The 274,926-nt window shown below is 38.6% G+C and overlaps 2 protein-coding genes across 10 annotated transcripts; both read right to left on the bottom strand.

Annotated features, from left to right (window-relative positions):
* Nucleotides 1-45,299: 45,299 nt before the first annotated feature.
* ZNF385B (zinc finger protein 385B) lies at nt 45,300-220,694 on the bottom strand. Of its 7 annotated transcripts, none has more exons than XM_049812949.1 (9): nt 220,604-220,694; nt 187,998-188,300; nt 105,206-105,336; nt 84,841-84,951; nt 71,065-71,227; nt 50,836-51,081; nt 49,617-49,795; nt 48,406-48,507; nt 45,300-46,778 (listed from the first exon to the last, which is right to left on the bottom strand). In XM_049812949.1, exons 2-9 carry the CDS (start codon nt 188,296-188,298, stop codon nt 46,560-46,562), a joined length of 1,452 nt encoding a protein of 483 aa, XP_049668906.1. In that variant the 5' UTR covers nt 188,299-188,300; nt 220,604-220,694; the 3' UTR covers nt 45,300-46,559. The 7 variants fall into 7 exon arrangements, with proteins under 7 accessions (XP_049668906.1, XP_049668891.1, XP_049668899.1 ...); XM_049812934.1 differs by lacking the exon at nt 220,604-220,694 and adding an exon at nt 219,797-219,956; XM_049812942.1 differs by lacking the exon at nt 220,604-220,694 and adding an exon at nt 219,045-219,265.
* A 21,598-nt stretch (nt 220,695-242,292) lies between these two features.
* Nucleotides 242,293-274,558, bottom strand: CWC22 (CWC22 spliceosome associated protein homolog). 3 transcript variants are annotated; one of them, XM_049800878.1, is made up of 20 exons: nt 274,395-274,558; nt 273,696-273,807; nt 270,692-270,759; nt 269,730-269,846; nt 269,365-269,619; nt 268,763-268,891; nt 266,270-266,438; nt 265,864-265,917; nt 264,805-264,940; nt 264,511-264,717; nt 264,328-264,390; nt 263,888-263,983; nt 262,562-262,643; nt 261,210-261,270; nt 250,192-250,269; nt 248,911-249,063; nt 247,854-247,981; nt 246,799-246,900; nt 246,491-246,687; nt 242,293-243,130 (listed from the first exon to the last, which is right to left on the bottom strand). In XM_049800878.1, the coding sequence occupies exons 2-20, from the start codon at nt 273,720-273,722 to the stop codon at nt 242,544-242,546; spliced, it is 2,709 nt and encodes a 902-aa protein (XP_049656835.1). In that variant the 5' UTR covers nt 273,723-273,807; nt 274,395-274,558; the 3' UTR covers nt 242,293-242,543. The 3 variants fall into 3 exon arrangements, with proteins under 3 accessions (XP_049656835.1, XP_049656827.1, XP_049656816.1); XM_049800870.1 differs by having other exon boundaries at nt 269,365-269,622; nt 274,391-274,556; XM_049800859.1 differs by having other exon boundaries at nt 269,365-269,622; nt 274,395-274,556.
* Nucleotides 274,559-274,926: the final 368 nt, after the last annotated feature.

Below are 274,926 nucleotides of genomic sequence, written 5' to 3'. Positions count from 1 at the left end.
CCTATACAATAAATGAAAGTACATCTACTTATGACAAGACGGTGCACTTTTGGTGCTTTTCATCTGGCTTGTGGATCTCAAACTCTTCAATGCGCATGAACTAAAATTCAATACGCATCCTACTAAAATTTCTCACAGTTACTTTTGAGAAAAGAGAAAAGAAATTTAGGCCAAAATGACATAGACCCAACCTCTCCTCCGTTTTCCTGGTCACAACTGGAGTCTCTTCTCAATGACTGAACAAGGCTGCTCCTCCTGCGGAGAGGAGGGGCAGAAGTATTGCAGAGGCTTCCAGTGCTCTGAGACGAGAGTAACCCAAAAGTCACTCTCGCTTGTCCTCTGGCTGAAGCTATGCTAGTTTGAGCATCAAGATGTTGTAACAGGTTTTCTGACTTTCCTTTTCCATGTATACTCTGCTGAGTGATTTGCCAGGACAGAATCTGAGATGATTAATTTTGTTTAAGGTCATACAGGCAGTTCAGAGTTGTAGTTAATTGCCTTTGCCATTGCAAACTGCCAGTAGGAAGAAACCACAGTACATTTTTGTATCAAGGATCCATTTGATTAAAACGGGCCTTAATATATGCTATTATTCTCCAGCAGCCATGCCAGATTTACTCAAATATGAATAAAAGTAAATAGGCTGAAAACATCCTGAGCTTTGGGCACTGTTGCTGCATGCCAACAGAACAGAGCCTTTGTTACAGGCAGAGCAGTGCTCTCACAATAGAGGCACTGCTTCCAGCGTCAGTTGCTGCACTTCCAGAAAAATCAGCCTTCAAAGAAAAACGAGCCAAACCCACACACGCTTCTGGTGGACACCAGCTCATCAACATGACACTGGTCCCAGGTCCCATCAGGTGTGACAGTGGCCATCCTGTGTAGCACCCCGTGGACCCGCTACGCACCTTCGCTCTTGCTCCGCTTGCACTGGGCGCCGGGAGATGCTGCTGGGCACAGCCTTGCACCGGGCAGGCTGGAAACCCTCCACCTGGAGTGATTTACTCTGCTGCCTTGTTTGTTATTTGCTTCCACATCTCTGTGTAACCGATAGACAATTGGTTTTACCTGTAGCACAAAAATGAATGTGAGTCGTTAAATTAGTGTAAGCTAGCACTATCCAGCGTAAGTGGCTGGAGATTTAACTTGCAGACCACCGCAATTCATAAATGGTACGTACTGTAAATAAGCAGATAACTATATACAGTGGGATTAGTGTAGGCTGGCAGCAATGAATTGTAAATAAAAACTGGAGAATGTTTTTGTATGTGGAGCTTTATGATCACAAGAAGATGGTATCATCATATTGACATGTAAGCAGCAGAGACATCTACTACTTTAAAGCCCTATGTATTTGTCATACAGCCAGATTCATGTTGGCAAAACAGTGGGAAAAGTCCCGTCTATGTTGATAAACAGTATCAGGAGGTTTGGGAAGTGGAAGTGACAGAAAAATAAAAGGACTCAGTGCACACTCAAAAAATCACAGAAACGAACAAAAGATCTGCTACAGTCTTAGTATGTGAACTACCATTCACTGGCTTCTGAAGGTAGCCACGTTTACCTGCTATTGGCATAAAAATTTGAAATATCCTTTTAAACACAAATACTAATTTTTAATCCTGAACTGGGGAGTGATTGTTTCTTCTGAAACAATTAGAAACAAAGCCTTAAATTGTGCTTTTAATAGAATCTGAAACTCAAGTCCCAAAAAGCCCAAACCCACGAGACTCCATTTTCTGATTAGCACAAGCTGAAAGCCTGGCACTCTGCAGAGGCAGCGCCTAGCAGGTTTTGAAGGATCTATGTTTTATTATATTCATACTTATCAAAGGGTGTATAAAACAATCTTTTAAATAGCTATCTCATGTTGGCAATAATTTTGAAGTTCTTCAGTTAAATTATGAAAAAAAGAAGTCTTTGTTTTATAAAGGTCTTTGCATGAGTGACATGTCTGTAATGAGAGACAGCAGTATGAATCTTTGCAAGATTCTGAAGAAACTGGGGGGAGAGGGGGGTGTGTGCCTTTTTTTCATATGCTTCTTAGTGCTCAGGTAGAAACAATAAAGCATACCCTGATCTCATCATATCCTTCCAAGTACTAGAGGCTGTTGGATTGTATGTCCTGCAGCAAATGCTGCAGTGACTTTTATTACTTTGTTTAATTACTTTTTATTTTCTATAAAAATATAATCTTCATAGCTTGTCGTTTCCTTCCTACTGAGGAAATAAGGGCTTTCTTGTAAAAAATAAAATAAAATAGAAGCCTAAGGCTGCATCGCCTTAGTGGCTACCTGAGAAATGTTTAATGGGAAGCAAAGCTATCTGCGGTCAGTATCTCACTGCCCAGGTTTCTTAAACACGAACATAGTTTCCTCACAAATTTATTTTATCTTGTGAAGGAGAAATGGTTTCTGGCTGGCAGTAGAACCCTGAGCCTCCATAATATGGGGGAATGCCTTCCTTTCTACACAGGAAATCAGTCCACGGGGTCTGGCCCAAGTCTCATGTGCAATAGCAAGGGTATGGATCTTGACCCCGTCTCTGTAGCTACAGTCAGAAGGTACACAACAGCAGAATGGAGATGGGCATGTCTTAGGTCATGTTTGTGGCTGCAGGCGGAGGAGATGAGAACCAACTTACCTGTCATGTTAGGTGCTTGTGCCATACCACTGAGCAGGTTTGGTGGGATGTCTACAGCATACTCTGTTGCCGGATGGCTCAACCTGATCAGGGATTACTGCTGAGGTGCTTGCTGAAGAAAAGGAACAACTATACTTACCATACTAGTTAACACATGAGGCATAACAGCTCTGAAAAAAACATGACAGAAATGCTAACAATAGAAGTACCAGAGAGAGTGCTGATAGTCAATGACCTTTTGAATGACTCCTGTACAAAGCACCTAATGTTCTGCTGGAACCAGCTCCATGTTGCTTTCTTCTGCTTGCAGAAAAAAAAGAACGAGCAGGGATTTTTCTAATGAGACTTGATTACTTACTGTCTCCCTGCAATTTGCTCGCTCTTTGGCCATGGGGTTTATTAACCACCACCACCATTTTTGCTTACATTAGATTTACATTTCATTTCCAGCTTCAGAATGAACTATTAGCAAAATGTTAACAGCATAGAGAAGGTTAGATGGTAATGTACATCAGAGATCAAGAAATGGGTGTCCTGTACTGTAGCTGTTACTTCATGTGGTCTTAGAAAAGGGGAAGACAAAGGATGGCTTTACACTTTTTGTGTGCATTCCCCTTATTGGGTGATTCTAGATTCTAGCACAGTTCTGACCAGGAGGTGTCAACGAGCATGTTCTTGAGAAAAAACTTCTGTAGTTTTCTTCTGGGGGTCAGAACGGGCACCATTTGGAGAGAGAATAAACTGAAAGGAGTTTCCCAGTAACTTTTTTTTCTGTATGTGTAAATAGCAAATCTTTCTGTGTTAACGAGAAGTGGTCAGTTATGGATTTTACATTCTCTGTATAGGTTCCTCTTTGTAGGGCTTGGATTTCTAACTTTACAAACACCAGCTGGCATTCAGGGTATATACTAACACTAATCACAATCATCGTTAGCGACAGTGAATTGAAAGAGGAAATTGAAATATGAGCTATTTTTCGAGGCAGTAAGCCAGAGCTCTTCACTCTCAGAGAAAAGCCGTTTTTAGGAGTAAGTGGCTGAGCCGGTTAAAATTCATCACTGTGTCTGCTAGTCTGTGGGTGACCTTAAATCTTCCTGATTTTATAGTTTACTGTTTATTAAGCATTTAGGACCTTTAAATTGTAACCTTTGGTGTAGAAGAGTGCTTATTTTATAGAGATTCGGTGTTACTCAGTGTTCAGTTACTCAGTAGTCAGTGTTCACCCTGCATGTCAGAAATCCTCATCAAGGAAGAGAGAATGTCGTGGTTAAAACCCCATTTTACCAAAAAAAGGAATTACATCTGTAATTATAATTAAAAAGTAAAACATTTTGAAATGTGTGAAGGTAATTGCTTTATCAAAACTGTTGTGTACAAACTTTAACGCATTTTGAAAGAGTAGTTTCAAATATAATTGTGTTTATCCTTAAATATTTCTGAAATCTTAGAATGGCTAGGATTTTCAAACACATCCAAAAGCTCTAAGAGCCTAATCATGCGACATGTTTCTAATCCACAGAGGTGTTTTAAAATTCCACTCATTGGTCCTTGTTTTGTTGTTGTTTTGCATAGTTCAGAATTAGTTTGTAAACCTCTTCCTATATCACTTTTCTGCACACTTACATCAGAAGTCATGGCCAATCAGGCTGCAACACTGATCTTATTCATGGAGGTCACACACTTTACAAATAGGTTGTTAAAGTCATTCAGGACACCTTGAGAATAAGGTACTATTTAAATGGACTATGAAAAGGTACTACTTAAATGGAATATGAATAATACTGTCTAATCTAAAGTGCTGATAATTTTCTAGTCTGAGGACAGGATTTCTTGAGCTTTTCATCTTTACAGTATTTGGTGTTATACAACAACTGAAATTTGGATGTAAGTGTTCAGTACTAAATTAGGTACTTGGCACTTTGTCTTCTAGTACATGAACATAATTTCAGAACAGCTCATACTGAGAGACAGGAAAAATAGGGAAGAGATGAACGAAATCATGCAACAATTTTTACTTAATAAGGTAATACTGAAAAACTTCCATAAAAACAAATATTGTTGAAGAATGTTATTATGCACTGAGTTACTGTATGTAACAAAATTTTACAAAACATTAAAATTTACATTTCGGGGGGGGGAGGGGGGGGGGGAGATAAAAACCCTTCCGTTACAGACTCATAGCAAATTTTACTTCAGCAAATGATCCTTTCTAAATAAAAGATCATTAAAACTCCTCATATTCTTCCCATAAGCCAGTGAGCAGATTGAAAACCCAATGTACTTTGAATTAAACTTTCAGTACTGCAAACTGTAAGGAAACTTAGCAGATGCACACAGATGAAAGGAAAGGAGTCTCGGGGAGCACAGTCAGAGGCAGCTCAAGTACATGTGTGCAACTCCACTTTTAGGGCATGGCAGGGGGAGAAAACCTTTCTGTACTTGCATTAGATAAGAAATTTAAAATTAGTAATTTTGATTGTATACAATACAATTCTTGTACTGTAACAAATATTGATGAATACCTTATTGCTTCAATAGTATCTTTCTTGTAATGGTAATAAAGGTGTTTAAATCTACTTCATTTCTCAGCATTAAGAGCTAAAGTTTAGTTAGTTCTTAGTCTTAACTGGTTTAGCTTCAGAGAGGCAGGAGTTGGGTAGACTCTTTCCCGCAGTCCGGTGCAGGGTATGCAGCAGCTGACTCCCTACTATCACAACAGCCTGTCCACACCTACCCATCAAATCCGGCCAGGCAATCTGAGTGGTTTGTAGATCCTTTTACGGTGAGCTATTCAAGCTGCTATGTTTGTTCTCAGACTCTACAGAAAAGGAACAGCTATTTGCAACATCATACGCTTGCATCTTTCAGAAAAACTGTAGCAGTTCTACTCCTTTTCCGGTTTTGCAAAATTGTGTTCTGAGCTGGAGGAGGAAGCAGAATTTGTACCTAATGAAATGGGCATCTGGAGCTAGGGCTTTCAAGTTCTGTGCTTCTTTAGTGGATTATTGCTCCCTAAGAGTTTGATACTGACTTCTATTGCTTATTTCTACACAGGCTCACATTTCAGGATTTTTGAAATGTTTGGTTTAACTGAATCGGAAGTATATTTGGAATGTCAACATATTTGGAGTCTGTTAGTTTCACATGATTTTATGAAATAATTGGTTTTCATTCATTCTTCTCCTGAACCCTTTTTCATAACTGACTGTGGCTATCTTTCATACTTTAACCATAAGTAAAACATGTGTGTCCTCTAGTTATAATCAGCAACTAGAACCAGACTGCTGTTTGCCTTTTTATCCTAAAAGCAAGTATTTTGCTTAGAATTTGCTGCCCTGTATTTATGAATGCCTATATGATAGGAACCTGGAATAAAAAAAAAGGGGAAAAACCCTATAGAAATTTAGAACTCTTAGGACTGGCAAGAAACATTTGAGTTTTCCATACCTTGACATTGCAGCAAATTGTTCTAATGAATCTTCCTGCTTAAAATTCATAAGCATACTAAGTGCATGCAGTCAGAAGCAGCATCCTTTTAAACCTTCCTTAGGATAAACAGGCCCCATCTGTTTTCATTGGCTTCTGTACCAGCTAGGCCATCTATTACCCCTTCGCAGAAACGTGTCCTTACGCCTGTCGGTTGTTGTCACCAGCGCTACTGCCAACTCTTCCCCTCCAGCTTCCTCAACATCCTCACTAGCTCAAGTGAAGTCCTTTCCTGAACTCCAGACTGGCTGTCCTGTTTAGTGCCTGGAGTTTATCCCTTCATTGCTGTGCCATAAGGGAAGTAAACAGCCTTCTCAGCTTTGCCTTCAGCCAACAGTAGAAACTTTGTTACGCGTTTCTCTGTTTTGGTTTCCTCCCTGCTCTAAGCAGGTTTTGGGTTTAGCTCAGAATTCTCTCACTGCACCCACACTGCCTGTCTACCTGTGCCCCTGTCACCTGGAAGATGGCACGTGTCTCCATCCTCTGACCCGCAGCCAGGCTCTTCTCCGTGGCTGGTCATCTCAGGCCAGAGTTTGATAAAGCCCTGACTGACTTCATTCGCACCTGCCCCTCTTGCCGCTGCCTTTTCATGGTGCATTTTAATTTGTGCAGCTACACAGTGAGCCAGGCTGGAGAACTGACTAAGATAAAAACCAGCTTCTTTCCCTCCCTGCAAAGCTGATTCGGCCAGCACTTCCACTGAAGGAAGTATTCATCAAACTCTACCTCAAGTTAAAAAGTAAATCCCTCCTGTTAAGTCACACGTGCCCTCTGAGTACTCGGTCAGTCCTTTGTGCCTTTCCTGCTGTCAACCCCTGACTTCACTAGTCTTATCTTCAAACATTTTGCTTTGTCCAACAAAGTTGACTAGCCAGGGTTTTCTAAGTTGCTGCTGTGCCATTCTTCAAGTGGCTTCCACTTGAGTGCAACCAGCAAAGTTCAGGGGCCCCCCAACATTTCAGTTCTTGAATGTCTGTCAATCTCTGGCATCATGCAGCAGGTTACACATATGCTGTGATATTTAGGAATACAGAAATGTTTTGAGATCAGTCAGAATTTGTAAGCTGTGCAGAGATTCCCCAGGCAGTTATGTATGACTTCTTCCTTCATTCTTTTTAGTTTTCAACCCAATGTAAGAAATTAAACAATTTTTGGTAGAATGGGCAGAAAAGCCTTTCCAGGTGACCGCTCAGGTATATGCAGTTGCTTGTTTCAGTAAATTATCTGTGGAATTAGATGTATTTTTTGCACAGGAGTGCAAATCTTTTTGGATCTGTAGAGGTAGCCACTACCGACAAGAAGCCCTGTTCATTTCAACCATTTCTGTAGCTCTACTGGCAGGACTGTGGTCTGGACTTTAGATCACCTATAAACCATATGAGTATATGAGCAGTACAAAAGATTTAAAACCAGATTTCTAATTACCAGAAGTCTTTTGGAACAGCACAATGAGCTTTCAGCTGCATGAAAGATGGGTCAAACTGACAAACCTGTCTTTGGCTATCTGTGCTCTGTAACGCAGATGTTAGAGGCGAGACCCAAGTTGCTCTTAACAAAGGCAGTTTACCTCCCAGAGCCAGAGTGTACGAGATACATCCCAGATCATAACTGAAAATGCACAGCATTTCTTCTCTTCTCACAGGGAGCGGGACACAGATACGCAGTTTTAAACGTTTGCAGCAGCTAATCAGCAGCAAAGCAAAACAGAAAGCAAACAAAACCCTAAAGTCTTTCTGTTATTGTAGTTAGTAAACAAAACATTGTATTTGGGTTTAATCTAGATTGTACCTCAAAATTTTCACCCTTGAATAGATTTCAAGTTTTCTATTCTGCCTATTCATTAATATCCTTATTTTTATCAGTGGCCACCATGCATTTTGTTCAATTACATTTTTAGGCTTCCCTGGCAGAGCATGCCTTCAAAAGTCATTAATAAACTATAGTATCCTGAGTGCTGAGCCACTATACAATCTTCTAAAAATATAATCTGTGTTTCTAATTTCAGGTTTAAATGCAAAAGGAAAGATTTTTCTCTTTGTTCAGCAAAAATCTCTTTAAGAGTCTCTCTCAAAAATAATCAGAAATAAATTTTCTAAAAATGTGCAAAATATTTACTGTTTGTTGCAGTAAAAGGATATTAACAATAAACACCAGCAATAATAAATTTTACATATATAGTAGTTAGGTGTAACAAGGTTACATCCAATCATAAGGAAACTAAACAACCTAATAAAAGCATGATTATTTTTACATAGTTAAATCAATAAATAAGCTCTGCTTATTGGTAATGGAAACAGGTTGCATGCAATTATTTTCCAAACAATGATAATATAGGAATCGTACTTCCTTTTTTTATTCTATTTACGCATAACAAAACAGAACATGCACTTGCTTGCCAACAAATTTCACATCTATTTTACTGAGGAGGGAAACTATTTTACAGTGGTTTTGAAAGCTTAGATGTCTGTAAGCCATTCCAGTGAAAATTTACTTTTGTTTTATTGATCTAGAGGTTTTTAGTTGTTCAGAAAAAGCAGGAGGCTGCAAAAATGTTAGCATAGGAGGAAAGCAGTTTTGGTCACATTATTTGTGAACTGCATAATAAAATAAGCCTGATGTTGGCTCAACTTTCATTTTGGCACTTCTTAGAAGTAGCTATAAATGACAGTACTGCAGAAGCATCGTGTAGGGTTTGGTTGGTTGGTTTGGGGTTTTTTTTTAAGAAGAATAAAAAATAAGTAGCATTACAGTAGGAGAGCTGCAGTGGTGGAGGAGAGAGGAAGACGTGCTAATCAGCTTCATGTTGTATGCTCGGATCCCTGATAGACCAGCAAAGTGATAATCCTTTCCTGTGCAGCACAGGAAGATATCACTTTCAATCTGGACCTCAATGTGAGAAGTATAATGACAATCCAGAGCCTGGCGCTGATAATTAGGAAGCTAGAGGGACTGATTTATAAGGAAATGGCATTGATTAAAATTTGCATTTAGAGCACTTTCTCACAGAGGATCATGACTGCTGTATTAGTGTTAGACCAGCATTTTCAAAAGCAAGCATTAATGGGCTGCTGTACTCCCATGGCCTCCAGTAGTCAGCAGATTTTCTGAGCAGGTGTTTAACAAAGCCAAAGCCTGCTGAACACCCTTGTGCTAAATACTCCACGAGGAAGTGGTGGGGATATAGCTGAAGCAATAGACACATTACATTTATTTGTGAAAACACTCAGACAGCCACTTCCTTTTGTTTCCAGCCAGGTGCCCCTGATTTAAACAGTTCAAAGGCATAAATAAAGTGACAGGAGTGAAGGGTCATTAGGATTGTATAGACACTACTGGTAATTCAGCACATTACGTACCTTGGAACCTCTAACAGAAAACCAGAACAAAACAAGCTCTCTACCACTACTTTCCCCAAAACCTCAGCCAAAAAAATGAAATAAACTTTGACTGCATATGAATTGCACAGCAATAGATGAAAGCATGCAGAAAGAAAGAAGTGGCTATTGAGAGGTTTGAGTGAAACGGAAGGGAATTGCAATTCAAAGGGTAGTCGCATCAGCCACTGGCTGCAGAATCACATCCACCACTAAAGGTACATGATGCAATGGAACAGAAGAATATTGTGGAAAGGGGAGATGTAGGTATGTGATTAGATATATCCACACCCTCAAAATGGGGAGTAAAAGCCACAGGGAACTTTCCATGATTTTACCAAAAACTATTGGGAAGACAAATTTATCTACAAAAAGAATGAACTTGAGAAGGACCTGAAGAGAGACATGATTTGGGAGTCCTAATAGTGTCACCATTAACACTGTGTACACTAATTAACCACCAGAACTTAATTAAAAAAGAAAAAGAAAAAGAAAAAAGAAAAAAAAAAGAAAAAGGGAAGAATAATTCATTTAGGGAGCAGCCAGGCTTCTGACAGATTTTTGCTGTACATTTCATGCTCCCATGGTTTCTGCTACCCTTGGCTCTCCTTCCCCCACCAATAAATACCTCCAGTTCCTCCCGGTGTTCCTACCCTTGTTATGCAGAGTTGTAGTAGAAATGTTAAGATTGGGGTGAGTGGAGAATGACTGGGAGTGCCTGGAACAAAGGGCAGGAGGACAGAAGGGCCCAGGTCTTGATGGCACCTAGATTAGCGGGTCGTCAGGATCCCAGGGGATCTGTGTGCAGCTTCTAAGCATACCCAAGTTAGGAGACAGAGGAGAGTGAGTAAATCCCTATGACTCATAGAGATGGGACTGGATGGAGACGCTGACGACTGTCAGCTCCTAAAGGGTGTATAAAAGGCATATCCAAATTCAGCACATGGACCTCATTGAGAAGAGTGGAGAAGCTGCAGAAAAATGCAGCATGCTGATCTGCTCAGCTAACAGAAGCAAGGAAATACTCACTATCTGCTACAAAAATGGAAAGGGATTATAGAACTTTTACATTGTTTTCCACCACTAATTCTGTATTAGTGGAACTGAAGATATTGCAAAGCATTATGAAGTAACCTTGGAGAAGTAGATTCAGCCGCAGCACACAAGTAGTTCCTTGCAGTGAGGTGGGTCTTTATGCCTTGACGTAGGACCAGGTGCAGCTGTAAATGACTAAGGCATAAGCACATATATCAGATCTAGCACATATAAAGAATTTGTGCTGCTACTCCTGGTGAATATACATTGCTTTTATTTTGAAACAGATTCATATAGGCCACTGCTCCGGTGAAATACATACTTCAGTAATAATTTTCAAATCTCTCAGGTTCTCATCATTTAACCATTGTTAATTATTTAGCAATTATGCTGATGAAAGGTTAAAAATGATCGCAGAGGCATTTCTTCAGTCAGGGGAAGGAGAAATGATTTAAAATTAAATCCTTGCAGTTGATGCTTAATGGTAATGACATGCTATTTTTATATTATTTGAAGTAACAGATGATTATTTAGAAACTTCAACACTGGAAAATGGGCTAGAAAAATATGGTGATCTAAATAACAGACATGCATTCTCTTCTGTGAGATGAGTACATGGTAGAGGTCTTCACAGAAATACAGGTTTAAAAACTAGTATCTTGATGACCACTGAAAACCAAGCGAGGTTTATATGTCAGGATCCAAAAGTAAAGTAAGCAGAGATTACAGATAGGAGTGTCAAGAGAAACGTTGCCTTTCTAAGAAAGAACAAGGTATATTTTCACGTATTACTAATACAGTAAGTCATGCATATTTAAATGAAAAATAGAAGTAAGTTAAGCCAATAGTGGGTGCAGTATCTTTTAAAAATCACACCTGAACTACCAGTAACTTCTGTTAAGTTGCAAATTTTTTACTCCTATTTTTTGAAATTTAGCATAGTTTAAAGACCTTAACTATCACATCTGAATGTCCCATCAGCCATTTCAGACCGTAAAAATGAAAATACAATCTATTTAATTTCTCCGACAAGCAATAGCTGGTATCCAGGGTAGACACAGGAGCCTATATTTCATGCTTTCTTCCCCTCTTTAAAGGAAAGTTGGAACAAATGAGCCGAGTCTTATGCCTCAAAATGAGTAACTCCAGACCATTTCAGAGCAAGAGCAAGAAAGCATCTCAAAGCTGTCAGGGGTCCCTGTGAAGAATATCCTGCCAAGCACCCACACTTGGATTGAGGAAGGCATATTATAAACACCTCTACCAATTGCATCCCTGACCCCACAGGGAGGGAGGGAGGAGGAATGCAGCTTGCTCACACAAATTGATCTCAGGTTGCCAATCACTTGGTGTCTTTCTTGTGCCTCATTCTAGATGGTGTAAAGTCTTCACTGAAAGACAAGCCACTCTTTTGAGTATGGCAGAAGCATTTAACATAACGCTGGGTGCTGTAAAAAACTGCAAGGCAGTTATTGACCCTATATTTGTTAGAAATAGCTAAAGCATACATTCAAGCTGTAATAAGAAGAGAAGTATTGGCACATATAACTTTGAAGATTCAACAATGCCCTGCAGTATATGGAAGTACATGGCAGCATATGGAACTTCTCACACTTTTCTGAATATTTTTTTAGGGCTAAATGTTCAAATGTTAAATGCAAAATATTTTAGGAAATACCATATTTATGAAGATGGGGGAATACAACTCTTTTGTCAGGCTTTTACTGACAGCAAAAAGGGCTGGGTTCAAACTTCAGGAGTTTCTAATAAACACCAGCTTAAATATATACCCTGAAACTTGGAAATATAAAACTGAGCTAATTATTCCCACTTGTAAATAACAGATGAACTCAAATATTAGAACAGTATTTCACTGAAGGGGAGAGGAGGGGGAAGCGCTAACAGGGAGACAGTGTAGTATATAATACATAACCAGTCCTTTCCAAAAGTGCAAGTATATAACATATAGTCCTTCTCTTTCATCTCTTGTGCTGGGTCCTGTGGCTGTTTTTCTCATCCTATAGTACCACCTCAGTCTTGCAGGTTATGGCTGTCAGCCTGGGGGGATGAGTTGCCTATGTTGCTGAGGTGCAAGGCCTCCCACTCCTGAAGCTCCACAGTTCCAAAGCTGATCATTTGCTGTCTCTGCTGGTGCCTCCACCCATTTGCCTCAGCTGCCCTGTTGCTCCAAAGGGCCTTTGCAACTCCAGGCTCACGTAAGCAATCACTGCAGCTCTGCTAACTGGCACCTGCTCCTCAGTTCCCTCTGCTCTCCAGCAAGAGTTCCTGTAACACACATGATTGCCCAGGGGTCTTTGCTATTCAAAGGAGACTTATTAAATAGCCTTCCTATCTCACCTTTTCAGTCTACAACTTTTGCACCCCAAATCACATTTATGTGAGCCCATTTGGCCAGACGTACGCTGAGTATTGCAACTACACAATTTAACTCGCATTACGATGTGTCTGCTTATTACAAAAAGAAATATCTCACCTATGACACTGGCAGGAAACTGTGTCTCAGAGCCCACCCTTTGTTCCTCTCCTGTCACCAGATGTCAACAGATCCTCCTCCTCTTCTGGTGGGAGGGCAGCTCTTCCCTTCAGGCCACAGCCATCAAGACTGCATTTGTCTAAAATGAGAGAAAATTGTAGTCTATCTTCCTGGTTCTTTCTTGAAACAGCAACAGAGGAGATAAAATAAATCGCTTGACTGAAACCTTATGTGAACATAAATTGTGGTGTAGATTAAGAAGTCAATTTGGTCTTAACAGTACGCAGAGCTTATCATTACATTTCATTTCTTTTAATGGACACTTTCTGCTGCATTTATATGAACAAGGCCATTCCTTTTAAGCTGAATTGTGTGTGTGTATTCCTCTGTCATTTAGAACATCCAGGGCTTCAGGGCATAGATATCTGAACTGCACCATACCCTTTCCTTTTCTGTTTTGGCTTTTTTTACTGCTACACTGACCAAACTGTGATTTGTCACTGGTTCCAAGGCGATTATACCATGTCTTCTCACTTTAAGAGGACAAGTATTGTAGACACCACAAAGTTCCTCAAAGCTCTGATAGATATTTTTTAAGTTCTTCTCTGCTTCTTTGCACAGTGTTCATCAACTGTGAACACATCCCTCATTCTCACCAACACTCAATAAACTGCTGTCCATTTTCACTTTAGAAACCATTCCCACTTGTGGGTTTTTTTTACTTTTCCTGGCATGGTTTGTTTGGTTTTACTGAGATATGACATCTCGAGAATGGGAGCAATTACCCATTATCTGCGAGATGTTATTCATAATAGCACTGTTCTGGGATCATCTAAAGCACATACATGTGCACGCAGCAGTTTCTAGTGAGGTTTTTACATTATTGAATTTATCTGTGTAAACCTGTGGTAGAAGTCATCTTCCAAACAACAAACCAGCAGTTCCTGCTGAGAGGCTTCAAGGGTGAGATAACATACCTAAAATTAACCCCATTTATACAAGCATAGAAATGAATGAGCCTATAATTCAGGGAAAATTAACCTTGTCGAGTCAAGTCACCCCTTTTTTGGAGCTCTGTTATCTTAAACTTGGTATCTATGTGTCTCCGAAGTTCCCCAAGCCTCCCAGATTAGCACTGCTGGAAAGCAGGAGAGCCATCAAGGCAGTCAGTAACAAAGTCCTCTTCCCCACACCCTCACACTCCTCACAGCAAGGTCGGAGCAGATCTGAAAATGTCCTTTCAGCCCCAAATTACTGTCTAAACACAAACTGCTAGTCAGCACTTTGCAAAAGGTGCTATGTGCTGAGAGCGGCTTTTAATCTGTTTCTCTCTCCCGGCACACTATATTCAAACATTTTCTACTTGTCTCATAACACATAAAGCTTGGCAGTCTTCATGGTATAGAGTGGGGCTGAACTATTTCAAATGCCCACAGGACTTCAATTATTCTCCTTGCGCTTCTGCAATGATTAATGCTTTTGAAAACAGAATCACACTGGTATGGCTGGAGCAGGCATGCAGGTATCTGTGTATCTGTAGACAGGTATAACTGAAGGCAGGAGCAGAATCACCAAAGTTCTGCTGACCACAGTGCCCAATCAATAATCCATGGCAAAAGTATCACAAGCTTCCATGGCAAAAGCATCACAAGCTATACAATATATCATGGGGTTTGACAGCTGGCAAGTGGTATTTCTAGCAGTGGGATGCCTCAACACAAATCCAATTTTGCAGAATTTGGAATATTTGGAGTTTTATTATTCAAAGCACCTATTCGGTATCCACAGAATAGAAATTTGAAAGAGAATTTGTTGGATGCAGTCATTTGTATTGCTTCATCTCCATAAAACTGTGTTTTTCCCAAAAGGAGAAACTGTGGAAATTAAATGATCTCTAGTTGAAAATAAACATTGACATATATTTCAACGCCATTAAAAGGATTAAAAATATATGTAAGATTTTCCTACAACCTACAAGGAGTAAAATCATACATGCCAGAAGACTTGTTAAACTGTACCTGCTAAATAAAAGCATGAATTAACAGAGATGTAGTAATTCTGTAAGGGTCCTTCAGACTCATGCATTTGTCACAAATCTGCCAAAGACAGATGGAAGAGAGAGAGAAATGCTTTTGGGGGCATCTAAAAAGTAGCTTTGCACCCTCAAGCTGCATTTGGGGATCACAACGTGGCAACACACCTGCTTGTAGGCAAAGCACCTGCTTGTAGGCAAAGTGTTTTGCAGTTTGGTTGCATGCAGCCTCATCTTACAAAGATCCACATCCCTGTGCATCAATGGCCCATCAAGGCTTCATGGTTTCTGATAATATAGTTTCATCAGAAAGACTAAGACAAATAGTATGAAACATTCACTGAACAGTGTTAGGTATGGCTTTTATTCATTCTACAATTCTAGTTGTTAATTTGTTCTTACTTTCTCATTTTCAAGTTTTTCTTTTATTTTAGTCTCTTTCCTCATACCATTCTCTATTTGTCCTCTGCATAACTATTTCTGTCCCTCTATGAACCAAACTTTTCCTATGTTGCACAATCCTTCTTTCCTTCTCTCCTATTCCTCTTTCTTTCTACATCTTTTCTCAAATTTCTTCCTTTATTGTTTCCACATCTCTTCTTCACTCACCCTATGCTTTTTATCCTTTGTTTGATTTTTTTTTCCTGCTTACTAAGTCTCATAGAGTTGTACGTCTACTTCTTGAGTCCCTTTAAAAATAATTCCTTCTTTGCCAGCTACCTTTCTGCATTGGCCTCACCTACGTCTCATTGCTTAGATGGTAATTCATTCTTAGGTTGTAGAGAGGTCAAGCACACTGGTAAGTTGAACTCACATAAACAAAGAAAACTCCAATTAGATTCTTTAGCTGTAACCGATAAATTAACACCACACTGATTAGGTTTTAAGGACAGACTCTTGATAAGTACAAGGAGTCCACCTGGACATCTCTTCTATCAGTTACCATTTGCTTGTAGTCTCCCTACAGTGCTCACAATTTTTTCTGGTATGTGCATCATCTCTCTGAAACTACTGGCATTTCTACAAATACATTTGCTCACAGAATGACAGCCGCAAGCAATTCAGATAACACTCAATTAGCAGGAGACTGCAAATAATGTGCTTGTCAGACACCTCCCAGTCCCACTGCCTTTCTCTGTATGTTCAGGCCAGGGAATATATTTTTTTTCCTCCTCTACTTTTCTGTGATTTGCATTTTCATTTGCTAAGTGTATTACAATGTCCTATTTATCTTGGACTGCAGCATCAAGATCTTTGTGTTTCTTATTTCCTCCAGGAATTTCCCAGGCAAGTATTTCCCCGCTACACCTATTTGTTAAACAAAGACAAAAGATTTGTCTAATGCAAAAAAGTAGAGACTGTCCTCAGAGAAAGCCAAAATCCTTCTGAAGAATAATTAATTTTCTGGATACAGTTCAACGGAATGTCGTTGTGTGTGTGAACATGTGTTACCAAGAAATAAAAGCTTCAAATTGTATAAGCTTTCTCCTAGCTGATTGGAATAATCGGAAAAAAACCCAGTTCAATGTATTTTGGGGTTCTCACATACCTTTAGTTCAAGCCCTCACCAGAATTTCTGGAACCACTAAATATATTCCTGGAGACCCCTTAAAAATTCTTTCCCACTTCCAAGCACTGGATTCTTGGGGGTGGGAAGAGAGATATTACCATTATTAGAGAAACACAGCTTCAACGTGAACACTGCCCCCAGCAACGTGTTTATGATGATACGTAACATATTCCCTTAAGTTAGTGTTAGAAATAGTTAATTATTTTCATTCCTCACTCACTGGAAAGAGCATGCAGCAGGCGTATATGCTTTTAGCCACCACTTCTCTGGCTGGTGTGTGGTCTTCATTATGTAGTACCGTCCAAGAGGGCTTGCAGAGAGGCTTCAGCCCCGTGGGAACACTGTCTGACCCTGTCCTTCCATTCAGCAAACGGTGTTTCAGCTCTGTTTAGCTCTGTGAAAAAGGAGGCCATCATGGAGCTAATCCAAAATTGCTAACACTCTCTTCAGCTTCTGGAAGAAGCTTCACTCTATTTCAAGAGTCCTTCTGGAGAAGGACTCCAAACTGAACTCTACCTTAAGTTCAGCTTTGCTATCCAAACCAGTTTTTAATTTGCTTCCTGTTGTGATGGCTCAAAAGCATCAGTTGGGAAGTGCCGAGTTGAAAGTTGATGCAAATGAAGCTTTCTGAGGGCTGACTTTTCCCTGTGTGCCAATAACTAAGAGCAGAGAGCACTTTATTCTCTGTGGTTTTACCCCATCAGGAGTTCTGGGTAAATAGTTTATGCAGATGGGTTAGCTCTCTGCCCATTATTCTCCCTTTCACCAAGAGATGAGAGTCCTGAAGATTTGGGGCATAGGGCTTAAATGAGGTTTTATGAGATAATATTTTTCTATTTTAGAATACGATCCGTCAGAAAGAAAAACAAACAAAAAATATTACAGGAGTTAAGATTCCCACAGCTGCATGCAAGCATTTTCTAAAATCTCATTTTCCCTCCAGACTTACCACAATGTTGACGATACTGTGCAGAGGTGCAAAGTTCTTCAGCTGAATCACTCTGTTATCAGATGCTATGTGCTCTTTGAAAACAAAGAAGTTTCTGTTGATTCAAGGTCAGGCAAGTTCCATCGATACTTATCTCTTACTGACTAGTCCAGAAAGTGCCTCCAAGATTTAAGCTGGTCTACTACAGTTACATTTGAGTGCATTCTCTCTAATTTCCTCAAACATATGTATGTTCTTACTTCCCTTCCTTCACTTCAGCATCCCCATGAGACATGAACCTGCATCCTCGGCATCCTCCCTACCTTGGTCTGTATCACCACCTACAATGTCAAGAAGCAGGATCAGTTGGGGCGTCATGGGCTGACAAAACATACTCTTATTCCCACATTGCTTTGCACCTTTTAGTGGCATGCCTGTGAATAGTAGTCTCCACATTTCTTTGGGGAAAAAATATGGTGATTCTGATTATTATCCTTCTGCGCCATATGATTCTTTTTAGGTCCTTTCCACCCTTATTTTTTTTTCAATCCAGTTTTGACTCTGTGGCTTCTTCCTTCAACATAAGGCATGAATGAGCTTTTAGTTGCAAGTGTTTCTTAAGCCCACTCATTCTAGGAATTTTCTACCAGGGCACCAAGTCTTTTTTTCAGCTGTTACACTGCATACATTCTCTTTCCCAATTTACAAAAATACTGAGATTACTAGCTGCTTTGTCTAATCTTCCAATGCATTAACTCTGTAATCAAAGGTATTTGAGAAACAACTGAATGGAGTCCAGAAGCAGGGTATATTTGATTAGGGCCGGCACTACGCAAATATAGCTGTACTCATTCTGGACCAGATTCAGATTGAGTCTTGTGGATTTACAGGCTCAGTTCAGCCTGGTGATGTTTGTACAATATTGTCTTGCACAATATATGGACATATCCTCCTTCAGCTAGGCAGTACTGCAGCTATAGCTGTGCATAGGAGCCCTTTACTTGGACAATATCTTCTCCCTGCTCCACTTTCAGAGTTGCTTTTCTGTTGTTGTCTTAATACGGTAGCCATCTTCATTTTTCTGTACTTTTAAAATTTGGACTGACTGCTAGCTGTATATCTGGGAGCATTTCCTTCAGGCAACTCCTAGCCCAGGTTTCTGGTCTTCGCTCCCTTCCTGCACAGGACGAGTGCTGCACAGCGTGGGACAGTTTGTGCCTTTTCCAAATGCAGCTGTGTAGCTCCTGCTGGGCTCCCTGACTGCCACCTGGTTCTTACTCTACTGTCAGTAATAGGGGATGATTTTTTAGAAATATTCTTTGCTGAATTTATTAAAAATGTCGACTACCACTAGCTATTAGTCATGGCAGAAAGATGTACCTACACAGTAATCTGAGCCATAGGAATTAATGGGAATATGAGTCCCCTGCTTAGCAGATTTATCATAATGGGAGCAATTTTAATCCCTCTTGAGCAAAACTGGATTTAAGCCAGTTTAACCAATACACAAAAGACTCTGTAGCTAATTAGCAGGTCTTTGTAGTATCCGGACCCCAATAAATATTAATGTGATGTCCTAAAGAATGAGCTTTATGTTCCTGAATCATACATTTATTAAGTCAAGATTTGACCTTTTTGGAGATTACACGGGCAAACTCCTTCACTCTCTGCAAACACAGGCAAAAATCAATCTCCTGCAAGCATACCCTTCAAGAATTCAAATGCCACATCCTACACTTAATGGACGCACTTGATTAAACTGAATACAAAACCCCCAAATAAATGGAACCCTCCTAACATGGCTACAATAAATTAAATATTAACACAATATCTACATCTTTAAAATGCCATGTATGAGTTTTGAATAATGTCAACAATTACAACTCTTCTGTTCTTCCCACACAAAGAGGAGAGTCTATCTATACTTAATTACTGCTAAAAATACACATTAAAATCCTGCTGCAGGTACAAAGTCAAACACACCCAAATTAGTAAATGCTAAAATGAAATCTATCAGTAGAGCAATCATTCACTGTCACATATGCATTCTGCTATTTTCCTCCCAAATTACTGATCGATAGGATTTTAACTGTTACAATTCACGCCCAACAGCACAGTTCTCTTACACAGAGGAATGTCTGATAACAGAGATAGCTTTTAGCCCTCACATGGACCAGTCAGTAAACAACTGCATGTCACCCTGTCTGCCAAGGGATGATACAAAACGGGTGAGATCTTGCTTGGTGTGGGGATTCCTGACTTCCAAGAGACCAAGGAGGTCTGCAGTGCTCAAGGAAATGGATTCAGAAAGGACAACTGCAACACTTGAATAACATACACACTACCTGCAAGGAGCCATGCAAATGAGTCAAGAGATTTCATTTTGCCCTGATAGCCACCCACATTACGTTCCCATAAAACTTTGGCTAAAGCTCTGGAGTAAGTACTGTACTAACAAAAGCAAAGGGGGACTTGCCAGCCTCCACCGGCAGAAATATTAGATCTTGGCCACTGATAAGACTCATGATCTACTTAGAAATGTCTACAGAAACTGATAAAAATCAGAGTCTATGATCTTGCAACTTCTGGCCTACCCTGTTTTGGCATGAGTGTGCTGTGAAGAAAGTCTCTCCCACCTCAGCTGCAGCCAGGTGTGACAAAACTGCCTGTATATCTGATGTGTGTATAAATCTGTGGGGAGAGGTGGTCCTATGGTGGTTGATGCTACTAAAATAAGCCATTCAAGGATAATCCACTACTCCCAAAACCTTTCTACTATCAGCTGATATAATGTATATATGGCTGCAAACACTTGGGATAATAAAAAGCATCTTTTATCAGGCCATCATTACTTTCAATATCATGTTTATTTTACTTAAAGATACTTTTTTATTTAAAAAATAAAGACCACCATAGTAATCAGATATGCCTATTGCACATCTGCAGCAATACTTCTACAGTTACTTAGCAACCAGTAAGATTTTTCTTTCCTGACAATTAAAAAAAAAAATCATGTAAAGGAATAGAAAAATTGGAAGCAATTGAGTTGAATAAAAAAAAGCAAATGCCATATTAACATTCAATATGCGTAATAACATGGAGATGTCTTTGCTGTATGCACCAGCAACCATTGCACAACATTAAGTCAGCTTCTGCTACTAAAATCAAAGGTCAATCTAACTTAAATTTTCCTACCATTAAGATGTGTTACATACCATCTTATGACTATAACCTCTTCTCTATTTCATATTACAGGCAGAAAGAGGCAACAAAGGGAAAAATTATTATGTTGACTTAAAGCTTCTGCAGGTGAGTACCATCCCTTGCACTCAGCTGGAAGGATTTACAGGGAGCAAAATTCTGCTTCTTGTATTCAGTTAGAATAACCCCAAATGTTCATGGGCCTTCTGCAGAACCAGAAACTTGGCTGCTGCAGGAAAAAGCAGAGAGACACATACATCTGTGCTCCCTGCCTTAGATGGCCAGTGGGTTTCATGCACACTGCTAAAATCTGCTCAGACGGATGGATGGATGCATCCCCCTCTTCTCTCTTGACTGGATCACTCTCACTCCTCACTGCTGCCTACCAGCTCAGGCAGGATATAGAAGTTTCTTTGATTCACTTTGAAAGGTGAAGATTTAATGTACATGCTGGCATGGAGCAAACAAAATGAAATTTCTATATGTTGACCAATCAAATAGGAATTTTTGGCCTGACTTTTATGATTTAGGAAGGAATGAATCATATTCTGAAGGAAATTACAGACTTAATTACTAAAAGTAATGATGCTATGAATAAGGACTTAGATTCTCAGCGGGAGGTAATTACGTTTATGGTAGTTTGGAAAATTTAGCACTGTGGCTTTCTGTATAAAACAGCAGTGTTTCACCAGGATATCATAATATGTATTACCTTCCAAGGCAGTAAGAATCGTAAGTATAAAATACCAGAGACCAACATTCACTTCTGTACTTAATTATTACATTATTTTTTATGTTACATTTCAGCAAAGGTACTGGCAGTTACAATTTATTGAGCATTTTCTGTGGAATCAAGTGAATCAAAATTAAAAAAAATAGTATTTTACTTCATGTTTTCCACTGAAATACTCTTTTGCCAATGAAACCTGCAAACTTATTGGGCTTTGTTTTCCTATTTGTTTGCAGGTAAAAGCACTTCAGGACAAAACATCCCTCAAAAATTTTTTATTATTAAAAAATTTTTTCAGAATCTTGGAACAAAAATCCAAAGGGCTCTCCCACAGTGTTTGATGTGATGCAGGTCTGCCACCATCGTATTCTGCATTTCTATAAACCAAGTTTTTCTCATCAAATGCAAGAGAGAAATAAAAGGGTCTTTCTCATGTATCAAAGAGATAGAAAGGTAAAGTAAAAAAAGTGGTTGTGAGCTGGAGTTCTGTTGATCTGAAATTTCAGTTAAGCATCAGCCATTTTAAAGGGAAGCATGTCCCCACAGAAAAGCCACAGTGGCTGGTGGCATCAGGAACATGATTGCTCTGCCTTGTTACGGAAGCCTGTTTTCCCCTAATTTCTTGTGTGTGATATCCCATTGCTTGTAGAGCAAATGTTTCATTGTACTTTTTTTGTGTGTGTGTGTGGTGTTTGAAGTTTCTCAAGGGGATGAATTCCCTTTAAAACACAGTTAGACGCAGTTATTGTTAGTGTAAGTACTGGTTTTAGGAGACCCATAAAGACTGTAGGCTTTGTGAAGGGCATGGGGGCATCATTAGGAGAGGATGAAGTACTGGGGCTGTGTCTTTGCCCCAACCGCTAAATGAGGCAACTGATCTGAAGGGCACTTATTCTACAGGGTATGATTTCTCTTTCTCTTGTTTCCAAGTGTTCCAAAGTAAGGAAATATTTTATTTTGGGTGATGCTGAATAGTGTAAGAGCTGGCCTCATCTCAGCTCTGTGCGACCAGTCCAATCTGCATGTTTGTTTGCACTTGGCAGAAGGAACTCTCTCCACTAAGCATACCCAGCACCAATGTCTGCTTGCCACTCTTATTCCAGTGTGTCACTGCCAAAAGAGGTGCTCATTGCCTTTGGACTTCAAAATGACAGATTCCTCCACAGTTTGCTCTGGAGAGCAGGGAATGCCATACAAACTTTCAGTGAGGTGGAAAGTTCTGATTTACAGTAAGCAGAGGAGTGGAACAGGACTGCAAAAGCTTACATGAAGATATAGCATTTTCAGAGGCTCAAATGAGGAGTATCAATGCATAACCATCTCTTTATTCAGTCTTTTGAACACTGCAAGAATTGCCACTGTGGCAGTGTAGGTCTGAAAGGCTGCCTGCATGTTCTCTATAGCAATGGCAAACATGAAAGTATTACCGTCAGACTGAACAGGGCAGGTCGAGTCCTTCACAATAAGCACAGCAGCTGACAGATTGACTTTCAGTGATGATCTTAGTCCCATAGACCTCTAGCCACTTGAGAGACAGATCTTTCTTATGACTGCATCTTTATTCATATCACACATTTGCTATCCTTCCTACATAATCATATGAAAATTTTTTACAGAATTTCTATTTTCCCTTTTTTTCTTGCAGCTGGACTAATGTTTTATATGAATCCTGAAAGGCCTGAAATTCAATTGTATGTAATTCCAAGAAAATAGAAATAGGCCTCCATATAAACAGGTGAATAAAGTACCAGCATCCTAGTGGGAACCAGGTGCTCTCCCTGGACTACTGAATCACAGAGGATGGTTTGAGTTCCAGACTGGTACCCTGCCAGTCATGTTTAAAGCCAAGACTACCCACAGCTGGTTTTTCTCCACACCTTTAAAGAGAGAAGTTCATTACCTCTTGTTTGCATCTACACACCTCACTGCAAACCTTTAATTAAGGGAAGGATACAATAGAATGTTAAACTTCCCTGCTTTAGACTTGCATCTTCCCTTTCAGTGATTCACCATGTTAGTGAGACTTGCTTATAGAACACATAACTCAGTGAGCAGCTTTTCTGTGCAATTAGCTAAGGAGACTGACCTCTGTCATCAGGAAGGCATGAAAAAGACCTTTGAAATAGCAGGCCAGATTCATAGTTACTTATGGCTGTGCGGAGGTGGCTACACCACACAGCAGGGAATATGGGACAAAGTGTGGGTCCTCCTTTGCTGAACTGGGCAGGCGGAGGACCATCTGTACTAACTCCTGCTTGGTAGGAAACTTGTTGCCTGTGAACCTGGCAACCTCTGATGGTGCTCAGAATTGCAGGATGGCAAGAAAGCAGACTGAACAGTGAAACCTCTACTGACTTATTTGGGGCCCTCTGCAAAAAAGTCCCTATGGTGCCCTCAGGAGGAAGACAACCCTTCAAGCCTATTATCTAGACAAACATCTGTAGGCAAGTAGCAGTCAAAGCTAATTTCTAGACTGGCGCCAAAAGTCTCCCTCAGTCAAGCCATTCTATTTTTGTGCTATTTGTTTCTGAAGCCAAAAAAGGCAAGATAAGCAAATATTACAGCCTGGTAAGTAAGTGTTAGTTACCAACTAAACATATAAAAATTCAGTAGAGCTTTGCTACCCAGGAAGCATATATATTCAACAACAATTTCAGCTTCATTAAATCAAGAAAAGAGAAATTGCATGTGAATTATCACAATGAGAGATGTGTCCAAACAGCTTGACTTGGACCAAAAACTGGACAATAACTGAAGTGAGACTACTTCCCAAAGAACCAGTGTAAGGACATGTAAGCAGTATTATCAGATGGCTTGTTTTATTCCTAACCAGCCCTGACTACACTTCAAGCCAGAAGAGTCTACAGGAACGGACCTTTCCTATGGCATAGAGGCTCAAGCAGGGGTCCATCCACAGAAATGCTCATTTTAAGTTTTAGTTAGCAAAAATTCTTTAGGACAAGAATCACTTCTTTCACTTTATATTTAGCTGACACCAAACCAAACAAGTCAATACTGATAAAGGAATAACAAGTCAATAAAGTCCTGCTTTTTAACCCTCTGTTCAAATGATTGTAGTAAATATTGTTGCTACTTCTGTGCATTTTCATTCTGATCACGGTCAGAGTGAATTATACTCTCAAAGATGAAATGACAGCACCAGGGTTATTTTCTTCTCCTCAGGCCTGACTGATTACTGCTTTCCTACAGCAATGCCATGAGATAAAAAACACAAAAAGCAAACTGACAACATACCACTACTGTCTATGAAAGACACTACCCTGATCAAACCATTATTCTGCCAGAGGCAATGTGCCTGGGTGAAATGTTAAGAGTTCTCATGTCAGTTTAATGCAAAGAAGCACAACTCATTCAACTGCTCATTAAATATGCATCATACAAATGGGGATGCTCTACCTTACTTAGTAAAGATCCATCTTTAGAGGTAATAATGTTCTTGATGGAAAGCTATTCCACTCTGGTACCTGTAAATGAAGTCTCCTACCTGTAAGTGAAGGGCCATTTGAAGAGATGGCAAGGGAACAGCAGAGGATCTGGTCTTCATAAAATCAATTATTGAGATCAATCTGATTTTGAAGCCTAATTCTAGTCTTGAAAGGTGAAAGAGCCTCTTCAGAACTGAAAAATAAAGAAAATGGTAAATGTTACAAATGGTTCACAGGTTCAGAGCAAGGAAGGCGCATCTTGGGACAAGTGAGTGAGGATTCAGGAGCAGGTCATGACATTGGAGGTATAATTCTTTATTATTTTGTATCTTATAAAGCACAATGCTAGAAAGCCTGATGATCAGGTTTTGTAAGCAAGTGAGCGTAAGGTGCTAGGTCAGACAAAAAATCTACCCAGGCTGAGGACCAGCAGGAGTGGTGTGTATTAAAGTAACCTGAACAATGCTGAAAAAAGACCAAGAATGAATGACAACTAAGAGCAAGAGGCACCAATTTCAACTAACAGAAAACGATGATAGGATTTGATTACTTCAGAAGCCATGGGAAGGACACTTATCCCCAAAAGCTGGATGGGCAAAAGCAGGCAGGTCTTTCTGTGGAAGAAAGATACAGTCATGGTACAGTAATTACATGGAATGCCATTTCTGTTATTATTTAGTATCCTCTATTCTTTTGTCCAATTTATTTCCCTCCAGAGACCCCAAAGTAGTTTCTTACATCAGTTTATTTGTCATATGCCTAAGCTGTAGACTTTCTGAGGCAAGATCATCTTTTTTGCATGCAAGCAGTAACGAGCACAGTGGAAGCCTGATTGTGGACTAAGACCACTTGAACTACAAATACTAGTAAGAAATACTGGAGGGGGAGATTGAGGAGTGATCTAGCCTAGCGTATAAAAGCTGATAATGGATGCTTGAGCCTCACACAGAAGTTTTGCTTTCTCAACACTGTACATTAAAAGCAAGAAAGCTTGCTAGGTTGGCATCTAAACTATTTTCAACCATTTTCTTATGTTGTTTGTGTTTAACTTAAGACACTACATTTCTTGTCTGCTTAAGACTGGTTCATGTGAGTAGATCTGAAGTAGCAGTCTTTTGACCTTGGAGGAGAGGCTGAAATGCCTTGTTACAGAGAGCCATCTTCTTACCTGAAGGCATTTTACCTGCAATCATTGCCCATGAAGAGGAGAGCTGATGAGCTGGAGACTTCATAAGGTTAGGTTCTGATGACCAGATAGGAATATTTCTCTTCAAAGTTAAACTGCATGAAAAATACACACCTGGGGTTTGAAAAAAGTGGTCAGGCAGAGGATGTTTTTCGTTGACTGCCAACTCCTCTTGCCTAGTGCAACAACTTTAACTCTATCTGTGATAGACACCGCATTTTGCAAAGTGCTAGTGACTTTTGGAAACCCTTTGGTATACAGCTAGGTAGGGATTGCTGCTGAACCCCATTGTCTTCTTAGAAATATGTCAACTCCAGTAGCTACTCTTCTAGTGTCAGTCATTCTAAGCTTTGCTGTTGGTGTTCAAGGGATGGTTTGTAAGTCCCCTGTGTTCAAGATAGCCTTTTTTGGTCAATGCAAAAACTGTAACATAAATTTCTTTTCTTTGCAAGACTGACACTTACAAGGACTTCACGATTTAGTTCAGAACCATTCTATTTAGTGGACTGGTGATTTAAGCCTTCCATAGCAGATGAATCATAAATGCTGAAACCTAGCTCAGTTTTAGTTTTACTGTTGTGATAGACATCTGCACTGAACAATCTATAAATAAAAGAATTGGAGTGACTATACATCATAAATATTTATTTCCCAATTTATGTTTCCCTATCCATCAGACGACCTGGGACTGAGGCTGAAAAATGTATTTGTGACAAACCCTTCTAGCAGCTGCAAAATGAGCAATGGGGACATCTTAGGGTCTTTATTAATTTAGAGGTAGTGGGAAAGTGGGACTGAATTTCTTAAAACTGTGCCCCAGTGGCTTTCCTGACACATTTCACAACATGAGCTAGACAGCTGTTCTCATCTTTTCTGGAGACAAAATAAAGATGACTTTTGATATTAGTGTAACTTCTTTTTCAGTTAACAAGCTGTCCGTCTAAGTCAAGAGCTGCCCTCAGTGGTCACTGTAACCCCACATCAATTCTGCGCTACCAGGTATGTGGCAGGAAAAGGAACAGAAAGGCTGCAAGTGTTTGGTGGCCCTGCCAGACTGCTAGTCTGGGGAAAGCACTTCACAGCTTTTAGTATTGACTCTGGTACTCTGAAGTCTTAAATTACTAGAATTTTCCAGGAAAAAGTGAATCCTTGATGGAAATACCTCGATCTAACAGGAAGGCCACAAGCCCCTGTTGTTATGTGAGCAGTTGATACAGTATAATCTTTCACGCTGGAGCCTTCTGGGGAAAAAGCAGCAAATGTTTCACTCATCGCTCTCACTTTCTACTTTTTGCTGCAGTGTACATTTAACAGCTTTAATTATTGTTTGGCACTTGTACTTGAAGTGTTCTCTATGAGTCAGGCTAAAAGTTAGCACACACTAAATAATAATACAGAAGCCGTCAATTAGTAAAAATGCATCAAAGCACTGTGTAATGCAACCGTACTAGCAGCTGATATAGGACTTTTGATGTAATTACTGGGGCTAAGATGTCAAATGATTGAACAAACCAGAAAATCAATGAACTGTGCATACACAGACTATTAAAATCTACAGTGCCAAGGGATCTTAAGGCATCAGTCAACACATTACTCTGCAGTGAGTCATTTTTGGCAAAAGTTTGCTGAGAGGTTGTGAAATCTCCTCTGTTGTAGGTTTTAAGAACAAAGCCTAGGCGAACTATGCCAATGCTTACTCACCCAAATCATGAGAATTTTTTCCTAACATCTAATTTAAATCTTCCTTCCTCAAATTTAAGCTCATTGCCTCTTCTCTAGCCTCAGTCAACAAGAACAGGTTGTTTCATTCTTTTCTGCAGCAGCCTTTCACAGGCTTGACATACAAGCAGATGTTGTGTAGGGTCTGATGAGGGCTGCACCCTTCCCTTATGACATACTGTGCAAACCACCGGTCTTACAGCTAGTCCAGTGAGGGGCAGCAGGTCTGACTCGGGGGGGCTGCACCACTTCCAGGGATGTCAATAGCTAGTTCAACCCTGAGGGCCAATGTATTTTTGCATATCCTATCTCTGCTATCTAAGCCAAGACAGGGGCTCTCATTTATCTCACAGAAGAGGACACTAAAGTCCAGGATTGCTGTCACTGAGTCTTGATAAGGTATTGGCCTTATATATAACTTCTTTAAGTTGGAAATACATACTTAATTCTCTCAGTTGTAAGCACAGATAACTAACCCTTGCTTTAGCTAGAGCTTGGATACAGACTTCACTTGCATATTGTGAGAATATTGATATTTTATTTCTTCTTCTCCATTTATTTTTGTTTGACCTATTTAAATCATATAATTAGAAAAAAACACATAAGCAAGACCGATATGTTATTCAACCTTGGGAAAAAATTTAAATGAGGCAAAAAAGCCCATAACTGGGCTTTTAAAGTTTGGGCTATAGTCCCAACAGTAGAAAAATCACTGAGAGGTTGTTGGAGGAGGGAAGTTTTGGGCAGTTGCCTGCCTGCTTTCTTTTCTAGCTTAGAGTCCTGAAACTGAAGTACTTGCTGACCTTTAACTGTGATATTACAAAGTGAAAATGAGGACATTCCGATAGGAAAATGGAGCTGTGTGTGTCATTGTGTGCAAATCATTAATACTGATGCCCTCAGATAATTGGCTAGTCATGAAATTTTCAGAGATTTAAAACAAAGAGAAAACCAACTATTTAATTTCTCTGCTTCTCTGCGAAGTATAAGTTATTACATTTTTAAAATGAATGTTCAGTTGACTGAGGAATCTCAAACTGGTAATTCAGTTGTGCCCTCGGCAATAACTGTAGCAGGCTGAATGCAGCCCCAGAGCGTCCATTATGTGGCACACAGCAGGAGATGAGGAGGATAATATGAACAGCAGGATTACAACAGCCTCCTTTTCTGTGTACACATCTCCCTATCTATACCATCTATTAGCAGACATCACATGGGAACTAGAAGCTAAACTGAAGCTTCTTAGGTGATTTCAGGGCTGATTCCATAAAGCAAACAGAAGATATCACACGATTCCATAAAGCGAACAGAAGATATCACACAAACATGTGACACAGAACAGCTAAAAAGCACGGTGCTGAAAACCTCCAGAGTGAAAGAAATTGTTGTGTCAGGGAGGGTAGAGACCTGGAGTACTTTGCAGATCTGTAACAGTGTTGGCAGACTACTCTCAGGAACTCATCTGCAAGGTACAGGAGGAGTATGTCTGAAGAATGAAGCCAAACAAAAAGCATTAAACCCTTTCTTTAGTGAAAGGGCTTTCTCAGGGCTCATAACTGAGAACAGAGATGCTGGCATTTCACTTTAATAGCCTCACAGATCCAGCTTGGCAAGAAAAGAAATAAATGGGTAACAGCCTCAAAGAGCCTACCCGCAGCTGACCGAAGCTACCTGCGGAGACTTGTGGCTTCTTCCCCTGTTGCTGCGGCAGGTCCCAGACAGTGCTGGCTGGAGACTGCTGCCCTGGGCAGGCTCCCTCCTCTGCCCCCTTCCCCTTGCCCACTGCAAGGTGTTTAAAGGCAAAACTCAAAGCTTCTGCTCTGAAAAGAGGTTTTTCTATGTCAAATTCACTTGACAAACGTTCATCTGGAACATTACGTTTATTATCCCAAAGCTCGTATTCCCAGTTATTTCACGTGAACAATGGTGGAAGTCACTTGAATGGTATCCAAGGAGACAACTTTACTGAACTAAACTAATTAATCTTATCTTATTGCTGTTTACAGTTGTTTTTAAATAGACAGTAACTGATCCCGTAGAGCCCATTATAGCTCCTTTGTATGGAACACTTTATAAAGATATGCAATACATTTATCAGAGCTGGTTTTGCTTCTTAAAATAATGTTGTTAAGCTTCTTCACTTCATTCATAACATATTATTTTCCACTTCTTGCTCTCAGCCTCTATTTCACATCATGCTCCCCTTGGATCTGTTTTTCCTTTAGTTTCAGTAACTGATTTCACCCATATGTGCCTTCTATTTGTGGCGCATTATTCCAAATTTGCCACTAGGTGTCATAGAAGGCACCCCATCACCCCAGCTCTCCCTGAAAGATTTGGGAATTTCGGAGGGGAGAAGATAAATTCTCATTAGCTGCCAATAAATCGACATAGTAGTAAGAGGCCACACTTCTGATTTCCCCGTGCCTTTCTGTGTTTAGCTAGACTTTTGCAGTACAGCAACAAGATGCAAAGAGCACGCTCCAAACGTTTGCACTGCAGGTGGTTGACATCAGCTTACCTTTGGTTTTGTTACGAGTTATTCTAAAGTCTGCCCGGATTTACAGTGCTCATCAGCACGCCTGGAAAAAGTATTTCTCCTTGAGACAGGCCTTCCTGGCTTTTCACCCATCGGAGCTCCCAATTACACAACTTCTACAAGATGAAAAAAAGCATGAATTGATGCGGCATCAGAGAGGACATACATACACATTTATTCCCAGGTTTCACTTAAAAAGCATGTGATGTTCCTCCCACCCTGTTCTGGTAGATTGTGAATCAGTTTCTTTTTCAAAGTAAATGTAACTCTTTGTCTTTGCCCTCCATCTCTCCCTCCTCCAATTTTTACTTTTTAAACAAAAAACATTAAATGCTGTTTCTACCTATCACAGTCTAAACTGCTCATTTCTGTATGCTGTCACTTGTTCAGCTCTCCATTTCTACATGCATTTACTGCATAGGGGATTTTTTTTTTTTTTTTAAATCATCTGGGTCGGAAGCTTGAGTAAATTACAGGCATTCACCAGGGCTGTTAATCAGATCCCTGATACAAAAAACATTATCTGTCAAATGCAGAAATAAACCTGCCCTGAAATTGCACAGAGGGCCAGGCACTGTAGGATTTGGGGTGTGCATGGGGGCAAAGTCAACCCAGCCAAAGGTGTGCCAAGGCGGTACAACAAGCGGCTGCCAGACACGGCCGGCAGAGCCTGCAGGTCGGCCGCCGTGGTGGACCCATGGGTTGCGTTGTGCTGGCAGAGCCCTTCAGCTGGTCGCTGCCGGCTCTGCCCAGATGGTTTCAGTTTGTCTGGCACCAGCCAGGTGACTCACAAGAGCCAAACACAGGGAGAGATTCACCCCTTCATTTTCTTAAATATCATCTATTAGCAAATTACAGAGAGCACATTGCAGTGAAAAAGACCAGTGTCACCAAAGCTTCCAGTATCTTTCAGAAAAGCAAATCAGCTCCAATACACAAATAAATTACATATTTTCAAGTTTGTTATTTTGTTTCATCTCACACAAGCCAAAACATTTGCACTTATCTATCATTCCTGCAAGGCCTAGTTTTTGGATTTTTACCTTTCGAGGTGGTTTACCTGGACTGGATCCTACCCAACGGCCTTTTAGTTCAGCCAGCTTCTGACTGGGTCTGCACAGGATCCTGCTTCCTTGTGGGATCCGAGGGAAACAACCCTATGTCTTTACTTCAGTTATTCTTATGTGAGACAGAGACCAAAGCCTCCTTCACTTCCTTTCTGTGAGGGTAGAAAGAAAACTGATTAAACAAGGATAAGGAGAATCTCAGTCTAGAAACCCTCTACTGCTTTCTGCACCCGTGATGCCCAGAATCGGTACAGATGAGGGAAGCACACCAGGGAGGAAGAGTCCTGGGTCAGTTTCGAGTATGTATAGAAGTCTGGGAAACTCTGGCCTATGCCTTTGTCTTGTGTGAGATGGCTACTTAAATGAAACTCAGGCTTCAAAGAATTCCACAAACTGAATTTACTGTTAAATATAACCCCACACAGGATGGGTTATTATTAATATCCCATCTATTTGACCTAGATTCAGTAGACTGCAAAGTTCCATGTTTAAATTTAACTTCTAAAGAAAAAATAATTAAATTGAAAAATCAATCACTGGGCAATTTCACATTCAGTTCATTTAAGGTCAGATTGTTGCTGACTCAGAACACAAGTTATACTAATTTAAGTTTTCTTAATGGACCAAGTTCAGAAGTGATGTGAAATTAGTTGTAATTACATACTGGCTAATGAGTAAATTGGCATATAGCATATGTACTGAGAGGTATGTACCCATTTACATCCTCTTTGACTCACTTATTAGTTGGGCCCAAGAAGGCAAGGGGCAGGAATTGCCTAGGGGTAACCCCAAGGGTTCTGGATCATTCAAAAGGTTGTAGCTGAAATGGACAAGTACCTGCTTCCTTCCTGCACAGGCAGGCACTCAAGGTCAGGACTTGACAGGGGGATCATAGGTTGCTTCCCAAGGGTACTTCTGCTGCCACACAGGAGTTGCTGTGTTAGATGTGATCTGCTGTGGGTGACTGACCTTTGCAATCCATGTGGTACCATTTCAACTGGTCTGCACCTTTCTAGTATGCTGGCTCTAGGGAAAACTCCAATCCAGGGTGAAACTCAAAATGTTCAACTTGCTTCAAATTTTAGTCCTCTTCAATCATCAACTCTGAGTTATGTTTTGAATTTCTGTAGAAAATCTATAATAATCCAGTTAGAGAGGTTCTTTGGCCTTTTGGTTCTCCAGCTGGAGGTGCTTTGGGCTTCCATCAATTTTTTTCAAACTGCAATAATTTCATTTAGCAGAACATTTTCAACAGAATTTTGTAGTACTATGAAGTATAAAGATTTTCTAACTGCATCATGGTATATGCATCTCCGTTGTTCAGGGATCTTAGCCCAGTGTAGTTTGGTTCTAGATTAAGATCTATAATTCCAGATTTAAGGATTTGCATCTTTGGCTTTGGGCTTTTTTTTTCTTTTTAGTTTATGGGTTCTGACTAATTAAGTATAAAAGTATTTGCCTGTAAAAAAGGATCACTAGTATTTTTATTATAGCATGATAAATGTCAGCTAATATTAAGTTTTTAATGTTTCTCTACAAGAAGTAAAATTTTATTGTATACTGTATTTTTAAAATGTCTTGTTAGGTTCTGTGGCGAACAATTTTATTGACTTGTAACAGTAAACTCTGAAGTAATCTAATTACTTTAGGAAAGTAATTTGGAAAGTACTTTAGAAAAGTATCTTTTTTCTTTTAATGGTATATTTCTGATTAATCTGTGGTTTTAGGGAAGCAATGTTGGTACAGCTGGTTCTCCTAAGAAAACCATTCTTTGAGGGTGAAGCATATGCGATATACTTTAAACAGGGCCTTGGTAGACTCAGTTTTACAGACATGCAGAACCTCTGCAACTTAAAGCTGTAGTTCTTAAAAGAAAAAAGAAAGCTATTTGCAAGTTCAACTGTACTCATCTTAGAATAACAGCAGCTGGCCAAAAGAAAATCCATCTATCTGCATTACTTCCTTTACTCTGAGATGCAGCATAAATCAAATATCCCTAGTGCCAACTCAACTGGTAGCCAAGAGAATTACACTTTTCTTCCTGAAGTTTTGCATTTCAAGGTAGCATGAAGCATCAGAAAGAATCACAGACTGTTAGTCTTCATCTGCATATCAAGTCAGAATTTCTAATGTAAAGATCCTTGTTTTTCTTTCCAACAGGCATGCCTATGGGAGGAGCACAGCTGGTGAGACAGCTGCAGTGGGGTTGACTTCATGGAGGTTCCTGCAAGGATACTGCTCAACAGAGACTTACAGATTTTAGGGGAGCAGTTCTTTCCTGTTTCCTTTGTTCCTGGGTTAGTGAAGGAAAGAAAGGAAATTCCTTAGATGAAACTCTTTTATGCAGAAATTCTGTGACACTTTTGTCTGCTCTATTTTTCCTTCAATGGGAGACCAAGCAAAGGAGGACAGGGGCCACGTCAGAGCGTGGAACCGAGCTGTGTACCTCAGTCACTAGGCTTCTTGTCGCAGCCAAGGCTGTGTCTCCAAGAGCAGGCATTGTGCAGATCAACAAACGTATGGGAGGAATCTTTGAAAATACAATTAATTACAAATTCAAGTTCTAGCTAATTAAAACTCTTTAAGATTTCTTCTAATTTAGCTGCATCTTGAGAATACTAAAGATTATTTTCAGTACATTAAAATACATTTTAAAAAAAAAAAAAAAAAGGAAAACCAACACGCATATGATCAATGTGAAGCTCTCAGGCTCTCAGTAAATCATCTCTTTTTTTCCTTTTCTTTCTTCTTTTTTTAAAAATCAGTCTGAAAGCTTCTTAGCAGACTGAACTATTCCTATTATAAACCTATATTCAGCTGTTCCAGGTGTGACAAGCTTTTCTTGGGGTCTGTTGTTGTCCTCCTGCCATGAAGACTCTGTGGGAACTTCAGATATACTTGGCATCAGCTCTCAATTCCTTTACAATGCCTACAGAGAGATTTCATTGGAGGTATATATTTAACCTCTCTACTTTCAGTCAGTGCCAAGAAGAAATGCATTTCTGCTAGGGAGTGGTGGTGGTAATTTTTTGGCTTCTTTACCCTCTAAAGAGACTCTGGTCAGAGTCTGCTTATTCCAAGATTTAACTCTGAAAATACAGAGTTCCGATACAGTAGAAGCATTTTGTTTGTTTATTTATTTTAATGCTGCTAGAAATAAGAAGATCCTTCCCAGCAAAAGGCGGGGGGGGGGGGGGGGGGTATCCCTCCACCAGTAGTATATGCAGACCAAATATCATACCTTCTTAACTGGACACATGAATAAGAAAATGAGTCAGACTGGTCTACTGCTATTAGATATGTCAGATACAAATAACTTTGAAAACTGGATTTTTCTCTTTACAATACCTGTACATACTTCCTAGAGATCAGCTTATACATGGCTCCAGGTCCCCTACAATGACAAGGCAGCCCTGTCCATGGGCTGGCTGCAGAGTCACAAGCTGCAGAATAAGTGCCAGAGATCAGAGAAGCCAAGCATTCAAGATTTTAAAAAAATATGGCCAGGGCACTCGGCTGGTTGAAATGGTGTCACCCCTTCCTCCTTGCCGTTATAAGGCAAAGAAAAGAACTGCAGTGTGATGTCCATTTTTCTTTCTTAGTTCTTCCTTTTAATAACAGATAATGGGCGAGAGGCTAATTTCCCTGTTTCACAGGCTGCTTTGATTCAGTCCTGGTAGAACTGCCCGTGTTTTCCCCTTTTCAAAGAATCACTAGCTGTTTTTAAGGTCCTGGTGTTTCTTTTCATCAGCAGGCAATATAAAAAACTCTCTTTGTCTCAACTGTGTGTGAAAAAGACACTCACAGAATTGAAAATTTTCTTATTTTAAATGAAACTAGAAAGCAAGTGGGTGATCTGTTGAAATGCATCGTTGTGTGAACTGCTTGTTGAAAGCATGCAGCCAAGCTTTGACAAAAGGTGGGAACAGTCACTGCTATCAGTCTTCCAAATACTAAGCAAAAAAATTTTGATGATTTTTATCTTCTCTATCTGTCATGATGAGAAAAGACAATTCTTTTGACAATGTAGTAGAATATATTTCTAAAATTAAAAAGGATGATTGCAAATTTTTGATTCATATCTTCTTAAAAGAAACCCTATTTGCTCTCTGGAGTCCATTTCTATTGACCTTATTCTCTGAAAACCTCTACATGTATTTTGGAAGAATCAGATACTTTAAGATGTGATCAAGGCAGGAATAAATTTTCCACATGGGATGTTTTAAAGGATGTCTGGTCATGCTGATATAGTCTTGGGAGCATTACTGTTTGTAAAGCAGATATACTGTATTTAAATTCTGTGTTGTAACCACTTAAATGTTATTCCTATTTGATACATTGAAGAATATGACCAGTCACCCCATTCAAACTTAATCAGTGCTCTTGGTATTTGCATTAGCAGTGGAAGACAGCATCCAAACAACATCATGTAATTTAAGCCTCATGAACAGGTTTCAAAATCAGACTAAGAACATGAGGCAAAAAAGCAAAGGTATTTCTTCTTTATACCCATACTAATATGTTGAGAAGGCAACATTTTGCCAGTGATCTCAAGTTCCCTATCACTGCCTCCTGAGGAACAGGATGCAATAGCATTTTGTGTTTCTTCCTTATGCCAAGGCCAAACAATGCCAATGAATCAGGATGAGAGACTTCCTTTCTCTCTCATGCCAGGAAGAAAATTTCTTTTGGTGTTCAACAGCATTTTTACTGAAATATTGGAAATATCTGATAAGTTTTACTAAAGTTGTACCTTAATTATCAATGTTCTACATCATTACAGGAGTATGGAGCTGAATGTCTACTTTAGTGTAAACACATGCAATGAGCATATGAATAGAAAGAAATAACCATCACCATCCAAGTTTCTTCATTGCTTTCTGGTAACTTCTTGACTTGGAACATTTGCCAACTCTAGAGACATTGACAGTAAATGTAAATGTACCTTGTGGAAAATGAATAGAACTTCTGAACTTATTGCACATCAGAGCTTTTTCAAATCACAGAATAAAATTTGGCAGTTAAAATTGTAGCCCTAGGGAAAAAAAAATGAAAAAAGTTTTAAGGCTTTTACTGTGCAAATATATTTTGTAGGTGGTCAAGCCATGGTGCACAGAAAGAGAGATACCAGTAGAATGGGTTAGAGTAGCCAGGTGAAATTCCTGGCACTGAGTAGAATCCTCTCCTTAATGGCCCACTTAATAAGATCTATCAAGCATCTATCAAAAAGCTTTTTAGTTTAAGTCTTTAGTTATATACTCTTTAAGTGACAACACAGAAGTGCACTTCAAACCAGAACTGAATTCTTGCTCACTCACAATGTAAAATGAAAACTGATAGTCTGAAAACATGACATTCATAAACATGTTTTCCTCCTTAAATGCCTGTGAGTGCGTTGTATCTCTTAGTAGCTCACACACAATCCTGGTGCAGTGAGAGCTCCCTTTCCTCTTGCGGGCCATCTCGCCCACTCTCATCTTGCTGCCTCCTCACTGTATCAGTGGAGCTTCATCCTGGCACACGGCAAGCAGTCACTACAGGATGCAAATTTAAATATAAAATTTCTCATGTTTCCATTAATTCCCTTTAAAAATAGATGTAAATAATGGCAGGCAACATATGTAAGGAGTTAAGTATTTTCAGGAAGAGGCTAAAACTTTTTAATGCTTTTTTTCCCATGACAGGGGACTGCAGAGCAGGCCAGGTCTGATGATTTAGAAGGCACCAGCACATTCCCAGCATTCAGTCCCAGAGAGGGAACAGCAAGTCATAACTTCAAAAATTAACTTTTGCATTTGAAAATGTGGATGTAATTCATATCACCCTCCACATTTGAACAGTTCTGGTGCCTTTGCTACCACTAATCAGTATCTCCTGCACTAAATCATTTACAGAGAGCAACCACTGAAGCTGATTTACGAGACTGGTGCCAGGTCTGGCACCACAAAGGGCTCAGGTGGTAGAAAGTATCTGTGCTTGCATGGTCCCCCCACTCCTTATGTATTCCAAAGATGGGTAGAAGAGATGAGGGAGACTATAACTGGAGTCTGTTTAGCATCAGCAATGGCACTGGAATCTGGGATTTATGGTTTGGTAGCTGTCACAGGTGAAAAGCATTCACTAATGAAGTCCAAACTAGTGTCAGATAGACATTGTGTTCCTGTCCCCTTCTCCCTTTTCTTGGGGGCTGAATAATTCACCAGCAAACACCTGTGGAAGTCACAGGTAAATCTCATACTGGAGGGTTTTTCTCCATGAACTTTGATTGCCTCTCCAGTGGGGGAGGGAGACAGGAAGCTGAGATGCAGGAAACGCATCTCTGTCCCAGGGAAGGAGCGAGGCACTTCAGAGGATTAATGTTTCAAGATATGGAAGGCTATTACTGTAGCCCTGGACTCAGGGGCAGATAGACAACAGGAGACAGATCTCTTGTCCCTCTGATGCATGTCAGATATTCAGCAGGAAAGGAAATTAAAATCCAGCACGCATTATAAGCATACTGAGGCTACGCTGCAAACAGCGCTGTTTTGTGGGGTGGGTGGACTGTGTTCAGAACAGGAGCACACCTCTATCTGGTCCCATCAGGAGTTACACAGACAAGAAAAAGCAAGGATGGAGCCAGTGTATTTGCTCTTACACAAACCAAACCCCCACTATGTCCTTTGCCCTGTTTGGTGATGGGTAGACTCAAGCTATTTGACCATGAGAGCCTCAGAGCACCTCCAGTGAAGTCAGGCAGTGAAGATCCATTTTTCATTGCAGAAAATGTTAGAGAACATTTTAAAATTCAAATTGCATGTGAAAACCTGATTTGGCACAGTTGAACATGAAAATTAGTTTTGAATGAAGCTACCACCTGCCTTCCTGAGGAGATAATATATCCCGAAAAAGAAGGGTTTGCAGGCATCACTGACCCTTCTAAGGCAAGCGTCAGATCTGCCAGAAAATGTGCTTAGCACAGTCAAGGCTGACAGAGCTTAGACAGATAAAATGAAAGGGGTCATGGTTACGTTGTCCCCTATTCTTAGCTCTTCTTATGTGCTAAAATCTGACATCACAAAATCTCCTGCCAGTTTTACTCTCCCTGCAGGTGTTGTGGTGGTGGTTCTTTTGGGGGGGAGAGTTGGGAGGTGGGTTTTTGCTGCTGTAAGTGAGCTTTAGGGAAGATATTGAAGGTGGACTGTTAGGTGACTTTATAATTCAGGGAGCTGCTTTCAAGTTCAAGGGCAGAATAGATAAATCTCACTGGCACTTGCTGGAAAATGAAGACAGACCACTCAGGAGATGGAGGAGGGAGGTGACATCTTGACAGGCTATGAGAACTGATACTTAAGAGGCTGATAGAGGGCTAGAGAAACAAGTGGCATGTCTGATGTGACCAAGAAAGGAGCTAGAGAGAGGATCAAACAGTCAGCTGATATAATCAGAGGCCAAGGCAGGATGATGCTGTGATAGGTTCAGACATGGAATGGCAAGAGCTTGGCTGGCAGAAATCAATCCTTGAGCAGTGGGAAAAACCTCCCTCTTACAGCTGGAGGAGAGGAAGTGTCTAAGTGGAAAAGTAACTTGGGTGGATGGCTCTGGGGAGAAGGCTTAACCAAAAATCATATCTTTTTATGAGCGAGAGGCCTCCTGAAGGAAACACAAAATCCTGGGGAAACAAAATGGAAATTTCCCTTGGTGGACAAGAGCCGTGTTTGGGTCTGGAGCACCAGAGAGGGTGCTCATTGCCTGAAGTATCTTGAAAGCTGTGGCTGAGATTTAGTACTCTGGCAGTACTAACTGGCTGCTGCGCATGTTGGGCATTTAAATCTGCTGCAATTACATCATATATCTAAAGTGTAAACTGCAGTCTTTGAAAAAGATGCCTGTGTGCTGTTGCTGCTCCTAGCCTCGGAAAATAGCTCACAGTTGCTAACACCTCCCGTGGTTTTCAGCATGACTACAGTCAAATGCTTTCATGTAAGACTGACCTAAACATGTCAGTCCCTTTCCTGATGCAACCTGCTTCACGGGGCTAGACATGGCCATCCTGGCACTTGTGCTGCCTGTATTTCATGGTTGCAAGTCTGGCTATGTCTGTTCCTCTCCTCAGTCCATCTGATGGGAAAGGCACCCCTTTCCTCCAGGGTGCCTTAGGTCTTCCATGCAAGAGAAAGCCGTCTCCTCTTTCTAAGTGGTTCCTGAACTAACAAAAGCACTGCAGACGCCTACACCTACACCTACCCAGTCTCCTGGAAAGGGACTGACCTGATTCTGTCCCTTCACACAACACATTACAATGTTTTATGCTGATGGAACATGTTTTACTACTGTTTCTTCAGTTCCACCTAAGTCCTCAACATCCCTTTCTCTTTACATCTCATGGAATTGAGAAAAATAGTAGAGGCACTCAAATACTTTTTAACAGTCAGTGAAAAATTGTTGCCATGGTGCGAACACCACCTTTCAGTTTTGTTCCGTTTTCATTTGACTTGCACAATAAAATCACAATACTTTGCCTACCTTTATTTCAAGGGGGGGGGGGGGGGGGGAGGGAAGGAGTAATTCTTGTTTGTATGGTTGTATAGATCTGAATTTGTTTTCAGAGTGAAAAATTTTATGTAGTGGATTTATGTCTGATAGCACATCTATGTTCTGTGGATTTTGCTGGCCAGTTCTCCAGACACAGAAATCTGTCTCCACCTTACCTAATCCTGCTTCTGAGATAGCAGGTGCCCTTTTTTCAGTCAGCATCTTACCTGCATAAACCAGTGGATGTTCATCAGAATCAGGTAGCAGTAGCGTTACTGTCTGTTGCACAGAATATTTTTTTCCTATTACCATCCACCCTCTTGCTGCTGCCTTACTGTATCACCAACATTTCCCTTAAACAGTCCATGCTACTTGTCTAAAAAATATGACCAATTGTTGTATTGATCTTTCCTTTTTAAGTCTGATAGGGTGCAGAAAAAATATGCAATTCAAACCCCAAACAGTCCATCGCTCCAAAACACATGTACCCAGAGACCAATGCAGAACAGGTATCGGCTGTGGTCCTTGATGCACTAATAGAAGTTGCTTGGCTGTGAACACAGGATGTGAGCAAGATTGGCAAGAAGTTTTTCAGCCATTGAACTGGTCAAAAGGTTTCAGATAATCTAAACAATTAACTTTGTGAGAACTTGCTTGTTTTTGCAAAACTCACCAAAGCCTGGAACACATCACATTCCAATTACCGCAAAGTCCTTTTTTGGCCTGAAAAATACAACCTCAGCCCCTCCCAAATCCATTCCCAATATTGCAGTACAAATAATTTCTCCTTCCTGTGACTTTGACTCTCTCACCTTTCCAGGTACATCCTCCTTTTAGTTCCCTTTCTTCAGCCTATTACAGGTAAGATGCTTGTCTTCATTTTTTTCAGGCTTTCATAGCAGGTGCCCACCATGTTGTGAATGATCAGTCAGTATTTAGTGCTGCAAAGTTTCCTTCATCTTCTAAATGCCCTGTAACACAATGGTTAATTTTGATTTTTCAGCAGAAAACCTTTTTATCTTTTAGAATTACTGACTCATTTAAGATGGCAGGTCTTCTGGAGGTCACCTAGTCCAGCCTCCTGCTCACAGCATTCGGAGTTGGATCAGGTTGCTCATTTGGTGGCATACGAGAGCTTTCCCAAGGGTGCATATCGCAATAACAGCTCGGGGGCTCACCCACTTTTACTGCAAAACCTTTCTTACGTGTAGTCAGAATGTTCTTTCCTGCAGCTTCCTGCTGTCTCCTCTCATCCTCTCCTGGGGATTCTCTGAGGAACGTCCACCTCCGTTCCCTGTGACCACACGTCAGACCCTTGAGGACAGTGGCCAGAACTGCCACAGCCTTCTCCAGGGTCAACAAACCCATCGCACTTTCCCGAACACAACACGCTCATTTCCTAACCACCTTTGGGGCCTTCTCTCCGGCTAGCTCCAATTTCTCAAAATCTCTCCCTGGTACCGGAGGCCCCAGGCTGGACACTTTTACTCCAGGTGCAGCTTCAAAAGCGCCGAAGAGAGGGCTTTTCACCGCGTCCCTTAACCCGCGGGCCACGGTTCGGCTAACGCAGCACAGTATTCAGTTAGGCCCAGCTGCCACAAGGGCGCACTGCAGACTTGTGTTCAACCTGTCCTCCACAAACTGTGGGTGTCCCCCGGCTCCCCCGGGCCCCTTCCTGCAAAGCTGCTTTCTGGTGAGTGGGCCCGGGCTGCAGTACCTCACGGGGTGGCTCCTTCCCGATGCAGGGCCTGGCCTTCGGCTGAACCCCACCAGGTCCCTGCCGAGCCACGTCTCAGCCTTGCCCCCCCGGCATAGCGCCTGGAAAAGCAGGCCCCCTTACTCGGTGTTAAAACCCGCACGCTTGCCAAGCGCTCTCCATCCCACGGCACGGGTCACCGGCGAGGACGTTACCCGTCCCCGACCCGAGGAACGGCCCGCAACTGACTGCCGCAGACTGCCAATGGCTGCCCGAGGCTTGGAGCTTGGTGGCCCAGCCACCCACCCCGTCCACGCTGCCCCCCGTTTGCCTGCCGGGGCCCTACGAGGGAGAGACGGTGTCAAAAGCCCTCCTGACGTCAAGGTAAGGGCACCCGTTGCTCCCCCTTGTCTGCACAGGCAGCCATCTCATCACAGGCACCTCTCAGGCTGCTCAGGCACGATTTCGCCATTTGTAAACCCGTGCTGGCCAATCCCAATCACCTACTTGTTTGCATGGGCCTGGACCCTCTTTCTTGCCATTTTTGAAGACAGGCATAAAATCGTCCTTTTTACAGTCCCTGGAGACCTCCCTCAACGGCAGCCTTTCAAAGGCAACAGGCTTGATTTGGCCTCCTCCCCTTCTGGTGCTTGGCAGGAGTTGGCTCTTGGCATTCAGCATCTAGCACAGTGTTCTACCAATACAAATAAATACAAATAGGAAGCTAAACCAAATAGAAACATTTCTAAATCAACGTTACTTTAATCCAAAACCGTCATCATATCTAAGAATTCTAGATACTCAAATATATATATATATATATAAAAAATAGTTTTACCTGAAATGCTGGTCATTCCAATAAATACTTGAGGATGCTTAGGTTGTCACTTGAAACAAGAATGTTAAGAAGAAAATGGTTAAAAAAATATACTAGCCATAGTAAGAAAATCATCATGACCACTGTGGTCAGAAGGTGACAGCTGTGGAGATTTACTGTCCAACCAAGCATGAATAAATGGTACAGTACCTCACTTATTCAAAGTGACATGTTCAAAAGATATACAGTGAGGCTCACTAGATTACTGCCAGATGCATAAAGGTAGTGAAATACTTCCTGCAGAGCTTAAGACAACCATGTTCTCTTTTTTTTTCAGACAAATGTGACAAATTCTTTCACAAAACTTTTCTGAGCATAAAATCCATAGTCCAAGATCACAGAGTAAGGCAGTAAAATAAGGTAACTTATTCTTTAATGAAATAATCTTTCTTACAGGAAACATTTATTAGTTTATAGTAGATGGACTCTAATTCCCAGTGTAACATTGTCGTAAGAGTTCAAGTGGTGATATGGAAAGGGCAATGCGTGTGTGCCAGCTTGTCTTCTTCCTTTTCCTATCTTACCAAAATCAGAGGGAAAGCTTTTATCATTTTGACCTGCAGAAATTCCGAGGCACACATACTCGTATCCTGCAGTGGTCATAGAAGATCCTATTTCTATCATTTTTCTTAAAAGTATGTATCTGTATAGACTACTGGACCATGTCCTCTGTTTGATACCCTTTGTGGGAATCTTTTGCAGTACAGGGACCATGATCCAGCCACACGTGCCAGCAGAAAGCTCCTGCTGATGTGTCTGTGTCCAGTCTCTGGATCCTTTTTCTTCTGCTACAGAAAGATAGCAGTCCAGCTGACAATCCCTGACCCACGCAGTGCCCCTTATGACTTTTGACTTCTTGTACAGGAACAACTTGCAGCTCAGTGCAGTGTACAGACCTAGAATAATAGACCATTTGAGAGGATGTGATCCTATTACTTTAACCTTGTTACCTTCATGGCTTGCACATTCAATATATTCAAAATGGTAACTGCATTGCAAATATTATATTTCAGTAGTAGTTCTTTGTTATAAAAAATCCATTAATTTCATAGCCAGCTGTCTGTACTGCTAGTACACCTCAGAAGAAAACATCCTAATGTATCAAAAAAGCAGCTGATAGCCTTTGTGCAAATATGATACAAATTTTCCTTCTCATGTAGATCTTGTTTCTAAAATGCGAGATCCCAGCAGGCATAATGAGGTTTACCATTTATCAAGTAATTATCATCTCAAATGTTCAGTCCTGCATGTCATGGACAAAACTTTGGTGGCAAGCTGAGTTACAGTACATAAAATGTAAGTCAAGACAGCAAAGAGTACAAAGGGTGTTGAATATGAATCTGAACACGAGTGTTCCTTGGTTTACCATCATAGTGTTTTAGTTCCTTGTGTTTCACAGCTTAAGTAATTCTTCTCATTGCTGAAGAATTGTGAATGACATGACACATTCTTTCACTCTTAGAGACCTAAATATTTCTCCAGTGTTAAGATGCTCGTTGAAATAATCAGCTGTCCAATAAATCTACACACCCCTGGCTAGTCCTCTCCTTAGTACAGGTTTTCTGTATTTTATATGGGAACATTTTCAATTGCAGAAACTTGCAATTGTTTTAAATTTCTCATCACCAACAGCAGGTTACGAGAACAGGTAAAACAGTGTTCTAATACATAGACAACCCCTGTTTCCTGAAGAACCAATTAAAATACACAGTTCTGTAAACCTATATCATGTTGGACAGAAACAGGCTCCTCACGCAGGTAACTCCTCTGAAAGTATCTGAGCAGTTAAACCTGACTCCCTACAAGCACGAATTACAAAATCGGACACAAACAGATGCACATGGAAGAGTGCCTACCCGTACTACCTTGTAATTCTCACAGCCCACAGGATTAATACAACTGTACCTGCTTCCCCAGAGGATGCTAAAAGCCTGGACTCCCTTACCCACACCTTTATAGGTGATTCTCCAGTGAATTATCCTCTCACAGCAGAGTTGACTGCTCCACTGAATAATGGAAATTGGGCAGAATTACACTTGCAGAAAATGGTCTCTCATATGTTGCAATTATGAGGTGTATGTTGGTCTGCAAATTCTCTATTATAAAGTTCCTGAAATTTTTATTCCTTGGCCTTTGTGGATTTGTAATGGTCCTGATGGCTTTGTATTAGCCTTAACAGCCTTACAGTTCAGAGTCCTTTTACTGTTGTACTCTTTACTTTTCACTTTGTATTAACAAAGAAAAGATTTTTACAGAACAGATCAAGCTTTGCAGCAGGGAAAAAGAGAATTTCAAAGCTTCCCCAAACACCTGCCTTCAAACGCCTTCTGTGTCAAGCAGCTGCCTACTTTGCCCATGCTTCAGAGCAAGTCCTGGCTCCAAAGTGACCTGCTTCCAGTCTCTGGTATGCCCAGGCTGGTTTTAAAGTTAATCCTCAATCTCCACCAGAGATGGCATAACCATGCTGTAGCATTTTGGTGGTGCAATAATAAAACCATAATCACCCACCTGGCTCTACTGCTTCTTCCTCTGAATCTCCAATGTAGTGAATGTTTACAGTCTTACTGCAAAAAAAGCCATAGTAAAGGCTGTAACAGGATGTAGTGAGGAAAAGATTTAAAACACAAGGGAAGTAAACACAGGTTCTGTAATTATACTTTATTGCAACTCTAATGCTTTGTCTGTTCCGAAAGACTCCTCTAGCTAAATTTGTTTGTTCCACACTTTTTTTTCTGTACCAATTAATAAACAGAAGAAGCATGTATATTTTTCTTATTATTTTATTGAAAAGGTACATTTAAAAAAATACACAGACATTTTACTATTATGGATTGCAGATAAAGATGCTCTAAAAGTTAATTCCATTTTTTTTCCTTTCTTCCACCTGTTGTCCCCATTATCACATAATGACTTCAGTCTGAGTACTGCATATTGATATCACCTTTATAAAAGGGTTGGGGAGGTAATAAGATAGGTGGGGCATTACTGCAATATATTCAGTAAACAGAGAATACAGTCAATTATAAATATTTTATGTTCTGTACATTATTGCATTAGGGAGCCACAATGTTATGCAGCATCGTTACAAACAAAACTAGTTAGAAATGAAGAAAAAAGGATATTTACGTACAATACGTGGATCCATTGTCTTCTTGAACAATGCATGTGAGCTGTGGTAATGTGCAATTGAAAAGCTTTTTTTTCTCTTTAAACATTGCTTAGCAACACCAGTGAGGAAACAACAAAAATAAGTTAAATGAAAGTAGCAAACAAGTAGTAATCTTAACTATATGTTATATGGCTTTCTATTTTTTATTTCCCTAAATAAAGTGTGACACAAAATAAGTAATTAAAAGCTTCAGCGCTGCATTTTTTTCAAACATTTGCACAGAAACTAAAAATATTAAAATCAGACATGTGATACATCTTTAGTACTACACAAGATACACCAGTACTGGGGCCTAGGACAGTACACAATCCCTGTCAACAAGAGCACACTGAAAAAAAAAAAAGGACGCAATTAATTTTTGAGATGTTATCCACAATCAAGCATTTGGTTCATCTACCTTTTTCTCCACAATAGATTATACCCCATTGGTTTTCAGCAAAGTATTTACAGAAGTGTGAGCGAGGAAGACCCTAGTTTTCAAGTCTGTCAGGAAAATATTTTATGTTCCTTGATTCCAAGGTGCATCATACACATTGAAAAAAAAAACAAAACCCCCAAAAAACCCCTAATAGATGCATGACTCTTTAATGGTATAAGTTTTATGAGCCATTAAGTTTTTAGTAAATCACTCTATTTGGATTAAAGAAAGAAAGACAGAGAGAGACTGAGAAAGAGAGTTGTCTAGACTCCAAAATGCAGTACTGTCAATGACGACTTTTATGGTGTGGTTGGTTGAGGTGTCACGCTGGATGGCATTTCAGAAGAGAAAGACATTTTAAAACGTTGACCCCTTTCCTGCTTTTCTTTTACCCTTTCTACTGGCCATAGTTATACCTTTTTTTACATCAATAAATTAGTATGGTGCAAAAAGTATGGAGGCGGGTGTTGCCCGGATGGGACCATGGCCTGGCCTGAGGAGAGCGGGTGGTATTGCAGGCGCCTGGAACAAGGAGGCAGAGGGACGGGGAGGAAGGGACAGAGCTGATGATACAGCCGCAGCCGCAGCAAGAGGAGATGAAAGGAAAGCAGGTGCCAGCGGCTTAATCATGTCCTTCTGGAAAGCGAGTTTTGCCTGGAATAAAACACACAAAAAAGCAATGTAGATACAGTTCTCCCCACGCCCACTTTTACATGAGGGAAAAAAATGAACCCTGACCAAGGGCACGCCATGGTTTCTCACAGAAGCCTCACGTCAGCTGCTGAGAAATTTTACCCACACTGTCTTCTTACTCCCAGGGCAATTAAAGCAACCAAATCATATATTTAAAGTTACATAAATGTCTTGAGTGTAGGGGCAGTCACACTGACGTTTAGGAGGAGGCATAATTGCAAGTGAACAACATTAAATTACATAAATCATAACTGCAAGAAATATTAAAAAACCGTGATTAAGACTTCACTGTCAAAAGTCAAATTTTCCACTTGCAAAAATGAATTGTAGAAAAGTAGAGTGGTCAAGATGGGAAGCTAGTATTAGTCTAGTCAGCTTTTTACCTGCCAATGCAGAGTTGCTCTTTTCAAAATATAAATATTTTTTAAGATCAATACCATAAAGAATTCTTTCTGAAAGAATTGTTACTCAGTTTATGATCTAAAATTGTTGCTGGTGCTTGTGGTGAAAAAGCTAACCAGAAATACGTACACTACAGTCTCACTGAAAGTGGTTTGCACCATAATCACAGATTTGTGGGGGCAAAGATACTCGCACGCTTCCTTTATTAGTGGAGGTCTCTCCTTATGCAATAGATTATAAAATGATGTATCACACAAGTGAAGATTAGTGTGTGCAGAACCTATCGAATGGGGAGACTCAGAGAAAGCCTGCAGCATTTTCATTTGCCTCTATACAATTACAAAGACATATTAATATTTCAGCTTTTAAAGGCTTTTCACACGCTTACTCTTGCACACAGACATTTGCATCTCTCTCTTTCCAACCTATACATTGTTTTTGTGCCATAGGTGGCATGCACTTTTCCCTAATGAATAAAATACAGGCTGAGTCATGAGCAAATAAACATACAATCTGTGCTGTGCTAGAGCCAGCCTGAACTCCAGCTGCAGCTGACTGGCAGAACCAGCTTGGGGAATTCCTGGAAGTGCAGGTGGGTGTGAAAGAGGAACCCTGGGGGCACAAAGGCAGGAGAGGTGTTTTGATAGCCAGTGACAGGCAGAGCCCGAGCATGCAGATAGGCAATCAATTCTCCTAAACCCCCGGTAACTCTTTTGCACCAACATAACACATCCACGCAGCACTCTGTTTTGCTGTATGCAGAGAATGAGCATTAGTATTTTTATATCTTAACATCTTGCATCCTTTTCCCTGACTGCATCCGTCATAATTGAAAGTTATCGCAGGTGCCCAGAGAGATAGAGTATATACATTGCAGCCTTCAAGGAGAAGTGCACTAGCCCAGCAGAGCCAATACCTTTCCACAGGGCACATGGTTCATTTCCCATTCCGTGGATTATTCCCTTCTTCCTAGCAGTAAATTAACACTCACAGCGCTGTCTGCGTGCCTTTGACTGGGCAGATGGAATACATAACTATCTTCAAATCTGATCCCCGTGCAGACTCAGCCTTCAGGGGGCAGAAACGCTGTGGAAGCGTCAGGTCTGTCATGTTCCTGTCTCTGTGTGGTGGGAGTCCCCAAGGCCACAGATTCACATAGACAGTGATAAGAAATAAAAATACTTACTGCTAAAATACTTGGGCTGCGCTGCAGTTTGTTGTAAGGACTATATTTAGGTTTCATAGGCTTTCCTGCAACTCTGTCCTTATGCCTTCGGCTGGAAATGTGCTGAAATAAATATCCTCACATTTAATTAGCTGTTTAAACATTTCTCAGTTTTGAGTTTGAAATTGATTTATCAGCAGGATATGCCTAAGCCCCTGTTTGTAAGATAAAGTAGGTTCTTTGGAGAGAGCAAAGATGAGTTTTGCTAAATTAAGCATAACAATTTGGAGCACATCAAATAGAGAATCAGAAACTAATCAAATACAGCGAATTCTGTGATCCGAGACAGGCTCCTCAAATTATGGATATTTTGGTTAGTATTTCCTTTTTTCCACTTGAGGATCTTTGAACCAGGCAGAGCTGTAATCACTAGGTCATAGGGATATTCAGAAGGAGGAGGTAAATTTCAGTCTTGCTGATGCTGTTCAGTTGTATAAATAATTCAATATTAGCTGAAGGAAGAACCAGTACCCAGGGATATGTCTACACCATGCAATTTAATACTATCTTACAGATAACTGAAATAACAGGAAATAAGAGGGCACATCCACGCAGCACAGCACCGTCCAGTTAGAGATGCCCGTTTGGGTATCAGAAACAACGTATTTGTATTGGCACAGCTCTGAACCCAGGGCTAATTGGCTTGGACAGAGCAGAGCTGCACGTTCATACAGCTACGCTGTTAATGATAACGTTGCTCTACACCATTAAGACATATCTACAGTATTACCCTCCTGCTGATTTTCCTAAACTAATAGATTCAAGTCAAATTCTCCTTCTCACATAGTATTAAAAAGCATCCCAGCAGATTAAAAAGCACCAAAAGAGGAATACAGGGAACCTCAACCCAGAATTTCTTCCATTTGGGAGACCAAAGTTCAAATCCCTTTCTTGAGCCACAGCAAACTTTTAAACTAATCTGCTATGTTACTCATTGATACTGACAGCTTGTCCATCTCTGCTTTACGACTCTCAAGCCCATTCTTTCCCAGCTGAAACAATTAGGTGTGAACTTGACCTATGGTGAACGATTTAGAAATAGTTGTGGGATGAGAGAAGAGAAATACTAAGTTTGCTTTTTGCTAAAACATATTCACACAGACCTACATCCCACCTACAATACTGCAATGCAACTGAAAACAACGAAGGACCCCCAGATATATGCAAGCTACCTGTTTAAGTTGAATTTCTGAATTAACATGGACATCACAGATTTCACAATGAAACGTCTTGTTCTGCAGTCCTGAGCCTTTACTGCCGTTCTGCACCTTCAGCCGGGATCCAGGTCTAGGGTAAGACTTGATGGGACCAGCACCGTTCCGAGCCTCGACCATGGTCTTGTGCTTGGAGCCTGATGGGCAAGGAGGCAGAGGTGAGTTAATGATCAGCAACATACAAACACGTCCATTAGCCTTGGGACTTTTTGTAACAATTTTATCTTCAAGACAGAATGGTTGAAGTTGCCACAGACCAGGATTTCATTAATCTGGCTTTGGTCAGTGTAGTTCCCACTTCCTCGGTCCAAAGGGAAGGCAGACAATGGAAGAAGGGTTTGGGACAAAAAGGGAACGGGCACGCTGAACCACTGCGTCTCTGTTTGGGGGCAGCGTGTGACTGTACGGCCAAGGTGTTTGTTGCTTATTCTTCCGCCAAAACCCATATAGCTGGTGAATGACGAAAAAGGGCATTAGGCAGGAGTGGGAGAGGAACCACAGCAATCACTCAAAATCTGCCTAGGAACAGTAATACTTCAATAAGTATCCTCTGAATTGGAAGAAATGGCTGCTGTGGCCATTTCAAGAATGGATTACAGCTGTAAAACCAGCTTCAGTGGTTTGTTAACAAGCTTTACCTCACCAGCACATCACAGAGCAGCCAGAGCACATTAGGGATTGCTGCTTGTGGCCTTTTATAGGAAGCATATCTAATCTGCAAAAGTCAAAAGATTCTAGGACATCTAGGAATTCTAATGAGCCCACCCTAAAATTATCAAATAACAAAAATTACTGTAAGTTGTACCAGCAAAAAAACAGACACCAGAGATAGCGAGATGAAATATCAAAGAGAGAGAGAACTGACATTTTAGAAACCTTAAGTATTACAGAAACCACGATGATCATACCATGGTCCTCACTACAGAGGTATGATGGAATCTGATTAGGTAACATGAACTGTAGGGATTTTATCAACTAAAAGCTTATATAGCACATGAAGGACAGTTCCAAAAAATTTAGAGAGAGCTTTAATAAAATATCTAACACCACACATGAAATTGTCATTAACAGAAATGTTTTTGTAACTTGCCATTGTAAGTTTTAACTAAAAGACTCTTGATACACTGAATTTTAAAAATAGTAACACACAACTGACTTGCACTGTATGCATACTCACCTGTATTGTGGGCTTCTAGTTGTGACAGGGAATTCACAGCCACTTTGCATAATGAACAATAAAGTAATTTTTTGGCTTTTTCTTCTTCTGACTCAGAAACTGTGTTAGGAGCTCCATTTGTGCTCTTGGAGGACGAGGCAGGTGTTACAGGTGCCACTGCTGCCACTTCAGGTTTGGGAAGAAAAGGACCCACTTCTGTACTGGGCTGCTGACTTGCACTATTGGTCTTTGCTTTCCCTTTATCTTCTAAAAGAAGCAAAATACATATGTCATCATTTGCTGCACACACACAAAAAAATCATACAGTAATAGTCCTGTGGTTTTAGTGAACCTAACACAACAGGGGCCTAATTCATCCCATTTTATACAGGACAGAAGCATCCCTGAAATCTTGTTAAAATCCTACCATGAAATGTGTGTAATTTGACAAAAGGGGTGATTTTCCTGGTTTTTAGGTTACCAGTGAATACCAATGACTTCATGCCAGCTGTTGTTGCTGTATGCTGCAGGTTTGGCCAGCTGAAAGGAGCCCAAGAAAGCCCAAAGGCACCCAGGGTAAAGGACTGGAGAGCACTCAGAAACGTGCAAGCCTTTGCACTGGGGATTACAAAAATATTTCTGAAAAGCAGTTTGTTTTGCCTTTGGAAGTGCTCAAGTTTCTCAAAGTCACTGGGAGGACACTGAAAGGCCCCAGAACCATCTTGACATACGAGATCCCTCATCTCAGTTACAGGAGTTGATTATGGTACTACACTACACACATGAACACAGCTGGTAATATTTTTAGTTTTTTCCAAGAATAATTCCCCCTGTATCTGGAGATCAGATGGCTCCGATGTGCATTCAGCGCATTCCCGTATCACTTCACAAGCACGACTCAATCATCTGTGCTCCTATGAGACAGGTAGGCAGGTATTACTTCATTTTACAGATGGTAATCACAAGGCGAGAGATTAAATGTCCCAACTGTGCCTAAAGAGGAATTTTGTGCCAGAGCCAGTATTCAAATGTTCCTTGCCTGCATGTTGCCTACAAGAGCTCATTGCATTTTAAGCTATTCAGCTGCAGTCCTTGTGACCACAAGCCATACTAGTTGCCAGCAGTAAAACAAGCTCACCTATAAAGAACACGGGATGGGAGGGGGACAGTGCAGTGGTGCTGGTATGAGAAACCCCGACAAAATGGATGTAAGAAATGATTGTGTAAGTGACCTGATGTCGCTCTGAACAACAGGAATCAAATTTTATCATCTAAGCAAGTACATCATCTACATAACAGCAACCTCTCAAAAACTACTTATAACCCACTTGAAACCTATGGCACAGTTTTAAATAGCGTTGAACTAATTTGAAAAACTAGGTTCTGTTTTAAGCACGTGGTTATTTTTAAATACGGGCCCTTGTACTTTATGTTTACAGCTACCAGACTCTGTCTTAACATCACTCTGTGTATCAGGCCAATGCTGTGCTACCAAGAATTCTGAAAACAGAATCGTACCCCCTACAACAATCACTTCAGAGTGCGTATGAACTATGAACAAGCATCCTGAAACTAAAACCCACAGCTCCTTGGCATATTTCCCAGAAGTGCATTGCAGTACATCAATTTTAGATTGTTAAAAACCAGGAGAAAGAAAATTCTAATAAAAGAATTATTGTTTTTTAAAATAGCAATAAAAATACTTTGAAATTACACTATATGAACTGTATTAAACATTGAAAATCATCAAGTACAATGACTACTATTCGGACCAAATGAATGATAAAACCAGATTCTGAAGGTATCTTGATTGATGAAGTATGACAAAAGAAAGTGATGTTAAATCATAGACTATTCAATTTTAATGTCTCTATAGTAGTAAGTTACATCTGCAAAAATCAGGAACACATATTACTTGTAAGTCTTCATAAAATACACAGTTTTAATAAATAGCATTTGCTAACATTCTAAATTAAAGAGTTTTCAATACGGAAAGTACTCAGAGGTGCCAATATCTACAAAGGAAACACGCTGAACTGCTGCCATTTGTGAAGTCAAACTACAGGAAAATAGACTTGTTGTTGCTGCTGTTGTTCTAGGCAGTATTTTGCCAGACTGCAAAAGGCGTAACACCAGGATATATGGGAACCTGAGTGCAATAAGGGAAGGTTCCTCAGTATTTTGCATTTCAGGCCTTAGAAGAGTAATACACCTGCAGAACCGCAAGCTCTTTGTTAATATATAGAGACTACACTTGTGGCTTGGCTTTTTTTATGTTGTTTCCCCGGTATTTTTGTAATGCAAGCATGAAGATTTGGTGCTTTTGAAACACTCTGTGGAGACAGAAGTCACCTTCTCCTGTGAGTGGAGTGAGAGAGGAGGAGGGGGCCAGCAGGAAGGCCGGCGGATGGGCGCTGGGGTGGACCCCCGGCCCCAGAGGCTGCCTTGGGCGGCACCTGCACCGCTCGCGCTCCGGCCCACAGCCCCTGACCTCCCTGTTCAAACCACCTGCGACAAGAGGGAGCAGATTTTTACTTCTTCCCTTTGCCATCAAGCAAGCGCCTGTGGAGTGAGATCCTGAGCAACGGAGTAAGATCCATTTTACACAGGCCACCAATTACCATCGCAGAGTGATGGCTTTCCATCGCCGAATTTAACAGCTGATTGAAAAATGACAGATTTCATTTCCCACTTCTCACTCAGCCGGCCACCAGCTGATGTAGTACGTCAATTTTTAAAATATTCCCTAGATTTACGGTGTTTTCACTGTTCATAATACAAAGCAATTCTAGAGTATATAATGCGTAACAAGCTAACAAGAAAACTTCTAGAAAACTAGAAAGAAGTTACCAGCATCCAGCTGGGCTCAATTCTGCCAGTATCGCAGCTTTTGGGAAGAACTGCAGTTCACATAATAATTCCATCATTTGGAAAGCTTCCTGACACAAATAAGCTCTTCATCCATGGGGATGTATAAGGAGAGACATACGCCCCTCTATGAATTAATGTTTCCTTCCACCATTCTAAATGCTTAATGCAGAACATCTTCAAAGATCATAATTGTAAGGCTATTATGCAGTTTAACTCCCACAGAAAGTACACGGAGCTAAGTGCATATTTGTCACTGCAGAGGGGCCAGAATTGGGTTTTCCTGGCTTCTAAAATCAGAAAATTGCACTTCTCCAAATGGGCTTTTGATAACAGCTTATTGTTTTCAATCCACAGAATTCAAAACACCATTACTTACAGTTTTATGTTTGAGACAGAAATGCCAAGTATTCAACTGTGCAAAGCACAGGAAATGCAAATCGCATGTATATACAAAGCACAAAGAAGACAACTCTTTTATTTGTACTTACAGCACAGAGCTAACAAATAATATCTCCATGCAGAAATCAGAAATTTAACTGTTAATGCCTGCACGCATATACTTACTTCCAAACCGTAATCACTGTATAAAATACATGTGGTCCGTTAGATGCAGCTGTAGGATTATAGTCCTCTCGCTACTTCTGAAGGAAGTATTGTTGAGAATTGGCTCAATTTTGCTCTGATTTCCACCTGGGCCAAGGCCACGGAGCCTAACAGAGCCAGCCAGAGGCCGAACAAGTCCATGAGTGAGTCCGTCCTGCCCAGGACCAGGGATGCGACGGCTTCTGCTGCACAGCTCAGCAGAGCACGGCTGGAAGCAGGAGACCATGGCGGTACCAACCTCCTCCCAGAAAACTGTAGCTGTGGTTCAAGCTAAGTCAGGGTGTATTGGCTTTGTGTGGCAAGGTTTTGCTGGGGGGGGGGGCGTTACAGGGGTGGCTTCTGTAAGAAGACTGAAATGCTCACATTGTAACTCACATGCAAGAGGTTCATTTAAAATCCAGCCTGTACTGTTGCACTGTATCTATCTTCTTTTTCTACATAGAAAGGCCATATTTCATCTGTGTTAAATTCCTGTCTTTAAATTAAGTCTCCCCTTTTCCTCAAGACTCCAGAGAAGTAAATCAATGGTTGATTTCGTGTTCTTACTGAAGCCTGAATTTATTTTGAAATAGAGCCCGAGGAAAAAATAAAGCAAGCTAATTAAGTATTGCTTTGGGCTCAGGAATATCAATGCTCTTGTTGCCTACTTACATTGTTTCAATTCTGCTTTGAAGTTGTTTTCACATATTTCTGGTTGTTTGCCTTATGTTTGTCTCAGTACCATGTTAAAATTCAAGACTTATTTGTCTAATTAGCACTGCCTCATTTCAGCTGTATGTACCAAAGTCAGGACACAATGCAGGATAACATCTGACAGGTTCAAATCTAACAGGTTCTAGCTTCCAGTGCAAGACCAGCTGAAGTGATTTACTGACCTTTGCAGGTCATGCGACACTCACTACAGCTGCAACGGCATAATCTATATAGGACCTACCCATTAATGCTGAAATCCTAGTCCAGCTAAGCGAATGGGTTTTGCCATAGCTCAAAAAGGGGGAAAAAATGTTACCATAAAACTTCTTCCCTCTGACTATCAACCTGCATCTCTTCGGTGATTTTCTTTCCCGGTAAACAACTGAATGTGAACACTCTGTCCCAGCTCATAGTTCAGTGACAATACAGTCCATGCAGAAAGCAAAAAGAATATTATTTTTTTTATCCCCCTAACCATGCCATTACGCAGTTCGGTTTATAAGGCACCTTTAGGAGACTTCACTTGGCTTACTTTGTGATTTGTGTGAGGTGTTTACAATTTTATAACACATATATATTTGCACATTATAAATTTGTATTTTAAAATGATTTCTTACCACACTAAAATGTGCCTATAGGTATTGCTTTCTATAGCTAAGAAATAACTTCTTACTTTCTGAGAGTGATGATTTTGGTGCATGTTAGGCGAAGTTCTAATTTGGACTTCGTGATGAAAATATACATGCTATTTTCAATAGAAAAGTAAATTAAAATTCAGATCCTTAATTCAGAATTGAGATTCTTAATAAAAATAAAACCAAGGAGAATTCTAAAACTCATTGTCGTGGTTTAACCCCAGCCAGCAACTAAGCACCACAGGGCTGCTCGCTCACTCCCCCCAGTCAGTGGGATGGGGGAGAGAATAAATAAAAAAAAAAACAACTCATGGGTTGAGATAAACACAGCTTAATAGGACAGAAAATGAAGAAGAAAATAATAACAATGGCAATAATAATAATTTTAAAATGACAATAATAATAATAATGAAAGAATTAGAATATACAAAAGAAGCAAGGCACAATGCAATTGCTCACCACGTGCCAAACAATGCCCAGTCAGTCCCCGAGCAGCGATCCACCCTCCCCCAGCCAACTCCACGCAGTTTATATACGGGGCATGATGTCCCATGGCATGGAATACCCCTTTGGCCAGTTTGGGTCAGGTGCCCTGGCTGTGTCCCCTCCCAACTTCTTGTGCCCCTCCAAGCCTTCTTGCTGGCTGGGCATGAGAAGCTGAAAAATCCTTGACTATAATCTAAACACTACTTAGCAACAACTGAAAACATCAATGTGTTATTGACATTCTTCTCATACTGAATCCAAGACATAACACTATACCAGCTACTAGGAAGAAAATTAACTCTATCCCAGCCAAAATCAGGACACTCATGTATAAGTCTAGAAATTCAAATAATAAAGGTTTTCTGTATTGATAATACTCATTGCTACTTACACCCCACAACATGCCTATCCGCCCAGTTCTTGTCACTGAAGACACACGAAACATAACCTTGCAATAAAATTCTGTTCCGCAACAGCTCGTTCAAATAGCAAATGAAACTGAAAGATTATCCACGATAAAGATGATACTTGTGATACTCTTGCAGGAGTGCTTTCCAACACGTATGCGAAAAGCTTTTAGATACTGAGTTCTGCTACGATCCTAATGACCCTTGTGAAACCGTCACATTCTTTTCCTGCCTGTTTGTAATAAATAAATAAACCTGCTCTTACTGAGACAGTAACAGAAGCAATAATATTTCGATTACTGCAAATATATATTTTCTCTCTGTGTGAGTGTGATAAGAAGTATAGCTTTACACCTGCCTGCCTCTCCGCCAGAAGCTGGGACCATTACCCATGACTTGTCCCGAAGGCTGAGCAGACGGACAGACAAGGACCCCGGGACAGAGGACAGCCTCCCAGAGCGGCGCTGGCTGCCACGGAGGCAGCTCCCCCCTGGGAAGAGACCGTGCCATGTTTATAACCACCCACTGCCAGGCTTCAGCTTCACACCTTTCCTTGTGCCAGGTCCTTCACTGCATCCCCCAGCTGCAGGCACTGAACAGCAGCTATACACAAAGTACCCACAACAGAAGGGCAGCGCAGACATTGCAAAGTGGCCACCGCTGCTCTACACAACCCTACACCGAAGCTCTTTTGAGAGATTTGCTCATTTCCTGTCCTAGAAATAGAGATTAGTTTTTATAATTCTTCCACCTGCCCGCACAACCGAACATATTGCCAGCTTAGAAAAGAGCATAATGGAAAAACTATTTTCAGCAGTCTAGGTATTTATTATTCTCCTTCGTAAAGGTAAGAAAATTGTAAATACATGTGCTCCTTTTCCTCTTGAAAAACCTGAAGGAAAGAGCCACGCCATTTCCAGCCTAAAGCAGCTACATTAGGAGAAACACAGCAACAAAATAATTTACTGTATAACTCGATCACTGCACGGTTATCAAGGCTATGCAGCTGGCGAGCAGAAGTGATGCACGGTTAGGTACAAATCCTTTGTGGTGGTATGTTACAATACCACATCACTACTGAAAGAATGACTTTTTAAAACATGGACAGCTTGATGACCCTGAACACCTTCAATTAATTTCTGACTATGCCACTTCCTATGGTAACTAAAACCAAAAGTGATTTCTGAAAGGAAGGGTTTATGGGGTTTTTATGGGTTACTAGAAATGTGCTGGATTGTCTTATGATAGCCTTGAATTCACATAAGTTGTGTTACAGGGAACTGGTATTAGTTTTAACTGTTGATTTTGGAGAGTAATTGAGACTTCGAGGTAAAGTGAGCATATCTCCCAAACCAGCAGAGCTCTACTGAGGGAAACAGATTTTCAGGTTCTCCCTATAATTTCAACAGCTCCAAATACGCCTATGAATATTGGGCTGCATTAACCAATCTTTGAGGCATACAGTGATTACAGAATGAGAAGAGGAAATCAATCAGATTGTCAGACTATTGTATAAATGCTCTTTCCCTCATCAAAGGTAAAATCAGTTGCATTAATTACAGCTGTATACAATCCAAGAAGTTTTGCTGGCAAGCTTATCAGTGTAACTAAATTGGCATCAATAAACACAAAGTTAAAAGGTGTTCATTGAAAAATAAGATTCTCAGTTAAAATCTGACATGTTAGATGCTTGGCACATCTGACATAAAACTAAAAATTGACACTTATTTCCCACTACATTTTTTCTTCCGACACTTCTTTATAAAATATGCCCATTGACAATGCTGAAGAGAGGCAGGTTACTTGATATTACTAAAATCTATCATTTGACCTTGCTGTTCTAAGCTTTCTGCACACAGAACAGTAAGGTGGTCCCCAGATGAAGCGATTTTCAGTGTAAGAGCAGAGATCGCAGCTGCAGACAGACAGGTATGAAATCACAAAAGAGACAGAACAACCAGTCACCAGCATAGGCACCAGTGTGGCAGCCAAACTTCTCATGAGCTTTTTTCTGTTTTTCAATCCATCACAGAGAAAGAGAAATTTTCTGAGGTGAGAGCAACAGAAGTTAAGTTTGGCAGCTGTTTGCAGGGAGCATTTTACAAATCGGACCAGGAAAAGTGGCAAGCTGGTTTCAACGTCTGATGGGTGGTAGGTGCAGGTCAGCATCTTGAAAGTACATTACAAAAGACATACAAAGGTATGGAGAGCTTTGAAAGTGAAGGACATGAAGAATCTGGAGAGAGAAAAATCAGTAGCTTTAGCTATACCACAGAAATATTGTAACAAAATTTGCAGGATTTAAAACAAAAATGTGAAAGTAGAGAGATCACAGTTGAAGAGGTTACAAGCCTGGCTCTAAGTAATTAACGGAGATGTTAAGAAACCATGACAAAATAAAATCAAGGTGAGGAAAACTTATTTAGCCACCCCGTGCTTGAAGGACTGCCTAAACAAACCTTAGGATCTACCCTGGGACACACGTCTGGGGCAGAGAGAGAGGACCCACAAGTCATCATATTGGAAAAAATAGTTGCTGTACATCTCTTTGCCCTGAAATAAGATATGGAGGGAGAAGATGATTGGTGACTGAGTTAACAGAAGGACAAGAAGGGCCTCCTTCAATATATTAGAAGAAAGGCTACTAAATAGGAAGACAGACAAATAGCTCCAGTAAGAAAAGCAGGTTTCAAAACATTGTTCTTCACAGAAAGTCTTATCTTCTGCTGGCCCACACTGCTATAAAGGAATAAAGCATGCACTTACACAATTAATTATCTTTTTTTTTATGAAGAAAAAGATGAACACTATGAGTAATATATACCATACAGGCAATAGCAGGAAAGCAATTAAGTCACTAGTGGTCACAACCTTTACAGCATTTGTAAGCACTCTGTTCTGCATCTCAGCATCACTCAAAAAAACCAACAAAGAGCCTTAGATTATTTCTTGACACTCATTAAGACAGAGTTAGCTAACTTTGATAAGGGATTTCAAAATCTTTTTTGTTTTATCTCCACATTTGCTGAATAATGAGACTCTAATGGCTGTCAGACAAAATACCTACTTTCTCACCAGTTGTGCAGTCTACTGAGAAATGAGGCTGAAAAACCCGTAGGGCTCTGTTCTAGAAAAATTCCACTGCAAACCTACATGCAAATCAGACAGCACAGTGCATCTATTAACCCTTTGGTTACCTTTAGTTTTTGTAAAATGTTTTTTTCTTGTACTTCAGGCCTGTCTGAAAAACAGCTACGTTTATTATAATGAAAGGTTGTTACATGAAATAAATCTGTTTGACACATTCTAAAGAAAACCAATTTTGCTTCCATACAAAGATGAGAAACAAATGGAAGCTATAAATATAAAGCTTTTCATCTCAAACACAAATATGCGCTGAAATAAGCTACAACATATTTTCTCAAGATACTGAAGCTACACTAGGAAACGTCTGGATGGCTCTGCAATATTGAGTGAACTCTGTAGCTAGACTGATTATTTGATTAACTGCATCACTACTCTCCAACGGGCTGAGCCAAAGTATCTTTTTTATTTCAGAAATATTGTTTGTTTGGCTATGGCATAACAGTGTTGTTGATACTTAATTTCTTAGATATTTTATTTCTGATTTGGCATACCAAAGACTCCAGGGAATTTTCTTACAAAGGAACCTGTTGTTTTTTCAGAGTACAAAACTATTTGCAACTGATCAGATTAAAGATGTAATGTTACAAAGGTTTGGTTTTGAAATTTTGGATGGGTTTAATTTTTATGAAAGCAGACTGATAAGAATTAGAAAATATTCAGAAGTATACACGGTTCTGCAATGGTAAATTTGTGCCCTGCAAAATCTATTTCTGTACCTATTTGTACACCTTCCTGACCAGAGAGCGCCTGCTGCTCTGACTGCTGGGGTGTCTGAGATGACCCCACTGTATCACCAACAATTTTTAGTCAATCCCTTGCATAGTTGGGGATTCTTGAGGAATTGTTTTCGGTTGGTTGGCTGGTGTTTTAGATCTGTTTTACTGACCAAGATCAAGAAAAATCTGGATGGACTCACCAAGCAGAAAAGATACAAGAAAAAAGTCACTCACATTTCATAAGTCTCTTAATGTTTCAACACAATGCAATTTGTCTGTGCAAAAGCAAGAGGAACAAGAAGGGTTGATTCTGCCCTTTTAGCCAAAATGCAGAAGTGTACGTACTAGGTCTGGAGCAAACTAACTTCTAACGCTTACTTGAAGCAACTTGCGCTGTGCAACCATTTCACCTGCTCATCTTCAATTCTGCTTTTTTACAGAATGCAGGTTATATCAGACTTTTCTTTTCCTCATTTGAAAAGAGACTAATACAATTCCCCCCCCTTTTACAATATTTAGACTGAATAGGGTGAACAGCTAACTATGGTAAATGCAGTGTGTTAGTTCTGGAGAAACCAGCTTGTCTACAAACAAACACATCGCAACCCTGGTATAGTAGGTTGGGAAAACTTTCTCTGGAAGTTTGTTCATAAAACTCAGCAAGATCAGTAGCACTATGCTGCCAGAAGTTGAAAACAAAGTGGTTCTAAGCAAGGGACACATAACAACACACAGCTAGGAAGGGTGAACATTAATTTAACAACTATTCATAAAGTAAGACCATCCAACAGCTTAGTCTTCCTGGGTCCTGTTGCTGTATGTCTAGGCAAATTTACTTTAAACCTACCTTAACCTTTCATCTTTTCTAAGCTATGCCAGTCTGTATTGGCTGGAATGGAAAAATGCAAGAGTTGGAAAATTATCATACAGTTTGGGCAAAGTTTGAAATACAGTATAAGTTCTGTTATTACAAAATGTGACTCATCTGGGTGAAAGTAAATGGTTTTGCTCATTACATTTATTTTTTCCTGACACCAGAGATCTATTATTTTGTGAAAATTTTATACTCCCATTACAGACTCTGCCACATTTATTTTAGAGGTCCTGGTATGCAAACTTTCTATAGTACTGCATTGCCTTTTTAACATTTAATAATGTAGGAATCCTCAGAAAAATAACATTCAAAGATTACAATAAACATACTGTATTCTGCCCAGACATCCTTCACTTCTGCTTAAAAATGACTTGGTTCATCTTCTCAACTATAAAAATAACATTGCCTCCTCCATCTATGAATCTGAAATGTATTACTAGAAACACATTTCACTTGTCATTTGTGAAAAAAAATCTTAAAATTCTACCCACAGCTGCTAAAATGCTTTGGAACTCAATACAAAATTTATGGGTGTCTAAATAAATGAATCAAGAAGAACTGACAATCTGCATGCAAGTACACTCTCGCGAGCCTGTGTCTGAACTACTTACTCGGTACTTGCCCAGGCAGAACTACCATTGAAGTCAACTATGAAACACTCATCTTCATTTCAGTTAAATTACATCTATAATTGTGCATTCTCCCTGACTTCTGTGGCAGGTTTTCCTGAGGACTGTGAGTATTTAGTCATGCCCTCAAGATTTGACAAATAAATTGCATTTCAAATATAACTTGTCTAACAGACACCAAAATATTTTCACTCTCCTTGAAAACAAGTAATAAGGAAATAATATGGAACCTATTGTTTGTATATATAAATTTTATGTTATAGGAAATGTAGCATATTTCTCATATCAAGTCAATAACACAGCAGCTGTAGAATTAAGGTGGGAAGGATGATAAAGAAAGATTTTTCAAAAGACCTATTTAAATATCTGATGTGCCAGCCATGGATATTTTTGCTTTTGTTTTTGATTCAGGATCTCTGAACAATTCTGTATCAAAACCAACTCATCAACTTCTTGGTCTCAGAATTGCCTGCCATCCCCTAGCAACATGCATTTTTCCTTGTGTTTTAAATGCTGCTTGGATTTATGTTACAAAACCGAAGATAAGTATGAGTAAAAATAACATTTACCAAAAAATCCCAAATCAAGCCACACTACTGATTATGCAGAAGTTGCCAGTAGACCAGCTTGTACTCACAGAGGTCTTTTCCTTTACTTAAATAGTTGCTGAGAAATACAGAAAAAAGCCACCAGCAAAACTGTTTTTCCCAACCATAAGTACATGTTTTCCAGAAAAAAGGTTAAAAAATAGAACATTTATCTCATTTAGGGGCAAACCCAAAGCATCCTGGAGCAACAGCACTGGACCTGACCCATTCTTTTACATTTGGAGACTAAATTCACTCACCGGCTGAGAGTGAATTTTACAGGCTCGACACAGCCTTTAACTTTGGCACAACTGGAGAGACAAAACTCCATTCAACTACCAATTGTATGAGTAACTTCCAGCATTCTGTTGTTTATTCTCTGATTATGTGATGAAACTAGATGTATGACATCAAAAGAATGCCCTTACTACTTTAGCAATATATTTCTTTAATATGCTTCATGAAAGTATTAGGTACAGATAAACCTATTCCTCCCAGGCTTGTTAAAAAAACTACAAAACCAGCAGCTGTCTTTTTTGGGAGTTTTCCACTCTTATGGATTTAAAGGGCTAATTTCAGTCCTACGTAAATAAAGAGAACTTCCACTGATTTGAATTTCTTAGTCATCTAAAAACAAACCTAGGGCTTGGTTCACGAATTAATTTTTTCTTAGGCAAGTAATACTGTCATTCATCATCAAAATAATAACCATCTTAAGGTGATAGAGGGGGATAGTTTATTTCTCTCATTTGTAATTTTTACAAAATCTCATTACATAACCCTCACTTTTTAGGGTACTTTTGGATCACCTTTCTTCCTAATAGAAAACTGCAAAGCAGATGAGTGACATTGGTATCTCAGTCTCAACTCTCTTTTTGCCAGCTGCTTCTTTTTTGTCCCACTTTCTCCTCTTCTCCATTTCCTTACCTGAAGACTCAAGAACTCTTGTAATAGTATGTTGTAAAGACAATGATGAGTAAAGAATGATGTAATAGTTCTGGTAGAGCCACCTCTCTGGTATTATGTCCTCTATGGAAATACACATACATACATTTGCTAGTAATTTTTGTTATTTCATATTCATCTTATTATCATTCCATTATCATTATCATTCTATCCCCCAAAAATCTTTGGATATTCAATAGGCATATCATTAGCAGAACAAACAAGAAAAATAGATGCCTGATTTCATAATATAAAAGGTGCTGAAAGATTCAATGTATATAAATGGATTCATTAAATGACCTCATACACCTAGCTAAAAAACACTAGCTGAGAGCATCCCTGGCTCTGCTCCTACTGTCCAGCAACATTAGTAGAGTCAATCTTGCTTTGTCCAATGCCTATCTCTACCTCTCCCCAAAGTAAGAAAAACTTTGCATAATTTTAAGGATGCCAATGAAAAAATATGCAATGAAATTCCAGTTTTTAGAACTGGAATAAGTAAAAGTAATAGTGGTATATGGTTTTAATGACACAGGACACAAGAATGCTCAAGCACAGAGCACAGCACCCAAAAAGAGTTATTTTGTCTCACAATAAACTTTTGATGCAGAGCTTTTGCTTAAAATTACTGCAGGAGAAAAAGCTTACCATCTCCTCAAAACAAAATCCTGCTTGCATGTATTTCTGATTGATATAACTGGAGAAAGAAAAGACTGACCTTTTTCAATTTGAAGAGGAATTGCAACAGCTCATCAATGTAATTGTGTCAGCCGCAGGGCTTATTTTTCAGTTAATGGCACCTATGATCAGTTTTCAGTAGAGGTGCAGAATTTGATATGTGCTAGTTAGCATTATTATAGACAGACTGAAGAAACACCTGGAGCTCCCAGGAGTTTTTTAACACCAAAACGTGCAGGACGACTGCTCTTCCATTCAGGTTGTAAGACACACATGGAAAGCTGAGGCTTGAATACCCACTTTTGAAAAGTATGAACAGTAAGGGTGACAGGGAAGAAGGTGTTTAAAGATCCAACCTATTATAATGATTTCCTGTTAATAGACTCTGCTCTGCTAATTATCCTTTTGGCTAACCTTTCATCCTAAGAGCATAAACCTTCCTGAAAGCAACTTCCTGAAAGAGTTACTGAAATAACCCACCAGAAAATGACCAGCAGCTATTTATTACTAAATCCAGTACAGGCATTATGTGTGCCGCTGACAGTATATTTTACATATCAATACTGATAATATAATGTTCATGTAAATACACACATGGTACTTGCAACAGTGTATCTGTGATGAATTTATGAGCATTTATTAATTCTATTTTATATTATCAACTATAAGTGCACTGCGGTCAAGCAGCAAATTCTATACTGTGCCTTTACCTCTGTTTTGGGGACAGTTTTAATGGGCGGCAATATAGGCTGATCTTCAGATGGCTGTGAAACACTGAATAGAAGGGGAACAAAACTTACCATCTTCAGAGGGTTTAATGAAAAAAAGCCCTTAAAATGACTCTCCTTGGTGGCTGAATTTGATTGAATTTACTACTTAGTTGACCATAAACTAATGCCTTTATCTAACAGAAATATGCCAGTGCTTAGCAGGCACTATCTGAATACACATAGACACAGATGCATGATTATTTTACAGAGTATAACTTCAGCAGAATTCTTTACGTAGGCATAAATGTGAAGAACTGATGAGGCTCAACAGTAGCTTTTGATGGAGGCTAGACATACTGACAAGCATCTTTGAGGGCCACAAGCCAGAACCTCTAAATATGGCTCATTGACACTGGGGGACAGCAAGCCAAACACATTGTTGTCGTGTTCCTCTGCTAGAGCCTCTCTCTTGCCCTGCCCCACCGTCAAAATTAAACTTTGTCACAACACATTTTGAGGTCTAGAGGACTTGGGCACATTACAAAGAATCACAAGATTGAAGAATAAATACCCTACAAACACTGTAAACTTTGAGGTTCTTATAGCGATATCTGTATGACAAATAATGTAGAAATCCCCAGAACAGATATACCACAGTTCAGCTGTGGAGGCTCTGTGACTCTACCTCCTAGCTATTTCTGAAGGATTATCTAAAAAAGAAAGTTCACTGGAGCTATGTAAACAAGTCATTCCTTTAAAATGAGTGGAAAAGAAGGTGATAAATGGAAATAAATGCTAAGGTGAAAAGGGATTTTGTTAAGAGAACTGGTATCATTTTTAGGATTACTCCAAGTACGGAGATGCGTATGGAAAAGTTTAGAATTTAAGCATTGGCAGAAAGATTTTTAAAATAAGCAATGAAAGTAACATGACTAAGGGAGCATTCTGATGGTGGACTTGCAAAATACGAACAGAGCCCTCCCTTGGGACCTTACACCTCATTGGTAGTTGACGAATAAACAGCAGTCATAATTGGGACACTGGAGAAATCCAACCCATTGTAATCTTCCTGAGTAAATGTGATTCAACATGTTGCACTCTACGAATAAAAAGAAAAAACCACTCAGTTTTGTTGTCAAAGCACCTACAGAAAGCCCTCAAAGAACTAAAACCCACAGACAAGACCTCAAGGTCAACTTCCTAAGTCTGATAAAGCTTGGAGTTCCCAGTGCTGTCTAATGGGCCAACTAATTGCCATATGTCTACACAACATCAAGTGGCATTTATTAGGTCCATCAACATGTCTAGGCTGTTTTCAAAATGTGAGCTAGCCTATTTGGTGTCAGACACTGTACCACACTCTAGCATGACAACGTTCCCCAGAACAACCTCCAGCTGGTTTTAGTTATACAGCTGTAATGACTGGAATAACTCTTACAGGGCCCACTTAGGATCGAGAAGCTGGCAAACAACTTTCCAGTCACATTCCTTTCCTGCCGTCCTTGCCATACATAGCAGATCAGCATAGGACTACTCATATGCTAGAATATCATCACCATGACCCTTTGAACTGCTTGTTGAGCTGCCCTGAGACGTGGCTACAGAACAAAGCAGTAGTAAGCGGGGTCAGAATTTGAAACAGGGTCTACTATTTGGCCTAGTTACGTGTGTAATGTTGCCTATTCCCGTACCAGCTTAACAAAAAAGGAGTTTTCACAGAGAATCCAAAGGGTTTATCTGTCCCTACTAAGTCCCAAGTAGCAGAGCCTTTTGCTCTTATTTGAACGAGGACTGAACTTGAAATGCCCATACCTATCATTTCACAAATAGCTCTCACTGGCACAAAGGAAATAGAGCATATAGTGAATGGATCAAAGACAAAAAAAAAAAGACCTTACTTTTATAATCTGAAACCTAGTTTTGACTGTTTTGCGTAGTTTAATAAAGCAGTTGCATTTACTTCCTGATTTTTATATCAAAGCAAAATGCAAAGAAGGTAATACCACATCATCTATCTGCTTCATTCTGAACTATTTATATTGATTTGGAAGTATGATCAAAGAATCCCTCTTTCCTTGATAAGTAAACAGTGACATTTCAATCCGGTTATTATCATATGCATTCCTAAAAGACTCATCACTGTAAGCATCTAGACTATGCTAACCTGGGATCACAGACACCGTCTTCTATTGCATTGTCAGAGCTATATTTAAAACACACTCTAAATATTGTAAGCTGTGTTATGTACTGGTTGCTACCCCTGCTCTTTTCTAAAGCAATGCCATACATATATGCTATACATACATGTATACTTCTGTGTGAAGACATCCTGAAAATATTGGGCTTCCACAGGGACGGAAGGGAATCTTTTCCCCACGTGAAAGAGCAGCTCTCAGTGCTGTTAAGGCTCCTGTTTTGTAACCACATCTCAAAGTAGCTACAAAAAAGCTTGCAGTGTCACAGTAGTGATTTTCTAGCATATGAAACTATTCTGTACCCATTACTAGACTTTTCCTGAGTGGTTAGAGAAACTGTGTGGGAGACAGGTTATGAAAGGGTTCCCTGTGAACGCCTCCAGTCTGCAAATACCCACCAGGACAAGCAGACATGACCCAACAAGAGGTAGGGAAACAACAACCTTGTCACACATCATCTGTGGCATTTTCTTTCCTGTCTGCAGAAACAGGGAACAGGATAGGATGGTGGTACTTACAAGTACCAATAAACAAGTATTGTCAAAATGGTGAAGAGTTGTCCACTTAGAAAATAAGATCGCATAGTAGTCTAATCAGGTTAGGATGTAAAACTTGTGCAATCCAATCCATCAATATCCACTTACCCGAGGTTGCAGCCAACTCAGCATTACGGTACTATGACTTTATCGTTACATGTTTGCTGATGATCAATTTACAAAAATAATTTCTGAGTCATGATGTATTATTAACATCAGCGGGGAAGACCACTTTCTCACAACTTGGGCATCATCATGCTCAGACCGAGTTCCAGTCACCCCTTTCCATTCAGCTGAGACCACTCTTGTTGTCTGCAGGAGACCACATTATTCTGGAAACTTCCCCAAAGACCTTAAAGATTAATTTAACTTTTGTAGCTCTACCAGCAGCCACGCTTGTCAAGTTGAAAGGAACAGCTGTAGGGAGACCACTGCATCATAAGTTTTGAAAAATAAGGACTGGATGAATTTGGATTTTGCCTTTGATTGAGTCATCACACAAGCTGAGCTAACAGTAAAATTATTTTTCCTGTTACTAATACAATAGTCACTTGTGACAAATAAGTGTTTTGGATCTCATGCTTTGTCTGACCCACAGAAGACACAGCTCTGTAGCAAACTTAACTCGACATTTTAGTTCAATATATAGCAACTGTTCAGTCTGTAGAGCTCCAGATCATTCATCATTATGTCACTCAAAATGACAGCACATCAAAAAGGCTGCTAGTTGTGCCGGTTGTGTCCTTTTATGAGCAGACCTACATAAGAGAACAGTAAATTCAGTTTATCAGTTTACTATAATACTCCCTACCCATTCTGCACTAATACCAGTGGAAGTACAGCAGATTACAAAGGAACACAAGAACTTAAAACTGCCTTCTCTGTTCAGCTGCTCATTCTCCTCTTCCATACTCAAGAAAAGGACACCAGGAATGACTTAATTCTTGATAAACATTTCTCAGGCACTTAGTAATTCTTCGAAGTACAATGGTTAAACCACAGCTCCACAGGTGGTGGAATTTAATTCCCTTCCTTGATTCCATTTAGCCCCTACGTTATGGCCTTCTAATGCAAGTTTTTCAGGCCTACACCACACAAACACACTCTGAAATCCCTGGTCCTGAAGGCAAACATAGTGCCTGGCCAGTCAGGAGGACAAGCAAAACAGAGCTCACAGAGCAGCATCTCTCAGCATGAACCATGGCGTCTCTTCCACCTAGGTGCAAATTTTCATCAAAATTTAGGAGTTTTGTTAAAACCTCTTCATCTTATGAATTTTTTTGACACTAGGCAATACAGTCAAAGTTTTGAAGGGGTCAGAGAATAACAGAGATAAGGATAGGTGATGTGACTGTAAGTCTCATTTCCTCTGGAAATCAGGATAAAAAAACCAAGACCACAAATACACACACGAACTGAAACTCTTAGTATCAGAAATCTTTTAAGGAAAACTAAAATATACCTGTAGATTTAATATATAGTAATAATCCATTTCTCAGAGAACAAAACCGGTGTTAAAATACTCAGAAAAAATGGTATCAGTTAATTTGCTCCAAGGCAAAAAAACCCCCGCCACTGATTCCCAGAAGCAACATAGTGATTGCTGTAGCCGCAATAAGCATTATGTTAAAGAGCTAAACATATGTTAAAGAACAGATGAACAATAGCCTCTGTAAGGGAAAGTGTAGCTGAACAAAATTATGGTTTGGTTTCAAGCCCATAGCCTGGTAAAAAACCCAATCTCCAAGCCGTTCCCCACCTCTGCAACCAGCATTCCCTGCGTATGTGGTGAATTTCCCCTCCAGGTTCAGGTTTTTGTCCTCCCAAACATCCCATCCGCAATCTCCTGTAAAGCACCAACAGGCTCTGAGGAGCCTCCCCTCCACAGAGAATCCCACTGTTCTCCTAACGGGAAGAAAGTGTTTAACTAAATCACCACTGTGATTTATTTTTTATGTAGAAATGCTTACAGTGGTATAATCCAACAGACACAGATGGTAATCTGTCTAATTTGTGCAGAGTAATTAATAGCATAAACAACACACTGTCAAAACAGGGCAATATAAAAATATCAAGAGCAGGTTTCCCTTGTCATTGATTAGATTATTTTATCAAAAGCTGAATGTAGACATGTGAATTATTTTAGGTCTATTGCACAGAGAAGAAAATTGAGTCACGGACAAATCTCATGGTCTGGCAAAGGAAACACGAGACAGATCCAGACTTATGGAAGAGATGACAGGGTTTGTAAAAGATGCTGAAACTTTTGTTATTTGGCCCTCAGCCTTTGGCACAGGCAGGGGAGCGCATGATACAAATACATTATCACAGAATGCATTCTTAACATATTAAATCCTCTAAAGTTTGAACTGATATCCTACTTAAGCATTTGTCTGAGTTCTTACAGTGTACACCTGGAGCAGTAAGCTATTTTAACCAAAGTTATTTTTCATATTTCAGAGAGTAAAATATTTATCAAGTATTTTAAATCTCTTTCCATTCAATAGTCCACATTTTATTTAGATAAATGGTAGTTTGCTACTGTGTTATAGTAAAATGGCTTGTTTACCTGAAGATGCTACTTGGATTCATGTTATCTCTCTCAAACCGAAAATGTGATTTGCTAGGTGAACCAACACAAAATTTGGGGCTCATTGTCATTGCTAAGGACCTAGACAAAGACAGTTTTGGCACTGCTGTGAAGAGAGCAGAATGACAAGTAGCCAGTGATATGGAATTTTTTTTTTCCTTTTTTTTTTTCAGTGCGTGTGTCAGAAAACTGTCTGTGTCATTCACCTTATGGCATCTGAGTCAAGCTCAGCTCCAGTGAAGAGGATAATAAATGGCTACCACGGCAGAAGCAAATTTATCAGAAGCAGTCTGTTGGACCAACAGTTGGGTAACCCACAGTAGGTGCTTTCTCCTGGATAACAAGTACAGTATTTCAGACTGTCGTTTCAGGAAATTCTCCTGTTTCATTCAGTAACACAACACTGACAAAGCAAAAAGAGACTCAAGCAACTCCACTGCAATTAGTGTTACTGATCTTCCTCCGATTACTAATGGGGCAGGGTGGGGGAAGAAGTGATGTTGAAGCACTAATGAGCTGTGGAAATCAAGAAATATCCATGACACGAGGCTTCACTACATTTGTGTAGGTGTGTTTTCCTGTTTGAGTAATATCACCCTGTTCAGAAAGGAAAAATTTCTTACAAAGGTTTCCTGGGCTTCAGCTAAATACATACATCTCAGACTTGCCCCTCCACACACATCTATCCATTATTATTGTTGTAGGAACAACATCCACACTTTGTAAGAGTAAATTTCACAGGTTTTTTAAAAAAAAAAGCATTTTCAGGGACACCAGGTGTTTCACAGATGTGAAAAAGCACTTTGATAATATCAAACCAATCAATTCTGTACAAGAAAGTATAGTAAATAGTTTAGAAAACATCACTGTCATGCAACCAGATTATTTCGTACAAACACCAAAAAAGGAGAAAATACAGAATGTATAGAACAAAAAGTTTTCATTGACCTGATTTGTCAGAGATGTTGGCTGTGACTGGCGTGGTGGAGCAGCTTGTGTTAGCCTTTGCGCTGTCCTTGGAAGAACCAACTTTGGGTTTATTTTTCGTTGCCTCTAGTGCTTTGACCTTCTTGGCATGTTTACTTCCTTTGTAGTGGGCCTCGGCCTGGCTCTACAAAGGAGAACAAATCAGGCTCACTTTTTTCTGTATTTCTATATAACACAATGGATGACAAGGCAGAAAAGTGATACTTTCAATAGTAGGCACCGTATTATTCCACCTAGAACATTTTAGTAGCTTTATGCTAACAGTTTTCCTAGATGTAAGTTCTTATATATTCAAATGACAGGATTTTAATGAATGGCACATGTTTTCAGTAACTTGGAAAAAGAGGCTTTGAGATTATATAAAGCTCTTTCACTCCTAATGTAATTCTTTGCTTCTATGGTGTTTAAAGATTTAAAGCACTATACAAATGTAAACACATCCAACTGAGAAAGATGCTACTCAATTTTCATGTACTGTTCCCTAGTCTTTATTGCTTGTAGTTAGAAAGATGTACCATGCTGTAACATGATTAAATAATCCATTTTTTCCTTGTGTTTGATCCAGTACAGAAGTCATAAAGTATTTTCATCATTACACTACACAGCAATTGAAACAGGCATTAGTGACATTATGACTTCACTATCAGATCAAGCAGGAAGGGTTAAAATGAAGAAACACCATAAACTTTAATAGACCCAAGTAAAACACAGAAAACTAAATACTTATCTGTCTTGACTGTTTTATAAATTGCCTTGAATAATTTTTTTCCAAAGACTAAGAAAATTGGAACCTGAACAACAGGAAGGAGAGGGACTTATATTTATTACCTTTTTTTTTTTTTGCTAAAGTGCTTTATATATAATGTCTCTTCTTGGTCTGCCCAAACAGAACAGTAGAAATGTATTGAGAGGTAATGTTTACTTCACCTTTGTCTTAAAACTATCTTCAGAAATTAGGTCAATGTTTCTCATGTTGCACAGCTAAAGCTAGACACATAAATAAATGCCTGTTTTTTCACTGATTTTGAGTCCCCATTATTGTTCCTGACTCTACATAACCAGCTGCCTTGACAAATCAGGCCACTTTGTTAGGTGCAAAACTAAGGAACTACATGCTTAATTACAAACTCCAAAGCTTGGGAATTTCAGCTAATGAATTTAAATGTTTTTCTTGACTTCTTAAGAAACTAACTTACCAAAAATGGGTAAGAAACATAATTTTATACAAAACACAGTCTATTTTCATAACATTATACTATTCAGCAATAGCTTTGCATTATTAGGATTTCCAAACATCATTCTTAAAAATTATTTCAGACATACTACTAGGCACCTCTATTGAAGGTTACATATTAACTGAAAAAGTTAATATTGTAGTTTATTTCAAAGTAAAACACTCAGAGAAAGCATGCTTCATGACCACACCTCGGCACCTGGCATATAAAAACATCAGTGCAAGTAAACTTTTACTATGTTCATGCAAAAACACATTCTCTCTCCTCAGTTGACTAGGATTATTTTATTTAGTTCACTGTGTTAAACGAAGTGAGCCATGAAACAAGACACATGCTTTTTATAAAAGGCAACTATAACATCTAAGATGTTTGAATTCCGTAAAGAATACTGCCATAATGAGGAAAATAGTTTTAAGATCAGCAGAAATAGGCACTACAATAGAGTCACCTTGGGACAGCGTGTAATAACAGTTTTATCATATGGTAGAGTGTAAAAAAAATAATTATATGCACTGTTAAAACTGATGGGAGAACTACCTTTAAAATAGAGGACTGAAGTTTGTATACACTGAAGCTTCTTAAGTGATTATACACCCTGTGAAACACAGTGCTTTCCACCTTGAAAGGGTAGTGCATGTGATGTGTTGTGGCTGAATCTTTTCTTTTATAGATTTCAGTAAGCAAGCATTCAGTAAGAAAGGCTGCTAGATAAGTTTTACTTCGAATACCTTTGAAATTGAGACTTTTTTAAAAAACCTTTATTATAAAACCAGTAAAGAGTCTCCTCATCAATTGCTATTAGACTATTTCTTGATTTTAAAACATCTGAAAAAGTAACACGTCTACAAACACAATTTAAGGATTATAAAGAAACAACTAAACAGCTATACCACTACTACTATGTGCACTACTTAAAGGGACACTTGTCAACTTCTGGGTTGGACTTCTTCAGTTCCGAATGAGGGTAGAGGAGCACAGATCTGTTTGCACCCAGTTACGACGATGGGCCTTACACAGGCACAGGAGTCTCACCCTGTCTCTCTCCGCCCTTGCTGGATTTTGTCCATTTCTCTTAAGGTTTGCTGTTGCTGCCTGATGCACTAGAAGGAGTGTTTGCCATCAACAAAATTAAATGGACTGTTCACATGCTACAGTGTACAAAAAGTGCAGCTAAAAATTGAGGTGTATATGTATATATACCCTTTCCATTCCAATAGTTCTAACTTTAAATAATAGCAAGTGCAAGATTTTCCACTCAAGCATTCTCAAGTTGATGATGTCCCTTTAAATATTTGAACTCTATGCTCTGCGCATATGTGTGCTGTTGATGGGATCATATGCTGCCTGAGGCCAAAGCTATAACATAAGAGACATAAGTGCACTCAAGAGAAAGACTTAGTAAGTCAATTCCTTGATAATAAGCCTTTCTGCTGATATTTGCAATAACAATGCCTGCAATATCAGTAATAACCTACTACAGTCTTTGATTCCCTTCATTCAATCCTCATATAGAGTACATGAGACCTGTTGAGAACAAACAAGCCCAGGCAGAATTAAAATTAAGATTTTTTCATAAACACAAGCAAAGCCTCATGGAAATGTGGTCAAGGGATTTACTTTTGATTTAAGTTTTGTAATTATTATAATCTTTTTATTATCAAATTCATAGTTGTATACTGTAAGACCAAAAGGCATTGTTATGACCCTCTAAGTAGGGCTTCTGAAAACACCAGCCTTTTCCAAAACTGTTTGAACTAGTCCATATTCCTTTGGGGAAAAAAAATTGTCTAGCTTTAGCTTTAAAGTAGCTAGGGATGGAAAATCTACCTTTGGTAAATTGTTTCAGTGCTTCACTTTGTCAGTTAAGTACATACCATTTATTTCTACACCAAATGTGCCTAGTTTCAACTTCCAGTGGCTGGATTTTGTTAAACCTTTTTTTAGGCTCTTTCAACTCATCTCTGTTCTGTGAGTAGAAACACAGATAGTTCTTTTCAAATATGAAGTTAGAGGAGCATTCCTTGAGATACTGAAGCAATGTTTCCTAGCCACATAAGCACTATTTTCTTACCCTTTCAAGATACACCTGAAGTTCAGAGTTTGCTTATTATCCACTGTAGGATAAATCATTTGATTCAGTTGCCTTTTGGTAACTGAAATGCAGTATCAACATGGAACTGTGTTCTGTGTAACTGTGTTAGAAAAACCACTGGAGTTTCCAGGAGTTCTAGTAAGCAAAAGAAAAAAGGATGCTGTGGGAATCTCAAATTAGAACGCAAGTTCTGATTATTACTGGTACCAATTATTCTGATTATTAATGTCCTGATCATTACTAACCCCAGTTTTATAAAATATTTGCACAAGTACCACATTAAAGGCAAATGTATTTGCTCCAAGTCCCATTTAAAACTTTTATGACACAAATACAGCAATACAGTATAGGTTACGAGCTTTGTAACACACATCATTGAAATAGTAAACACATCTTCGAAATAAACCATGACATAAAAAATTTTAATTTTTCGTTAAGACAAGAAGCTGAACATTTATTTTCATTTGCTCTGATAATACAAAGAAAGTTCTGTAACACAAGGTTTAAAAGTCACATGTATAAAAGAAACATAATTTACTAGTTTTAATACAAAACCCCAATAAAATACAAAATGAAATGAAAAGTAACTATTTTAGGGATGCAATATTTTAAATGGATACTGACTGTACTTTTTGATCATCATTGACATTAACTAAACTAAGTACAACTAACTTATGCAAATTCCATATCATCAAAACAATATTTGAGAAAACACAAAAAAGTTAGGAAAATCCAAAATAAAAATACGTAACCTTAATGAAACTCTCTGTACTCATGTACTGTGATGGGTTTTAATTGCATAATACTTTATTCCAGTGTATAGGGCTGCATTTACTGTAGGGCTGAATCAGTTCTACAGTAAAATAATTTTTCTGTGCCACAATTCAATATTATTGGAATATTTAATTTTTTAAATAAACAGATTAAGTTAAATTTATTGCTTACATAATAAAAATTAAATGTCACCATTGAATTTCTATTATTATTATAGTTTTTAAATTAAATGTTTACTAGGTTAAGGAGAACACTTTTTGAAAAAGTGGAGTAAGAAAATATTTCATATGAAAGAATTCCCTACCTAAAAGGAAAATCTAATTTCCACTTGGTTCTAAAACAGACCATGGCCTACTAGCTTGATATATATGCATTGTGACATTTTAAAATGGAATCCCCCTACTTACTAGAAAGTAAAGAAAGTTGTCAAGTACTGCTTAGTAAGATTTAATGAAGAGGAAATGCTTTAAGCTGCAATAAATGTGACATTACATACCAGCATGCAAAAAATATCTTTGTACTAACCTGCCAAATTCTACAAAAGTGTTTATGCATTTGCCTGGCATTATTTTTTGATCAACAGGATGCATATTTTAAGAACTAAACATATGTGTAAATCTTTAGAAGATGATGGCTTAGTGAGAAGCTGTATTTTCAGTTTAGTTGCAAATAATTAAGAGTATCATTGAATTTTCAATTTTCTACACTTTAAAATGGTGGGATGATGCCCATCCTCCCTTTAAGCAATCTAGATTTTTAGTTCCATTCACAGTCTTTTAAAGTAGTAATTAAAAAAACCCTACCAATTAAACCTTATAACTTTTTTTTTTTTTTTAAGAAAGCCTTCTATACTATAAGGATTAATGACTCGGTTGTAAGAAGAGACAAGTTTTTCCTCCCTTAAAAATATATTTCACTGAGACACACAAATGATCCAAATGTTACATTTTATTTAAAATCTAAAGGTAATTGTTACTTTCAACTTCAAATCATTAAGTTTCAAATCTAAGCATCAGGATGTTACACTGTGAGACTACATACAGTCCATTAGCCTTATATACCAGATTGCATCTAATAAAACATCAACAATGCAAATCTTTATCTTCTACATGTAAGCATCCTTTCTAAAATAAATGTGAATATCATTAGCATATTATAGTGCTTTAAATAACCTCAGTAGCTTTACTTTGCATAACCTTAAATATGTGTATATGTATAGATATGTGTATATAGAAAGATACAGATAACCAGGAAACATACAGATCATACAGATCCATTGATAGTGGTATTACCTTTAAGAAAACTTTGAAATTCAGGTAAGACTGCAGTACAAAAGATTACAGAAAATTATCCCTGTCAGGAGCAATGACTGACAGTATATTTGAAATCAGCACTATTCATTTTGACAGTTCACAAATGACTGAGTTTTAGAATCTATTTGGTGTGTGAATGACTAATTAACTGAATTTATTACTACATAAAGAGACAAAATATTAACCTAGTAGATCCCTTCAATGACAACCTGATGCAAGGTTTGACTAAGTTTAATGGTTCAGTGTGTATGTCTGTGAGATCAAGATTTTTCAGGTTTCTTCAGAAACTGCTGAAGCAGCCCTTCAACAGGTCTTGATGGAAATAAGACCATTGGACCACCAACGCTTGAGCTGAATGCTTGAATAAGCTACCACATTATCCAGTCTGACAATTAACATATAAAATTAAAAATATGTAGAGCAGCATGACATTAGGAAGGAGAAATACAGAAATAAAAGGAGGCTCTGACGTATCCACATGGGAAGTCCGGGTTCATGCCTTAAGCTCTGCAACACCAGGTGAGTGCCATAACTAAATGGAACTGAACATGGGGCCTCGTGTCTACTATTTCTCCTCCCTTGCTACTGCATCTTTTTAAATCAGGAATTCCATCCTGGATGGGAAGTCTTCTCAGCAGCAATTTTATCTCAAATGCTGTATTCATTTGGTGTCAATACAATGGTAATCTCCAATGAAAAGTATTTTGTTGAAAATGCCACAAAAGCTTCTGCCAATACCACTTCAAGCACATAGACAATTTACAACTGGAAGACTTAACAGATATATAGTAATCCTGAAAACTTCTATTCTGCTCTGGAGTATCTACAAAGATAAATTCTTCCTGCATACCATAAAAAGTTTTACATAATTCTAAGCTAAAAAAAAAAAATATCTAACCTGTCCTAAATATAACGTACACTGTAGAAAGACCACCTCTCAACACCTGTGTACCTGCCCACTTTTATACATCAAGCTGATTCCAATTCCAGGGAGCATATCATTAATAAAGAATTTCCTTATTTTATAATTATTTCAGAATATTTACAACATCCTCATAGTATTCAGGTTTCATCCTAAATCATCAACAGCTTGAATTACCCAAGCTTATTCTGAAATCAATAGAATTTGCATCTGAAAGATACAAATAAGGCCTACGTAGTGTTGGAAGAGAAGTAATAGTATTCTTGTAAAAGCATGGAACTAAGCAAGGCTGTGACTTCCAGAATTCCTGATAACTACATAATTCCACCATAACTACATAGTCTCAAAAAAATTCATTGTTTTTGCAGGTAAAGTTCTTAGTGTGGAAGTAGCTAGGTTACCCATAATTGTGTTACATTAGGGAATAAGGAGAAGTGGCTTAATGAAGAAGTGTGTGCAGCATCCCTGAGAGCTCTCCTGACGTGGCTGCAATAGCAGTGGTCCTAGAGAAGGCATCTAACTGTGCAAGACTGGAGAAGCACAGAGGTATTTATATCCGTAACATGTTGTCATTTTAATTCACAGCAGGTCCTAAACTATAAAGCTCCCTTTCTTAAAATAGTAAGAGGTCTACCAAATGTTTTATCACATAGTTTACCTGTTAGAACCACATTGCAACAGTATGCACATTTATGTGAGGAATATATAAACTAAGAAGAATTTAGACTAATAAAAATTACATGAAGTGATAAATGAGGAAGTGGTGTTGAAAAATTTAGTTTTAACTCATTTGATATTAATAATAGATGTAATTGAAGAAATCTGCAAAACAGAAGTCTTCATACATTTGTTATACCAAAGCTATACATTATTTTTTCAATTCTGTTCTCAGTGGATTTCTAAAACCTAATTGCTCCAAATAGTAAGACAGATTACTATTGAAAAGGACATAGAAAAATCAAAAAGCTGTGAAGATCAGCCGTGTCATAAGAAGTCAACTCATATTTTAAATATCTAACCAAACTTAGTTAAAATAGTTCTGTTAAATAGTTCTGTTCTGTTATTTGAACAGAACTTTCAGCACGTTATAACCCTGTACCCTATAATCATGCAATATTTCTGTCACGTTGGAGCTAACAACTTTCATCATTTTGTCAGTTCTGTCTGCAAAACAGAAAATTACCTTCACAAGTTCCTGAGATTTATGCTTTTAATTACCTCCTATCCGCTTCACTACCCTCCATACCCAAAGAATCAATATAAATAGTCTTATTTATAGGGAAAATGTAAAACATTTGACAAAAGACAATGACAGTTCTGGAGATTTTTATTTGATGCTATTGATTATTTTGCGTGTTATCGTTTTGACAGCATGAGTGATTCACTCAAATTTGCAAAGTTAACATTTGGTAACATTTGCCTAAACTTCAAAAATTTGCCTTCTGGCTTTTGAAAGAGATGATCACTATCATCACATCATTTTTATTAGCTATAAATGCATTCAACAATAAGATGACCTTCAGCATCTCTTAATGCCCAACTGTTACATCTGCTTTTTCTGATCTTCTACAACGTGTTTTTTCTTCATTTCTGAGTCTTCGCAGGTGACATCAAAAAGCAGTACCAACTCACAGTCATTACTCACAGAGCAACACACTGTGCAAACACAAGTTTATTTCAATCAAATGATATCCTATCAACAAGATGGTACCTACCAGGATGTATCACAGTCAAAGACCTTTCTACCTGAAACAGCAAGTGCACAGAGGGAAGCAGATACTTCTAGACGTGATAAACAGATGACAAACTCTGCTTTCAAAAAAACCACCACCAAACAAAAAAAAAAAAAAACCGAGCAAAAAACCATGAGGACTGGTGGCTGGACTGCTGGCATAATATATTTGTGAGTTTGGAGTAGAGAGAGGTCTGGCTGCTGAGGAAAGGGGCTGGATTAGGACTGACATCATTTATAGTGCCCAAGCTCCAAAAGCTCTGTGGACTATCAATACAAATAAGGAGGGAGAAAAGCAGAGAGAAGTTACTTGAACATAAGGTGATGATTCATCGATATGGAGAAACAAGCAGTTCTGCAGAAGCCAAACAAGCATCCTTGCAACTGCAACTCACTTTTCTCCTATGGCTGCAAGCTACCGTGTCAGATGCCATAACAGAATGTATAATACACATCTTGGGGATGGTCTTGCCAAAGCTCCACAGCTGCTGGAGAGACTTACTGCCACACAGCAGCTGCAGGAGATGCTGCAGATTCATCTGGTGGCCAGGAGGAATGAGACAGGACGAGCCAAGAGTAGGCAGAGAAGGAATCTATGTGGGATAGCAAACAGCCATTTTTCCCCTTGCCCTGTTGCTACTGGACCCTCTTACAGGTATCATAAAGATTCAGCAAACTCACTCACGCTGCTTTTTGTTTCTGCTACAATATCTGTAATATATGAAAACTTATTTAGCAAAGCTTATCTACAGTCCACGTAGATATACCATGGGTTTGGATGAAATCCCAGAATTCTTAGAAGGAAAAAAAAATATTTTTTAAAAGGCTAAGCTAGATCTTTCTCAGCATGTCTTGCTTCCTCTTGGTGGAATACAGTTACATCCCTTGCTCTGATGGCCTTTAAGCAAGTGTAAAATCTGACTCGCTATCACAATATGTTCCGTGAAGAGGATTCTTCCTCTTCTGCTGCATGGTCTCTGGTGGTAGTAAACATAACTGAGATATTTCTTATTTTTTCTGAGCTGGATTATAACAGAAGATCATAGCTTGAGCTTTACTGACACGCTAGTCATTGCTGCATTGGAACACATCCTGTTTCATCATCATGTAGAAATTAAAAGATAAAATGGTGTTAGATATTTTGACACCAAGATGGAAACACCTGTGTTTATTCTAATATACTGGAGCAAATCCAACTGTAACTATTAATGGATGGTGTTGCTTTATTTTTTTTAAAACAGTTTTCAAAAAAAAAAGTATGTTCCTCTGCATAACAGAATAAAGTTTAAGCAGGCTGGAGTAAGTATCTCACTGACTGTTCTGACTAATCAATCTCATCAACTACGAATCCTCATAACATTATCCTTCCTAAACTGAGATTTCCAACTTAATTCAACAGCAGTTGACTCCTGGTATCTACCATCATTAAAAATCAGTTTAGGAGAAAGCCTTTTCTCTACTCCTTCCTCACTTCTTTGCCATTTCACTCCCTTTGAATTTATGAGAGCTCTACTAACTTCCCAGTTTTCTGGTATCATAATCTTGCAATCAATTAACTTTTTCCTATTTCTTTTCATGCTTTTTCTCCTGACTAAATCCTGCTTCCCCCCACTGCCACCCCCCCCCCCCCCCACACACTTCAAAAAAAAAGAAAAATATAGAAGAAAAGAAAAAGAAAATAGAAGGCAAACCTAATGGTTGGGGATTCAGTTCTAGAAGCAGGCATCCAGTATAATTTGGTATGTCCTCAGGTGCCCTGCCTGACCTCCAACTGCAGGTCAGGAGGTCAGGTCTACCAGCCCGGTGTGGATGTTCCAGATACCTCAAATACTCAAACAACAAGACACTTAGGTTTAGGCACCCAATCCCACTCTAAGTACCAGCTAGAGCATCTTAACTAGATCACACCAAAAATATTGTTGAAGCAACCTCAGTTACCACTGTTGTCAGGTCAATACTACTATTACAGATAAAATTCCCATTCAAGGACCTCAAAGTTCAGGCTGTAAAAACAACTTTAGTTTGGTGTTACTTCACAGAGATGGCATTTTATTTTTCTGTTTCTTAAGATGTTGGATCATCTCTTCTGTACTACAGTTTCTCCTGGAGTTGACAGAGCTTGGAAGGGGTGCTCAAACTGTTCGTGCCAGAATTCATTAGCAGAAAAACACAACTTTCAAATTGACCAAACTGCAGCTAATGAATTCTAGAAAAGGACAAATAGAGTATGATGGTAAATGTCTATGAAAATGTCTATGAGTCAAAACCCATCATTTCTTTTTTTGGAAGAGGATAAACAGATCAGGCTAAAACCAGACTGAATTTAGAGTTTGTATACAGGTGTTTTCTTCCTGTTGTACTTTTAAAAATAGACTGAGAGATCCTGAAGAATTCAGCTAGGAAACACTGTTTGAATTATAATATTGTGGAATTAAAAATAGCATCATCCTAGCAATTTTTATTTTTTAAAATACAGGAGGCAACACTTCAACATTAGAAGTTTACTCCCACATTAAAGACAACCTATTTTAAAATTTCCTTCCATCCCTGATAACAGACCTTCTCTTCCTGCAGATAGCTGCAGATCCCTGCCTCTGAATCTTATGCCAGAACAGTCTCACCAAAGCTAAACCTGCAGACACACTAGCAGAAGAAAACTGAAACCTTTGCAATTTACTGTATTAATTTAGTGGAAGGTTTGACAACTATAAATTGAAAAGACTGAACCTTTCGGTCTATTGATCCAGACCAGTGGGTGTCCACAGTGTGAGGAAAAGATTGCAGGCAAGGAAACCAATTTTCTTCTTCTCACAGATGAATATCCACTGGTCCATATGTTACTCATGCAACAGATAAAGCACTACTAGAATCAGGTCAGAATCCACAAACACCATGCAACTGAAATTCATCTAGGAAAACAAAAGTAAGAAAACTACTTAATAGCTTAGTTCTGTCATTTTTATTTCATTTGCCTGCATAATTTAGGTCAAAGAAACTTCAAAGGAAGAAAATGCCCATCGACAACAAGGACCATATCAGCCTTGTAGAGCTAGAAGAAACTGCAAATGTGAAGTGGATGTACTACAAATCTCATTCTGCAATGTGCTATGGTCAAGGTTTTAATGCAGGTTATCACAGTTTGGTGCCAACCAAAAGGCTCTCAATACCTTCTTAGGATGTTACATGGTAAACCTGATTCACTGAGATTCAAGAGCTACAAGGTTCACAAATATCCAACTCCCTTTTCCCAACCCATAAACACAGGATGGATTATAAAGACTATTCCACCCCCTAAGCATAATTTCACATTATAAAGGGACAAAAAAGAAAATACAAGCAAAGACTCCAGATTTTTATTTCTGTGAAGGAGCTTTTACCAACCTAAGTAAGAAAGAACTGTAAGAGTCTGCAGAACTTGGCCGAAAGGCCATTAGCATTACCTCAGTGAAATTATAGCAACACAGATTATGGGCAGGGAGGGAGTGGTGAGAATAATATGCAAATAAAATAAGATCTTCCTCTCTCGGGAAAAAAAAAAAAGGCAACACACACTCAGATAAATAACTCTTCAGGTCAAAAGACTGAACGTGGAGGAAAGATTTAAAAGCTTCCCAGGAGATGCTGAATAATCCAATGAAAGGCTAGAAAGCTTTTAAAATAGAAGTGCTATACTATGAAAACTCATTCTCCAAATATTCCTGTATGTTGTGGTTTTGAAATATTTGTGAAACTTAAATTTATATTTAAGTGTTTTCTGGTATTAGTAACACTGCTAGAACCTCAGCACACTCTAAAATCAAATTTCCAGGTTGTTTGTGAATGTCCTGGTAAAGCAAACTGCTGTAGAAAGTAAGGAACTGCATTTTATCACTAACAGCAGCACAGTCATGATGCTTCATCTTTTCTTACAATCATTCATTACAAAAGGATGATGATATTTTCTTGTAACTAAGAACTGAGCATATTGATCACATTTAGAAAGGAAGGAGCATGACACCGTATGAATATGCCCGCCCCAGAAGAAGAAACAAGGGTATACGCTGCCATGCTTTTGTGGTGCCACCATTGAAAGCGGAATAAAATATGCACTTTTTGTTCTACTTTGTTTGTAAGTCTAGATAGGAAGAATTGCTTGGTTGGCAGATGTACAAAATGATATAATATTTCAGCTCTTTTTTTGTTTTGAGCCACTAAGTTGTAATTCAGTCCGTCTCTGCCTGAAGTGCAGTTTGTCCACCTGAATGTTGGTGCAGACAAAGTGAGCGACTCCTCGAGGGACAGGACTCATCATCCGTGGGACCCTGGCCTCACCTCAGGAGGAGAGGGAAGAGCAGGAACAGGCTGAGCTGCCTCCCTCGTGACACAGTAAGGGCCAGCTCAGAAGCAAGATTCAGATCCATGGAGCCCATGGAAATTTTTTAAAACTTTATTGGCTCTTTGCTTAATCAGTAAAAGTAGGTATCTGGACCAAGTATCAGAGCAGAAAGATTTTCCCCCCCCCCCTTAAATCTTAACCTTAAAGAGGAAAGACAAGTGAACTAAATTTTAAATAATGAGTTTTGAAATCAGTTAACTAAGTAGATATTGCCACTTCAAAGAAAGTTTAATAAGCTTGTCAGAAGATGACAGATTTAGAAATTAATTTGAAGGTAAAATAGCACTGCTTCAAAATCCCTACCAGACTAGACAAGAAAGTGAAACTGGGGAAACCACTTTACAAAATGCTTTTCAAAGAAGAAAGAGGCAAAGAAACTCAGAATAATAGGTATGGGTGCTTTACTGCGAATCTCTAGGAGCAACAAGTACTCAAAGGCTTCGAGGAGGTGTCTGCAAACTATTTCTCAGACTGAAATTCTAACAGCAAAATATATAATATTAACACATCACTTAATGATTTGTTCTTACACTTGAAATCAACAAAAAACCTGAGAAATTGGTGGGGTTTTTTATTAGCTTAATGACATTAGTAAGTAGTCTCCAAGAATAAATACGTATTTTCAAAGTGCCAAAAGTCATAATTTTCTTTGACACAGTTTTCTTAAATTTCTTTAATTTTCAAGCTACTCAGGAAAAATGTGTGTATTTAAACATAGCAGTCAATGTACTCTTTGTAATGCATTTTTTTTTTTAATTATACCTCAGAAAACACTTTCCTTGAACTTTATCATACTCAAAAAGACAGCTAGATGTAAAAGTTCATATTTATTACAAATTAAAGCTACTGGAAGAGTGACTTTATTAAGAAATCTGAAGACATATTATCAGCAAGGATCTAGGAACAACAGGAAAAAGATATTTCTATTGGAAGAACAGCAGTTATGACATGCAGAACTCACAGGGAAGCTTTTCTGTCTGCTCCCCCTCCTTTTTTTAAAAAAAAACCCAAAACATTTCTTTTTGCAGTACCTCTTGAAGGTTACTGGACAGTCAACTGGGATATCATCAATGGATGCGGCATTGGATATTGTGCCAGACCCATTCAAGAAAATCAAAGAGCGATGTACCTTTATGGACTTCCACCTCTGAGTGGACAAAATACCAGCTCAGCAGGCTGAACGGAATGTAGGCAGAACTGGAATGATTTGTGTGTTAAAAAGAGGTTTAGATTAATTCTACCTAATGTACAAAAAAAAAAAAAAAAAAAAGCAATTACAATAGCCAATACTCACATCAGAGTTAAAGCGAAGCTGGCAGACATTACAGGAAATGACTTGTTTCTTCTTTGGGGGAATGGACACTCCAAATGTATGGTTTATTACTGCTTTTTGCACAGGATCCATCTGGAGAACAAACAATAATCAATTTACAACTTTTCAGGACAATATACATTACAGAAGAAAAATAAAAATTAATACTTTCTGCTGGAAGCTTTTTCTTTTCTTTACTTTTTTCGGATAAACGGGAGGAAACAAAATTTCAGCCCTCATCATAATTAGATTTAACACAGGTTAGGGAATTGGTAGCATAATTAGATTTAACACAGGTTAGGGAATTGGTAGCATGCTAGAACTTATGAAGAAAAGTTGCTGCCATCCCCAGGCTACTGAACAGTTCCCCCCTCAACCCTGTACAACCTCTGTGCTGCAGGGCCCCGCTATCGCAGCTGAATTGCTAAGAGCCCCCTGAAAGCCTTCCCCTATCACCTGCTGATCCAACAGACACATTATAAGAAACCATTCAAAAATTCTGCCCCCTAAAAAATCACTGTCATTTATCTCTACTTGGTTTTTTTGTTCCATGAGAGATACTAGCACTTATTTGGAAAATAGTCTCTCCTGGAGACCTCTTTGTGAGACGAGGTCCTTTGCAGGCTCCATTAGAAACTCCACTTGCTGGGAAAAAAAAGGTCGCAATCCCCAAACATTTCCAAGCAGAACTGAGTGACAGAGCCCATGTGAAGGCTGAAGTTCAGAGGAGCACGCAGGGAGTGTTTGCACTGGGAAAGGGTACTGAAGTTACCACGCTTCAGAAAACATTTTAACACCATGGAAAATGTGAGATAGGTGATACACTGAATATATTAATTTTAAATTTGAGTGAACATTTTTGGGAACTGGGAACTTATTACATCTTTGCTAAATACCAGGACTCCTGTTGGTCACCAGTTTAGAATATCCTCAAGACCGCAGAGAGCTCTGTGGTTAACACTGCAGGAGCTGGGGAATAGCACTGGATGTTAAGGAAAAAGAGTTTATAACTGCTACTGTGTCGAGGCCTCAGTTAAGCATAATATATCGTTTTTTCTGATGTGGCATGGATACAGCTTAAAATTAATCTCCTGACTCAAAAAGATTCAAACTTATTTTTCTAATTCAAATAAAACAGAATCTCTGGTCTGATCTCACAGCTGATCCTGCTATGAGCATGAGGTTGGACCAGATGACCTCTGAGGTCCCTTTCAACCAAAATTGTCCTATGAGCATCTGTGCATATGTGGTCCTCCATCCTTGTTTAAGATGAGAAATGGATCCTGAAGAGGAGAGGACAAAAAATGGCAGTCTACGAGCAAATATAAGTGCTCATTTCCCAACTTTGTTTTTGAAATAGCTCAGGAGAAAATAGTTCATTTTTTTATAAAGTTATATTTTTCTGAAGCTTCCTTTGCAGTCACAGTGATGGGTTTTTCCCTTTACAGTACTATTTGAAGGAACTAAACCTGGCTGTTAAACCTTGGGTGGTATACATCACATATTTGATACTAAACTGACTTAAGAAAGGAAGAGAGAAAAGTTAAAGTTACTGATTTATTAGTTAAAATATTGTAACAGTAAATTAGCTGCTTCCAGACTTTCTAAATCTGAGGATAAAAGACTGTAATTTTCCCTTAGTACGCATTTAAGCTTCCAGAGAAGCCTGCACTAATGAGGATTTTCTTCACATATATGCACATGCACAAATACATAAATGCAAGAAAAACATATTGCATTGTATCTGCCTAAGAAGACATTCTCCAGTAATGTATTAGTTAACATTAAACACTTAACAATTTCTTTGGACTACAGCTACATAGGTTTCTTGCTACATTCCTTTTAAACCAAATACATGGTTTTGTAAATGTCATTGCTAACAAATTTTCTGGAGTGATAATATAACTTTTATCAGCTTTTGCCATTAAATACTATTTTCATTGCCAAAGAGGTACCATATTAAGACAATTACAGAAGTAAAAATACTTCATCGAGAATGAATTACTGAATTATTAAATGACACAGTGTTGTTACAATGAATGTGATAAAGTCTAAAAAACCCCTAAGATAAATATCCTTATTTCCTGTTTCCTCTGTTTCTAGAATATAGTGACAGTCCAAAATTTAAAAGCTTAAAATATAACAAAAAAAATTCTGTTTCTGACTTGTACCATTTATTGCATCACCCTGCATAATCTATCACAATTATACACCCATATTAAAAGTTTTTTGAGCATCCATTTTATAATAGATATGCCAGTCAGAATATATTATTACATTTATAATATATATGAAAACATCGCTGTATCATTAAGGGAATAGTTTTGGGTTTGGTTTTAAATGGAAGATATGTTTTGCTTTTCAACTTAACTATTAATTGTTAGATCAGGTAATCTAGAACAAAAGAGTAATGCTGAAAAGTACCTCAACCATTTGAAGTGTCTGAGATCGGTGAAAAGAAATAGCAAAAATACCCACTAGCGTCTGCAGTCCCGTTTAAAAAAAAAAAAAGGCAAAAAAGAAGCAGTGATCAATGATTCCTCTGTGCATTCCAGATAACAATCCACAGCACCAGTGTTAGGCAATGCCGTTCAAAACCATACAATGCAGACTATGCACAAAGTCCCAGTTTCAAACAGATGTAGCAGCACAAGGACAAAAACCTACACAAATAATACAGCTCACGCTGCTTCCAGAAAGTACCACTCGGGATCCCCAGGGGATCGGTTAATGATCCTTCCCAAACCAGAGCCCTGCATGCAGTCTGGTCATGATTAGAATTCAAGAAGTGCAACATTAACAATTAATAGGTTTTAAATATATCAGAAACTGGGGTGGATTACAGCATGCTGGAAAAATAAAATAGTATCTCTCTGTTAGAAGATTAATGCTGCAGGGTAAACTGATCTCAGATCACTACACAAAATCATCCTTTTCATTGCAGGGAAGGAGTAGGAAAGAGGGAGAGAGTAATTTGTTGAGGTATATATTAGGAAATGACGCAGCATACTTTGCCCAGTGGGAAGCACTAGTATTTAAAAAACAGTTCTATAAAACAAAATAATAACAGAAGCTAACAGCTACCACAAATGCAAATAAAAACCTCCACTACATTGTTTATGTTACAGGAGGAATTAATAAAGCAATTCACAGTGCTCTGTTTCCCAGTTTTGGATGGGACAGAGTTAATTTTCTTCCTAGTAGCTGGTACAGTGCTGTGTTTTGGATTTAGTATGAGAATAATGTTGATAACACCCTGACATTTTAGTTGTTGTTAAGCAGTGCTTATCCTAAGTCAAGGGTTTTTTCACTTCCCCATGCTCTGCCAGTGAGGAGGTGTGCAAGAAGTTGGGAGGGAGCATGGCCAGGACAGCTGACCTGAACTAGCCAAAGACATACTCCATACCATAGAACATCATATTCAATATATTAACTGGGGGAGTTGGCCAGGAGGCCGGGATCACTGCTCGGGGACTGGCTGGGCATCGGTCAGCAGGTGGTGACCAATTGCATTGTGCATCACTTGTTTTTCTTGGGTTTTATTTCTCTCTCTCTTCATTATCTTCTTTTGCTTTACAATTATTATTATTATTATATTTTATTTTATCTCAGTTATTAAACTGTTCTTATCTCGACCCATGAGGTTTACTTTTTTTCAACTGTCCTCCCCATCCCACAGTGGGTAGGGGTGGGGGAGTGAGCAAGCAGCTGCGTGGTGCTTAGTTGTCGGCTGGGTTTAAACCACAACACTCTGGTAGCCATAACTAAGTTTAAAAACCTTTCAGTCTTGTTCTCCTATTTCAATTGTTTTAATAAAAAAATAAATTTAAAAATGTCTTTCCAACAAAGTTGAAGGTACTATCTTTTTGCAACAAGTCTCCTTAAAACCACCCAAACTATCAACGTGAGTGAGGATTAACAGAATCCCGACAGGTTTCAGCAGTAATCTACTACTACTTCTTCCACTTCCTGATTTCAGAACATGCAGACATGAGAAATATTCTACAACTACTGAGACTGATAACAATGACTTTCAAAGCACTTAAAAAATGCAAATGCAGCAACAGAAAATCCAAAAGCATAGAAGAACCGTTAAACTCTGTTGAAGCTCCATCTAGCCTATCATTTTATCCCCCAAACAATCCTATGTAGTTACCAAGAGAAGAACAGGAGCAGCACAAACATACATCATGTTTCCCCTAACTATTTTCACCAGGTTGACATTCTGTGTATTTGGTAAATCCCAGTGACCTTTTCTTGCATAGTCACTCCCTGAACTGATATAAAACTGTTTGCACTCTGCATTGAGTTCCAATGCCTACAATCTGCTGTGTCAAGAAACAATTCTTTTTGGTTAAACGTAGCTCCATGCAGCTCAATTTTATAAGACCTGTACCACATCCCAAGTTATCTCTGTGTTGCTCAGTCATTCTGTGCATGAAAACCGTTCCATTCCTTTGAGCATCCTTTTTGTCTTTCTCAATTCTACCACAATTTAACAAATACAATCAAGTATTTTGAAGACATGGACAGGAACCATATACAATACTCAGGGCGGGTCAGTACTGAACGCTGAGCTGATGTTTTCATGGAAACACTATTATAAACCTATGATCTCACTCCCAAGTGCTAATGGCCAATTCATGGCACATTACTTTCTACATGAAGTTTTGTGACGTTTTCCTTGCACGTGCATCACTTTACATTTATCTAGATGGAACTTCACCAACCATTTATTGTCTGGCTTCTCAGTCTCATTAAGGTCTTTCACAATGATTTGGTCTTTCTTTGTCCTCACTACCTTGAAGAACTTCACCATTAGCAAACTTCCTCAGCTCGCTCACTTCACAAGCATCTTTTTGGCATGTCAGGATCCTCTGATGCCAATTTAGTTTTCTTAAAAACCTTTGCCAACTGGTTTTCTGAAAACCCTTTTGGTAGGTAATTCAAAATATGTCACATAAAACATCATTATTCGCATCTCTGTTGACACCTACAAACAGGTTTGTAAAGAAGGATTTATCTTTTAAAAGGAATTATGTTGACACTTTACAGACAGTCTACAGTATGAGGTGTCCTCTTATACTATCCTTATTAAGGTTTCTATTAATTTGCCTGGCAAAAATACGCCACCCAAAAGCTTACATTCTCCATGGAATGGGTTTAAAAAACTTGCATCACCTTTGCCACCCTTCAGTCCTCAGGTACAAAAGCAATTTTATATGAGCTGTTACACATTATCATCAGTAATTCAACAATTTCATCCTTGAATTGCCTTATAATGCTTGCTACCAGAAACTCTCCCTGCCCTGCTGCATGTCATGGTACCACAGATTCTTCTGCTGTCTTCTGGGAACTGAACAAGACTACTAAGAGACATCAAAGCAGGCATAGGAAGGAGAAAAAAAATCGACCAAGTGTATCAGAAGAACTCCTTCAGTAAAACTGAACTTCTCGTTATATTAAAAGATCTCTTTACACATAGCAGACAGTACAAACACCAATTTGTGAGTCTCAGAAATAAATTGCACTAATCCTGTCAAGAGCTAAGTTGCTACAAACCGAAAGGTTAGGTGTAATTTGTAAGCCTTTTGTTTAAATGAGGTAACACTACATTGCAAGAAAAGCTACTTTTTATGATGTTGGAAATCCAGAATGTTTGTAGTAGATTTTGCTCAGGTGCAATCTCCAGTTTAAAAGTTTGGATAAACCCAGATGCTTATCTGTGTTGAAGCTTTTGGTGCTTGCCTAGTATCCAGGGGTAAATTGCTGGTTACACATCTGAGCTGGTGATAGTGTGCTGATTAACATTTGCCATTTCTACCTAATAACCTAATTTCTAAGCTTTCCTTCTCTTCCTGATCTGCTTAGCTACTGAAGCATGCTAAGCAAGTGTCATAACACTATGCTATTTCTACCACTCCAACAAAAATCTACACTCAAAACCTCTGTCTTCTCATAACAGCAGCATAACCTTAAATATGAGTAAGGTTTAAAATTGTGACTGGGAATTTATGCCCTCAATTCAGCTACCTCTCATCATGATGTAACTCTTGGGTCAAATCTAGAGTTGTCTGTTAGACAAGCATTTGTAAACAGAATATTGGTAAGTGGGCATAAGAGATTTAACTGAGTATCACTTAACCACTAGGCATTAAGAAGCTTCTGAAAAAAACACTGAGAGTGGCCCTACGGCATACTGTGTTGTTCTACTCTGATAAAGCAAAATTTTAAAACGTATGTGGAACAAACTGATAATATAATCCAATGTCTCCCCCTGGCAAAGGGAGAAAACAGTGGCATATATAAATTAAAAATGCAGGAGCAGCATCTAAATTAAATTCTGGGATTTTTTTTAAACTGTTGGAAAACACTTCTTATTTGTGTGCCATTATTATTATTAATTATAAGTAGGCAAACACCAACAAATATCCTGTAGATCAGATCTTTTCAACATCCTTCTAGATCACAAGGCCTATCTGAACTACTCCTGTGTTTGAGCTCCAGTTGTCAGGAAAGCTGAGCACACCGCCACTATGGACAGTGACCATACGCTGAATCTTATTGTGAACTCTGACATGTATACACAGCCTCCTACCATAACTGTACATATTAGGATGACTGAAAGAGTGACACAAGTGAATACACATACTCAACAGAGCACATACTTAAAATGCCCAGCATAAAATCAGAACATTAATATTGTGATGCAATACTTGGCACACTCAGCCAACGCAGACTAGCAAGAATCTGTTCTCTCCATGTTCGTGCTGCTTTTGTCCCAACAGGGAACATACTTCTCATTTGGCTAACGCTAATTGTAATTTACCGTTCAAATCAATGCTATACTGTTATATGTCTCCTTGCCTATTTTGCATCACCAGGAACAATTGAGTCAGCTCTATCTGAAAGGAGGTTGTAGCAAGGTGGGTGTCAGTCTCTTTTCCCAAGTAACAAGTGATAGGACAAGAGGACACAGCCTGAAGTTGTGCCAGGGGAGGTTTAGATCGGATATTAGGAAAAATTTCTTCACCAAAAGGGTTGTCAAGTACTGGAACAGGCTGCCCGGGGAAGTGGTGAAGCCACCATCTCTGGAGGCATTTAAAAGACATCTCAATGTGGCACTTAGGGACATGGTTTAGTGGTAGACTTGGCAGTGGTAGGTTAACAGTTGGATTTGATGATCTTAGGGGTCTTTTCCAACCTAAATGATTCTATGATTCTATGATGTGCACAACTTCCTTTTCTTGTGGGAGTGCCGTCAATGCTTCCCACATATCGGCCCTCCTTAACTAGCACAGAGCGTGTTGCCACTGAGATGTATTTCTGTACAGTGAGCCTGCAGTTCCCAACACCACCTCCCCACACTGATATCTCTGTGCTCTTCACAACACTTTGAGGTTTGACAAAAAACCAGGCAGATGTAAAAGGCAAATAACCAAGCCAGGGGAGGGCTTCCGTCAGATTCCCAGCAGCTGATCCAGAGGCTTGTGCCAATGTTTCATTAGAACAGAAATAATAATTAATTTATAACATTATAGGGGTTTTTACCATAACCCTGTGGTCTAACTAAGGGTTGCTTTAATCATATTCTGTTGTTTAACAGGGTCTCTTAATGTACTTACATATAGCACATTTGCATAGGGCATGAAATCTGGCTCTCACTGAAATCAAACCCAACCACACTCAGGTTACAACATTTTACTTTTTTTTTTTTAATTTTTTAGATTCTCAGTAGATGTCTTTCTCCAAGTGCAGAAAGACATAAGCATCCACTAAGAAAGAATACAGATTACAGGGACTAATACCTCCCTTCCCTTCCACATGGTTCCTAAAATACAACAAAAACATTGTACTCTGAAGGCAGGTCTCTCTGAATGCAACTTCTCACTGTGTTTGTCCCTGCCCCTCCTGATCAATTTGGCAGAAAGGTCCAGCTTCCCCAAGGAAAACAGTGGCTGTGATAGCTGTGACCTCCTCACACTACTACTAGTCAGAGAAATCAGCCTGGAGGCATTTTAAACCAAAAAAAAAATCTTGCTGTAATTCACTTGCTACCATGTCAGATACTACAGCTATCCATGAAAAGTTGTTGAAATAACAGTGAGTACTTGAAAAATAAAAAAGCAAAAGACACACCTCTAGAGTTTACACTTCTACTTCATTTTTAGTGCAAGACAACTAAAGGGGCACCCAGAGCTGGGAACAGCCTTTAATGTCTTAAAAGAGGTGAAATATTAATAAGTTCAGCTACCCCATTTTTCTTTTAGAGAACAAGAATCAGTTAATTTTATTTTTGTAAATTCCACATTATTTCTGTTAACAGAGTTGCAGGGCTGGAGTCCTGGACTTGGGAGACCAATTTTTTGTCTCTGGCCACTAGCAGTTAGGCTTCCCTCCCTACTTTTTTATCTCTAGTCCTATGGCATAATGCAGAGCCAATTGGTGTGCTACACTCTTGCATGTTCCTCTTTTAAAGTACAGCTTGCATGGAAAAATGAAAAAGGGGATGATACTCTCTGCTTGCCTGCATTCACAATCACACAGAATACTGAAAGCGATGTCTGCAGCAATTTACAGATTTGTTTTAGGCCAGAAGGAACCATTACATCTGATTTCCTGAAAAATTCATGACACGATTTCATTCACTGGAGAGTTTCGGCCCTTCCTATTATGAAAGTCCAATAATTTCTGGTCAACTGGAGCCTACATTTCAGGAAGAAACCTCAACAGCTTGATTTAAAAGTTTCCAACTAAGTTAATTTACATCACTGGGGAAGCAATGCTTACCATGTCTGTTATAAACCACTCAATCTAGTTGTGTTTCTCTATTAAAGGTCACCCTAATCTCAGATACCTTCTGAATGTGCAGGCACTGCAATCAGATCAGCTCTTAACCTTCTCTTTGATAAACAAAATATGTTCCTTAAGCCTCTCACTATAAAAGCCTTGATTCATTTGGTAGGTTTTCTCTGACTCCTTTTCAGATTTTCAATATCCCATTGAAACATAGGTACAAAAAGTTAGAACAATATGCTCAAATATACTTTCTCTTTACCTACTTAATTAGATCTTTTTTGTTTTAACAAGAAATGCATTAATCTTCTTGCCTCAGCATTGATGTGGGAAACACAGCCCTAAATCTTTACTGACGTGCCCATTTATCCAACTTGTGTGCCAGCACAAATAATTTCACTATCACATGTCTCTCCAACAGGCTGTGTCCTGACCCAGTCTGGGAGAGGGAGCTGGCTGAAGTAGCACCAACCTGGGAATCTTATGTTAGAAGCAGAGACTGCTTTCAGTAGGGTTTTCACTTAGAAAGTCTAATTTGCAAGACTTTATTAGACCAAGCTCAGGAGGCCAATGATGAATCCCAGCCTTCTCAGCAGAATTAATGTATTGGGTTTGCATGGCAAGGTTTTGGTAGCAGGGGGGCTACAGGGGTGGCTTCTGTGAGAAGCTGCTCGAAGCTTCCCCTATGTCCTATAGAGCCAATGCCAGCTGGCTCCAAGATGGACCCGCTGCTGGCCAAGGCTGAGCCCATCAGCGATGGTGGTAGTGCCTCTGGAAGAACGTATTTAAGAAGGGTGGAAAAAACCCTGCACAACGGAAACTGCAGCCAGAGAGAGGAGTGAGAATATGTGAGAGAAACAGCCCTGCAGACCCCAAGGTCAGTGAAGAAGGAGGGGGAGAAGGTGCTCCAGGTCCCAGATCTGAGATTCCCCTGCAGCCCGTGGGGAAGAGCATGGTGAGGCAGGCTGTCCCCCTGCAGCCCATGGAGGTCCATGGTGGACCAGATCTCCACCTGCAGCCCTGGGAGGACCCCACGCCAGAGCAGGTGGATGCCCAAAGGAGGCTGTGACCCCATGGAGAGCCCGCGCTGGAGCAGGCTCCTGGCAGGACCTGTGGCCCCATGGAGAGAGGAGCCCATGCTGGAGCAGGTTTTGTGGCAGGACTTGTGACCCCACAGGGATCCCACACTGGAGCAGTCTGTGCCTGAAGGACTGCAGCCCATGGAAGGGATCCATGCTGTAGCAGTTTGTGAAGAACTGCAGCCTGTGGGAAGGACTCACATTGGAGAAGTCTGTGGAGAACTGTCTCCCGTGGAAGGGACCCCACGCTGGAGCAGGGGAAGAGTGAGAAGTCCTCCCCTGAAGAGGAAGGAGCAGCAGAGACAACGTGTGATGGACTGACCCCAACCCCCATTCCCCATCCCCCTGCGCCGCTTGGAGAGGAGGAGGTAGAGAAAATCGGGAGTGGAGTTAAGCCCAGGGAGAAGGAAGGGGCAGGGGGAACGTGTTTTTAAGATTTGACTTTTATTTCTCATTCCCCTACTCTGATTTGATTGGTAATAAATTAAGCTAATTTCCCCAAGTTGAGCCTGTTTTGCCCATGACAGTAATTGGTGAGTGATCTCTCCCTGTCCTTATCTCGACCCATGAGCCTTTCATTATATTTTCTCTCCCCTGTCAAGCTGAGGCAGGAGGAGTGATAGAGCGGCTTTAGTGGGCACCTGGCATCCAAAATCATGGTTAGGACCAATATAAGCAAAAGGAAAAACATTCTACACTGTCCAACTGAAACAAAATCAGGGATTTTCTAACCTTTGGCTCTTCTGTCCTCTTCAGTCTTTGCACTTCTCTGGCTTAAATCAAGAAACTCTGATATTTAAAAAAAAATAAAAATCAGGTAAATAACTCTAATCTCTCCCTATCCCTCTCTTCTCCTCATATAACGTGATATGATTAAGCACAAAGATCAAAAGATAATTGAGAAAACACCTTTTTATTCTTTTTACTATTATTTTTCCGTGCTGGGAATACTTCCTCTGCCTTTCCTTCCCTTCATCCATGCATATGTTTATTGCATGTTAAAAATAATTTCTGGTTTAGAAAATCATATTTAGGTGAGCCTTAGAAAGAGCGTTCTGAAAATTAAATACCACTGCAACTTTAGAAATTGTCATGTAAAAGTTTATTAAAATTTAATATTTGATTGCTGTAAAAAGACCTAACCCAAAGAAAGAAAGAATTGGTGAGGCACCATAGCAAAAAAAAATATCTGAATCTGGTCTCAGTTTCTCACAAGACTTATTCTGAAGTGAGGAAAGAAATACATAAAATGATTGTGTTTGTAATGTGAACACCCACAATAGATTTAACCCTTATGGTAGAAAAATGTCAAATTTTCTGCTCCAGACAAGATTGGAGATTTTCATAGGCAAAATAAAGAAACAAAGCTGCTGAAAATGTTTTGGGATAAAAGAGAATACCCCCACTACGCAAATGGAGAATGAGGGGAAAAAAGGAAGTATCTGATGTTTAATGCTTTTTTTTTTTTTTTTTATACTAAACTGAACCAGCTTTAAGTGATCAGCAGCTTTTTTTTTTTTAATCCATCCAGATTACTCCCCTACTATAGTACAAGACTTTCTATCTGTAAAATGAACTTTTACAGATCAAACTTTAGAAAAAGAACAAAGTACAAACTCAATAATTATACTAATACTCAAGAAATATGACAATTTCCCTTCCCTTTGTGGCTTTGCTGGCTTACACTTTTAACTGTTCTTGAGTCTCTTCACCTGAGCCTTATATTATTCAATTGTAAAATGGGGATAAAAATATATGCAACCTCACAAAAAGGCTGAAAGGTCTAAATAACACATTTATAACCCTTCAAAATCATCTGATGGAAGATGCTATATACCTGCTATTCATTATTTAGGCTGCTGCTATTCAGAACACTCAGCTATGTTCAGCTCAACAAAAAACCACTACCAAAACCATCTTGCCTCCAGATCCAGCAAAAAATAAAAACAGACTACAGTATGAGACTTGCTAGAAATCAAACCAACAACATACTTGGAGAGCAAAGCTATTATTGTTACACTACCTATTACCACCTGACAGTAAAATAATATGACTAGGTAAAATAATATGAAAAATTACCTTTCAGTGGAATCCTGTGAAAAGACTCAAGCCTAGGAGTTTGTAGTCAGAAAAGCAGCTTAGATAATATGTGGGGTAAACAAGATTCCTGATTTTTGCTTTCATCTTTGAAATGGTCCTTAGATATGACCCTTTTCTTTTTAAGGGTCTGCTTTAAGTTTTGCTGACAGTCTTCTTGCTCCCAGCCTGCTCCAGAACACCAACACCACAAAGACAAATGATATGCCATCAGGTAGATTTGAATTTCCTCTACAGTTCTGAACCGTGCAAAGAGAGGTTAGGGACAAATTCATGGCCTTGATTAATTGTGTGAGCAGGAGAGAAGAAAGACATAAGCAGCCTAGTCTTTTGAAATTAATTAATATCATTACCTTTCACATGCTGAAAAAAAAATATCTAAAAAGAGGATAAATTAGATGTGTATATATACATTTGAATATAAATGTATAAAATGGCTGAATATAAATGAGAAGCAAATCAGAACCAAGAGTTGCATAAGTATGCTAGCTGACAGCTGTCATCTACTCTTCATAGTAAGTAAGGAATAATAGGCTTTCTTAATTTAAAAATCAATAATGATGTTTCTGGTTTGGGTTTGGGGTTTTGGGTTTTTTTATAAGTACCACACAATACACAAACAGCCTTTAAAATGCTTTTGATTAAAAAGCGCTGTATTTAGATACGAATCTTTAAAGGAATGTTCCATTTCTAATTAAACCAGTCCTTAAACAATGTAGCATCGAAATCTATTGTGGGTTTTTTTTTTTGGTGGTGGTTTGTTGTTGGTTTTTTTTTAAATCTAAATAAATGAGACACAAAGCCAGGTAGAAACCTGCCTCTTCTAAGAAATACATGAGCAAGAAATATGATGCTCTTTCCCTAGTGTTAACACTTCCCCAGTTAACTGGGGAAGGAGCTGCAGTTCGTGGTGTCTCTACTGTGAGACCAGACAGATTGAATACAGAGAAGACTGGTTTGAAAGGCACAGATCTTCAAATCAACCTTGATCTGGCAGTTGAAATGAGCTGGTCAGTGCTTCAAACCTGTGTAACATTGGTTTTCAGGTATGCTAAAGACAGACGGGTTTCACACTATGACTTTAAATTGCCATACAGAACTTTTAAGTTGCCATAAAATTGACTGTATCTAGATTAAAGGACCACTAGCTATATCCACATTCATAAAGAAAGAGTACAAAAAGAATTAATTCTTAGCTGCATTCTTATAATTTATTAATTAATAATTTTTGCAGTAATTCTTAGTTTCTTGTGGAACAATATGACAAAGGTCTAAGGGAGGGCAGGAAAGCCAGCCACATACAGCCAGGATGCTGCAAAAGCAGCCAATTCTGTAATCATCAGATACATGAAGAATTAGATTTCTCTAAAGCCACTCTAGGATTTTGCTTAGGACAAGACATCATTAGAAAGTAGCAAATCCTTTATAAGCACAGTGGTGCAACACATGTACCTTATTTGTCTTAAACTACACTTTTGCACCTGCTTGCTTTGAGAGAAGACGTTTTCCTTACAGTCTATTTGCAAACTATCCTTCAGTGGTCTAATGCCTAAAATATTTACAGCTAACAACCCCCTCCCTTTAACGGGCTTCCTTGTGTCATGAACATACTACTAAATCGAGAAGAAAGCTATTCAATGAAGATAAAAGGCTTCTTAGCTTCTCCTTATGCTAACCAGTAAAAGAAATAAATACCGCTGAAGTGTTGGAGAGACTAACTCCAAGCTTTTGGTAAAGACAGAGATGAAACACATAGCCAAGGAATAGATGTTCTGGAGGACTCAGCAAACAGTAGGATTTGTATGCAGAAACTATTTCTTTAAAGAATTAGGCTGATGACCTAATTACTTGTATGCACAGTAACGGATGTATTGCAGCAATTTAGGAATAATTTTTCAAAAACCATACTGTGGATGCTGAGCTCCTGTAAAGTGGTAGGGACAGGCTACTGCACCTGGTGACTTCTGTTTCTCACCGGTGCACTTCCTCCTATCTGGCTGCTGATCTGAAAACTGAGAGGAGGGAGCTCATCCATCCAATTCTTGTTAGAGAAAATACAAAGCAACAGGAACCTTTAAACAATATTTCAAGAGATTCTCCCTTAAAGCCAGTCTGCATTATTTTAATTAAGATTTTTTTTTTCCTGAGAATAATATCTATTAAAGGCTAGAAACAAGGCAGAAAAGTACTTATTTAGGCTCATCGATTTAACAGAGTTGCTCTTTCAAGAGATTCCTGACAGGAATTAGGGAACCTGCATCTTTATGTTAAAATACCACAGACTGTAAAAGCTCTCAGAAATTGATTGAAAACTCCCTGCTTTTTGCAGCATTTTTTTTCCCCCATATCTAACACCGTGTATCTTACCAGGTGTTTGCTTCAAGCTCAATCTTTTTTGAAAGCTTAAGCTGAAATGGCTCAAGTATTTTGTGGGAAAAATATACCACCTTAAACAAGCATTTTTCAGGGCCTCCAAAGGCTGAGAAGAATTCTTCCAAAACCTGCTACTGCAGCTGAAAGAGGTCTCTGCTGGTTTGCACCAAAGCCATAGAAAGACAAGGAGGAATTCCTGGCTTGGTACAAAAAGCCTAAGGACACAAAGAAAAGGGAGTACAGGAAACTGAAAAGAGGAAGACATGGAGGGTAAAGGGGCTCTTCAGCCAGGTACTGCGAGAGGAGAGAGTCAGAGGAGAAAGCCACAGAGCAGAGGTCTGTGCTGCCAGAATTTGGGCTTTATTATGTGGCTCCTGAACGTCTGCTTTCCTCACCTGTAAGAATCTGGGAAACCACCTATTATTCTCTTCTATTCCCTTTATAAAAGGTAGTGGGCTGATGCCTCACGTTGTAGTTTGGATGATTCCGGCTATGACTTGGAAAACATGAACTATTATATCCCTAATAACTAAAAGTGAAATAGGAATGTTTTTACGTGCTTGACAGAGAAATAGAAGGCAAACCTGAAGTGCTTTTTGTGCCTGCACGACTATAAAAAAAGGGTATAAAAACGTCCGTAAGAAAAAAGTCTTGCCGTTTCTTGATTTAAAAAACAACCAACCAAAAATCCCAAACAAAATACCCAGCTACCCCACAAAACACCTCTCCTTCTAAGTTAATTGCTTAAATTTCCTTTCTGTGCCGTTAATGAGTGTGAAGTATAGCTCTTACAAAACCACCTGCTGTCTGCAGCAAAGTGTTTCAGAGGGAGAGGAGCAGAGCAGGTCACTTCCCTCCAGCACTTTACGAAAGGGAAAAGGGGAAATCAGAGCACAGGGACAGACTGCTTAGATAAAAGAGGACCATAGATAATGGGTTGGCAGCATCCACTCGGCTGCATCTGTGATTTGCTCCTCCTGTATACAATCCTGAGCTCCAGAGCGTACTCTGGCACTAGAGCAGGGCGGTAAGCGGCTGAATTCAGACGCTGCTAAGGACAGAGAAAGCTCCCGAGCCGCAGTGCCGTGCCAAACGCAGAAGAGGCACTTGGCGCAGAGGGGCGAGCGAAGGCGGCGGGGCGAGCGCCCTGCGCTCTTATCCTGCACTGCACTCCGGGAGGGCAGACCTCCGCTCCTGCCTTGGCTGATTACCGGGCCCTTCAAATGAGAACTAGATAGGTAGCAGATAAAAATGAGGGACATAATTGAAAATGCAGAAGAGGAAAGAGCAAATTAGTCCCTCCCAGTAGTTGTCTCAGGGGTAGGCCAGGGTTACTTAGTCCAGGCAGGGCTAATGCTGGAGAAGAGACAGAGATTTCTGACTAAGTTACTAGTCAGCTCCTCTTTCCCTTCCTGTAGCCCATTCCAGCTGGCTCACCTTCCCTGGCAGATGTAAAATACTTCTGGTCCACTTCACGAGGGGACTGAGGGAACTCTAATATAAAGAATCAGCATAAACCTACTTGAAGAGAAACAGACACTGAAGCAGTAACTAGGCCACATTAACCCGTGTGTCCTCTAAAATATGGAGGTACGAACCAGCATTTAGAAACCAATCATGGGCTAGTTAGATGGAAAATATTTCACTAATGTGAAAGCTACAAGAGACGCTATAATCTTTGATTACCCCTGAGGCCATAACAAACTCAGAAGGAAGCATATGAATTGCTGATTATTTTCTATGATGATAGAATCTGCGAAGTTGCTGATGCTGCTTTTGTGCAGACTGACGGGTCCCTGGCTGTACCACTTTGACTAAATTTGAATCATGTAGTGCTGCTCTCACTTCAGGATGAGGTAGAACACGTTGGAGCTTTGAGATTTTTTTTTTTTTTCCTGAGGAGTATAAATCCTTTATAGGGAGATGCAGACAGTGATCATTAAGTTTGGCTTGCAAGATAAATCCTGGCTTTCAGTCACTTTAGCACATGCATCGTTATAACCTACCATGATGTGATCACAAAGCATCTTTTCCTTATTCAGTACAAAAGACGGATGAAATGAGACAAAGAATCAGGGGGGTGTAGAGAAAGAATAGTACAGAAGATGAAGCTGTACAGTGGAAACCAGCAAGTGTAAAATTCAAGATTACATTACAATAAACATACAATGGGGACCACAGTAATCTTAACTTTGATATCCACTGACTGTATGCACTTGACTTTGAATTCTTACAGATCTTTAAACATAATCGATATGCAAGATGTTACATGTTAAGGAATCATTTTAGCGTGCTAAAAAAGAGCTCCGCTTAAACAATACCTTTTTGTACAGCAACCGTTCCAAATTGGAGGTACCAATTTGGGGAGTTCCTGTAATGCTGTCTACCGTTCTGCTATAAACAAGAACATTTTAAGTAATACCAGCCAAGAATTTGATTCAAGCGATGCGTTTCAGACAGAGGGGTATGAGTAACTGAGCAAGAGCTTTTAGAACTTGATGCCAGGACAAACATGATGTCACCTTTGGATCTGCTGCTGCAGCACTTCTGAGGGAGGGTTTGTCCTTCTGTGCAGCAACTCAGGTTCAGGCTGTGACAGTCTAATCATGCCTGTCCTGTTCTGACAAAACTATTTGCAGGTGCTGTGAAAAGACCAGGAAAGAAGAGAGCACCTATTCTGCAAATCCTCTCTGCTTCATTCTGCCCTTAGAAGATCCCTTTCTGGCTGATGTGTTGAAACAAAAACTGAATAACGGCATAATGGCATGTATCCAAGGAGGCAGTGCAATCATTCCCCAGTTAATTTTTCCTATATAATAAGCAAGTCCTAAAGAACAAAGACAAATTTAATTGGGGCATGAATTGGTAAGTACTATACATACATCCACAGCATCTTTAGAACTATTAATGTTTTTAGGAGAAACAGAAGGGAGGCATTTTAAACTAAATCACACAATTCCGTCAAGAAAATAAGATATACGTGGGGTAGGCATTTTTTTTTTAAAAAATCAAGGTCTGCTCAGTGCTTCATTTGAAAGTACACCATGTGGAGAGAAGGAAGTGATCAGAACACTTTCACAAATGAAATGGGAACACTGTTTCATCTGGAGCATCACAGACATTTTCAGAACTGAAAACTGTCGAAGTTAACTATGTAAGAAAGGGTTTACCCCAGATCCTAAACATATTTCCATAAATAACAGAAGTTCTTTTGGAAACACTGTAGGGGGTGTTCCTTTAAACATGTTTGTAGTTAATACATTTTACCTTGTTTTTCTTGCCCTGGTAGTTACTGTATCAAGCTCCCAGGCAGAAACTTTTCTTTTTTCAGGCCACTGAAATTAAGTTAGAAACCACTAATTCCTGGCAAGGTTTAGAAAAATGTTGCTATAACAGACTGCCATTGAAAATGAACAGGTGGATCCAAAGAAGTTTTCTCTTGAGACCACATTTCTTTTTGCCACCTTCAGTGAACACATGCAAGCGTGAACAGCAGCCCTGGCACATGCTGCAGGGTCCCCTCAGTCCTACTGAAGGCAAAGAGATCGAGTGCTGCACACTAGGGGTTTCAACTGTCTACAGTCCTTGACAAGTCCTCCTGTGAGTGAAGTGCATAGACTTCCTGACTGATCCATAAGGCAAATGATGGCTTTGTGGGGGGAAGGGACCAAAAGCTCTTCTAATATTCTGTTCCTGCACAAGATGAAAAATTATGGCACTTTGGATGACGCATACATTGTGGGTCAACGGGATTTAACTTCTACTCACTCAAAATTATCTTCTGGAAAAAGGCTTTTTACAAACTTTTACATACTCCCCCCCCCACTTTACAGTGAAAAAGAAAAAAAGATTATATATACAGAAACATAGAAATCTACATTTGCAAAGCTGGTGCTAAGTTAGAAAGAAAGTGCCTGACAGCTGGCATTCACTGTTCCTGTTAGTAGGTAACCATGAGTGATTCAGTTTTCCAATGAGCTTTAAAGTCCATTGTAAAAGACCGTTAGGGAAAATCAATACCTGCAAGATAAATGGCAAAGTCTGTGAATTAGAAATAGAGTAGTACTAAACCACTGTTCCCCAAAGAAAAGAGTTTAAACATGCGGTGTGTGTGGTGCATAGCGGCATGATTGTATATAATTATCAAGAATTCCAAGGGAGGAAGTAGACACTGAGTCAACAATATATGCTGATTACCCCAGGCCTCTTTTTTTTAATAAAACCCACAGAAGTTTGGAGAGGAATGACAGGTGTGAAGGATAAACACTCCAGGAATTAGGCAAACTGAATGTAACCCAGATAAACAAAAGCTAGTGTACATAGGCAAAACCAGTCTAAATGCCCAAATTAATCTGTCTCTAGAGGCTACTGCAACTCAGACATTCAATAATACCACCAGTAAGCAAATAATGTTGGTTGACTCCACAACTACAGCATCCCTAAAGAAAAAGTTCTCCAAGTCTTTATGCACAATTCTGTGAAAAAGCTCACCTATAAAAACAGTGCAACTGGAAAGCAGACAAATCAATAACACAAAATTCTTGAATGTATTGGAAAGAGGATGGAAAATTAATATGAACTGCATCATGCCTAGATGAGAATGACACACTGCTTCCTTAAAATTGTATCGAGTTTTGGTCCTGCACTTTAAACATGCCTGGATTTTTTTTTAATCTTTAACTCTTTGTACATATGCACATGCACGTACTCCCCAATCTGTACACTTGCACATCCCTGCATCTCCCTCATAAATGCACAATTTTCACATATACGTTTTGCATTGAATTAGTAATATTTGCTACTGTTTATAATATGCATTGGGCTGCTGACATTTGAAAGAAGCTGGCTGATACGTTACCTCATAACCATCCCACAGCACCGCGTGCTGTAGCACAAGGCTTGTCAGCAAGATGTATTTACAAGTCATGAATTAAAAAAATCCTCTTGATGTTTTAACTTCAGACAGAAGGTGAGTTTGTGAAAGGAGACACTTGGCAGTGGTTCAGCCGATCACTGTCTGGCGGTGGTGACACTGCTTCCCTTTCCACCCCCCCTCAATTACAGCGACAAGTGTGATGCTGTACAGGTCAGGCAACGGTCACGTACGAACAGATCATACTCGCTGACTTGGCAGAAATGACCTAGAGCAGTTTCCTTCCTGATGCTATTAGCTTACTATCTGTCGACTCGTTCCATGCTGAATTACCTCCACGCATGGAAACCTGACAGGCAACATGCAAAACATTGGCTTTGGTGTACTAATGCATTTAAGATAATAATTAATTAAACAAATGATAAAGTGTGATAGCAAAAAAAAAGCATTTTGATAACATTCAGAACCATTTCATGAGCTCTTAAAGAAATGAGAACTACAGAAGAGGGTATTTTTGTTATTGCTGCTCTGATAAACATGGAGAACTACAGAAGCATTGAGCATCATTTTGGCAATTTTTTTTTTTTTTAAAAACCCAAGATGCTTTACCATAAACAAAGTAGCAGGTTCACATTTTTCACATTGGCTAGCTAAGCCATTTTAGACTTTATTGTTATTATACAGAATTAACAAGATCCTCCAGTTGCTTCACTGGCTGTTATAGACTTGATTCACATCTCTGGAGGATCTAGGCCTTACCTGTCATACCTGTTTTTCCATTAGCTTTTACTTTCTTCTTTTTTACAGCACATGGAAATGCACATGCCCAGGCAAACGCTCAAAATGATTCTATCACTCATCAAATCTCTATCAGGGCGGGGGGGGGGTTCGGTGTGCAAACACCACCCCAACAGAGCAAGTTAAAAAAGGATCAGCCCGTTCACAGTGAGAAGGCTGGGTACCACTCCAAGCCTTTCACACAGGGAACAGCAACCATCACAGCACAGACAAAAAGGGTTCTCTAGAATTGTGTAAGCGATGCACTGTTTTAAAGCAGCTTCAATACTGGATATTACAACCAGCTTGGAAAGCATACACTGAAACTAGATGTGGAAACACCTTTACTTACTGTGTTAAAATTTGGGAAGAATCCAACAGCAGAGCTGCTGTCCACAGGGAAGGACATAAAGGGTTTGATATCCAGGGAAGGCTGCATCATCAAGGTAGGTGTGCGCACAAGGGTGGGAAGTGTAGTAGTGCCTGCCAAGAGCAAACAAAACCAGGAATTCATAGTATTCTCCTTTCCACATCACACACAGCATAGCTGACACAACCGCCAAGAAAAAATAATACAGGGGGGTAATAAAGTGGCTCCATAGGAGTTAATATCATTAAAAGAAACCTATTTCCGCACACTACAGATGAGGCAGAGCGCTTCCCTATGGCCATGGATACTCAGACAATGAAGAGGAGACATATGGTATATAAATCACACTGGCAGGTCGAATAAATCCTTTCTAAAGCTGAAAAATTCTTCTGTGCCAAAAAGGCCAGGATGGGTGCCCATGAAAGTCAGATGCTTTTGCAGTTCATGGTTGCCTATTAGATCCGCTAGCACAGACAATACATGCAAGCTGAAATCCAGAGGTTTGTTTCTAAATGGTGACCTGTGTGTTTATTTTTTTCCTCTTCTGACAGTAGCTGCCAGGCACTGCATAAACACCATTTCACCTAAGATTTAAAAAAATGCCTTTTTTTACAGTGTAAGGCAAATACTAGAAAACAGCCAACAATTAAATAATCAGCAGCACATAAACGAACACAACTGTTTACATGCAATGCAAACTAGCATTTTCTTAATTGGAGCCCAGATCTTTCTCTCCAAACAAGAGCCTTCCAGTAATCTACATGCTGAAATTCTTTCTGTATACACTTGAGAATCATTCCTCAGCAAGACCCCGAAGGAATAGGAAGGCACAGATGTCCAAATGTTCTTTTTTAACTAGCTATCTGCCCTATTCATACAATAGTGTGCCTAGTACACTGCTTCCAGCTATCCCTGCGAGAGTATTTTTATTTTCCTGAAATCATACAAAATAGATTTCAAATAAAATTTCCCTCACTGAAATAAAAAATGAAAAAAAAAAAAAAAAGAAAAAAAAAGAAGAAAAAAAAAATCTCAGTTTCTCCTTCCTGGGTTGAATAAATAATTCAACACCAACTGGAGCAGGCACTGGAACACAGGTGTCCCACGCCTCTAAAGGAAGGTGAGTCACTGTCTGCCTCTCCTACCTCTGCCAGAATTTCTCCATAATTACCTCCTTCTCCCGCTCACCAGTGGCCAGCACATCAGCCAGGAGCATAACAGTCCTCTTAGGAGTTTCTCTGGTCTCAAGCAGAGCTGACACAATATCTAGGCTTTTTCTCAGAGAAGTCATCTGAGCTTTTTAAATCCAGTTTGGGTAGGTGGGGGGAAGGTGAAAAGTAAACAAGCAATTTTCCCTCTCTTCTCCCATAAAATCAAATCATTTACATCTACTTACGAGATGCCAGGCAATCCACATGGGCTGCCTGAGTACCAGTCTTCCATTAAGGAATCTCCCTTTCTCCCTGTTAAGGACATGCAAAACTGAAGGCAGAGTAGAAATTTCCCTCCTTTTCATCTCATCATTCTGCCTCCACAGACACAATTTCAAACCCATCTTACGGTATCCAAGAGGAAAGCTGAGTTCAGAAGCCAGATGGGGCTGCATGGATTTTTTTGAACGACTAAACACTTATAACTAGCCCTGAGCTCAGATTTTGTAGATGATGGAGAGACAGTCATTTTGATCACAGCTGCAGCACAGTAAACATTATATTATGGTCTAGCAGATGAATAGCAGGCTATAATCTATTCTCTGTTTTTTTTCTATAGGAAAAGTGTGATGATTGCACAAAGATGGGTCATTGACAGAGAAAGAACTGGAGAGAGGACTGTCGAACAACACCCCAACTGAGCTGCACAAAAGGAAAAATAGGCTTGAGACACTTTCCCAGAATATTCTCTCTTTTCTCCTACCCCAATACTTTCATAAATGTAAGGTTTGTTTCTGCATAAGCCCATGAAACTCTTTGACAGTTGTGCTTAATTAACTGTAAGTCAAAGCTTATTCAAGTGGAGTCAAAAACGTCAAAAAGCTAAAGGCTAACATGGCTATAGTTTCTTCTTCATATCCATAATGAAAAAACTGCATCAAGAGGAAAGCAGCGTGTCAGAGGATTTATCCAAAGAAAATATCTTCAACTGCAAAAACGATGATTATTTCTACTAGCTGGTTCTGAAACAGTAGATTTCCATAATTTGGATTTCAGAGTTGTATTCAAACAGCAGCTATGTTGTATTCAATTATCTAAAGTCCATAAAGTGCCATCATCAATCTAACTGCTACAAGTTTCACTTTGAAGTTCATAAGCAATTAAAGATCCATGAAGTTAAAAAAGACCTATCCTCTCTTTACATACACATACTTCAATGAAGCCATGGTTACATATTTTAACTAAATTTTACAGAAAAAAAATATAACAGAATAGAGTTAAATTGTGACTGACATTAAAAATCAGAGTTAAGCTAGGTTTCTGATGCTGTCTTTAATCAAGGTATAGAAAGCATTTGGCATAAAAGTTTTTAAAAATTAAAAAAAACAATTAGCACCCTCCTGCAAACAATGCAATCTTCTTCATACTCCTTGGCTGAGTACAGACCATTTCACATGACAAAGACATTTGAAATCTGCCTGCAGTTTTGCAGTCCATGGTGTTTCTGCCACCCGAATAATATATAACCAGTAGACTAGGATACATTTGGAGTCCGTACAGAATAGAAAACATACACACCTACCAGACTGATTAGTGGAGGCATTAATAATAAGAAATTTGTTCACTTCTGTTTGCCAGTTTACTACTTCAACTACTGCCAATCAAATACCAGTGACCCCGTTTGACTGAAGTTTGATTTTTCAGACCCACCTGTGAAAGCCTCTGGAAGAATGATCAGATAAAGATGACCTAAACTACAGGTAGAAGCACTTCAGGACAAAAATCATCAAATCAAACAGAACAGGGCACAGTTTTACACTGGCATTGCTCCCAAAGGTCAAACATTCTCACCACCTCTCCACCAAATCTGTATGCAAACCTGAGCTAAGCAGGAATACTGGTACAAGAAAGATGTAGCTGACAAGCTTCATTATCTTCATAAATTTAACAGATGTTTACCATTTCATTAGCATTTTAATGATAAAGACAACTTACCATGTCAAACACGGATTGTTTTAACCTACTTGTAAATCTTTGGCATAAAGATAACTCATCTTGTAAATTCATTTGCTCATTCCAGCTTCATAATTTTTAAACAGTATTTTACCTTTTAACTTCAATTTTGGCTCCCCCAGCAGGAGTTACCTATGTACTGGAGGTGCAAGCAGCAGACAGACTTTGCCAAAAGGCACTGATCCTCACTGGCCCCTTTGACCCTTGTCTAAGAGGAGGAAAACAGGTTTTCATCTGAGCAGATGATCCAAAATGTCTCGTTTTACTAAAAGTTTTTCTTCCTCCTACACTTATTTATCTAAAAAACAAGGCCCTATGTAACAGATGCTGCTTGTCTTCAGCTGCATACATGTAGCTTCATGCCCACTGCAATGTACTGGGACACTGATGTTTTTGCAAAAGTTATGAAAGGTCATCATCTTTACCCAACTCTGATCTGTCTCTAACAAAAAAGGCACGTAATTAATAGATTAAGCAGTGAAAGTGATATTTTGGGGAAGTAATTAGAAAGTCTCGTATGGTCACTCCCGGGGGCCAGTGAGACATGCTTTACCCGGGAGCCAGAAGGGGGGCAGATGACACGGGGGCTCGAGGAGCCTCTACCAACAACTGCCCCTGAACCCCACCGCCAAGCTCTTTTGCAGCTTCACAGAAAAACCGCAGAAGCCAAGACTGGCAGGATCGCAGTTTTGGCAATCACAGTTAACTTTGGCCATGGTTAACAGCCACTGCTCATCTTTTTCAAGTAAGAGCGCTGTCAAATTCAGTCAAAATTGAGCACACAATTTCTCTCTTTGTGCCTCCTGAAAACTACCTGTGGAAGTATTACTTCTATGATTTTCTCCCTAAGTGCTTATCTTTATCACTGACAAACACAAAAAAAGGTGTAACGTCTGCACATTAATTCCTCTGATTTGGGTCAATACACGAATCATTACACGAAAAACCCAATTCTGTCACAAAACTTACTCACCTAAAACATGTTTTGTGAACAAATTGAGCATACTTAAAGCAATTAATTACTTTCCAGACTTGAAAGCATGCTCTTCCAAAATCTTCATTAAAGGCAAATATAGAGAAATCTAAAGCCATATTCAAGTCTCTCCCCTTTTTCTATTATCTAAAGATGTTACTACAACGTTTTAATTCTCCAATCCAAGGAAGCAGCCCACAGTCAGAACAGGAGCAGTGGAAGAGTAACTGAAGGGCTATCAGGACTGAATAAAAGTATCCAACTGACAAATTACTGTGAACCAGACAACCCACATCCACCTCAGATTGCACATGGTTGCCTTTGTTTTAACTTGTGCCATGGACAGTATTTGGGAAAACTTCAAAGGGACATTGAGTTATTCACACCCACCACTACTTACACCCATTACACTGAAAGTCTTCAGTTTATGCTGGCTTTGCTGGCTTTTTCATCCCTGAACTGTCTGAGCATTTTCAGCTATGAGGAACCTTTACTTTCTATACCAATGTTGAGTAGTCTCATCTGGCCAGGGAACAGTAATGATATAACTGATGGGATGGGTCAGTTCTGGGCTTCCTCTTCCCCTGACCTTTTTAGCGTGGCTTTTTTCAGACACTGCTTGAGCCAACAGTATCCCTTCAAGGATGGATGACATCCTTTCATTTTGTCCCTTTCATTTTGCCCACGTTGGCTGAATTCATTATGGACTGCAACCACACTATGCACAGCCGCCCTGCCTTGAGATCTCACACCGTCATCTCCATTTACAGCATTTTCCTTCAGAGCTCTAGAAGATGGAAGCCCAGGCAGGACACATTTGAAATGGCTCTCTGGAAGGATTCTGAGATAATTCTGCATGAGTTCATCTATGAGCTTTTTCTGGGACCCTACTGTTTCAGTACATTTTATTAATTTGTCAGTGGAAGTTTTGAACATTGTCAGAAATATTTACTTCAGCATGTGGCTCAAAAACCAGTTTTATGATCCAGTTAGAGCCAGAGGTAGTACCTAGGCTTTCATATTGAATAAAAAAATCTTTTCAGCTCTATTGCCTATGCCTTGCAAAAAACCTAAACCCCCCCCCAAAAACACCACTAGCAAAAAAAACCCTATTTGCACAAGACTTTACTACACTTGCTTATATGCAGCTTTATGGGAAGATCGGCACAATGAAATTAAGTTTATAAAAAAACCAACAACCCACCTAACTGCAGAAATTCACACCATAAAAAATTTAATAGCTTTCTTCCCTTATATCTGATGCTGCCATTGCATCATGCCCCAGATCTGCTTTCACTACTTTTTTTTCTCATAATTGACAGGTAAAAATCAATCACTTGCAAGTCACTACATTTTGTAGTTTCAGTATTTATATGACATTAGCCCCTGAGATCTTTCCCAATACTTAATATAAATATTAGTCTTTTCTCTTTCTTAGTATGATCAGTTTACAGGATTCAGAATTTTTCTCATTTTGTTTGTTTAGTTACAGCTATAAATGGGTATTAGAGAATGTCATGTGATTCTGTTTATGCCCAAGATAAACTGCTAAAAACAAGTGCAAGTACAATAATTCTGAGTTTCTGAACAGCAGGTGTTGATATAAAAATGCTTAAGGAAAAAGCTATTCTAGAAGCATTCCATTAATAATACTCAGAGGCGAACCTTAAAACATTCTCCCCTCTTAAATAAAAAGCAATGTGAATAAATACAGCATTTTAGTAGTTGTTTGGGGGTTTCCCCCCCCAGGATTCACTCTGCAGAACAAACATTGCTTCCTTATAATATGGTATTATGGTAAATGAGACTTATGATACCCATCAGGATTCCAGTCTGTCAAAAGTATAGTCAAGGAGAGATAAGATCATTACTTCAACAAATTTTCCCAAACGGAAAATTAACACGATCCTAAGAGATAACTTACTATCCAGGCAACTTATTTTTAAAAATAACTTGAAGCAGAAGCCCAACATATATGACATGGCATAGCCTCCAGTTGCTGACAAGGGGAAAAACACTAAGGACTTCTGTGCCCCCAGGGCACGATACAAACTAACTCTAATGATTGAGGATGCAGCTCCTTTGGGAGTTGATATGATCACAACCAGAGATACTGATACACACACATCTTTTAAAACTTGGAGAGTGCACTGAATTCATACCACTTAAACATTACTAAGATATCAGTGGAGCAGTCAGACCTTCCATTGACTTATTAACGATTTTAAAAGCACAAACCATACATGCCCATGAATGTTTGGCAAATAAAAATGGGTAAATCCTCAAAAGATGTGGGTTTTTTTCAGAAGCCACAAGGAAAGGTAGCAAGAACTGGTGTAGAGCTTATGGCTACTCAACAGCACTAAGCAAGAACTACTCTGTGTAACAGTTGTAAAACAAGTGGTAAGAAAGCACTGGTCCAGGTCTAGCCTTCCATAGCAACATAAGGATAGAAAATGACATACGAAATATTTTGCACTCCATTCTGATTTTATTTTTTTCAGTAGATGTTTCAGCAAACCCAGAGGCATTTAATGCAACTTCACTGCAACATACAGATTATCTATATATTGTACAGTTTAAGCTCTTCATGCTCAAGAATGACATCTTAAAAACATGTCATAAATTCTCTCCCTACAAATTAAACCATGATTTCCAGTATGCTTGATCATGAAGTATTTCCATTATTATCCATCTAGAAATAAATGTTCTATGAAGGCGTGCTAACAGAATTCCATATTCTCATTTTGTATAAAATCAGATACCGTGAAATGAGGTATTTCTACATTTCAAATATATATAGGATTCCACCAACTAGGTCAATACCAAAAATAAATTGAAATCTGGTGCTGCTGAAATGAATGGAAGCTCTGGCATTTAATCAATCCAAAAAGTCAACCATCATTTACTTACCTAATATTGATAATTATATATAGCTCATTTACAATCAGAAGTATAGCTATATATTGCATGTATTTCACATAAGAATGCTAAAAAGATAAACCTACCTGTACTTACAGGTAAGCAAATCTTCATTAGATCAGACCCTTCCTCATTGAAATATTAGGGGCTGAGTTGGAATTACATTATCTTCCATGAATTATTAATATTCTTCTGCCTATCTAACTTTTCCATCTCCAATGTCTTGTGATTGAAGGATGTTAATTTCAAAAAATTAAAATGTAGACTACAGGTCATAAATACCAAGCATATACTTGATATGAATACAATCATGGAAAAGCTGATATTGAAATCCTCTACTATAATATTATGAATATTCAAAAGAACTGTGTCAATATTTATTTACTTAATCTCTACGTTTAGTACATCAAAATCATGGAGAACAAATAATGACATTTACGGGGGGCGGGGGGGTAGAGGCATAATAATAGGAAACTGTAATTTCAGTATTTTAGAGACGAATACATCAAAACACTAAACAAGAAAAATCTCAATTCTCCTTGCAGTTGGACTGCATTTCTAATAGTTTTCAATAACAAGAGGAATCCCCGTAGGTTTTGTATAGAAGATACCAGAACAGATGGAGTGGGAAGAGAAGTCCAATAATTAGATGTGGAACAGATTATCTTGCATTTTCCTTAAATAACTGTGTTACAATTGCCTGATCATAACATTTAGAAGAGCCCTGTTCCTCCCTGGATTTGCAGAACATGTGACTAGCGCTCCTGTCCTCTTTCTCCTTTAGCCGCCACTCTTGTATTCTCGCGGCTGAGAAAAGACTTGCACACCTGCACAACCTACAGCCTAAATTTTAGAACAATTGTGCTACACTGTTCCACACGTTTTTTACAGCATTTATATTCCCAAGTCAAGAGAACTCCAGAAGTACTATATTAGTATTAAAGCAGTATAGTATTTGTTAGCACTGGCTCCTTGTCAAGTCTAAGCAATTAAATAAATTACAGAAGATCCTTCACTATATTTAGAAGAAACATGCTGGCTGCGGTTCAACTGCAATTTGCTATTATCTATAGGTAGTATGGAAACATTTGTCATTCGTTTCTTGAAAGAGCTAATTCTCTAGATTTCTAAAGCAACCAAGACAATTTGTATGACTGGAAAGCAGAGCTTAACACCATCAAGCTCAGTAAGTTGGATTTTATTCTAATCAGTGACAACTGTTAATAAATGCAATGCTCCTGCCTGCATTAAAGTCAGCTGGAGCTTTGCAGTCTATCCCAGTTTCTTTTTCTCAGAATCTCCTGGCTTGCTCAAGCCTCTCCCTCTGGTATCCACAGCCTGAGCGAGCAGCTCTGCCCCCTCCTCTGTTCTTATCTGCTTCTAGGAAACACTTTGGAGTTGTTTTCGCTTTGAAGTTTTCCAAGTATGACAGAAAAACCAGCTGCGTCTTTTTCAGCTCTCTATTCTCTTGCCATCTGTTCTAATGGAGATCTTTCTGAAATTCTTAGGATCCTTTTTCTTTATTTATTTAAACCAGGCCCCCTCTTGCCCTTTCCACTCTCCCAACACAAAGGCGCAGTGAGAGAGGGTATTTGCTTTTCTGCTGTCACCCTTAATTAAAAACGTGACATCACCACATGCCTACTGAAGTCACAATCTTGTCCAGAGCATGGTGCAACTTCCATGCCACTCCCTGGTTTTTTTCCTCAGTGCACATTCTTAGGTTTTGGGCATCAAGCCTGAGAGTGTTCCAGGATGAAGTACCACACTCCCTTCCCTCTCGATTCAGGATTCTGATTTAACACGATGCTTCATTACAAACTGGTAAGGAACCAGACAAAAAAAAGCCCAATTTACATTACCTTAGAAGTTTCATAATTTGAGGGATGGGACTTGGTTGCAGTTAGCTTTTTAGAGAGTCTGTTATCACTTCACCTCCCATATAACCTGACGTTTCTCAAAATCCTACTCTTATCCTGAATTTTGTCACTACTGAGCTCATCATCTAACCCTCAGGGAGCCTCAACACAGACTTTCTTTCAGGACGGACTGGGTTGCTATCCACTAAAACCAAACACGTCTATCACCAGGAATGCTGCTGGGTGACAGTTTTGTTATTAGTCAGTCAAAACCATTATGCCTTAGCTTTTACATTTAGGGGATTTATGTCTGCAGGTGGCTTCTTGCTCCTTATCCCACTTCAGTACTCCAACCCACCAGCTCAGCAATGCTGTGCACAAAGATAATAGGGGTCTAGACCCATATGAATCCTCACAGATGTGTCTAATCACTTAACCACATCAGACAATTTCCAACTCTCTTAAAAGTCCTCACAGCTCAGAGAATTTCATGCCTCATTTGCTTTTCTCACATATTACACAATCACCTCGAGAAAATACAGTTACCTAAGTTGCTTCTTGGTTTCTTTTCGTAAGTTCTTCTACGGGTATTGCTCCCTAAATATCCTTCAGATAAAGCATTGCAACAGCAGCTAATTTAGGCTGTTGAAAAGTGATCTATCCAAACTATCTGCAATGGAAACCAAGATCTCTACTGAATGAAATCTAGTTTTCCTTCCAATTAAAATTTTCAATTTTTCAGAAATTTCAAAAGAAGTTTGAACATCCAGCCTATCCCCTTTCCATCCCAAAAGTCACAATTTCAGTCACAATCTTCCCCTTAGTTGCTATCATTTCCATAGCTTGGAACATGCTTTTAGAAGTACCACTATCCTTCTGTTTAGAAATAAGAAACAATTCGACAGGGAATAAAGGCAGATTTAAAAACCTTCATAATACTGTGCACATAGCCTACGTTCCACACTGAATTAACTGCTCTGCCACAGCATAAGGCACGCAGCATACAAGCACTGGTCCAAAAGAGGTCAAACATGTAAAGGTAGTGGGCAGATTTACCACACATGCAGTTTAAGTTAAGTCCAAGTGATATAATCCTTTTTCTAAGACTGGTTTACTGAAGAAATTCCTAGATGGCCTCAAGTAGTTTAAATTAAAAAAGAACTATTTCATAATTTCCTAGTTAATACTACAGAAGGAAAAAGCTTCTCCTTCCCAAACTTCTCTGATTCTTCCTGGTTCTCTCTCTGTTGCCCCTAACTAAGGCAACAAGAATGTCTTCATAGGATTTCCTGGAGGATTTCAACTTTCTCCTAATCAGATGCCATACTACATCTCCTTCTTTTCAGAGCTCACACTCATAAAAGTCACAGCAAGGGACAAGTCAGAGCTCCGTTTCTTGAGCTTTACATGTTACCAGTGCACACTGTTGTACTGTAACTGGAAACACAAAAAGCATAGAGATCTCACCCCACTCAAGAAAGCAGGAGCCAGACTCAGCACTTCACTCACCTAAAAATACAAATAAATGTACTTTAACCTGGCTGTGAAAAGAGCACACGAAATGCGTTTCTGACCAAAGTTCTTTAGGCCATTTACAAATGGAAAACAAATACTACAAGTTCAGCAGTGCCTTACAATATTCGGAAGCTGCAGAGGTTTTTGCTATGACCACACAACCATGAATCACTTTAGCAAAGCAAAAGCATAAAAAAACCACAGACCATGTAGTTCCATAAAGGCTTCCCACTGTTAATCAGTGCCATGATGCTTACCTTAGTCCCTAAAGTTACAATCCACATCCTCTGCAGCATTTAAGCATGCCACAGCATAAAACTCAGAAATAAATAATCCTTTCATTAAAACATGGTGCTTTTGTGATGTTGGGTGCTATGAGACAGTGGGCAACCAGCAAGCCTGAACAAATCCGGGCTGTTGCAACTGTGTGCTTAGCTTTAATTACCCCTGAGAAGAGTGTTTGCAACTTGACTCCAGAGGGGAGGCAGCATGCTATTGACATCACCAGATCATATATAACCTAAAAGACTGATAAAGTGTATTTCAGTGGCATTTTACCAGCTATTATTCTTAGAATTAAACTTAGAGGGGTTACTACCTAGCTGGCTGTTATAGAGCTGCATTTTAAATAACTTGGGGGGGAAAAAAAGGAAAAAAAAAAAAGAAATTATGCCTGCTTGAATTATTTAAAAAGTTCATAAAAGGGGACCACAGAGCACAGAGTTACAGACAGTGTGGTGTCATGACATTCAGAAGATCAAAGTCCACAAATCCTGGCTCTCCTGAATTAAGGGGCACTGCTTTACTTATTCTCAAAGTCAGGATTGATGAACGAGTAACAACTTGGAAATTCACAGAACTGTAATACATGCTATCTACCCTCTATTACACAGGGAGGAATGAAGGCAATAGATTTCAAATTAACAGATCTGTTAGCACAGATCACCACACTCGTGATCTTATTGAACGTTAATTAAACACTGGTATCTGACTAGAAACCTTATTCTGCTGGTGCAGCAGTGCACCAGCCCTGCCAGGGCTGGACGATAAAGACTTTTGATGCTGTTACATTTTCAAAGACTGCAAGATATGAACTTGGGCAACCCTACCCACAGCTACATTCAGAAAGAGAGACCAAAAAAAGAAAAAAAAAAAAAAAAGCCATTTATAGCAGAATATTTCTGTTAAATTGAGAACAGACCAAAGAAGAAATTTTAACAAAACATCCAAACTGACTTTTAACAGGACTTCAGCTAGTACAAGCCTTTCAAAAAAAGTCACCTCTAATTTTCCAGAGACTAATTAATATCACTTTAATATGATTTATTTCATAAACTAAATGTAATTAATCAAACACTATACTGAAAATAAAGATAAACAAACAGATGAGAGTCAATGTAAAAAAAGCGTGAAAGCATTTTAATGAAACATGCCATGCAGCCTGTATCTACTGTCCATGACCACACTGGGAGCAGGCTGGGCAGCCCCACCGCCCCTCCGCTCCCGACATTCCCCTTGAGCACACGCAGGGAGTCAGACCAGTTGGAAACAAACTGGCAACAAATGAACAAAAAAGAAATTTGCTTTCAATCAGACCAGTGAGCTGGTCGAGCTGAACTCACAATTGTGACATGGAGAGTACTGAGATGGGGGCGGCTGAAAGGAAAAATTTTGTGAGTGCTGATGCTTCTTATTCTCATCCAGACTCACCTAAACTAGCCCTCATCTTTTCTTGCAGTGTAGCAGACAAATTTCATGCCTGCCACATTGTGTTATATCTCTCAGGATGGTATCTGTCTTAGTTGATAACATGGCGGTGTTCAGCTTGTGATGCACAGCAATCCTTTCCTGCATTCACAGAGTAGTGATTCCTGCTTATGTGCTGCATTGGTTATTACTCGGCTCCTCTTGTCCTTGGTATATTTTGGCCTAATTCATTTGTCCGTGTCTTCGAAAGGAAGATAATTTATTAGTTCTTAAACTCAGTTTGTTCTTTCTTCTCTTTTAAAGATACTGCCCCTCGTAGTGCCCTGGGACTTCGTCTTCTCTTCACAAGTTATAACAGCTCTGGTATTTCCATCCGTGCAAGTATCCTTGCATTGCGTTTGTCAGAACCAGTGTTTTGAAGATCCTGGTTCATCGAGACACTCTGACCTGTTCTTACAGGTTTTTGTTATTTATATTGATGACTGTCACATTAACACAATTGATCTTTCTATCGAACAATAATGCAAAAACAGCATCATGCAACCCAAAATTTTTGGCTTCCTCTGATATTCACAGAATAACAATCCACCTTTTTCTTTGGTATTCTGTAAGTATTGTAAGTGCACTTACAGAAAGATTTCTTAAAGTTTGATGCTTATTTCAGTCTCATGTTATTTTCTAATTTTGTCCTACACATTCATGTTACTCTTTCCTCATCATCCTTAGTAATTTAAACTACTTTCCATTTCCTACCTATACATACAGTCCTTGTGCTTGAGTCCATAAAGAGTTCATGGTTTAGTCAAATTATCCTTGCCACACTTCCTATCTTTCCTCTGCCATGGGATAATTTGCAGTTGTGTTCTTATTGGCGTCTCTTCAAATTAACTTCCAAATCCTTACAGTACGCTTGATAAAAGAAATATCCTGATAAGGGTATCTTAAGGAAAAAATCCACTCAATCCTCTTGTCAAAATTACTGTCACTACTGGTTGCTTGGGGTACTACAATGCAGTAGCATTTTGCTGCATAAATTAAAAATCAGGCAAGATGGCTATTCTGTTATTATTTCTATTAAGAAGCAACTCCCTCCCACTTCCGATAAATATCCTTTGCACTGTCTTAAAAATAAGTGCAATTATTTCACTCCCATTTTAAAAGCAACAGTCAGTAACTTAATATTCAGTATCCTAAATGCTAGTTTAAAGATGGATCCAAGTAGCATACAGTCTTCAGCTTGCCTGCTGGAACAGGCAGATGTATTTCCTTCACCCTTTCTCTTTCTAAATCCCTGGGTTTATATGACAGTAAATAATTGAGCCTATCATTCTGAGAAGTAAGAACAAAGCAATGAACACTTCACTTTTTTTTTTTCCTCTGTCCTGATTCTTGTTTTAAGAATGAGCTTAAATTCCCAATCACTGGGCTTTAAATTCATGTTTAAACATTCTTCTTAATTCTCTCAAGAGCACCGTGCACATTTAACCTCACTCCATACTTAGCGATTGATAAGACTGATGAAAGGCAGGCTTTTCTGACTGAAAGGCTGCACGTATTTTACAGAAAACATATGGTTTGAAATGTTGCTTTATATCTCTAAACTTTTCAAAACTTAACAAGAGCTGAAACTACATAATTCAAAGAAGAGTGTTTTGGTTTTGTGAGGTGGGAAGAACTGGCAAAAGACATCAAGGAGGGCAAATACTGCTATTACAAAGCCATGGCTTCCTCCTCCTCATGATGTTTCTAGTAGTTATAATGCCACTCACTGGTGGCACTCACTTTACCAAGTAAAAACCATGAATTGCAACCCAGATTACCGGAGAGAGAATTATTCATCTAAGACTTTGAAGTCACAGTTGAAGGCATTTTCTAAGAGTATACTTTTAGACACAAAGAAATCTTACTGTATCTGTAATATACCTCTGCTTTTCCCTTTGAATTGCATGTATTTGCAAAACCAAGGGAAACAAGGCTGCTTTTATAAACTTAAGATGTGGAGGTACGACGCGTGATGTACAAAACTCCAGCAAATGGTCCAAACTTGGATCTGTCACCCTGGTGCAAATCTGTCATCATTACTTTTAAGTCTGCAGACTCACTAGGATTAGCAGCAGTACAAGTGTGAAATTTGGCTGATTAACTTCAGCAGGAGGAGCTCTGTGTAGAAACAACAGCTGCCGGGTCAGACGCTATAGCAAGCATTTCTCAATGCAAAGCAATAGGAAGAGGAGATACCATGGTATTTGTTAACACAGTTTCGTGTCCTCACTTTGATACTACATGAACAGAAACTGCTACATGCTCTTTGTTGACTAATAGTTCTTAAATTGCTGCACAGAGAAACTCAATGAAGACAGGGAGTGTGTGAACACGGAATGGAAAGAGGCAAGCAATCATGACATTTCACATCTAGGAGCATTTGTAGAGGGAGGACCACAGCAAGCAAGTCATGCAAAACGACTTGGAACTACAGTCCAGGGAGAGGATCACAGCTTAGCTGCTCCTCTACCTATTACCACATATTCTGGACTACACATTGCAGCTCTCGCTCCATTTCTGTGCAAATGTCCTGAATCATAACATCTCCTTGTATATATAGTTGCTACAGTAGCATGCTAAATTTGGCAAGAGATTTTTGCAAAGATAGGGATGAAAGACTGGCTCCTTAGTTAAGGTCAAGGCTTATACATTCCTGGGGATACACCAGTCATGGTTTCACAGTTAAGTATGTATTCCAGAATGGGTTTTAAATATGCCGTATATTTCTACAATAGATACAACCTTTCAGAGTGAAACCATACTCCAGAATATACTCACTGCTGTATAACCTAAGGACTTTCGCCAAAGTCCCTAATTCAGGAGCCAAAGTTCCTCAAGCAGGTGATTAAGTAGGCAGCTGTGAACTTGCATTTTGCAGTTGCAGTTCAATCACCTACAGAAGGAGTCCACATTTTTAACATGGTCACCTGCAACAGACAGCATAAGCCATCTCCCTCCACCTCTGCTGGCGGTACCTACACCCTTGGAATTTCTGTATCATTTTTCCAGAATTTTCAAACCTGTTCTCTGGAAGTATTTGATAGCAGAGTCTGCGTGATACCTGTCCATAATTATAGTATATGACTGCCAGCACAGGAGAAGATCAGGCAACTGAACTTACCATTAACTTGCTTTTATGTGCTTTGATCAGGAAGATGCATGATGAGCTTAGCTACTTAGAGAGGAAAAAATTCCTTAGGTATTTAAAAAAAGAAGAGTAAGTCCATCTGCCAGTAGCAGAATGTTTACATTAAAGAGAAAAATATATATAAAGTATTCTAAGTGCACCCCTTAAAGATGTGACATGTATTAAGTTTGGGGTTTTTTAATTTAAGGCCCATTTCACCACAAGTTTTGCAAAGACAGTTTTTATCTTACAACTTTCTGCCAACACAGAAATCCAGCCTTCTACAACACCTTTGTCACAGGACATGAACTGCAAACATCCTCTATTAAACACTTCTGAAAGTTACACAAAAAAATTGCATCATGCAAACTGTAATTCAATCCTCAGATGTCTTTTCTATTCTAGAACAACAGAAATGTATGTCATATATTTTAATGCTTTACGGAATGCACATTTGAATAGAGTACCATGACTGATACCTCAATTTAAAAAAAAAAAAAGAAAAAAAGATAGGTATGTCTTTAGACAAGACTGGAGCTAGAATAGAAAATAGCCATAAACATTTTCTTTTTCCCAGATTTAACAGCACTGTTTGCAACAATGAACCCCACAAGAGCCATCATTCTACGTGAAAAAAATAGAGGAAATATGTCTCCCACACAAACTGAGAAATGGTCATCCTATGGCATGAGGTCTCACCTGCATCACAGTATTTAATTCTTGGTATCCATGATGAAGATTAGGAAAAATGAACTTAAGATGGGAATAAGAAGAAGTCATAAGAGCAGCTGGATTCCAGTGTGGTAAGAATCAGAAAACTTCACCTAGTTTTGAGATTGTAAACCTCTGTGCCTACAAGAACAGAGGTTTGAACAAGATGAGCCTTGCCCAGTATTTCTATTTCCGTATGTGCATATTCAAACAAAACAGTGGAGAAAAATCTGTAAATCAAAGACCACCTGGTCTTCATATGTTTGGCTAGGTATAGAATATAGATTGATAAATCAATCCATGAGGCAGTGGTGCAGAGTTAAAATCAGACTTGGACAAAAACTACAGAAAATAAAAATATCTGGACATTCTGTCTGAAAAGTTTTTTAAAGATGACCTTGGTCATGCAGTGAGAAATATGAAAAAAGGTATAAATAGTAAAAACTTCTGATGAGTTTCCAGACAATACTTGAGCTGCTAAAGCAAGGGATTGACTTGCCAGAGTAGCAATTAAGGTGAAGGAGGAAAAAGCCCAGTTTTCTCTTCTGCATAAAACCATCATGCATGAAGCCTAATAACCTGGCTACAGCATGAGGGACAAAGCTCTAAGTATCAATGTATCTCTTACACGAAGCAAGGACTTGTCAGTCCCTGACTGATAAAGCTTATTGTGTTGAGCATCAGGTACCTCTTAACTTGAAAAGGATTTACAAATTGAAAAGAGACTGAGGCAAACCAATATAAAAAGCAAGCTCTGGGAATTCTAGAAAATACAAAAAAAGTTAAATATGGACACCCTAGGAACAATGCATGACAGACACAGAGGCAAGAGGGAGGACAGTATATTTGAAAGACTTCTGAAGTAAAGAACTCTGAAAGGTTTGGAAAATAGAGAGAACTGAAATAAAAAGATATAACTGAGAAAAAACAGGTCTGACTATCAGGGAAAGCTTCTTGACACCAAAATTATTCTGAGTGATATTTAATGTTCATGGTGGCAGCCTTTTTGAGATGAACCAGACTGTGGAAATAATCTCCCAAGAGAATTTGGCAATCTTAACCGCACATGCATGTGTATCAAAACTGAATGAAATGGTGTTACATGTACAAGAGAAGCAATTCCACATTGACAAGGAGCAGATTAGATGACAAGCAATAGGTACTATGATTGCAGTCATTAAAGACAAATTGCAATAAGGTATTTATACTCAGTGTCAAACTTTTCTTTTATGAAGTACAAACATGGCCTTGCTTGATTTCAAGGAGGCTATGTCTTTCAGAAACAGTTTTATCACAAGTTTTGGTCAAGAGAGCAATAAAATGGAATTTAACAGAAGCAAACAAAAGCACAAACATATGCTATAAACTAACATCAATAATGTCCCCAGTGCAGTTTATTTTATTGTGTCCACTCTACAGCACAAAAGTGGGTCCTTCTTCCACAAGCAGGGTTGTCAAAAGCTTAATATCATAACATGGAAATATATAGAAATATCTCCATATTTCTTTGTATAGAGAAATAAAAAGCTTTAGCTTAATAAGAAACAAGAGCACTTATTTCTGTTTGAAATTTGCATTTTTATTTTCCTTTGGTACTTGCATTTTTTTTTGCATTTGAAATGCAGAGAACAATATTAACAATAGCAGAATCACTCTGAGAGGAATTATGTACCTATTCCTGCAGACAAGTAAAGCAGAAAAACTTTCCACATTTATGCTTCTGTCAAATCTGGTTGTTGACAATTGAATATTTTTGTAGTTCTCAATACAGTGGCAGTTGCAAATTCTGGGAAAAGGCAGGTTGCTAAGATTCCCTCTCACTCTCCAAATGGAATTTTCCACTTTATATAAATACTATTTTTGTCAAAGCAACTTGTACAGAGTCGTGCTACCACCGCACATGAAATGGAAAGTTCCACAGCTGTAATGAAACTGGGAACTTTTTGTTCATGGAACACTTTTATTTTCATATTAAGGACAAACATGCGTCATAGTCAAAAGCAGTGTTGCTTATCTTTGTAGTAAATACAAAATTTACAGCTTTATTCCTAAATATAAGTTGTATCTGATTTTAGATGTTAATTTTACATAATGTATTTGTAGCAAAGTTCATGATACAACACCCCAAGCACAGCTGCTAGTTGCTATGTCCCGTACACCTACCATAACAATTTGCTCATATGCAAAGCACCATGAGCTGAATCAGCAAAAAGCAGAAACAGCTTTCATTTAGGGACATTAGGATTTGTACAAGTTGCAACAAAGGTATCTATCAAATAATTTATACTTACTTTTTCTAGAGTGACAACAGATTTCAGCCATTATTACTAGATACATCAAAGCACTTTGATTAAAAGCTGATCACTGACTCATAAAAAGTAGGGCTAGATAATCTCAAATCATCCAATCCATCTACATGAAATAAAACAAGAATTCTACCTTAAATCTACAGTGTCAGTCAAACGCCACATTATTTGAAAATCACTTCACTATAAATAGCACTCAGAACAGAGAGAAAAGAAGGAAAGGTAAGTGAAAGGCTGGCAGGAGAAGGAAAAAAAATACTGCTACTGGCTCCATGGAATTTGGTGCATTTTCTGTGCACATGTGTAGCTCAAGAACTCACATCTTTGAAACAGATCTTAGTGAACTGTAAAGAGGTATTCACTAGAAACTACAAAAATCCCTAATATGTCTCACATTTAAAAGAAGGGTCAGCAAGATTATGTGATATTTGCAGAGTAAATAGCAAATACTGACAAGCATCAAGATCTTGCTCGTAGTCTGGAACTTTCATTACTTGAGAGAAAATATAGAGGAAAATAATTAGACAGATTATAGTTGTTAATTATGCAGACTAATTGATGGAGTTACAGCAACTACTTAGGCATGTCAAAGTTCATCTAGATGTTGAGAAATCTGTTCTAATACCAGTGAGAACAACATAGACATACAGTCCATCTTTCCCTGAAAGTCTGGAATCCCCCTGCTCAAAGTTTTGCTTGCACTGGAAGAGTTACAAAGTATAAATACATATTTGGCTTGCAAAAAAATTGTCATTGGTAATAAAGCAAAAAAGGATCATATGCAACTTTCAATTTTCAGAAGAGCTTATAGGGCTGGACTTAGGGGCAATAATGGCTTTGCTTGTAGGTTGAGCAATTTAGAGAATCAGTGAGATTTAACACTCACAACATGTCAGAAGGGAAATGCTCCCCATAAGATTCAAGCAAAGGCAAGAGGGCTGAAATGGGATATAAAATTTCACTGTAAGACAAGGTAGAGAATTGAGCCTGAAGGGATACTGACTTAAGTGGGCACTGCTTGGCTTGAGGCCAGCCTGGAGTGACCTGGTGGTCTTCAGTTCCTTGTATGAGAGACATACAGTCACATTTGGCACTATTATATACGTAACTGTCCTCAGGAGAGCAAACAGGTACAGAGAAGCCTCCACTACTTATATTATAACCACTCTGCAAAAGGACTCTGTCAGTCTCAAGTGCTGCTGTTATCCTGTTCCTCATGAGAATAAAATTCATTATATTAAGCGACCTGGCAACTACTGTCCCACACTTGATATCGACCCATACCAATTAATCTCATCAAGCATGTTTACCCAAGTTTATTTCACTCTTTTTTAGATTCCCACCATTCTGTCTCTTCTCTCTTACTGCTTTATGGGTAGTTGAATGTATCTGACAAATGAATGACTAGGTGGCAGCTCTTACCCCGATGTCCACCCTCCATAGGTTAAAAGTAAAAATGACAGAAATCTTGACATTTGTGAATTTCCTTGCAATGCCTTTCAGCTGACAGTCAAACATGTCCAAACAGTTTTCTTAGTTGCTTGCTGTGACATCACACCGATGAGCTGACAGCAGAATTGGTAAGAATATGCAAGATGACTTATTTTTCCCCATCTGACTGGTATCTCTCCTCAGCACCATGTGCCTGCTGTTGTTGGTAGCTCTCACAGCAAAGCAGAAGCCCCTGCCTCAAGCTCCCATCCCCACCCCACACAAGGTGGCTTGCTGCCCCAAGAGCCTGCTCCTGTAGACCATTCCACTTTTCATCATTGCAGCTTAACATAAAATAAGTTTGCACGCTGATCTGGAAGAGATCCCTTGTAGAGAGCCTGCATCAGTGCCTATACAAAGATAACTTCCTGACATGACACATATTTGGAAGGGTACCTGTTTGTATAAGCTTTAAAAATATCTAGGAGAAAATATCCAAGACAAAAATGTCATTAGTTCATTCAAACTAATCCTGAAATTTTCACAAGAACATTACTGAGCTGTTAACACCAAGTAATAAATAGCTTGTAACAGTGCTCTCCTTTGAAACCTGCAGTTCCTATGTTAACCACAGCAGTGGCTGTATCAGTCGCTCCCTTAAGCAGATCTGGTCTCAAATTGTACAGCAGAAGAAGCTGTAAGCAAACAAATGAATAACTGCTATAAGATCTCAGTTTAAATTTTAAGTTGTCACACAGTAAGTCAGCTTATGAACAGTCAAAGACTATGTAGCTTAGAGTTTCAGTTTAATTAAGAGTTTTAAGAAAGTCTAATATAACTGGGAGCTTCAAAAAATGTGTTATTTTATTTGAATTATATGTATGCTTTGGGTTTACCTATGGACTTTGGAAACCAAAAGACTGCTCAGAAAGCTTTTGTATCTGAGACAAATAAAAACAAATATGGAAATCAAGCCTGCAGCGAGAGTTGGATGTGTTTCATGGTGCAAACAGGCTAAATTATTTGAATAAAACAAATTAAAGAAAATACACTAATGTTGTCTTCATTTAGGAGGGACACAAACAGGTGTAACTGGAGTCATGAGTAACCAAGGACCACATGAGTATCTGTCCAGTTCTCTGAAGTCTAAACCAGCCATCAGAGGGTATCTCATGCTGTTGTCAGTGAATGAAGCTGTTCCGTTTGCCTGCATCAAAAGAGGGTTTGTGTGATGCTGTCAAGTCAGACTCTGAAGAACAACTGGTTGAAATCTCCATCCTCCATCTTTCTCATGGAGGAGAAAAACATTCTTTGAAAACAGACAGTTCAAACAATCAGGAACCCTGGATTCAAGAAACGAGGTGACATCTTTACAAGATACAGAGCCCTAACGTGGTACGTTAACTGGAGAAAGTAGCACTCAAATTCAGCTAATTTACGATTCCAAAAGGTGTCTTGGTACATGCTGCATTGACAGCATGCATACATACATATTAAGAGGCCGAATTCCCAGAGTACATACAGGGCCAACAGTTCAAAGAGGTTTGTCAAATATTGGACACAAATTACTTACCGAATCACAGAACGGTTTGGGTTGGAAGGGACCTTAAAGACCATCTAGTTCCACTTCCCCTGCCATGGGCAGGGACACCTTCCACTAGACCAGGTTTCCCAAAGCCCCAGCCAACCTGGCCTTAAATACTTCCAATAAATTAATATAGTTATTGTAATAAATACAGTTTTATAATAGTTTTATTTTCATTAACTCATGTGTCACTACTTTTCTTTAAGAATGGATTTCCTCATTTAGTATGTCTCAACTACATAAAAACTACTTTAATTCCTATTCTCCCCACTTTAACACCAAGCATCCTTTTTTGACATTGTTCACCTCTCATAGCTGGTTTCCAGCATTATTCTCAGCAGTGTTCAGTCTCATTTTCTCAAGGCTTTTTCCCCATGAATGATTTTCAGTTTTATATGTCAGTAAAACATCCAAGCCCCTGGCACCGTGGGGTTAAGATCAAAAACTGATGATAATTCCTCCCAACCCCCTTTTTCTATTTGTAAGAAAAGCACTGTCTTTTCTTCTTTAAGGTGCTTCCTTTTTCAGATCAACACTGAAGCTAGATGAGAACTTTAACCTTTAACTTTTATCCCCTTTACAAACTGGCCCCACTTCTCTAAAGTGGTGTTTGTTCTCTGTTCCATCAACAAACTGAGAAGAAAGCTTGAGCTCTTCTCCAGGTGGCATGTATCGTATACATAAGGACCTCTTCACTTTTCATGCAACTCATTCCATTAGAGAAGGTAGACCACAGTTTCCTGTTGAATTTTAAAACAGTACCTCATGATAATTTATAAAAACTGCCAATTGCATCAACCTTACTTTTTCTCTTATGTCATCTGCTTTAAAATGTCACATGCAATACTTCAGCCATAGGTGCAGTATCTATTACTGGCTGTAAGTGACCCTGCACTGGCATCCATTTTGTTGCTATCAACAATCACTTGAGCATTACAGATTCTTTGGCTGACAACGTCACCTACTGCTTTGTTGTTATGCTTAAAGTTGCCATGGAGACAAAAGAACAGCTGAATAGCAATCTTAATGCTTTAGAAATGCTTATTCTTTAGTAATAGGATGCTACTTGCCGGTATGGAGTCTCAGGGTTTAATGGAAGTTATTATAAATAGTAACTTTTGAATCAAAGTCTCACTCAAAAAAAGGGCAAAAGACAAAAAAATATATTTGTGCTTCCTCCTGCCCACCCTAGTTCTACTGGTAATGAACAGACGTGGAGGAGACTGTCTCCCTGCTGTGGCACAAGGCATCAGCACAGCAGAAGTTGCCTCCAGCCCCATATTCTGAAGGATACAACAGTTGCTGCACCAAGATGCTTACCTTATTTTCTCTCCATGCGCCTCTAGGTTGCAAATAACCTCAAAATGGGAAGGAATGAGGAAGTTCCATACTTCATCTTCCTCACCAACTCAGGTAAAGTGCTGCTCCATCCACAGAAACGCAACACAAACTACTAACAAAATCAAGGATCCTCTCCTTGCATTTTTTCCTCTAGCCATACAGATCTGCTTTTTCTGTAGCACAGCCCTTCCTACACAGAGTACGTGTAGAAGCTCAGACTAACAGCTGAATCCCACTGCTCTCTGCTCATAATGCATTAACTCACATTACAGTATAACTTGCAACTGATGGGAATAGAGGGTGCTCAGCCCTGGGATACTTGGCACCTTTCAGATTCCAGCGCTAGGAGTTTAATCCCTTCCAATCACACTGCAGCTCTTGCTCCTGAGTGGAGAGAACGCATGGGATCAAAATGAGTATCACCGAAAGACTCATCTGTCTTAAATCCTGTTGTTGGTGAGTCAGAGAATTTCTAAAGATCATTCTAAACAGCAGATTATCCCTGGTTTGGTACAGTGGATGAGAGACAAAATGGAATAAAGCAGAGTCTTGTCCTGCAAAGCCAACCGAAGCAAGCAGCTGTCAGGGACAGCTGAAGGAATAGTTTCCCATACAAGAGCCTTCCCCTCACCCTCCACTTGACACTGCTGTCCTTCTCCCAACACCTCAATGGCAGCAAGAACACAAAACCTGTTCCCAGGGGTTGCTGCCTGATCCTTCCCCAGCAGTAGGAGCAGCTTTAGCCCCTCCATTTCCTGCCCCATGAGCAGAACCTGACTCGCCTCTTCCCATGAAGTGCAGGGTAACACAGTCAGGAGAAAATATTCTAGCAAGACAACAAGTAGTAGAGGGTAATGCACAAGAGGAGGAGGAAGACTGAGATTGAAGAGTCTTCCTCCTCCTCATCAGCCCTCCCTGCTGAAAGACTCTTGCACGCCCTTTCCAAGTCACTGAATTGTCTCTGCCCTCCCTGCCTTTGCTCCCCACAGCCCTGACACCCCACTTGCGGCTCCTATTACATCTACAGAAGTCTCTTGCAAACCCACAGCTTTGAATGACCCAGCTTCTGTGCCAAAATACATTTTGTTGACACTTCAGAAAGAACACTTCACACTGAGGATTATGATCTTTTACTCGCATTGGGCAAAATCTGCTTTTGCTAAGAAGCCTTGAATTGACTTTGGAGCTCGCAGAGGCAAAAATATTAAATGTTAATATATGAAAGAACAGGCAGACTGTGACAGCGGAGGTGTGAGAACATTCTATTGATAAGCTGAAATTAAACACACAGATTGATCCTAGTTTTACAAATTCTCTGATCTATAGCAAAGGTGCTTAAAGTGGAAATAAAATGCTAAAAGAACACTACTTTTTTGTTCTTTTGAGCAAATACTTTTCTATTACCTGAGGGAGAAGAGGAGAGACAATGGTGAAAGAAGTTTTTATTACAGTTATTTAATTCAGCATCTCAGCACTCATCTGCAATCCTAAGGTCTAAGGCACATGATGCAAACAATCACAACAACAAAGAGAAGGAGTGAAAACGTAAAAGCAACTTCATCAAAAAGAGAGCAAGACCATATTTTAAATAACCTCCTTGCCCACTCTCGGGCATTTCATTATTCCAACATCAGTTTTGCCTCAGCAGGTCCCCTCCTTCCAATCACAGAGAGATTGCACAGCTTAAGCAAGTCACCTGGGCAGATGCCCAGCAAGACGGGAACTCGTTCCAAAAAGAGAGAGTGCTCTCCTCTTATGGCATCTTACTCAGAGGCATCAACAGCCCGTGACAGGGATGCCTGACAACAGCGCATAACCCCCACTTTGGAAGAGCATCCATCAGGGGCAGCGGAGAACTGGGACTTGGGCATCACCCCACCAACACTGCAGCGGCTGCGCGTTTCTGACAAGTCTGAGCCAACACGCTGGTCTCTGGCTACAGACAGAAAACGCAGTCAGGCACATCACTTCTGACAGGTTGCCAAGCCCGATTCCACATCTCTCTAAAAGTGAGGGATGAAGGGAGAAGATAAATCTGCTAACAAAATGATCAAGTTTCTGATCCTTGTGCCCCCACAGTCAAGCCTGAATGGAAGGGAAAGAAGTCCACCCACCACGAAACTAGATAAAGCTCAAAGGGAAAAAGAAAACAGCTGAGTGGCAGCCTCAGCTCAGTCCCACTGCATTTTTATCAAATATGTTTGGAATTGCTCTCACCCTGGGAGAGAAAAATCTTCTCTGAAACACAATTTAAAGAAATGTGTGACGGGGCAGGAAATAAAAGGCTTCCATTTACAAGGTTATACGGAAAGACCATTTCATAGGGGGAAGACTTCCAGAAAAGATTGTTCAATGAAAAAAATCCACATGGAATTCAAAACGAAATAAAGCAAGAAGCTGATAACTTCAAGGTCAAGTTGTATTTGAAGATTAACATATATTCACAAATTATGAGGAATATGAAAGGGTGTGCATTTCAAGCTTAGTACCTATTCACACAGATTCCTTGAGAGAGACACTGTACTAGCATCTATGAGTCTAGCCTAACTCATTTAAGGACACCCGAGAAAAACCCGAACATATAACTTCCTCAGACAAACTGTAAGTCTTTCTTTCACAATACAACTAGATTCAAAAAAAACCCCAAAATTAATGCCCTCACATAATTATAGAGAGTTGATTTGCAGTGATAGATGTTTGCCTAGGATTTCAGCTCCTGTATTTCCATTTTAAGTATCTTGAAGAAGGACAATACCTGGATAAACTGGGGGGGGGAAGGAGTAGGGCACTCAGACCACTCAAGTACAAAGGGAGAAATGCATTTTAGATGAAGGGTAAATAGAGGTCAAACATATAAAGTTGTAGAAGGGATCCCGTCAAATTACGAAAATGAAGAATGATGCAGAAACTGGCAAACACACCCATAAATCATCTAGCAACTTCTAGCAATAAACAAAAAGCACAAACTTGACTGTTATCTTGCTATATTAGTTTAGTACTTCCTCGCTGCATCTTAGTCAGTGAGAGGAGCAATTCCTCGGTGTGAAGGCACTGATGCAGGAAGCCTTCCCGTCGAGAAGTTTGGCAGAGAGAAGCTGCATTCCAGCTCAGAGCAAGGGGCTCTGGGTGGAGCACGGCAATGCTGTTACAGCCACCATGCAATGTCCTTGCAACAGCTCAAATTAAGAAACCTTGCTGCCCTTTCAGTAAGTCAATCTTTCACCTTTTTGTTTCTTGTGGTGTGAACAATCATTCCAGATGCAATTTAATAGGAGTTTATGTATTTTCTCAGAGGTCAGTATCAGGTACTGCATTATTTATGTTCATGTTTCCTTAGGGAATTAATCCTTAGAGTATCAGGGTTTTAAGATTCTGATGAAAGGTCTTAAAATTCCCCCTGGATTTGTATTTGTAGTTGACAGTATTATGTAATTTTTAAGTACTGAATGACTCACAATTGCATATAAAATACTGACTTCGTAGAAACTTTGTTATGCTTCTTAATATTTCTTACACTGTCCTTGCTCTAAGGGTCTAGGATTTCAATCCCTGGTGTTTGGGTTTACAATAAGCAATTCCTCTCTTCCAAGTAGAAGTCTTTCCTTTGTTTAATTTTAAAAAGCAAATACGGTGCTGAGATCCTCATTTTTGTTAGACTTGCATAACTACATCTCAAAGTATTTCTCAAACAGCTGTAACAGAAGGATTTCCCAAATCTTACAACTAGCCCTCCAACTATGAGCAAAATAAATCCCTAGGTTTATGGACTCAGCATGTTAAATGTATCTGGATGAACCTTTCCTATTTAGACCAAGTATTAGAAAGTTTTATCTTTGTTCTGTGGTTAGTTTTTCTGCAATCAGCTCACCCTCCCAGTCCACAAAGGCTGCTCATTTCTTTTAACTCAAAGAGCTACTCAGATCCCAGTAATGTATCTTTGAAACGTTAAGACTATTACTAGCTTCTTAAGTATCACTACAGTTTAGTAAGTCTGTACTTTTATTTTAATTGGATTCCTGAAGGGGAAGAAAAAGGGTTATTTAGTTGTTTTTGTTTGCTTGTTTGTTTTACTATTATTAAGCTGTAATAGGATCCCATGCCTTTCATTACCTGATACTATTTCTCAATGGCCAAACTTGAACAGGGAATGAAAAAGTAAAATGATACTGTTCTTAATGTCCCAAGAGCAGACAGCTAAAACAGTAAACTGATACCATTTACAGCTGCTAGAAGTAAGCATTTGGCTTAAAGACCTTTCACGTAATCTAACAAATGTTTCAAGTCACCACATACGCACAGAGTATGCCACTAAAAGTAACTCCAAGGAAGGAGTTACAGGAGCACAAAGGAACAGCAATAACCAAATGGCAGAACACCGAATGTCACCTTTATGAACCCATTGACCAGGACAGGAACCACGGACTAACTCCACTGCAGGGAAAGCACTGTTCAAAAGGTATCTATGAGTTGACTAGATACAGACAATTTTGAAATAGATATTTTAATGAGGTTATTAAGACCCTTAAATGCAGCCATAGAACACCACTCCTACTGCTATTACTAGGACTAATTTAAAAGGAAATTAGTATCTGCACCACGAATGTTTGAGGCATAAATACTGTAAGCAAAGAATGTCCCTTAATTTGATACACTGGAGCATAATTAGGAATGATGGGATGGAAGAAATGAATCGTATTCCTAAAGCTTAATATTGGGAAAACCATTATCCAAAACAACCTATCCAACAAAGCAGAAGGAGAGTGTCCCATGGGAAAGGCAGGAAAGCCAAATAGCTTAGGACTTTCTAAAGAAAGATCAGAAAATAATGGAATTAGTGACTGCAGCCTATTTTCACGTGCTTCAATATCAATTTCACTTGTGTTTCAATTGTATTTTTAATAATAAAACTTATTAAAATGTATTTTAAATCTGATAATTGCCATAATCTTAAAATTTAAAGAGCACAGAGACACAGAGTAATCATGTAGTCTCTAATACTGCTGAACTTAAAGGATATCCTTTACTATTGAGTATGCTCAGTGAAAAGCTGATTGATTTTGTTCTATAGCTGGATTCCTACTTAATCAGAAACTCCCCATGGACTCCTTTGCACTCAAGATGCAGAATCAAAATGAAAACGCCGTCCCTTCTAAGATTTTACTTCTCTTTCATTTAAATTGCACAAAGATCAGATTTTATAGTTTGCTGAGCCTATTTCTATTCTCACATATGCCCTTGTCCATTAGATTAATTCCACTAGCCTCAGAGGATTCACACGGGTAAAAAATAAAGACTGAGCAAGCCAGCCGCAAGAGACTTTGAGCTGAAGCTTACACCCCATGACAGACTGACCTGCAGTACATTAGGCAACTGATAGGCAGTGGAGATGCTGATCAGCCTTTTGTTTTAAAGCATGTCAGAAATACAGTATACCACTTCAGAGGTCAACTCCTCATTCCACTGCAGTGAGCTGCAAAACTTCCAACAAAGCCAAAATTACAAGCTAACAATTTAAGGGTAAAGAACAACATTCACGGGGAATCTTGTAAAACCTGGTCACTCAGCTTTATAGCTCGGCACATACGGTAAGCTGTAAGAACACTGGGAAAGAGAGATGGACACCCTACTCCTTTACGTCCAAGTATTCCCTGTATCTTTTACTTGCTGAACAGCTACCCTTTAGTGGCATTGAACTCACATAAACATAGAAATTACTTTTTCAGTTAAACCGTAGGATTGAATCTATCCTTATTCCTCAATCTTTTCAAAAGCTTTAAACACTTTGAATTACTCTCTTTTCATGTCTATAGTGCCCTTAGTTTCCTATAGTTTTAAGCATGCATGGAGTAAATCTCTCTTCCCACTATTAGGGAGAACCCTACTCTGATATTGACTGTATCCTCTGTGGGGTTTTTTCTTCCAGGAACACCAGCGCTTCTGTAATTCTCTACCACAATGCTCTCCCTACCTGTTCTGACGTCTCTTCCTCCCTTCAGTTTCAGACAGTACATTAAAAATAAAAAAGTTGCAAATACTTCACTCACACAATTCTCCTTCTCAGCCTCAGCCATGGACTCACACTTACCCAGAACTTGAAGTTTTAAAATGCACATCTCCAAAATGGCCTCTCTTCCCAGGCACCCCAACTAAAGAATCTACTATTTACAGAGAAGCACTTTACCAAGGTATCTGTAGTTCTGGAGATGTGGGACTACCTGAGAGAATATATGGCTACCTGAGAGAAAACTAGGCTTTTGGATTAAACTAAATGAAGCTTCTTGGTTTTGTAAAAACATGGGAAGGGAGAGAGCAGGGATTTAGGAAGAGCTTTTACCATGGACATTACCTTTCAGGCCAAAATTAATGAATTCCTATGAGGTTTTTTGTGCTTACCAAAAATCTGAATAGCTACGCAATACATATAGGGATGTTCAAATTTAGGTCTTTGAACTATTAATATTTCTTTAGGACTTGCAGCCTTCTTTTTCTAAGTGCGTAAGTTTAAAAAGTTCATAAGTGAATGTCCTATAGTTAGATTAATATTCAGAGCTCGAAAGGGACAAAATATGTTTTCTAGTCAGCCATGATTTTTCTATGATTTACTCATACATGCATTACTTTGGTTCTCTGTCAGAGATATCCTCACCCACCCACAAGGCAGGGCTGCTTTCTTTTCTGCTGTGCTACTACCTGTCATTTCAGGAAGCTGGCAGCAGCTTTTCAAAGAACTTCTCAGAACTATTTTTAGACCTATTATTGACATTTCTACCAAAGTTTCAGCTGTGCCACCATGACACAGTGACAGACATTAATATATGGTATCTCAAGTCACTAAAGAGCAGTTGTTAATATCTAGAAACTGATTAATTTTTATCCGGGAGACAAAGCACGTGTATCAACCTAAGAATAGCCCTGGAAGCTACTGCCAAACACAATCTCTAATCTACATAATCCTCTTAAATTCAATCTTAAAAAAAGAGAGAATACAATTTGTTTATAGTAGCACGGAACTTCCAAAATATTTTCAAACTCTTTAAAGGTGGAATTCTGGGAAAAATAATGCTTTAGCTACTTTTCTCTTTTCTGGGATTAAGAATTAGCTGCTTTTTCAGAATTCTTCTAATTTGGTATCTACCCTTAAGACATGGGCTACCTTCCAAAAAAAAAAAAAAAAAGCAATGTAGAACACTATATCTTTTCACATCTTTATTTCAAAGTAATCATTAGATGTTGCTTTTTAAATATATTGCACTTTCTAAAGGAAAAGCTGGCCTATGACTAACTCATTAGCCTCTTGCCATAATTATTTCCTTCTGTCCTCTAAGTCTAATTTGATGAAGGCCTCCTGATATATGTCAGTAAGAACTACTTTCATAAGAACACTGTAGGACTGTATCCCTAAGTAATCTTAAGTAACATAAAAGCAATTTAAGCCTCCAGAGTCTGAAATAGTTATAATTCTATTTTAACAATTATATATAAGGATTTATTATATTTCTGTTTATTTACAACAATGAACAAAACAAAGTACACTAATTGAACACAACTATAGAAGTATATGACAAGTTTAGGGGTCTTGGGGGTTGGTGTTTTGTTTTGGGGTTTTACTTTTATTCTTAGCCTTTTCTCAATCAAAACAGGCTATCCTATAGGCCTAAGACAGACACCATCCAAGCTGTTAAGCAATACGGTGTTTTTGCGTAATATGGTAAAAGGTATGACTGCATGCTTTCCTGAGCACGAACAAGAAATACAGGTAACAAGAAGCAAGATACGGTGAGATGAACTTGAGCATTCTTTTGCATCAAGCAAATGTCTTGACATTTAACAATCCATGTATTGTTGTAGAATGACAAAGAGGAAGAGTTCAAAAAGAAATTTTCTTTCCTCTATTCTGAAAGCTCTCTCTTTCTTCAGATTACCCATAAAATCTATAAAGAACAATCTGATTCTTTAGCACAAAGCACAGCATCACCAAGGACACATATTTTAGTTACTGTCTAAATATCTGCTAAAAATGGAGGAAAAATTACTTCAAAATATAATTTCCCTACATATGAAAGTCTCTTTTCTTATTCCAGTTCCACACAAGCACACCCATACAAGCAGGATGCTAAATAAGAAAACAATACCAAATGGAGCTCTGCATAGACATGAAGATCCAAGTCTGCTAGCAGGTGGGTTTTGAAAATAACGTACCAGAAGTACCATGTAAACACTGGTGAGGTGCCTCGTCACTTGTGGATAGCTGCACTTATTGCTTTTATATCAATCTCTTCAAATAAACGAATCTGCTTTATCAGGGAACGCTGGACATTAGTTTGGATCTATGCCTAAAGGGTATATACAAAAAGTTCTTTAGGAAGCACTGCCATTTGAAACGTGCAAGTCTCAGATACATTTCTCTTTGGTAATAACTGTTAATGAACTTACCTACTAAAACAGATTTCAATCACAAAGACTACAAAATTTGGTTTCATAACATAAGCTGAACTTCACTGTCTGGCTTGTATTACTACAATAGGCAACACATTTAGAGTAAGTAGGAGGTTTGCACACTACTTTTTATTGTAAGATCACGTTTTTCAGTAGCTTATAATTTGTCAGTCTGTTAGCTGAAGTTTTCCTTGCCTACTTTAAATTTTTATTATTGTTTTAAATTTCAAGTCACTTCTGAGAACAGCTCTTATAAATAACTGGAGGACATACACGCTTGAACAAAGAAAAAGTGGTAGACATCAATCAGTTAGGATTACCTGATGCTGTCCTCTGCAAGGTGTTCTTAAAATTTTGGGGGAACTTCTCAGGTTTCTGTTGACCGTTGATATTTGGAAGAATCTCCTAAGCCTAATCTTTGGTTTATTGATGTACCTTCAGAAGTGTTAAAAATGATCTGTTCCTACCCTCACCTTTGCCCCAGAGAGATTTCAACAACCTACTTAAAACACTGACCAATCTCAGAAAGGCCAGTGCCACTTATAAACCTTATGCCATACCCGTGACCTTTACACACTTGGTCCCCTACAACCACTGGAACAGTGAAAAAGACCACCAGGGTAAGAGAGCAAAATGTCCACTCTCAAAACTGAAATTTAGCACAGTGTCTCAATACCCAGCTACCTCCTCTCCTTCCAATGGACAGGTCTCCTCCAGGGGTATGAGGACAGGCAGGCCTTTCTTTCAACCATTCTTCGCAGGTAGCATGTGTCATTAGCCATTGCTCCTACTCACAGAACTTGGAGAAAAACATTTTTCAGAGTCCTCGCAAGAATGATGTTGGAAACAAGAGGAGCCAAGACAAGCTTCCTCTTACAAGTTCTTGGATTCCGCAGCTTTTTGCTTGAATTGAAAATTGCCAACTTTTATTGTCAGATAATATTATAAGCCCTGTAGATCAGAAAATAAGAAATAATAAGTATACTGTCTCCTGTCCCTTTCTGGTTGCACCAAGGTCAGGTGTGTTCTTGCTTCCCTTTGCCTATCTGCCTGCAGTAAGGCAGAACTTCTCCCTCAAAGCACACAGGACAAACAGAAACAGACATCACAGCAAAGAATTACAGGAAGATATAAGTAAATCATATATAAAGAAACTCCTTATCTATGCCAAAGCAAGCTGTATCAGGATCAGATTTTTCCTTGACTAATCTTGTTTAGAGTCTCACAAAAACACTAATGAAAGACCTGATCAAAATCCCAGAAATTAAAGCAGGGGAAAACTGTTCCAAATATAACATACTTCTAAACAATCCCTTGTTTTAATTGCACAACTCCGAATCTTGGCCAACAAGGTTCCGCAGAATTCAAGCCAAACCCATCCCCAACAGTACACGTCTAACTAAAAAGAAAGTTGTTGTTCAGATAGATCCTACCTTCTTTTACCAGTTAAACCAAGTTTTGTAGGAGAGAGTACTGCTTGTCTCTGTGTCCATTACCCTATTGATTGTTGTGTAAATATTAGGCTTCCTGCTTGTGGAGAAACTACTGCAAAGTTTCTTTCAGTTCTGTTTGCACATTTCAAACTGGTGCGTGGTTTAGAACAAGGAAGTTTATGTAATGTTCCCAAGAAAGTGCAGTACATCATGGCTCATTTTAATTCAGGTATGAATACATGACACAGATGAATTCACAAAACGCTCCTTTCATCTGAAATTTAAGTAGTAACCCTTTTTCACCCGAAGGTTTAAGCAGCTTTAAGTGATGACATGATTATATTTTCCTGTTTCTTTAAAGCAGTACTGGATAGGAACAGCTTAGGACGAATCTTTGCTGAATTTATTCAAATACGAACACACCATCAACTATAAGGATATTTGAATAAGTCATTCCAAAAGATCTCAATGTTCTCTACAGCTGTAGAATATAGTGATTTTAAACTTTGCTCAAAGCATTTTAGTATTGCAGCGCATAAAAGCAGCTTTTCCCCAAAGGCCAAATTTTCAAGTACTGAACAACCCCAAATATCTGTTTGCAAAACCAAGAAATCTGTACATGCATCTGGGATATTCACCTATCTAAACACAAACCTATGACACAAATTTTATTTGCGCACTGCCCTTCACCAGTGCCCATCACTGAAATTCTTGCTTACCTGTAAAGCCGGTTTCATCTTTCCTACAGGGAAAGCTTTTTAAATGACTATGACTAGGAAGTATCTTTAGAAAAGTGATGGTGGAGTACTTCTGTGCTTCTGGATTACCCCTCTTCACCCAGACACCTCCCACAAGTTGAGAGTCCTGTTCAAACACCCCCTTTCCAGGACCCATTCTGACCCCCATTGCTGCCTCTTGCCTTTATGACTCAGAACCCTGTGCCTGCTTCCCCGAAAGCATAGTCAGGCGTAGTCACTGCCACCGGCAAGGGTTAGACATTTTTCCTCACCTGGCAGCATTTGTGTTGCTCAGCTCCTGCCAAAATTCGTATCACCTTTGGTGCGCAAGCTTCCGAATTTTATTGGGTTTCCCCTCTCAACAGAGCATCTCTTTCAGCTTAACAGAGCTGCATGTTCTGCATAAAAGAGTTTTGATGAGTTAAAACTGGGATTTTTTGGTTGGTTAGTTGGTTTGGTTTTTTTGGTGGGGGTGGGGGGTGTTGCTTTGGGGGATTTCTTTGTGGTTTTTTGTTTGGGGGGTGGAGGGGTCCCCACTTTCTGGATAGACAGAATTTTCTCTACTGTTTTCGTCACATTGCAACTGTCCCCAAAGGCTTGATGCCAATTTTGGGACTCTCACTTCTTTCCCTCAGCTTGCAAGTCATTTTGCCAGGACAGTGTCAGCTTGAGCTTGCCATCCGCTGGCCAAAAGCGGCAGACAGACGATGCCCGGCCAGCACAGACTGCTTATTGCCTCTGCCTTGTCTCCCAGGAGTCAGGAAGAGCCCGAGATTTTGGGGCTGTCTGCATTGCCCAGTAGCCGTTTGCTGTGGACAATGCACGGCAGCCTGGCCCATTCTGTGGGCTGTCAGATGAGCCACACTGGAAAACCAAAGATAAATGTGAATCTAGACATTACCATGATAATGGTATCCCAGGGGAATTATGACTGGTGATGTTTAACTATGCATCCTGAAGGTGGCACGGAAGGAGTGGACTGTTCCACGTTCAGAAAGAATGAATACATTTCTGAATACAGAATGCTGAAATCACGAGTGAGCAACAAGAACAACCAAATCGCCAGATTTCTCTCAGACTTCTCTGTTAAAACCTTCTACAATATTTATTTCTTTGCAACACAGCAAATTATTATCATGACTGTGTCTGAATATACAAAATGACACAGAGAAGCAAAGGTCTAGAAAAATCAGAGAGCATTTTCCTACCACAAAGAATTCAGCACCCAAGCTGTAAAACTATGATCATCAAAACATAAGCACAGTGTCACAGACACATACATGGAGAGAAAGAGAACAAGAGATAAATGCTTATGAAATAGCTGTATTTGCACTCCTGAAGCACCTACAAACATGCAGCCTAATTTGCTGAAATATGAGGAATTTAACTGTACTAAGATAAACACTGCACTAATCCTAAATTCTGCCTAACAAAAACATCTCCCCAGGCCATTTTCATGCCTTTAGAAAGTTAAAACAAGGTGAAAGTAACCAAAAAATTATGGTCAATGGATACATATCATTTTTAGTGAAAAAAGAAAGATAAAAGAATTAGTTTTAAAAGCAATGGAATCCTATGAAACAGAATTTGCCACAGCCTGAGGATGATCAAACTTACACAGAGAAGAGGATATTTTATAACATTCAATTCACAGCAAATGAGCATTCTATTAGTATTTATTTCAACATCTGAAAAAACTACCAATGACATTCCTCCAGACAAGGTTGCCTTGTACAAAAAAAAAAAAAAAAAGTTTTCTACAAGCTAATCATTTAACTATAAACAGGACTTTGAGGATAGGAGAGCATTTATGTTTTCGACCTAACAAGGCATCCTAAGAGAAACTTTCTGAATGCACCCTGCATATTTTTAACATTGCAGCTAAGCAGTACAGTGTAATCTGCAACATATTAACATTTCATAAGCTCAATAATTTGAAGTTGTTCTTTAAAATACACATGAAAGCATTCCCTATTTCAAATGCTATTACTATTTATGGTTATTGAAACTATTATATAACATAATATCAGTCAACAGGATTTAGCGGCATAATGCTAAAAGGAAATCAAAGACATACAATAATCAAGCATTAAATTTTTACAGCGAACCATCAATATGCTTACAAATAAGAAATAAATTATTTTAATATTAAAGAAACATATTCTTCCAATGGGCTTACTAACAAGATTTTTCTTTTATAGCCTTCCTTCAGAAAATGTCATGATTACCATCTGAACAGGGGAAAAAAAAAAAAGATAAAGTTCAAATGCTGATTTTGGCATTTGTGTTTCTCTGACGTAGTTTACCTAACGATAAAAACTATCTGAAAAAATAGATCACAGGCACCCACAGTGCTAATATTTCCTAATGCAACTACTCAGTTCCTAAACTGCAGCAAATGAGCATAGCTTTCACTAATGGATTGCTATTAAAAATAAATCAGCAAAACAGTGCATGTATTTCTCCTTCCATTCAGCTGGAACAAGCATACAGCGTTCTATTATGCAGCTAGTTGAAAGACAGATTTCAACCTCCACATGGAATTACTTACCCAGAAGCATGTTTCTCATCTACAGTTGGTTCAGCAGAATAGAAAGTTCTGCACAATAGACCTAGCAAAGGGAACGTTCTCACAAGCTCCTTTTTGACTTGGTGCAAGTCTTGAGTCAAGTTTGAACTCGAGCTGCTGAGAAATATGCCTTGCCCCATAAAGCTTCTGGGACACTTTACTTCACTCTCATTGGTGAACGATACCTCTTCAGACTATGTAGAAGTGATGCAGAAACAAGCAGTAGCTGGTGCCACCTTAATCTGAGGTAACAAAACCATAAAAACCCCAGAAAGTCAACACTTCACTGAAGTTTTAAAGTTATGTATTTTAATACGTCTGTTCTACAGTTGGTTTTAAACTACTTGCCTATCTTTGACCAAGGGAAAAACTCCCCACAGAACTACTGTATTAGAGTAATACAGTAATACAGTGTATCAAGGAAAATGTAAATGGTAGCCTAAATTCAAGTTTTGCAAAAGCAAATGCCCCATCTTTCCATAGCGATTGATTACATCACAGCTGAATTTGTCATCTCAGATACAAAAGACTTCCTTTAAAGAAATACCAGCAGGGGGCTGGTTTGGGATTTTTTGTTTAGCTCAAAAGTGACCTACAAGACTAATATGGACACAGAATAAAAACATTTAGAATACCGCTGCTACCATGGCAAGTACCTACTGTCCACTAAAATCCACCACAGACTCTTTTTGCATGATTAAAATTAACCTCTGTTATGAAGAGAAAAAAAGCCCTCTTCCTATTATGAAAGCAAACATCTGAAAGCTGGGACTCAAATAATAAATTTCTAACTGAAAGAGGTTCCCATGCCCTGCATCCCCTCACTTTGGGATGTGCTGTGTTAGTATACTACAACTGGGGTCTGTGCAGAACTTCTGACTCTTCAAGAGAATTTTTCCAAGACCATCCCAGTAAGCATAGAAAGCGTTTTATTAAAAAAAAAGAAAAAGAAAAAGAAAAAAAAAAAAACAAATCCAAGAGCATTAGGGACAGATTTTTATCTGATGCAATTTGCAGTTGCAGTAATGTCAGATTAATTCCTCATGGAGAAACTGAAGATTATGGAAGAAACCTTGTATATAACCCTTCCACTTCACTGCTTTGCCTTAAATGTATAGAGTTAAGGTTTGCTTGATTTCCTCGTTTGTTTTTTACAAAAATGAAGGGATGGGAGGAGTGGTAGAAGAGGACTTTGAAAAGCGAACTACTTGGAACAAAATTCCACCTACCTAGATATACTAGACAAAATTTTTGTGAACAGATTAATTTTGTACCCAATCCTTGACAAAACATATTGTTCCAGTGACGACACTCCTCTCCAGGGTGTGACTGCTGGTTACTCAAAACAGCACATATGAAACTTTAGCTTAATCTTATTTTATTCTACAACCTCCTACTTCTCATTCTTTCTAATAAAAGGGGAATTACTTTGCTAATTACCTGCCAGCATGACTTGGCAGCAATTACATGATTTTGTTACATGTCCTGAAATATTTGGTATTCCTGTTAAAAGTCCCTTCCTTTTTTTCCTTCCAGACAAAAAAAAAAAAAAAAAAAAAAAAGAGGGGGGTGGGCATTGCTAGCAGTTACGATCACAGAAAAACAGTGGAAAAAGTGAATCAGCTTTGACATAAAAAGGCAAATAAAAATGAAACCCAATTAAAAATAAACCTCTCTGATTTTTAAGCAAATCTTGTGATCTTGGAAGATGTGACTCATTCTCGTTGCGCACTTGGGATTGGCAACACCAAACCTCTATGAAACTTTATGTGGGTTTTATATAGACTCAGATGACTTAGCAAGATGACCAGTATTCCCAAGTAAATACTACATTCTCTCATGCTGACAATAATACTAATACTTGCATTTTCTGTGATGTCTGAAGGATTTATTTAATTTTTTTTTTATTTCACTGTTAACTGCAGAAGTGTATCACATGTTCCTTATCACATAGTATGTTCATGCATTACAGCAAGACAAAATGGCAAGGACTACATCCCCGCCCTGAACTGGCAAGGCATGCTTCCCCCACTCCCTCCACTTGTTCAATGACTATAATGTCTCTTTTTTGGCAATGTTTGATAGTTCCTTGCTAAAGCCATTACAATGCCCTAGCATGCTCAGGTTTAACCATGTAGCTAGTTCAACGCACTGTAGCTCCCTTCTATTTCCCTCTCCCCCTCAACAGCACATAATAGCCCATCTCACAGAAGACCAGTCTTTGGTTGCAGAGCAAGGTCTTAGGACTCACTGATCACAGTTTTAATGTTTTAGCCTGCCCTCCAGCTCACAAACAGCCAGTTTTAACTATATATCTCTCTTTCCCTCCCTTTAAAAAAAATATTAACTCTCATCTACTCTACTAATGCCCACTGTCCCAAGATTCTGGAGATCCCTTGATTTTTCTTTTGTCCAGGAAGGCCTCTTCAGAGAGCCATAATCAGTGCTGATACAGCATGGATGGCCCCTCCACACTGTCAGCACGACGGCGTCTTTGGCTATGAGGGTACGCAAGACACTCGTGAGAGCACAACAGGTACACGCACAACAGAGATGATGTGGGTGAGGGGGAAAGCAGCAGGACAGCAGTTTCTTTCGGAGCACCGGTCTGAGGTGATCATGCAGCTATTGCATTACAGATGGTGCTATGGAGCTAAAGACGCAACAAGGGTAAGGATGGGTGCTGGAAGAGAAAGAGGAGAAACAGTGGAATACAGTGGAGAAAGATGAAAAAAAGGGCTTAAACGCAGTATAATATGTGAGAGAAGAATGGAATGAAAGGGCAAAATGTTTTTGTATGATAGCAGAAGGCAGAGAAGGAGAGATTAAAAGAAAGCAAAAACATTAAGGGGAAATGAAGGTAAAACTTTAGGCAAAGAACAATGGTAAATTAAATATGACAAAAGCAAATGCATTTTTTTTCCAGCTAGCTATTCAGGTGCTGACCTTCCAGAAGACAAGCTGGTACAACATTCACTGTAAGTGTGGTACCTACCACCACAACTCCAAAGGGGAAGAGAGAGAGCATGCACACTAGGACCTTTGAGCAACAAGAAAGGAAAGGCCTCTTGAGGAGGTGATCTGAGGACAAATGCACTCAGGTCTCATTCAAGAGCAGCTCCTGTAGTCAAAGAATGAAAAGGTGACAGACAGCTCAACTGGCAAGATGCTCAGGTGGTGTCTTTTTTTTTTAAACTGAAGTTCATGCTTTAAAATTTTTTCCCCTGTATTTTCCTAGCATGTCTCTCTCATACGTGGAGGCTGGAGAAGTGGCATTTTGAGCATTTCTAATAGGTTACTTACTATCGCTGGCTAACAAGTTTTAATACCAAACAAAAGTCACCTAGAATCCGTCAATGTCTACACAAAACATGGTGTTTAGACTTCCAGTCTTTCTATGGCCATTTTCGGTCCCCAGATTGCTTTGATAGAGATAAGTCTCCCTAGCAGACTGCAATATAACATGCTTCTATTTTGGCTCATGTTTAGAAACTTGGAGAATTGTACTGTCAGGATGTGACTGAAGAAAAATGGACAGTGTATGTAGATGTGCCATATTTTCAGCTTAAGCACCAATCAAATCATCCCTCCAGAAGTCCAAAATTTAGCACTTTGGACTTCTGTAGAGATTAGTGTCAAACAGCAATGACAGCATCCTGCTATCAAACTCATAAAAGGCTTCTCTGCACGGCCATGCTTGGATCCTTTAGGTTTGGTCCTTTGCTTTTCATGCACAAACAACGTTTTAGGCTTGCTGTACCTGTTGTCAAGGTTATGTCTTCAGTGCACCATACACTAGTCACGTACAGAAGTATTGTAGAAGTTTTTCACAAAAGGGTAGTCTAGGAAAAATGGGCTATAGCTACTACATCTGGTAAAAACATAAAAGTTAAGAAAAAGACAAATCTTAGTTAAGGTTTGACCTTCTTGTTACTGTACTACCCATCATGATTCTTGATCCTCAACTTTGTTCACCAAGTATTTTCACATATGTATTTTGAGCAGAAAAATGCTACTGTTAAGATCTCATCTAAAGTAAGTACCATGAATATCTCAATGAAATTATAATGATAAGTGGACTATCACACTAATGAACTGCAAGCATTTTTCAGAGACATTGACTCAAAACAATGACTAGTATGTGAAAAAAAAGAGGACCTTTGTTCAATTAAAAAATAATAATAATAATAAAGGATTCACACCAGTAATCCAAATTTTGCTAAGCATAGGGAGTTTCAAATCACCCATACATTGCTTCTAAAATTCAAGGCAGGAATCAAAGCAAAGGCAAGGTAACTTTGTCAGGAGAATACTGAAGCTCTGTCAAATATGCTGGGGAATCTGCTGGCTACACTTGAATCGTATTTTAATCCAATGCATTTAATACAATCCCTAAGAATCATCTCAGTTTAAAGGAGGAAAACAGAAGTCAGAAGCAAGGTAGACTAACCTGACCCTACTGTACACACAGAGGAACAGGCAGAAGACGTCATCAAGCACATGTCCAGGGAGTAACAGTTAAATCCCTTTTTCACTAGACAAATTTCACAGGGCATGGCGAACTCCCAGAGCTTCTCTGAAATTTCTCAGAAAAGTATCAAATCAAAGGAGTTAAATTATTCTCCTCTGAGCCTCTCTCCCACATCAGGTTAATTACAGTGAGTTGTGGTACATGCAGACACAGATTCAAAGCAGAAGCAAGCAACTGTATTCTCCCAAACTCACAAATCATAACCCTACCCAAGACATATGAACATTCAGTCATGTATCAATTACAGCTCTTCCTCTTCCTGTCATACAGAGCACCAGATCCAGCCCTCACTAGAAGTTTTGCTCTAGGAGGATTTAGAAATCAATGTATCTCTCATAGTAAACACATACTTGAAATGCATATGAAAGGACTATTAAAAACTACCAGCTCATACTGTGTATCGTTACTTGTCCTTACATGAAGTTTTACTTATTGCTACTTGTCTGTATCTTTACTTCACACAGATGCATCAAACTTACACACATATATTCACATGTGTCTATCTCATTAAACTTAGCACTCTGTACTTTGTTGCATGCTAAATGAAATAATAGAACAGTATTCCTGTTCCAGTTTATGGTATTCAGAAAAAGAAAATATATCATTACATTGCAGCTCCTTAGATCTTAATTTTGCCCTCAGGACACTCCATCAGTGTGACCTTCAGTGCACCCTCAAAAATGACATTTTACCTTCAACAACTCCACCTAGGACACAGGTGAGATGACAAATATATTCCCCTATATGTTACCCTTTCATGGCGCACAGAAGTCTTTCCATACTTAACAACCAAGTGTCATGCTGTTGAAGACATGCACCTTTGTCACGGCCAGGGATGAGGCAGCCAAAAGAACTTAGTGTCAATTTAATTCTCACTCCTGACCAGGGATCTTCAGAGACAAATTCTTAAATCTTTCTCCAGCCTCAAGGACTGCAACGGGTCCAACAGGTATGCAGCCCTCAAGGCCCTAAAAAATACTGATGAGAATATCACGAGCATGCCACTCCAGGTATAAACACACAGTAAAACCTATTTTTGTTCAAGTCATTAATCACCGTTGTCCCAACTTACTTGCTACTTTGACCCATGAATTTGTCATTATAAGGTCTAGATGACAGCAAATGTTTTAGGAGCCATCCCAGTAAGTAATTACTTCACCTCAGTTGGAAAAAGAGAACGACAGACTTATTTTCTGCTTTGGATCTTGTGCTCCCAAGCACTGGAGAAGAGGGAGTTTCCTATGCAGTGTATCAGACCCCCCTAACCCTTCTTTATCATAACCTTTCATCATAGGTCATCACCTTTCAGTTCTCAAATTGTTTGCATTGCATTTCTGTATAACCTTCAGAAAAATTTAGAATTGAAAAAATAGTATATTTAGAAATAGCAACACTTTAACAGTCTGTATACCTCTTCCCCAGCTTTTGCTTCCAAAATTCAAATACATATACATTCATCATAATATTAATGATAAAGAGTTCCTAAATAATGTGAACAAGAGGGAATCATAAAGCTTAAGCAGCTGCAAGTTAGTCTAAAAAATTCTACTAAAAATCATCAAGGGATGTTTTATTATATACAATAGAGTTAATGCTGAGAGATGTCAAATGACATCAAGCTCCACAGTACTAAGAGCTCTACATACACAAGTTAAGAAAGAATTCCTGACCTAAGAGGTTACAGTTCAAGTAAGCAATACAAAAAAAGATACATGTGACAAATACATCAAGTTTTATGTATAATGAATTAAAGCATCTATTACTTTCCCAAAGTCAAAAAGAAAGTGTCTGATATGCCCTGCTTATAACAACAAATCTTCTCTACCAAGCATGTTCTATTCTGATCATTTTCTTTAATTGAGACTACTAGAGCTGGAAAACAGTTATCCCATCACAACAGATAAATCCAAGTGGCATTACTCCTGAAATATAACAAATTTTTTTAGAAAGTGATGATAAACCATTAAAAAAACCCAACCAAACAAACAAACAACCACAAAGGCTTAACAGTCCAATGCCATTAGCAAAGCAGTTTGTCACTGAGGTAGAAGCAACACTCATGCTCCAGAGATTCCCAAATTATGGTGCAAAGAATTGCACGGTCAGGCTAGAGAAGCCTTTGTGCTTGAACTAAAGCATAAGCACTTTCAGGGAGAAGGGAAAGAGGAAAAGGGAGCAGGTGACAGGGATTCAGGTTGCTGAAAGAACTTCCTACAGCCTGGGTAGGGGGAGCATATTGTGGCATATATTGATACCGCTAATTCTAAGGAAAGGATTTGCCTTCACTGTCATGAATACCTTGAAAGAAACTCTCTAACTATCTTGAAAGTCACCCCTTTGACACCAGAAATACGAAAATACAGTAAAGGCTGTGGGAGAGGAGCAATAAAAAGTTCCATGCAGATAATTTTTTTTTTTTAAATCAGCATGCTTCTCTCTGTTGTTAAGGGATAATAGACGTTAGCAAACCAATCATCAATTCATATGATATAAATGGAAACAGAGTAGGTCACAGTCACAGAAATGTTAGATTCATGATAACAAATGAGAAAGACATTTGCACTGACATGAAAAAGTAAGTTTAAGACAGCCTTCTGAGCCATTATTTAGTTTGAAAATACATTCAAATCCTTCCAATGATTCTAAGACCCTTAGGAACTATTAAAAAAAAAAGAAAACAAAAAAGAAGAACATGCATACAAGGACTAATACGCCAAAAAATCTGAACATAGGCAGGAAGTATCGAGACAGTTTTAGTGAGAGAATGAAGCTATAAGAAACAAATGATACATCCAGGTATATTATAGCGCAGGCTGACAGCTCAAACTGCATTAATCCCCTGTTTCATGCACTATCTCGTAAAAATTATTCACTTGTCCTTTTCCCTCCCCCTGGAGTGTTTAAAACCAAAATTTTAAATTAGAAGCAGCAGCATAGCAAAACCAAAAAGCATTTGATGAACTAATTTGTTGAGTTCACATTAATAAGGGGATAATGACACATTGATCAATTTAAAGTTCATATTTTTAGCAGGACAGGCCTTTTTGTAAATAATACTCAGAGTTGATGACAGCATTGAGCCACTGACATGTTCAAATTTGTGCTAGTAATGGCCCCAAATTACCTTCTGATGTTTGAGTGCTGGGTTATGAAGAGAGTAACATCCTCATACAAGAAGAAACAGAAAAAGAAATGAAACCATGTCAAGAAACACAATCCCTGACTCACAGGCTCACTCATTAAGGGATCTTATTGGCAGACTTATCTGAGATATTAATATCTCTTTCTGTTCAGATCACCCCCCCCCCCCCCAAATGGACATTCTCATGGCAGGGCACAACAGGAAGTTTCTACATATGAAAATACTTCTGATAAAATGTAGGGCTGGAAGGCTGTACAGTCTAGTCTTAACCCAGGTGTTTCAACAGGACTCAAGTACGACACAATCCAACTCACTTAGATTTGTGTTAATCCAGAGTTGTAAAACAGATGCCGAGTAAAGCCTCCTGCCTTCAGGGGCTGAGTTGCTCAACTAGCACAACCTGAGAAACACAATCTCTACCCATACTCTGTAAATGTGAAGTGAGATGTCTGTTCTTCTGTGGACTGTGTATTGGCTCCAGTCTTCTCCCACACAGCCTCTTTGAGTTGGGGAGGAATTGCACATTCCCCAGACTCCCTTCCCTTCAATCCTTCCTCTGCTGTTTGCCACTTTCTCTCAGTCTTCCTTTTCTTGGTCTTTCCATCTATCCCTTCTCTACTTAATTCGCACTCCACTGTGCATAAATATGATACTGGCCTCTCCTCCTTTGTTTTTTTCTTCTTGCACACAGAACCCTTTTCCTCTTTGGTGCTGCTTGAGTTAGCAGCTAGGTTTTTTTCCTGCGTTTGCCTTCTACCTTGTTCTGGAGCCTCTGTTCCAGTATTTCTGTATTTCTGCAATGCATCAGATCAATGGCACCTACTTCAGAGCCAGCTGGAAAGCAAGCACTCTCTTGCATCAGCATAGCTTATGTTGCAGATCATGGGAAGGGAGAAAGTGGTAAGGAAGGGAGCCACGCAGCACACACGAATCCATGTCAGGCTTATTTTGGACATGGAACATGTGTGTGTGTGAGAAGATGACCAGGGGCTCTGCACTGCATGGGGAGATAATTTCTGGGGCCAGGCAGCTGAATTCCAGTGTAGCAGGACACAGACTGTTGTAAAAAAATTTGCTCTGAAGCAGATGGATGTGTGTTACTCTACAAAGAGACCAGTCTCTCAGAGCATGGTGACAAGTAGTAGCTCATTTTTATTTCAGCCTTAAGGTGTGAAAGCCTTAGCTGCTTTAACTGACTTAAACTGCTTAACTGACACAAGACATGGAGTTAATTTTTCTTGGCAGCCAGCCTTCTCTTTCGACAAAGTCATCAAATTGTGTGTATGGGCTTTGCAGAGGTGGATCCATACAGGCACATCAGAACTGGAGCTAGATTTACGCCCATTAAAATATAACCCAAAAGGTTTGCAGGTTCACAGATGCACACAGTTGTTTGAATGTTTCTGAGACTCCAGAAGTATTTATATCTACTATGAATACAAGCATATGCTCCCAAAGCTGTGTATGAACAAGTGCAAGATATACAGAAGGTTGGCTGAAAATTTCCAGGCTTTGGATGGAAGAAGAAAAACAATCCTCCCCCCACCCTGACTCCAGGAACTGCTACAGCAGTGGCTTCACTGTCAGACCTCCACCTATACCATTTTGATGGAAAATTCCATCAGTTTGCTCTGCAGCTTCCAAAGCTAACACTTCTAAAAGCGTCACAGGAATTGTATAGGGTATGTTGCTACAGCTCAAAAATCACAGTGACATCTCAGACCAATTACTTCATCTTGAAATATTATCTCTGAATCACGTTATATTCAATAAGCTTTCCTCATAGGTTACTTGCTGTGCATATATGACATCCTCTCTTCCCAATCTGGCTAAAATACTCATCTTGCCGTTTTAACCTCTAAGCTTCTTATTTGATACCTTAGCTGCCTTTTATCACATGCATTTAGGTATGTATTTCCTCCAGGGCATCCGAGACATACCAGTTTCATCCCTTTGGGACAACTTGCTCACATAGGACATCCTTTCCTTAACAGGGTACACAGTCAGCTAATCCAAGTTCTCCGGAGACATTTAAAGCACTGACAGCATTAAGTAAGGTCATTCCAGACACCTGTTATGAATTTTGAAGCAACCTAATATAATTAATCATAGATTGAAGTCAAAATGGCATGTATTTTCACTGATTTTCTTGAAACAAATTTGTATGTTCTTCAACAGATTCATAGTACTGCAGTCTGCCACCTTTTTGGCAAAGTACCAACACACTGCAATGCATGACAAGATGCAGATTTATGCCCCTAAAAACATAATCAAGTTTTTAATTGTCAAATGGAAAACAGATAAGTATCACAACATTTTTTTTAATACAGACATGCATATGCATTTTTTCCAATAAAAATCTCATTCAAATTAGGTTATTTCAATAGCTTTATTATCTAAATAAAAATACCAGAAGCGTAAAGACATTTGACTAATCTTTTCCTAATCTGGTCATCATTCCTGAGAGCTATTTCACTATTATCTGCCACTCAACCCAGTTTCCAAAAGCACTGCGCCTCTGAAATTATAAAGCAGCCAAAAGAAACTGCAGATACTGTGTCCTTGGAAAACTGGGCCAGCTGTCTTTCTGGGACTTGCAATCCTTCAGCTTCACCTTGGTTTAAGACTGAGGTACCCTTAAAAGAAATCACAACTCAAGCTCTCTTTAAATGAATGGTACTGAACCACAATTGCAGTTACACCTGCTTATACAGTACTAATTTAAGCTGCCATGATAGGTGGGTTTCCTAATAAAAATATGGGCCAGACTTGCTAACATGGATGAGGCTTACATCTGTCCTACTTGTAAATGATAGTACAAAACAGATTTTGTTGAGCAAGCCAGTTCACTAGGGAAGCTTTATGTCTTGCCACACAATGAAACACAAATAATAAACATTCAAGAACAGAGGAACTAAAAAAAATTGCTGAATGAGATGGACTCAAGTATAGCCAGTACCTCCTTTAGCCACAGAGCATTTAGGCACCTAACAGCACTTAAATACAGTTTAATGGAAATTAGAGACAATTTACATTGCCTTTCAAACATACAAAGGTTTTCTGAACTCTTTATTTGAAAAACTACTCTGGATAAATCAAAACTTCAGATGAAAGTCTTGTCATCAGCACTCTCTCTTTTCCGATGTACAAAGTTATTCCTAAGTTCCTCACTTTTCCCAGTTACATCTGGCCTCTTGGGTTCAGGAAACAAGTGATGGAGATCACTCAATATTTTCCAGTTTAATAAAATCATAATAATTGTGTCCCTAAATAGAAAGCTTAAAGTTCAGAGAGGCAAGTTTTAATTGACCTGAGCACAGAACCACTTTCTATGAATGAGTCAGTTTTTGAAGTCTGCTCATTTTGACAGCTGTAGAACTGTACCAAACACCAGGAAAAGATGTTACATCATAATATTTATCAATATAGTTAAAATAAAAATAAGCTAACTTCTGTCTCCTTTAGCAACAAATGATATAAATTGATTATATAAATATAATTATGTTATATAAATGATAGAATTCCCTTCCCTCTTTTTTTTTTTTTTTTTTTAAATATGGACAAGTTCCCATATTACTCTTATGAACCGCTCCAAAAAATCCTCAGGCCAGCATCAAGCATTTGATAGGATCACAGTGGAGAAAAATGCTTTTACGCCCACCCCCAGTCCTCCAAATGCAAATCAATTACTGCATCAAGATGCTAGCAAAAATGAGACGACAGGACCTGTTAAAAGCCCTACCGGGCAGCAGATGGAGCCAACACCTACCTACAAACCTAACAGAGTGATAATAAAGCCCTTTGTTCGCTTGTCTTTACCTTTGTCTCCTAAGTCAGGCTAGTGAAGAAATTAAACATGCTCTAGTGTATGAATTTGGGATAGAAAAGTCACCTGCTTCTTGTTTCCCCAAACCTTCTGACTGGTGTAGCGACTACCTGTATCTCAGCCCTGCTGTTCTGTGATCTGCACTACTTTATGACAAGTCCAGGTCACTACTTTAGTGGGTTTCTACTTACCTGGGATGTTCCCCTCGGGTGCTAGGCAGACATGATGAGCATCTAGAAATACAGCTGCACAGAGCAGCCTGCAAGGCTTGGTCACACTGTCTCATTTTAAAGGCAGATGAATAATCGTGGACTGTATATTTATTCTCATTTTCACTTCCTCCTGCAATATACAGAAATATCTGTATTGTCTGGGAATGGATTAACTGAGTAGTTTGGGCTTGCTGTCTGCATTATATTACTGTCAGTTAAAAAAAAAACCACCTTAACAAGTGCCTTCACTTAGTGAATGTGTAGCGTGAGAAAGAAGCTTGCCCGCTCCCCAACCTATCTGCAATTATTTAAGAGGCAGGGTATTATTTTACTATTTCTGTATTTTGCACATATTTCTACGTCTCCATGCCCATTGCTCTACTGAGCATGTCAGGTATCTTCTTTCATTTCACTGATTTCAAAGGAAAATTTAATGGCACAGTAGTTAAGCAGACTTAGTAGAAGATGAGCAGAAACGGTTGATCTTAGGATACTTAACCTTAGATTTCCTCTTCTCAATTTCACATTCTTTAGATAAAAATAACCTCTTAAGAATTTTCTTTAAAAAATTCACTCCTTCAGAGAAACTTGAAAAAAGTAAAACTGGCTTTAGTTTCTTATTTTAAAAACTGGACTTCTACAGAATACAAAGAATACCACACACTTAATTTGGCATCTCAAATCATTAAAAATATTTTGTATATGAGAAAATAACTGCTTTAGAAAGAAGTGTAGGTTTCCAGATGTTTATATACAAAGCAAAAAGAAACATAGAAAGGAAAAGCCTGTGTAATTAACTCAATGTCCTCAAATCCTACAAGCCACAAACTTTACATCCTTCAAAACCAGTAGGAAGAAGACAGAACAGTATCAGTCTTTTCCCAGAGCATATTCTCTCTTCAGTCGGTTAACCTGCACAGGGCTGCCATTCTCAAATACATCACGAGAAAGAGGTGGGTACCTCCTGAACCTAGAAAAGGACCCTTACAGAAATTTTTTGCCCTCTTTAGAAATAAATTGGACCTGCAGCTAAGCAATTGTCTCCCTTCAGTATAAATAAACATGAAAGAATAGCAGCAACAGAACTGTGAAATATGAATATTTCCACATTAAGAAATCAGCAAATCAATAATTCAGTAGTTTATTCTTGGACATCTCTGAACAGAGTCACACAAGTGGTCTTCTGTCTACTCCTCCCAAACAGTTCATTTGTATCAGTAAGCATTGCTGGCCCCTGACAAGAGAAAAACTGACTAATGAGGCAAGTGTTCCTCCTGTACCAGAGCCAGATTTGGATCTACACTGAAACGTGAGATGCAAGTAAGAGCCAGAGCAGCTTTGTCTCAATCCTTCATATAACCTTTTATTTTCATACAGGAAGGCTGACCAGGAACACAGTTATATAAGGACTAGCACCAAAATACATCTTCTTGCAACCTCACATCTACTTTTTGAGGAAGATCAATATCCTAGTTTTTCCTGACAAAGAACAGGACATCTTCTATCAATAAGAACTCACATATGAAGAACAGAATAAAACAGAAACCATATCTGACATTACTGGCTGTGAATCCAAACACAAAGGGATTGCAGAACAGCATAACAAGTGCTGGTCATTTCAACCACTTTTGAGATCTCAGTATGAAACAAAACATGTTTAATCTTAATTAAGATTAATCTTTAATCCTGGACCCACAGGGGCTTTATAAACAGAGATAGAGATGTGATCATCCCACTCAGTGCTTGTCAGGCTGCACCTGGAGTACTGCATACAGTTCTGGTCCCCACAAATCAAGAAAGAGGTGGACAGATTGGAGAGGGCCAAAGAAGGGCCTTGAAGATGATCAAAGGGCTGGAGAACCTGCCCTATGAGGAACGGCTGAAGGATTTGGGTCTTTTCTCCCTGGAAAAGAGAAGGCTTAGAGGGGACCTCATTACAGTATTTCAGTACTTAAAGGGCAGCTACAAATAAGATGAAGGCTCTCTCTTCACAAGGAACCACATGGAGAAGAGAAGGGGCAGTGAGTACAAGTTACACTGGGAGAGGTTTCATCTTGATATGAGAAAAAAAATTTTTTACAGTGAGATCAATCACTCACTGGAACAACCTTCCCAGGGACATGGTGGAGTCCATATTGCTGGAGGTTTTCAAGAGGTGATTGGACAGAGTCCTACATAAACTCATCTAGGCTCCCCTTGCCAGAGAAGGTTAGACCAGATGGTCTTTTGAGGTCCCTTCTAACCTGGGCTGTTCTCTGATACTATGATTAACCAGTTTTGCAAGAACATGACATGATAAAGGTTATAAGTATACATATATATGCTGATGATGCCAAAAGACTTATTAAAAAAAAAAATCAACATAGAGAAAAAAATGTCACAAGAATGTTAATTTAACATAACACAATATGATCAAAGAGCTTATCTCTTGTTCACCCTTTTTCAAAACAGCCATTGAAACTGTGATGACTTCTGTGATTCTGCTTGTAAAGTGTTTCTGGCTTAACCAAGTTCCAAGTCACAGCTACTATATATAGCACAGTCCATCAAAGATGAACAGTTTTATCTAGTAATAGATAGGAGATCTAAACATATAATTCTAGAGCATAAAACTAACATCAAGAAATCTCATTAAATCTGTAGTCATGAAATCAACCTACAAGGGAAAGTGGCCATCTATATTGCTGACAGCCACCTGCCAAAATCCCTATAGACTATGTAAAATGATTAAGAGTCCATTCTTTGTACAGAACCCAGAGAGATGGAAAAACTATTGCTCTTATGACTAAATGATCACAACTCAAAATTTTTAAGATAGAAGAATTCCAAGAATGATCCAGTTAAGAGGCTTTATAAAGACCTCTATTGCTCCATGTATTCTCTGAAGATCCAGTGTGAAAGTGACATAGGAAATCCACTTTTACATTCAAATAAAAAAATATTACACATACTATCAGGGTTTGGAAAGGTGAATATGAAAAGGTAATTTCATGTCTTTGGCTTCAGTTGCCAAAACATGAGGGGAAACACAAAAAAACCCCCACACTACAGTTTGCCAGGTTTTATTTCCTCTCTTATTATTTTACTATTGACAAGAAAGTGCTTCTGGATCACAACTAGCTGCGATAGCACTTAACACTGCATGCTCTGTGCTGCTCTTCCTCAGAGAAGGCATTTTTTGTAGCAGATAAGAACAGCCAGTCAATACTGACCTGGAAATGGACTCATTACCATTTCACGTAAGACTAGTGTCTTATTATAAAAGATATTCATTAGTTTTACAAACAGAAAGGTCAAATCCCAAATCCTTTACTCATTTTGTATCTCCCATTTTTGTGTTGTCTATCCATAAAAAATTTAATTCGCCAGAATAAAGCCGTTTTCAGTATAATGCATTACTCCAACACAAGTTCTTTCCTCCTCCCTACCTTACTCATGTGAACTTTATTATTGCAATATTAGTTACTGTTTACATGTTAAGATAAAGCAACATCATAACAAGACAGACCCTAATGAAATGACAGCTGATTCTCCAAGAGCTCTACAACTGGTTTTAACTCTTTTCTATGCAGATGAGAGCTAGCACTAAGACTTAAATGCAAAAAAGCATAAAAATAAGTTGTGCTAAATGATACTAATTCAGGAAATGAGAGACTAACCCATTAATACAAGAATCTACCTTAAAATCTAGACATACCCTGCTGCTCAGACATCTTCAAGAAGTGAACCAAGTGGAGCTTGATAAGACTGTCTTTCAAACATCTCTACTACAGTAAAGTGTTTACTTGTCAATATTGTTAAAATTGAGCTTTAATACTGCTCATAATAGATGGAATTTTTATGTAGAAGCCTCTCCATATTGTTATTAAGCTCACTTGAATTAAAACAAAAGTAACTTTAAAAATACAAGCTTTTTTCCCCTTTATACCTTCTATAAGTTTGTTGTTAGGTTTTTTTTATTTTTGTTCCTTGCCCGTACAACACAGATGACATGCTTAAGCATGCTTAACCACCTTGCTAAAGAGGATACTAATGTTTAAGTTCCCAAGAGCAGACATATTTACATAATTTAAATCCATAAGAAAAAAAGCACAATGCTCAAAACAAACTTAATTTTATATTTTATATAATCATATATTATTATGTAGTTTCTGTTTTCTTCTCAACTTTCTCATCAGAACAAAACACTTTGTGCTCTAATATAATCTCCCCTCACCTCAACTGACTTGAGAAGCTTTCCATCAGGAAAGCAAAAAAAAAAAAAAAAAAAAAGGGGTGTGTGTGTAATTAAATACAGTAATTACAGCTCTGGTCCTTTTTGTCCGCTACAAGTTTGGGAATCAGAGCTGCTTTTGCTTAATAAAGTAGCTGCTGAATTAAAATCCTGCTCATCTGACATGAAATCTTCAAAGAAGCAAGGGTAAAATATTTAAGAAAGTTTTCCCATGATAGCCACTGGCAAAAATCATAATTATCATAGAATCATAGAATGGTTTGGATTGGAAGGGACCTTAAAGATCATCTAGTTCCAACCCCCCTGCCATGGGCAGGGACACTTTCCACTAGACCAGGCTGCTCAAAGCCCCATCCAACCTGGCCTTGAACACTGCCAGGGATGGGGCATCCACAGCCTCTCTGGGCAACCTGTTCCAGTGCCTCACCACCCTCACGGTGAAGAACTGCTTCCTTACATCTGATCTAAATCTACCCCCTTTCAGTTTAAAGCCATTACCCCTTGTCCTATCACTACATGGCCTTGGTAAAAGTCCCTCCGCAGCTTTCCTGTAGGCCCCCTTTAGGTACTGGAAGGCTGCTGTAAGGTCTCCCTAGAGCCTTCTCTTCTCCAGGCTGAACAACCCCAACTCTCTCAGCCTGTCTTCATAGGAGAGGTGCTCCAGACCCCTGATCATCTTTGTGGCCCTCCTCTGGACTCACTCCATGGACCATAATGTCCATGCCCTTATGTTGGGGGCCTCAGAGCTCAACACAGCACTCCAGGCGGGGTCTCACAAGAGCAGAGTAGAGGGGGAGAATCACCTCCCTCAACCTGCTGGTCACTCTTCTTTTGATGCAGCCCAGGATATGGTTGGCTTTCTGGGCTGCAAGTGCACATTGCTGGGTCACGTTGAATTATGCTGAACCCATGGGATCTATTTTGTCTTATTTTTTCTTATCGTGAATCTTCATTCTGAAACAGATACAGTTGCTTGGAAAATTGCAATTATGTTATCCCTTGGTGCCTCTTGGATCTTATGCAGACTGCTCTTACAGTTAACATTTACAAGAGCACAACAACCTCTACATCTATAAAACGCCCAGCATCCAAGTTTTAACAACAACATTATGTATGAAGGTGAAATTCACTATGCCATGTGGGAACTGAAAAATGGGATGTGTCTTAACATTAGCTACACAAAATGCTGCATACTTGCTTTTATGTCTGGATTTACAGAAGCTGTGACAATTTTGAAATCAATTAATAATCTGTCACATAAGATCATTCCCTCAGATGATTCTGCAACCCTACTTTCCCAAAAGTAGCGCAGCTTCCTTGCTAGATAAATGTATCCACAGATATGCATAAACGTATTCTGCCTTAGAAGCCACATCATGAATGCTACAGTGAGAAAAAGCCTGGCTTTTAGATCAGTAAGACCCCACTCCTTCCCCCACCCCCCCTCTTCAGAATGCAGCTTCATAAAAAATTTCTATTAGCTAAGAGTAAGTATGCCTATCATAGTTCCAGATGACTTTCAGATCATTAAGAGAAATATATCATTTAACACAAACTACATTTCAGTCTTGTCTAGATTATATGAATACAACCTTTTCATTGATTCTACACCCGAGTAAATTAAAATACATATTAAAGATTTAGAGAATGAACAAAATCTTAGAAGTCTGTTTTTCAGCTTTACATTACTTTCCTCTCTCCTTGACTGGAGACGAACAGGACTGTCCTGCAAACTCCTCAGTCGAGTTTAGAAACCATTAACTCAAACTAGAAGGTCATCAAGATAAGAATAAAATCAATAGGATTGTCCTTCTGGGCTCTTTTCAGGTATGGCTAATAAGTCTCTACAGCACATTCTTCTCCACACTGGTTCATTTTTATTCAAATATTTACTCTGGTTGCAATTTAACTTACGGTTTGCTTTGTAAGGTGTCAGTGTTCTGGTTTGGACTATAGCACCGTTTCTTGCACCTGATGCGACTGCACTGCTGTTAAGGCCTTACTCAGTATGCACATCCCCCCAGTCAAGCCTGGGTATTGCACGGCTCGCTGAAGTGTATGGGGAAATAATGCTCAAATAATGGAAGACATCATCTGGATATTATAGTTATGACCACCATTATAAGCCAGAAAGGAAGTCTACATTAGGCTTGACGTTACTTCATTAAACACAAGTGCAGAAATTGGACTCTCAAAATGCAGCCGACAGTGACCCCTCCTGAACAAGCCTCCTGCACGGCCTGAAGGAGGGGCCGAACTCCAGATGCCACCAAAAATTGCGTGCATGAGCTAGCAGCGGGACAGCTCTCATCAGATGATAACAAGCACTAGCATAGCTTGTGTTTAGATGTTGAACAGTAAATATTAAGGCCCTTTGCAAAGAAGTTTCTCTACCTCCCTCGCCAATCCTTCCATCAATAATATGAGCATCAACTAATTTGTTTCTCAGAAGCAGATCGCTCCTTGTGCCACCCCTGACACTGAAATTTCTGTCTAATGGTCACCCTGTTTGCCATCATAAACCTTTTAATGGATTATTTTAAAGAAATTGTCACCTCCTGGTAGCTAGGTAGATGGCTTGTGAGGGGATTAATATTTAACCTATTTATACTATATAGTTTGTGAAAAGCAATAGTGCTACACATCTGGGCTATATGAACATCAGGTATTTTCTACATAATCTTCTTTATTTTCGCCTATAACCATGTTCCTTCCCTCTATTTGTGTTCCCACACTTCCTGATCCTGATTTTAAAGCATCCTGTAAATCGGGAAATTGGTACTGTCTTGTGCCCTCTACCACAACACAACCCTGACTGCCCAAATGGAAAAAGGACACACAACATTTTTACCAGGATATGGAAGTTACTGCCATGAACATAAGATACCAAAAGAAAGAATCTGGGGGAAAAAATGAGGAAAATGTAACAGATATAGTCAGATGTACAAACTTTGCATTATTTAACTCAAAGTTGTTTTCTTTGTTTTGAGGATTCCTCACACCCTTTCAATAGCACATAACTTGTAATAATGCAGTGCCTGCTTAATTTAATCTCATTTACTTAAGTACTTGTAAAAGAATTCAGAAAATGCGCTACACAAAGTACACTAATAATCTTTGGAAATTCAAATGAAAACATGGCATAATGCATATAAATAAATTCACATTTTATAGGAATGCATATAATGTGATAAAAGCAACATTCGTGTTTTATCCAGGAAGAAACTGATTTTCAACAGCAACAACTGCAAGGGGAACAATTCCCTAGAACCGTTTTGGGCACCACTGAAATAGTACAAAAAATATTATGTTTTCAAAATTTATTTCTTAAATAAATATGGAATTAATTCAGCTATTTGTTCTGATTCAGAGAGACGGGCATGTATTACACATGCTGGCTGGGAAAAATGACAAACCTATGATTTCTGAAACCCTCAGAGTCTTAAGAGTTATAAATGTGGTAAAGGAATGGAAATATCCTATTAATATTTGTACCTCAAACACAGATGATAATTAGTGTAGACTAGTACTATACAGAACCTTTTACTCCCCTTTTGGTTAATCTGGATTAATGTGTTGTACATTTTTTTAGGAGTAAGAGCAAAGAGTTTCTAAACGCTATGTAATTCTAATCAGCCACATATTAACTGACTACATAAATCTTATGGAAGTAATGAGCTAAATTTCAGTACCATAATCATAAAGCCTGCAAATGTTCATCAACTAAATGAAATTCCCCCAAAAGGATGTGCACCTAGTATTGTAAGGATTCAAAGCCTTACAAACGATCTGGGTTCAAAAAAGGAAGGGAGAAAAAAGCTGTTACTCTAAGCAGTATACTTTTAATCAATGTAAATGCTATTTATCAAGAAAACAGGATTAGGAGATATTCTAGAAAGTGTGCAAATACAATATCTCACACAGTATGTCAATTTTGGTGTACCTTTGCATAGACGTAATGAGAAAAGAAGCGTGCAGCCATGCTACATACTTCATTCACATCAATTCAGAGCAGACGTAACTTCAGCACTGAAGTTCCATTCTTTCTGTTGCAATTATTCAATGCAGTAAGATTGGATACAGCTAGGATAAATAAACCTTTAGGTTTATAAACCAATTAAGTACTACTTTAGCATTTATTTATTTATTTAAGCAACTTCGGTAAATGAAAATAGACAGAATCTAGAAACACATTAAAAGTAAGTCATTCTCAATCAACTGTGTATAGCTTAATCATATATAGTTCTTCATATCACATCAATCATATAACCTCTTCATATAGTTATTGATGGCAGCACATTTCAACAAAATTGCATGTCAGAGCATTATTTAAAAACACACAAGTAGTCTATCAAATCAACAAACACAAAGACGCTCACAAATCAAGACAATTAGCTGACTGATGCGGGTGCTAGAATCTGAACAAAGTTACACCAACTCCAAGCTGTCTCCACGCATAACACATGGAACACACCAAGTTTTCCACATCTTACTGAGGATTTGCCAATAAAAGCTGGACTACCGTACTTTTCTCACAGAACTTGCTTCAGTGTTTGACCTTGCTCCGATGTACAACCCCAGTGGTACTCAGTACCAGTGGTGAAACTCCAGAGTACAAGACATTGCACTGGTTTTTACTGCCTTCAAGTCACCGAGAAGAAACCCATGTTTAACCACAACTCTTCAAGACGTTACTTAAATACTTAAAATTAAGCTCTCAAGTACTCTGTTGGATTGCAAACTCAACACCTTACCAGATTAAGTCCTTGCTTAAACTTAAATGTATGCTGCTTTGTTTAACCATTAAGCTGTTATGTGTAGGATAACTATCACACAAGTTTACCTTGAGTTTTCCTGGCCTTGCTAATTGTAGTATCTGTATTGCCGATATGAATCTTCAAAAGGTTTTCAGTGAATACTTTTTTTACCCCAACAGTAACTTGGAGTATAATTTTTAGAAAAAAAAACAAATAAGTGCATTGCACATTAACAGACGAATAGAAGCTTGTATTATTACGCAAGAAACGGGGTCTTTTAAACCCAGATTGTAAGCCAACATGCCCTGTGGCATCATGTTTATTTGATAAGATGATCATATTAGTAGTTACTGTAGTCTATCACAAACAAATATAGCTATTGACTCAAAAATCAGGAGCTAATTCAACCATAATATATAATTTTGCATTATACAGGTTTCTGCCAATTTAATATTCATATACTAAGATAGCTTAATGTTTTCCACATGTGTTTGAAGACAGTCCAATCTGGCTAAAAGCAGAAGTTTCAAGCTCTTCAACTCAATTCTTTGTACACTACCATCTTGAACGAGGAAATCAGGAACACATTTCTGGAGTGGAAATTGTTTCAAGACTCCTACTGGATAAAACAAGTTAGCCACAGAAACCTTCCCAGAGGTGTGCTTAGTAGAAAGCAGCTTGGCAACAGACAATTTTACAAACCTCTCAGAAGTCTGAGAGGCTGAAGTGCAGAATTCTAAATGTGGGACATGTGGATTTGCAACTCCACCTCTGAGAGACAGAATTTAGAAACTAATTAATGATGGCAGTCAACATAATCTAGTGTTTGTCCTTGTGTAAAAGCTTAGCCATGTTTGTATGATAAGCGTGGAATGACTCAGCTTGAGTTTCATGAAGTGGCAACTTGACTGCGGCTACATTGGAACATTTTATCACAGATCTAATTTTGCAAGTGGTAATTCTCCTTTGATCAGTTGCTAAATTGAGAAGATAATTGAGGGACAGTGAATATCTGGAGGCAACTATACAGGACACGTTCAAAATACAAACAAGCCATGTAAACAAGAGCAGCTCATCTTTAATAAACTCAGAATGGTGGTACTCCCTATAAACAGTAAGTACCAGCAATGCCACCACAGCGTACTAATCATGTGCACACCCTTAAACAGCATTGGTGCCAAAACTTAATGACATGCCAGAAAAAGCATTTGAGGAATAGGCAGCAACACCTGCCATGGATACCAACCAGCATACCTAGCTTCTGTTTTCAGCAATATGGTGCTTAACTGCTACATCTGGAAAAGACAAAAGAAAAAAATTGGGGGGGTGGGGGGGTGGGGTGTGAACTATGCAGAATGTTAAAATACCTATTAGAAACAAATAATCTAGACAGAAAGTTCGACTCACAACAGTGGATAGAGATATAGGTTTTATTTGGCAGCACAGAAAAGACAGAGTTATCATCTAGACACAGATCATTTCACATAAGGAGAGAAGCTCTGCAATCTCTTGCACTTGAAGAGATGCAGAAAAGCCTTTATCTCACCTACTAAACAAGGAAGGCAGTCACTGCCGTTGCAAATGCAGCTAAGGACCCTCTTAGTCCTTCAGAGTATAAAGGCACCACGAAAATGCTCAGCACTATCCACTCCCTCAGCTGAAGCCATCTTTGTTCACAAGGAATACTATCTGGAAGGAGTTTTCCTTACGGCATTTCCTTATGAGTCTGCACCTCCTCCAAGATGCTGACAACCATAGCCAAGTCACCATTCTCAACTGACAAAAGCAGAAGTAACTTCAATGGTTGATGGGGCCATAAGGGTTACTAGGCTGGAAAAAAACCCCACAAAACACCCAACTCAACCACAACGCCACAAGTGCAAGACAGAGACACACTCAAATTTGTTATACCTAAAGCCCCCCTGCCCCCAAACACTAAAATATATCATACACCTTCACACATGTACTTCACAAAACCTTCCTTGCAGTTTCCTCCTGTACACAGGAAGAACTATGTACAAAAAAATGCTCAAAACATCTTAAAGTAATTCTAAGGGCATTCGGTATGACAGTGGTAAGGAGTGTATAATATCATGAACAGAACATATTATAATTTTGTGCATACTTGTTTAGCTTACATAACAACTGAAAAGTAACTAGAAAACAATTCTTCTTGGTTGGCAGACACATAAAATTGTAGTTTTATGGTTACAACATACAATTGGGAAAAAACTGCTTATTTTGAGGTTACCCTAGAAAAACATCATTATTTGAGGTAGTCAAAGACTCAAACTTCTGACTTTCAAAACACTTCCAGATGTTGCTCCAGAAAGATTTATATTTTAGTAGTTAATGTTACAAAAAGCTTTCCATATTTTTAAACAGCTGTAATTAAGATGCCTCAATATTTTATGAAAGACATTCAGGTATTGCATATCTCTCAGTGACTCCAACTAGCATGTCTTTTCCACTCTTGCTAGATTCTGTAGTCCTGAATTCCGCATATTCCCAAGCATACTTCCTCTGCTTAGGCCTAACAGGAAATAAACTGAAATGAGAATCAAATAATTTATGCTCTCATTATGAATACACACAACTAAATTAACTGCAATTCACTGAAATCATCTATCACTGCTTAGACGACTAGTATAGCACTTCTCCATCCACCTCAGTTTTATACTTAGGAATTATCTTTAGTTATTTTTTAATGCTACATGTGAGTATACTACATACAAGCATACATATCCCTATAAAAGATTATAAATTTAAACACTGCTGATTCAACCCATTAGACAAAAGACTAATAACCAAATCATTCTGAAAAAATCAAATCATGTTTTGAACAATGGTTTTAATAATAGATTAGGTCATTTCTTTATCCTTGAAAGCCCAGTTACGAAGAAATAGGCCTTGAATCAGTTCCACATGCCCATAAAACTGCATGCAGAACTTGATTTTTTTCATTTTTCAGCTCTGTAATAGTGTACTCTGCCTATTTCGAATATCTCCTTGGGATATGTTCTTGCACTCAGGTATTTCCTTGAGTTACATTCACGTACTTTAACTGTTTTCACTTTCAGATGTTGCTTAGGACTTACTTCCCTTTTCTGTTTTTTTCATCATTGAAATGTTTAAAAGCATTTCAGAAGTTTCCTGTTATACAATCTTTACCACCTCCTATAAAAATAGCAAAGTTTCTCTTTATCCGTGCCCTTTCTATACGACCTCCACCTCCTAATATTTGAAAGAACCGTGTTCTTCTTAGAGCTGCTTAGATCTTATTTTCTTTTGGTGTATGAGATTTATTACCTGTGAAATATTTACTGCCTTATTTACTGGCTTCAGTGTCCCATTCTGGGAAAGTAGGCAAATCAGCTACAGGCACCCCTAAAGACAATGATGTTAATGACTCCAGCTGATGTTCCTACTTTTCCAGCCAATGGAAATGTGAGCCCTGTTCCTGCAAGCAGCATGTTTCCTGAAGCACTGCCCCAGCTCACTCCAAGTGCTCACTACCTGGAGCGCAGCCACACATATACCCTGGCCTGTTTCACAAAACTGTAGAAGACTACACTAAGTCACCTACGAAAGACAATGAAGTTGTTTACATTTTCCATAAGCAGGACTACTCAACATAAAACCAGGTGAGTCATGAGAAGGCGAAAACACCCTAAAGCTTATTCTCTCCAAGGAAGTGGCTTAAGACAACAGAGTCTGTGTATTTCTCTAAAACCTTTGATTTAAGGATCTCCAAGTCATTTAAAGGCATTAATTTACTAAGCCTTTCAACACGTCTCATCTTTGTTCATGTAGCACTGAAAAAATGAATGTGCAAGCTTTTGCTCACAAATTTGACAAGCGTCAAGCCACGAAAATATATTTCAAAAAATAAATGTTTCGGAAATGGTTAAGTTGCACACATCGGAAAACACCTTAAAGTGAAATTTCCTTCACCCAGCAATATGAAAGTGGCCACTCAATTATCAAATAAACAACTGAAAAGAGAATTCATGCAACAAATACCTATGACTAAGAAATTCAATTTCCCCCTTAAGCACAGGCAAATAGGGGCCAAACTTGGAAGGAAAACATCCTGCTACTAGTTCCTTCCAATTACTGTGCTATCCCAGACGTACAGTGTAGCCCTATCAGCAGTCATTCCAACTTCCTTGACGGTGTCTCATAGATACTTACATTCTATTTATCTATGATGAATGGACCAAATGTTTAACACCATCCCAACATCTTCCGATCAAAAAATAGTTTAACAGCATTTGACAGATGAAAAGAATGAACAGGCAGTATACAAGGACACTGATTACAGTGAACAGCTTACAAATCCATGTTAAAAACCTCAACGTTTATGCAATTGCATATTTATATTACTATTGAAATGTAACAGAAGTTTAACATTCAGCAGGCATGAAATTTGGACACACTGCATTTAACAATTGAGGTTGGAACTGGGTTGCTGAAAACCTGGGCATGTGCAACGCGCATCACAACCTGAGACAGGGAGTTAGGAGGTCTCTGACATCTTCCTCTCTCATTCTTCATAGCATGTTCAACTGCATACTCGTTTTCTGAGAGTAGTTCATTGATTGCTTCCTCTTCAAAAGCAGATGCCCTTATGGCTAAGTTTTACTTGCAAGGCATGGAAAGAAACTAGCAACTTGTATAAGGAAAAAATACCAACTTTTTTTTTTTTTTTAAAAAGCAACCCTGCCCAAGCCAAAAACTGTCCTACAGGAACACACAAATTTAATATGCAGCACACCAGATGAATCTCCAGGAAGCTGTTCTGCTTGTTCTTGTTCATACATTAGCCATTTTTCTACTATGATATAATGACGTGTTGCCAAAACACACATTCACTTTCATGAGAAACATCAAGAAAATCATTTAGTGGGGGGATCATTTCTAGATTGTTCTCTTCTTCCAATTTGCTCTACTTCATGCATTATGTTTCAAAGCAGAATTTTAAAATTTTTGAGATAAGTCTTTCCCATAATTCTGTACAAGTCTAGCATAATAAAACTGTGGATCTTAAGACATGCCTGCAACACAAATAATCATTCAGCTAATTACTACAACAGACAACAACCTCTGAGCAAAACACCTCTCATTTGTAAAGATTATCATGACTAGTCCTATGCCAAGACAAGGCTGAAGATTTGTTTTAAAAACAACAACAAAAAACCCACAGTGTAATCTAAAATCTTGTTTAAAGTTTCTTTTTGCTACAAGGCTATATTGAACAATTACATGATCTTTTTCATCTTGAAATCAAGACATACAGTACCTACGTACATAAGATTCCCTTATTGGACATTCGTTGGCAGGCAGGTGTTTTTCATTATAATTCATTATATCAATTTTTTTTTTAAAAGGCATTTTATTAAGCCTCTACACTCTACATCCTCTCCAATTCTTATTACCATTTTCATACCCTATGGTGTGGCTGACAAGAAGCAGTGTAGATTTGACAACCAGAAGCACAGGAATCTAGCAAGAAATTACTATGCAAATGTGTCTGGGAGAAGATAACATTAATAAATATTTGCTGATGGGCCTTTTGCTCCAGTAGGTGGCACATTTATAATGAAAACTTAACAGTAGTTTAAGCCAAAGATCAGAAGCCTCAGATGTACATGTGGCTGAGGGATGACAAAAGAGGAAAAATAATGTTGTGCTCTCATTTTAGAGGAACCAAGCCAAGCTCACTACCTTAGATGAAAATATCTTCCAGCTTCTCACATTCTATAAATTTTTTATTTACCAAAAAAGAAGCCTTTTTGTTCAGCAGTTACTAGCAACTTCCAAAACTGTTTCAAAATACTCGGTTACTCTCAGAGCTGAAACATGAAGCAGAATAGGCAAAATTGGGTTTGTCATTTAAAAAAAAAAAAAAAAGAAAAAAAAAAAAAAAAGAAAAGCCTGAACAGTTATTTAAGTTATTTATTAAAAAAAACCCACAACTTTATACATGTTAAACTTAAGTTAATTCTGCAGCTAAAGGAATGTAAAGTCACAGGAAAGCACACCACATTTTTACTTCACTGTAGAAAAAAATCAATTATAAACTCTGACACTAAGAGAAAAATATAAGAAAAGGGGAGAAAATACTACCATTAGATAAAATTTCAATTTAGTCTACAAGAGCATAAGATAATGTTTCAGAAGACAAAATAACCAACCCAGGGTAACTACTTAACTTGAGTAGGGAGAAGTAAAGGAAGGACGAGGACTTACACAGAAGGAAAAAAAGCAGGCAATTCAGCATTGACCAACCTTCCCAGTCAGTCAATGATGTGCAGTAGAGCAGAATTGTACCTCTGTTTTCGTTTAGCACTTTAGATACTGCCACAAAATAACTTCATTTTTTTAATTCAAACCATGCTGTGATTTTCAGTTCTTAAAATACAAAATTGAAACATATTTTTTGATTTATTAATGGACAGCACTCTCAAAATCCTGAATACAGGTACACATACAGATATGGGGTCATCCTGATACAGAAGTGAGAAGAGCTTAAATAAAGGTTAAGTTCGCAAGTGATACAGTAACTGCAGAAATAAATTGCAAGCAATACTTAAATTCATAGAGCTTTTCCACTCCCACTTCTGTGGGAGAAAGTTTGGTATCAGGAAAAAAAAAAGCCGTATTCTGGCAGCACACTCTTTGGAGTCAGAAATCCTGAACACCAGTTTGCAAGGTATTAGAAAGATTAGTATTATGTATTACCATCACAGGCTTAAGAGCAAGCCTGTTAACAGTGACATCTTGTCAAGACAATTTAGTGCAACTAAACTGTAAGCATTTTACCATAAGTAAACCAGGAAGGAATTAGTCATCCAAATAAATTAGTATGCTTACACTGTGCTTCCACTCTTACCACAAACTACAGAAAGAAGTCTTTATGGATAAATGGATGTGGGTGCTGGGGACGTGCTCCAAAGGAGTTAAAGACATCCCAAGGATAATGGTTTGAATATAACACTGTATGATATTGTTTCTAAACAGTCCCAGTGACATGGAAAAAAGACAATGGCTAGCAGGCATGCCTGTCAGGTACTAGTACTAGTATACCAAAAAAGATAAAGACTCAACAAAATTATTTACATGGTTAGATTACAGATATTCTTAGTTCCAAAACTTCAGGTAAAACTGTAAGAAAACATCTGTCAGGTAAATCATATATGCAATGTCTTTACAAGCTGGTTAAGAAATAGGCAGAGATTCTGTATTCCCTGTTTTCTGTGTCTTCACTGAAGATATGCTTTAGCTAAATAAAAGTCTTTGAAATTAATACCAAGAAAATTAGGTGAAATGATAAGCACACATCATGTAAAGGAAATCAAACTAAGACTCCACCACCCAAATCCCCACACTGATATTAAGCTTCATGTATTTGCAAAAAGAATTAAAGAATTGGTAAAATAACTTTGGGTGACAAAGGTCATTGCACATGCTGGATGGTATCAAGAAGTGGACACAGAGCTGCTGCATAGCTGCCTTACAGTATTTAACATAGTTTTAGAAACAGGCCAACCTCTACAGAGGAGCAAAACAAGCAGTGCATACCATACCATAAGCAAGGGATTTGACGATGAAAACAACTGTCTTTTCACAAGTGCTCGCTGAGAAAAGCTTGATCCTGCCAGATGAAAATTAACTAAGGGAAAGGAAAAGACAGCAGAAGTCCAGAAAAATCTTGATAAGTATTGGCATCATGCTCCTAACTTAATGCTAAGAGAGCTTTAACAACTCAGTTGTGGCTGAAAAGAGTATTTGTTAGAGTATGTTGTGCAGACTTTAAAAACCAGGACTCAACAGTCCACTATTGTGGAGGCAAAGTTGTCGTTCCAATTCATTGGAGAGTAACTGACGCCACTGATGTGAACCATGTTATTAGAAGAAAAAAGTAATACATACTCTTTTCAGATGTTACACAATCTGTGTTTGTAATTGCACACTTAATACAAACAGTGCTGGACTTTTAAGTCAAGCTTCCTTGCCATTTTAAAAAGAGAATGTATCTAATAATAGGGGTTCTTTAATAGTAGGGAAGAAAAGGCACTTCCTGGCTCATAATTAGGAAATTCAAATTGGCAGTAAGAAGCAGTTCATAACTGCAAAGGTAAAGGGTTATTTGAACAATTCAACAGTGTAACAAGTAAATTCATCACATCCTGAAGTCCTTAAATTGAACTTGGATCTGTCTCTAAATGTGTTCTAGTTCAATTGCAGATTTATTGGACTTACCAGCAAGCACTGGCATGTTAGGGAAAGCAATTTCTTCTACTGAAGGACTTAATACTTGAGATTATTTTGTCTGGCATTGTACAGGAGATAAGGCTTGGCGATTCCTTTGGTCCTCAGAGTCTACGAGTCCCAGTGGGTGCACTGATTCTGATTTTGTTTATACCAGAAGAGTCAGGCTAGACATACATGGCTTATAAATTTGTTGACTTCCAAATTTCTTGGTAACAAGTTTGCTTTGATTAGTGTAACAAGAAGATTTTTCTCATTATTTTCAGTTAATTGGTAGATGTCCCTTCAGACTTGACTTCACTCTGGTAGCTGATTGCTCCACACCACAACAGTACAGTTACGTTCCACTAACATTCATCAATATGATCAAAGAAAAAAAGAGAAGAAAAAAAGAAAAAGAGAGGAAAAAAGAGAGAGAGACCAGAGACCATTTCTGCAAGATTTTGGTTCCTCAAACAATCTTCTACTGCGTGTCTGCACTGCTGCTGGTTGTTGCTCTAACAACTACATGACACCTTGATTTTGCAGTACTATTTCTACCGACCCTAGAACTCTATTAAGGTAATCAATAATCAACATGTTTATGCAATAGATGGCCTAGAAAATAATATAGAGAGTAAAGGGATTTCAATTTCAGGATAGGAGTGTATTTACAGTAGCACATCAGTTTCTTGCAGATCACCATTCAACTACTTATTAAAAGCTGCTATTTTCCCATAGTTCAGGATATATCATTTCTAGCTACATGGTTTTGACCGCTCAAGACAGAATAAAAATTGCCATTTTTTCACCCAGATTCCATGCATGCTCCCTATCGTGTAGATGAGCACCTCACCTAGTCTTTCTAAACTCCTGATGTTTTTCCAGCAGTACACTTTTGCCACAGAGGGATTGCTGTTGAACAAATGAGGCACAACCTCTTTCAGAGGGGCTGGATCAGCTCCCTTCTGCGTAGTGCGCAGCTGTCGGTTCTGAGAATGATAACCTCTCATACAGAATGGATGAGATTCCAAGCAGTCGAACAGCTTGCTAATCGGCAGCCAGCAGAAAGAACACATTCCTGCTCTTCACTCCATAGTTATTCAATTAATGCATGACAACTTCTGTGATTAGGATTCTTATCCTAGTTATTTAAAGCAGTTAAAAGTAACTTTGATGCATTGCATCAACCTTGCAAAGGGAAGACTTGAAGCAGCCAGGGTAGGGTGCTCGCTATCTATCAAAGCAACCCCAGGTTTCCAAATGCGGAAAGCAGTACAAAGTAGAAATACTTTAAAAGTATAGCTAGCTTTATTTGCCCAATTGATCCGCTGACTTCAAGTCTGGATAATCGTAACAAATATTTCTGAAGCAAAACTGTAAAAAGATGGAAGAATAACTGCATTTAGTCTAAGACAGAAAGCATGTGTCTGCCATTCCATCACCTCCCAATAACTTAAGCAAAAAACAAGCATATTATATTTGTAAACATGGCCTGGTTTTGCCAGGGTAGATGTCCAGTGCAGTAACATGCAACAGACAGGACCACTATCCGCTAAAAAATGCTCTTTCCTTCTACCATTGGAGTCTTGACATAAAATGTGATTGAAATCTGTAACTTCCATTTCAAATAGGTCTTTAAATTTCAGTGATGCTTGCTATTCAGTAAGTTAACAACCCTTCAAATATATTTTTTGCATATAAAAGACCACCACCCAAAGAAATCTACATCAACAATTAAAGAACTCAACACAGCTTCTCTTCAAAAGAGACTTCAGTAAATGCGGCTGGAAATTTTACTTGAAACAGTGATAATAAAATTAAATCATCTGACAAAAATACTATTTATAAAGCTATTTTTAACCTTTTGAATTTTGTTTTATTTAATAACATGCCTATTATGCATAAAATAGACTTCTGATGATAAAAAAGTTTGGTATATTAAATTGTGTTTCTGAACACAGACAAAAAGGTGAAGTACATCATACTTATTCAAATACTAGTCTCTTGCTATAACAATATAAAGCAACACAAAATACTTCAAAAATTAAAGTGTGCATTTCTTCAGAATTATTCTTCTGATGAATTGTGCACTTGCTCAAAACAGATTTTCTCCACAAGAAGGTTTCCTAGATTGAAAAAAAAAAAAATTAAATTAAAAAAAAAACCACAAAACTCTCAAAGTACACCACAGAATTCACAGTCTAGGCATGTGAGTCTTCAGCTGTGATCAGCTTCACTGCCAGGTTACAAGCACAGTTGATGGGGGCAAAACCCTGGGGTGCTTCAGCATCCCCCACCTTCTGGGGCAGAGTACCACACTACTGCACGCCTCGCATTAGCATCACTTTGTGCAGGCAGAAAAATAAGGGAACTGATCAAACGAGCAGCCAGAAAGTGAAAAACAGAACAAAACAAAACAAAAAAAAAATCAAAATCCAGTGTGCATCTCCTCAAGCAGTATTTCTTTAGGCCTATACCCAAAACCATTGTGTTATTTTTCATCTTGACTTAATGCAACCTTAAGACATAATTTTCAATGGCCAGAAGTTGTATTTTCTTCTGCTCCAGTTCAAACTCCTATTCATGAACCATACCCAACAACCTGTTAACACTTACACAAATGTTTAACCTTAGGCGCATGATTAATGATCACTGAAGTCTCAAATAAACTGCATGTGTGAGGGTAGCTGGCCCTTGAAAAGTCTGGAACACCCTGACTCCAACCATGTCACTGTTTCATTTCATGCATCAGGATGCAGCAATGCCTTCTGCTCTCACAAATTCCTTCCTCTAATTTTAATTTACTTCTTGAGTTAATTGGTACATCGTACTTAAGCTCTAACCCAAATCTCTCCCTCTTCACCACCAAGCCCATTAACATCTTTCCAACAAGTGAGCACATGCATGAAAGAGAGCAAGAGGAGAAGCCACACGTTTAGGTTGCAAAGCACCTTCAGAGCATGGAAATCCCCAGCAGCTTTTATCCGTTCCTGCAATGGCTCATTCTGTTTTGTCGCATTTCTCAGAAGACTCCAGCAAACTTGGGCTTGATCAATGAATAAACATCATGTTGTGAACAACATGACAGTTTTGGGTAAAAGCTGGTGAAACTATTTGACAAACATTTACAAATCCAGTATCTGTTTATAAATTAAAAATTACCATTTTATAGCTGTACTTAGCAAATCACATATGAAATTATGTCAATTCAAAGATTTGTTTTTCATAATTACTTAATAGTTTGGATACATATTTCAAGCTAATCGTACCACAAGTTATACTTTTCTCATTTTTACCACTTCTTTTCTAGTGGGTATCCTGATATGCTTATCGAGCAACAGGCTGTTTCTGCCTCTTAACTCAATAATTGTTAGTGAACTATAGGAAACACTAAGGTATCATAACCTGACCATTTGCAACAAAAATCTTTTAAAATTTGGGAATTTATAAAATATTTAAGTAAATAGCTTTGTCACCTAGATAATTCATGGGTGAGTATTTCCTTTCAAAGCAGAACTAGATTACAGACTTAATTTATTAGCTGCTGGTAAATTATTACTTTATTGATTTGGATTTTAAGCTTCATTGATTGTCCAGTTGAGAAACATTATCTACAGGATACCAACAGCACAGATACTATGCAGTAACAATAACTTCCAGAGTAGAAGTCTAGTATACAATTAAGAGAACAATATCAACTCAAATATTATTTTTCCAGAAAAGGTAATCTGAAGTAATCTGTAAAGTCATTTGACTTGTTTGTTTTTAAGAAGGAGGAAAGAAGAAAAAAAAAAATCCCTCAAAGGAGAAATACTTGTTAGAGAGGATAAATTATCAAAATGAGCAAGTGTTTGCAAATGACAAACAAAATTAAGAAGGGACAACAATTTTTTTACTTGTTTCTGCAAGATTTTTCCTTGTTTCTGTCAATAGTTATTAACAAAAAATCTGGTACTACACCACTTTCATATAAGCATTCTTTACAAACGTGTTTACAAAAAAACCTGAGGATATTTTCATGATTCCTTAATTCTCAGCAAATAAACCTCTTCCTCAAATAAACCTGTTCCAGCTTTGGCTTTTCTGAAAGTCTGTGCCCTGCTCACCAGCCAAAGTGACTGAAAAGCTTAAATCTACTTTTCAGAAGTAACGGGGGTACACAGGTGCCAAGTGCTATTTACATTTCCTTAAAAAGAGGTTGCTACAATGATTACTTAATAGAGGATGGATTTTTACTATTCAGAACCTTACTGGAGACATATCAGGCTTCAATGGTACCACTAACAAAGCTGGCCACAATACACTAATTGCAATTCCTAACAATAACCTTCAGTTCTTTCCAACTAGTCTGCTTTTTCTTGATGAAGTGATTTCTGTGACTCTTTATCCAGATGTGCCACTGTAAAGCCTAGAAATCTTCCTCACCTCTTTATTTTCTTCATGTTCAATTTAAATGTGTTCTGCTGATTAAAAAAAAAAAAAAAGCATCTCCTTTTCTGATCATGTTTAAATGCTCAGTCCCAGAACTGCGGTTTCATTCTACCTATTATGAAACAAAACATTTCAGGATGTCATCATTGCAAACACCCTAGGCTGAGCAAGAGGATATTGCACATGTGAAAATTTTGAATCCAGTTTGAGCAGAAAGGTGGACAATTTTAAGAACTTCCTTCATGGATTTCTTCCCTCCCCTTCTTCTTTCTGCTCCCCCTACAATGAAGTATCCTAAAGAAAGAAAATGGAAGCCCCAGGGTGGAAGTCACAAAGTTCCAGGTGATATGTTCTGACTTCTAATTGGGTCATTACAGAACACTCGAAGAGAGCAAAAGGGAAACCAGCACACTAGAGACCTGCTCTCTCAATCTCTTCTTTTAGCTCAGTAAAAGTATAAACATTACCCAAATGAACAGCTAACAAAACAAACAAAAAAATCCAAAAAAGAACACACCACAATAACCTCAGAAGTCCCTAGACCTGGAAACATCCCTTAATCCCCTGAACACAGGTGACCTGAACGCAGACCTCAGACACTATCCAGAGCAACCACACACACTAACAAATGGTATCACAAAACGCATCATACCACAGCTTCTTGTCCAGTCAAATGTCTGACAATTTCACAAGTTGCCTACCAGGAAAAGTTTTGCCCACTGAGCTTTCACAGTCATATCCTTTCCCTCAGGTAGCTCCTATAACACACTATATGAATTTGAAAATCTCAGTCCTTAAAGCAGCTGTATTTCTCTATTCACAGAGTATTAAAAAGTAAAGGAAGTATTAAAAACTTCCTCATCTCCTCCTGAAATCTGCACTGCTCAATCACAGACAAAAAAATTTTTCAGTGTAGGTCTTAGACCTACCCAAGGCTAAGGAATTTAGCCTTTCACCTGCCCTTACTGCTGGTGTCAATGCAAAAGCACTCTCCTTACACCCATACAGATCAAAAAGTACCCTGCTATCCTCATTTCCTGCCCCCCACCCCTCAAAAAATCCTTGCAGGAACAAAAAGAGCATACACGAAAGAGGGAAGTTAGTTCATTTTCCCTTCAAAGACATATTATGAGAACTGCTCAGAATTCAACAGAACAGAAAGCATATGAAAACACACACAAAATTTCTTGGCTAAACACTCTGGGTGAGACCTCCAGAACATCTCTGGCTCTTTAGCCTATAGACAGGGAAAAAACATATAAACTCCAGCTTCAGCAGGACTGCCACAGTGAACTACAGTTCTCGGTTTACTTGGCTCCTCTGACAGGAATCATTGGTGACCTTCACTAAAAAAAGGCAAATTCAAGATTTCCACAAAGAACTTGGCTAGACTTAGGTCCCAAAGTCAAGTGATCAACATGGAATTGCTCACAACCCCATACCACTTCCCCAATCATTTTTTCCTTTCCGCTTACAGTATCCTCTTCTCCTTCACAATCTCCTTGTACGTAACCTTGCAGTACTGAAGCTGCTATCCTCCGAATGCTCTCAAACTGCAAAAGATCACCATACATTAACACTGATGTCTTCTAAAGGAGGAGAAATTAAAATTACGGTGCTATGTGGTAATTGCCAATCTGATATAGAAATGGCTCTTGAAACAGTAGAGCTCCTACCAGGAAGGGAAGTAGTTTTGCCCAGTGTAATGAGCACACCAGATCTTGCTTCTCACTTTACCTACCAATGTGAAACAGCAGGAGGGGAAATATGCAGCAATAAAGATACTTGGAAGAGGATGCAAGAACTTTGAAGCTGAAAGCACCTTACAAACAACAACGTCTTGGAACAAAGAACTAGCCAGCTTGAAATGTGACAAGCTTGTATTCATAGCAATAAAAAGCATGGATAAAAAGAATCCCAAAAAGAATAAAAGGACAAGGAAAGGCATTAGAGCTCAAGCACTTGAAGAAATAAAACAAGTTTTATATGTCATGGTAGTGACATGTCACACGTTGTTTTCCAAATGTTCATAACAATATTTTCTGCCTGGTAGCCTTTAAACACACACTGAAGAATAGCAAGCAAATGTATTCAAAGGTCCTAAAATGACAGCAATTTTTTATTTTTTTTTAAAGCTGTATAAAAAACAAGCTGTCAGTCTGCATCTATTTCGTGACTACAGGATGATCCAAACAACATGGCTTTGAGAAAGGAGCTGTGTTGAAGTGATACTTTGCTGCACATTCCAAGTGTCTTTGACAAAGAGCAGTAGTCTCCATAGCTTCTACTTCTCTTCCTCCTCCATGATGGTACACCACCTTAAGTTTACTTCTTAAATAAGCTTCTGGAAGCTATGGCCTCCAGCTTCTTCTTTCCCAGGAGGCCATACCAGTAGCTGATCAGGATCTCTCCTCAGCACTTAAGAGAAGAAACATTACCAATTCTAGAACCTACCACATCTTCCACACAAAATGCAATGTCAAATTTTGCCCCTTGCAGACAAAACTGAGCAAAGCAGCAGATATTGTATCATAAAAAAATGCCTGGTGCAAGATCGAGTCAGAATTGTGGAGACCTACATTAAAAGGAAAGCAATTTAAAATTACCTAATATATAAGAGAGAGTAATGTAAGCTGGACAAAGTAACCCAAGTGAAGCCTAACAGTGCACAGTGTTAATGACCTTAATCTTTCACTAAGGATAGCTGCTAGTGAGGGAACAGTTAGCAATCTGGCACAGTTAGAATGCCCTCTTCCAAGAATGAAACACGGGTAAAAAGTTGGCTCATCAATTTATGAATTATATGTATTAAAGGAAGTTTTACAAAGGTATTTACTAACAACTAACTTTGACTCCTACAGATTTCCAAAGAAAGAGTAACATTTGTAAGGTGTTCTAAAGTTGCTTTCTAAAAAGCATCTCTCCTGAATGTTTAGGGTGCTTCATATACATTTTTCATGTATATTTTGTCCTTGATCATTAAATAAGCACACAGAGCAAATCAGCATTGAGGGACAGTAATTCTCCATGTCATGAAAAAAACCTTATTGCAAAGTGATAATAAAACTCAGTATGAAGTATAAGAAAGTGACAATGAATTTAATAATTTTATCTCATGAATGACAAACGTATGCTTGTGAACGTTATCTAAAGACTACAACAAAATAACTCCAAAACGCTATCAGAAATGTGAGTAGTTTAGGTCATTGGGGAGAATTTTCCTCTAGTAGGGTCTCCCTAGGATTCCCACCACAAACTGCATTTTTGTCGGGTTTGGGTTTGGGGGGGGGGGGGGGGGAGGATGTTGGTTTGGGGTTTGTTTGTTTGTTTTTATCTCCAAAGAACACCTTAGCAGAAGCTATCAGCTTTGACAGAACACCAAAATTCTGGCACTGAACCATAAATTGACCATTACCATAAAAAGAACTGCTAAATGAGAAACCATGTGCTCAGTATAAAACTAATTTCATGCTTTCAAAAGCACACAGTGGCTTCTAGCAAGATAGTGGCCCTGGGACTTGCAAAGACAGATTGGCTAATACAAATGGTGTGTGCTCCTGATGCAGTCTGCTTAGCCAAGCTTTACATGTACTGGCAGTAAATGGAAATTCTCGAATCTTCTGTCAAACAAATACACACTTATCTATAACTTTAGAGCTGAAAGCTATAAAACAGCTGCCTCATAAATATATTTAGCAGGAAAATGCATGAGCTGTCCTAGTTCCTCATAAAAAAACCCAAACCACAGCAGTCTTTACTAGTGAGCATAGATATTTCTATAGCAAGCAAAAAAAAAATTTTAATAAATATTTTTCAGCATCTTTCCTTCTTTTATTAAAAAAATTACTATCAGCAAATGCAAATATAATCAGAGCAGGTCTGACCACAAACTAAACATATTAGCAGAACAGCAATGCTTAATAAGTAACTCAGTTGAACTAATTTTTTGTGTTTTGCTCTAGGTGAAATTCTCAGTAAAAAACTTTTTTTGTTGTTTCTTTTTTTTTTTTTTTTAACACATAGGTACAAAGTCTATTCAGTTTACAGTAATGCTTCTTTTGAGCTTAAAGATTTACTACTAGAACTTCACGGGCTACCTTTAGCACACTATCTGTTCCCTTAAATAAAACTTACAGCACTAAATCTCAAATTTAACTCATTAGGGAGAAGCAACAGTAATTTTATACCCTTCTCAAAGCAAGTTGTCAGTGCAAATGAATTACAGGAAGCTACCCTGGGCATGACAGGTCGTAACTTTTAATATTAACAATGACAGACATATGCAAGATGTCAAACCCAGTATACAATTTATTTCATTCTTTACTTTCTTAGTTTATCTGGAGAATCTGACAGCTCTTGTGTTTTATGTATCATTATAACCATAATCTGAGATTTAACAAGCCAGAAAGCAAGCTCTGGTAAGAGGTATTTACTCACACTGCTAATTAGCTTCTTTTTACAACAATAATACAGCATCATTGACATGTTCCAAAAACATTTAAAATGCATAGGAAATCACCTACTCAAAGATGCCCTCTGCAAACAGCAAGCAAGGAAAAAGGAGCTTGCCACATATTTAGAGTTACTTTTAATAACGAAATAAGAAGAGAAGAAAAATATGCATTATATGCCTTGCCGTTTTTCTTATCCTTTCCACTGGAATAACTAAAATACAAATGACATGCACACAGAAATAATGCCAAACACGTAAGCATCTACTCTTCATAACATATCAGAAAACAATCCAGTGAAGTTTAATAATAAAAATCATGCTCACCTCTACTGGGAAGTCCACTCCACATTATGGCAATACTATTTAAGCAGCTTAAACACCAACCAAGTTACATAAACAAAACTTCCAGTATGTGACCAATATGATCTACGGTGCTACAGAGACTTGGCTCCAGCCCTGATCATCTGTGTGACAGTACACTGTTACACCAGTGCAGCCTCAAACCTTCCCAGATGCCGGCTTATTACATTGCTCATTGAAAATCCTTCACACGCTGGCAACATTTTAGGGAAGGACAAGCACACTCTGAGTCATTTGTAAAGAAAGCAAAGCAATTTCAGTTCTGTATCTTCATGCGTACCGAAACACAGAGCACTGTCAAAGTAGAAGTCTGAGGTGAATTTATGCCGAGAAACAGGCAACCCAAGCCTTCATTATCAATGCATGGAATCAGCTACAGTGATCAAATTCAAACAAACCATTAAAAAAAAAAAAAGGATATGATTACAAGAGGCTCTACAGATTCAGCTCCAAACCCCACGGAATGAAGAATCATCTATCTAGACTGTGTAAATGTTAAAAATAGCTCTGCCTTTTCTACAATGAACACGAGACAGAGGAGAATCAGTAGCCTGTATTGTGATGAGGTTTGTTATTGGAAAAAAATCGAGCAATAAAAATTAATGATTCCTTACAGCTTTTCTAAATAAGATTAATTTACAATTATGCAAATGAACAAATAAGTACTTTTTAATAACATAACAAAGTCTATTATACATAAACAAATAGGATATCTATCAAAGAGAAGCATAAATATTTGGATGAAAAATTTTATACTACTGACCCAGCAAATATCTGTACAGTCCAGCAGATTAAGCATTTGTACAAAAAAACCTGAATCAACAACTAAAAGCATGACATTACATAATCAATGCCTTCGTCTTTCAAAAACAACAATAATTTTTAATTACCTACTATGAAAAATCTCCATGGCTTATTAAATTCATGCTCTTCCTACTCCCACACAGACTTCCCACTATGTAAATCGTTTTGTCTTTTCAGGTACTTCATACATTTTCTTTCCCAAAAAAGGTAAGAGGGCATGTGTCGCTGTGCATACTCACACCCACAGAGATATACAGTATAATAAGAATCAGATGTAATCATGACTACGTTAAGATTGCAAAGAAATAGAAAGACACAGGATTTTTTATTATAATACCTGTACAGTTATCCAAATACACTAGTGTGTCATGAGACAACTATGAGAGAAATTTTGGCAGGATCTGATCCCAGATGAGGATACTTACATACAGAGAGAGTATCTGATTTACTTTTGCAAGATAAAAATAATAAACAAATCTGACTTTATTTTATTTTTTCAGTCATTTTAATACAGAAATCACTGTTGGAAATGCACACTGAATAAAAATTATGACTCTGCATTTATAGATCCCTTTTCATCTCAGCTGTCTACACCTGTAAACTGTGGATCACATCCTTCAAAGAGACAGCAAAGAAAACCTTGCAGCAACGTGAAATCCTCGCAGCAACATGAACTCAACTGATTTCAGTAGCTTTCCAGGCCATTGCCCAGGCTGTTTAAATGACATTGCCCAGGCTGTTTAAATGTTTAAATGACCCCCCCCACCCCCCAACCAGAGCAGAAGCTGTGCCATCAGCACTCCTGCAGCCCTTCTCAGCTTGAAATCATGGCTGCTGAGCAGCTGTGGTTTTGGTCTTCAACTCTAGAACATCTGGTTCTCAGAGGTCTTAAATGGTGGTTCTTTACCACAGCATAACTGCCCCTGAAGAGAGGTTAAACTCTCCAAGAAGGAATCTTGAAGAGAATCTTGATACAAGAATATATTTATGCAAACTAGTGGCAAAGAGTGCCAACTGTGGTAGCCAATTTTATTTCGAAACCTTCCCCCACTCCACCCAAAGCACCACCACCCCCACCCCACCCCAAAGTGATTTTTCCCATACTTGAAACACACTCCATTTGTTTGCTTACAAATGTCATTCATGTGCTCCCCACCTCCAAGAGAATGAAATGGAGGCTACAGATGAATAATATGTCTGATAACCATTACCAACTTCAAAAAAGGTTGGGTTTTCTTTTTGCTATTAGGGAATTTTTGAATGTTTTGCTCTAATATAACTTACCAATTGCTTAAAAACAACCAACCTCAATGAAATGATAATTTTCCTTTTTTTTTTGTTTTCTTCATGACTACCAGTGAGTGCACATATCTACTTATTATTTTTATGAATTTTACCAGTACTTTCATAGTGCAGCTACTCAAATGCAGAACAAAGTATTATGGATACAGTTTGTCGTTATTAGCAAACAAGGAACCATCTTTAATGTCAGCTCTGTCCCTTGATAGTGACTCTCATCATCAACATTTTGTAAGGATTATCAAGTGCACCAAAACAATATAATAATTCCCCTTAATTTCAGAGCAGATAATCATGACTGCTGTGAAAGAAAAATAGCAATCACTTATCATAAATACGTTTCACATTTTAAGAAAAATGTTAACTTATGTAACATTACATATTTATTAAGTTGTGGAAAATACTCAAGTGATAGAAACAATGTGGAACCATCTACCAAATGCAATTTTGTTCAAAAGACAACTGAATAAGAAAAGAAGTCAACATACCCTGTAGCAAGAAGTGAAATACTAGCAGTTTCTCACTCACTAATCTAAATTGCATTACAGGAACGTTAACTTTTTAAAATTATTATATTGGAGAAAGGTAATAGTTTTGCTTTTTAGCAAAAGACTCTAATCTTTTCCAAACAGAAAACCAGATTTTACCCAGAGTAGGATAGCAAAGTGAGGAACAACCTCCCTTTCACACAGGGGGCTGAAGGAGGAAGCCCCATGGTGTTGCTCCACTTTGTGCTCCCACAGCAGCAGCCTCCTTCAAAACTGCTTTCCAAAAGGTTGGGCTATAGGCAGCAGACACGGAAGGCAGAACAAGCACTGACCTCCTACAAGTCTGAAAGAGGTTTTGGCATAACACAAGAAAGAGTAAGCTCTCAGTGCTTTCTACTATCCTCCTCCTCCTCTTCCCTATAGACTTACACAACAATTCTATGGCCATGAATGCACACATTTAGTAGGACTCAACTCAGCTCACAAACTTTTTTCAAGATACTTTTCGTTGCTGCTTAGCATTCCTCTGAGTACTTGGTACAATAATTCATAAAGATCTTCTGTAATAAAAATCAGATTATCCTTGTTCTTTTTTTAGAAAAGTGAAATACAAACATTGATAAAGTATTTGAGGACCTAAATCAAGAGGCTTAAAGTAAGCGAAAATTCTGTTCTCCATTAAGTTGGCATAAAGCAGTCTTAGATGGCAACTAAGCTACCTGTCAGAAAGCTAGTCCTGGCCCAGCTAAGGATTCAAACCTACATAAAAAGACCTCCATTTAGGATCAGATTCTTCTGACAATTAAAAACCAAAGAAAAACTCCACTGAAATCAAAGTAATGCACTGCAGTTTCATTCTGTTGTAACCGACCATCATTTAATCCTGAACTGAGAGAGTCACCTGGCAAAATAATTTTTTTACAGTTTAATTAAAAAAAATCCAAACAAACAAAACTAAAAAAAAGCCTTGTGAATTTAAGGCTATCTGGAATATTTTCAGAATAATTTCTCAACGTCTACCAATAGTCAGTTTTACTTTTTGAGAAAAAGAAGCAGCCAAACGCTTAGAAAATTAATTACTAATCTAAATTAGTTGTTTAAGAAGGTCCTTTTCATTTGACAAGGCTGAAGACACTGTTCACAATTCCTAACCCCAGACATTGAGTTGGGAAAACCAATATGCAAGTTAGCTATATAGTCCATGGATCCTTTGAAGGATAATTCTGAGCACTGTAATTGTAAGCCTCCCTGCCTCCATTAACTTGAAATGATGCCTAGGGCAACTTAATAGGGCATTGCACAAGAAGGCAAAGCAATTCTAATCTCTGCTGCCACAAGTGAAAAAAAACCAAAAAACTCCACAAAACAAACCACCAACCTGCCTTTTCCATACTCCCTTGTTCTCCTCCCATATCCAAGATTGCTGTTTTACCTTCTCCCTTGCATTAGCATTACCAGGCCCTTTTTGTGACCTGATGTAAGTCACAAACGCAACAGAAGTCTAGTCATTTATGTATTTATTTTGCTAGCTTAACAAATCCCTGGCTGTCATTGCTGTGAGCCAGATCACCCAACTGCGTGTTGACAGTATCTCGGGAAATCATCCTGCGATTACTTCCTCAGTATTGCAGAGCAACACATTAACTTGTAGGACTGTTCTCTACAAAGAGTCACAGCATAGGGTCCCACAGCATTTCCAAAACTGTCCTGCAAGGTCAGAGATTCCAAGAACAAAGAGGCAGAATACACTGCCAGAGGACTAACATCCCAATCTCACTTCTAGCCAAAACTACAGAAAAACCTTCAAACATGCCATGGATGAGTGCCATCCGGACCCTAAAGCACATCTGCTCTTTAAAGCAGCCTAGGACCCAGGAAAAAAAGTGATTATGCTTTGCCTGCTTCTAGAATTTGGGTACCTTCTGTAACAAAAATGAAACCACCCTACCCATTTCCAGGGATCCGTACCATTTGGACTTCGATAGGTATTTCTAGTACACTCACTCTTAAAACGACACCAACCGTTCGCATGTTAGCACGGGGGCAAAGGAGAGAGAATGAGAACACTCACCACGAGACACCCCCTCCCCCCCCCCCCCGCCCCGGGAACAAGTAATGAGAATTCGTGGAGCAAAATCGGCATCCTCTCCAAAGGAGAGCTGGGAGGAACGTAACGAAGTCATCCACAGTGCCGGCCCCAGCGGATACTACCAAGCAACTCGCTGTTAGCCCTGCAGATAGCTTGCTTAACGACAACGGCTTCCGAGCAGAGCGGCGGCCAGGCCAAGTAGCGCCGCGGCCCCTTCGCCCCAGGGCCCCGCTTGCCCAACAGCGCGCGCGGCGCCGCCATCTCGCAGCGGCCTCCGGCGCCATCTCGCGGCGGCCTCGCCATCCCGCAGCCGCGCCGCCCTGCCCGCCCGCCCGCCCAACGCCGCCCCCCGCCCACGCTTAAGTCGGGGGCTAGCTGCTAGCAGGTAAGGAGGCCAGCAACCTCTAACTAGGCAAGTCCGCACCATACTCTCGGGACTGGTTCCTCCCCCTTCGAAGAGCAGGTGCTGCAGGTACCCTCGTTGTCGGGGTGCCCGGCGGGACGCGGGGCAGCCCGAGCGGCTGTGTGTGACCTGACCCACCGCTCCCACCGCTGCAGGCTCCAGCAAGACGTGATGCTGAAAAGCTTGCCGCAGGCCCGCTCCAAATCACGTTTCCCCAAGGCTGCAAGAAACTAGCCTTTCCTTTCCCGCTTGCAGGAAATAACTGAAATCATTTCCCATTCAAGCTGCAGAAGCAAACACACACTTTCTTGTCTTCCCGAGACTTCATGTATTTCCTTCTGGCAGAAGCCTGGCCGGACATCAGATATGCCTGGCACAAGGGTAGGGATGGCCCCTGGGAGCGGTGTTGCTGACAAGCTTCAGCCTGAGCTGCAGGAAGACAGGATGGGTTCCACTGGCAACGAACAATCACTCGCATAAGCAACAGCGGAGTTGCAATATACTTTTCCAGTAGAACACCGTTTCCTTCACACGCATCATTTTTAACACCGGTCTAAAGAAAACGAGGAGTTAAATGAGTGGATCAAATCACCAAGGCCTTCTAATGTAGTCAGTTAATTCCTTGAGTTGGTCAATATAAAGAAAAGCAGCTGTGAAACTTTAATTTACCTGCAATTTTACTTGCTGTGAAGTAACTGAAACTGCAGGCACAGGTACAATAGCAAAATAGCTTCTAGATTTCAGTAATGGGGTGGGGGAGGCAAAAATAACCAAAAGTCTATAGAAACAGAGTAGGCTTTTTAGAAAAATATGTTGCTAAATACCTTTTGAAATTCTATGACAATCATACACTGAAGTATAAAGAAGTAAAGTTATCTCTAAAAAGAGATTCAGACTTTAAGTGTACAAACCGCCCTCATCTACACATTGTGCAGTATTATTGCCACAGCCTGGAATTCCACAGTTAACAAATCTTAGTAAACTCTTCAATAGCAGTACAACAAGGACCATTATGTATTACTGAAAGTTACGAGCAACAAATTGAGATTATAGTTGTAAAACACAGTGGAAGTCAACAATTAAAAGGACACTTTATAACAACCTGAAGCCACCTGTCACAGAGAGGACCTCAGAAGAGGATGAATATCAAAATATGTCTCATGACTCCTTTGTGTTCATCACCATTTGGAAGAAAGTCCACCAAGAGCCAAGGAGGCAGTGATGGTGCACGTATCAGTTCTGTTACACAGGATCAAGAGAGTTCTGGCAGGTCTGTAATCCTGTCTGTACTGTCAACGAATATTTTACAATCGTCTATATTTTACAATCGCCTTATTTTCCAACAGGAATATTATTAATTTCACATTCATCTTATGAAGACAGAGGAAAATTCCAACCAGAGATTAGCAGGAACCTTTGCAGAAAGCTTCCTGAGGTGTGCTGAACTGTTCACTACCTGGTTCGTTAGAAGGATATGTAGTTACAAAAATGAAGTATGAGGGGCTATTTGCCTCCTTTGCACGTAGAATAAAGTCTGTGCACTGGTGAGGTGAGATGAATATAATTGTTCTCTTACCATCTGCACAATAAATTGTTTACAGTGTTAGCCAAAAAAATGGGAAAGGCAGACTCCCATTACAAGGGGTAGTAGCACTCCAGAGGACATGGATTAAAACAGCCTGGATTATGTCAATTTATAAGAAAATGAATTTCTAATAATTTCTGGAAAGTGGTCTTTGAGAACTACATTTCAGTACATCTTGTTCTCATACTAGCTCTTAACCAGTATATGAAATTGTCTATGCAATAATAATAATAATAATAAACTGCATATGCAAGGCATTTCTTTCTTTTAACTGCTATGAAACCACCATCCTTCAGCTACGAAAACAGAAAGCCTATTTCAACATACACTGGATAGACCAGCATAACTAGTAAATAGTTAGGATATAGTCTAATATAGAGATCAGTGAACAAAGCACAAAGAAACATGAATTCTAGCTCCTAAGCTATACAGTAACCCCAAAACATGTGTTCCAGCAAACATAAAATATTCCCAGCATCAGAGCATTCTTTGAGCAATGGTGCCTTTGAGCATCTGCTGCAATCCCCAGGAACAACAGCAAAGATATCAGGTGCAGGGGTCCAGCTAACAAAAAGCCACATAAAATATACAATGCAAACATTTAAAATGTTTTCTATCTGCACACAGAGGAATTTAAATTAAATTAGGATGTCTCATAGATATTAAGCTATTTAAAGAATGCGCATAATTATGTAATTTAGGTGTTATTCAAAAGGAATTTAATCTTTTGGACCACAGGCCTTACCCAAATGATACCCTTATGCTACTTGGTTCTAAACCAAACAAAACAATACCAAATAATTCAGAAGAAGTCAAATTCAGTTAACAAGAATCAAAATAAAAAAAAAAAAGAAAAAGCTAAACCCTTCAAAGCAGTTTGTTTCGATGCAGAACAAAAAATCCCCAAAGCAAATCTCCTCATGTGGCTACTAAAAAAAAACTCTAATAAAATTAGTAAAACTTTTTTCATGAAGATTTGAGATCTGTTATTTCATCGATACCAAGTGTTAATAAGCAGCAACTTTTGCTTCTTCTAGACAATAATTCCTTAATACCTGCAGCATTTTATTTCTCAGAACTAGAAAGGATGACTTGCTATACTTGTTTGAGATGTAAAGAATACTCTCCCAGATCAACTTTGGCCCTTTTGGATTCTACAAAATGTCAAAAGCCCCTGAATTTTCTTTAACAAAATAAATGGAAGGGAAGAAAGAAAGTATCTATTTCAACTATCAGTAAGAAAAGCATCCTTAAATTTTTCTAACAAATTTTCTTCAATGCTGTTAGAACATCACAGAAAAACAATAATCCTGCAGCAAAATCCTAAAACTATGAACTTCAAAGCAAGAGACCATCTGGCATACCAGGACCCCTTAAAAAAGGGGAAGGAGAGTCACAACATCCTTACCCTTACAACCATACAAGAGCAAACCATTTGTTCCCTGTGTTCACTTTCTAATACATGTACTTCTCTACGCATTATGTGCTTTGCACCTTTACATTATGCATGTTAAATGCATTTTGCCAAAGCATTTGGGACCTTTGCTTTGCCCAGTATGTAAAAAGTATTATTTCAAATTACTTCTCACTTGAGAGTAATTAAAACTCAGACCACTGAAAGCAGAAACAATGAAAGGGCCAGCCCTGTAAATTCCAGCTCTCCTCCTCCTCTTCCCACCACTACATTTCTTTTAAAAGTTTCTCCTGTACACATAGCATCCTTCCAGAACTTTGTTTTGGGAGCAAAAGCAGATGACAAAATGCATGACTATTTGAAGCTGCAACAGCTAAATTTTAAATAGACCATATCTCAACTACACAAGGCCCAACACAGCCATTAATCATGCATTAATGCAATATTGCCTCAATACAAGTTGGCTTCACAGGAAAATGAATACACCAGTAATTCTCTACATGGCAAACTATTATTAACTACTAGTATTAATCTAAATTAAGTTTAATGGTTATGTTGGGTGGGTAGCATAGAGCTTAAAAGCTTCCTGAGATTTCTTGACCGAAATCCAACATCTCATACTAATCATGTACCTGTGCTTGTACTTGCAAACAAAGTGCCAGGAGCTGCACTTGTAGGGAGTTTTCCATTATTTAGCTGCTTCACTCTTTTCAGGTGTGACTTCCCATTGTAATGAACTTGAGCTTGTGCTGCAGAGTTCAGCTGTATGTTGCACACTTCGCAGAAGGAAAACAGTATCTTCTTTTTTTCTTTGCTTAATTGATAGTCCTGTCTGTCATTCCTCAGTCCTTTTTCTTCAAAGCCCCGTAGAACAGCTGGTTGATTCATAATCCCATCTTCAAAGACGTGGTCAGGACTTAATGGACGCTTCATACCTACAAAGGAACAGACAAAATTGGTACCAGAAGCCAACTAATACCACTTACTACTAAATCAGCATTTTCTTTTTTAAAATGCTATACAACGTGAAACAAAGACCAGTTCCAACAAATAAGGTTCCAAATTGCAGAGGCATCACTTAATAGAGAAATACATGCATTTGTGACACACCGCAGCGCTCAGAAATAGTAAATTGGCAATGTATCACAGTGTGTACACAGCAACTACTCAAAACAACTCATTATTTTGTTCTGCAAGCTCTCTATTTTAAAGCAGGTTTATTATTGCGCATCTCTAGCAGAGGTTAAGATTATTTTCAAATACATTTCCTTGGCCTCACTAAACACTGGTTCCAGAGCTTTTCACTTTTCAGTGCCCATAGCAGTACCCACTGCCTCAAGTACAATTATTCAACAAAAAGTATGCAGACAAGAGATGTTACTGAAACACTGGAAGACAGCAGAATGTTCAAGTGAGACTAATGAATACTTTCCACTTTTATATCCCCCCAAATTTTCAGCCTTCATACAACCATTAAGATGTTGTCTATAGTAGTCCATCTATACCTTCACAATTAAAATTATTATACAGAGAAATGCCAGCTGTAAGTTAGTCTTGTGGGATCTACACACATACACAGTAAATGACAGTCCCTGAGCAACAATCCAAGAGCCCAAAATATGCACTTGTCCCTAAGAATAAAAACCTCATCATGATAAATGAACAAGCTGCACAAAGAACAGTTTTATACGTATGGGTGGGGTGGGGGGTGGGGTGGGGGGTATTTTATTTAATGCATGCTGGTAAACCAGTGGGGGGGGGGGGGGGGGCTCTTTATAAGGGGAAGAAGGGTCCAGGGTAACTCAAATAGAAAATACTTCTGTTTACACTTTATTCTCCGCCCCCCCCCCCCCCCCCCCCCCCAATACTCTGGATCAGCTGACAGCTGGCTCAGGGAGCTGTGCAGAAGAGCATCTCTTTCCAGGCAAGACTGCACCTATGTTCAGCTTTCAGAAGCAAAGATATCTTTGTGCACACATACCACCCTGTTAGGCAGGAGGAATTAGAGAGACCACAACTCCACACACACAAAAGAAACCACAAAAGCAGTCATAGCAAACCTCCCCAAAACTGTGTAGTATTCACAAGCAATACTAGAATACTCCTCTCATTACCCAGACAAGTATATTACCAGGAGAAAGTCTGTTTGGTTCTTTGGCACAGGTACGTAAAGGAAAAAACTCAGAAATAGGTTAAAGAGTCATTTATATGGTGGGATGGAGTATTTAATCACATTCCTAATCCTAGCCCATGCTTAAAATTTTAGCATTTGTACAGAATCCTCCTCAAGCATGATTCACTGATCAAGTATACTGGATAAACAGAGTTCATAGTCATATATTTGTTTCATATAACTGACAGTCCTGTCTTCAAATAAACAATATATTCATTAAGATATACATCACATCAAATATTAAACCAAAAAATAATTATTAAAAATAATTGTAGGGTACAGGTACATTATTGCTTTTAAAAACAAAATACTAGTGATCCTGCAAACCTAGGCTAGACACTGTCACACTAAATCATTTAAGCATAAGTATCATATTTCAAGGCAAGCAACCAAGATCCTCAACTCAGCTGAGCTTAGATGACATTTTCATCTGAAAATTTAATCTGCTTAGAGCTTTAGTATTTGTTACTTTTAAATGTATTTTTTAAACCATAAATAATTTCCCTTACTCCCTTTGTTTTCTGTATATTTTTCTTTCAACAGTGCTGTTGTCGGTTTTGTTCCCTGAAGTAAAAGGTTTTGAAACAAAAGTATTTTTATATTACGTTGTTTTAGATGCTATAAACATACAAACATAATTATTTAATAGTAAAATAGGTAACAGTTTAAAAATCCTGGCTTGTCAGAAATCTCATAAGTCTGCAGAAACCGAATAATAATAAAAAAATATAATTCAGTAATTATTTCAATAATCTATAAGATCTTAATGAAACTCAGGTAGTTTGGATACATTTAAAAGTGACAGAGGCAAACATCTGCATTAGGAAGCTGCATGGACCGGAAAGCAGACTGATAGAGCAGACAGCTCTGCTGAGTACCTGTAACAGCATGAGAACCTTACAAAGGAGGTTTGCATTAGCCCATTATCATGGCAGCACAAGATACACATTTGGACTGCACCCTTTGGTTTACTTTCATCCGAAGGAACAAAACCTCTCAACTAGTAAAGTCTGAGACTGCTGAAATATGAACCAAAGCGGGGTTAAGTGGGGAAAATCAGAGAACTTGCCTCAAAAGTGCACTCCTGATGTGACCAAAAATGTTTTTAATATGGACATACCCAGAAAGAACAACTGAGCACAGGAAGGACTCAAAACACTGCACCTACACCCTAAGGCATCCCAGCTGCCAGTCTAGAAAGAAAATTAACGTTCAGACAAAGAAAAAGAAACTACTGTCCAAGGTTCACTTTTATTTTTACAAACAAAATAGTTTTAAACACACTTTTACTACAAAGTACCATCTTAGTTGCATTAACACAAGACAAACGAGTCCTTAAAGCAATCTCTTGCTACTAATTTAAGAATTAAAAACCACAAGCTGAAATTTTAAAATAACCCTGATTGCCTAAAGCTCTGCATCTAAATTAAAAGGTGACCTGATTATAAGCAGCAATGACCTCACAACAACTGATGGGAGCAGCAGATGCAAAGCCCTTCTGAAAAAATACCTGCACTAGGCATCTTAAACCTTTGCTTTAGCAGGGCTCGCAGCAGCATACTCTGACCAGTCCAACGCTGGACAGGACCTGTACATGCAGCCAAAGACCAAACCATGCTAACACTCAGAACTCTGCCTGTTCCAACACAGAAATCCCAGCCCTCGTCTTCCTGGGATTTGAGGTACCTGAACATTTGGTACAGCAAATCATCTGTGTTTGAAAAGCCTTGTCCAGTCTCTTCTAAAGTGTTTAAGAAGAAAACGTTGGTGGCAAACATCCACCGAGCTTTTACAGTATGCAAATCTTTCACACAGTAATACAGCTTTTACCATAACTGATCACTTCTTGTGGTGTATCTGTTTGTTCAAAAAATAAAAAGGTTATTACATGAAAGGTCCCATTTGTCTTTAAAATTTTGTCTCCTTCCTTTCTTCTTTAAAGATAGGGTTGGAAAAACACACCTTTAAACATCTCTGCTGAAATGTCCCGGCTCTAGAATATACAGAACAAGTACAATTCTGCATTGAGTCAGTGTTAAGAATGTCACCATGAATGCAATTTATTTTGTAAGAGGTAACCTTTCTTTAGAAAGCTATCTGAATGCTTTACACTTTTATGAAAGAAACTTGTACATACATATTAAATTGTAATTTAAAAAAAACAAAAAAAACGAAAAACAAAAAACCACACAAACCAAAAAACTTTTGCATTCCTCCTGTTCTCTACATTTCCTAGTTGCTCAAATTCATGCAAGCAAGCATCTGGCAAGTGTCTTTTCCCTTCAAAAAGAGCTTTTCACTGCAGACAGATTTTGAAGAATTCTGGATGGTATTTACTCTTACCCACCAGGAGTCAGATATGAAATGGGGCCATTTTGTTCCTCAGGCTTACACACAGCTCAATAACATTATCATGTAACAGAAGCAGCTACTTAGGACTACAGTCAGTGAACTGAGAATAAAGAGAAGTTACATGATCATTACATTCTGCAAAATCAAAAAAATCATTTAGAGTAATATAGATGGGATTGTGAAGTATTTAGAAGTAGGTTTAAGACAAAAAAATGAGTTAATTAAAAGGGAAAAAGGATGGAAATTATCATACAGGGAAAATACAATAGATCAATCCTGCAAGCTCCCACTTTTGTGTAACCTGGATACAGCACAGTAGAAGCCAAATCTCAGCAGCAGCTGATACACAACAATATCCACAACTTAAAATGTCCCATACAAAAAGGACATGATTTTGTCAATCATACTGGAGTTACACACACATTACAAAGGTAGTGCTATATCACTGTAGTTGTATTTACTCAACGACTTAGAGGCCCAGATGCAATTAAAAATGGAAAGGTGAGAACATGAAACAAAGAAAAAAGCAGGAAACAAAGAGCATCCAAGTATGTTAGAAAACATCCAGCTGAAATGCTCTAGAAAAATCTAAGTCGGTAAAGGGATTGTATGTCCTATTCATCTTTCACAGGTACTTGAAAGTCTGCTTCTTTCTCTTGCAACAGTAAGTTCTGATTCAAACCAGATATACTCATTTTTACTCTGATCAAAATCACAAGAGGAAGCAAGGAAAGTGTAAGAGCTTTTCAGGTATTTGACATAAGCTGTCACCAGACTAAATAAATTGTCCCCACCCCATCACATTTCCTCCCCAGTACACAGAACTGATCTATCCAAATAGATTCTGCAAGCAATACTGGAGCAAGAATAAATTAGTGATTTATGACACCACATTAAAATTCTTCTGTGTCATGAGATACCCTGTTAGGATTTCTGAAACCACATCTTCTCAGCCTCTTGCAGCTGGCAAAGAAATCTAAGCATGGACATCCTTTGTACTTGAAGCTCAAGGCAATTAGCCTTTCAATTTAGCTAATTTACTTTTAAACAGAGTTGTGCTTTCAGAGGAGCTACAAAGAAGTATTATATATAGTACACTGCTGTAGGTGAGAATGTGCAAATCTTTACTCAAAGGAAATAAGCTTTGGTTATCCTAATGAATTTGTGATGGTTACATGAAGCATTCTTTTCCTGAGTGCTGGTCTAAACTTTTGCAATGACCATTCCTAATTAGTTGATACTTCAAAGAACCACTGTGCTCGAAATGTAATTAGACTGCCATCCCTCTGTGGATCTGTGCCAGGTAAGCAAAATAGAAAACGTATTTTAACAACTTACATATGGGCAAAGAGAATTTTCTCATGTAGCCTTTGGAAATAGTTAAATGAGTTATGGAAGACACAGGAACCAATATAAAAATTAACTGGCTTTCTATATTGTTACATTTCCAAAAAGGTTCATTCAGACAACCAGCTTGAATAACTCCAGAGCATTATTTAAAAGAAACTCCCTAGAGCTGCTTTTGAGGAGTCTTATGACCTTTCTTATATTTTTAGATAGTATTTCCCAAACATAGATAAACTATCAAGAGGCATATGGTTCGCACCATCTGGGCAACAAGTTCTATTGGGATACTGTGGTGAACAGCATATGCATAGAGCCTTGTACGCAGTATCCTACAGTGTTAAAAAAGCACTAGAGACTATTTTGAAGCCAACCTTGAAAAATCCCCCATATGTTTAAGGGACCAGCTTTCTTTCAGAAGATGTGTTCCTCTTTCTTTCAGTACAAATCAAAACAGAGAACTGCCATGTTTGATCTTCATCTTGTTCTGAAATTCCTCAAGGAGACATCATATTCTGCAATGTTTCCACCTGTCAAACTATTTATTACCCATCCATACACATCTGATCACTCTTCCTTATTTCTTTCATCTCTGCTCACAATGCACATAGAATGTTTTAATTTAAAGTTACAGTAAAAACTGGATGGTTCAGAAAAGTAAATAACATTTTTATTCCTGTGACAGGTAAAGAATAATCAGTTAATCATGGCACACTGACCAAACTGGGTTAAGTAATTTTTTAGCCTGTATTTTGATGCCGGTTTATCAATGCGAAGAGGAATAGGAAGTCAGCGTGCTATTCCTGTCCACAAAAAGTTTTGAATGGTGTAGTATGACAAATGGCTGACAGCCTCTTCACTAACACATTTTAGAGTATTTAACATTTGAACAAGATTCTCTTTAAGCTACAAAAACAGATGGTTGTTTCACAACACAAACATTAGCTGTTCAGTACAAGGTAATTCAGAAAACTGAAAACATTCAGGTAGTATTTTGCTTCGTTCTACCAGCCTTGAAATTGTCCATGTTAAGGAAACCTGAAGTTAGACCTACTGTACTATACTGTGAGCTCAGCTAAACTGGAATAAATAAAATCACTCTTGACTTACATTATCACAGACTGCAGTTGCATGTGCCCATGTTTGTAGCTAGCTCTAATTATAAAGTAGATCCTTTCCTCTTTAACCCCCATACTCACAGATTTCCGGCATTCTTAACAAGAATAGATTTACACATCGACTTATTTGCCAAAGAGATATATCCTCACCTGACATAACATATCTGACTGCTGCCAAGAAGGTTAATCAAGCCTGAAGTCCAGACAGATATATTGGATTATGCTTCAAGAGCAACAGATAGTTTTCCAGCATTATCGTAACATGATTTTGCTTGATGAACCATTTGACAAGTTGGTGCCTTCTGCTCGGGAATCTGTCATTAAGTCATTACTTACCTTCAGTTAACTTGCACTCTACTTTAAGTACTCTTATCTAATTGTAGCAGAACATCTAGATGCCCAAAGTGTCCAACACATGGTTGTATACGTCATCTCAGACTTTTGTCCTCCCCTACCACATGTGTAAATCTATCAATCAGAGAGAACAGACCTGCCAGGAAAATGGCTACTCAGCTCCCTTAGCTTTCTCCATCAACAAGTCTGTTGAATAAATCCATACAACATGCCCAATAACCACACTGCCACCCCAGTGTGTTCTCTGCAACACAACCAAGTACCACACAGTCCAGTCTTTGTGTTTTAGTGTCCTCATAAACAGAGTCCACAACATACCAAACAGCACTGATTGTCATTATTGGGTCATATTTACACCTCATCACTGATTATCATTATTGGGTCATATTTACACCTCATCACTGATTATCATTATTGGGTCATATTTACACCTCATCACTGATTATCATTATTGGGTCATATTTACACCTTATTTCATCCAGGAACTCTAGTTTTCTATCAAAGATCTAAACCCCAAATATTCTGTATTTCTAAAGCAACACCCATGAAGGAAGAAAAAAAAAACCACAGAAATATAGGCAGACTTAAATTAGTTCTTTGTTGGACTAAGGCCAGGATTAAAACATCTCAATATGCCAAAATGCCAAGCAGTCAGCAAAAAATAATAATAATTAAAAAAAAATTGGTGGGATGCTTTTAAAGGTTAAACATGTGAGAAGTACAAGTAATTTTAATAGCAACTCCTCGGAAAAGTAGATGAAAATTTTAAAAAAGGCTTAATTTTTCCAAGTAGAAATTAACAAAGTGAGTTTTCTTAAGTGTATTCCCAATGTTGCTCATTTTCACAATCTGCTTCCTAGAGACTAGGGAACTGTCTTATCAATTACTAATTTGATAAAATAAATTTAATTATATTGTCTCTAAAATAATTCTCTAAGACTATGTCCTAAATCTCCAGACTTCTACACAGTTGCTAGATTGGTTTTTTTTAATTCTATCTTTCAAAGTATTGTATCCAAGTATTCTTTTAAATCAAAGGACTCCTCTTGTATTCCTCCATCAAAAAAACATCTACATTGAATAACATAAAAACAATTAGATGCATCTCCACCAGATTTTAGAACTCAGAAGAGCTGAAAACAAACTTATAAAAGAAAAATGATGTAGAAATCATCTCAAGATCATCAAAGAGAACCATCTCTTAAAACATAAGATAACAATACCCACTGTAAAGCAAATGGCTTTTAACTAATTGGAGAACTGGTACAAGATGTAAGGTACGTCTAGTGAAGCATCTATTTTAATTATTAAAAAAAAGTTTTAGGCATGAACTTGCACGAATAAAGATCAAAACCCACTGACATAATGGGAGATTCCCACAGGGTATTTATACCTGGCTGTTGCTTTATCCTGCTGAGCATAATCACATTTGAGGAGCAAATAAAGCTTCGGTCTCAGGAAGCAAAACTAATTTCCCACATTTCTTAAAAATATCAAGAATTCACCTGAACATAAGAGGAAACCATAACGGAAAGCCAGGCGTAGTAGACAGCCATCTTGTTCATATAGCCTAAGTCTGACAATACTAGGAGCTGAATATAAGCTGTACTGGAAAACACTATTTCAGGATAAAGCCTGGTAATGGACACAAGACCAGGAACTTTGAGGACTGTGAGAAAATAATAGCTGGGCATGAACAAAGAACAAACTACATTCAGAAATAGCGTGAGATTGAAATACATCAGCTTGCTTGACAGCACTAAGAATACAAAGAGAAAACCCTGCTCAAAACTGCAAGCACGATCAGTGGCAGTGAACGTCAACCCTAAAAGTGCTCCTAAAAAGATGGTCCCAGAATATTCATCCATGACTGTCATGTCCACATAAACTATTGATTCTCTTTTGGAACTGAAAAAAACATTGAAAGCAATGTTCCTTTATAGTACAAATGTAAAGGGACATAACGTAAGTTTTGTCTTATTAACTACTTAAGACTTACGATCAAGTTGTAAGAGAACTATCCCACTGGTACTGACAGACCATAAGAACAGGCAAGTGGATCACCTAGTTTGAAGTCACCTGCAGGAACAGACCAGGTAGAAGTTAGCATTGCCTTGAATGTAACCTTCACTTCCCATTTGCCTTGTTTAAAGGAAACAGAACTAAGCATATTTTGTGCTGATACACACTTGGAGAGGCCTCTGGCAGTCGAAGATACAGCCACTCCCTAATTCCTCCTGCTCACACACAGACTTGCACAGACCTCTCCTAAACTCGAGCTGCCAGGCACCTCAGGCTTTAAGCAACTGCTGCCTGCAAAATCCATTCTGAATACCTATCTTATTTCACATTACAATACACACTTCCATTCATAAAAAATGTGGCAGCCTTTTGCTGGTTTTGCTGACATTTCACACCCTGGTCCAGAAATAGCACATGTGCTTCCATGCTGCAGATAATCCACCTTGCTCTCCCCTCACTTAAAAGCCTGTTAGAGTGAGTGCATTTGCTCATACAAATTTGACAGACAAACATTCCTCATTTCTTTGCATTCCAACCAGTGCAACTGTACTACTGCATTAATCTAATTTGGGTTTGATAAACTGTTGGACATACCTCTAACCTTTACATTTTAATTTTAAGCTGAAAGGTAGTATGTGAATTAAGAATTCATGTGATGTTTTGTTTGGGTTTTTTCCCTTTTATTATTGATTTGTATAAAATCAGTATACTATTTCCATATCATACTTAAGAAGCAAAAACGCCTGAAAAGACTCAGATAGCATATCCCCCCCCACCACCCCAAAACCTTCATACCAAACAACCATTGGCAATTCCAAGAGCACTAAACTGAATAAGCATTTTAAGCCCCACAGTCTTGTAGATGTTCTGCGCCAAGTATCCTGAAGGTACAGAGAAAAAGAACAGTCAAGTCAGCTATTTGAATCACTAAAGTAGATGCCATTTCATTACACTGTTGCTTCATACCTATTTCAGCAAATACACAGACTAGCTAAGTGCAAATAAAAAAAGCTTTAACACAAAACAAAACTGATGTCTTAACTGCAGTATAAAGCAAATCGCACGATACATACACAGATTTCTTCTTTTCAAAGATGTTTGTACTTGATACAAGCCAGAGCTTCCTACAGGACCAACTTTACTATCTAAAATACTCTACTTAAAGAGCCTGTCACATGAATGACAAGCAACCCTTCCAAGCAAAACTGGTCTAAATAGTATTTCTCAAAGTACTCATGTCCGGAAGAGAGGCTTAAGTGCATAGGGCCAGGGACAGAGAGGATGAGGGAAGTGGCCTGTGGGTATCCTCATGGTTCACACTTCTGTCTGTGCATCCCCCATCTAGGAGAAAGGAAGATGGGAGGAGGGCCAGAAGATGTGGATTTCCATTCCTGCGTCTGGAACAAAACTATGCGATGTTCTTTTGCAAGTTATTTTACACCTTTGTGTCTAAATCGCCCCCTCCCTTCACCCATCAACTCAGACTATACTGTCAAAGCAAGGGCACATTGTATAGCATGCATTTGTGCTGCTCATTATCAGCATCAGGTATGATCTAATAAGAGGCATCTAAACATCACCTCTAACACAGTACCTAAGAAACAGAAGAATTTTTTTAGCACAAAAGCACCAACAGAGATTAAAGATCTCTCAAAATAGGGGTCATTCAAGTTCACCATCAAAATGAACAACTATGGAAGAATCACCTTACACCCTCCTGTATTATGGAGATGGACCCACAGCACACAATTCAGCTTTTGCCGATTACTGCATAAAGTGAGCTTCTTGCAGTGTTGACTGCATACCAACTGCTGCACTAACAAGCAGTGTCTTCCTTCGGACATTTACAAACATCAGAATGCTTATTCATGACAGTCCCACATATCATCTGCCATCCCAGATGGTGACTGGTGGGATGCTGATTTTGTCCTAAGGCAGTTACCACCCACAAAGATAGTATATGCCGGGCTAAACAAAAAGCATGTGCCATCTGCTGTCAAGTTTATAAGACTTCTTGAGACCTATGAGGTTAGTTTATTTTAGATCAGACAGGTCAGGAGGCTATAGGTCTCTAAATGCCCAATAAAATAAGGGTCAGTTGCACTGTAACAGACATGCAGTAAATCAAGAACAAATTACAATGTGCTGCTGGGGCCACCTCTAATGCCCCGAGAGCAGCAAAGGATTCTCACTGTGATCAGTGGCAAAAGGCACATACAGCCCACAAGCTCAGAGGCAACCCGAGACCAAGAAGCATGATGAAATTCCCCAGAACTTACAGATTTCTTTGGCCTGAAGAAATTTTAGAAGTTTTCTTTCTTGCTGGCAGGGTGGTTTTTCTGCCTCCTTTCCTTGCATCTCTCTACTGCTATCATTTTGACAGCTGTTCTCCATCTTATGATTTCTTGCCCAGCCCCAGCTCTCTTCCTACCCTCGTATCTCCATAGATTCTTCTTATCCCCCTGCTCATGTGCTGTCATACTATATACATAGAGAGGAAAGAAAAGTCAATTAAAAAGAAGAACTAGTGTGACATCTTCTGCCTGCCTTACAAACAGTGTAAACTTCCTCTTACTCACTTCATCTGTCATATCCATTTATAGATCGTTAACAGAATACAGCAGTTTCTCCAATCTGGGGCCATTAAGCACTCAAACTACATAAAATAATTCTACAAATTCTTATTAAATCATCTAATTAAATCTCTTTTTGTACATTGATAAAGATCCAAAGCAAGCAGAGAAAACAGAAAAACACATCCACTGGTGCATTTTTCTGAACATTTCTAAATTACTAGGTACACGAAAACCTTTCACTGAGGCAGGGAACTACCCCTTGCACAAGCATAAAGGTTACATCACTGTCTGCACAGATGAAAAAAAAAGTATTGCTTAAGAAGTAGAATTTCAGAACACGGCCAAATTGCCTTTAAATCATTAACATCAGAAAAACAAGGTACAAAGGAGAGAGATCATGAAGGTCAGTACTGCACAGTAATGAGACAGGGATTGCAAAGGTCTCTGGGGAGGCCCAACACGGATAGAGCCCTTGGTGCTACAGCCCATGCCAACACAGCTGCATCAGCAGAGATCCTTCCTGGAAGCCCAGCAGCAGATGCTGAAGGAAGGTGCCTCCAGCCAGCACAAATGCATCACCTCCTCCAGCACTCATACCATGTGGGGCAGAAGAACAGAATGCACCAGTCACCTCCAAATGACAGCTTAGCTCTTAAGAAAAAGCAGAGGCCATCTAAAGAAAGTCTGGAAAAGTATATGCAAAGAGAAGGATTTGTCATTCCTTTCCCCCCGCACAAGGAACTAGAGGCAATGAGGGGTACAAGGTAGTTTCTCCATGCGTCTTAACAAAAAGTTTCCTTACTCTTCTTTAAATGACTTACTACAACTGTCAGTTGCTTTAAACCATCCTAGGCTGCTTCCTCTACTGCAGAGACCACAAATACCAATCTATGCATCCTACTGCTGCTACCTGAAAAACACATGGCTTTATTACATGTCCATGTAATCATAAATGTAATTAAAACTCAATACCGTAATAAAGTTATTTAACACAAAATAAAATTATACCATTCACACTTAGTCTTATACTGTCACCCTGCACAGAATAGAATTCTGGCATCTCCTTAGGGATATAAACATTTTTCCACCTTTCATTTTACAACTATGAATCTGAAGTCTTCACAGAAATTCGTGCATACTGCTCCCATAAAAAGTAAAAACGTCAATTTGCGAAGGGATAAACTTCCGATTAAGGCAGTCACACTGAAAATTGGCCATTAATCTCCTCTGAATAAATATAACCCCCAGAAAGATGGAAGCGTGAACAGAATATATATTTTTTGCACTTGAAAATGCTGAGGCACACAACAAGCAGCTTTTACTTTAGCATTTACAGCTGAAGTTATCCCTCAGAAGCCCATTTTACTCTCAAGATATTTCTCTCCAGTCATTCACTTTTCAAAGCCCTTTGCAACTTTAAGATTGCAGTAAAGCAGACTTCTATACCTTATTTCAGTAGATCTTGCTCCCTTGTCTGAGCTGTCACATTCCTTGGGAGACATTTGGTGGTTTTTCAACTTACTAAACATTTTATTAATTAAGAAATTTTTAAAAAATACTCTTTTTTTTTGCAATGTATAGACAGTTGACTTCATAATACGAAACATCCTTGTGATAAACAATTCCTCTAACAGATCCCCCGATTAATGAAGGCCTTGCTCTCTCACACTAGCTTACCCAGTTGACCTGGTTATACTTTGCTGAATAGCTGATAAGTGAAAACAATTTCTGTTAAAAGACAGTTTAAAATACACTTATTGCCTTAAAAGATCCAGTGGATTGAATATGCCTCCTGCGCTGACATCACAAACATGACCTTTTGAAACATCAAACATTTGGAAAGGTTCACTTAAGAAAAACTAATTTGTCAATCTGATGTCTCTTTTGCTTATGACACTCCACTCATCAGTTCAGGGCTGCTAGCTCTCAGAATTATATCTTGCAGTATTAGGCATTTTTCTTAAGCCTGGCTCATGCAGTCATAAAAATCCCTAGGAACTCTAGCTTTTTAAATATCCCTCTAATCCTTGCAGAGATGACTGAAAATACGAACCCTAGAGGCTCAAAAACTAGAAGGGAATTAAAGAGAAACCAATTTCATTTTTTTTCTAGGAGCTGACAAGATTTTTGAATGTTCAGAGCTGACAGTATTTCTGGCAGCTAGGCAGGAGCATTGATGTTCTCTCAGCCGTGCACTTGATAAAGTCCTGTACTGCTGCTATCCTTTATCACTGTAAGAAACACAGGACTCAACCCCTGCCCCTCCCCCCCCCCAAAAAAAACCAAACCAAAAAAAAACAAAAAACCAAAAAACTTCAATTTCAGTCCTCATCTACCTCAGCCAGGACAAAGCTCTGACAATCAGACCTGTATTTGGCCATACAAGGTTTTCCAGGGTGATCTCCAGCCACTTTTGTTCCAGGCCAACACTAAGTGTTGGTTTCAAGTTTCTCTTTTCCTGGCCTGTTCAGTCCATAAATGCATCAGAAGGCAGGTGTCTCCACTTCCCCCATGTTCCCACAACCTCCTCCTTCCCTTAGCCTTTATTTTCCAAGACTAATGAAGTCTCCCCATAAAAAAACAGGATCTCCTTTTGCCTGACCAGAACACTTCTCTGCACCCATCTCAGTCTGAACATATCACTAGCGGTAATCAAATCGGTTCCCTGAACTCCAGATGGGGCTTCATCAGTTTCGCAATTGCGATGTTAATACTTCCTTATCCCTAAAAAGCAGGAAGGTTAGGCATCACTAGTTCATTTAACAAAATACTTACAAAAAAGATACAAATCTCTTTTTTATTTGTTTAATTATGTTTCATTAGGTATAGCAATTAACTGGCAAGTATCAGTGAGAGTTCTCAGCTATTGTAATTCATTCAGCTTATGCTAAATGGCCAATTCAATCAGTAACCCAAACAGTCAATTAGGTGCCACTTGATTGTTTTTAAGTATTTACCAGTCCTTAGCTAAGTAAGATATGAACAAAGAAAGCCCAATTCAACTGTCAGCAGAAACACCATCATCTGCCACAGGAAACCACATATGAAAACAACTAGAGTTCAGAGACCCCACAAGACATCCTCGTAAAGGAATGGATATTAAGGACTTAGTTTCCAGAAAAAATTTCCAAATACATATGGCTGCAAATTTTCCAATTACATTTTCTACTTCCCCTTGGAAAATCCTGGTTTGCAGCCAAAGTCTTCTCTAGAAAATAATCAATGTAGGCAAAATGTTATTTTCAGAAATTGCATAGTCATTAAATAGCATCATGAGCACCTGTTTCAGCACTGTCAAACAAGTATCACAAATGAAAAAATTGGAAACTTAAGAACCCTAAATTTTACAGAAACAACATTCAAAGGGTTTTTTGTTTAACATTTAAAGACTTTTCCCCAAATTTGGAGCAGGAATCAAAATTGACATTGAGAGGTTAAGTGAGGTAACAGCTTTGGTTTCCAAATGCTTTTAAACAACAAGGGCTTTAATTCAGAGACCGTTCATGATCTAGGCTGAACTGCAAAAGTATCCCCAATCCTGCTCACAGTTTGAACCGGGGCATGGCTCAGGTGGCAGTTGTAGCTGTGCTAGACATGATCAACAAATATTTTTCAGGAAGTGGGGCTGTATCCTAATCCTCACGCTCCTCCTTTAATATATGAAAAATCTCTTCTAAAAATTAAACAAAAAACCCCAAAGAAAGCAAAAAATAGGCAACAGGGAGAAAGAAGCATCTTAATGGCTAACTCTGTAACTGAGTGCAACTACAGATGCTATAGCAGAACCTTCAGCCACAGTACAACAGTATCCTGGTATTGATCAACCTGGAGCTTTTGACCTCTAAAGATATTCAAAGTTCACATTGGAACATGACAAATTCTCAAGAGAAAGTCATGGGACAGTCACTATTCTCATTTCATTGAGTTTCTCATTGCATACTTGTGGCCCAGCCTTACATTTCTCACACTGAAAACATTCCCAGAGGTAACTGGAGCATACAAAAAAGGGGAGCAATCTCATGAGCACCTTTGGGTTTGCCCAGCTTCATCACTCCAATGACCAAAAATTAACACAGCTAATCCCCTATGGATTAACCACATTCAAAATGTCAAGACACCTTTAGTCTGTCAACACAAGAAACAAAATTTAACAGGTTGCTCTATCCTATCTCCTATCCTTGCCTAACTTTGGGCAGACCAAAGTTCGGGCACAACTCCTTGAGCAAGCATGACACGCAACACCATTATATTCCATTGCTACTGCTGGGCCAATCATATACACACACATATATAAACATTATATGGGCACCTAGTCAGAATCTCTTGCTTTACCCTTTCCATGAAGCGGCAGTAAAACAGACATCCTGTTACCCAAATGCACAAGCCATTACTCAAATAGCTTTAACTCTCAAGATAGCACATGCAGTATAGTTACCATTTGTTGGAAGTCTGTTTTATCCAGCTTCTCGGTGAGAAAATTCTTCCATTTCAATAACTAAGCAGTATCTATTACATTTATTTAAAAAAGAGAGAGAGAGAATTCACAGGTTCAAAACCAAGTAGAGGTAGGTCACAAGTTTTTTGTCATGATTTCCTAAAGGCATTTCAGACTGCTCTAACATAGCTGCATTCAAGGTCTCCTTTCAACATGCACTGAACAATGTCCTCCCAGTTCTGCAAAGGTATTCACCAATAACTTCTGTCCCAGGTAAAGTTTTCCTAACTTCATTTTGAATTATACTGTAAATCCAAAGGACAAGATCCATACCTACTTACACTTGCTATAGCAATAGGTGCAGCTACATCAAAAGGACAAAACATGACTTAGGTACTAATGACTCCATTTTTGCTCTCAAAACAATCTGTAGGTACAGTACACAGGCTGATCTAATGCCTGCTTCTGCCCTGAGGGAATATCTTATCTAGATTATCTGAATAAATCCTGAATAACAATAGAGGAATGGTTTAATCATGCATATTTTCTAGATATGAAGATAGATAAAACAGTATCATTTTAAAGGACCTTAATTCTTTTTCCTGTGTCTGACTGCTTGGACTGTAAACAATCATTTAGGACCACTTCTTCTGTTCTCTTGTTGATCTTCCCATACCAAATTGATGGACCAGGGAACCACAAAGTTAAATTACTTTCTTTTTGCAGTCAATTCATCTGATTCCTTTAATGAACATGCATATTTCAGTGTAAGCACAAATTTTGGGGGGAAACTTTAAGAGAGAACCTGGAACTTTGGAAAGCTCTTATTACAACAACCACACACACCAAAAAAAAAAGTAGTATAGCCCCAACACTGAGGTCATTAATAAATATAGCCTGCCTAAATTTTTCATTTCACATCCTAAACATTGTTACATTGTACTGCTAAACAGCTGCCACTTCTCACTCTCAGGATATCATAAATTCATTGTTATGTGATGCAATTCCCATTTTTAAAATACATACAGACCGTCTGAAATAAAGCACACTACACAAATTCATGTAATTTATTATCAGTGATAAGCATTTACTTGCTATTCTAGGGATTAACATCAGTAAGCACTCTGGAAACAAGTTCATATGGAATACCAATTATTCAGTTTGGCCTTCTGCCCCCCCCCCCCCCCCCCTTTTTTTTAAATACTTAACTAGACTTCATACTCTATGGATAAAAGACATGAACAAGGAAGAACATCAGCTGATTTTCCTAAATCAAATCGCACTAACAATTTACCCTAGCATACTGCAGAACACTGAAAGAAAAGCACTGCAATTTTTCCAATGTGCATAAAAATTATAGTGAACTCATTTACTGAAAGTAGAATAGAAATCTAATCAAAGAAAGCTGCATGGAATAGCTATACTCTATATAGGAATAATGAATTATATTTCAGATTAATTGTTGTGCAAAAGAAATAGTTGGGAACAAATAAATTGGTGTCCTAAAACTCTGTCGGAGAATGAAGTCATTTGGGAAGTACAGCTGTTGCCCTTTAGAGATTTGGATTAAAATCCATCATTATCTTTCAGTTAATACTCTTTCATCGACCAATCAGCAGTCATATGGTGTTTACCAACCCTGGTCACTTAACCCACTTGAATGGCCTTTGTGCTATAATTTGTACTTCAATACAATCAGATTACTTCTAATCTAAATGATTTGTGTCCTTTATGGGACAGATAAACACTAATCCCAAGGTTTCTAAAACATAGCAAGCCTAAACAGTGGCAGTACGGCATCCACGGTTTGCCGTTTTCAAAGACTATTTCACTCAAGTTCAGAAATATTTGATTTGATCATAGTGACCCCACCTTTCAGATATTCATTCCAAATTTCTTATATGGACAAAGAGGAAAGATTTATCAGCAAACGCCACCACTCAGATATACAAAATTAGCAGCAAATAATCAATATACTAATACTCAGATACTACTTTTTGATCAAATTATTTCACAGGAAAAAAATATTTATTCTTTAAAAGTACACTAAGCAAGGAGGAACATTTTAAAACTCCTTTTTCAGCAAGGAGTTACACATGGTAATGGCCCACAGTCCCCCAGTTCTCAATTTAAAAAGTCCACCTGTTCAGAACAGTTTTCCTAGGATTCAGCAGTTAAAGTGTCCTCAATCATTCCTGTTCTTCAGTTAATCTTGGGTGACACTTGGAAGAAAAGGCACTGCAGTGCAAATCTAACATCTAATTACATTTAACAGTAATACGCTTAGGTTCTGATCTCACAAACGCTTCTGCACAGGTGGATCAGTGAGCATGCAACAATCTCCCTAGAAAAGGAGGGACCCACAAATGCAAATATATTTGCATGATTGGAGCCAGGTCCATCAATGTATCCATACCTCAAAAAAACGCTGGAGTTGGAAACAAGAACATATTAATAGTTCAGTAGTAACCTCATGGTGACAGCAAGTATGCAAACACCTTCGTACATAAAGATATTATCAGTGGTACCCTACTATATTCACATATTCACCAACATATATATATTTCTTACCTAGAAAAATGTGTAATTAAAATTCCAATTCCCTGCAAAACATATCACCTTGTCAAACATAACTGATCATATCCCAGGTTAAGCCAGGATGAGCCTACTCATAATTGGATAAAACATTCCCAAAGAAAAATTAAGATGATGGATGATTTTAATAGCATCTGTAACTATTAATTTACACAAATCTAAACATCTTTACTTACAGTACCTCAGCACAGGTGCTTATATTTCATATTAGCTAAACTCTTTCCTAATTGATGACCTAAACTAGAAAGAGTGGTATCCTCATTCACATGCAGAGCCGCTCTCAGTAGGTGACCTCAGCCTACCTCGTAGCAATGAGCAAGCTAGCACACACATAGAGAATCAGGAACCACCACCATTGCCAAAATTCTGTTCTACAACTGAGACACAAGCCTGACACGTAGACCTTTAAACAGCCTCCATCCAGATTTGAGAGGAGTGAGGCAGATCATGTTATATGGCAGCACATAGGGCATGAGGGGGATTGCACTATGAAATTTGCCATTCTGGCAGCAAGTACTTCCAGGATTATTCAGTGAATGGCATGTATACTCCTTACTCTAATCTGGAAATGGCTCTTTTGATGTTCCTTGTACTTTGAGCAAGATCCCTATTACATATCGCAAAAGAGCCTCCTTGAAAGGTCTAGCAGAAATTACAGCTTAAGATTTCCTAGAAGTTGCAACAATCTAAAAAATGCTGAGAAACCTTCTATAATTCACTTCTGGAATTACAAGCTAACACATCACCAAACAGAGTTTAAGAGGGTTGATCTACCTTCCCAAGAGCAGTAGTAACCTTTGCTTTTCACTAATTTCTCAAGCTCTGCCACAACCTCAGAAGGTTGCATAGCTCCTTGAATACTGTATTTCTGTTAACTACAATCATGGAGTAAGCACAAACTGCAGTTGTAAAATGGCAAGTCACAGTTTCTCTTCTACTGACATTTAAAAGAATGACTAAAGTCCAATGCCCAGAAGTCGAAGATACAAATACGACAATGATCCACATAGCCCACTTGCACAATTAGACCCACTGCCAGTGCTTGGAGGACACTTGGAAGAGGGGGAGTGTTGTTATTTTTTTTCCCCAGATACCTAAAAATTCCTGCACCAGCTGTCCCAAAGACTGCTGGTTCCAGAACAGATTGTAAAGTCCACAATCACTGAACAAATATTTATGAATATGAGAAAGTGACAGAAATCTGAAGGAACAACTTGTAAATTCTACAAATTCTTAAATACTTAATGAATCAACACCTGGCAATAGCAAAACATTACCCTCTGTGAACCCCACAATATATGTCAGAAACATATCTCCCATCATGGGAGTAGGTAACAGTCTTCACTTACAAAGGCAGTAGTTCACGTATATGGTATCATACAAACTGCAAAGGTACCACACAGTTCTTTGAAGATTAATAGCATTAAGTCCAAACGTCACAAGAGGGGGAAAAAAAGGGGGGGGGAGAGAGAAAAAAAAAGAAAAAGGATGGACCTACAGATCTCTCAGGACAGACCACAATTCTCAGATTTGTGGTCTATCTAGCCTTTGTGGCTCCACAGAGATAGGACTACAGAATAAATAAGTAATGGCCACTGCCTGGAATATGTAGGAAATGCCTATAGATCACAACAGATTCAGAATTAAATATGTGTGTGTTTGTGTCCCACACAGATGCGAGAAACAGGTATGCCTGTAATGTTACTGCACTCTTGGCAGAAGGTGATAATTCTTGAACTTAAACTATGCAGCTGCACAGCAAAATAAAAAGGACCTCTCATTCCACTCCTGTATTTCAGATGGCTCCCCCCAGCGATTACTGAAAGCAGCTGCCCCAAATAGAAACCAAATGATTCTGGAGATCTAAACAAGGCTGAAGTCAGTTCATTTCTGTGATATCCATGAATTTTTTCCCCTCTCCACTCCAGAAGACACACTTAGACCACTTAAACTATTAAGAATGTAGAATTAACTAATTTGAGTTTACAGTATTGTAGTTAAGAATATCAGAACAACCATATCAAAGATGTTGTAAAGACAAGTACTCTCAAACTAACAGAAACATAACTAGAGAAACTTCAGGAGTAGGTAATACAGCAATTACCTCTTTCTTCAAAAGGTACTTAAATAGTCAAAGTAGCCATCTGAAAAAACCCACCCCAAAACTCCTTAGCTAACAAAAACAGTTGGCCTGCTAAGGGTTTTCCACCCTGTTACTGGAATGAAATCACACTGGAATACTATTTCTCTACTATCCAGAAGAAGTTAGAGCTAGATTCTGAACACGTGAAACAGCTGCATTAAACTAAGTTTGAGCAAGAAAGATTACATCTGCATTTCTATTCTTACCTGCTATTTTTATGCTTTACAGAAGAGACACATTCTCTCCTCGCTCCAATGAATTCTGTATGTGACAAGGAAGAAAACAACCATAAGTCACAGCAACACAGACTCTTACACCCTTGCCATAATAAATGAGAAGATGCTTACTGCTGCCCTCTTCTCCTTCAGCACACCAGTCACCTAGCTAGGGGAAACCATTAAACAACCAGAGGTGTGAACCCATTCTAGCTTTCCCCTTCATTAAGTCATGTATCATTTTTACATAGGAGTCATGGAGCTATAAATCATGAGAGACAGAATGAGAGCTAATTAAAGGGCCAGCTAAGCATATAATTTTGCATTGTTGCATATCAGAAAACTCTAAAATTGGCCATATTTTATATAAAATACTGCCAAATATTAAAAGACATTTCAAGCAGATAGGTATTTTCCTCGAAGAGGTGGGCATTACTATCTGAAAGACATCAATATTTAATTTCCTAGCATGGAAGCCCCATGAAACCCTGAGTCAGCCTTTTTTCTTTTTTTAATAACAGACTTAACTCTGCCTTGCACACATGTGTTGCAGTGCGGCCTTGTATACGGTCTTCGAATTTAGTCAATTTTTTTTCCAATTAGAGCAAACTCTTATGCATCCGAAGACAGAAATTCACAACCCAAGAAATCTCTACACACACTAAGGCAAAGCATTAATCAAATGCACCTGAATCTAGCAGTTAAACTTAAGTGTGAGCACTTCAGGCTATTTACAGGATTCCTTTGCCAATAAGTTATGGCTCACTTCAGAAAAAACAATCTATTTCCTGATACCAGATTTCTCAGTCAATGCTATTATGTGGTAAAAGATCTTCTTTGAAGGGTTAGAGGTAAATCTGATGTGGATGTGTTAACTGAAAAATACATACAAATCTCAAAACCCAAGAGGGCTTTCAAGTATGCATAATATTACTGTGACATAGAGCATCCATTAGGAGGTGAGAAACCTGTTAATCCAAGGCCATATAAAAATACAGCATAAGGATGACCCTCTAACTGCAAGAGCTCTTTCTCTAAAGGACTTTTATAGAGGTATGGATATTTGTTTTATTTTTATTCCTTCTTCACCTTCTTTTTAGTGACCTAGTAATTGTAGCTACTAAAGCAATTCATCAAATGCAAGAGAATTAATCTCAGAGTAATTATTAACTATATACATTTTAAAGTATACATATTCATCAGTCTCAATGACATGTAACTGCAAGGAATAGTCAAGTGCTTATATGGCAGTCTTATACCCCATTTTCTTAACTTTGGTTTCCAAATACCTTAAAACAAGGAAGAACAAATATTTTTCCACTCTGAGTGTATACACAGGTTTGACAACTAAGCCTTAAAAATAAAGAGCATTCTTCTTTTATTCTACTCAGGGGAAAAAAAGTATGTGAAATTTTTAAAAAATATTTATATTTCAGGCTTGACTGACTGGAAAAGGGGGTCAAAAACATTTTTATTAAAAATGGGCAGCACCCATCTGAAGATTCACATTTTATTTGGGTATCCCAAGTATCCTAGCAAGTCTCTGGCCACTCTTGCAATTTGTAGAGCTAGGCTACAATCAGGAAGGGGTATGTGGATTAGATACAAAACTGGGTCAAATACTAAGCTCACCAAGCCAGTGCAGGGGTCAAGAAATTAGAAAAGCCAAGAAATACAACTACTGAAGGAAAGGCCAAAGACCAAGGCGTTAAGCTGCCTGAGGGGACAACAAAGAGGCAGGTGTGGAGGATGATCAGGAGCGGCAGGGAGGAGGAGGAGAAGGAGGAGGAGGAGGAGGAGCAGCAGCAGCAGCCAGGCAGGGCTGCCTGCAGTCAGCCCACGAAGCCACAGCTCACTCTCCTGCGACCTTCAAACCTGAAGGATCCCAAGCAATCTCGAGGAAGTTTTCCATCTTCATGCTATCCTACTAACTGTAAGAAGCATTTGGCAGTACTCTGATCAGTGCATTAAGTTCTGCCTGTGGCTTTTTGGAAAACCATAAAATACAAATCCTAGTAACATGCATTCTAGAGAGATTCTGACAATGCTTAAAAAACACTAATGCCTGTTTTTGAAAACTAGCCCATTCAGAAATGCAAGCTGAAATGATCCTTTTAAATAACATAAAATACTTCTGTGGTCCAAAGCCAGCTACTTCAACCTTATAAGTAATTTTAAAATATATCTGGTTTTTGCAACAAGTCATTAACGTGAAAGGGATTTTGAGGGTTCTCATAAGATGGAAGAAGGAGCGTGACAGTAGCAACATAACAATAAGTGACAGGAACAGATTCAAAAAAATATATATAGTCAAAAATACATAATCAAAAACATTCAACATTTTGATGCAGTGTCACACAAAACGCGATCTCCAGCTCTAAAAACAAGAGCCACTCCATACAAAACATCATGTTAATATTACAAACACATTTATACGGTAGTAGTGTACAAAAGCAAATCTGCCAAGACCCCCTCCACTCAGCATGTTTCGTGCTGTTGACTCCTAACTCCCCATGACAGTTCCCATAGTTATTACAACCACATGTTAAAATAACCCTCTGAGCAACTGCGTACAGCACATGACGCAGGAAGTGGCCATGGTGCTGCACGTAGAAATTACAAAACCCCCACGCTCCTGTAGGCTACACTCTTTGCAGCCCTTCTGTGTCATGTCATCTGGGGTTTAACGCCAGCATGTGCTTTTTTTTTTTTTTTTTTTTAAACATTCACTAAATCAGATTAGTATAAATCTCTTCCTCTGAACAAGAAGGAAGTTTTCCTATCCTTGCTCAAGATCTAGATGTCCAATTTACAGATGGAGAAGATTCAAATCCTTTCTTATAAAGCTATGATACAGCTACTTGGATCAATATTCTAATTTATAATTAAGAAAGCAAGGTGAAAAGCTTCTGAGAGCAACAAATAACATAATAGAGGTCCATGAGGTTCCTTCAAGGGCAGAGTTTTTTCCAGCTCTTTTAAACTCCAACAACAAACCACCACCAAGTTACATGCAGAAACACTGGCTAATGCAAATTCACTGGAAGAGTTAAAAACAAGCATTACAGCATTCCTATTTTGTCTACCTCTCGCTTTCTCCTCCCCATGTTTGAGTTACATGATAAATTGTAATTATGAAGGGGACAACTGAGACTCAAAGTTGCAGAGTTAACGTATGGCATTGCAACATAGTTGACAATATAACCAAATTATGAAATTGACAATATCATCAAATTTTGACATTAGTTCTGTCAACATTTGTTCTTATTGATCATCAGTGCAACTTTCTTTGATACTTGCTGAAGTTTGTAAAGCTCCATTGTGTGGTTTCTTAAGCTATTTTTGTAGCATTCTTGAGTTGGTGAGACTAACCTACATTGAGGAAAGCAGAATTTGACTTGAAATGTTTTCTCAAACCTGTTCGAAAGAGAAAGAATATGCCTGTGTAGGCGGCTCTTGTCTAGCCTTTCAGGAACGCCACTTGCTCCAGAGCAACTGTTACCTGCCTGCAGTAGAGAAGGGGTCCCAAGTACAGTGGATTTAGTCTTATTCAAACCTAGATCGGTGAAGCTACAGCAGTCTCAGATACTTCTAAGACAAGAGTGATTTCCATCTTCAAAATTTATTTTATACATTTGCAGACAACATATATGAATTTTGAGCAGTTTAATACTATATTGAATAAGGCAATAGCACCAAACATCCCTACCCATATGTTAGAGTACTTCATATTTTTCATACTACCTATGGGTCATAACTCTATTTTGCCTGCCTGCCCCAAACTGTCTATAATAAGGTTCTGCTGCTTCTGACATCACCTGTCTAGAAGAATGTGCTGAAGTTCTCTAGACTGGGATCTGATGATACCTGAGCAAATACCACTGAAACTCAGACAAAGCATATCAAGCCTGTAATGCTGATCCACACAGCAGTACTAAGTTAATTTCTTCAATCGTTCCATAAGCTCCAGAAGCCAGGCTCTGGATCTAAACATCTGAAAAGCACTGATGAAAAATTCAAGATTCACCGTGATTTCTTAGGACAGAATTTATGGATTGTACAGTTAGGGTGGTTTTTTTTTTTAAAAAAAAGGCTAGGCTCTTTAAATTACAAGACCATGTATTCCCTCTCTTCACAGGCTGGAGATGAATCAAGACAATTGACCTAAGTCGTAAGAACAGCTACCTCCTGAAAAAAACTACCTCATTTGCTGGAGAAGTTGGAAGAAAAGCAGTAGACTGCAAGATAAAAAGATTCTCTCAAGGTTAAGGCACTTGAGTGCTACAGTGCAGAATCTATCTGTAGCCTGGGCTCTACCACAAAGCTGCTAGTAATGCTAGGCAAGTTGCTTAAATCAGTCCTTCCGCAATCACTAATTGCACACACCTTTTCTGGGAGCCCAACTTGATAACTGCAAGCTCTAGTTTATAGAAGTGCTGAATGCTTATGCTGCCATTCAAGGCAACAGAAGCTCTGCTGTGAACACGTGCTACATTATTCCAAGTGTTGATGTACCAGCCCCCATGACTCAAACTGAGCATCTAACATTGCTGAAGACCTCTCTCTGTGCTGAAGCTCCCCCCCCATGCCAGAAGGCGGCCATTCATTTATGTCATAGAAGTGTTGCAAAGATATTTATTTTTTTTTTACTGTTTGTGAAGCACACAGCTACTATAGGCTGAGCACCAGTGAAAAGCCCACATTCTCAGAATAACGTTCAAGTGACAAGCCACGCACCAAGAGATCCAGGAAGTCATTTGTCAGTAAGCAAGCATTACCTATCCTGTGCACAAGGCCTGGTGAGAAAAAAACCAAAAATTACTCATGATTATACATACCCACAGGCTCAGTTAAGGTTGTATAGACAACACTTTCTGGCATTTTTTAATTTTCAGATAGTTAACTTTGCAACTTTTAAGTTGTCTTAATGCTGTTTGATAGCTATAATATGACTATTCTTGTTTCTCTGATTAACAAGGGACCAAGTTAAGCATCAAACACGTTACTGACTATGCACAGGCCCCACAATCTACCAAATATGCAGCTGTTTGGCATAGACTGCACCTGCATTGCAGATAACAGACTGCAAAAATGGACAAAGGCAGAATCTTTTTCCATAAAGCTTTGATGCTGATTTATAAGGGGGTTTCTTAATCAGTAACACGTATTAAATAATATCATTTTAAAAGAAAGATGAAGTGCATCTAAGCATTTATATGCATTTGCAATTCCAAGTCAAAGATTCACCATCCAATTATTAGCAGGTGGCTAACAGAAGAAAAATTATGCAATTTTATTGGGTTTTTTCATATGCAGTCATGAAGAGATAAAGACTAGGTACTTCTCTGCTACCTTTTATTAGCATTTCCATTATAAAATCCCATTAGGAGGTTCCTATACCTTCTTTGAAAGTCTTGCTGCACAGGGCAGAGTAAAAACTTCGAGAGCGTTTACGTAATATCTTACCCAAACTCATCTTCTCTGGGATACATCCTGATAATGAGTCTCTATGCTCAATTTTTTTTTTTTCCTCACATAGGAAAACAAGTGCATTTTTAAAGCTCGAAATTATGATAGATATAAATAAACACTGTAAGTGTTAACCGGGTTACATAAAAATCTCATTATGCTTCCCCCCCCCCCCCGCCCCTTCCCATTTTGTACTAACATTGCCTGTCACATCACTGATCCTTAAACTAATTGATCTTTGAAATTCTATCAAATTGTAATAAGACTAAGGAGACCTGATAGTCTAGTGTATTTAAATGGGATGTACTGAGAAGTGTCAAATTAAAACTCAACAGCATGAACAGTTAAACAAAATCTCCTACCACATATTTAACTTTCTGGTACCTACACAGGTATATACAGAGAGAACAACATATAAACATGAGGTTTATGGTATAAACTAGTTAGATCTTACCAGTTTAGTAATGCTGTGTAGTGTTAAAGATTCAGTAGGTGGCATCCTCTGCTGGGAATCACTACACTGCCCACCATTAAGTAAATCGATTATGAACCACTTGGCATGAAAAGACACTGGCTGTAGAATGGCAGTATTTTGGCTGCCATGATGGCACATAAAAAAACCACAAAAACAAACAAACAAAAAAAAAAGAGGTAGTATGTTTTAACATCACAATATAATTCAAGCTTCACCTCAGTTAATTTTACTTTGCTCTCCTGACCTTAACCCGATCATTTCAGTCAGGTACAGAATTGTTCTTCAGTGCCTGTAGTAAGCAGTTACATAGTCTTTCTTTACACACAAGACTTACCTTAGTCTTAGAAGGATTGCCTTCCCTGCCGCACAGATGCAAGTAATGGGGTGAATGTCATCATATTATCACAGAGTGGACTGGCTCTGAGCTTTGTTTGCAAGAGGAGATTTTGTGAGACATCTCTCAGTATGATTCAGTGGGCTGTAGGAGACAAGATTACCCTACTTCACATGCAGAATGACTTAGTTGCAGGTGTGCCCCAAGTCCTCCATACTTTCAGCACTAGCACGTCTGGATGAAACAGTTTGCCCGATAGAAAGCCAAGAGTAATGAAACGCTGTCCAGTCTATTCCAGAATCACAGCATTTTACCAATACCACAACCTATCATTCTGTCACACAGCAAAATCACCAGGAAAAGGTCTAGAAAACTGTGAACCAAGATGCATAATTATGCAGATCCTGCATTCTGCCACAGAATAACGTGCATTTCACCTATTTGTAAACTGAAACCTATTTATGCAGTGTCTGCATTCAAGGCAGACTCACAACATTTTAAAACCTATGAAACACTTAAACAGAGAAGGCTATGTAATTGAAAAGCATTTAGGTATATAAAGTGAGGTGAAAAGGACTTTAGGTATCTCAAGCTTCTACTTGTACCCATGTGTAGCTAAACCCACCCTTAAATTCCTTATTATAAATGTTTAACACCAAAAAATGTATTGTCAATAAACAAAGTGTTACTGGATAATTTCACTGAGGAATAAAGTATTAGCAATGTTTTCATAACGGCCTAACTTGCTCATATCCAAATAATCATCAATAATGTAAACAGCACAGTTCTAATGTGCCTAGACATGTATCAGCACCACCTGTCATTACAAGATTCCTCTGGCAGTTCGATAGCAGCAAATTGGTAGGGTACCAATATTGATAAGCAAAGGACTGGGACTGCACTGATACAGTTAGATTGGTTTACAAGGCTTCTATTTTTACAAGCCTTAGGCAGCTCAGGTTCTCTAATGAATTTTTAACATGTCAATTAATATGTTTATAGAAACCAATGTCAGCTTTAGCTAATGCATAAGAAAAATCACAGTTGCATGCAAATTGTACAACGTACATGTTAAGATTCTAAGCTTTGCATTTGAGAAATTCAAAAGAATTATTGCAGACGATCTCATGAGAACACTCATCTAGAAAGGAAACACAGTAAAATTGCAAAAGTTAATGGGCATGATTCATCACTCTTGGAAATATTAGCGCAACTTCACGAAGTGTGATGTATTGCAGGGCATAAGAAAAAAAGGCTTTCTTTTTGGCAGAGCAAGACCCTGACCTCCTGTTGCTAAAAGCCACATTATACTAAAACAAATTACCAAGTACTTTGTTATTTTTACCAACATACTATTGATGCCATAAATTAAGCAATGCTTACTTAATAATATATGCTTCCACTGAATGTAACTGTATTAGAATACTAGCTACTGTTTTGCAGCACTTTCTCCAACAACGTAGAATGATGTCAAATGACTGCACTGTGCAGATACGATTTTTGTTGTAATTCCCCAGTTTTCTCTGTACATTATGTAAAATCACAAAACAAATTAGTTTTATGAAAAACATTTTTTAAATCCTTAGGACACAAGTTTTCAAAATATTTTAGGTGTTTTGTTTTAAAATCATTGTCATTCGTTAAATAATGAAAATCATAAACTTCCTATAGTAAGATTATGCATGCTCTGTGAAGGCGCAGTAAAAAGAGAAATTCTACCTTTGAAAAGAACCTGTACATTTTGCACTAGTGGGCAAAATAATAATAGAAAATAGTCCTTCGACCAAGATTTGAACTGCCTCTGTAAAGTTAGGCAAGCAGAGCATCTGGTGAAAATATATCAACCTATGCAGCTAGAGGGATACTATGGTCACCCAGGAGAGCGAAGTTCCTGTAATTTCTTCAACTCTCTGTGCATTCATCAGCTTGAGAATAAAAGATGCAAGTGCAGCCTATGGATTTGGGTCATTTTCCCCTTTGTTAACTGGGGTGTTATGGCATTTAACATCTGCCTCTTCCTTTGCCGCATCAGAGGCGATACAGGATCACATCGGAGGTGTTCATGCTTGTATCTTGATGGGTGACATACATTAAGTACTACAATTTTCTGAGTGAAATACAAAAGTTACAGGACTAAAATACATACCTGCTACAAGTTGACATTCAAGGAATTTCAATGGTTTTAAAGCATATAACGAAGTGACAGCAGAATTTCAGAAAGCAAGCTACTCAGACTGCAAAGTCATCTTTTCTTCCCATTAACTACAGATGACTTAAGCTTTGCAGCATATTTCAGTATACTAGAGAGAACCTTGCATGCCAGTTCCGTACTCTGTTATATCCCAGCACAGCCTGACGAATGTTTCAGGATCTGAGACTACCACAGCTGTACCATATGTTCATTTTTAAAATAACACTAATGCCTCATTTCAAAAATTCTCAAACTCTTAGAGCAAATATTCTCAAACCACACTCCCTTGTGATAACCTGAACAGCAAAGACTGCAATGACGGTTAAGCATCTGTTTTATGCAGCAATCGTCATTGCTGTTTGAAATCCTAGGACTTGCAGAGCTAATTAACTAACAAGCCTACACTCCCTCAAAAGATTATCTTCCACAAGGCTTTTTTCCTGCTTTTATACCACCTTAACCCTAAGCAACTGCACTCAAGTAGGAAGATATCCTCTCAATTAAAACTTAGCTAAAGAAATCCAAAAAGGGAGGGGGGGGAGATGCAGACTGTTGAGAACAGGTGGTTAAGAGAGACTGATGCTGGTGTGAGTACATTCAGCCCTGGTGAGGGAGCACTCAGTGCAGACAGAGCACGGGGGCGATGGACAGCTCCAGCTAGTGCAGAAAGAGGCAAGATGGCACAATCTCTTGATACCAGCTAGTTTTTGTTAATACTTCTAAGTTTAACCCAGCATCCATTATATTATTCATCGGGGAGCAGGGGGGGGGGAACACACCAGGAACTCGGTAACTTAGTGAAGATACCATGCAAGAGAATTGTTTCCTTCCTATTTTCTCACTACCTTATGGATTATTTAACCAAACAACAGAAAAAAGTTAGTAACGTAACCAATTTCACAACTCCCAATTTCTCTTCTGCCTTCAGTGTTCACACAGTCACATCAATCCCTGCTCCCTGGGAGAGGTGTGAGGTACAGAAAACCCATCTGGTGAGAATGAACACCAGAAAAAAAGTTTGCAGACATGGAGGAACACCTTAGCAACCAAAAAGAAGCAAAGAAGAAAAACCTCGTCCCTCCCTCTAAGCAGTCTATTGGCGAGTTAGAAGGAGTAGCAAGATTACTTATTTGGAAAAGGAGAAGCAGCATAACCCATTCAAACCCATCTAGCGTCAGCTCTGGACTGTGCAAAGAGACACCTTTTTCCCCTTTTCAGAACTGAAGTAACAGGGCAGTGGGCAGCTGCATCCACTGGCGAGTACAATGCTGCCGTGAGAGGCAGAAGCTTCAAAAAGCACGTCCTCCCTGCGCTCACCAGACTGGGCGGCTCACCAGTGTCCTACCATTACCTCTCATTCTGGACCTCCAGTCGCAGTGCTTCACCTTCATCTACTGCAATCACACAAACACATCCCCATCAACTTAAGGTTTTTACACTGCCGTTTCATATTACATTTCATCTGTACGAGAAAGCTTGTAGGTTCTCGACAGCGATAGAGTATTTGTTTTGCACCTCATTTTTACTCTTTGCGAAAGACATCACTGAAGTAGCAGCAAAGAGGATGGGAAATAAAACTATCATCTCCCTCCTCCTGTAAGTAGCAGTTAGCTGCAGTTAAATGTTCACTTTGAAGATTTATTTAAACTTTTGAGTACTCACAGTGCCACGCTTGTCTAACTTTTCCATTCAGGCTTAAACAATGAAGACCTAGTGCCCAGAAGACTTAAAACCCATGAAGAGAGTTCCCTGTCTTTTTTCAGGAGTCAAAAATCAATAGAAAACAAACATGGGCATTCACGTATGCGTGAATATTCTGACAGTTCCTCTGAAACAAGGAAATGTCCTGTCTGTACCCACAGAAACCGCAACCTTGCACCTACCTCTCCTTCACATGCTTTGAAACATAGTGTCAGCGGGACTTTAACATTTTAGGCATGCCACCACCGTCCACCGGCTTGCGATGAAGAAGCTTTGCGAAGCCAAGCACTCACGCTTATCGCGGCTAATTAGCTCATCAAGGATGACTCCTTCATGTAGGTTAATTCCTCCTTTGCTGAAGAAATTTACCTTTCCCAAAGCCATCGCGATTTATAAAACAAGACAGCCGAGCTACGCTCGCACAACAATTTTTTTTTTTCTTTTTCTTTTTTTTAAAAGTCATTCCGTATGCAAGGAAACCAGAGCTCCGTCTAGCCTTGAAGCCCAGGAAGAGAAGCCTCGTACCTCTCCGAGGTAAGGAAAACTGTTACGCAAATCTCGCGCACTGCTGAAGACCCTGACCTATTTAGAGGCGCGCCTTCTTCTCTGGCAACAACCGCCGCTGCCAGAGATGCCGATAACCCCCCTCCGCCCGGGCAGGCGGGGACCCCGGGGAAACCCGCGCCGCCGCCCGCTATACCTGCGGCTCCGCCCGCCGCCACCTGCGCCTCACGCTCCCCGCCGCTCGCCCCGGCAAAGTTTGCCCGGCGGCGCGGGGCGGGCGAGCTTCACCGGGGGCTGCGGCGCTGGCCGCGCCCCGTGGCCGGGCTGGGCAGCCCCCGACTCCCCCCCTCGCCCTCCGCCGACGCCGTGACATTGAGCAAGGTCCCCCGCCGGCACCTGCCGAGCCCCGGCGGCGCCGCCCGCCCCTTACCTCGGCTGCCGGCGAGAGGCAAAGGAGGGGCGGCGGGCCCCGCTCCGGCCGGACCGAGGCGAGCCGAGCGCGTCCCAACTCCGCCGGACCCCGGCGGCTCGCCCGCTGCCGCCGTCCCGGCGCATGCGTCCGCCCGGCCCCGGCGGCCCTCCCCGCCGCCGCCGCCGCCGCCGCCCCGCCTCAGCGGGCTCAGGTGGGGCCCGCGCGGGCCGGGGGGTCGCCCGCGGGGGCGGAGCGCGCGCGCCGGGGGCGGGCAGGCCGGTGGCACCTGCGGCCGCGTCTCTCGCCCGGCTGCGGCGAGCGGGCTGAGGGCCGGGCTCCCCGCGGGCGGCCCCGGCTCGCTCCCCGCCGCCGCCGCCCGGGAGTTCGGGCGCAGCGCCCGGGTGGCCGCGCCGAGGGCTCGAACCGCCCGGAGTTTGCGAGCGCTACCCTCGCGGGGTCGCCCGCTCCCTGGCCGGGGCACGGCCGCCCCGCCGGCCCCGCCGCTGAGGGGCCAGCCCGGGGCGAGGGGGAGGCACGGCCGCCCCGCCGGCCCCGCCGCGCAGGGAGGGGGGCCGGGAGCCTCTCGGCGAGGGGGAGAGGAGCCGGCTGCTGGCGGAAGGAGCCTCCCCCGGCACAGCCTGTTTGTTCTCGCTGGGCAAAGCCAGAGGCGGCCGATCGCGGTTACCTCAGGGTTTTCCGATTCCTCTGGGACTTCTCGTGCCAGAAGCAGCACAGCCACGTCCCAGAAGCAACAGCTTTCCGAAAAAAAAAAAACCACAAACCAAACCCCCTCCCCCCCCCCAAAAAAAAAGACCAAACAGCAACCAAAACCCAGCTGACGCGCCGCGCCTTCTGCTTTTCTTGCTCCCCTTCAGTTTCTGGTCGTCAGGGGTTTACTCTTCGTTTCCCAAATTTAAACGAACTGCTAGCAGGACTCCCGCACCTTTGGCTTTGCCAGCCCACCTGTGAGCGGCGCAAAACAATAAGCGCTGCTAGTGAGTTCTCTTCTGTAAACACCCGTACCTTAAATACAATCACTACACGAGAAAACATCAGGTATTGTAAGTGTACTTACTTAATAGAAAAACAATACTACAAATGACAGAAACGTTAAAATCAAGGCACACTTACGTATAAACACTTTTATAGCATCAGCTCTTATAATTCGAATATCCCCCTCCTGTAGAACATGATGCAAACGGGGGAAGTCCTACGGTACTTAATTTGCTGTTCCTGTGCAGAAAGGAAAACAAGAACATTTAACATCATTGAAGAAAACCTTCTTGCTGTATTTTAATTTCAGCTTTTGGAGAAGAGCAGTACTACTTAATACCATTAAGAATTGCATCATACCTTGTTTACAGTTTTATGTTCAATAAGTTCTTTTATAATTCAGGACAGGAAAATTTCAGAGTTTGAATTAATCATCCCATGAAGACATGAATATTAGCCCTTCTCTGGTGCTTTACCTACCACAGACTTCTTGCTCAGGAGAAACCGGAACTCTAAAGCATCACTAAGTGTTTTTGAAAGGTTTGATGACGTCGTCTCCTACAGAAAGAAAGAGAAGCTGGAAACAGGACACACTTCTTTTTTCCCAGAAATTCTGAGTTTGTCTGAATCTGTAGTGGCAGAACAGATGACAGAGTAGGAAGAATCCACTACTGAAACTGGGAACACTGGACCAACGGTAGAGGAATTGTGAGTGTACACAACCCCTTCAGTAACTCTGCTCACCAAAAAAGAGACCCAGGCTGGCAGGGTTTGCGGTCATTCAGACACCATATTGATTATCTTGAAAAAGAACATCCGTGTTTGATTGCACATTAGCAATATCCAACATGTTCGTATTTCATTATCTTTTGTCTATGTTTTAGCCCTTTTCAAGACAAACTCACTGTAATCTAGAACAAGAGTCTCCAAAATACATTCAGAAATCTCAAAATACCTATCAGGACTGGAAAAAAAAAAAAAATCAGCGATTTTCCCTTCATATCTAACTGTTAAGTCCTATTGTAAAGAACTAAGAATATTATGTTCACACAATATTATTTTTCTATTTAAGCAGCTGTTGTAGTTGCCATAGAGATTTTATTCAATCTCAAATCGAAAGGTGGTCTACAATGGCCATGTACCGTATTTGCTGTTAAGATGAAAATGTTTAAGAACCCCTGTGAATACTATAACATTCTTCAGAACAAATACATTTATGTTCAGTAGGCTCATGAATTACCTTTTACAAAAAAAAAAAAAAAAGAAAGGTATTTCAGTGAATGCTAACCATCAACCTCCTACAGAGAGATATAATGGCGGAGAGATAATTGTATATGGTTTTGAACACTTTATGTGAAAATATACCTTGGATCTGCCTTTGAAAGAACTGTTCTTATCAGAAACAGCAACATTTAACCCATAATTGTAAACATCTTTATAAAACATTTCAGTTAAGTCTTCCACTGTGCAACCCACCATTCTTGACTCCAGCTCCCTATCAAATGCTGTGCTTTAGGAGATGGTATAGGTGGGAGAGATGGAAAATTTTAAATGCCCCGTGATCTGTACTATCAAAGTGTCACACTTCATCTCTGTCAAACCCTGAAAGCACACTAGAAGTTATGAAATTACAGAATTGTTGTACAATTAGTATTTCTTAGGAGTTGAAGAATATCAAAACAACTGTAAAGTGGTGTGAGCAACAGGAAGACCATTTAACCTAGAAGAGCTTACAAGGAGATAACTGGTCTGTAAACCCAGAGGAACCTCATGGAAAGGAGAGGCTGCTGCTTGCTCCACTTCCACTGAAAAGCTGCATAAGCCAACTTATAAAAACAGGTAGAGGTGGGATCCTATCCTAAGTAAAGTAAGAATATGTAGAGTAGGAAGATGACATACTAAGTATGAATCAGAATTTCATTTTATCATTTCAGTTTATTCAGAACATTAAATTTGGCTCTACCAAAATAAATTTAGATGGGTTTGTTTTTTTAAAACGTCTGTCATTGAGAATAGATTTAGTGTGATGTGAGTTTGTCACTGAAAGGAATAGATCTGTGCACAATGTTGCATGCAAGCAAATCTCTTAGGAATGCCTGCAACCCAAAATCAGTTAGGGAAATCCCAAGAACTGGGAACTATTTCTGGCCAACCGGAACAATAATATTAAAGCTGGATGACACTTTGTATCCGATTATGAGGAGAGGTCACCACTGGGAGGCTTCAAGCAACCCTCACGGAGGTGATTCACCCTGTAAGAGACACAGTGCAAGAAATCTAAGTAACTTTTTCCTCCAGAAAACAAGGCAACTGCTGAGTTCTCCACACTGCTCCATTTTATATATATGAAAGGCCTACTACTTGTTTTGAGGAAATCTTCCTTTACTTGACTGCTGTGCTTTTTAATACAATTAAGACTCAATATTTTTTTATTATAGTCCATTTCAAAAATAATCTGCCACAGGGCATTTGATATATGAATGTAGGCTTTTTTTTTTTCCCTTTTTTTTTTTTTTTTTTGTGGTCTACGCAAAATATGAAATTAGTGTCCTAATGCTCCAAATGTTGATTTGCCTTTTTGGTGATCCCATAAGGCCAATAATGCAAGGAACAACAACAAGAAGAATAAATATTTCCAAGGCATGTTACACAAGTCTCCATCTTTGGAAATAAACCCAGCTGTTTCCAATACTCCTCTTTCACTGGCTTCTACAGGTAGAGTTAGTTCAATATTTCCCTCCCATTAAGTACCATTTCTTCTTATAATGGGAGATGTTTCTAAGTGATTACCTCAACATGTCTTCTTTCCCAGGGTAATTGGCCCACACTCTCTAAACTCATAGTCTCTTCATTTTAACCGAATATGGGCAGCCTTCTGTGTTTGCTTTGCACTCTACCCATTGCAAGACAGTAATAGCCTTGTCACCATGTAGATGTGAAGACAAAACTTGAGAGGTTTTTGCTCCCCCTCCCCCCCCCCCGCCCTGAAGATTTTGACTCTTTTCTATGGTCTTCAAAATAAAAACTGATAACAGAGTTCTAATAAAAAACACAGCTAAAAATATAACCACTTACTTTCATGCATGGAAAAAATATGGTGAAGAAAGTCCCTCTGATGACCGAAGTATGATCTTCCATGCCTGAATCCATGTCCCTGTCCCTAATCAAACTGAGATTATCCTGGTATTTTCTAACAACATTGCTTCAAAAGACCTTGTAAGAGTTTTGCCCACTAGCATGCAGTTCCTTGTTTGTTTCCTGTTTGGGTTTGGGTTTTTTTTTTTCCCTCCGCTAAAGAAGTTCTTTAGAGTTGTTTCTGGATCAATTATTTTTTTTAAGACTTTTGAAACTTCATCAATTTAAAATTCACAGCTGTATGCATATCTTGAGTTTCAGTTCCTCTAAGGGAATCTGACATTTTATAACCAGATATCTTATATGCCTGTACATATTCTAGCTTCCCTGTTACTGCCTCTGGGGAAACAATCCCAGATGTAGTAGAGCTCCATCTGCCTCCCCTGTAAAAACAGACAAAGCAACTACTTAGCCACCCTGCTACTTGCTAACCAATCTATTTTTGAAGTAGGGCAACGATTTATTTTGTTGTTCTTTTTTACCTTGCACCTATATTTGATCGAGTCCTTGTTACTTGAGATGCTTTTTGCAATTTGCTATTAACTCTTCACTGCTCTTTTTTATTTTTCTCCGCAGATTTCCAATTTTCTGGTGTTTTAAAAATGTGTTTAAGTGCCCCACTTGTCTTCTTAACTGCTCAAAGATACCCCTTTTTTAAATTTGTGTCTTCCAACTATAGCTAGAATGCTCAGTATCTGATGAATTTAGCTTAGGGAGGGTGCCTGCAAATTATCTGCCTTATTCAAAATTATTTGAAAAGTTGTTTATATGAATATGCTTTATTCTATGAACTATCTGCCAACCGTTCAATCTTTCATAACTATGCTATTTGTATTGTGTGACAGGTCAGTTAATTCCCATGATAGTGTTTCTATTTCCTGACTGCATGTTGAGTAAAATCTTGTCAATTTAGATTGTAAGCTGTTTGGCACAAGGAATTCTCTTTATTATCTGCCTACATCGTGCTCAGAAAACCACATCTATGAGCTATGATTAGGGTTGTATATACACATTCAATATAAATAATAAATAACAAACAGAATAACCAGGTAGTCATATGAATGCTTCTTCGCAAATCTGTGGTGATCTATATATTCACAATTCTTTTCAAAATTACTTGTGAACAAATGTTTCTGTTTTATACTAAGTAAAAACAATATTAGAAAGTTGCAAATCAGCAATAAATATTTTGTTTAAATGAAATATTTGCATCTGTACTGCATTATCTTCCCAAGTATGTTAAGTGTTTTTATCTTTTTGCAGGATGTTCTTCCTTTGAGAAACTGAAGCAGAAAAAAAGTATCTAAAGAAAAACATATGACATCTTTCCAAGCACTTGAAAAGCAGCTAAAACCTTCCTTTCAGTCACAATCTGTTCTAAGAATGAGAGCTCACTGGTACATATTAAGACTATTCAATGTTATCCTGTCCCTTGAGAATATCAGCTTCACAGATAACATGGAGGCCTATTCCTCTGCATAACTGATTTATTGTGAATGCTAGAAACACTAGAGATTTTGCAATTTAGAGGATAAATAATTCCAACAGCAGACAGTGAAAACCTTTGCAAAAAAGTGTCAGATTTTTAAAATTCTAATTCAGTTCAAGGAATAAGATAATTCCTACACAGGGAAGAACAATCGGATAAAGAAAGTACATTAGTAATATAAGACTTAAGAGGTTGAAAATTGGCAGAGGGAATATCTGAAAACCTCCTGGTAAAATACCCAGGTAAGGTAGCCAGATGGCATTCTATTTGTTTTGACTACTTCATTTAACACAGAAACAAACTGTTCTTCAGCTGCAAAACAAAACCAATTAGAGTATTTCTTTCCCTCAGTGTTCCTAATCCAGCATCCATTAAAAATCACCAGGGATTTCCAGATAAGAACTGTGCAGTTTCTCTTCTAAAGTACAGGTGAAAGATCAGAGTCACCTCCTGAGTTCTCATCTGTTTTTAAAAATACTACTACCTGCACAGCATAGGAGATGAGGAACTGTGAGAAGGGTACTATAAGGAATTTGAGCTAAAGCATTTTTTCTTTGGTGTCACTGAGTCAAAAACAAGGATGATGTATCATGTATGCTTATATATTGGAAATTTTCCATGAATATAAAAATAGTGCAATAAAATATGATTCCAAGAAAATCTGAGTTTAAAAGATCGTTCTTTGGAGAAGGGATGGTCTCTTCTGTAAGAGCTCTGCCACTTCAAGGACAGACAACAAACCAAGAATATGCAGTATAACTTTGCTACTTCTCCCCAGTGGAAATCTATGAAATACAAAATCCAACGTACATGCTAGTGGTTTAGATCACATGAGAAACTAGTCGTCTTCTATCTTGGGCTGTGAATTGAAAAAGGTACAAGAATAAGAGTAATCTTTTATTATTTACATAGCCAAAGCTTACCTTGGAAAAAGTTAGTGTGGGGTAAAAAAGAAGAGTGGTGGTGAAAGACAGACTCTTTACAACTGCCTCAGGACCTTCTCTGAACAATGAGAATAAAAGAAAGCCTTATGAAAATGCATTGTGATCCTTGACTGCAAGTACTTGAATTAACATTATTCAGTATGAAACCTCAATGCATCATCCAGAATTATAAATAATAGTCCTTCTAATTAATCCCCAGGGAGAATTACTCCAGTGACAAGGATAGGATTTGGCTCTAACTACAGCTCTGTCTGGATCTTAAACAAGACCACCAGCGCAAATTTGGCAACACAGGTGATACTACTTAGCTACTTAACTGAAATACTATAGCATGCCATAAAATTCTATGTATAGGTATAGACACATCTATTAGGTGCTTTATGCTGGTATTGCAGCATATTTCAGTATAGGAAGGCTATGCAAGTATATTACTATACCAGGATATAGATATACACATCAGCTCTGCTGATACAAAAATCCACACTAAAAGTTTGTACTAGCATTAATCTGTGTTAGTTGACATTGTGTGCCATACTATTATTTCTGAAAATCTATAAGTATTTGACTACTGGTTTGTTGGTTTGTTTTTTTGCCTACCAACAAACAGACTGCATAGAAAGACTTCTCTCTCATATGGAAACTTTTCCTTTTCCATACTAAAACTTTTTTTTTTCCCTGTCAAAAGATAGCTGTTTCAGAAAAATACAGGACAAAACCCAGACCTAGCTTAAATAGTTACATTCACACAAAATCTGAACAGAGACCAGGTCAAAGAATATTTAAAGGGCAAGCTGCAGCTGTGCTTGTTTAATTTCAGCAGAAATGTGAGAAATTGCATCAGTAGGGTGGATGTCTCTTAGACACATTGGATGAGTCATACGAATCAGTCTACAGGGACAGTAATTGGACACCTGCAAGAACATGCTTGTGCCATAACAGCACAGACAGAGAAACAAAAAGTGACCAAGAACAAGATTTAGATTATTCTGATTTCCTACTTTCATAGTTTTTTTTTATGCTTGCATACATATATTCATTTGAGTTTCAGAAAGTTAATTCTGCTTAACCGGTAGGAGGGATGGATATATTATGTGGACATACCATTTTTAAAATACACAGGGATTTCATGCACAGTGTTATACTATTGATTATACTATTGATTAAAGAGTAATATTGCAATTACTGAATTTTAGTTGGCAGATAATGCAGTAAAATAACTTCGGGAAACTCAAGATGGGTTCGTCATTTTAAAGATTAATTTTAATACTTGTATTTTAATTAATTTTAATACCTTGTAATTACATTGTATATTTTAAAAAACTTGACACAACGTATACTTAAATAGCTGCTTATTAAACATGTAACCCCACAGCCTTACAAAATTATACCCCTACAATTACAGTATTTGCCACTAAGTCCAACAACAATTTTTCAGTTATTAATCATTCCTTAGATTGTTTGTGTGGATCCTGTACAATAAGATTTTAGGAGGAGATTAGTTCTGATAGGATAGAAATTGTATCAAAACTTCAATTCTACATCTGATTTTCTCAGGGTTTATAACTCAGCTGAAAAAATAGTTGGTTTTCTCCCTGCACAGTTTCATTCGTTTACTTGCTCATTCTGTAGAAAAAAGACAGCAAGAGATACAGCTTAATTATATACTAAGCAGATCAAAAGCTGCCTCCTTATGGTTACACAGTTCCAAAAAAGAACAGTCACCAAAATAGTATCACCAAACCAAATTACATCTGATGTAACTATAGAGGAGCAAATCAAACCTCATGTGCAAGGTAAAATCTGCACTACTTGTGAGATCTGCCTTCTCTCTAAGAGGAGGCGTAGCATGTACAAAAAAAGGGTAGCTTCAGTACTGTCAAAAGAAAAAACAGAATGGGAAGCTCTCAGATCTCAGAAACGAATTGCTTAGGCTACAGTTGAAAAAAAAAAAAAAAAAAAAAAAGCCATACCTAGTCTTGTACTGGTGGATTTCTTACCACACCATGCTCCTCAGATAGCAACATTATTACTGGAGCAGAGGGAAGGTGGTCTCTGTGAAGCCCTTCCCACCACTATGCCAGATACAGGGCTGAGCGACCCTTGTGGTCAAGGTTCTCTGCAGGGCACGCAGGCTTGAGGCACTGGTTTATAACATGCGCCAGGTACTGTGCTTCCCAGAACTAGCAGAAAAAATATCATGATGTTTCTGTTTCACGAAGCCTCTGCTGGCTACAGAGCGAGTCTCTCACCTGGGTGTTGTGAGTGCCAGCAACAGGCTGTAAGGAAATACAGCAGCAGTCCCAGGGATAACGATAACGCACAGGAATCTCTGGAGGCTTTGCAAGGTCTATTGTAGGTTTTGGAGAACGTGAAGATTTTGGTACCAGATCTACTGCCTGCACCAGAAAGGGGAAATAAATTCCCCCTGAGCTCCTACCATGCCCATTTGATAGAAGCTCCACGTGGAACACTAATGAATATTCTGCTTTCCACACGGATAAGAGAATTCTTCAGCGTCCAGATACACATTTATCTACAAAACAACAAATGCAGTTTATATATGAGGGAGGTTTTATCAAAGTTGGTCCACCCTGTAATTATGCTGAGAAATGAATTGAACAGAATTTGAATGACTTAAGGTAAATGAGCTATTAACCTACAGGATATTTTACCAAATGATTCATGTGCACTCGCTCTTTCCCCCTTCATTCTTACTTCTCTGTAAAGGTGAAATGAATGACTAAGTTGGTCAAGACATTAGCAATCGTGGCTGCAGCAGAAATGAGAAACAACCTTCCTTACACTAAACAATCCAGATATATTAAAACTGTAGGTTGGTGTTATTTTTTTTTCATTTGCACAACATGAGCAAATAAGAAAGAATCAAGCAAGATACAGGGTAGTTTCATTTTCATATAACAAGAAATTCCTATTGGAAACAACCATAGCAATGAATGAATGAATTTTGCGATCAGACTGAGAGGAAGACAAAGTGATGCTCTGCTCAGATCTACACCTACACAAAGTCCCTCTCTCTCACAATTTTTAGCTCATTAGGAACAACCTTTCATATTTCTTTTCCCAGTAGGCATATGAAATCAGCTGTTTTGAAAATATGTGACAGCCTGGCAACTGCATGCCACAGACAGGCTGTTGTGTCTCAGCAAAGGAAACGATATATGACATGACTGTCTCTACTGCCAGCCATTGTCCCACAAAACTGTACACCCTCCACCGATTCCCTTTGGAGCTTAAATTCTTCACAACAGCAAATGCAGTGGGGACACGGGCTCCCCCTAAGAGCCTACATTCCTTCTTTCTTTGCAGTAGAATGAGGACTACCAAATGGGCAAGAAAAAAATAATTTTCTCAAAGCTTGGCTGCTGCCCCTCGGCAGCCCTTGTCGCGCAGGCCAGCATCGGCCCTTCTGGCCAAAGGTGAGAGTCGTGCCTTGCTCTCAGCTGATTAAAGCAAGCAGAGTTTCTGTGTGAACCTTGCACTAGGTGGTCCCTTCTGACTGAATAATACAGGTCTTTAAGAAAAAATCCCCCCCCCCCCCCCCAGAATTTTGCCATGACAAAAAACATTTCAATCTTTTTTTTTTTCTGCCCTGTGTACTTCTACAAGTAGAACTGGTATCAACTGGGGGATGTTCTCCACCCCCCTCTTGAAATCAGGCTGTTTTTTTGGGGGGTGGGTTCATAATCCCACTTTCTTGGGATTATGAACATGTGTTTCCTGGTTTCTACCCCAAATACACCAGTCACATCTCAGAGTTAACTATGCACTATTTTGCTGTTTCGAGTTGTAAACTGCAACCTTGTTTAAGACCCGTCATTAAGATTAGAAATAACATAAAGCACGATGAGAGAACTTGCTTACGACTCTGTATGGAGAAGAGGGCAAGGAATCTGCAGAACAGACTGGAAAGATGGAGCCAGCCCTGGCTGTCCAGCTCTGAGCTTCTCCGGCACGGGCTGGGCGCATGAAGCGTGTGTGCAACCTAAATCGAGCACGTTGTATGCAATTTTGTCTACGATAGGGGAGTTATAGGACAGGAGATTGTTTCCTGTTCCTGTACGGGTTTGTGCCGGTCACCCTGGGGGTTCCCACATGCTCTTCTCGGGGCTGCCGCAGGTAGGCTCTGAGGAGGACCCAGTGCCACGGCCCAGTGCTGGGCGCCAGCCCCAGGCTGTTTCTGGGACATGGTCCTCCCTCCCAGCGCTCCGCTTCCCTCGGCCGCCAGCCCGTCCCCTCCTCCTGCCATCAGTTCAGCTGGCTGGGAGGGCACAGAGGAGGGCCCGGTCAAGCACTTAACTATAAAGGAAGGCAGAGAGCAAGCAGAGGAGATGTGGCAGTGCTGTCCTCAGCCTTGCACTCAAGCCTTTTCGCATGCAACGTTCTTCCTGTGCTGCGTGCCAGGCTGCTGCATCTCTGCGTCTGGGATAACACATGGCCTGACAGTGGATTAATACATCCAGAGAGACTGATGCTGTGTTCACGCTTCCTCCTGCTTTTGTCACCTGCTGTAGCAGGTCAGGGACACAGCAGCACTGTAATGTCTACTTGTGATTGAACTAAGCAGTTCAAGGGATTAAGATGGTTTTTAATAAGTAAAATATTTTATTTCATTGCTTTTTTTGGGTCCTTGGCATGAAACAAATTAAACTCTAGCTGTTCCTGAAGTAGTTTCAAATGAAGCTGCTCAGCTACCTGGAGCCACAAGAGAAAGAATTTTTCACACCCAGTCTTTTCATCTTATTCATTTAAGTACCTTTCCCTTTAAATACCTTTTTAAAAGTATTTGAACTTAAGTCCTTGAATTATCCCCTTGCAAAGATGTTCATCTTTTCTTCAACCATTTAATGCTTTAATTCAAGTTGTCAGTTGTATAAATTGTATCAAAGATCTTTAGGGAAACTATTGACCTCATTTTTAGTTACATGATAAATATTCAGTAAAAATTAAAAGTATTAACTTAAATGTAATTAAAATTATAGGAACCACCAAAAGATAGATGAGGGAACCTACTTGGAATAATCTCATTCATCTGGACTTTCAAAAAACCTTTAACAAGTCTTACACAAGAGGCTGTTAAAGAAACCAACCAGTTGTGAGGTAGGGGAGATCAGGGATTTGAAGCACGGTGCTAGAATATAAAGCATACTAAGATATGGTCAATATTCTGTACGGCAACAGGTTAACAGTGAAACAGTCCAAAACCCATATTCTAACATTGTGTAGTACTGCTGGCTAACATTCAGCTTACTTGGAACAAAAGTGATAGGAAACTAAAGAACTTGAATTAGTTAAAAGGACAACACAATGACAGCTGAAAGTCATTGCTGACAAGAATATGGTAATGGACATGTTGTGAATCTTGTGGATTATTCACACAATTTTGGTGTACCAGTTGTGGAAGAAAGACTAGAGCATCACTGTGGGCAGCTCAATCTCCCTGATCACCCTTCAGTGGCTGTCAAGAAGCAAACATACAGACTGTTCCAAAGCATAAGGAAAAGCAAAAAAAAAAAAAAAAAAAAGGAAAATACATTGTCATTTTGAAAATTAGTGGTATGGTCCCATCAACTGGGACACTGTGCTTGATGGCCCCAGAGTACGGCGTAGAATCACAGAGGAGAGGCAAGAGAGAAAGGAAAGGGAATAAAAATGATTATAGGCTGTGAAGGCTTTCCTTCTGAAGTGAAACCCTGAAGAAGTGTTTACAGAAAAGATGAATAGAAAAGCACTTAGCCCTGGACATTGGCAATAACGAATATTATATGGAAGAGAAAATGAGCACTTCTTACCCTATCTCGTAACAGGAGAGACATTCAATGAAAATGAAAACAACTCATTTAAAACAGATTACAGCTTTTTGCTTTTAATGTTGTAGACAATTCCATAATAATAGTCTGCAAGATTTGTGGCATCTTCTTCTGAAACACTGACTGATAAGGAGCTAAATATTTCACTTGTAATGCAGAACAATCAGGTGGAGCAGAAAGCTTATTAAGAAAACAAGAGAGGCCTTCTGGATATACGAGGTGTCCCCCCCATACCCCCCCCCCCCCCCCTTTAATTTCTTTTTATAAAAAGAGCTTATAGTGGTCTTCACAGAAAAAGGAGAGACTGGAGTTGTTATTAGGAAAAAGGAAGAAGATGAAGTTAAAGCCAACGCTAGGGTTAAAGTGCAAATTAAACCTGTCATTCAAAATGAGGATTTCACAGACTGATGACAGCTGCCATGCAACTAACCTTGAAACTCACTCTCTCTCCACTGGAGTATGATACACAGATCATCAAAAAAATTGGTCTTCACGCTATATTTTCTTTGTAAACTACAGTGAAACTGCAATTACGGAAATAAAGCCTTCCTATAAATACTGTGAAACAAAGAAAGTTTTTGATTATACATGCACCCAAAATGAGGCAGACCTCAAGTCTTGGGTAGAAGCCCTGTGCACTAAATCCAGTCGTTGCTCTTTACCCACGTTGGTAATCACAGTCACACAGACCACAGGATGTGCCACCCATCTTCCGTGGTATGCTGAGGCAGAGCCTCATGCATACTGTTCTAGTCAAGCTTCAGCTTCAGTTACTCCTGGAAAGGAAAATATAATTGCATATATATAAAACATCAGAATGTGACACCAAAATGTACGCTAACAATGCTGGTATCTGTAATCCCACCTTCTGAAGTGCCTGTCATTAGGTACTGTAAAAAAAAACCCACCACATTTTTTCCAATTTGGTGGCATTATGTTACACCATATACCACCACAGAACCTCAGTTAATGTACCATGTACCACTTTTTTTTTTCCAGCCAGATTTCATAACATCAAGACTATGAATATTTTGTACTGTTAACAGGGTGTAGATGAAAAATAACGTTTGGGAGCTATTCAGGTAGCACATTGATGAAGCTCATTACACAGAGTATAAATAGCTGAAATTTATTCCAATGAACTATATTAATTCACACATACAACTAATCTTAAGCTCTCGTGTAAAAAGAGAATGAAAATAGATAACTGTACGCAAGTGGAACTGTGTGTTTATACATATGTGGAAAACTGAAATACAGTTCTCCAATACATCTGTGCCTCTGTAAATAGAGAGCTAAAAATGAAATGGAAAGAAAGAATTACTTTGCAAAACAAAATAAACAAACTGACTCCACGTGCATAGGGATGAATTTAGCCTGAGGTTCCACCAGGAGCATGGAGGCTGCGTCCTTCCCTGCCATGGGCGTAGCAGCGCACCCATCCTCAAGAGTTTCTCCTCACAGCCATAATCACATACTCGGTGCGAGTGGAGGAAATGCTGGGCTGTGAAGCACTTGTGGATGACATCTCAAAGAATTCCCATTTCAAACAGGTACAGTGATCAAAACAGGCTGATGCACCATCTCTCTTCTACGAAGAGGTATAACAAGGGTTTTTCTTCTGTGCAGAAAGAGAGGACAGGAAGGAACAGAGCTGCAAAGGGACTTCTTTTTTTCCCCCCCAAATGCGTATTTTCAGTTTCTCATTTCAATCACTGATCAAGTCAGTCACTCGGCTTCAATTTTTTCTTAAGCACTTTTGTATTCCACCTCTGGTGATTGATAACAAAGTGTACAGCACAAGAAGAAGGGGGCCCTCAGAATCTAATCAAAGAGCAAGAGCCTACAGACCAGACATCCAACCTCAAGGCCTGAACAAAAGTAGCATATTCATTAAAAGCGCGCGTCCCATTCCAGGTAGTCATCACTTAAGTATTCCTTCCTTACGGGAAGCCACAAAGTCTGTCTGCACCCTTAGCATAATACGATCTAATATATCAACTTTTCAATTGGCTATTTCAACCCCCAAATTAACACAAATTTCTGTCCACCATAAACATCCCCTGACACTGAAGACTGCTAACGCAGGTTAACAGAGGAAACCCAGAGAAGACCACATGAAACCTGTCAATTACTTAAGCCCACTTCCCAAGGTGTATATATTCACACCAGATGTGGGGCACGAGATGCCATTTTTAAAAGGGAACAGAAAGAGGGGACCATCTCTTCCTTTTTGAGGGACACATGGGAGATGGGAAGGGGAGGACAGTTTGAGAGAGATCTGTTGTCATGCATTCCCTTGAAAAACTGTGTCTAACACTCCCAGCAGTAAGGGGTGGTGTCACAACCCAGACTGGACAGACCAGGGAGTCATGTTTAATTCGAAATTCCCCCAGGCTAAATTAAGGTGAAACAACACCAAACAATCAGTTACAGATTTTATTCGTGACAGAAGCAAACTGAACTGGGGAGGCATGGTAGTAGGTGGCGGGGTTTCTCACAACAGGAATTGGCATAAGACTACTTCTGTAAACCGTGTAACCATGTACACCAATTCAGGGAATAAGAAGATCCCTCCTGTTGAGTCATGAGGTTCAGAGCAGACCCCCTTGCTTTCCAGACTCCTCCTCAGAGAAGGGCCCGGGGGCAGCTGGATCCACTCTTAGTCTCAGACTTGGTCAACAGTTTATATCTTGAAATGGATGAGGTGTAGGGATTGTGGAAAAGGAAAGAGAGAAGACAGAGAGAAAAAGGGAGAGAGAAAGATTTCACTGGTCTTGGGTCCAGCATTGGTTGTCAGCCAAGGCGTCCAGTCCCGGTGGGCTTGCACACCCGGGGCTTCAGTTGGTGTCCTTTTATCATCCTTGCCTCTCCTTCGGGTGGGCACCCAAACTCATCAGGCTAACGAGCAGTTTGTGAGCCTTTGGGCTTGGCGGTCGTTTGTGGAGTAACTTCTCCTTCCCTGCGGACATGGCCGTTGTTTGATCTTTGTATCAGAACAGCACATCAGAACAGGGAGCTGCGCACCCTCCAGCACGCCCTCCCCTCCTGTTGCTGATGTCTGAGCTGGTGGGCTTTTCACCTGGGTTCCTTGCTGTGCAGGGTTTGTCCTGAAGCAGAACTTGCCCCACCACAATGTTTGAGACATTAACTCTTTCAGTCTCTCACAGGTGGGGACAAGAGAGGGAGGACAGCATTCTCACTAAGACTGAAACACCAAAATAAAGGGCTGCTGTCAGCAACCTAACTAGGACCACCCATGAATTCCTGCAATCTTTCTCCCTCCAGCACCACTGACCTCCATTATTTTTCCAGAGTAATTTTCAAGTTGACTGTTTGGGCACTTGTCATTGTGTCTCTAGCTTAGCAAATGAAAAATTAGGACATTTCACAATTTCACGTAAGATGTTGACCTATGTTTGAGGATGAGGAAGAAGACAAAGGAAGAAAGGAAGAAAGTACTTGCAAAAGCTAACCTTGGTGTAAGGAAGCTATTTCCTCTGGGCTCTCTTTATGCCTGGGAGTGGCTCTTCCAGTTCATTGTACGCTGCAGAGATCTTCTTTATGACCCGTAAAGCAGCCACGGTAGGTTAGATTCACAGGGTTCATACCAGTCATTGTGAAAAGCCTGGGTGTGCATGAACAGCTGACCAGAGCTACCTTGGGTGAAAAATTACTAGAGCAATGATCACCAAAATGGACATCAACATAACACACCCAGCTCTGAACTTGTGCGATGAGGGTGACAGGCAGGGGACAGTAAGATGCCTCTCTCCTAATAGCCTTGCCCGGGTATAGGTGACGGATAAACTGACTGAGCAGTGCACAGCTCTCTCCATGAGCCTCTGCATGAGCCTTTACAACCAAAAGACTCTGGCTGATTGCATAGTCTGCCAGTAAGAAGATACCAACTCTTAGTATTCCCTATAGGCATACAGAGGCCTATGGGATCCAACTCTATGCTGCATGTTGACCCCTCTTTACTTTTTCTGCTGTTACTAGTACACTGTGGCTCCTCTGAGGGCACATTGGCATAGATGAGACCCTTCAACTACCTCTTTATCCAAATTCAGAAATCTGTAAAACTCCACCAATGTCTCTTCCTAGCAAAGGTGGCGCAGTTTACAAACGTGAGACTCATCAACCTCATCAAACTTGCAATTGTTCTGTAGCTCGCTATTCTGAGGTAAGGAGGAGAAGGCAAGAAGCATGCTGCTTGCTTGTTCTTTATTGTAGGTGTGTGCACACACTGTTACTTCAGCCAAATTATCCTTTAAAGATTTTTTTTTTTGATGCATTATGCAAGTGATATATAGTACACTTTTGATTTGTATTTTCAGCGTTATACTTTTCTAAATGGCTAACGTTGCATGTGATAAAGAACAAAATTCTGAAGTGCTAGAAAAAAAAAAAAAAAGGAAAAACTGTAACTAGAGCAGGAGAAAATGAGGAAAAGCCAAATGAGAGTAAGAATACTGAGCAACACAAATACAGGCAATACAGGAGCAGTATCTGTAACTGACCAGATGAAAGATCTTACTCCTCTCCCTTTTAAATCAATGGACATCTCTCCAACTAGCTTAAATATTACTCCAGGGCATAAAAGGATGCCCAGTCTTTATGGGATGGACTGGGATTATCTATAGGGACTTGAAAATACAAGGAATCTTCTTCAAGTTAAACCAAATTTTAGGTAAGGTAGTAACAATGGAATTTTTACACAGTTTTTTGTTATACAAAAAAACCCAGAAACTGAAATTTCTCATGAGATTTCACAGCTGTGACTGAGGCATAAAGTACTTCCAAAAGCAATAGGTAACCAACTGAAAAAAAGCCAAGGGGCCAGCAATTTTAAACCGAGAATGCACATTGCATTTAAGTAATTAAGGAGCAATACCAGTCAACAAGCTAAAACCAATTAGAATTGCACCTACACACCGGTGTCAGTGGCTCCTCGCTATAAGAACAGCTTTGACCTCACCTCCTTACCTGCCATCAGCACCCTGACACTGAAGATAAATTCTCTTGTTTCTCAGAGCTTTGCATCCTCTTCCATGCCATTGTTCTCCCTCCCCCCCCCTCCCCTTTTTAAGAAATGTTGCAGCTTATTTTCTCCTTCATGAAAAATTTTGGTCCCCACCTTATTTTACAACATAATGGAAAAAAATAACTCTAAATGGACATAGCTTAAACAGTCAAAATATGAGTTAATTTTCTTAGTGGACTTGTCTGTTTTATGGGTTAACAAACCATTTTCTCAACAACACTAAGGTTTTAAGTTGCACACACCCCCCTTTTATTTTTTGAAGTTAGAAGAAAGTGCTTTATGATAGTCATGAGTAGACAAGAAAAGAAAATCCCTGACTAGTCTCAGCCAAATTATAGACTTGCTCGAGGAAAACATTTAAAAAGCAGAACATCTCTGAAGTGACCTCAAGTTTTTCTAGCATATAAAGCAGTATTTTGCTCATGCCACTTTTAACCTACTAATACATGTTTTATGTAGAGTTTTAATTGAAATGCCCCTTTATTCTGCATTTTGACTTCACCATTTCTTAAAAAAAATAATATTTTGATAAATAAAACCCCAACTTTCTAATTGAAAAGAAATTGAAAGACAAGTTTCCCTGCTCACTGAATGTTATTAGAGTAACTGGAGTAAATTCTCCCTGCTAACATAATAGACTCTTGCTTTTTTAGCTACTCCAAGAAAATTAGCCTTATACTTTCCACAACAGTGAAAGACTATTCAAAGTAGTTTAAGAATGGTGAATGAAGATGAGCTAGTAGCGTCTTCTTTTATATTTTATATTCATAAACCTGTACAAATTTAATGACAGGGAGGCACTTCAATTGCTGCTGGAGCTTGAAGTGTCCACCCTAGCTCATGTATTTTTCTGGTGGCTGACATGCTATTTTAGAGCATAGCCCGCATTCAAAAGCTAAGAAGAGTTATGTTACTGGAGCTGTAAGTAAATTAGAGAACACCATGCTTCTAGGTTAAAATAATATACCATCTAAATCTGACTAGTACTACTAGTAATTTTCAGACTAGAATTTGATTTTCCATATGTACATGATCTGTTTATAAAAGTCATTTAACATGAACAACGCAAATAGAAAAACATTTTTGTAGTCAGGTTCCCATTCCCATGGAGAACTGTGGAGGTAAACTATCTACAATGTGAAGACTGCAATATTGCTTAAATTGCAACTAGAACTGCTTTAGAAAGCATGATCTGTTAATGACAATTTTAAAGTGTTTTTAACAGAGAGGATAGTTTTGTCCCCAAATTTATCTAACTGCTTTCATCCTATGAGGTCATATTTTGATGATTTATATAACAAGATGGCCTGAACAGTGGTAAGTCATCATCTTCCCCCAGTAAAACATTCTTCAGACTTGAGTGCATGAATAATCAACCTTCACAGACCTTGCTCCAAATAAAATTATAGTTACAGAATAGAATTACAGTTCTTACAAATACCACAAACCCTTCAGTCAAGATTGATTCCTACATGGATGGTGAATTCACTGGGTGAGTGTGCAGCTCATCTCTGTAACACCCAATGCCATCACTGTGAGGAAATGCAGAAACTCAGCCAGGGAGTCCTAGCAAAAGGGATGCAGTCTCTCTTACTGTATCTATGGACTTGGCTGGTAGAACCACTTCTGAAAGGTAAATTTTAAGCATACAAGATCAGAACAGGTCCACCAGAAGTTCCTTCCCAAACATCTTTTTAGTTCATAGCAACTCAGATCTAGCCGAGTCTGCAAGTTTCTTCTAACAGCTGTCCCCCTTGACAGGCGAAGGCAGTTAGTACGTGCAGCCCCGCGTAAGAGGAACTTGCACCTGAACGCTGACCAGCACAAGGGACTGCGGGAGCCAACCCAAGAAGCTGACGACAGTTCTATGTTCAACCACACTGCGAAGACCAAGGCCCCGATGCTCAACACGGCATTGCTATGAACATTCCCGCTCGTAACACACTTTCAAGTCCAACGGCACAGGTTGCTAGCTATAGGGCCAATAAACCGCACGTTTCTCTGCCATCGCTTTTTCATTCTTCAGCATCGAGCACTTGTGATTGAAACTTGCAGTTCAGTAAGACCAAAGCAGCTTAGGATTTGTTTTACATTAGAGGCAGCCATGCTGTTACCTGAACACAGCTTAGAGGTACCTACATTAGGTGACTTCCGAGAGCAGAGGTCTCTATTAAACCAAGTCATAACCAGACCCAACTGCAGAAAGCTGAGGCCAGGGTGTTCCGATCATGCTTTTAAGTAACAAGGATTAAAAACTGAGCAAAAAGAGTGAAAAATGTTGTAGAACCTCCACTTCTGGAAGCCTTTCAGTCAAAACTGGTATTCCAAACACAACCTAGAGCTCCAATACTAATTATAGACTAGATGCACGAGCCACTTCATTACTGTGCACGGTCTACCATTAGCTGTTACTGCTGTGGAAAGCAAGCCCAGGATCAGTGTGGATCAGTCAGCTCTACAGCAGTTTAAGAGGATGGACTGAAAACAAACCAAACCCCAAAACTCTTCCGTCACTGTAGAACTCCTGGAATACTATGTAGTATTCAAAATGAGGATATTTTCATAGTATTTTGACTTCTTTTCCCTTATAAAGAATATAGTTAAATAAATAAATAAAGGGCAGGAGAACTGACACGTCTATACAGCAGTCCCACGCAAGGGGAGATTACAGGTGAATTTTAACTTCTGGAAAAGAAATAGCAAAGAATATACAGGTTTAGGTCTACAAAATCACACACAAGATGGCAAACAGAAAAAAAAATACATACCATTACTCAGAAAACACATCAGAAAGTAGCAAATGAAAGTGATCAGGCAGAAGCTATGAAAGAAACATACTTTTACACATACTGTACAGTAAAATAGTGGAACTCCTGGCACAGGGTGCTGCAGAATCCTCCCAAAATGGGTTAAAAGAATTAGGCCATTTAATGGGTGAGACCTTATTCAGAGATGCACACAGTGCCGCTGGCTCAGGAAGTCCTTAAGCGACCGTCTGCTAAAAACTGGGAATGAAATCGGTATTACTGACCACTGTGTCTCTGGGCTGGAGACACTTTTGAGCCATTCTTCTGAGCACACGTCTGTTAACGCGCACACATCGGAACCACTGCTCATTGTCTTACTGCTTCTAGCTAACATTAACCTGCTCAGAGTAGTAATGGTAAAAATAAGAGCCATTTTTAATAGGTCATTCTATTAAATTTAATATTTCTGGAAATAAAAAAAAAAAAACACAACCCAAAACATCAAGAAACTGTAACTACAGCTAAGACCCCAGCTCAAGTCCTAATCTCACCCTGTCCCTTTTTTCACCAAAGAGCACAATATTTTTATCAGGTAGTATGAAATAACACAAAGAATTGGAGATGTTTAAGCTGGCATTTCCTGATCCGCATGTTGGAGATCAAACGCTTTATTTTTTTAATAAATATTTTGTTTTCAGATTTATTGTTTTAATGTATTTCCATTTATTAAAGATGTAAACAACAAGCTTTTAAACTCGAACAGAGTATCTCAAAAGTTATGGGTTAATAAAATTTATGCTATTAAACCCATAACATAGTAAGGGAAGCATTACTCTAGATAAACAAAGTGAGTTTGTACAATTAAATCATTATGAAGTACAGATCATTTTCAATAATGTTTGTAAAGAGCTATCAAAAAAGCATAACAATTATCAGCAGAATTCTTTTTAGAAAGCATTCTTTCAAATTAAGTTTTTCTGGAATTAATATACACTGCCCAAATGCACAAATCCTTTTGAAAATAAGTGCGTTGGACAGAAAACCACCACAGCTTAAACAACATATACCTCATGATGCCACTAAAGCGTTTTTAGCTGTGTGGTATAATAAGATAGAAACCTTATTTTTTCTCTGCAATATGAATTTCATTTCCATGCAAATGTTTTTGAATGAAAATGTTTTATTACATGAAAGCTTGCAGAAATAAATTCTGTTAAATAAAAAAAATAAGTGTGACATTTTTCTTAGAAAAAACGGTGTGACAAGGTTTAGGCAAAACCGATCTATTTCCTTAGGAATTGTTCTATATTCTGTTATAAAACAGCTCAAATATATTTTCTATACTTTATACAATATGAAATAGGATTTACACAAGAAACGTGTAAGTTCTCGTATATCCAGCAATTGTGTTCATTTCACACACAAAAAAGTCTTACAGCATCAACAATTGCATAACATAAAACTATCACCTGTCTTTTCTACTGACCATGACCACACTACTTCCTATTTCATGCCAAAAAGACTTCCAAAGTTTTTCTTAGTTACTAATGAGACTTAAGAGTCTTAACCAGATGACTTTGGTTCATTACTCATACAGTAAATGTTGAGCTAGTTGTTTCAAATGACTCCAGGGAGATCAATTTATAATATAAACTGCTGCAGCAACTGAATTTTTGTTTTAAACTTTGCTTCTAATAAACTTGAGCATTTCAAGCCATGTAGTTCAAAGCATCTAAAAAGATTTGAAACACCTCTTATTTCAATTTCTTTTTTTTTTTTAAATATATACTGGGAAAGATGTTCCTTAAAACACTTCCTTTGTAGGGCGAGAGTTTAAGTCCATGACTTTAAAATCAAATTCATAGTTGGAAAAAGAAAACCCCACCAACAGTTTTTTTCCTCCTGTCTAAGATCACAAGCGTAACTAGCTCAGGATGTTACAATATTAAAAAACATTGTGAAAAGTAACAGAACAAGTTGACACACTTTCAGATGTGATATTTAAAACAGCAATATTGCCTTTCCAATTTTTAACTCTTGAAGAAAAACATAAACTGAAATATCTCCTGAAAATTTTGGTCAAATTTGCTTTCATGTTTGCAAAGTTGAAAGAATATACAGCTATAGAATGCCTGAAGCACTCATACTGATGTTTGAAAATTTTTATAAAGCCTTCCCACATAACATTCATATTGAAATCTGAAATTTTTCCATTTATCACCCCAGCCTCAGTATCTGACTTTCAATTAACAAGCAAAGTTAAAACCCAATGTTTTTAAGACTATAAAGTTACAATAACAAATACTTGAAAGTAAGTGAAAAAACCACCCATTTCACTGATATCTTAACAGTTTTATTCACAAAATAAACAGCTTCATCTTTCCAAATGAAGAATTTAACAGAAAGGCTTAATGCAATAGTTACAAAAAAGTGGTACTGAAAATTTGAATAAGTCTCATAAAATTTACAAATGCAAACTATCACTTTGTACAAAATATTTTTTTAAAGAAAGTTCAGTAAGAGTTTTTAAAATACAGTTTTAATAGCTCAAATGCACATTTATTTCAAACTCTGCTTAGGTATTATTTTCGTCTGTGTGGGGAATTCTCCCTTCGTCTGTCCTCGTTCTTTCTGGATTCTCTGTACTGGTCAGAATAACGGTTGTACTTCTCTCGGTGTTTCTCTGAACCATTTCTGTATCGGTCGTCTTGTTCCTCCTCTCTTGGACTTGAATTATTATGGGCTCTCTCTCTGGATTTTGATCTTTCTCTTTTTCTACTGTGATGTCCATTATCTTTGCTCCAGTGTCTGTAGTTTTCATCATCAGACAAAGAAGCTCTTCTCTCTGCTTTTTTTGGTTTTGAATTACTGTGTTTATTTTCCAAATCCTTACTTCTTTCATGGTTCCTATCCTTTCCACTATGGTAACCATCTCTGCCATTGGACTCATCTCTGTGATGATACTTTGATACGTCATCTCTCCTGTGTGATTCTCTTAAATTTTTGTGATTCCTTTCTGATTTGCTCTCAGTATCACTTCTTTCCTCTTGCTGCCTCCTTCCCATTTTCTTTTCAAGTGATTTCCTTTTCCTTTCTTGTTTTTTCCTGGAAGCTTTATCAGATTCTCTATTTTTCTTTTGCATTCTCTTTCTTTTCGCTTTAGGAACATCTGAAATTATAACAAGTCAGGAGAATAAGGTTGCATTTTAATTTATTATGCTTAACTTGCTAAGCTACAAAGAAAGTTCTAGAGAGTTATTTTTTGTCAGAAAACTTTTGTGGGTATATATCTGGACAAAGGTTTCAAAATAATGACCTTTGACTTTATCGCTCCCCCCTACCCCCAACTGAGTATCTCATGCAATGGGGGAAAATTCACCCATTCTTTAATTAGAGCAGGTACTGAGTAGTTTTAAATGTCTGTCTGCATTACAGGCTTTTTATTTTACATAAAGAGAAATTCTCCATAAAAGTGTGAACGACTACCAAGCCCAAGACTATTCTCCATTTTTCCTCTAAGTTTCAATATTTCTCAGTAACTCAGCTGTTACTAACACAAGACCCTCATGTTAACAAAAAGCAAGGTCATAATGCATCACCCCGAAACCTTAAGAGCATACAAATAAGAAATTAGGGAATAGTCTTCTGCATTTCATTCCCTTTACAATACCTATACAGCTGTCGAGAACATGATGCAGCTCAAACAAGAAACTTCCTCCTTAACTTACAAACAACTTAACAAACGCGCACTTGAATGCAAAACATTCCTAAGCAGTCACATTAGTGTAAAAAGAGTAACTCACTGACATAACATCTGCAAACCTGTTGATCCAAGAATTTTTTGGTTACATAAGACATGCTTTCATTTTTTAAAAGATTTGAAATTCTGTGTACTGACAGAACTCCACAACCTTGCTTCTCTGCTTCCCCACCACCCCCCAAGTAAATTGCTTAAGAGGGAACAACTCAAATTGGTACAGATGGGCCTGCCACTCACAAGTATCCATCAACAGGGCTTTTGTCCCTTAGCTGTCTGCAAGTGATGCCTGACTTTTGAGATCCTCTACCCGTCATCATCCTCTTGTTGACTTGATACAAAAGGACCAGGCATAGGCTGTAAAGTCATACATCAAAGCACTCTCGCAAATAATTTTTTTAGAAAGATCACCCTTCCCAGACCATCCAGGCTCTTAAAAATAGTTTACTTTTCCAATTACTTCCTGGAAAAGCTTATCAGTCAATGGAGATTAAAAACAGCAGATGGGGAAAAATCTCCAACACTACCCTATGAGGAGACAGAGGCATGCTGAAACGGCTTGAGATAGTGGTACCAAGCAACGTAACAATGGCCCTCTGGCTCATTTTCAGGAGAAATAGTGACAGCTTTGTCAACAATTTAAGATTAAAACTAGCTCCTGTATTTCCAAATACACAGTAGGGCTCATCTCAGTGGAAGAGGCCTTACTCTTCCTGTTTGCTCTTTATAAGGAACCTCTAGGTTTCACTTGACACTATTTATCAATAACAGCCATTTAGAATAATTGTTAATTCACCTTACTGTATGAACTATAGTATCATATCAGCTAACTGTTTCTAAACACCTTTTGAAAATACCACAGCCATAAACTGATTTAATAGTACATCGAGTATCTGAATTCTACAGCAGCTGGCTAGTCTCATGTCTGAACTAAGGCTTCCTCGCATTCTGATAAAACATGATGATGGATCAATTCAAACAGATTTTAATCAAGTTTTTTAAACACTGTTTCCCCTACTATTTTACATCCACCAGAATGCAGAAAAATACCTGAGAAAGGAAACACAAACGAACAAACTGCTTTAATAACCAACAAATTTTGTCCTCTGCTGGACTGGTTTTGGTTGGAAGGACCTCTCCAGAGCAGTCCTGAGCTGAGCTAGCTGGTGAAGTTCCACACATTAACTGTCAGTAAGACAGTGATCTCTCATTTAGCTGTGTGTTGAACTTCTCCATTTCTAATCAGCAGTTTTTCTATTTTCTCTTATGCACTGCACTGTTAAAACACTGAAATACTGTAGCACATTCCTCTGAAAAATGCCTTTCAACTCTACCAAGTTATTTTAAAGATTTAAAAAGCTGCAAACACAAGAAGAATTGGAGTTATAACCAGTAATGGGCCTCAACCAAGTTTACCATTAAAGAATATAGTTATCTTTAATTAGTGTTCTGACCACCGTATTTAAGTACACAAGAACTAGGAAAAAAAAGTGAAACCAGGCTGCAAAGATATCGAAATGCAAGTTTTAATCAATGTGCTCCTGAATGAAGAAAGGACAAGTAGTAAAAGGGAAGGTCCTAAACTTACAAAAATAAAGTGTTCATACTAGCAGACTGCAGACTCAGTTGGTTTGTCACTAAGGACTTACCTCTCTGGTTCCTATCAAAGAGCTCAGCAGAGCTGCAGCTGCCTATGCAGGCACCATCTGGCTCTTTGCTGAACCAACGCCTTCTCTGACCCTGTTTAACTGTGCCCTCCTCTAGTGCTTTGTCGTCATTAATGCGATTAATGTGATGACACACAAATCAGACTTTGTACAGTAAGATTGCAATGGAGAACAAAAGTGCATTTCCAAAGCATGAGCAGTTCACACTGCTTTTATTTTATTAATCAACATTTTCATTTCAAAGGCACGTAATAAATCAAATTAACTTTGAATCAGCAAGCTTCTGTACTATAGAAATGCATGCTGTGTGATCATCTGCTCATGTTATATACAAGGGGGAGACTGCACACACTAACACATACTAGCGTGTACTTTATAGATTAAGCCATGTTTATGACACCTCATGTCAAACAGAATGTTCTACATCAGCAGGATGGTGTAAATGCTAAACACTAATTAATGCATAAAACTACAAAATACTAAGTTGTCAGCAAAAGCTAATTCTTCCTTGGAGATTTCTCTGCAGACAAAAACCTTCACTTCATCACCACACAAACTCTTCCTTAGGAAGAGGAATTAGAAATGGAGACTCTGAAGGAGAATAAAGTTTAAACACATTTCTAGAACTCAACAATGTCATTTCTGACCCATGAAGTAGTACATATTTACATGGAAAGACAGAAGTAGTATCAAGCTTAATCAATCAAGCCAAGCAAAAAAGAGCTGTAGACATTAGTCTCTACAGTTCACCAGTAAGCATCCCATAGAAATATTAATAAGGAATGACTCTAATCCCTCCATCCTTCACTAAACTGAAGTGATAGCACTGTGCAATAGGTATCAACTGTGCAGAAAAACTCATCTACAAAACAATGTTCCTCAGAAATTTAAGTTTTTAAAAATGGAATTCAGTTTTTCTAAATTCTAAAATAAATTTCCATTAGCAGTATTTTAAAACTTTTAAGTTTTAAAAAAATGATTAGTTTTTAAAGCAGAGAAAGTAACACTGTCTTCAGCTAGTTCTTCCTCAAAACAAGTATACATAAAAATAAATAGGTGTATAGAAGTAAATATAAGTAAATAGTTATAGCTAGTGTTTAAGTACCGGAGTCACTGCTGTTGTCACTGCTAGATGAGGAGTCACTGCTGCTGGATGACTCTGAGCTGCTACTGCTGCTGTCAGACTCAGAATCCGAGGAAGAGTCTGTCTCTGAAGATGAAGAGGAATCTGATGACTCAACATCTTGTTTCTGTGTCATTATCATCTTTGGTGCATTTTTAAGATGCTCTCGTAATTCATCCCTAATCAACGAAAAAAGGTGGGTTTTTTCCCTCAACTTTTTTTTTTTTGCGGGGGGGGGGGGGGGGGGGGGAGAAGGAAAGTAAATATCAAATCAGAATAGTGTTCCTCACGTTAGTCCTCCAAGGCCAATAGAAGTGAAGAAATTGATGGCAAAGCGAGTGTTTCTTGGGTTATCCCGAGGCAATAATCCCTCAAAGAAAGGCTGCAATGTTCTGATGGAAACAAACATCTAAATTAAACACCATGCCAGCTTAGCACAAATTCGCATTGACATTAGTAAACTGAAAAACAAACTGTATGGATCTCCATAGGACAGCAAAAGTTTTCTCTTCATGCATTTTTCTATACTTTCATTGTTTATGTCCGTGATGTATCTGACCAATATGCTATCTAAAAACTTGTTCTTTTATGAAAACAAACTTCTTCACACACAAGAATTACATACATACTGTCAGATTATGACAAAAGAAAGCCTGACTTTGTGAAGCCCTGAAGAGACTTGTGAAATTGCAGTAGCCTGTGATAGCCAAGGATAGTAAGAAGTTCGAAGATCTAGGTATCTATCCTGAAATCCCATCAAATGGGGCCCTAAGTATAGTTTCAAGTATAAATTTATGAGCTAAAGCATCTACTAAATTCTTCATCATAGAGGAAATCCCAATTTACAGGAAATAGCTCAAGCAACTGAAAGGAACGTTGCCAGAATACAATGCATTAAATCACATACAGGCTTAAAACAATGTGTTATTTACACTACACTTAAGGATAAGCAACTAATCATAGAAGAACTGTTACTAGTAGTTATTGTGCTTTCTTCTAAGTTTTGTCAGCAAAAAGCCACAGTAACATTTATTACACAGCTATATAGCTGACAATAAAAATAGACTTGCACTTGGAAAATTCTTATACAAGCTGAATATCATTGGGAAAAAAAAAGATACGTCTTGCAAATAGTCATGCATATATTTGAGCTCAAATTGGTAGTAACACACTCAGCTTAATGGGACTCTTGCAATGACTAAATCTATACACAAACTGATTCTTGAAGTACTGCAGCTACAGTACTGCAGTCTTAGTTGAACTTGAAAACAGAGTTCTTATCTGTACTTTTTTAGATAAAGAAACTAATTAAATTTACAGTTTTGAAAATAAAATTTCAACTTACTCATCTTTTAATCTTGCATTTAGGTTAGGAAGTCCCATATATTCACTGAGTTCCTGAAAGAATATTTTGACAAAAATTCTACTGGAGGATGTGGTAGTTTCTTCACTCAGTATTATACATTCAAGGACCTGAAAATATTTAGAAAAAACATTTAGAAAAAACCCTTAAGTTTAAACATATATTATTTGTATTTATCTTAAAAACTTTTTTTCTCATGAAATAACTAATAAAGACTGATTTCCCCCTGCAAGAACATAAACCCTGTAATTCCTAGTCAAGACTTGCTTCCTCAAAAATTCTTTTCTACCACCTGGGAGCAGTTTCTGATCATATCTATGCTAGTAATTCTTCAAGTATTTATTTTATCCAGGAAAGCTCCTAAAGAGAAAAATCAGGTGTGTGAACTTCTGGGTAGTTAAAGATTCTGGACTTAAGTTCTAAAGAGGGGAAATATTTGGACTGACTTGCGTGTGCCTGAAGAATGACAATTAGGCTAGGCGTGAAACAAGAACAGAAGAGTATGAAAACAGAAGTTACCTTGATATTTATTTCTTCATTTTTAATGTTATATTATTATATCTCAGAATGCAAGACTGCTTTTATTTATTTGGCACTTAAATCACAAAATAGCAGTGTTTTTTAATTTCTTATAGTTCTTTAGAACTTTTAATTTTATATATTAAGATAATTTTTAAAGGTTTCTTGTTTTTCAGAGACAGTTCTGCTATTTACATTGCTGATTAAAAGTTCAAAATTCTAAAAAAAGTATATTTTAATCATCTGATTCCAGCTGAGCGCCATAAAATAATAGCTTAAATCAACTACTTCAGAATGGGGAAGGGAGAAGGATGATGCACAGGGGCAGAAAGAGGAGATGGAGCAACACAGAATTGTTCAACAGTGTCTGAGAAAATACTTAAAATAATCCAGTTTGCTACAAATACAAGTAGTTCCCAACTGTAGAATAAATACGAAACTAAAGTCTTATATATTATTTCTGAATACTGCAGATTAATTACTGAAGAAGATATCTAGGACAATAGCCTTTTTTACTTACACTCCAGGGAATTGAATCGGTGTACAGTAGATGAGCAAACATCTTGGCAACATTCCTCAGTTTGTTCGTTTCCAAACGATGAATAGTATCGTATTGTTCTTTGAAAATAGCTTCAAAGGATTCCATATATTCTTTTTTCAACATGCAGAAACGCTGAGACAACATTGTACAAATTAAACAACCAGATTAAACAAAATATTAAACATGCAAATAACCTACATGTAAGTAACCTATGGTGCAAATATTTACTGCAAGATTTTCCTTTTAAATAACCCTTGGAGAAGAAAAATACCTTCAAATGTATAAATTTTATTGCTTTCAGCAGTTTGTCAGAACAAGAAACTCATCTGCATTGCAAAGTAGTAATTATCAATTTTGAACTACAACAAATTATCCAGCAATTTCTTTTACTTCCATACATGCAGTATTTTCACCTGATGTAACCCCATCGAATGTAACTTTTTTTCATCACATCACTGAATGACTATTTAAAATTAAAGAGGCAGCAGGGAACACAGAGGTAAGACATTTTGGATATAAACATTCCAAAGAACACAGAAAATTAACATTTATATTCTACTGAACATGTAGATTCATATGGTTAGTGCTTTGTAACTGACTGTCAGCAGAAAGATTCCCTCAAATACTGGACAAAAAATACAAATGGAAAAAGCATTCCCTTTCAGCATAACTTGCTCCCTTGAGAAGGCAAGTATTTTATCATAACTAATCAGACCTGTTAACATCATAGATAGGGAAAACTTAACTAAGAAATAACTGCAACTAAATTAGCAATTAGTTACATAAAAACAAAGAGCTAGCTCTTTACTGAAAAACAAACAAAAAACCCCACCCACAAGCTCAGGACAGTAAGTATTCAGTCTTGTGCTCTAAATAAAACCTACTAAGCAGCTTTGAATGAAGTGGTAAAAGACAGGCATCTCCAAAATTAATCTTCAGCACTGTAAAAAGGATATTTTCTGGTAACTCGTAATACTTTTACCTCCTTTTAATACCAGTCCTTTGCCACTGATTTATTGTTCTATCACAACAATATAAAGAGAAAATGAGTTCTCTCATTTTGCATTTACTATACTTAATACAATCAAAATGTTAATTCAATCCACTAAATATGACCAAGCAACTAATACAACCATTTTCAAAATGATAAAGGCTATTAGTTTTATTTATCCATTAAAACTTAAGTTCAACACACCAAAAAATTGAGTAAACCAATGAAATTATCTACCATAAAGTGTAAAATCTGAAAACAGAACTCACCCCTGCCAGTAACCCGAAGAATTTCTCGTATGTTCTTTGCTGAGCACAGCAATCAAGTATCATATTGCAGAGTTCTTTCTGGTTTAAGGAAAAAAAAATTCTCTAGGTAAATTCACTGTAGCAGCAAAACCCCATGATTACTAAGTACCAAAATATTGAAAAAAGCCTTACATGGATGCAAGCTTTGAAACAAGAACCTTCACATAAAACTTCATTGGCAACATCAGTAGTTTTCTGAATTTCTCATGTTTTAGAAGTTATCTGGGACATGAATATGAACTTTTGCCATTCAAAAACTTCCTCTTCTGCTTAAGCTAAAATTTATGAGTTAATACAGTCAAAAAAGGTCAAAACTAATTTACAAACTGACTTTACCACAGTGCAAAAAGGAGGTTTAAGATAAAGAAGGAAGGTTTTAAGGACTTTCTTCCTGGTTTTGGTTTTGTTTGGTTGTTGTTTGGTTTGTTGTTGGTTTTTGTTTTTTCTTTTTAAAAACAGCACCAATCCCTGTATTTATAGAAAATGAAGATTCTTTGCAACTTCCAAATGTCAAAATGGCTCACAGACAAGCCATTTGGAAACTCAAATACAATGTGCATGCTTAGCAGTGTATTTCCAAAATCAGAAATATCTGCAGATTTCGGTACGTAATAATATATCTCTAATTATTCAGCTGTAATTTTCACAACAACCTCTGCTTACCATAAGCACGCAGAAGGCAGTGTTTCACTGTAACTGCTTCACCAGAGAAGCCTGAGGGTGACGTTCAGAAAGACTAAACTTGACCTTGGGAGGCTGATATGCCTAGACTTCCTCTATAACCAAGACAGTGAGGAAGTTTTCTAAAGGAGCTGGTTTAGGCTTATGTTCTGAATCACCCTCTAGAACACCATCTCTCATTGGCTAGGAAGGAGCAGAGGAAGCCTAGCTAGAGTAGCCTCCCAAAACTTTTGTGCATTCCCCATCACTGACAGCCTGCCTTCCATTTTTCCCCATCTCCATGGTGGTCACAGATGTAAGCACCAGCTATGACAGTCCCGCAGAAGATGCTCTCCTACCACTGATAACAACTATCTAGAACAGCTAGTCCCAGTCTTTCTGGAATACAGGTTGTCTGGCTCCCTCTCTCCTTGTTCCCCAATACCATCACCCCAAGATCATTATTGAATCACCCTTTGGCAGCTACTCCTCCTATTCTTTCACACATGCCACACCAAGAACCAGAGGGAAACACACAAGGGGCGGATTCTGCTTTTACCTTGCCTCTAGGACCAGAGCACTTCACCAGCTGAGAGCAGTGATCTAGGCAAGTAAGCATGCATGAGTTTAAAACCAAACTCACTCTGCTAACCTACTATGTAAGCTGTAATACAGCTATGAACTGGTTTAGGGCACATTTTGAAACTTTAATTAAGAAAAATGAAGCAAACATTTTTATATAAATTAAGAGCCGTGAGAGACACTGTGCTTAAACAGGACTCCAGTTTCCCCCCCATTAAGTTTTTTATTATTTTCTTGCAAGACCAACTCCATAGCTTAAACCAATTTATGACATTCCCAAATAGGTTTTCAGCTGTCAGTCAAATATCTTTCACATTTAGTTCAATTTCTCTTTAAACTAACAGTAACACTCCCATAAAAAATACTGGATAATTTCAAGCATTTTGTCCTCTTTATATCTTACACCAGTTTACTGTAACACATACCAGATTTCATATTCTCCCACTTGTGCCATTCTTCCCAGCATGTGTTCCAAAAAGAAACATTTTTCCCATCATAAAAACTCAAACCAGATAAAAAGCCAACCATGCTGAACAAGAAAAAAATACCTCCTCCAAACAACAAGGCAGTAACGTATCAAACTTACAGATGTGTTTAAAGGCATTCCTTTCAACACTGTCATATTGTGTTAGTGTGATGTATTAAAATGCATATTAACTTTTTATATTATCCTGTTTTACAGTAATGCTGCAGTTAATCAGTTTTTAAACAATAAAAAGGGTAAAGTGCTGATGCCACTGTTAATAACATCGGCAAGACTTGAAAAACAAATTACTTTTCTGCCTCATCTTAAATGCAATTGTATCCCCTGTGGTTTACAGTAATTAAGTATTTTAACATTTTAATTAAATATTACAATGATTTCTAGGAGGGTATCTTCAATAACCACATGCATGAAAATAGATTTGCCCACAAAGACATTCTTGCTAGTGCTATCTAAACAATTTGAGGTTAGGTCTAGAGTAACTGTCTTCCAGATTAAAAATTAACAAACTTAAAAAAAAAAAATTAAATCACTTTAGAGATGCAACATGTTCATATGGCAATTCTAGCTTCATTTATAGCTTTAAAAGTTAACTCATTTCTGTACTCCCAATAACAACACTTCTGGTGATGTTTATGGCAGGAACAGCCTGTGTTTTTTAGTCCATCTCTTGCTTTAAAGAATGCGATGGATTTGTTTCCCAGTTTTACAGGCAATTTATACACTGTGGTGTTCAACAGTTTTCATACAATGCTCAGCAAGTGACTATTCAGCTTAGCTAAGTATGTATAGCTCTCCAATCATGAAGTAAAATGCTTTGAAAATATCTGACATCACATACAGATGGTGAATAATCTTGAAAAAAGATCTTAAATTCATTATTGTATCATGGAAAAAAAAAAAAGGGACTTCCCAAAACTGCTAAGACAGAAGATAAGGAGAGAGCTCCCTTTAAATATACTGCATTTCTTACAGTTCTCCCTAAACATTTCCCACTAGCTCTTACCCAAATAGGACAATGGTTTAGATGGACCGTGGTTCAACCTAACGTGGCAATGATACATGATACAATGTTTGTATCATCAAACATTTAAAGATGCTAAAGGGCAAACTAGGAGAAGACAGAAAAAACAGACTTGCTTTTTTCCCCCCAGCTTTACCATTTTAAAAAATAAGCACACCCTGCCCACTCTATATGCTCTCAGCTTCACACAAAGGCTATGTTCACTGTGGACAGAAAAGCTAAAGCAACTCAGCTTTCTCACTCCCTTCTGATCACAGCTTCCTTTTTAGTTAGTGCATTTTTTTTCTCTCTATTTCTTCCCTTATTTCTTGCTATTTCTTTTCTTGAAGATTTGCATTCAGCTAAGAGTGCAATTTCAGAGCTCCCCCCCCCCCTCCGGCTACCTCCAAGAGGAGTTCTCCCTCGTTCCTCCCTAGCTGGAAGCAATGTAATTTCCACCTCCCTTTTTGGCCACACAGCTCTGTCCCATCCATTGCCTATACAAGCTGAAGCAATCATGAGACATCCCCACCCTGTAAGCTAATGTAGCTTCTTAAAATATAAAACTATCAATACCAGCACTTGGTTTCTACAATCATACAAGGAACTAGAGGAATTGATTTGTTGGAAGCAAACCTAGTAAAGGACATAGGCTGGTTTAAATCAATGTGAAATTTGATTTATGTGAAATTAGTGCCTTGCATTTTATACATTTGCACTGCTTTTACAGATGCTACATTTTTCCTTTTTCCTCTTTTATTTCAGCTGAAGATTATTTTACTTCCACTTACTACCTTAAAGCTTTCCCTACTGCTGCATATTTTAACGTGTGTAACCATCACATGTGCCTATTTTTTCCAGCATCTCTCCTCTTTCTATTTGTTGAATTACCACTTAGAGCCAAGGCTGGCAAAGCCATGGAAGATGTTTCAGTAGCAGGTGGCCATTTGGCAAACTACATGCAGTGCTTTCAGCACCGTCTCCAGGTCTGTCCTGGGTTTGGTCAGCTAATGATCCTTCTCAACTTTCATTGTCCCTTTATTTACCGTTTTTTATCTCAGCTTGTTTTATATTTAGATCAATGTATGCTTAAAGCTGAATACATTTTTCAAAAATCTGTCACAAATCAAACCTGTAACATTTTACACAGGAATCATTAACTGGATATAAGAACAGATACATTTTTAATCATGCTGCTACAAGCCTACAACACACACACAGAAGAGTGTGGGGAAATAATACATTAAAGCCCCACAGTATCTACTTCCCTTCCACCTGAAGGCTACACATGCCAAACTTAAATGCCAAACTTAAAATTAAGTGATGTCACTGAGGTAATATGAGCAATTCCACCCCCTTAGGTTAAATGCATACATGCATGTTTGGAAGATCAAAGTCTAGTCAGAATTCTAGCTAATGCCTGTTATCAGTAACACACAAATAAAGGATAATTCTGTATCCCTTCTATACCTTCATTTTGTAGACATCAACATATACCACAACATACACAGAAAAGGCAATGAGCTTCCCAATTATATAATGAAACTGGCTATTTTTACCTCATTACTATCTTTAATGTCATAAAGATATGCAATCTTAGAAAACTTTATTTTATGCTTATTGGAAATACTTCAACACAAATATCACCTGCCACATTTATAAAGCACATGCAGCATATTTTCCAAAAAATAAAATTAAGCTTTAAGCACCTAAGATAATTGAAAATTAGTCTTAAGATTTTTTTTTTAAAATTTATTTTCTGATAGAAAAGATCAGCAAGAACTGAAAAATTTAAAGTTATTAAAAGTTATGAGCATATGTGTTTAAAGTACTTTTTACAACTTAAGTTGTGTTTCTGGGCCTTCATCCCATATAGCTATGCCTTAAGAGACCTCCTTTAATCCATTACTAATTATTTCAATTGATATTTTGAATACTCCATCTATATGTTTAGATGATTTTTCCTGTGAAAGCTTAGACCCTTTGTGGGATAACCCCCCTTCCATCCTTCAGGTCATTAAAGGAATCTCAGGTCAGCCAAAGCAACTAGTTCATTCATACCTACTGAGCTATTTAGAAACAGTTTTCAATTTTAAATATGTAGTCTACATTATTAACTGGAGAGAATGAAAGAGGGTAAACCAGTTCCACTAATGGGTTTTTCCAAATTTTAATTCAATATCCAGATTCTGCACCTATATGTGCATTTCCTGATGTTCTGTATCTTCAGGGATTACACTCATGTCAATGGCACTGTATGTTACACAAATTAAAACCACTGAAGAAGCAAGACCTTGTTGTCTACCAAAATTTTATATGCTAACTGTAGTGTGTTCAGAAGCACTGTTGGGGTTTTGGTTGTTTGGGGTTTTTTATGTTGTAGTCTTCTGAGGTTTCTACATGTGTGAAAACCAGGTAAAAAACACTATGTAATTTGTAAAAACTTTGATCAGTGTAAAATGGTCAGACAGTAACATAATATAAACAAGTATACAAATCAACACATTGACTTGAAAAATGTTAAACTTCTAGTGGGAGTGTGGACCCACCTCAAACTCAAGGCTACTGATAACACTAATAATTCCTTCCTTTCTTCAATACCTTTTGAAGACTCCTGAGGAACAGACCTCAGATTGCTTTTCAACTTATGATCTATATTGTATTTTATATAATATGCAATAAATTCTTATTTTATTGTTATTTATCATACTAAACCACCTGGAAACAAAGATAACTAATGTCTTGAGCCACACTGATGTTCAGATGAGCAGTTTGAGAATAAGATCATTCTGATTTTGATGGAACTTGCAGATTTAAGGCAATGTATTTGAAAAGAAGTAGTTAAATTTAATGAAAAATCAGGTGTATTCATGTCATTAGACTCACACTTCCAGACATTAACAATAAGAGAAGCAGGGAAATAAAGGAAGTTTATGCATTTAACAGAACTCCAATTAAACATACCTTTATCCTCACAATGTCAGAACTACTGCTATGTACTTGGTATTTTTAATTGATAAATTATGAAAATTCAGATTGATTCAGCATCTCAGGCTCACAAAAAGTCCTGCTTCAAAAGACAGGAAATCTACTTGAGTATGATCACCTTTTACAGGCAGTAGCAGGTCTGTGAACTAATTATGGTGCAGTTGACAAAACTACCAGTTGCAATGCCCTACAATAACAAAGGTAACTGATGAATCTAAGAAATCCTTAACTTGATAGGAACATAATTATCACCTTTAGACCATCCTACTCTATACCAGTTTCCTGGACTACATTCTCACTGAATGTCAAATCAAAATAAGTACTTGTGTTATCTTCAAGACTCAGTGCATAAATAGCACAAGAGAGACACTGACACCCCCACCTCCCCAACTAGGACTGTTTTGAGCAAGTGTGACACCATCCTGTAAAAACAAAAATGTGCCAAATGCATGCATAATTCTTTCAAGAAGGTTGTGCCTACGATAACTTTTCTCTTTCCAAGCAAAAAAAAAAAAAAAATATCCTGGACCCATTTTGTCTGGGATAACTGCATTGAGGGGCAGATTCTTGTAGAAGAGGCTCTGATTTAATTTAGCAAAATTCCAAGCATCGCTGTTTACAAGTTTAGTTCTCATCACAACCGAAAAAAGGAACAAAAGCCTAAAAGCCAATCTCTTTTAGGCACGTTTTCAAAGACCAAGAACAATGTATGGTTGGTTGTTTTTTTGGTTGGCCGTCCATCCCCTCCTCTGCTCCTTGAGGGAGACTGGGCAACAAGGTAAGACATTTCCCTTTCTGCTCTCAGCTTGAATGATGCTAAGAACCTTTTAAAATTCAGTATTCTGTAGGCAATAGCATCTTTCAAAAAAAACCAAACCAAAAACCATCTATATTCCTCACATACGTTTTCCTAAAGAAAGATCAATTTTCTAGGTAAGTAGTTGTCAGTCCTGTATAGATTTGTATTACTGTAAGTATCCTCAAGTTCTTTTCTTTCAAGTAAAACCATCAGAAACTGAATGTACTCCTCCAAGAACATAGGCAACAAAAATCTGTTAAGGGTAAGCATAAAGTAAGAAACAAGAAAGCACATAGCTTACATCTATCAAAGATTAATAAAATACAGAAGAAAATGATACGTTTTAGAAGATTGACTTTTTAATGACTGAAGAAGGACCCTTTGATGCAGAAGACAACACTGAACATGCTGGAGTCATCTAAAAAAGGATTTAAAAGGGTGAGAAACAGATCAAGTGTAATCAGGAGGAAAATTTAAAGACAAGGTCCAGGTACAAGAAACAGGTATTATATATCCAGAATGCTGCAGCAAAAATAAATGAATGAGAAAAAGTGTCAAAGAAAAACTGAAAAGCTGGAAATGAAAACAGAGCTTGTGAATCTGGAAAAGAAAACTGTGGAAAGAAAAGGTGTTTTCCAGGGAAAGAAAAACAGGACACTGTAGTAGGCAAACTTTTCACCCCAAAAAAGGGGTGTGGGAAAAAAAAAGGATGAGGAGATGGAAATTAGCAAGTATTTTGAGGAAGGAGAATATACAGCTGGAGACTAAAAATTAACTGCATGCAAATCAGATGGGAAACGGAAGATGGATGTTTCTGTTTAACAGCATCATTTCCTTCTGAAAAAGCAGCATTTCAGTTCATGGCAAAATGAAAAATGTGTTCATCTCAAGTCAGAACACAATTTCAGGCTAGTAAATAAATAAAAAAATAATAAAAAAAGACTGCCAACATTCCCCTCAGCACCCAGTACTAAACTGCAATGCCAAAAAGCAGTATTATGTTGTTCTATTCTGTAGATTATCCATTTGAACCTTAATCCTCTTTCTGCAAGTCAGAGCTGTGCAACAGATCCATTACTGGTATTAATCATACAAACACTTGTGTTGCACAGCAGTTAACATGACATGATAATCTGATAATTCAACCACTGATAAAAACTGCTAAATATATTCCTGAATTCAGCCATAAATCATGCCAAAAATCTCTGTACATAAAGATTTCTGGAACAATTAACCTGCAAGAAAGTTGTTAAGACTATATGAGTCTCAAAAACTGTTGTTCATATCTGTCTTTAGGTTTTGAATATTCTTATCAAATTTTAGATTGTATTTAATTGACAATTCACTACTCAAAACCTGTGGAAAACAGTTGTAATGACAGAATTAAAGAAAGATGGTTTTATTAAGTAAAGCCATCCAGAAGGAAAACACAAAGCTACTGTAAAATTAGACTTAATTTGAACAGAAATTTGCAACGAGAATTTTTTCACCTTATTTTTAAGGAATAGAAACCACATTAAACAATACTTCAGTCAAACACTCTAGTACCTGCTTCTCATGATAACTGCCATTCATAGCAGAAGTTGGCATGGAGAATGAGCTCTTACCTACAGGGTCTTCACTGTAAGAAACAACCAACCATGACTTTATCACCTCTCCCATACTTGATCTAAATTGCAATTTTCTTACAAGCATAAACAAACTTTGAAGATTCACCCAAGAGTTCAGCACACATTTCAGGAATTTCTCAAGTTTGGTTAAAGCTTTGAATCATAAGGTACACAAAAATTATAAAGACACAACATCCTGGAATACAGGTTGCTGAAGCTTTCAGTAAAACTGACCAAGAAAAGTGCTTTATGGCTAAAAAAAACCAACCCTATGGTTTGTTTTGAAAATGAAGGGCAGTGGGAATCAACTGAATAAAGGCTTCAATCAGAAGATATTAACTTGAAAGAACAAAAAATAATTTCCCTTATTTAGAAATTGGCAGTTAATTCAACCAGAAGTTTCCTGCTGAACGCATGCAGTATTTTATCCATGGACAGACTTGAGCCCCATAAATCCTTGAACAATTTTATTGTCTGTATCTCATTCTTTCTGCTCTCACACTTATCATGAAACTTTTTTTTTTTCTTTTTGCCCCCATAAACACTCCTGAGGAGCTGTAAGTCTATACAATGAGCAAGTCAAAGCTCTCACATCTTTGATTAGGGTGAGGTGAAAAGTAATGATGATTATTAGGGGAAAAAAAGAAATCTGCACAAAGACGCTGCCTCATGTGACAAGAAGATGCAGTTTTACAGCAGTTTTGAACCTTGAATTGTAGTAATTCCTACAACTAGTACTGAATCATAGGTTGATACTAATTTATTTTTATCTTTCCAGATAGATACATACTTTCCCCCCACACAAAATGCTAAAACTAACACTTCTGTATTTATTTTAAAAGCATTTCATTCATAGCAATTACAGCTGAATCATAACTACATCACCTCAGATTCCTCTTTTTTTAATTAATAGGGTGGTGTGCTAACCAAAATAAATTATCTAAGCACCACAAACTAATATTCAAATACATAAATTATTCATATAAATGTAGTAGTTTTCAAAGAATGCTATACATTTTGATATTAAAACCTGTGATGCTTAGTGCATTTTACACATTTTCCAAAGCAGAAAGTGATAGGAAAGAATCTGTTGGAATGAGATGTTAAGGGAACAAAGTAATATTGTCTACAGACTTGACCAAACAGCTAGTGGGATATTCTTTTGTCTCCTCTAATCATACGTTCTCTAAAGAGACATGAAAGTCAGTAGAAACATTTCAGAGATTATAGTGCTGCTGGTCACAAAGCTACTTTACTCTAGTTAGCATTGTATTTAATTGATTTCCAACAGTTCCATATATATTCAATTTACCCATACTTTAAGTCTCAAAACAAGACCTGGGAGTTGCTCTGAAAGGTTTCCTACAAAATTAGGAGTAACAACTTTTGTGTTTACAGTGCAGCAGGGAAAAACAAGCATGTTTGCACATTTTTTTTGCATACAGTAACATTCATGTATTTTTAATTTGTGATTGATAGGGGAAATATAAAGTTTCTCAAATTTGAGATAAATAAAGCCCTTCACAGGATTATGTAATATAAAAATTAATATTCAGTAAATTAGCACCCCATAAAGTATACGAAAAGTAACACCTTAAATTCATCTGTGTACATCTGGTTATTTTTGTTTGCAGCAAGCAAAGGATTCACAGAAAAGCAAATATTAAGCCAAATCTCAAGAACACCAAATAAAGTGGTAAAAGAAAATCTACCTTTTTTTATGCACCTAAGATTCTGACATTAGTCAGAATTAGGTTGTTTTCAGGGATTTTTTTTCCTTCCCCCATTAAATTTATTTTTTCTGAGTAGATCTTGCACACAGAACAGTTAGTAGTTGATAGACTGCAATGGTATTAAATGCCAACAGTTAAGTAGTTCTCTAAGCAGTTACCTAACAAGCAGTTTTAGACAAGTTGTATCTCTGTTGATATGATCTAGCATGTATGTTCTAGATTGTTCTCTCTATTCTTTATAACTGAATTTATTTTCTGGAAAACAGAATTTTTTTCTCTTTAGAATTCTTCAAGTTATGCTTCACTGAGAATTACAATCCTATGCATGCTTAGTATTACGTTTCATGCACAGAATTAAAGAATCTGGGAAGAAAATACACAATCATTGGAATTCTTAGTTTACTTCCATATAAATTGCTTAGTAACAAAATAGTACAAGAACTGAAAAAAATAATAGGCAAACCAATTTCTGATTACTAGATTAAACCAAGTTTTGAAAGAACACCTAACTGTAGCCCAGAACTCCACTTACTAGTTGCTATTATACTGATAAGGTTACTTCTACACACATTGTTTCAAATAAAACAGAATAGTGGTAATTAAAGCCACAAGAAAATCAACAGCACTCTCAGGAAAACTTGAAAACATACCAATTGTATTGACCTTACACAGTGTCTGAAGACAAAACAGATTTTGTCTGATGATCTCCAAGACTACAACAAAGCATACTTACAACTGCTTTAATTCAATACACTATTATTCAGAGGACTGTGTAAGCAACAAAACACATTCTTTTAGCACTATGCTAAATTTCAAGCCCTACTGATAAAGTCTACAGCTGCCTGCAAATATGATCTTCAACTCAGAGCTCTTTCAAAGACAGAGCGAGCTCTGAGAATGACTGCCTTGCTACAGTACTTTTGTCATAGGATAAATGTTTCAACAGTCCAACCAACAAACCTTTTCAAACAGGCTATGAGCAAACATTTGAACTGCTTGACAGAAAGAAGCAATTGCGTAAGACAAATGTCCTATGAAATATGCGTCAGCCTATTTGCTCTGAAATAGTACTGTTTCTTAACCATGTTAATAACAAAAAAGAATAAGAAATTAGGCTTACGGTCTGACTTTCAGGAAAGTCCATCTTCAGCAATTTGTGAGCACATTCTTCAAAGTCTAAGCTGCAATAATAGAAAAAATAATTCTCATTATCTTGGCCATATACACTACACAAAAAACATTTCAGAATTATATTAAGATTTATTATTGGTGCTGAAACTTCAACTGTTTTGAAATAAAGTATCTCATTAACTCTCAGAAAGCGGTTTTATTGGGTGTTTTGTTGTGTTTTTTTTTAATAAACGTTTTATATTTCATGAGTTTGTATCTGAAAATTAATCCAAAGTCATTACATTTGCAGACAATCTGAAAACAAGATGACTTGGGTCATTATCACTATTACATCATCTTACAAAACTCAGCAAAACACAAACATGTGAGCTCATTTTGCACAGCCTGAAAAAACACTGGAATGCAAGCACTATACATAAACTCCAAAAGCAGCATGTACCACACTCTCCTCTTTGCACTCCCGTTCTTGCATATTGAAAGCCTTCAGCTACCAGAAAGTACCTCCTCCCACCCCAGTATAAGATGAACAAACTTAAGAATGGCAACAAAGTATTGAACAGTAACTTTGAGAAATGTAAGAGCCTTTCATACATCTCCGTAGGGTATTAATTCATATGTCTAATGATCAATACCACAACTACTTTATTTCACTCCTCATGCAGGTTCAGACCTGCAGAATATTGTGGGTCATGCTTACTTTTAACAATGGAATTGAGTGGCATGCAACAGATTAATGTCTTCTTTCACCCAGGTGACACAGGGGTTATACCACCATGTTTTGATTGTCCATGCCATGTAATGCAAGGGGATTTCATTCTCAAGATGAATACAAATACAGTACACTTCAGGGCTGGTATCTGTATTCAGGGTTGGTATCTACATACTTATTTTCCAAACAATGCAGATGGCAACAGGCCTGAAGAGTACCACACTGCAGAACTCCTTACTCTCAGAAGAGGAGAAACTCTATAGCATCTCTACTTTAAGCATGTCACACTTTTTTTCAGAAATTATTAAGATGCTGTATAATCTGCAGATTATCAACTTTTATTCACTCAGAAAATTTTTATTACAGCAATCCTCACAGAAAAGTCCCAGTGCACTACTCAAACATTTTTAAACAAACAGGATTCATCTTAGAATGAGAATTTGGGTACCCATTTGTCAAAACAGTCTGCATTATACAGTCAGGTCAGGCTCCATAAAGAACACTTCCCTGCCTCTTTTTTTTTTTTTTTTTTTTTTTTAAGTTGCACATTAAAAAAGAATTTTAAAAGTAAGAGAATTCCAGTTCACCCATTTCAAAAGAACTACACTCATAGGTGTACAAATTTTATTTACCTTGACTGAATAGCAAGATAAATTGTACGACGGAAGGAGACCAGGTTAATTTCTGTTTTGTCATGGACAGTAACTTTCTGACCTGGGAAAGACAAACATGGTTTTGTAAAAAAGCAAAACATTAAGGCAGATATATGCAAACTCTTAGAACAGCTCCTCTATTTACTAAGTCTGTAGCACACTATGTACTACTTTTTCTAGAAGTATTTAGGACTGTTTAGCACTTCTATGTATTATTTTTTATTTTTACAGAGAATGAAAAAAAATCAGTATTTGCGTCATCTGTAACAGAAAAATATTTAGAGATACAGTTTTAAGAGGATAACTCTCCTTTTGAAGGCTTTTCACATGACTTAGCCACTGCAGCCTCTGGGTTTAACATTCCTTGTCTACATTATTAGCAAGGTATTTTCTGCGTAATTTAACTATACAATGCTTTATGTAGCCTCCCTGATTTTAACAGGAAATTCTTTGTTTCTGTTATGTGTAGGATCTACGTTCCAGCATTCTGCAGAAGTTCTGCTTTGCCCTGGAGCAAGTGTAGAAAAATCTGTTCCGAACTAAAACCATTCTGGGAACACCTTCATAAGGTATTCACTATTCCTTCATTCTTTTAAAGTTTGGTAATAGCATAAGTGATGAAAAGTTATGTCAATTCTCATACTTTTCATCAGCCTGGTAGCTCTGCTCTTCTGTGAAATACTCCAGCAAACTGGTGAGGAAATCCATTCCTGGTATTCTACAAGAACAGGACTTGGCTGGCTTTGTCTGCACAAACACTTCAGTTATGCTTATCCATCATTTTTTTCCCTGGGAATCAAATACATTCTTTGAAAATGTGTCAACACTGACTGCTTCCACTAAAGATCAAGAAAGGGGGCTGAACTGAAGTAAGAAATGAGATATAGAGGATGTAAATACAGTTGTAAGAAAACTAATTCTGATTTTGAAAGTGACTTAAAAATATGATAGAGCACTAGAAAGTGTCCAGAAAGGTTGTCTTTGCTAGTTTTTAAGGAAGTGTTTTCATGTTGGTTTTTTTAATATCTTATGTTTGAAAGGCTTTTCTTGCATTAAACCAATATGGTCAAGAACAATCAGGCAAACCTGCTTTACATTTTCTGCCTGTGTTGAATGCTTCCTTTTAGACCATTACTTTTATACTACTTGCTAGTAAACACTTAGATCTGAGAATAACTTAAGATTAAAACATCCCTTAACACTTGAACAGTCTTAGTTTTGCAACATATGTAACAAGTTAAGCTTTTCCTTCTTGTTTCATCTACAATCAATGAATCACTAGAAAGGTGCCAGTCACACACTTACCATCTTCATCCTCCTCTTCATCATCTTCTTCATCTTCCTCACTACTTCCAGCCTCCTGATCTGCTTCAGATTCACTGTCACCTTCATCAAGAATTTCTGAAAGAGCAGTATCCCAGATTAAAGGAATATAGACCACAGTAGTTTCATCACCAAAACCACCTGATCCAACACCAAAGAGTGAAAGGGTGTCTCAGGTGGAGGCTGTGGCAGAGCCAAAAGATAGGCATGTCGTAAACAAATGAAAACATAGCTGGAGAAACAATACTGAAGAAAATAGCAGGAATACATTGGTAAGGTCTATGATCAACTGACAATTATCTGGGACACAAATATCACCCACTGTTAAATAATAAGGGTTGGTAACAATAGCTGGTTAAGTAAATGCCCTATAAATAAGTGTGTAAATATTATATATAAAACGTGCGTACACACACCCCTACCTTTCTTCAGCATTTTGTATTTCTCTTCATTTTCCATAAAGTTTGGATCCATCTTGAAAACATCTTTAGAATAAAAGAGAATCTTCATTTAAAATACAAAATGAAGAAAACAATGAATATTTAATCTTAAATTTGTTTTCATGGGGAATGCAGTCATAGAATTATCTGCCATTTCTAACTTACTGAGAACATCCTCTGGGTTGTAGTCATCTTCTAATGGCAACATATGAGTAAACTGATCCTCCTCTTCCACTAGATCTAATCCCTCTGGAATGACTGGATGATCCTTGAAGCCATCCTTCCGAACAGCAAACATGACTTCTATCATATACTGAACACGCATATCAATTTTAGATTCATGTAGAATGTGTCGAAGACGGTCAAAGATTGCTTGGGAAAAAACCAGAAATGTAAATATGAAAAGGATTTACTAATACTAACATCAAAAAGACAAAAGTTCTGGCTAATTACACTTACCATTAATACCTCTAGGAGAAACTTCCGTTAATTTGAGCCCGCTCTCTTTAATAAATCCAATCGCTACTTCAATACTGTCATCAGTAGGCCTTTCAAGAAGCAAAGTGAGCATTTCCAAACATAAAACCTCATGAGCCTATGGAAAGAATATCATTAAAGAATTAGAATGTACAATGTTACACTATTATTACAGTCATTTACTTGACGGGGCAGTCCAGCCTTTGAGGATGTCACAACACACTTGTTTAACACACAAGGCAACAGTAGTGGGACAAAGCTAATTAAGAGAGAGTGAAAAATTTCAAATACAATTTTACCACCTGTATTTACACTAACTTTGTAGTGAGTGTGACTATGCTATTGAAACGAACAAGCAAGCAATGAAAAACATTTTGCCATTAAGAAAAAACAGAATGCATTTCCAGAAAGCAAATAAAACAGCACTTACTTTACAGAAACTAGTTGTAAATGCATTGTGTCTATAACTAAATCAGGTCTTCCAGGATCAGGCACATAAGCAAACGGCACACCTGGTATCCTTTTTACCAAAACGCTGTACATTCCCAATGCATTCCTGAAACACTGCTTCTTGCCATTATTTAAATTGGAGTATCCCCATTTCTAACACATAAAGAAGTAGCATAGAGCTGGATACAAATTTGATTTAGATGCAACTGAGTCTAGTTCTGCCTACACAGATGTTTAAGTCAGATGACAGTGTTGCAAGAAAATCTGCTTAAGATGTGTGGGACAGAGCCTTAAATGATGTTTGCTTTGCATCAAGGTTTGTCTGTATACTAGCCCAAGCATATTTACAAAGTCTGGGGAAGCTCTGGAGCATAAATGCAATGGTAAGTGATGAAAACTGCATAGGCAGTTACCAATGTCTTTTCTAAAATGGTCCTAACAACTTAAAGCAGCCATTAAAAGGAAACCTGAACTCAGATTTTCAGTAACCTTTAGAACAGGGAGAGCATCTTCACTTAGGCTGCTGCTGTCTTGAGACTAAAGAAATAGCCATATAGGGTTTGGATTGAGAAGAAACATGAAGTAGCATACCACATTCTGATTCATCAAATGTGCAACAAATTTTGAAGATGTTAGACAGAGTTGCTGCAAAAGAAATAAAACAAAATTTTAACACATTGTATACAGAAGAAAAAAATTTGTAACTCAGACATACTACAGATTTCTTCATCTCAATCAGATTAAGTCATGAAACTAACTATTTTGGGATACTGATTTAAAACAAACAAACAAAACTACTATCACAGTACCAAACCAGAACAGGTTGTCAAGCTTTCATGATACTCTAATGCTACTATACTTACTGTGCTAATTATAGGTCCCAACCCACAGCTCTTGGATGTGTTCCTTTGAAGTATATAATTTAAATACACTTGATACAAGGTTAACGTAGCAGAATTACAAGTTTCAGCATGTTGCTTCTTCACATTTTACATACCTTATCATTTCTGCGATATCCTTTGCGAAAATTTAGTATCAATCTCTTGAGAATCAATTCACCAATATTTGGAAACTTTGAATTGATAATTGCCACAAGAGCTGCATAAACATGGGTAAAAATTGGAGAGGCACTCTGAGCTTGCAAAATGGATCTAGATAACAGTCCCCTGTAAAAATACATAAGTTTAAGATTTTTCTGGTAATAACACATGTAATGTTTTTATTCAGTACATATCACATAAAATAGTATTGTACAGTTGGAATAGTTAGAAGGTACCAGACGGTCAATTTCAAAGCATTGTTTATCATGCCAGAAATGGAGTTTAGCAAAATGTTGCCCAAATGCGTGTGAGCTCAGAAATTCTTAAACTGATACCTTATCTTTCATTAAATATTCCTAATAGAACTACATTTGAAGATGATAAGCATGTCAAAAGTCTTCATCTTGTATCCTGCAATTATCCCTTTTTTAACCCCAAAGCAGGCTCTTCTTAGCTTTGAAGTTCGTATGATTGTGCTGTTTCTTTTCCTCAACTGAAAACACAAAATCCTGTTTGTGACAGAAAAAACATCTGCTCCGCAACTATTTATGAAAAACACATAATTGTGTTTCAGTATAACAACTTCAACAAGCAAAAAAAATTTCTAAGAAATAAAAACTGTATTTCCATAAAAGGTCCCTAACAATAAATATCTACCTAGGAGTAATAAAACTGAATGCTCAGTATAACCAGAATTGGCAAAGTAATACTTTTCAATGCTTTTCTCAAATGAAACTGCATATTTTCAACATAATAATTATGTTTTGGAACTGAGAACTGATTATAAAGAACTACTACTTAGAGCCTAAATGAATGTAAACACCATGAGATAACAGTTCTTTTATTATACTAACGTTCTCACTTAATATATGTCAAGACTCTAGTCTGAAAAGAATGAGACTCCCGCCCCCAGTTTTGCTTTTTCGAATGCTTTAGCATAGAATTTTATAGAATTCTAGAATTTTATTTTCACTGTATTACTCTATTACAAATGGGTGAGAGAAAAAAAAAGCCCTCCAAATATGAATCTTCAAAGTGCACACTGGTGTCCGACTCTGTCTTCTCTTTGGTCTGTTGAAATCTTCAAAAAAACCTCATACACGGTACTCTATACAAACTACATAAAGGAACTTATTCCTACTTACTTTAGAGTTGACAAATGAAATAGAAGTCATTTCATACTAGTGTGCAGAAACAGAATACTTAATTTTGAAACTATTAGTTACTTCTTGCTTACAAACTGAAACTGGTCTGGTTCAGATCTTATTTACCCTCTACCTAGAAAACTCAGGAAAGGACGTTACGGCCACATAAACCTTCATGTCATTACTTTTATATGCACCTTTGTGCAAATTTGGAAGTAAAAATTAACTATAAAAAGGAAAATGGTGTGATTTTACATCTACATTATTTTGAAATTTATAAGCTTATAAACCACACACAAACGCTTCCACAGACAAGATTATTCTAAAAATTTTCAATAAACTAATTTTTAAACAAAAATGTTACTGGTTGTATGAAAATTAAGTTTCAGGGACATGAAACGCAGAACTGCTTTTTACTTGCCTGCAACAGACTGTTTGAGACTTCATTATGACTTTTAACAGAAATCATATTCAGGAACTACTTGCTCAATCCCCAGATTTTACTTAATTCTCTTCTGTTATTTTTACACTATTTGCAGGATTCTGATCTTCCCATCGTGCATGACATATATGTAACTAACGCATTCCTTAGCTATAACCTCCTCAAATAACGGTGATTACGTTGTGACTGAAAAAGTGTTGCCATCTGTTTGACATGTAACAGAATTAATTCTGGATATTTTGTTCAGAGAGTTTTTTTTTGGTGGTGGTTTAGTTTTGTTTGTTTAAATGGTAGCCAATCTAAGAAACCCATACTCCTTTAGACTAGCATATTTAACCTCTATTGACACCAAAATTGAAGCAAGGGAAGTCATCACACAGTACTTGTACAGTCACCATGACGTAGTACTGAGCTCAAATACCATAATAATCCTTTCTCTAAATTACAACAACAAACAATCCGGCCAGATAACTGCAGTAAAATTTGTTTTGCTAGATACTGGCTACAAATATTATTTGTCCCACAGAAAAAAATCCAGGAATACAAGAGTAAATAGACAGACTGTAAATTGCAAGTCATTCAAATAAAATGCTTAGGAAAAACCTTTAAGAAAAGGAAACATATGTCATCTGTTGCACTCTTATTCCTCCAAACATACAATCCCTTTCCCCCCCGGCCCCTTCCCCAAGTAAGGGACTAGTCTGCATAGGATAATGTAGGCTAAGGTTAATTTCAAAACCTGACTAGCATCCATACACTACACATAGCACACACACAGTGATATACACATGAACAGTATACGTATTAGCAGAACCGCTAATATTTGTTTTAACACTAAGAATTGTTCTAAAATACTGACTTACCTTCCCCGAACAATATTTTCTTGAAGGAGCTCATGAATGATATTTTCTATATTGGAAACATTCACTTTATTGACAAGACCATTGATCGACTTCTTCAAGGCTTCCCAACTCATCCTCTGATACGCCAAGCTATTACAAAGGTATCACAAATTATTAATGCATAAATTTGAGGTAGCACTGAGTGAATTTTTATTTGTATATGAAAACGTGAATGTAAGTTATAATCAGTAAAATAGGTAAGAAAATAGTCACTGCATAAGTGTGAAAACTAGTTCAGAATTATACATTTAAATACTAGGAAATCACTGAATCAACATGATATACCAAAATGTAATTCTCCACAGATACGTTATAACACAGTACGTTCAGTTTTCTAAGATATTCCAAAAAATCCCTGGTTGTGCTCTGTATCCCACTTTTCCATTTACACTTTGCAGCAGAAGCAGGTAGTCATAATCTGATTCTCTTACCTTTCTTCTAATAAAAATATACCTTCAAAAGAATGATCAGAGCCCTCTAAAGATATCCTATTTTCACCAACGTTCACTAAAACCCTTTACTGTTTTGCTTTCCAAAATTCTAATATGTTACTTTCAACTCACCTGTTTTTATCAGTGATTTGCTCCTGCATCATCCTGAGCTTGGCAGGTGGAATATATGCACCACCTGTACGAGTAAGGATTGGATCCACTTCTTCTTTCTTCTTCTTTGAAGTGGTCTCATCATGAGCAAATGAGCTCTGGACTGTTGACCCCTCTGGACTCCTACGATCAGGTGATGAGTATCTTCTCTGCTTCCTTCGATCAGATTCTCTCTCCTCCCATTTCTCATGGTGTCTCTCTCTCCCCCTTTCAATCCTTCTAAAGAAAGGAAAAAAACCACCACACATCCAAGGGTTCATGAAAAGCTTACATGTTTTATTCTTTAAAATGCATATTTTATTACTGATTAAGAAAGGTCTTGATACCTTCCTTCTGAAGTTCTGTCATCATAGTATTCCCTTCTTGAATACTCCTGATCATATCTGCTGTCATCAGAGTATCTTCTCTTTCTGGGAGATGGAGACCTGTCACGATCTACATCCCTATTCACAACCCAAGACACAAAATTCTTAGCAATAGGCTTAGAAAAGCAATGCTATTAGTATCTGCTTGCAATGCAATGTTACAATACAGAACTGCTCCACTTCTGCAATGTGAGTTTCAATATACGCATCATTTAAACAGAAGATGCTCCTTTTGTAATAATTTGTTGTCAGCAAAAAATAATCAAAAATCACAGCAGCACTGTAAAAGGAAGCTCCTCCTAAAACTTAAAATTAAATACCTAATGATAATAACATCAAATACTAAAGGTAAATTCAGCACCGTGCATTCCTTGGAACATATGCATTCATTTGCTTCACCTACTTCTGCCTGTGTAGCACAAAACAGAACAGATACTATTAGAAAAAAAATGATACTGTGCTTAGTACAAGAAGTTTCATTCCAATTAAGATGTGAAATTAAAAGTAAACTGGTAACAGTTCATCTCATGCCTTGGTAGACTGCACTTCAAATTATATTTCTCCACCTCCTGCTGGCTTCAATAATCTTACTCTAAGGTTACAATGGTGGTATCAGCAACATGCGAGTCCAAGCAAAAAGCTGGCATCTAATTTCCATTTTCAAGTCCCGTGACAGTTTAACTGAATGCTAAGGATTTTTTAAAGATTTAGTTTTAATAAGAAATCTATTTAATTACAGCTATATTGCCATGCAAGTATTTTACTAAATGTACACTTATTTTTCACTGCTCAGTTATGGTGCTATATAAAAAGAAACAGAACCTGGGTTTTGTGTGTTGTGCTTTTGTGTTTTTTTTAAACTTATCTAACTCACTATCTGACAGATGTACAGAATTGTAGGGTATAAAACTTAATCATTCTACCTGTCCTCTGGAGATAAACTTCTTTGGCGTGAACCATAGTTTTCCCTCCTCTCGTAGCTGGAGCCATGCTTTAATAAAACAGAAAGAAAAAAAAATCAAGCCCCAACATTATTACTGTGAGCATGTATTACTGTGAGATCAAAGCATATCATGTCTTCAGTTCCCTACTCCTTTACAAGAAGTAAGGGCCATCAAATAAAGCTAGTGACAGTCAGTTATGACAAAGAGAGCTGGTACTAAATAACAAGTAATCAGGCAGCTGGACTCCCTGCTACAGGATGCTGCAGATGCCAAATGCTTACATGGGTTCAAGAGACTGGACAAACACTGAAGAGAAATTCACATGGGTTACCAAAAAAATTTATCTGGCTCAGCAAGCTGCAAATAGGCAGAGACTGGGAGAGTATGTGGGCGAGTACTTTTGTGGTTGCCCTGTTCCTAAACTTTTCAAGGCATCTGCTGTCAATTACTGCTGGAGACTAGAGTAGATGGACCTTCACTCTGGCTTTCCTGCTTCCTTCTTCCATACACCATTTTACACTTTGGTGCATCACATGCAATACCATTAACAGAATTCTACCACTTCTTGTTTGAAGCGTGTCTTTCCTCTCTCCTTATTGCACAATTTCTCCTTACCTTCCTCCTTTTTACTAACCATGATTTATTTTCTCATGAGTCATTCCTAGCTTCATACATTATAAACATCTAAGTCCCACTGTTCCACTTAACAGATCCTGGAAGTAAATTTAAATCTAGATTTTTTTTGAAATGTAAGTTTGCACTGTTAAGTGATACACACTTAAATAGTTCACAGCAAATTCTGTGGGCTGAACCATGACATACAGAAGTATGGAGTCATACATAAAAATCAGAGCATAACAGCATCTACAATGCACATAGACATTCACCTCATCAAGATGTTTCAAAACTACTTTGGTACAGCTAAGAAGCAGCTTTTATAACCCCTACACTTTTCTGTAGGACCGTAAGGGACCTCTCTTCCCTTAAAATATTATTTACGATTTTTCAGAACCACAATCTTATGTTATCAGCCAGTGATCAGCTTTGAAATAGGTAACACTTCACCTCGATGCAGAAATTCAACGCAAGGACTTGCTTATGCACCTTGACTGAACTTGCTGCAGAAATACTAATCTCATTTGAAGTGGCATTCTATGCATTAACATGCTAGCATGCCAGTTTTTGCCCCACCAAAGAACCAGTGAAAACTGTTGGTTAGTAGAATATAATGACACCTCCTTTACAAACAGACCTTGATGGACAGTTATACCCAATGATCTCCAAAAACTTAATTAGAAAGAAAAGTATCTTCACTAAATGGCAAGTGCGGTGTTTATAATGAGCTGTGCAAGTAAAACCAATATTAACTGAGGCTTCCTAAAGAAATAATAGCAACACAAAGATTATGAGCACCATTGTAACAACAGACTGATGAGGCTGAATCACTATCACTCAAATTGGGGTGTGTGTATATGTATGTAAATTATATTTGTATTTTTGAGGCCACTATAACATATCCTAGAATATCACCTTCCCTAGAGTATGTTTCTAACACTGTGTTAAAATTATTCCCACTATTATCTTGCCTGAATCAAGACAACAGTGCAATACAAATGCATTGCATCATTTACTGGGAGTATGCAGCTGTACAAAAGTACTGTCCATCTGACAATTTAATTCCAGAGTAACATTATCTTTGATGGCAAAGCTAGTACAAGAAACTCACATTTTTCACCAAGGTTTTCTTGCCCTTTCAATACTCATTTGTGGGACTATACCATGCAGCAGATCACTGAAATCATTCAAGGTTAAAATAAGTCCTTAAGTTATTGGGTTTTTTCTCCAAATAATACAATGCAAAAATGTATCCTAAGCTTCCAAGAAAGTGGTAATAAAAATCTTTGAAAAACACAGAACAGTTATTGTATTTAAATGGTATTTAGCAGATAGGATGAAGTGGGTCTTTTTAGGATGATCCATTCTCATGACTTCTACATCATCTGCCTTTGCCCAAGCAGACCCAAAAAGACAAGTGTTCACAGAAATAAAACGTTATGCATGTCTCTGTATTTGGCAGTTACCATGTCTCCCTGCAAAAGCAGCTATGTCTGCTGAAGAACTTGTCACCTTGAGCTCTTCATGACCAGGCTTTCTGCCACAAGTTACAGTCTTCTTCCTCATCCATTTTGATCAAACGAATTAACTGAAAGCATCCAAAACAGTGCTGACTGGCTTACTTTGACACACGAGTGAGCACTACCATAACCATCAGATTAGGAAGACGTAAGAAAGTATCAACTATCCCTCAAGCATCCCTATTAAAAATCACTTCAGTCAGAAAAGATGGAACCAAAAGAGTGAAGAAGCCTACGCAGGGTCAAACTCTAGAATTATAGGCAGAGAAATACCATAGATCTGAGATAGGGTATCAGTAGATTATTGCTCCGCTAACCAGTCCCAAATTTAGTGTACCTGACAAATATCGCACTTTTTGAAGAGTAATTTTAAAGCAAATTTTTTCTTCTTGCATTCCTAAAACTCACTCCTATCCATTCAGAAATGTACCACGCAACTTTTAAAAGGGAAAGCTTTAACTTTCACCGTAAGAAATAGAGTTGCCACATTAACTGCTACTTCATGTCTGTATCTTTCCATTTTAACGTTAATTTTTCAACACCTCTTTTCTCCATTTCTCCACATACTTATGTTCTCTGTTAAGCCATCAGTCAGTCACTTTTCACCCATTACTTTATCATTATATGCTAATAATGTTCAGAACTTCCGATGTTAGGACAACAAGTGCTAGAAACAGCTGTAATTCACTGACTTCACAGTAATATTTCTCTTGTAAACAGCTGCTGTCCATTATGGATATTGTTTGCTTTACATTCAGGGAGTTTCATTTAACAACATTAACTACAGGCCTAATCACCAGTAAGAAGGGAATAATCAAACCCTACGATTTAGGTTTAAGAACACTTACATTTACTTGTGTCACCCTGCTCTTCATCTTTACTTCCTACTTTTTATGAAGTCCTGAATGTGCAGCAATGAGACAATCCAAGGTGGAGTTCAGCACATGAAAAGCATTTCATCTATAACACACAGAAGACAATCATAAACTTTCTACCGCACGCGGTGCAGGAACCCGCGCTTTTAATTTGTTCTTTAAAGCCATGCTTGCATAACTCCTTAAACCAAAACAAAGAGCCCCCCCCCCCCCCCCCCCCCCGAAACCTAGTCAGATCGCTTAAGGCTACACAGCCCCTGTCGGAGGAGCCGAAGGCCGTAAAACGGCAGCCGGGAGCTCGCCAGCACCACCGCCGCGGCCACCCGGCACAGCCGGCGCCGACAGCGAGACGCGGCGGCCAGGCCGCGGCAGGAGATGCCGAGAGAGGCCCTGCCCACGGGCCCAGCCCCGGCCCGGCTCGGCCCGGCCGACCACCGAGCTCTCCGGGGGGCTGCGCAACCCCGCGGCCCGCGGCCCCCCGCCCGCGGCTGAGCTGCCACCGGGGAGGGGAGGTCGCGCCCCCTAACCCGTGGGAGGACCCGGGCGGCGCTCGGGGGCTCCCTCCACTCCCGGGGGGAAGGGGAGAAGGCTGACCCGCCGCCCTGCCCTGCCCTGCCCGAGGGAGCGCCGTCACCCACCAACAGCCCGCGGCCCACCCAGCTCCGCACCTACCGCCCGCCGCCGCGCTGGGCCACAAACGGCGTCGCTTCCGGCGGAACGCGGCGCGCACTGAGCGCGCCGTGCTCAGGCCCCGCCCAGCGGCGGCGTTCGACGCGTGCACGGTGACGGCTACAGCCCTGAGAGCAGCGCAGGGGAAGGGCGAACTTCCGGCCGGCCCGGCACCGCTGCACGACGGGAAACGTAGTTCTGCGGCGGCGGTGCTCCCGGCGGCCATCTTGCCGAGGGGCCGCGCTCACCGGCCTGGTCCGTACTGCACCCTCTCAGTCTGTTATTTAGAATGAAAATGTTTGTACCGGCTGTTGCAGGGAACAAAACCCCCAACAACCCAGCGGGAAATAAGCCGATAGGTGACTCCTGGGTGAGTGTCTCTCTAGCAGCCGTATTGCTCCTTTCAGTTCAGCCTGCGCTTCTCTGGTGCTGACTTGGCAGGCGAAGGCATCTCAGAAAAAACAACCCCGCTGCTACCAAATGTACAACGTTCCTGTCAGAAATATAGGTAATAGCAAACAAGCAGTCGACTCAC

Source organism: Accipiter gentilis, chromosome 1 (assembly GCF_929443795.1).
Source record: "Accipiter gentilis chromosome 1, bAccGen1.1, whole genome shotgun sequence".
Classification (NCBI taxonomy): domain Eukaryota; kingdom Metazoa; phylum Chordata; class Aves; order Accipitriformes; family Accipitridae; genus Astur; species Astur gentilis.
The sequence above is the reverse complement of the archived record's forward strand: the minus strand, read 5'-3'. Positions and strand labels throughout refer to the sequence as shown.

Coding starts and splice junctions, on each gene's coding strand:
- CWC22 (XM_049800870.1), bottom strand. CDS start 273,722: ATGAAGAGCAGGGTGACACAAGTAAAT. Junction 265,918..266,269: donor GATATCGCAGAAATGATAAG/GTATGTAAAATG, acceptor TTTCTTTTGCAG/CAACTCTGTCTAACATCTTC. Junction 250,270..261,209: donor ACTTTCCTGAAAGTCAGACC/GTAAGCCTAATT, acceptor TCCTTAAACCAG/AAAGAACTCTGCAATATGAT.
- ZNF385B (XM_049812949.1), bottom strand. CDS start 188,298: ATGAAGCGTCCATTAAGTCCTGACCACGTCTTTGAAGATGGGATTATG. Junction 105,337..187,997: donor GTTTGCAAGTACAAGCACAG/GTACATGATTAG, acceptor TGCTCTTGGCAG/GCACTACTACACTTCCCACC. Junction 84,952..105,205: donor TCTTCCCAAATTTTAACACA/GTAAGTAAAGGT, acceptor TTTGTTCTCCAG/ATGGATCCTGTGCAAAAAGC.